The sequence below is a fragment of the Bufo gargarizans genome, chromosome 3, assembly GCF_014858855.1.
Source record: "Bufo gargarizans isolate SCDJY-AF-19 chromosome 3, ASM1485885v1, whole genome shotgun sequence".
In the NCBI taxonomy this organism is placed as follows: Eukaryota; Metazoa; Chordata; class Amphibia; order Anura; family Bufonidae; genus Bufo; species Bufo gargarizans.
In genome coordinates, this window is record NC_058082.1 from 281383732 (window position 1) to 281672089 (window position 288358).

At 43.0% G+C, this 288358-nt stretch overlaps 2 protein-coding genes across 3 annotated transcripts; one reads left to right on the plus strand and one right to left on the minus strand.

Moving 5' to 3' along the window:
- The first annotated feature begins 5297 nt into the window (after positions 1 to 5297).
- Positions 5298 to 39428, plus strand: SYAP1 (synapse associated protein 1). Its single transcript, XM_044286026.1, has 9 exons — positions 5298 to 5645; positions 12015 to 12133; positions 13434 to 13500; positions 15358 to 15431; positions 17121 to 17260; positions 27573 to 27718; positions 29779 to 29837; positions 32560 to 32704; positions 37373 to 39428. Exons 1-9 carry the CDS (start codon positions 5447 to 5449, stop codon positions 37498 to 37500), a joined length of 1077 nt encoding a protein of 358 aa, XP_044141961.1. The 5' UTR covers positions 5298 to 5446; the 3' UTR covers positions 37501 to 39428.
- Positions 39429 to 46001: 6573 nt separating this feature from the next.
- On the minus strand, positions 46002 to 219179 carry LOC122931939 (ras GTPase-activating protein 4-like). 2 transcript variants are annotated; one of them, XM_044286030.1, is made up of 21 exons: positions 218990 to 219177; positions 177244 to 177300; positions 173954 to 174067; positions 164070 to 164131; positions 140904 to 141033; positions 128541 to 128622; positions 127150 to 127281; positions 112806 to 112897; positions 104014 to 104131; positions 99789 to 99942; positions 96907 to 96971; positions 95089 to 95201; positions 80668 to 80860; positions 79669 to 79806; positions 71269 to 71413; positions 68026 to 68195; positions 66149 to 66286; positions 61259 to 61394; positions 59569 to 59689; positions 48129 to 48187; positions 46002 to 47126 (listed from the first exon to the last, which is right to left on the minus strand). In XM_044286030.1, exons 1-21 carry the CDS (start codon positions 219052 to 219054, stop codon positions 46996 to 46998), a joined length of 2415 nt encoding a protein of 804 aa, XP_044141965.1. In that variant the 5' UTR covers positions 219055 to 219177; the 3' UTR covers positions 46002 to 46995. The 2 variants fall into 2 exon arrangements, with proteins under 2 accessions (XP_044141965.1, XP_044141966.1); XM_044286031.1 differs by lacking the exon at positions 59569 to 59689 and having other exon boundaries at positions 46990 to 47126; positions 218990 to 219179.
- Between the last annotated feature and the right edge of the window lie 69179 nt (positions 219180 to 288358).

Sequence of the window (288358 nt, forward strand, 5' to 3'; positions counted from 1 at the left end):
CTCACCCTGAGGCTAATCCCGCCTGCCCTCACTAGCCAGTAACAATAGCCCCCCAAAAGTGTCAGTAACCACAGCCCTCCCCCTAAAGGGTTAATCTCCTGCAGCACAAAGGGGCCCTCTTACCACATGTTGCTTTCATTTATACACTGAGCAGATGGCAGATCTCCCTTCCCTGGTCTGCGCTGCACCAACTCTGCATCCTCCAGCTCTGCTGAGTGAGGGAGCGTCTGCCAAGCGCAGGGACAGGGAGAAGTGCACACAGCCCAGGCACTGTTATCAGCTGCTGGGGAGGACCTGGCTTTAATCATTTACTTACAGTCCCTGGCTGTCAGTAATCTGACCTTGCACGCTGCGCGCTTCTGCGTCCTCTGTCCGTCAACAGATAGACGGACCCTGCCTAGCAACCTTATTTTAAGCAGAGGTAAAAGTAGGCAGTACAGGGAACAAAACTGTGGAATTAAGGGGTAATTGAATACACAGTGAAAAGTTGAAATAGGGCCACCAAGGAGATATTAATCACCACAATCCAATACTCCCAAAAATATATAAAAATACGACAGTTCTACTTTAAGTACATGAGCATGCTGGCAAAAGGGGTTATCCCATGTGTAATGTAAAAAATGGAAATCGGACATCGTATATTACATAGCAGTCTCTTTCTAACAAACTGAGAACCATCGCTGAACCCCACGTGGATTTAGAGAGATCTCCATTTATTTCTACAACTAGTTCTGCTAGATTTTAATTAAAGCTGGCAGCTCAGGGGGGCATGCCCTTTCTGACACAGCAGGTAGAAGTTAGTTGGAACCAAGCATGTACGTCAACCTCAGTCACCTGGACAGAGAATTTGTAAAAAGGGGCAAAGAGCAGGTGCCGCTATACAGATTGATTTCAGTGAATGTTTAATTACATGCAATTACAAAAGTGTTCAGATCCAAGTGCTGGTTTGAAAAAATGTAAAAAAAATAATTTTGTGGGACAACACCCTTGAAGGTTGCAGAAACCTTTAAAACTACTACACAATTTATGGTAACTAAGCCTGATACCCCATACCCAGTGGTGTAACTAGAAATGATGGTGTCATTTGCTGCGGGGCCCAATCACTCCTGCAGCTAGTCAGACCAGGCCAGATCATCCGCTCAGTCTTTTTCCTGTGTATCCTGTATGCCATGTCATTGTATAGTACTGCGAGCGCCGCTGCCTTCTCAAACAGCTGATTGGTGGGGGTCCAGGTTATCAGACCCCAACCGATTAGATACTGATAACCTGTCTAAGGTACGGGTATCACAGCCAGGGAGAAGGTGAGCTTTTTTTTTCCCTCCCTGGCTGTGACATTCTCCTGTCATAGTGCAGTGTGGTAAATACACTCCACACTGAACACAGATGGGAAGGGAAAAGGTATTAGGCCTGGAACCTAGGGAAAGGGACATGGTCACAGCTAGTGAGAGTCCCTACGCTGAGCCCTGACTGCTATCAGTATGAACAGACCTTGATGGTAGGAATGTTCATACGCAGGAACCTAAGCCCAATCTCACCCTAACAGGGCCCTGCAGATAGTGTCAGGACACGGATGGCCTATTCCTTCCCAGACAAAGGAATCGGAGACTCCCTCAGGCCCAATATCAGGAGGTAGGGGAAAACAATAAAGAAGATGCACTTAACTTCCAGAAGTATGCGGATGAGCAGGAACTCGAAGAGAACCAACACCAGGACTTCCACAAACAAGGAGCTATCAACTGTAAGGCATGATGGGTGAGGCAAGACTAAATAGAGGAGAAGGAAGCTTAAGCTACATCTGAGACAAGAGGTGTGGTCATCCCCAGCATTAACACAGGTGAAACCATAGAGACTGTCAATCACGTGCAGCCAGTCTTCTCGATCTTCTAGTCCCTGTCACAGGCGGGACTGTGACATCTCCCCAGTGAGTGGCCAGCTCACAGCCAGGGAGAAGGAGACGCTCCTTGAGAAACACGGCCGTCCCTTTCTCACTGTACCAATGGTATGGACCTACATATAGGGTGGAAAAACAGGACGGGGGGAACGAAGCCGCACATAGAAAAAAGTAAGTGACATCACATGTCATCAGTATACTGATAGCGGGCAAATATAGCGCCCACTCGCAACAGCTGCAAATTACCGCAACCGCCAATAATACTGATCGTGGTAATTAAAGCCTTTAGATGCCGTGATCAAGTCAGATCACGGCATCTAAAGTGTCACAAACCCGGAAGCTCGCACTTCTGGGCTTGTTAAGCCTCATGCACACATCCGTGGAACACGGACCATGAGATGCCGGCCTGGATTCCTGCTGAGTGCAGGAGCGCACGGCGTCATTGGTTGCTATGACGCTGTGCGCTTCATGTTGCTGCTGCTGAAGGGGCTGAGGGCATTTATGCTGCAATTTTATTGTTACTTCTAACTACATTGTATGCCATAATTAATGGTGGCATTAGAAAGTACAACTTGTTCTGCAAAAAAAATATTAGCCCTCATACAGCTATATGAATGGAAATATAAAAAAGTTATGGATCAAGGAAGATAGGGAAGAAAAATGAAAAAACCTCTGGTATCCTAAGGGTTAAATAGATAATCTATAGTCGGAAAATGTAAAAAAAATAAAAAAAAAACTGATTAGATCAGCTCACCAATCCAGACAACTATAGGGTGCGATGCATGATACAACAGGGCTGGCTCCCAGAAACAAATGCGTCCAAATAGAAAAGGTTAAAGGGGTTCTCCGGGAATAAAGAAAATGAAAATACTTAAATATTACTTTATTATAAATATATTCTGAATTACCTTTCATTAGTTATAATTAGGGATGAACCAATCGACTTCAGATGAAACATCCAAAGCCATTCGCATAAAACATCGTTCTAAAACTGTACGGAGCAGGAGTTATTGCTCCTAGTATTAGAATGTATTGGCTCTGATGAGCTGAAGTTATTGCTTGGCGAAGTCTAGAGAGACTTTGCGCAATAACTTCATAAATTAATTTGTACTGTAAAAAAACATTTCCCGAACTCTGGTTCGGTTCCAAGGTACCGCTATGTACATTATCCCTGTCCTGTGACATCACTGTGTACATTATACCTGTACTGTGACATCATTGTGTGTAGTATCCCTGTACTGTGACATCACTGTGTACATTATACCTGTACTGTGACATCACTGTGTACATTATACCTGTACTGTGACATCATTATGTGTAGTATTCCTGCACTGTGACATCACTGTGTACATTATACCTGTACTGTGACATCATTATGTGTAGTATCCCTGTCCTGTGACATCACTGTGTACATTATACCTGTACTGTGACATCATTGTGTGTAGTATCCCTGTACTGTGACATCACTGTGTACATTATACCTGTACTGTGACATCATTGTGTGTAGTATCCCTGTCCTGTGACATCACTGTGTACATTATACCTGTACTGTGACATCATTGTGTGTAGTATCCCTGTCCTGTGACATCACTGTGTACATTATACCTGTACTGTGACATCATTGTGTGTAGTATCCCTGTACTGTGACATCATTGTGTGTAGTATCCCTGTACTGTGACATGACTGTGCACATTATACCTGTCCTGTGACATCACTGTGTACATTATACCTGTACTGTGACATCATTATGTGTAGTATCCCTGCACTGTGTACATTATACCTGTACTGTGACATCATTGTGTGTAGTATCCCTGTACTGTGACATCATTATGTGTAGTATCCCTGTACTGTGACATGACTGTGCACATTATACCTGTCCTGTGACATCACTGTGTACATTATACCTGTACTGTGACATCATTATGTGTAGTATCCCTGCACTGTGACATCACTGTGTACATTATACCTGTACTGTGACATCATTATGTGTAGTATTCGTGCACTGTGACAGCATTGTGTGTAGTATCCCTGTAATGTGACATCACTATGTGTAGTATTCCTGCACTGTGACATCACTGTGTACATTATACCTGTACTGTGACATCACTGTGTACATTATACCTGTACTGTGACATCACTGTGTACATTATACCTGTACTGTGACATCGTTATGTGTAGTATCCCTGCACTGTGACATCATTATGTGTAGTATTCCTGTACTGTGACATTACTGTGTACATTATACCTGTACTGTGACATTACTGTGTACATTATACCTGTACTGTGACATCATTATGTGTAGTATCCCTGCACTGTGACATCATTATGTGTAGTATTCCTGTACTGTGACATTACTGTGTACATTATACCTGTACTGTGACATTACTGTGTACATTATACCTGTACTGTGACATCATTATGTGTAGTATCCCTGCACTTTCACTTTATTGTGTACCTTAGCTCTGTCGATTTGTTAGGCTAATCATGTGTTTCTGAAACATATTATCGAAAGTACTCATGGTGGAAACGAGCCCTATTCCAAGTTTTGCTATGGGGCCCCCTGCTGTGGCATGTCCAACTCTCAACTGTCTTTGCCTCCTGAGGATGGTAAAGCAGAGAGCTGTCAGGTCCCTGCTCCACTATTACCCCAATCTGGTAACTTCATTGCTCCTGCAGGGCTGAAAAGGGCCCCATGCACACGAGTCGGATGTGGACTCATTCACTTCAGTGGGGCCGCAAAAGATAGAGACAACACACTGTGTGCCGTCCGCGTCTGTATGTTCGTTCTGCGTCCCCACAAAAAAAACAGAACATATCCTATACTTGTCCGTTTTTCGGTGAAGGATAGGACTGTTCTACAGACGGCGGGATGTTCTTTTCTGCAAAATGTGGAAAGCACATGGCTGGTATCCGTGTTTTACGTATCTGCCGTGGGCATGAGCGCTAAGAGGGATTCAGGGCAAAGGAATGATGATCATTAAAGAGGCAGAGATACTATGTGGGGGCACTAAGGGGACATTGGGTGTGGCTTAGTGTCAAAAAAACTTGCTGGGGCGTGCCCTGCCTAGTAAGAGGAAAGGTTAATTGCATTATTAATAACAGAGTGAATGTGACCATAGCCCAGAAAGAGAATAAAACATACAAAGTTATCATTGTTTGCCTTCACATTTGTATGTGTGAAAGCCATTTTTCCAGTTATAGCCGCCTCCTGCCACCCATCAATGTCAAATCTCTCCATTACAAGTCAGACTTTTGCGCAAGCGCAGAACACAGCGCTGTAGGGCATCGCGCATGCGACTGCAGGAGGGCGGTGTGGGGGCGTGGTTAGGCATGAAGTCTAATCATTGGATGGACAGAGCTGGTCCGTGGGACGGCTGGGACAATGTCACGTGAGTGCAGCAACTGTCGCCATTGGTGGGACCCGCTGTTGGTGACGTAGACGGTAGAAACGAGGAAGTTTTGACGGTCTAAACGGAAAAACAACAACAACAACGTCGCCGTCGGTAACTGCCTAGTGTCAGCGCCGGAGGGACGTCACCGGACTCCGAGGGCAGCATGTTTCGTAGTCTGGGCACATGGCTGGGCTTGGACCCCGAGTCAGACTCACAGTCTCCGGGGGAGAAGAGTCAGCAGACACCGAGCACAGAGGAAGAGGGATCCGCAGCTACCGAGCAGGGGGAGCGCGAAGAACCTGGCGAGACGTCACCTGAGGAGACGGATGATGTGCTGCTCAGACAGGCCAAGGGCTTAGGCAGTGAGTGCACACCGTGCGGTATCTGACGCGTTCACACACAGGTTATAGCTATACAGTCTGACATCCAGTGTACCATCCATCAACCAGCAGTGATGCCCTCTGGTTGGATCTCAGCAGATCAGCGCCATGTGGGGGAAGCAGGTCATCTCCATATATGTATTGGTGTGAGGGATGGACCTCCAGGACCCTGCCAGTCCACAGAGGCAGGGTCTTCTCCACCCGACCACTGTGCAGTCATATAATCAGGAGCTCCTAGATTAGTGGCGGTCCAGGTCATCAATATCTGGTCGGTGGGGGTCCAGGTCATCAATATCTGATCGGTGGGGTCCAGGTCATCAATATCTGGTTGGTGGGGGTCCAGGTCATCAATATCTGGTTGGTGGGGGTCCAGGTCATCAATATCTGGTCGGTGGGGGTCCAGGTCATCAATATCTGGTCGGTGGGGGTCCAGGTCATCAATATCTGGTCGGTGGGGGTCCAGGTCATCAATATCTGGTCGGTGAGGGTCTGACTCCTTGAACCCCACCAGTCATCAGATGAAGAGACTGAGGTGTTCATGCGAGCACTGCGTCTTCTATATTGTTGGGGCTCGTTCACACGAACGTTTTTTGCATTCCGTATACGGAACTGTTTATTTCAATGGTTCTGCAAAAAAACTGAATGTCCTCCATATGCATTCCATTTCCGTTCAAAGATAGAACATGTCTTATTATTGCCCGTAAATCACATTCTGTGGCTCCATTCAACTCAATGGGTCCGCAAAAAAAAAAAAAAACAGCACATATGGAATGTCTTCCGCATCCATTCCGTTTTTGCGGAACCATCTATTGAAAATTTCATGCCCAGCCCAATTTTTTCTATGTTATTACTGTATATGCCATACTGAAAAACGGAATCAAACCGTAAACACTACTGAAACAAAAAACGGATCCGTTAAAAACTGCCTGCAAAATACTGAAAAAGCCATACAGTCGTGTGAAGAAGCCCTTGGAATGAAAACACCCCCTTTGTTAGCCTGTAGGGATAAAAACGGTCAATACCTGCGTTCTGTTACACAGCATAAACAGTAACAAAAACGGCAACTTTGTAAAATCCCCACCTGCGGAATTTGTTGTAGAAAGTAGGGTTGTTGCGGGTATCGAAATTTCGATACCCAATCGATACTTTTGTCCAGGTATTGATACGATACCGGGATTTCCATTTTTTTTCTATACTGGCCTTCTGCGCAGTCTAGTATCTCTGAACTTGAGTGCGCTGCTGTAGGCGCGCTCATGTTCCCTAAGCAGCACAGGGGAGAAGAAAGCAGTCTCTCCCTCCCCCTGTGCCGCTGCCACCAATGGGGAGAGAGGGGCGGAGGAGGGGCGGGCGCACTGCGCCACCAATTATAGCACTTTTCCTACACAGAGCAGCGCGGAGATGTCCTAGCACTCACCATTATTTCCGTTCGCCCGCCGTGTCCCATTACGGTCTCCTCTCCTGTTCCATATGCTAATTACTATCGGAGCAATGGGGAGGAGACATCAGCTTTTCTAGTGGGTGTTCCTTCTCCCTGCGCTGCGATTGGACAGCGCTACAGCCATGGAGAAGGAACGCCCACTAGAGAAGCTGATGTCTCCTCCCCATTGCGCCAATAGTAATTAGCATATGGAACAGGAGAGGAGACCGTAATGGGGCACGGCGGGTGAACGGAGCGGCGCCCAGGAATAATGGTGAGTGCAGGGACATCCATTGGCTCCACTCTATGTAGCCTAATACTTGAAGACTACTTTATGGGTCTAGACTTTAAAACATAATACAGGAGGCGGGTGCTGGCAGTAGAATCGCATTGCCGGCACCCTGCCCCTGACAGGGAGCTGCGATCAGCGGCAGTTAACCCCTCAGGTGCGGCACCTGAGGGGTTAACTGCCGCTGATCTGCCAGTACCCGCCTACTGTATTAAGGGGTAATTATCATTGGTGGCGCAGTGCGTGCCCTCAACCCCCCACCCAGTATTAATCATTTGTGGCAGTGGCCACAGGGTCCCCCCCCCCCCACAAATCATTGGTGGCAGTGGGCAGTGTGCCCCCCCTCCCCAGTATTGATCATTGGTGGCAGGGGCCCCCTTCCCCCCCACATCATTGGTGGCAGCAGCAGTTTCGATCGGAGTCCCAGCAGTGTAATGCTTGGGGCTCCGATCGGTTACCATGGCAGCCAGGACGCTACTGAAGTCCTGGCTGCCATGGTATGTCAGTGAGCAGCATTATACTCACGTGCGCCGTGGCCGCCGGGTGCTCCTTATTCTGTCTGTGCGGCACATTGCTAATGCTTATAGCATTAGCAATGCGCCGCACAGACCTATGAGAATAAGGAGCGCCCGGCCGCCACGGAACACGTGAGTATAATGCTGCTCACTGACATACCATGGCAGCCAGGACTTCAGTAGCGTCTTGGCTGCCATGGTAACCGATCGGAGCGCCAGCATTACACTGCTGGGACTCTGATCGGAACTGCCGCTCCGTGGTCATATTGCAGTCCGGCGATATGCGCAAAATCCATATCGTGGCACAAATTTATATCGCATATCGCCTATACCGCCCAGCCCTAGTATGAATCACCCCCTTTCCCAATTTCACATATAAAATGTATAAACAATAAATAAACATATTACATATCGCCACGTCAGAAAAGTCCAAACTCTTAAAATATTTAAAAAATCGATGCAGTGAACGCCGAAACAGAAAAAATAAATAAAAACTGCGCGATTCGCCATTTTTTAAAATGCGAAATGCACGTGGCTTTTTTGGTTTATTTTTTCGCATTGTATCGAGTATCGCAATACTTTTTTTTTATGGTATCGAAACCGAATAAAAAATTTGATATCGCAGCAACTCTAGTAGAAAGTTCTGCCACTTGTGGGGGCACCCTAACACTGTATGTCGGTTGCATGGTGCAGTGTAATTAGTGTGCCTCAATTACCAGTGTTGAGCTGGCACAGGCTCTTTAAGGTTACAGCCACATGGCATGTGTACGCTGCAGCAGATTTCCATGTGTTTCACAGGCGCAGCAATGTGGATGTCAGGCCATAAAGGTCTATGGTAGCCAAAGTTTTTTTCTGTACAGTGGTATTGCCTTTTTTTCTGTCACACTTTGACATTTATCATTAAAGGGGTTGAAGCTTCTTGGCGGCAGACTGCAGTTAGACTGATAAAATCATTTAAAAAATGAAGCTGTCCTTCCCGAGCCACCTTTAATCCCAGCGCTGCCCTGTGTCCTCAGAGCCAGGCTGCAGTGGTGATATCCTGTATATCCCTGCTGTGGGGCATTACATACCCCCCTCCAGTCCTCACTCTGTATACATTACATACCCCCCTCCAGTCCTCACTCTGTATACATTACATACCCTCCTCCAGTCCTCACTCTGTATACATTATATACCCTCCCTTCAGTCCTCACTCTGTATACATGATATACCCCCCTCCAGTCCTCACTCTGTATACATTACATACCCCCCTCCAGTCCTCACTCTGTATACATTACATACCCTCCTCCAGTCCTCACTCTGTATACATTATATACCCTCCCTTCAGTCCTCACTCTGTATACATTATATACCCCCCTCCAGTCCTCACTCTGTATACATTACATACCCCCCTCCAGTCCTCACTCTGTATACATTACATACCCTCCTCCAGTCCTCACTCTGTATACATTACATACCCTCCCTTCAGTCCTCACTCTGTATACATTATATACCCTCCCTTCAGTCCTCACTCTGTATACATGATATACCCTCCCTTCAGTCCTCACTCTGTATACATGATATACCCTCCCTTCAGTCCTCACTCTGTATACATGATATACCCTCCCTTCAGTCCTCACTCTGTATACATGATATACCCTCCCTTCAGTTCTCACTCTGTATACATGATATACCCTCCCTTCAGTCCTCACTCTGTATACATGATATACCCTCCCTTCAGTCCTCACTCTGTATACATGATATACCCTCCCTTCAGTCCTCACTCTGTATACATGATATACCCTCCCTTCAGTCCTCACTCTGTATACATGATATACCCTCCCTTCAGTCCTCACTCTGTATACATGATATACCCTCCCTTCAGTCCTCACTCTGTATACATGATATACCCTCCCTTCAGTCCTCACTCTGTATACATGATATACCCTCCCTTCAGTCCTCACTCTGTATACATGATATACCCTCCCTTCAGTCCTCACTCTGTATACATGATATACCCTCCCTTCAGTCCTCACTCTGTATACATGATATACCCTCCCTTCAGTCCTCACTCTGTATACATGATATACCCTCCCTTCAGTCCTCACTCTGTATACATGATATACCCTCCCTTCAGTCCTCACTCTGTATACATGATATACCCTCCCTTCAGTCCTCACTCTGTATACATGATATACCCTCCCTTCAGTCCTCACTCTGTATACATGATATACCCTCCCTTCAGTCCTCACTCTGTATACATGATATACCCTCCCTTCAGTCCTCACTCTGTATACATGATATACCCTCCCTTCAGTCCTCACTCTGTATACATGATATACCCTCCCTTCAGTCCTCACTCTGTATACATGATATACCCTCCCTTCAGTCCTCACTCTGTATACATGATATACCCTCCCTTCAGTCCTCACTCTGTATACATGATATACCCTCCCTTCAGTCCTCACTCTGTATACATGATATACCCTCCCTTCAGTCCTCACTCTGTATACATGATATACCCTCCCTTCAGTCCTCACTCTGTATACATGATATACCCTCCCTTCAGTCCTCACTCTGTATACATGATATACCCTCCCTTCAGTCCTCACTCTGTATACATGATATACCCTCCCTTCAGTCCTCACTCTGTATACATGATATACCCTCCCTTCAGTCCTCACTCTGTATACATGATATACCCTCCCTTCAGTCCTCACTCTGTATACATGATATACCCTCCCTTCAGTCCTCACTCTGTATACATGATATACCCTCCCTTCAGTCCTCACTCTGTATACATGATATACCCTCCCTTCAGTCCTCACTCTGTATACATGATATACCCTCCCTTCAGTCCTCACTCTGTATACATTATATACCCTCCCTTCAGTCCTCTCTCTGTATACATTACATACCCCTCCCCTCCAGTCCTCACTCTGTATACATTACATACCCCCCTCCAGTCCTCCCTCTAAGTACAGTAGATATACTGATGCCCTGGTCGGCAGCCATGTGAAGTCCTGGATTGAACCATCTTGCTCAGGGTACTGCAGTATGCTGTCTGTACCCCTCGGCCCTTACATCCGCTCTATCTACTGACCAAACTGTAGCCCCCCTCCTCCCCCAAGTGGCCGTTACATCGGGAACTCTGCTACATCCAGTGCCAGCTCTCATTGTGATCTGGAGCGCTGTTTCAGCACAGGCTGCTCTCTGCAGCCCGCGCCTGGATAATAGCGCAGGCGGCTGGGACTGCACAGGATGTGTTGATTCGGCGCTCCAGGTGAGAAAATCTATGTCACGATATTTAATAAAACGGACATTGTCTGGCTGCAAGAAGCAAATTAATAGAATTCATTTGATTAATCACGTGACCCTACTCTGCAGCCAACCACTTACTGCAGCGTTGTATGGCATCAGATCTTTAGGGCCAGTGATAGGCTGCAGCGGTATATAGGACGTCACTGCTGCAGCCAACACAATTCATCATGGCTGCATCCCAGAGAAGAGGACAGATCACTGGTGCTGGATCAGACGGAGCTTGGGAAGGTGATTTTAAGTTTTATTTTTATTATTTTTATTATTATCACCCTCTCAAACAACTACTTTAATAACAAAGTAGTAATTGTCACTTCCTGTAAAAAAGCGATTTCCTCCACATTCTGGAGAGAAGTGATCGCAAATGCCATCACTCGTCCCCGTACAAACTCGTTTGCCAGCAGCAGAGGCTGTTTACCCAGCACAATCTGCTGCCGGAAAACAAGGATTTAGGTGCCCACACAGACACTTCAATTACCCGACGAATGAGTGCTGTTAATCGACACCACCTTTACACCACACGATAATCGCTAACCTGCGTTCCTATGGACACTCATTAGCGATTATCTGGCAGATTCTTGGCATATGTAAAGGGCCCTATACAAAATCTCGCGGTCTGTTTGCCCTGTGCCTGTGTTTGAAGAGGTTTACAGCAGTGATAACAGTCGGACCATCTGTCATGTATTTTCCATGAATGCAGAAAAAAATAATAATCTGATAAATGTCGTGTCCACAGTTGCATCACAGAAGGAACAGATGAGCACCTCCCAATCCAGAAATGTCCACCCTGCAGGTTTCTCCTGTGTATGTAAATAATTTTTCTTTTGTCCCAGATTATCTCTTTAACATGGCTTCAGTCGCAACGAAAAAGATCTCCGAATCGGTTACTGAAACTGCTCACACCATCAAGAAGTCTGTTGAAGATGGAAAAATTGATGGCATCATTGACAAGGTTTGATGGGTATAATTTCTGGCATGTTTGAAGAGCACCTGTCACCACCCAACAAAGGGTGAAGCCCCATATGACCTTTTCCTCTGGTTCTTTTCCCCAGGAGTTGTCACATTCCTGAACTATTACCGCTGTTATTTTTAGTGCCCAGTATGCAAATTGGGTGATTGGTATGCTGAAAGGTGAATAAATTGACAACGGGGCGGTCCTAGCTGCTGATTGTTAACTTTCTGTGCTTTAACACTGTCCAATGAGAGAGAACAGTGTCGGATCCCTCTAAATCTCTGATCTCGCATGATCTTGCCCTTCTCTCTATAGACAGCAGTTCTTTGATCTTCGGCATTTCCTCTACTCATTGGGGGAGATTAATCAATCTGGTGTAAAGTAGAACTGGCTTAGTTGCCCATAGCAACCAATCAGATTCCACCTTTCATTTTTCACTGCTCCTTTGGAAAATGAAAGGTGGAATCTAATTGGTTGCTATGGGCAACTAAGCCAGTTCTACTTTACACCAGTTTGGTAAATCTCCCCCATTGTGTTTCTCCTGTTACTATAATGTCTCCTGCTGCTGGTCACTTGTGATGAGAAGAGAGCAAGATCACATGGTATCATGAAGATGTTGCAGGATCTTGCTATTAAGCTGCTCTAAACCTGTCTTTTCTCACTGTATAGTGTCAGAGCAGGGAAAGTTCCCACCCAGCTAACTGCAGGCTCCTGGAGCCACAATTCTGCCCCATCTATTAGGATGCCAGTAGTCTGTGGAGAAGACAGGGACAGTAAAAAACAGTCCCTGCTGTCACTGAGGGCCGTGTCTTGCAGTGTCAACCACCCAGATGCTTAAAATCTATAGGCGGTTGGTGAATAAACTTGCTTAAAAGGTTCTACTTCAGTGTTGTGGCCCATTCATTCACATGGTGAGTCTTACTGCAGGATTTTGGCGCCGAAATACCTCCCGAAAACCCACCTGTCGGCCACGTCCTTTCTGCCCCCATGCATCTCACTGGGAGGCAGCATCGAGGATAGTGGTGCCATTACAAAGTACAACTTGTCCCCCCCCCCGTCCCCCCCCCCCAAAAAAAAACAAAAAAAAAAACAAGCCCTCATATGGCTGTGTGAACGGTAAAATTAAAAAGTTATGGCACCCGGAAGGCAGGGAGTAAAAAAACGAGAGTACAAAAATGGAAAATGGCTCAGTCCTTAAGGGGTTAATTATCTGAAAATCTGCAGCTGACTGTAAAAGCTGTTACTTTGCTCAAACCCCCTTCAGAAAACAGCTGATTGGAATTTATGACTCTATTAACAGACCATCATCGGTGACTTCCAGAAAGAACAGGAAAAGTTTGTACAGGAGAAGACAAATAAAAAGACAGGTATGTTGTGTTACCGTGTACCCGTCCATGGCGCACGCCAGCTTTTATGTGGCAGATCTCCATGCCTTGCCTTGTACTGAATGGCACATTGCCACGTCCATCCTGTTCTCCCTGTCTGATTCTGTTTGTGGATCCTGTTTAGACACGGTACTATTTTACTGTTTGCATGATTTTTATGTTCCCCTTTTGGTGGACCTACCAAGGGCTCTGTGCCAGGCGCAGCCTTTTGTGCTGTGGCATTAGAAGAATTTTGATATCTCTGACTTTTAGTGTAACCAGACTGTCAATTACTTTGTAATTCCTCTTGCGCCGTTCTATGGAAACGGTAGGTGTAAAGAGCACACCAAACGCTTCAAATAACTTCTTTATTAACTTCTACTTTTCTTCATATATAACACTGCCGTCTCTGCAGCAGATAGTCCATGTACAAAACACGTGTTGTACAGATATCACAAAATAGCATTATGCCGTTAGCAGTAACTATTGGCAGATGGGTTGAGTATGATCTGGTATGGTTGTATGCAGTTTGGATTGCAAAATGTTTGTATGGTATTTGTAGTAGTTCACAGTTTGCAACTGTAGCTTGCAATTGAATTTGTATTGTTGCAATTGGTGGAACTGTAAGTAAACACATATATATATCTAGTACAGTATACAGTTCTAAACACAATATGAACATTATATAACTTGTTTTAAAGGGAACCTGTCACTGAGATGGGTCCTTTTAATACTGCTTTTAGAGAAATCTTTTTTATTTTATTTTTATTCTGGGTGAATTGTACAAAAAATTTAAAATAGGTCAATTCAAATTGTAGTTCTTTATTCTTTACATTTAAAAAATGACCCTAAAACAAGGTAATACAATTGGTTTTGCTTTGGTTGTTTGGATACTTCATTTGTATATTCCCAGGGAACAGGGAAACTATGGTGATAGAATTTTATTTTTTAAGAGATGGAAAATAAGAGGAAAAAAAAATGGACCCCAAAATCAGATCAGCGCCCCCCCCCCATGTTAATCAGACCTCAGATCACACACCCCAAAGTTAATCAGAGCTAAGATCAAGTCCCCATTGCTCATCAGATCGGACACGCTCTTCCTGCTTACGATCACTACGTCCTGACTCTGTACGCAGTCAGGACACAGCAGAGTGCGGCGATGGCAGAAGACCAGGGAGCGGTGAGTAAACCCAGCACCAGGAGCGCTATATTCACTGCACCCCGGTTCTACTGTGTACCAATGAGCGCTTCTATAATGGAAACACTCCCTAATATTCGCCCCATAAGAAGCACTGTCATTTCCAACCCCACTTATTTGGGGGGGCGGTGGGAGTGTGTCCTGTAAAGCAAAACATATGGTAACTTATTTTCACATCATGTCCCCCAAGAGATCATAAAAGGTCTCTTTCGGAGACATTCAGTCACAAGGTCTGTTAAAGCTCAACAGCTATGCCCCACTGAGGGGGGGGGGGGGCACACACCCAGAAATCATGTGATCGCTAGGTCCATTTTAGGCATTGCTGCTACATCTGTTCAATACACATTGAGCGCTCTGTAGATGTGTTCAGCCCTTTCTCCTGTTATACATGTGGAGATGTTTGGTAGGAGATGATACATAGAGTTCTATAGAAGTAGCTTTGTGCTACTTGTGGTTATGTGTGTAATTGTAAGTATTCCTTTAGAACTGCTGCACAACTTCTTTATTACTGGTCTTTTGGTTTAACATCTACACACAGCGTCAGACTTTTTAATGTGGAGGATGTTTTTGTCCTTGAATACATCTGGTGAGGCTGGTTCTTCAGGACTTCTGAATTGGTGGCACCTCCACCATGACTCCTTTTGTTTTGTTCTTTATAATAGAAGCTGCCGTTCCGCCTTGGGTTGGCTACAGTGAGGAAGAAACAATTCAACAGCAGATCCTGGCCTTGTCAGCAGTAAGAATTGTCTTTTATTTTTAAATACAATTTTTTTCTTCAGTAAATTTTTATTTTCTAATATATTTTAAGGTTACATTACTTTTAATTGTCTTTTAACTGTGGAGCTTCTCTCTTCTCACAGATTATACATACAAAGATAGGCTCTGTGCACACTCGATCTGAGCCCGATAATTGATGTATATGCCCACCAGAGCTTCCTTATGCTTAGGGCTTTCTCAAACAGAGGCAGAAAGTGCATCCTTTTGTTTTCCATTGGGCTTTTTGACCACGTATGCAAACCTAGTCTGGTGCACTTTCCTGTACAGAGGGCCATCGAAAAGAAAATAGTCTACTATGCAGTAAAATATCTATACATGATGATCTCTTAAAAAAAAAAAAAAAGCTAGAACCAGCTGTATACCTCATAGAGGTCTCCCCATTCTTTGCTCAAATTGCTCTGCTAGATTTATTTCAGACTGGCAGCTCAGGGAGCATGTCCTTTCTGCTGCAGCTCTCTCCCTATCACAACTCAGGAGAAGTGACTTTTCTCCTGCGCTCTCCCTGTAAATGTCACAGCTTCTTACAGTAGATCCTGCTGGTGACAGTTAAAATCTAGAACTGAGCATACGTGTCCAGCTCAGCGATGTTACTGAGGTGGACAGAGAAATAAGAAAGCAAACAAACAGCAGGTGGCACTATAAAGATACATTTTATTAACCCTTTCATGACCAGGCCTGAATGTCCAGGCAATTCTTCGTGATTTTGCACGTGGTGGTTTAGTGACCCTAACCTTTTTTTTTGTTTGACTACCAAAATTAATTTTTTAAATGTTTTTTTTACTTGAAACTTATGACACTTTTTATTAGCATGTTGTATTTATTTTATTTTTGTAATAGAGATTTTTCTTTTTTTTAGGTTTAATGTGGGAAAACCGCTAATTCTTATTAAAAAGATTTTTTTTTAATTATAGCTTTTTATTTCTTGAATATTAAAACTGACACAAAAGTTAATTATTGCAATCGGTTCCCTATTTTGTGAAGATCGTTTTGATATATAACACCCGGCGGTCGCGTGATCAATAGAGGAAGCGGCTTGGCCGATTCCTGCTCTCCCCCCTGCGCTCGTGCAGTTCTCTGTTGCCGGCACTGGAGAAGGCAAGAGCGGTATTAAACCACTCCTGTCCTCTCCTCAGGGTCCCTGCTTTATTCCCAGAGCTGATCAGTGCTGGGATTAAAGGGCTGCCAGACCATTTATATACGTGCTATCTGTACGGTGCAGATAGGACGTATATAGTCAGTGGGCAGTCGGAAATGGGTTAAATAACTCGGTGGCTATACTCATTTTTTAATTGCATGCAATTATAAAAGCATTCCGATACAGGCTGGTTTGAAAAAATGTTGAATATTTTTCATGAGATAAACCCTCAATTTTTTTTTAATTACCTAAATATATACGGTACTTACAGCGATCCATACATTGACTGGACAGTTCTGTTAGATATTATGTCTTTCTAGAGAGTTCCAGTTTGGAAACTTTTATATGCTTCAGTTCATACCTGTCCAATATTTTATCCTGCTAATTTAATAGAATCAATTTCTTTCCATGTGAGTAAGTTCTCCAGTCTGGTATGGTGAGGACTTTCTATGGGTGTGATTTATGTTCTGCAGTATTTGTATTATTACTGTGTGTTTTTACTTCATTTTCAAGGACAGAAGAAACTTCCTTAGAGACCCTCCTGCCGGTGTCCATTTTAATTTTGACTTTGAGCAGATGTACCCTGTTGCCCTTGTGATGCTTCAGGAAGACGAACTGCTGAATCGTATGAGATTTGATCTGGTTCCAAAACTGTGAGTGCTCTGGTGTGCGTAGTGTGTATGGAGACGTATTCACTCATAATTATCTGCATTAACAAAGTAACATAATCTTGGACTGCTGACAGCCATATTTCGAAATATTAGTTTTGTCAAGTTTTTCTGGGTTGATGTGAATGGACCAGACTGCTTGGCTGGATATTATTATATCCATTTCTGCTCTGGATAGGTTTCAGCCTCTGGATGCAAATAAGAATGTTTTAATCTACGGAATTAAAGCAGAGATTGGTAAAATGTTAAGGGACTGGGACACAGAGAGGCAAATTGGCTAAGACTGGTGTATTAAGGCACACGAAAATGTCTGTTAAAAATGGACACACTATTAGTTTGTCATGGCCATTTTTTTTTTTACCATTTGTACGTCTATTTTCTGGCCATCTGTCTGTTTTTAATGGCCGTTTTGCATCAGTTTTTCATGGCTGTTAAAAATGGCCATGAATTTTATTGGCTTTTTATTTATTTATTTTCTAATAAAGATCCCAATCCATGCAGTGCCCTCAGTACACCTGACGCCCCCCATAATTTCCACCTTTTTTAAATAATTTCCCCCATAGTGGCCTCAGCAGTAATAATGTTTTCCATAGTGACCCTCGGCAATAGTAATCTTCCCCATGGTGGCCCATATTATCCCCCATAGTGGCCTCTGTATTAATAATGTCCCCTATAGTGGCCCCCAGTGGTAATGTTTCGTATTTTTATTTTTTGCATTCTCACCTCATTCCCTTGGGCACGCAGAGGCAGTTGGTCCTCTTTAGATTTGAAAAGGAGGGATAACTATTTAATTGGTGGACCACTGACCACTGGGATCCCCCACCAATCCCAAAAATGGTGGTCCCTTTTCTCCATCCTAATGGTGCGGTATGGAACTAACCCGAGTATAGCGCTTGGATATATCTTGCAGTTCTGTAGAGAATGAATGGAGTGGACGTACACATGCTCGACCTGCTTTATTCAGATGGGGTATAGAGCCGCTGTGGATTGTCCCAGAAATCGGACCCCGAGATGGTTATCCACTGTCCTATTGATAGCAGATAACTTTTAAAAATGGCACAACTTGTCAGAGATTATTAAAGGGTCTCTGTCAGCTACTTTACACATATTGAACAGTCCTCATTGCACTGTGTGTGATATAAACAGTTCACATATCGTACATTTTTGTTTTGTTTATGCTAATGAGCTTGCAAGTGCCCAGGAGTATTTTCAATTTCTGTCAGTGCCCATTCCCTCCTGAACTAGTCGCTGTTAGCTACTCACCGTCTTGTTATAAGGCAGATTATTGTGTCCTCCTTACATCACTGTCTCACCTCCCTATAATCCCACGCTTGTGCTCGGGCCCAGGCATGCGCAATACATTACCCACTGCCGACATCTACATCAGCACCAGTAAACGCTGCATTCATAGTCCATTCATTGATGCAGCTGTCCACAGTGTGTAAGGTACTGTACATGCCTGGACCTGTCGGTGATGTGTGTAGGTGTGGAAACAGACGATTTAAAGGGCCTCCTCCCCCTTACCTATTCAGTCGTTGTTTCCTGTCCTCGGGATATGCGTGGAGGCCTCTCCTGGAGTGCCGGGAAAACTCTTGCTATGTCGCCCAGCCTTGCCTCCTTCTTGGGGGTCCTACCCCACGTTAATGTGGGAGGGCTGGAGCAGGGAACGGGTCCCCTGGGGACGCATGGTCTCCCTTTCCCGTTCCTGGGAGTAAGCCCTGCTTGCAGGCTTCCCCGGGCGCGTGCGGCAGTTCTCTGAGCAGGAACTATCGCGGGATCCGGCACGTGACGTCATCAGGCGAGATTCTCCTTGGGCAAGAGAATCTTGCGGGTGGGCGGAGCTTCTGGCGGCGCAGCGTTCAAATTCCAATGGAGGAATCAACAGACGCCCTCCTCGCTCTGCGCTGACAGCATGCTGGCCCCGGGAGACATGGACACCGCCAAAAAGCCTGTGGATCCCTCTGCCTCAGCCCTCAGGCCAGTAAGCCGCCTCCCAGAGGAGAGATATGGTTGCTACCTGCATCTTTTTTTCTTCTTATGGTCTCTGCTCACAGGGTGCTTGTAATGTTTCTTATCCACCACCGGTGATGGGTCTTGGCCTCCTTAAAGGTTTTTAGCTGGACCTATTAAGTGCAATCCCCCTTTTTGATTCTTTAGGCCAGAGAGACCTCTATCCCAAAACCGACTGGTGGAGACCTAACGCGCAAGAAAATTGTCATATGCAGAAAAACCCTCTCCTCTAAGTCTAAAAAAACACTGCGATCCATGATAAAAGAGGAAGTTAGTGCTGCCGTGGACTCAAGAATGGCTCTATCTCCAAGGCCATCTACCTCGCAAAGATCCCTGGCCTCAGATACGGCTTTTGACTTAGACGAAGGGGAACTGTTCTCCGAATCTAACTCCTCCTCCTCCTCCTCCTCCTCCTCTGATAAAGATGTTGATGGCTCAGGGAAACCTCTGTTTCCGCCAGAGGAGACGGATGGGCTCTTAAAGACTATTAGAGAAACTATGAATATTGAGGAGGTGAAGGAGCCACATTCTATACAGGATCAAATCTTCCAGGAGTTAGGAAAAAGAAAGAAGAGAACCTTTCCCATTCACAACAATATTAAAGCGCTTATTTCAAGAGAATGGAAGGATCCTGAGAAAAGATCAGCCATCACCAACTCCTTTAAACGTAAATACCCCTTCTCAGAGTCCGACTCAGGCTTATGGGATAAAACTCCTAAAGTGGATGCGCCGGTGACCCGAATCTCAAAGAGAACCTCTCTGCCCTTTGAGGATACCGGTCTCCTTAGGGACCCCATGGATAAAAAGTGTGAAAGCCTGTTCAAAAAATCGTGGGAAACGAACACGGCAATGTTATGGCCTGGTATAGCATCTACATGCACAGCAAGAACGCTTTCAGTTTGGCTAAACCAACTGGAAGACCATCTGGCAGCAGGTATGCCGCGAGAAGAAATCCTTGCTTCCTTGCCAACTCTGAAGAAAGCGTCCAATTTCCCGGCTGATGCCTCGGCGGACCTGGTCAGACTCTTCGCCAGATCGGCCGCACTGTCTAATGCCAACATGACGGCAATCTGGCTCCGAACATGGTCAGGAGATGTGAGCTCAAAAAAACGTTTATGTTGTATCCCATGTGAAGGTGACAGATTATTTGGCTCCACCCTTGACGACATCTTGTATAAGGCTGCGGATAAGAAAAAGGGTTTTCCAATGGAAAATCGCTACTTTTATCACAGGCGTTCCTTTCAAAATCAAAAAAGATCCAAAATGAACCCTAAGAAGAAGGAAGGGTCAAAGAGATGGCAGCCCTCTAAAGGGTAGAGGATTTCTTTTTAACCCCGAGAACTCCTCAAGTTTAAAGCAATGACGCCAGATGCCAAGTGGGGGGCAGACTAAGGCATTTCGCTTCCATCTAGGAAGATTTAGGAGCCTCTCTGTGGGTGGTAGACACCTTTTAAAACAATGCCTGAGGTTGGAGTTTCGTTCCTTTCCTCCAGACCGCTTCTTGGTCAACAAGAAGCTGCCTCAGAAAGAAAAACAGGCCTGTCTGTTATCTATTATTATCACGTTCCAATTTCCATCAACCATCAAAGGTTCCTCAGAATTGCTGTCTTCCTAAAAAATCTGCTTTTTCATTTCCAGTTTGCAGCCCTCCCATTCGGGCTCTCTTCAGCCCCAAGGGTATTCTCCAAAATAATAGCAGAAGTCACCAAGACCCTCCACCTAAGAGGGATTCAGATCGTACCATATCTCGATGATTTCCTGTTAGCTTCACCATCTGTGGAAGTCCTCCAGTCCCACCTGGCAGAAGTCCAGAAGTGTTTCACCACACAAGAACTCTACAGGCGTTCCTTCTATCTTCCTGGCACGGCACAGCTTCTGCCCTGGAAAAACAGGTGATCATTCCAAGGTCAGTAAAAAAAATCCTTAATGTGGTGGAGAATTCGGAAGCACCTTCAGACAGGGGTTTTCTGGCGGCAAGGGGAACAGATGATTGTGACTACGGATCCCCCCAGTACTGGCTGGGGGGGTCATTCAGACGGAAAAGTGGTCCAAGGCATCCGGGGAACAGATATGGAGCATGCCTCCTCCAATCTAAAAGAACTCTCGGCCATTTACAACGTTGTTGTCTCCCTTCACACTCCCTCATCGCCAAAAAGTATAAAAGTATTTTCGGACAAACGGGGGGGGGGGAGGGGACGACCAGGAGTCGCTCCCTATCGGCAGTAGCAGTAGCCACAAAGATCTTCTGCTGGGCAGAGAAAAACCTTACATCACTAACAGCTATACATGTCAGAGGGGAGGACAATACGTTGGCCGACTTCCTCAGTCGCCAAACCTTAAGAGAAGGGGAATGGTCCCTGAATCCTCATGTATTTAGTCAATTATGCCTCAGGTGGGGGACTCCGGAATTAGACCTGTTTGCCACAAGGGTCAACAAAACGGACCAGACCATTTTGCTCCCTCTCCAAGGGGGATCAACCACTGTGGGTAGATGTTCTGTCCTGGCCGTGGCCCAGATGTCTTCTTTATGCCTCCCCCCCCCCCCCCCCCTTCCTTTCAGTTTGATCCCCAAAGCTCTGATGAAGGTGGAGGAGGGGGCCAAGGTAATTTTCATAATTCCCTACTGGCCAAGAAGGTCATGGTTCCCCCTACTGCTCAGACTTTCCCCAGGAACCTTTTGGACTCTACCATTGACGCCGGATCTCCTACACCAGGGGCCAGTGCGTCATCAGAGTGTCAATCAACTAAGCCTGACGGTCTGGAGACTGAACGCTGGGCCCTAAAAAAAAAAAAAGGTCTCTCAGATGCGGCGATTACCACTCTCCTGCTCAGTCAGAAGCCCATTATGTCGAAGATCTACCTGAGGACCTGGAATGCCTTTCTGTCCTTCTCAGGTAACATAATTTTCCCGGGGATTCCTCAAATTTAGCAGTTTCTTCAGGAAGGACTTGATAAAGGCCTTAGACCGGCAACTCTCAAGGTACAGGTTTCGGCCTTAAGTGCATTCTTGGACATTAAATTGTCAGAATCCCCATTAGTCAAGCGCTTTCTGAAAGGTGCTATGAAAAATGTCTACATATCTAGTCCTACTGTTGCACCCTGGGACCTCCACCTAGTTTTTTCGGTTTTGATGTATCCTCCATTTGAACCAATTGACGAAATCCCTCTGAAACTACTCAGGCTCAATACAGTGTTTCTTACTGCAATAACAACCGCTAGAAGAATCAGGGAAATTCAGGCCTTTTCCTGCACATCTCCATATTTAGTCATTCTGGACAATCGTATAATCCTGAGACACTGTCCAGCCTTCCTCCCCTAGGTTGTTTCTAGATTCCAGCCTTGCTGCCTTCCTTCTGCCCTTCACCATCCTCTGAGAAGGAGGAAAGGTATCATAACTTGGATGTGAGGAGAAGCGTACTTTGCTACCTCAACAACACTACCGTACATCCTTCAGACATTCTGACCAGTTGTTCCTCCAGTTCCAAGGCCCCAACAAAGGTCGTGCGGCCAGTAAGCCAACTATAGCAAGATGGATAAAAAGCATGATCCGATCTGCCTATTTACAGCAGGATCTTCAACCTCTCGAGGGTATTAGGGCTCATTACACCAGAGCAGTATCTCCTCATGGGCTGAAGCCGCATCGATCTTGTTGGATCAGATTTGTAGGGTGGCCACATATGACTTTCTTTAACCATTACAGATTAAACGTTTATAGAAACCAGGACTTGTCCTTTGGTCACAGAGTACTTTCAGCTGCAGTCCCTCCCTAGGCATATTTACTCTGTCAATCCTCCTGTGAGTGCCGTTGTGGAGGCGCCAGGGAAAAGAGATAATTACTCTTACCGGTAATTGGTTTTTCCAATAGCCTCCACAACGGCACTGGGATTTCTCACCCTGTTATATTTCCCTTTTGTTGTTTGCTATAATGATGTAATTATCTTTTGTTGTTAATACATATTCTTTCTTGCATCATTTCCGTGTCCTCTCTTATTGACTGAATAGGTAAGCGGGAGGAGGCCCTTTAAATCTTCCGCTTCTATGTTGTTTCCTGTCCTGGGGGCAGGGACATCCCCTCCTGTAAGTGCCGTTGTTAGGCTATTGGAAAAAACAATTACTGGTAAGAGTACATATCTCTTTTTATGAACATCAGATCCACACAAGGGAAACAAAGGTACGATTTGTGAACTGTTTATATCACCTACAGTGCAATGAGAGCAGATTAATATGCGCAAAATAGCTGACAGACTCCCTTTAAAAATCTTATGCTGATGTTGTATCTGCCACTTTCTCCAGTGATCTTCTCTGCAGCGCTGTTCCAGTCCTTCTGCAGCTGCCTGTTTTCAAACTGCAGTGTAGACGTGCTGGAATATGGCAAATGGCTCTGCAGCCAGGTGCTGTGCTCCACATTAGACCGGTGTTAGAACAGCATTGGAGGGGGGGGGGGGTGTTTACATTCATTTTTATTGATTGGAGCGCTTTATGAATTTTAACCCCTTAAGGACACATGACGTATCGGTACGGCATGTTTCCCGAGTCCTTAAGGACACATGACGTACCGGTACGTCATGTGTTGTTCCGATCACTGCCGTGCGGCCGGCTGTGATCGGAACAAGGTGCCTGCTCAAATCATTGAGCAGGCACCTCGGCTAAATGCGCGGGGGGGTCCCGTGACCCCCCCATGTCCGCGATCGCAACAAACCGCAGGTCAATTCAGACCTGCGGTTTGTTGCGCTTTCTGCAGTTTCTGATCGCTGCGGTCCCTGACTGCGGCGATCAGAAACTTTAGTGTGGCGAAAATATATATTTATCACCCCCCCCTGCACCTCTGAATGATTTTAGCCCGGTGGGAGGTGCAGGGGGGGTGTTGGGGGCGGTGCGGGAGGCGGGCGGTGCGGCAGGCGGGATCGCGATCCCCCGCCCGCCTCCTATTGTGTAATCGTTGGTGTACAGTGGGTATACCAGGGTGCCAGCACATTGCTGGCACCCTGGTATAAACGGCTGACATCGGTGATGCGATGTCAGCCGTTTAACCCTTTCCATACAGCGGTCCGTACGGACCGCTGTATGGAAAAAGTTAACAGTAAGAGGGAGCTCCCTCCCTCTCCGATCGGGGGGCTGCAGTGCATTTGCAGCCCCCCGATGGAGAGGGAGAGAGCCCCCAGACAGCCCCCCAGAGCCCCGTCCTTACCCTTCCCCGTCTGCGCAGTTCTGACCATAACTGAGCAGACGGGGAAGGTTCCCATGGCAACAGGACGCCTGCTCAGGCGTCCTGCTGTCCATGGTGCTGAACAGATCTGTGCTGAAAGCATAGATCTGTTCAGTGTAAGTAAAATACAGTACAGAGCCCTATATAGAGTACAGTACTGTATTATACAGACATCAGACCCACGGGATCTTCAAGAACCAAGTGGGTCTGGGTCAAAAAAAAAGTGAAAAAAAGGTAAAAATCAAAAAACACATTTATCACTGATTAAAAATTAAAAAAATAAAATTCCCTACACATGTTTGGTATCGCCGCGTCCGTAACGACCTGATCTATAAAACGGTCATGTTACTTTACCCGAACGGTGAACGCCATAAAAATAAAAAATAAAAAACTATGATGAAATTGAAATTTTGTCCACCTTACTTCCCAAAAAATGGTAATAAAAGTGATCAAAAAAGTCGCATGTACGCCAAAATTGTAACAATCAAACCGTCATCTCATCCCGAAAAAAATGAGACCCTACTTAAGATAATCGCCCAAAAACTGAAAAAACTATGGCTCTTAGACTATGGAAACACTAAAACATCATTTTTTTTGTTTCAAAAATGAAATCATTGTGTAAAACTTACATAAATAAAAAAAAAGTATACATATTAGGTATCGCCGCGTCCGTATCGACCGGCTCTATAAAAATATCACATGACCTAACCCCTCAGGTGACCACCGTAAAAAAATAAAAATAAAAACGGTGTAAAAAAAGCCATTTTTTGTCATCTTACGTCACAAAAAGTGTAATAGCAAGCGATCAAAAAGTCATATGCACCCCAAAATAGTGCCAATCAAACCGTCATCTCATCCCGCAAAAAATGAGACCCTACTTAAGATAATCACCCAAAAACTGAAAAAACAATGGCTCTTAGACTATGGAGACACTAAAACATTTTTTTTGTTTTAAAAATGAAATCATTGTGTAAAACGTACATAAATAAAAAAAATTGTATACATATTAGGTATCGCCGCGTCCGTGACAACCTGCTCTATAAAATTACCACATGATCTAACCTGTCAGATGAATGTTGTAAATAAAAAAAATAAAAAACGCTGCCAAAAAAGCTATTTCTTGTTACCTTGCCGCACAAAAAGTGTAATATAGAGCAACCAAAAATCATATGTACCCTAAACTAGTACCAACAAAACTGCCACCCTATCCCGTAGTTTCTAAAATGGGGTCACTTTTTTGGAGTTTCTACTCTAGGGGTGCATCAGGGGGGCTTCAAATGGGACATGGTGTAAAAAAAAACAGTCCAGCAAAACCTGCCTTCCAAAAACCGTATGGCATTCCTTTCCTTCTGCGCCCTGCCGTGTGCCCGTACAGCGGTTTACGACCACATATGGGGTGTTTCTGTAAACTACAGAATCAGGGCCATAAATAATGAGTTTTGTTTGGCTGTTAACCCTTGCTTTGTAACTGGAAAAAAAAAATTTAAATGGAAAATCTGCCAAAAAAGTGAAATTTTTAAATTGTATCTCTATATTCCATTAAATCTTGTGCAACACCTAAAGGGTTAACAAAGTTTGTAAAAATCCGTTTTGAATACCTTGAGGGGTGTAGTTTCTTAGATGGGGTCACTTTTATGGAGTTTATAATCTGGGGGTGCATCAGGGGGCTTCAAATGGGACTTGGTGTCAAAAAACCGGTCCATAAAAATCAGCCTTCCAAAAAACAAACGGCGCACCTTTCCCTCTACGCCCCGCTGTGTGGCCGTACAGTAGTTTACGGCCACATATGGGGTGTTTCTGTAAACAGCAGAGTCAGGGCAATAAAGATACAGTCTTGTTTGGCTGTTAACCCTTGCTTTGTTAGTGGAAAAAATGGGTTAAAATGGAAAATTAGGCAAAAAAATGAAATTCTCAAATTTCATCGCCATTTGCCAATAACTCTTGTGCAACACCTAAAGGGTTAACGATGTATGTAAAATCAGTTTTGAATACCTTGAGGGGTGTAGTTTCTTAGATGGGGTCACTTTTAGGGAGTTTCTCCTCTAGGGGTGCATCAGGGGGCTTCAAATGGGACATGGTGTAAATAAACCAGTCCATAAAAATCAGCCTTCCAAAAACCAAACGGCGCTCCTTTCACTCTACACCCCGCTGTGTGGCCGTACAGTAGTTTACGGCCACATATTGGGTGTTTCTGTAAACGGCAGAGTCAGGGCAATAAAGATACCGTCTTGTTTGGCTGTTAACCCTTGCTTTGTTAGTGGAAAAAATGGGTTAAAATGAAAAATTAGACAAAAAAATAAAATTCTCAAATTTCCTCCCCATTTGCCAATAACTCTTGTGCAACACCTAAAGGGTTAACAACGTATTCAAAATCAGTTTTGAATACCTTGAGGGGTGTAGTTTCTTAGATGGGGTCATTTTTGGGTGGTTTCTATTATGTAAGCCTCGCAAAGTGACTTGAGACCTGAACTGGTCCCTAAAAATTGAGTTTTTGTAAATTTCTGAAAAATTTCAAGATTTGCTTCTAAACTTCTAAGCCTTATAACATCCCCAAAAAATAAAATATCATTCCCAAAATAATTCAAACATGAAGTAGACATATGGGGAATGTAAAGTCATCCAAATTTTTGGGGGTATTACTATGTATTACAGAAGTAGAGAAACTGGAACTTTGAAATTTGCAAATTTTTCCAAATTTTTGTTAAATTTGATATTTTTTGGTGCAAAAAATATAATTTTTTTGACTTCATTTTACCAGTGTCATGAAGTACAATATGTGACGAAAAAACAATCTCAGAATGGCCTGTATAAGTAAAAGCGTTTTAAAGTTATCAGCACTTAAAGTGACACTGGTCAGATTTGCAAAAAATGGCCTGGTCCTTAAGGTGAAATAGGGCTGTGTCCTTAAGGGGTTAAATAAACCCTTGAAAAAAAAAACGCATTAACAAAACCACTTCACGACAATGTAAACACGTACCAATGTGTGTGATAAGGGTCTCCTAGTTTTTGCCTTATTCCTAATGCTGGGATATTTTTCTTTTTTTGAGCACATATGAATGTTTTTGCTTGTTTCCTTTTTAGTGTAAAAGAAGAGGTATTTTGGAGGAATTATTTCTATCGGGTGTCTCTGATAAAGCAGTCTGCACAGCTGACTGCACTGGCTGCCCAGCAGGCTACTGGAAAGTCTGATAAGACAAACGGCAAGCAAAGTGATGCTGACTTAGAAGGTAATGAAAATATTCTCTTCTGGGACATGAATAATAAAGAAAAATGTATATGATTCCATGAGAGTTGGCAACACTACTAGATTTTGGTTTCTTGACTGTTGAAGAGTGTCAAGCTCAGCTGGTTGTTAGCATAGTTAATACGGAGGAGCAGCTTACCAGTCAGTGTTACAGTTTATGGTCAAGTGGTTGTTAGGCTACTTTCACACTAGCGTTCGGGCGGATCCGTTCTGAACGGATCCGCTCATAATAATGCAGACGGAGGCTCCGTTCAGAACGGATCCGTCTGCATTATTTTTAGCATATAACAGCTAAGTGTGAAAATAGCCTCGTACGGATCCGTCCAGACTTTCAATGTAAAGTCAATGGGGGACGGATCCGCTTGAAGATTGAGCCACATTGTGGCATCTTCAAACGGATCCGTCCCCATTGACTTACATTGTAAGTCTGGACGGATCCGCACGGATCCGCACGCCTCCGCACGGCCAGGCGGACACCCGAACGCTGCAAGCAGCGTTCAGCTGTCCGCCTGTCCGTGCGGAGGCGAGCGGAGCGGAGGCTGAACGCCGCCAGACTGATGCAGTCTGAGCGGATCCGCTCCATTCAGACTGCATCAGGGCTGGACGGCTGCGTTCGGGTCCGCTCGTGAGCTCCTTCAAACGGAGCTCACGAGCGGACCAGCGAACGCTAGTGTGAAAGGAGCCTTAAAGGGGTTCTGTACCTTTTTCCTGCGTGTTCACGCTACAGTAGTATTATATCATGAAACTAGGGCATTTAAGTAGAACCTCATCTCCAAATAATTTATTGAAACAAAAGCCAACAACAGTGGTGGGTATACCACCACTAATACAGCATAGATGCTCCAAGACGATGACGCCTGTGCCTGGTGGTGTGGTCAGGGACCCTTGCAGGTTGTACGGCACACAGACCAAGCTGATTGTAAATGGTTTTGAATGGTCTGATGTCACACTTGGGCGCCCCTCACCTTCCTTAAATGTGCCTGGAGTTGTGTGGCATTTATCATCTGGTTTCGAAGGGCATTGTTCACAATGAAGCTTTCATCAGTGTGGGATTTGGACAAAGAAGGTATACTTCTATGCCTTTCTGTGACTTTTCCAGTGTCTCTGTATCTCTGTTGCAACCTGCTGATGACACTTTGTGACACTCTAAGCTCAGTGGCCACTTCTGTCTGAGAACATCCTGCTTAAAGCCTTGCAATGGTGAGGTACTGCTGATGAATTGTTAGGCGTCATCTTGGTCTCATTATGTCAATATGTGAACAGCATGATGAGGAGGACTGTTTTTAAGTATAAATTCTAATTGAACCAGGGAATTTATTGGGTGATCATGGATCAAACACCTGTTGTGAATTTTGCAGTTAAGCTCCTTGTTAGAAAACAAGTTGTGCAAAAAGTACTGAAACACTGAACAGTCGGATATGTGCAATCAAAAGTTTAGAGACGGTCACATTAAGTTCACCTGTAAAGGTTAGAGTGCACTTTAGGTTCATCCTGAAATTTCACCCACAAGCCAAATATCCCTTACTTTTTGTGAGTAGTATATATGTGTACTTTTTTAAGTTACGTGAAAAACTATTGAATATAAACTGCATAAAGGACCCAATAAAGAGCCAACAGAATATCTACTACAATTAGCTCAAAGTTTTGAAAAGTTGTTCAGCTTTGTGGAGATTTCATGTTGTTCAGGAGTTCTCTGTTAAATGATCACCTACTTGTACTCGCTGTACTTTCTGCTAGCGGAATTACTTATAAGTCAGAGTTTATAGACTGAGCAAACATCTAAGTGATGTGAGTGGTTTAAAGGGGTTTGCTAGGAATACTGATTTTAAGAAATCAAGCCAGGGACTGGAACATGGACAAGGCAGAGGACCACAGTGGCAGAGAGCGTGCAAGTATGAATCTTCTGTTTACAGAGACAGGCTGTAGGTATTCATTATTCCCAGAGAACCCCTTTAAGGTGTTCAGAGCGGCTTATGGCTGAGGTATGTCACTAGACATCACACATGGGTTTCTAATGACTTTTCTGTCTTCAAACTGTTCTAGAAACTGTAAGACCAAAGACTCCACCAGTAGCTATCAAGTCTCCACATAAAACTCAGGAGGTAATGATCACCCTTTTTTCACTGATGTAATTTGTTTGCTGCATGGTATCTTCCATTGTATGTAGTGTTGTATATTGTAACAGTAGAGTGGTATCTTATCATGCTCAGCCCTTTCTTTTAGTCCTTCTCTCCAAAACATCCCAAAAAATGTCAGGTTCACATCATGTTCTTAGCACAGTGATGGCAAACCTTTTAGAGACCGAGTGCCCAAACTGCACCCCAAAACCCACATATTTATCACAAAGTGCCAACATGGGAATTTCCCCTGAATACTACAGTCCAGTATAGTATATCTTCCATGTACTTTTCGCTATAAAAGCCTGTTTACACTCAGTGCGCTGCCTGTGGTGTTCATAGTACGCCTGCGCTGATGAATGGCAGGAAAAGTCTAAGGCCTCCTGCACATGACTGTAGGTGTTCCGTTGCCATATTGAGGACCGCATTTGCGGATCCGCAATACATGGGCACCGCTCCACGTGCATTCCGCATCACGGATGCGGACGCTTTCACTTTAATGGGTCCGCCAAATCCGGAGATGCGGAATGGTGCGGAACGGAAGCACAGAACGGAACCCTACGGAGAGGTTCCATGGGGTTTCATCCCGTACTTCCGTTCCGAAAAAAGATAGAACATGTCCTATCTTTTTGCAGATCGTGGACCCATTAAAGTGAATGGGTCCGTGATCCACTGCGGCTGCCCCATGGTCAGTGTTCTTGCATTGCGGCCCGCAGCACGGCCACGGGGTTCGTGTGCAGGAGGCCTAAGGCATATTGGTACACCATAGACTTTTCCAGGGTGCAAGTGCCCACAGAGAGGGCTCTGAGTGCCGCCTCTGGCACCCGTGCCATAGGTTCGCCATCACTGTCTTAGCAGATCCATTTAACATGTGCCAACAGAAGGGCTTCTCCTGCTCTAACATTATGCCTGCAGATTACAATGCATTTTCATAGTTACAGGTGCCCTTTAAACATATCTGCTAAGCGGATGACCCAAAACATGAACCAAGCCAAAGCTGTCCTTGGCCATAGGGTCGTGAAGAAGCTAAGTGAGGGGCATAGAAGGATACATGGTATAGCGCAGCTTAGGTGATTTAATATGTTTGCCTAGGACTTTATGAACCACAATATTTCAGAGATTAAAAAGCAGTGTGGAGGGGGTAATTTAATTGTGAGTGATATAGGTTTTGTAATCATTATTAGCTTACTCGAACGGTCTTAATCTTTATTGAAATCAGTTGAATGATCTGAAACATTTAAATGTGACAAATTATCAAAAATATAAGAAAGAGGGTGGGGGGCCAATATTTTTTCACAGCACTGTATATGGAATATACACACCTGTATGGTTCTGCATACCACAGTTGGCTTCAGAATACACTGTGAATGTGTATAGTTTGTTCATTTGTGGATAAATGATGACATGCCAAATGTATCTTGAGATCTTCAGTATGGGGGTCATTTCAGACACCAGTCTTAACCCCTTGTGCTGGCGGTGGATCCGTCAAACTTATGTAGAGGCGCCGGCCTCTACATAACTTCGGCACATCCACCGCCGGTCTAAATGTAAGGCTACTTTCACACTAGCGTTTTTCTTGTGGATCCGTCATGGATCTGCAAAGACTCTTCTGTTACCATAATACAACTGCATGCATCCGTCATGAACGGATCTGGTTGTATTATGTCTTTTATAGCTATGACAGATCCGTCTTGAACACAATTGAAAGTCAATGGAGGACGGATCCGTTTTCTATTGTGCCAGAGAAAACGGATCCGTTTGGCTCCGCTTCGTCAGGCGGACAGCAAAACGTGGTGTCCGCCTCCAGAGCGGAATGGTGACTGAACGGAGGCAAACTGATGGATTCTGAGCGGATCCTTTTACATTCAGAATGCATTAGGGCAAAACTGATCAATTTTGGACCGCTTCTGAGAGCCCTGAACGAATCTCACAAACGGAAAGCCAAAACGCCAGTGTGAAAGTAGCCTAAGCCAGCTTCCTTGATGGCCTAAATTTAGACCATATTCTTTGCCTAAACCAGGCGTACAAAATGATGGAGGGGTGTTCACCAGGGAGGAGTCTGCCCTGTTTCACCCTGGGCGTTCCTTCTGTCCAATTGCAGCGCAGAGCTTAGTCTGGGAGTTTTTTTTTTCTCCTTGGCTGTGAGCTCTGCGCTGCGTAGCAATAACCATGCAGCGCGGAAGGAGGTAACGGGGCCACAGTGGGCGAACAGAGCGGCGCCCAAGAATAGTAAGTGCAGTGAGATCCCTGGGGGCCGCTCTCCATGTCCAGATAAGGTCGTCTTTAAGGATGGTCTCTAAATTATGAGTAACATGTGCCATAAATGTCACATACTGTGACTGGCACTATCACTAAAAGGGTGTTTCCAAAGTGTGGCTGAGGGCTCTCAGAGACCATTTTAGTGATTGGTGGGGATCATAGCAGTTGTGCAAACACTGATTATGCACGCAGCAGTTTTCTTCTGGCCGAGTCTCCACTGGTTCCCATTATAGTGAATGGGGCCGGTCGGAGCCTTACAAACCTCCAACAGTTCTGGAGTGCGCATTGATCCGGGAGGAAACAGCCTGCCGGGTCTCTGCTAGTGTGCAACAGGACGAAATTTTTATTTTATTTATTTCCTTCTTTGTTTACATATCCTATGGGTAGGCTATAAATGTGCATGGTGGGAAATTCCTGTTGAATATAATGTAATGTCATTAACACGCAGGAAGAAGAGGAGATTTCTACCAGTCCTGAAGTTTCAGAATTTGTAAGTGAAGCTTTTGACTCTTGTAACATAAATCAGGAAGACCTGAGAAAAGAAATGGAACAATTTGTTCTGGACAAAAAAGATGAACTCGACACTGCAGAAGGTAAACCAATTAGTATTCTTATAAGAAACATGGCTTATATAGGGTTTGCAATACATGTTGGAGGTTTTCCAGGATTTAGATAATGCTGGCCTATCCTTAGGATACTCATCAATATCAGACTGCGGAAATGCAGTCAATCATCTGGAGCCAGAAACTATACAGTGGATGGAAGGCTTTCGTCAACGTTGTGGTTTTGGGTGTGCTGCAGTTCGGCTCCTTTCATTTGAATGGGAGCTGAGCTGCAGTACCCCAGCATGGTCACTGCTCAGTAGACAATACTTCTGGTTCTGTCCACTGTATAGTTTGATCGATAGGGTTTCCTGTTGTTGGACCCTCGCTGATCTGATATTGAAGACCTATCCTGAGAATAGACCATCATTTTCAAAGTATCCTTTTATTGATTAAAAAAAATCTCTTTTAAAGGGGTTGTTCGACTTATTTCAAAAGCTGGGCAAAGCCCCTAAATTTGTTAAAATAATGAAAAAATTGTATACTCACTACCTAATCCCACACATCTTCCAGCACCCCCACTACTGCCGCAATCAATAGACAACTGGTTGTAAAGTTTTCGATTAATTAAGCATACAGTGACAGTTTCATGGTGTCTTGCTGCATTGTGCCACAAAAAAAATTTATATGCTGGTAGTGACTAGCTAGCTATTCACGGATTGATTGGTTTCTCAGTGTGTCTAGAAATTAAAAGGTCACTAACTGTTCACCAGTGACCGCAAGAAACTTTGTAATATGCCTTATCAGTGAGAAATGTCTAGTTCTCATATTAATAGCGGTTTACCTCTATCCCCACCCCCCATGCTAATTTCTTTTCACTTTGAAAAATATTTTAAACCCATCCAGGACTGATCAGCCCCACAGAAGGATCATTTTACACTTGTCAATTTAAGTCTGTGGAAAGGGGAGTGAGCAGGAGCTGAGTGAGACACACAGACAAACTGCACAACTGAATAGGAACTTTATTCACAACCATATAGTTTAGTACTTCTCTGTAATGTCCACTATTATCCTGGGGCTGCTTCTGAGTGAGTAAGAGAAAGTTAGGTGGCAGATTCTCCTCTATTTTCTGTGTGCAGTGGATGGCAGCTAGTGTACACACACATGATATCTGTGAGGACAGCAAACTGGACATTCAGCATGCACTGGGGAAATCTGCTAAAAAAAAGCCAGATACAAGTTGTATAGTAGTGTTATTCCTCATGTACACATACTGTACTATTGATGTAATGCGAAGTTTGTTGAAAGGTTAGGTATCCTTTAAGACAGTAAACCAAGTCTATCTGCTGGTGAGTTCCATTTGCAGTGCACATGGTCTCACCTTTGTTAATTGGATACTCCAATAAATGATTTTAAGACTTGTATGTAGATACCTAGTCCACTATGTACACTCAGTACTCTTTGTAGCTTTTTACGCTTTCTCATACAAGGGGTTTCCAAGCCAGATATCCCCCAGTATAAACTCGCAATACCCTAGTGGGTTATATTGACAGAGGTTCTCTGAAAGCCTGCACATCTGAACAGTTAGAGGTATTCTGTTTATATAAAGTTATATCTATTAGGTCGATTGGTATCCTACTGCTGGGACCCTCACCGATCATGAGAGCGGGAGCCCGGTACCCTTTGGAGCCCCTAAAATGAAAAAAGCGGTCAGACATGGCTTTCTCTGGAACTCTCATAGAAATTAATGGAGTGGCCGCGCGCATGCCCAGCTGGCCGCTCCATTTATTTTTGGGGAGCTTTAGGGCATAATGGGCCTCAGTTCTCATGATCAGTGGCAGTCCCAGTGATAGATAGGACCCCCACCAATCCATATTTATCACCTATCCTGTGGATAAGGGTTTCCTTTATATAACCGAAGTACCCTTTTAAGACTCTCCTTGCATGTAATGCAGGTGGACCCGCCTTTCTGTGTAGAACTTATGAGTGGTGTTTTGCTGAACAGCTTGATTATCCACTCTATGTGCAGTGGAAAGAATTCTCTGTATCTGTAGGCCTATCTGGCTCTTGTTTAGGTCATTGTCTCCAGCGTGGAGATGATCTTCTAGAGCAGTGTTTCCCAACCAGTGTGCCTCCAGCTGTTGCAAAACTACAACTCCCAGCATGCCTGGACAGCCTTTGGCTATGCGGGCATGCTGGGAGTTGTAGTTTTGCAACAGCTGGAGGCACACTGGTTGGGAAATGCTGTTCTAGAGGACTATGTGAATTTTTTACATTTTAATGATCATGGAAATTTTTCAAGGATCCGTTTTTTTGCAGACAGAAATTCAGTTATAGCTATGTTCATAAGGCCTTAACCAAGTATCAAAGACAATTTGCTCCCAGTTAAAGCCATGTACAGTTTTTCAATATTTGTATAGCAGGTAATAATCTTTTTGTGAGCTTACATTTAAAGGGGTTCTCCGGGGAAGATAAAAATTAAAATACTGAAAAAACATGTTATTATAAATAGACTCTTAAAGGGCTTCTGTCAGCCCACTAAACCCTTTTTTTTTTTTTTTCCGTTAATATTAATCCCTACACTGCAAGCTCCCTGTACATATGCTAAATATTAATTTTCGTTCAGTAGATATTGTTAAAAATCTAGTTTTATAATATGTAAATTACCTTGCTACCAGCAAGTAGGGCGGCTACTTGCTGGTAGCAGCCGCATCCTCCTCTCATCATGACGCCCCCTCCGCCATTTGATTGACAGGGCCAGGGAACGGGTTCGTTCTCTGCTGGCCCTGTTCTAATTCAAAATATCGCGCCTGCGCCGTACCTTTCTTTAATCGGTGCAGGCGCACTGAGAGGTGGCCTCTCTCCCGGCCGCTCCATCCTCAATGCGCCTGCGCCGGGTGTGGATGTGACGTCATCGGCGCAGGCGCACTGAGAGGCGGCCGCTCTGTCGGCCGCTTCATCCTCAATGCGCCTGCGCCGATGACGTAACATCTACACCAGGCGCATTGAGGATGGAGCGGCCGGGAGAGAGGCCGCCTCTCAGTGCGCCTGCACCGATTAAAGAAAGGTACGGCGCAGGCGCGATATTTTGAATTCGAACAGGGCCAGCAGAGAACGAACCCGTTCCCTGGCCCTGTCAATCAAATGGCGGAGGGGGCGTCATGATGAGAGGAGGATGCGGCTGCTACCAGCAAGTAGCCGCCCTACTTGCTGGTAGCAAGGTAATTTACATATTATAAAACTTGATTTTTAACAATATCTACTGAACGAAAATGAATATTTAGCATATGTACAGGGAGCTTGCAGTGTAGGGATTAATATTAATGAAAAAAAAAAAAAGGGTTTAGTGGGCTGACAGAAGCCCTTTAAATGCCTTTAATTATTTATAATGGCTTGTTTAGTCTAGGGGACAATCGGTGGAGGAGATAAAATGGCGGCTCTTGGATTTATGATCATAAGATCTGTCCTTCTCGTGACACTGCAGTGCGGCCGGTGTGAGAAAGCAGAGCACAGAGCCCTTTTTAAAGTCTCAGCTGTGGGAAGCTGTATATTATGTGCAGATGACAGCGGAGTTGACTTCTCCGCTGTGTCCCTGTGCTTCAGAAAAGTGTTTGCCTCATCCTGTACTGGCAGGCTAAAGGGTAGGAATGAGGACTAAACGCGCTGCTGTGGGGGAGGAGCGTCATTAGAAAACGCCTCAGCCTACCAGTATGGGATGAGGTAAACTCCTTTCTGAATCACAGGGACACAGCGGAGGAGCTGTCATCTGCACATAATATACAGCTTCCCACAAGCAGACTTTACATAGGGCTCTGTGCTCTGCTTTCTCACACCAGCCGTCCTGCAGTGTCACGAGAAGGACGGATTTTATGATCATAAATCCAAGAGCCGCCATTTTATCTCCTTCACTGATTGTCCCCGAGACTTAAGCCATTATAAATAATTAAAGGAATTTAAGAGTTTATTTATAATAATATGTTTTTTCAGTATTTTCATTTTTATATGATTATCTTTCCCAGAGAACCCCTTTTAAAGGGGTTGTGCAGGGGGGTTTATATTGGTGACCTATCCCCAAGATAGGTCATCAATATCAGATTGGCCCCCCTCAGATCAGCTGTCTGAAGAGGAGGCGCCGCTCATATGAGTGCTGCTTTCTCTTCAAGTTCATACTGTATGTCGTCTTGCTTGCGACAGCGACGCAATGTAACTTCCGCTGCAAGTGAAATGACACGTAGTGTGGGGCAATTTTGAAGAGGAAGCAGCACTGGCACCAGTGCTGCCTCCTCTTTGAACATCGGGTGTACTGGGAGGCAGACCCCTGCACAACCCCCAAGTTAAGTCACAGAAAAGGCCTTATTGACACCTCTGTGTTTTCTGTCTGAAAATACTGTCCGCTTTTCATCTATGACAATATTCTGTGTGTCCTCTGTGTGACAATATATGTTAATAATACCTAAGCGTATATTCAAATGTTAGCAGACATATATACTGTAAAATTGCAGCATTTTTAACAGCTTTTTTTTTTTGCGGTAACAAGTTATTGTGTACTGTTTAGTGTTTTTGTTGGGTTCGTGGATTTTTTTTTTCTTCAAGGCACTCGTGTGTTTTCTGTTCAGTGTTTTTATGGCTTTTTATTTTATTTTAATGAGAAATCAAAAACAATTAATAAACTCTGTGTGAAGTAGGCCCTAAAGTGATTTCTGTGCTTTTTTCCTTCAGAGGAATCAGAAGACTGGATAAAGGAATTGCAGCAAGTGGTTCAGGAATATGAAGTAGTCTCTAGCACAGATAAAATGAAGGATGAGAACTGGGACAAGGAGATTGAGGAACTTCTCCAAGACAATTAACTGTTTCTTTTCTCTGTGGTTTCCTGGAAAGCTACTTTGCTGAAATATAACATTAGCCATTCCTGCATAATGCAAACTACTCCTGACTCTGTGAAATGATGTTTGGGATTTTTGTGGGGTTTCTGTGATACACTCTGAGGATTGCAGTTGAACTTTTCAATATGCCAGCTGGAAAAGTAATGCAATTCACATGGACCTATGGGAAATCTCTTCCGTTATGACCTTTTCTGATATGGTTTTATTATCTAAAACTATTTTATAAGTGATCCTTTAATGACTTGAGCAATGATTTTAACTTGGGGCATACCGGTTTTCAATTTACAGATATTTTTTTTTTAAACTAAAATTTAGTTCACTTTAAATAAAGGTTAGCCCTGAAATCTATACCGTGTTTACCGCTTTATAAGATAGCAGTGTGTCTTATAAAGCGAAACTAGTGAGCAGGAGGTGTGGAGAGCGGTCAGTGTACTAATCGCTCCCTGGTATTCCTTCAGGCGCTGCACTAGCCTTACTGTGTACAGGGTTAGGACACACGCACACTATGGCCTAATGTTGTATGCAGCCTTGAATGCAGGATAGACCGCCGGATCTGCATAGTGGCGGCGGAGCAGGAGAGGTAAGTTAATTATTTATTTTTTTATCTCTGATGTGGATCTGATCTGAGGAAAAAATTTTTCTTTTTATTTTCTAAAACCTTTCAATAATTCTCTGATGCCAAATAATAGGTTATATGTACTTTGGCCATATTGGCAATTACAGCAGACACTTCAGAAAGGACTACTGGTGTGTATCCCTATCTGACACCAGCCCTTGACTACTAATAACTTATGAAGATGTGGATTTTTGGCCAGTCGTAGCCTGAACATATTTGAGCTGGTGCTTGCCAAAGAGTGCTAGGGAAAATTATTAATTTGGAAGTTTGATAAAAAAATTATTCATGTTAGATTTTCTGTTTTACTTAAATTTAGTTCTCATTGACCCCATCTTGCTATTGATGCCTTTATAGCATAACACAAAGAGAATGTGTCATCAGAAAAACTACCCATTCTTCAAATTTAACTTTTTATGTGAAACATTATTATTTTTATTTTTTTTCCAGGTCAATATCTAGACCAAAAAATAATAAAACCTTGCAGTTTTTGTGCTGGCCTCTAAGCCTAATAATATGCAGATGCTTCCTCTTCTTTAGAGACGACGATTTCAGCAGTCTTCTCATCACAGGCAGGATTACAATGAAAGATAACACCTCTGTATAGATAACACAGGATCCACCACTTACAATAGGTGTTGTCTACTCCTCCCTCCCTGCACAATGACAGGACATGCCTCTAAAACCCTACCATGGAAGTCAATGAGAACACTGAACATTGTTGTATCTGTGGACCTGTTGCTGCTGTCAAAAATATTTCTAAATTCTCTTAATATCTCAAACAAGAAAGGCTGCCTCTATAATATTGCATAGAAAATAGAGTAAAAATAAATCTATAATCAAATAAAAACAGATTTCACAATCTGCTGTTAATTGGCAGAGAAAAAATTGTGACACGTTTCCAGGTTTAGAAAAGAGGATCTACTCTGTCCTCCAGAAATAGTGCTCCATCCGACCATGAGCAGATTTTGCAATTCATCTTCATTCGCTGGAGTTTGAATGGGCTGCAATACCAGACACACCTCATGGACATATCTGTTGCTGGAGAGAAGAAGATCCCCTTATAATTTTAGATGTTATAGTTTCATGTTTCTGCAAAATGTTATTTATCCATCCTTGAATTGATGTAATAGGAATTGGTGCCTTGCACCAGTAGCACCATGCTAATATTTGTATTCTGTATATAACTTTATTTTATTGACCAGTTCCTCTTGAAACTGACTAAATCGTAGATTGTATAATGAACTTAATGGTTATTAAAAACAACCAACACATTTAATGCAATGCCAAATGTTTTGTAGGTGCTTCCTCTAATATTCACCACCCATTAATTAGGAAATGTCTGTGTCTTATTAGTGCTGTGCTATTATACTTGACTGAATAGGCAAGTAGTCTGCAAGGACAGCTGCTAGGTCTGTTTTAGTTTCAAGAGAACCTGTTACCACGAAATGCAGTGTAATTTGCAGGCAGCACGATATAGAGCAGGAGGATCTGAGCAGATTGATATATAGTTTTATGTCAAAAGATTCAGTAACACTTGTAAGTTATACATATATATCTCTGCTCTTGCGGAACTTGAATCAGTCACCACGATTGTGGACTATTATCTGCAGTAATGTATCAGTAGTACTGCAGATAAGGAGTCTAGATTGCTATTTATTTTCCTACTTCCAGCACTCAAAGCTGCACGGAAATACACAGTGCAGACTCCTGTGCTGTGCTAATATAATGGAGAGGACTCTTGCACATGCACTGCAGTCCTGATAATTTATTTCAGGACAGGTTGGGGAGGGGGGGGGGGAGTAGGAAAAAAAAAATTTGATCTGGACTCCTTATCTACAGTCCTACTTATGTATTACTGCAGATTATAATCCAATAGACTAGTGACAGATTCACTTTAAGACCATCCTCGTACACAGTGACTGACAACTGTGTATACACACACACAGAGAATGCTATTAGTCACTGATACCACCTCCCCCATGTACGACTATTGGTTACTGACAGCTATCTATGTATACAAACTTACGCAGAGAATGCTATCAATCAATCACTGATAACACTTCCCCATGTACAAATATCAGTGACTGACAGCTATCTATGTATTCACACTTACACATAGAATGTTATCAATCAATCACTGATAACACCTATCCTGTGTACAACTCAGTGACTGACAGCAATCTATGTATACACACTTACACAGATAATACTATCAATCATTGATAACATCTCCCATGTGTACTACTATCAGTGACTGACAGTATCTATGTATACACACTGAAGCCTCATTCACACGTCAGTGATTTTAAGCCAAAATCAGGTTCTGTGTCTACAGCCGCACCTGGTTTTGGCTCACAATCACTGATGAAAATCACAGATCAAAACACTAATGTGTGAATAAGGTTTTACATAGACAAAGCTATCAATCGCTGATAAGAACCCCCACTCTGCTATTTTCGGCACTCCTATAGAAATAAATGGAGGGCGCTGTAAAAGTACTGACTGCCATCACAGCAGTGACAAACCTCATAAATCAGTGGGTTTGCAGGTGATAGGTTAGGTAGGTAGTGCTATTTTGGCACAAATTGGTGTATCCTTAACCACGCCCCTTTCTGGGTCAGCTGTGTCCCTTTTTTGAGTGCAGTGGGAAAAACTGTCTAAGGGTTCATGCACACGAACATGTGCCGGCCGTGCCCACATTGCGGCCCGTAATATACAGGCACTGGCCGTGTGCGCACCGTATCACAGATGCAGACCGAATTACTTGATAGAATCCGGAAGATATGGTGTACTTTAGTGGCATTTCAGTCTGTGCCTCCAGAACATGCTCTATTTTTTTTTGCGGTGCTGATGGATTGCGGACCTGTCCAAGTTGAATGGGTCTGCATCTGTCAGCACAGACCACATGGATGGTCCCCCGGCGAAAGGCCGCCGGACTAAAAATACTGCATGTCCGACTTTTCAGTCCGGCAGCCTCTCACCGTGAACTGATCTGTCCTGCCGCTAGTGTGAAAGTACCCTAAGCCAGAATTCTGGTGAATTTGCTGTACTGAATCTGTCCCACTCACATTCGCTTATGTTGAAATGTCACACAACGCGTTCCTCTTCTAGTACTGGCCTGCTGACGGCTTTTTAGTGTAGAAAATGTCACATGTGCGTTTATAAATGTTGTGCATGACCCATCCCAAAACTGACATATGAATGAATATGAAGAACATATGCAAAACCCCAGATGCTATACAAATAAGTGCCCTCATCATCTTTAACCCCATATACAGGTCCTTCTAAAAAAATTAGCATATTGTGATAAAGTTCATTATTTTCTGTAATGTACTGATAAACATTAAACTTTCATATATTTTAGATTCATTACACACCAACTGAAGTATTTCAAGCCTTTTATTGTTTTAATATTGATGATTTTGGCATACAGCTCATGAAAACCCCAAATTCCTATCTAAAAAAATTAGCATATCATGAAAAGGTTCTCTAAACGAGCTATTAACCTAATCATCTGAATCAACTAATTAACTCTAAACACCTGCAAAAGATTCCTGAGGCTTTTAAAAACTCCCAGCCTGGTTCAGTACTCAAAACCGCAATCATGGGTAAGACTGCCGACCTGACTGCTGTCCAGAAGGCCATCATTGACACCCTCAAGCAAGAGGGTAAGACACAGAAAGAAATTTCTGAAGGAATAGGCTGTTCCCAGAGTGCTGTATCAAGGCACCTCAGTGGGAAGGAAAAAGTGTGGCAGAAAACGCTGCACAACGAGAAGAGGTGACCGGACCCTGAGGAAGATTGTGGAGAAGGACCGATTGAGTCTGGAGTAGAAACATCCAGAGCCGGCGTGTGCAGGAAATGGGCTACAGGTGCCGCATTCCCCAGGTCAAACCACTTTTGAACCAGAAACAGTGGCAGAAGCGCCTGACCTGGGCTACAGAGAAGCAGCACTGGACTGTTGCTCAGTGGTCCAAAGTACTTTTTTCGAATGAAAGCAAATTTTGCATGTCATTCGGAAATCAAGGTGCCAGAGTCTGGAGGAAGACTGGGGAGAGGGAAATGCCAAAATGCCTGAAGTCCAGTGTCAAGTACCCACAGTCAGTGATGGTCTGGGGTGCCATGTCAGCTGCTGGTGTTGGTCCACTGTGTTTTATCAAGGGCAGGGTCAATGCAGCTAGCTATCAGGAGATTTTGGAGCACTTCATGCTTCCATCTGCTGAAAAGCTTTATGGAGATGAAGATTTCATTTTTCAGCACGACCTGGCACCTGCTCACAGTGCCAAAACCACTGGTAAATGGTTTACTGACCATGGTATTACTGTGCTCAATTGGCCTGCCAACTCTCCTGACCTGAACCCCATAGAGAATCTGTGGGATATTGGGAAGAGAAAGTTGAGAGACGCAAGACCCAACACTCTGGATGAGCTTAAGGCCGCTATCGAAGCATCCTGGGCCTCCATAACACCTCAGCAGTGCCACAGGCTGATTGCCTCCATGCCACGCCGCATTGAAGCAGTCATTTCTGCAAAAGGATCCCCGACCAAGTATTGAGTGCATAACTGAACATAATTATTTGAAGGTTGAGTTTTTTTGTATTAAAAACACTTTTCTTTTATTGGTCGGATGAAATATGCTAATTTTTTGAGATAGGAAATTTGGGTTTTCATGAGCTGTATGACAAAATCATCAATATTAAAACAATAAAAGGCTTGAACTACTTCAGTTGGTGTGTAATGAAACTAAAATATATGAAAGTCTAATGTTTATCAGTACATTACAGAAAATAATGAACTTTATCACAATATGCTAATTTTTTGACAAGGACCTGTATACAGAAATAAATTGTTTTTGAGGGATGCACCTTTGTGCAACTTGCTTCCTAAACAATCCGTACAGACCACAAACCTGTATCTTAATGTTCCTCCCTTCACATTACCTCCATGTAAGACAGCTGCATGGTTTTGGAGGATTTGGAGCTGCCAAATATATTTTTTGCAGATAAGGTCATTGTTGTGAGCAAGAGAGATGCTGAGTGGTGCCAACCAAGATTATACATTTATATACCTTCAGGTCCACATTCCCACCAGATCTGTTCTTTAACCCTTCTGTTTTTGTGTTTTAGTTCCTTTACTCCCTGCGCACAGCATTATCATGATTGATAATGCTGTGTGCCTCTGCCTGACCTTTCTGTAACGGAATCATACTGACAGCTTTTCCTAAGTCCAGAACGCAGGATCCCTATCTCACACGGAGCGTGATTCCCTAAAGGGACACGCTCGTGTGAAAGTGCCAGTAGATCGCTTGTCCCATAGACTGCAATGAATTACTGCCTGTGCAATATTCAATATATCCCATTTTGCACTGTTGGGAGTTTAGTGCAGGTTCAGTGTGTTAGAATGGAGGAGGCTGAGTGATGTGTCTGGTCACCTGACCCTCCATCAGCAGCCATCTTATGGACAGCACAGAAGCTTTTCCCAACAAGGGCACATGGCTTATGAAATCTACCAAACGGCACATAATAATAACAAAAAGCCATATTATTAAGTACCGTAGTAATTTTACATACACATTGATATTTGTATTACTTTGGGCTCATTCAGATGATCGTATGTGTTTTGCGGTCCACAAATTGCGGATCCCAGCCATGTGTGTTCTGCATTTTGGGAAATGCCCACGGCCAGCCCTATGATAGAGATGCCTATTCTTGTCTGCACTTGCGGACAAGAATAATAGATGCTCTATTTTTTTTGCGGGGCCGTGGAACAGAAATATGGATGCAGCCCCGTTGTAAATGAATGATGAAACACATAAATACGGTCATGTGAATGAGCCCTAAAGCTTATAAAACAGCATACAATATTGGTTGGGTTAAAATGTTAGTGCCATATGCCATAAACTGTTTTGTCCTTCTCCCTTATGTCCGTGCCTGATTAAGAATCCTATAGCTATAAAAAGCCAATGAAAATGTAGCTCAGTCACTTTTTCCCTAATGAAGAAGACTGGGTGCATGTCTGAGAAACTACCTTATATAAGGGGTCATCTAGGATAAAAACATGGCTGCTTGCTTCCCAGAACTAATCTGTGTGGTATGAGCCCCATTCACTTTGATGGAGCTGTTCCACCAGATGCAGGTTTGGCATGGTCAGCAGCTTGTATTTCTAATCCTAGACAAGAGCACGATACAAGATATGAAATACGGACAAGTTCATTACACACGTCCACCTGTCGGCTCACCAAGTACACTGCACAATCGACAATGGTTTTCTTTTGCTGAGCCAATGGAGCTCAGATCTGCACAATTTTATTTATACAGATAATTAGGAAAAAAAGGTTAGTGCCATGTGATATTAGTTTTGTGTTAAAAAGGACAAAATACTATAGTAATGATACCTTTTATTGTCGAACCAGAAAAATGATATTTGCAACTTTCAAGCTATTAGAGGCCCTCAGAGAAAAGCACATTTAAAAGATGTAACAAATACATTTGTACAAGGGGTGATACATGTGACAGACCCCATTTTCTGCGCTCTTGCAGAGATCCAGCGTTGCCCCATCGAAGTGAAATGCTAGTAGCACATAATAGATATTTTGTGTCTACCCATATAACCTGCATTACAACATGGTCCTTTCTGAACAGCACATGATGTGGATTACACAAGGTTTTCTGAGTGGATTTTCAGGTGGAAAAACGCGGTGATGCAGTAACAGGAAAGTGTATGAGATTAGACAAATCTCATGCACATTTAGCTTTTTTCTGTGCGGATACTAATTTGCCATGCGGATTTAGAAATCCTCAGCGTTTCAACTGTGCGGATTTCTATGCAATGGGTGAGATCAGGGCAAAACTGCAACAAAATCTGCAAATAACATAATAATTTCTGTTGGTGTCAACCTGCACCTGTGTGCTGGTAGCCTAATGAGGGACATTTGAGGTTGTCACCTGAGGTGTAATTTGAAGTTTGTGGGCATTGATGCTACAGCCCCATTCACACGACTGTATTTTTGGTCCGCCTCTGATCCGCATTTTTTGCAGATTGGATGTGGATCCATTCATTTAGATGGGGCAGCATTGCGTGCTGTCCGCATCCATATGTCCTTTCTGCAGTCCAGCAAAAAAGATGTTTTGTGGACAAGAATAGACATTGGTACAATGGGTCCACAAAAAAATGGATGCAACACGGATGTCACATGGACGTCATACTTATTTTTTTCTGACCACAAAATACACCCTAAATTCTGTAAAAGGGCCCCAAACCTACTATGTGATGTTTATAATACTGGTGTCTTCTTTTTTCGCAAAGGATTCATTCAATCCCCCTCAGGCACCAGATTGTAGATGTGACTGCAAGCCCTACACTGCCTGATGTTCGAGCAGTGCGCCGATGGATGACACGTCCATCTGCGCTCGTTTGCATTGGCCTGATTTTACAAGCTGATGCAAACTAAAAGTGGGAAGAAAGATTGCTAGTGCAGTAGTTCTCATTTTCTTCTGCAGCACATCCCTGATTACACAGAGAGATGTGCTGCGATAATTGGGCATCTTTTATCCTGATGAAAGATGCCCATCAGTTGACAAACGAGCGTTTGCTCATTCATTGGCTACTCAATCAATATGAGGCGATTATTGGGAATGAGTACTCCTACGAATGCCTGTTCTCAATTACTGGGTCAAAAAACGTGTGGTTTAAGAGGGCCTCTTACTCTAAGGGCTCATGCACACAAACGTATTTTCTTTCCTCTTCTGTTCAATTTTTCACTTCAATGGGTCCGCAAAAACAATGGAAGTTACTCCGTGTGCATTCAGTTTCCGCATTTCCATTCCGCAAAAAATTGTCTGCAAATCATGGTCCGAGGCCCCATTAAAGTCAATGGGTCCGCAAAAAATACGCAACGCACCGGAACACATCCATATGTCATCTGTATTTTGTGGATCCATACTGTAGAAATGCTATGCCCAGCCCATATTGCTCATTAATAAGTTACTGCTTCCGTTTGCAATCCACAAAAAACGTATTGCATACGGAAACCATACTGATATGTTGTGTGGAATAACGGAACAGGACTTAAGTCTGAGAAAAAAAAACCTCAGATACGGAACAACGGATCCGTGAAAAACGGACCGCAAAACAATAACTGTTGTCTGCATGAGCCCTAATGCTGCTACTGGTGATCACCTTAAAAATCCCACATCTGTTTGTCTACAATGAGATGAAAAGAAGGTTTTTGAATTGTTTGTGTAAAATACTGACCTTTACACGAGGAAAAATGCTCTTTAATAAGTATTCATACCTATATCTCTATCACCAGCATCACTAAGCCTGATATGACCTTCCCACTCGATGTACTGATCCAATGTTTCTTGTCTACAATCTCCCCTACCGATTGTACATTTCTTCATTGTGTATTTTTAACATAACCATTTATGGCAAGATTTTAGGGGGCAGGTTTTTTTCCCCTAAAGCTTCTGTACAACTATCTAAAAATCAACAGAAAAACACAAAAGACAAACTATATCTGTTGTCAGTTTTAATAAAAAATAAAATAGTAATAGTGTTATATACAGCTTGCTATTATTGTGTGCGTGATATGTAAAAGCCTGCCTGGTTGTCCCAGCTGTGAAAGATTATACACTGGTGCAGAATAGATTAAAAACCTAGAAAAATGGCCAGGCAGGATATAGTTCCATTGTACTTGGTGTTCTCAGCTTTATAAATTACGACAAGCTGGACTAACTGCGTTAATGGTATTTTTGGCTAAATGTTACATGACTTGAATGTTGAATTTGTAGCATTATAGGTACATTCAGTTTTATAATTACAACCTTACAATATTTACAGGGGTTATACTTCCAGCAGGTACTTTTTTTCCTGATCAGCAAAATTTGGCGAATCAGCCAGGAAAGAATCATGAGCAACTTCGAGGTCTTTGAGAATCTGGAAAAGCTGTGTAGTACTGTCCTTTCTTGCAGGATCTAAAAAGAAAAATATATTTTTATTACTGCAATGAATTACATGGCGGAGGTTTGGTAATCCAGTACTGGCCAAAAACAGTGCCCAGTGCAGGTTACTAGGATATCACCAGATATGTCCTGGGGTGGGAAAACCTAGGAAGCTGCTGTTTTCTGCAAGGTCTACTCTAGTCATCTGTACAACAGAAGGGCCAGCAGTGGACCTCAAGTTCAGGGCCTGAAGGCAGAGAAGACCATTTAAAGCAACTCAGTCATGTGTTTGATAAAACTATATTTGAGGGCAGCATAGGATGGAGGGGAGATACTCAGATAATGGATAACTAATTGATTCAGTATGAATTTTCATGCAAGATGCTGAATAAATGCTACCAGGACTCATGGAGAAAGCCAGCCTGCCTGACAGCTCTACATGTATACAATCCCATACAGAGCTGTCATTTGGTGTGTGGGATGCATGTGTTTGAGCCCTGGCAACAGTTAAAATGGTTATCGCATAAAGGGCATCACCTATCCACATAGGTACCATAGAAGTGAATAGAGTGGTGGACTTACATGTGCACTACCACTCCATTCACAGAAGGTACCCAGGGACCCTCCGTTCTCAGGATTACTAGGAGTTATATTGGCTGGACCCCCAGAAATCTGATATTTATCACCTAATCTATGGATTGGTAAGAACACCTTTAAAATAAAAAATACTGAATCAAATCGAAAACAAAATTTCCGTGATCTTCTACTCTATCATATGCTGCCCTCAGACCAGGGACTATAAGGACCTGCCAGGTCTTCTTTAAAAATACTTTCTGTTCTATCTTTAGAGCAAACATTTGTGGTCTGATGTTTCCCTACTAAACTGTTGATGGACAGGACAATGCTCTGCCATTTCAAACAGTTTCACACCTTGATAGTCCTGGTCCTATTTTTGCCATGTTACCATAGGTGAATTCCGTTAATACCTGTGCATTTCCACAGGTAGACTGCAATAAAAGCACAGTGAAAACATACCTGCGGATAAGTCAGATTTGCTGCTTTTATCGTGTTTTGTTAGTTCCAAGTACTTTTCCCTGCAGATAAAAATAATATTTTACTGTTATGCACACTACTGGGTAGATAGGGCTCAGTTCACATTACCGTTTTTCTCTTTGGGTTCGGTTTCTGTTGCTTTTGACAGCAAAGAAAGCACAGTCTTCTTGGAGCTAGGATTTAGTCTGCCATCTCCCCATCATGATAATGGCTCAAACAAGCGCAAAGGGGCCCTCCTCCACTCCATGCCTCACCATTTGGCACCCTCTGTGTGACTCACGTGGCACAATGAGGTCTCTGAACCCCCTGTACCATTCTACAGGAGTCTGGCAACAAGAAGCCAGGCCTGACCTGCATTGCAAGAAGGGGCTGTAGAATGTTATTTACCGTGACGGTCAGTGACAGCAGCATAAGGCGGGGCAGTGTGTGGCACAACTGTCAGGTGCACTGCCTGCAGAAATATTTTCTGGGGCACTATATCTGGTAGAAATGTTTTCAGGCACACTGAATGTGGCAAAAAGATGTTCAGGGGATCTAATTCTAGCAGAAATATTTTCAGCGGGTACTATACCTCACTATATCTGGCAGAAAATCACAGAGCCAGGTCATAACTCACAACATAAAGGAGTGGTTTTAAATACATGGGGCCAGATTTATCATTAGCTCAAGTCAAAATAATGGAGTGAAAAAGTAGAACATTTTTGTGCAATCGCTAAAACTGCGCAAAAATTTGCAACTTTTATTGGCTCTGCGCTAAGCTCGCCAGTTTTCTGAAAGTGGGCGTGTTTTTTTTAATGTAAATGAATCTCTAGACAGATTTACTATTGTGACAATTTAAAAAGTCGCAAAAATTGCGCAATTTAACTCCAGTGAGGACCATGCTTATCTTATGCGACTTTTTAATAGAACATGCGACTTTTTCATAAAGACGTGCGACTTTTGTAAAGCCGCTTAGTGAAGGATAAACTGCTACTGTCAAACCACATTTATCACAGTATTAAAGGACCATTAATAAATCTGACTTAGCCAAAAGTGACTTTGGACATATGAAAAGTGGAGCAAGATGTAAGTGTAATGATAAATCTGGCCTATGGACTCCAGTAAAGATGCATGCAGTGCCACGAGAGTAACTGAGGCAACTTCCTTCTATGTGGACTATGTTATTTGTATTGGCGGTATATCTATTTGGAGGAGAGACTTGGTGGATTAAATGTATTAATCCTACAGTCATGAGAAAAGCCAAGCACATCCTCTTTGAATTCTATTTTATGTATCCAGACATAACAAAAATAAAACACCTGCTCTTTAGGTCTTAAAATTCAGTAAATACAACCTCAGATGAAGCACAACACAACAGAGTCCACTGTGTCATTACTTATTCTAAAAAAATGAAGCCAAAATGGAAAAGCCACGTCCATCAGTCTCTTCCATCATTCTGGAGGAATTTTGGCCCACTCTTTTTGTGAAAAAAAAAAATCTTAATTTTATTGAGGTTTGTGGGCATTTGTTTATGCACAGCTCTCTTAAAGGGGTTTTCCATGCTCCCGATATTGATGACCTATTCTCAGGTCTAACACCACGTTCCTCCACCGATCAGCTGTTCTCTGCAGTCTGCCATGCTGAAACTAGCATTTTGAATGGAATAGGAAGTACACCTCCGTTCAAAGTGTAGTGGTCATGTTGGGTTACTGCAGCTCATCTTCCACAGAAGTGAAAGGTAGCTAAGTTACAGCAACCTGCCATGGCCACTACACTTTGAACGGAGCTGTACTTCTTATTCCATTTCCATTGCTAGTTTCAGTGCCAGCGGCTGCAGGTAACAGCTAATCAGTGGTGGAGCAGGGTTTTGAACCCTCACCAATTGGATATTAATGACTTAACCTGCAGAAACAGTCGAGCTAAACTTGATGGTTAACGTATTAAGTAAAGAATGGCTAGAAAAAGTGAACTAAATTTTCAATGGCTTTTGTCATAAGATAACCAAGATAACGCAATGCCATGTGTTATCAGAGTCAATTTTAGCTCGGCTACTGTCACAGTGGGGAGTGGGGAAAACCCCCCACTGTACGATGACTGGGGGATAATGAAAGCATCTAGGCCTGAACACAAGGATTTTCAGTTGCACTATATCTGGCAGAAGATCACAGAGCAGTGGCGTTGCTAGGGCTGGTGTCACCCGGTGCGGTAGAAAATGGTGTCACCACCCCGAAACAATAATTTTTTAGCCATATATGGGGGCTATGGTGGTGCTACTGCCATAGGTGGCATCCGTTAGCTCAGCAGACTCCCCCTAGCAGTCAGAGCCTGGTCTCGGGAGGGGCACTTCCAGATTATTTTCTGTCCGCCGTCACAAAACAATGGTGCTTATAGAACAGACTACACAGTGTAGCGGTATACTGTATATTGTGTGGCCCAGTGTAGGCTATATGTGTATAACAAACATATTTCATATGAAAACTTACAATTACTCTCAGACGCCACTTTGGCCGGGGGCTCGGCGGAGCTGATGTGTTTTATCCTAATGAAAAGGATTTCATAATAAGGATTTGGAGAAAGGGCAGGGGGATAGCAGAGCAGGGAGAGGCTGTGCTGCTACTAGGGGGTCATACCATGGGGGAGTAATAAAGCCCACCATAATCCCCCCCCCTCCCCCAGTAGAAATAATTCTCCTTTTAATGTGACAATGCACAAAATACCCCCTTGTAATGCCCCCAGTTGAGCTAATATCCCCATAGTGCCTCCATAATGTCCCAGTATAAAATACCCCTATATAGTGCCCCCAGTAAATTCCTCCATAGTGCTCCTCTCCCCCCTTCCTGCTAGTGCCCCCCATAATGTACCAGTATAAAATGCCCCATATATAGTGCCCCAGTAGATGCCCTCAGTGTCTGGCCTCTGATAGGCTGCCGGCCTAGTGTCCCCCATAATGCCCCCCAATAATGTGCCAGTAAGTGTCCCCATAGATGCCCCTCCATCATGTGCCAGTATCAAGTGCCTCTCTCCCCCCCATGTCCCAGTATCATAGTGCCATCCCCCCAATGTGCCAGTATCAAGTGCCTCTCTCCTTCCCACCCCCATGTGCCATTATCATAATGCCAACCCCCCCCATGTGCCAGTATCAAGTGCCTCTCTCTTCCCCCCATGTCCCAGTATCATAGTGCCATCCCCCCCAATGTGCCAGTATCAAGTGTCTCTCTCCTTCCCACCCCCATGTGCCAGTATCATAGTGCCAAACCCCCCATGTGCCAGTATCAAGTGCCTCTCTCCTTCCCCCCCATGTGCCAGTATCATAGTGCCAACCCCCCCATGTGATAGTATCAGGTGCCAACCCCCCTCCCCCCATGTGCCAGTATCAAGTGCCTCTTTCCTTCCCACCCCCATGTGCCAGTATCAAGTGCCTCTCTCCTTCCCACCCCCATGTGCCAGTAACATAGTTCCAAACCCTTATTTGTGCCAGTATAAAGTGCCTCTCTCCTTTCCCCCATGTGCCAGTATCATAGTGCCAACTCCCCTCCCCATGTGCCAGTATCAGGTGCCTCTCTCCTTCCCCCCATGTGCCAGTATCATAGTGCCAACCCCCCTCCCCCCATGTCCCAATATCAGGTGCCAACCCCCCTCCCCCATGTGCCAGTATCAAGTGCCATCCCCCCAATGTGCCAGTATCAAGTGCCTCTCTCCTTCCCACCCCCATGTGCCAGTATCATAGTGCCAAACCCCCCCATGTGCCAGTATCAAGTGCCTCTCTCCTTCCCACCCCCATGTGCCAGTATCATAGTGCCTCTCTCCTTCCCACCCCCATGTGCCAGTATCATAGCGCCAAACCCCCCCATGTGCCAGTATCAAGTGCCAACCCCCCCACATGCCAGTATCAAGTGCCTCCCCCCCCATGTCCCAGTATCATAGTAACATCTCCCCCCCCAAAAAAGCGCCAATTTGAATAGCCTCTCCCCCCATGTGCCAGTATCAAGTGCCTCTCTCCCCCCCCGATGTCCCAGTATCATAGTACCATCTCCCCCCCCAAAAAAAGTGCCAGTATCAAGTGCCTCTCTCCTTCCCACCCCCATGTGCCATTATCATAATGCCAACCCCCCCCATGTGCCAGTATCAAGTGCCTCTCTCTTCCCCCCATGTCCCAGTATCATAGTGCCATCCCCCCCAATGTGCCAGTATCAAGTGTCTCTCTCCTTCCCACCCCCATGTGCCAGTATCATAGTGCCAAACCCCCCATGTGCCAGTATCAAGTGCCTCTCTCCTTCCCCCCCATGTGCCAGTATCATAGTGCCAACCCCCCCATGTGATAGTATCAGGTGCCAACCCCCCTCCCCCATGTGCCAGTATCAAGTGCCTCTTTCCTTCCCACCCCCATGTGCCAGTATCAAGTGCCTCTCTCCTTCCCACCCCCATGTGCCAGTAACATAGTTCCAAACCCTTATTTGTGCCAGTATAAAGTGCCTCTCTCCTTTCCCCCATGTGCCAGTATCATAGTGCCAACCCCCCTCCCCATGTGCCAGTATCAGGTGCCTCTCTCCTTCCCCCCATGTGCCAGTATCATAGTGCCAACCCCCCTCCCCCCCATGTCCCAATATCAGGTGCCAACCCCCCTCCCCCATGTGCCAGTATCAAGTGCCATCCCCCCAATGTGCCAGTATCAAGTGCCTCTCTCCTTCCCACCCCCATGTGCCAGTATCATAGTGCCAAACCCCCCCATGTGCCAGTATCAAGTGCCTCTCTCCTTCCCACCCCCATGTGCCAGTATCATAGTGCCTCTCTCCTTCCCACCCCCATGTGCCAGTATCATAGCGCCAAACCCCCCCATGTGCCAGTATCAAGTGCCAACCCCCCCACATGCCAGTATCAAGTGCCTCCCCCCCCCCCATGTCCCAGTATCATAGTAACATCTCCCCCCCCAAAAAGCGCCAATTTTAATAGCCTCTCCCCCCATGTGCCAGTATCAAGTGCCTCTCTCCCCCCCCGATGTCCCAGTATCATAGTACCATCTCCCCCCCCCCAAAAAAAGTGCCAGTATCAAGTGCCTCTCTCCTTCCCACCATGTGCCAGTATCATAGTGCCAACCCCACCCCCCCATGTGCCAGTATCAGTGCCAACCCCCCATGTGCCAGTGTCAGGTGTCAACCCCCCAATGTGCCAGTATCAAGTGCCTCTCTCCTTCCCACCCCCATGTGCCAGTATCATAGTGCCAAACCCCCCATGTGCCAGTATCAAGTGCCTCTCTCCTTCCCACCCCCATGTGCCAGTATCATAGTGCCAACCCCCCCATGTGCCAATATCAAGTGCCTCTCTCCTTCCCACCCCCATGTGCCAGTATCATAGTGCCAAACCCCCCCATGTGCCAGTATCAAGTGCCTCTCTCCTTCCCATCCCATGTGCCAGTATCATAGTGCCAACCCCCCATGTGCCAGTATCAAGTGCCTCTCTCCTTCCCCCCCATGTGCCAGTATCATAGTGCCAACCCCCCTCCCCATGTGCCAGTATCAGGTGCCTCTCTCTTTCCCCCCATGTGCCAGTATTATAGTGCCAACCCCCCATGTGCCAGTATCAGGTGCCAACCCCCCTCCCCATGTGCCAGTATCAGGTGCCAACCCCCCTCCCCATGTGCCAGTATCATAGTGCCTCTCTCCTTCCCACCCCCATGTGCCAGTATCATAGTGCCAAACCCCCTATGTGCCAGTATCAAGTGCCTCTCTCCTTCCCACCCCCATGTGCCAGTATCATAGTTCCAACCCCCCCATGTGCCAGTATCAAGTGCCTCTCTCCTTAGTCCTTCCCACCCCCATGTGCCAGTATCATAGTTCCAAACCCCTCCCATGTGCCAGTATCAAGTGCCTCTCTCCTTTCCCCCATGTGCCAGTATCATAGTGCCAACCCCCCTCCCCATGTGCCAGTATCAGGTGCCTCTCTCCTTCCCCCCATGTGCCAGTATCATAGTGCCAACCCCCCCCCCCCCATGTGCCACTATCAGGTGCCTCTCTCCTTCCCCCCCATGTGCCAGTATCATAGTGCCAACCCCCCTCCACATGTGCCAATATCAGGTGCCAACCCCCCTCCCCCCATGTGCCAGTATCAAGTGCCATCCCCCCAATGTGCCAGTATCAAGTGCCTTTCTCCTTCCCACCCCCACGTGCCAGTATCAAGTGACATCTCCCCCCCCCCCTCCATGTCAGCGATGCGATGCAGCCTCTTCCTGTGTCCAGCCCTGTATGTCCATATATGGAGCCAGTGCTTGTGTATTCTAATTTAGCCTGTATTTTAGAAAAATTTCTGCTGGGATTCGAACCCACGACCTTCTATATCAGAGGCAAATCACCTAATCACACGGCCATAAGAGCTGCATTGCCACTGACTGAAAAAAATATGAGACTTCTACTGTTATAGCTGGCTAAGTGTACATCTATACACAAGACAGCTGCCCCAGCACACTCAGCTCTGCTATATCTCTATATATCTATCTACTGTATAGCAATACTTAGAGATATATAGATGTAGCAGAGCTGGGTGTGCTGGGGCAGCTGTCATATATAGAGATATAGTAGAGCTGAGTGTGCTGGTGCAGCTGTCATGTGTATTAGATGTAGCAGACCTTGGTGTGCTGGGGCAGCTGTCATGTGTATTAGATGTAGCAGACCTGGGTGTGCTGGGGCAGCTGTCATATATAGAGATATAGCAGAGCTGAGTGTGCTGGGGCAGCTGTCATGTGTATTAGATGTAGCAGACCTGGGTGTGCTGGGGCAGCTATTATCTATAGAGATATAGCAGAGCTGAGTGTGCTGGGGCAGCTGTCATGTGTATTAGATGTAGTAGAGCTGAGTGTGCTGGGGCAGCTGTCATATAGATATATAGCAGTGCTGGGTGTGGTGTAAACAAATTCAGGGGGCACAACGTGTAGTAGAATTATATTACACAGCCACAGTGTGCTGTAATTATATTCAGACGGCACAACGTGTAGACATTTATCAAGACTACCAGCGTGAGATGCGCCTAATTTTTTAAGAGGCAGATGCCGCTTAACAAATCAGCCACATCTCTGTGGTGTAGACTTCAGCTATAACTTCTGCCACTTTCTGGCAAAAGTTATAATAAATCAGATGGGCCTGTGACGTCTCGCCCCCTCCTGCTAAGCTTCACCCCTTTCTCTTGCGACTTCTTAAAAGTGACGAGAAGCCTAAAAAGTCACCAATTACTAGTGTCTTCCATAATGTGTGACTTTTTTATGCCACAATAGTGGCGTAAGGAGCTTAGTAAATGTTCCCCAATGACTGCAAGGTGCCCAGGTCCTGTGACTGCAAAACAAACTCAAATCATCACCCCTCCACCACCGTGCTTGACAAATGTGACAATGGGAAATATGGTCACTGTAATCTTCATTTTGGTTTTGTCTGTCCAAAGGATATTGTTTGAGTCTTTTTCTAATTGTTCTGTCATGAACATTTAACTTACTTACTGAGGGCAATTTGTTTGAGCACTGCACAGTCTGACCTTGGGGTGTGTTTGCTGGGATGTCCACTCCTGAGAAGAGCATCAACTGCCTTGAAATTTTTCCACTTGTCAATAATCTTTCTAATTCCAGACATCCCCACCTTACTATCAAGAATCCCACAATGTCTATCTTCTATATCTTCCTTCTTCGCCTCTCGCTTTCTAAAACTTAACATGGATAAGACAGAATTCATAATCTTTCCCCCATCTTGTTCAAACCCCCCAACAGACCTATCGATCACGATCAATGGCTGCACACTCTCCCTGGTCAACCAAGTCTGCTGCCTTGGAGTGACCTTGGATTCTGCCCTCTCCTTCCGACCGCACATCCAAGCCCTTTCCACCACCTGCTGCCGTCATGCCCTCATCATCTCCCGCCTGGACTACTGCAACATTCTCCTCTGTGGCCTTCCATCTAGCACTCTCGCACACCTCCAATCTATCCTCAACTCTGCTGCCCGACTAATCCACCTCTCACCCTATTACTCTCCCCTCTGCCAATCCCTTCACTGGCTCCCCATTGCCCAGCGAATTCACTTCAAAGTACTAACAAATACATACAAGGCCGTCCATAACCTGTCCTCTGCCTACATCTCTGAGCTACTTTCCCGATACATCCCCACACGCACTCTCCGATCCTAACAAGACCTCCTTCTCTCCTCCCCTCTTATCGCCTCTTCCAACAATCGACTCCAAGATTTCTCCCGTGCATCCCCCATACTCTGGAACTCGCGACCCCAACATATCAGACTCTTACCTACAGTGGAGTCCTTCAAAAGAAACCTGAAAACCCACCTCTTCAGACTAGCCTACAACCAGTAGAATTATATTACACAGCCACAGTGTGCTGTAATTATATTCAGGGGGCACAACGTGTAGTAGAATTATATTACACAACCACAGCGTGCTGTAATTATATTCAGGGGGCACAACGTGTAGTAGAATTATATTACACAACCACAGCGTGCTGTAATTATATTCAGGGGGCACAACGTGTAGTAGAATTATATTACACAGCCACCGTGTGCTATAATTATATTCAGGGGGCACAACGTGTAGTAGAATTATATTACACAGCCACAGTGTGCTGTAATTATATTCAGGGGGCACAACGTGTAGTAGCATTATATTACACAGCCACAGCGTGCTGTAATTATATTCAGGGGGCACAACGTGTAGTAGAATTGTATTACACAGCCACAGTGTGCTGTAATTATATTCAGCGGGCACAACGTGTAGTAGAATTATATTACACAGCCACAGCGTGCTGTAATTATATTCAGGGGGCACAACGTGTAGTAGAATTATATTACACAGCCACAGTGTGGTGTAATTATATTCAGACGGCACAACGTGTAGTAGAATTATATTACACAGCCACAGCGTGGTGTAATTATATTCAGAGGGCACAACGTGTAGTAGAATTATATTACACAGCCACGGTGTGCTGTAATTAAATTCAGGGGGCACAACGTGTAGTAGAATTATATTACACAGCCATAGTGTGCTGTAATTAAATTCAGGGGGCACAACGTGTAGTAGAATTATATTACACAGCCACAGCGTGCTGTAATTATATTCAGGGGACACAACGTGTAGTAGAATTATATTACACAGCCACAGTGTGCTGTAATTATATTCAGGGGGCACAACGTGTAGTAGCATTATATTACACAGCCACGGTGTGCTGTAATTATATTCAGAGGGCACAACGTGTAGTAGCATTATATTACACAGCCACAGTGTGGTGTAATTATATTCAGGGGGCACAACGTGTAGTAGCATTATATTACACAGCCACGGTGTGCTGTAATTATATTCAGAGGGCACAACGTGTAGTAGCATTATATTACACAGCCACAGTGTGCTGTAATTATATTCAGGGGGCACAACGTGTAGTAGAATTATATTACACAGCCACAGTGTGGTGTAATTATATTCAGACGGCACAACGTGTAGTAGAATTATATTACACAGCCACGGTGTGCTGTAATTAAATTCAGGGGGCACAACGTGTAGTAGAATTATATTACACAGCCATAGTGTGCTGTAATTAAATTCAGGGGGCACAACGTGTAGTAGAATTATATTACACAGCCACAGCGTGCTGTAATTATATTCAGGGGACACAACGTGTAGTAGAATTATATTACACAGCCACAGTGTGCTGTAATTATATTCAGGGGGCACAACGTGTAGTAGCATTATATTACACAGCCACGGTGTGCTGTTATTATATTCAGAGGGCACAACGTGTAGTAGCATTATATTACACAGCCACAGTGTGGTGTAATTATATTCAGGGGGCACAACGTGTAGTAGCATTATATTACACAGCCACGGTGTGCTGTAATTATATTCAGAGGGCACAACGTGTAGTAGCATTATATTACACAGCCACAGTGTGCTGTAATTATATTCAGGGGGCACAACGTGTAGTAGAATTATATTACACAGCCACAGTGTGGTGTAATTATATTCAGACGGCACAACGTGTAGTAGAATTATATTACACAGCCACAGCGTGGTGTAATTATATTCAGGGGGCACAACGTGTAGTAGCATTATATTACACAGCCACGGTGTGCTGTAATTATATTCAGAGGGCACAACGTGTAGTAGCATTATATTACACAGCCACAGTGTGCTGTAATTATATTCAGACGGCACAACGTGTAGTAGAATTATATTACACAGCCACAGTGTGGTGTAATTATATTCAGACGGCACAACGTGTAGTAGAATTATATTACACAGCCACAGTGTGCTGTAATTATATTCAGACGGCACAACGTGTAGTAGAATTATATTACACAGCCACAGTGTGGTGTAATTATATTCAGACGGCACAACGTGTAGTAGAATTATATTACACAGCCACGGTGTGCTGTAATTAAATTCAGGGGGCACAACGTGTAGTAGAATTATATTACACAGCCACAGTGTGCTGTAATTATATTCAGAGGGCACAACGTGTAGTAGCATTATATTACATAGCCACAGTGTGCTGTAATTATATTCAGGGGGCACAACGTGTAGTAGCATTATATTACACAGCCACGGTGTGCTGTTATTATATTCAGAGGGCACAACGTGTAGTAGCATTATATTACACAGCCATAGTGTGCTGTAATTATATTCAGGGGGCACAACGTGTAGTAGCATTATATTACACAGCCACGGTGTGCTGTTATTATATTCAGGGGACGCAGTTTGCAGCACTGTGAGCAGTTTGTGTTAGCGTAGCAGTGGAGATGTGTTGCAAAAGTGAGGAGCTAAAGACATCTGGGCAGCAAACTCTAGAGAGTTGGATCATGTCCCAGAGAAGTTGCCCTGATGATCTGGGCTGGATGGAAAAGAAAAGAGAAGATGACCTCAATCTGAGAAGACATCACCAGTGGTCACTGAATCTAAATGTTTTTTCTGATCAGTAGTGGATTTAATATTTTTATTAATTTAGATTCCATATTACTTTGAAATATTGTAATTTCTTTAAACTAGACATAGGCACTAATCCACATCGTGCTACACCAATACACACAACATGCCTCCTTATGTCAGTGGGACGTATCATTAATTGTTGGGATCTGTTTAAAAGAACTTAATTCATAGTGGTCATGGCTGCTTTACAAATGAAGGTTAGGACACTAATGTGGACAGAGCTCTACCCTTTTTTTCCAAATACAGTATATGACTCAATTAATTGTTCATGATGTCGTTTGCAGTCATTAGTTGGTTGCATTTTAGAATTTAAAAAATGATGATGTTTTATTTTTGCATCCAGCAGTCTGTGAATGTTAACATAGATTTATAATGCTATCAGATAAAAGTGCAGTCAAAAGACAGATGTGGAGACAGCCTTACTGTCTTCACGAGAGCAGACTGAAGTTGGAAATGTTGTATAGCCATGATGTACTAATCAATGTACCTCATTAACTCTCTTACTCCAATCAAGTGTCTGAAAATGAGCTGTGCCTCAAGGTCTGGATTCAAGAGATCATTCCATTCCTGTAATGTGACTTCATGTCGAGTTTTGTCACAACCAGCAACTGAAAGTAAAGCAAAGAACTTACTTGTGCATCTGGTCCAGTCTCTAACTTTTAAAGGGGTTGTACTGGATTTTTAAATCATGGCTACTTTCTTCCAAAAAAAGCACCACACTGGTCCATGGGTTGTGTATGGTATTGCAGCTCAGGTCTACCAATGAATGGGTTTGTTCTGTGACATCACACCCCTTACAAACCGTGGACAGGTGTGGCACCAAAAAGTAGCCATACTTGTGTAATTCTGCACAAAACCTTTAGGGCTGTTTCACACGAGCGGATGCCGTGTGCGTGACATCTGCTCCATGAATGAAAGCCAAGACCCGATGCAGACTGCAGAGGCACGGAGCAGTAACATGACTGATAATGCTCCGTGCCTCTCTGTGACCTCTTTACTACGAAATCACAGTGACAACTTTATCTCACTGTGATTTCGTAGTAAAGAGATCACAGAGAGGCACAGAGCATTATCAGTCATGTTAATGCTCCGTGCTTCTGAAGTCTGCATCGGGTCTTGGCTGTCATTCACGCAGCGGATGTCACGCACGGCATCCGCTCGTGTGAAACAGCCCTTATAGTGGTAATCGCATCATAGACATTAGAAACAAATCCATGAATCCAAAAATGTCTGAGGTTCTTAACTCTGAGATTTCTAGAAGAAGAGGTTCTCACTCCTGTCCCATCCAGGACAGCACTAAATGAATAGGTGTCTTTCTACACTCATTTCTATGGAAGTTATAGAAACAGCCAAGTAAGCGTGGTACCCCAGTTCTGGCGAAAGGTGCACGTCCCAGCGTTGAAAACTGCACCGATGAGATGTTTAGTCAAATTCTGTGGATATGCCATAATGTCTATGATGGGGATACCCCTTCAAAGTTCTGCTGAACAAAAAGGCAGTTAAGCATGCCAGTATTTTACATATAGCATTATTAATTAACCTTATTAACCCCTTATAAACCTCATTTTAATTACAGGTAATTTACATTTACTAACAACTCTGATGACAGCAGTTTTTATGCATGAACATTCAATCAGCACCAATATACCGTATGTTATATGTTTTCTTGCATTTACATCAGACGATTATCAATGTGATCTGTAAGGAACAAGGCCATTGTAACATCAGTTGCTCAGTATAAACACCTAAAGTGAGTAAATGGTAAGCTGTTGTGTCAAACCTGATGCACAGAAAAAGCTACCAATTGTAACCTATCAGGACCCTGCTATTAATTTCAAAAGGGCCGCAAATTAATGAGAGGTTGCCATGAACAACTACTCCACTCTCCCATTGTATCAGTTCTTATTGCATTTCCCTAATGTGTTTAGCTTGGTGAGGGGTAACAGGACAGATGGCAGCTCCACTGACCCAAACTCACTGCACCATAAATCAATATGATGAACTAAGTTTGGGACGGAGGAGTCGCTATCGGTCCAGGAGATGCAGCTGACACACAGGCCGTGTTTCCTGGACTGCGCACAGTCATGTGCATGTGACCTTTGGGAAAAGGAATACTGACTGCTTTGTTTAAAAATAAAAAAAGTTTTTTCTTTAGGAAAAAAAGCAGGATGTAATACCTGCTTTGTCCTTCTGGTGGCAGCAACTCCACTTCTCTCCTTTGTAGACACCAGGATGGTAGGAACCAAGCATATTGCTGTTGTTGACACAGACCTTCCGCAATGCCGAGAGCCACTGATTTAGTTCATTAACACACTAAATAAAAACCGGAGGAATAAAGGAAGAGGTCTGTGAACTGGTAATTTCAGAATAATGAAAACGTCTTCACAGCGTATGGGAAATTGGGAAGAGCCTAGAAGAGGCCTCTTACAGACTTTTATCACCCTAAGTTGGCTGTGAAGAATGCTATTTCATTTCACTTCATTCCACTTCGGCCTCATGCACACGGCCGTTGTTTTGGTCCACATCTGAGCCACCGTTTTGGCGGCTTGGATGCAGACCCATTCACTTCAATGGGGCCGCAAAAGATGCAGCCAGCACTCCGTGTGCTGTCCGCATCCATTGCTCCGCTAAAAAAATATAACATGTCCTATTCCTGTAGGCACTTTGCGGACAAGAATAGGCATTTATATTAAAGACTGTCCGTGCCGTTCCGCAAATTGCGGAACGCGCATGGACGCCATCCGTGTTTTGCGGATCCGCGATTTGCGGACCGCAAAACACACCACAGTTGTGTACAAGAGGCCTTATACATATTTTCAGTTGTGGTTTTGTTTCCTTTAGTGCTTGAGGTAAGTTAGATAAACCAACTACCTACCTTGTCTATGGAAGCAGATAACACTTAGGCCTCTTGCACTTGAATGGAGTCCGTGATCCGTCTGTTCCGCAAAAAGATAGAACAAGTTCTATTTTTTTGCGCAACGGAAGCACGGAAAGGAACCCCACGGAAGCACTCTGGTTTTGCGGACCCATTCAAGTAAATGGGTCTGCATTCATGATGCGGAATGCACAAGGCCGGTGCCCCGTGTATTGCGGACCCACCGTATGCGGGCCGCAATATGGCCACAGGAGCACTACGGTCGTGTGAAAGAGGTTTTAGCCCATAATGCAATCACAATTAGTGTTCTCACACACATGAATTTTGCAATAGTATTTTTCCATGACAGAAAAGCTGCCAGATAAAACACATGCGTTTTTCTAGGAAACCTGCATTTTTTTATGTCTTTTTTTTTTGTGGCTTTTTTTCTAAATGACTTTTTGTTTCTGCCATTTTTTCCCTATAGTGAAAACACCTGGAAAAAAAAAACGGCAAAGCTCCAACATGCTGTATATTTAAGCATTTAAATGAACAAAAACATCAGTAGAAAACTGCTTGCGTATCCTGCGATTAATATTCCCATAGCCCTTCAGCTAACATCTGGATCTAATGTTTTTACTGCATAAAATGCACCAAAAAAATGCTGGTGCAAAAAAAGTCACTAAAACCGCAAAAATACAGAAAACTCCAGCAAAAACCTATCTGTCAAAGCACAATAGGTTCAACTTTCACAGTGTGCATCAGCCACACTCATCCTAGTAGGTTCTATGATCTATATCTCCTCCAGTCATGTCACATCTTGATCCCCTGGTTTATGGCAATGAGTAAGAGTCACTATGCTCCAATCACATGTCCCCATCACCACGGTGATGGACCATGTGATTGGAGCATGTGATCTGACGTCACCACAGGTCCTTTAGCCGGTAGTTCATCATTAAAGAAGTAAAGAAGAGATCGGGAACTACGCGATCAAGAGGAGAAGGTGAGTTAATTTTTAAAAAAATTTTAACCCTCAATTGATCACCTACTAAGCATTCTGTATTCAGAATGCTATTATTTTACCTTATAACCATGTTACAAGGGAAAATAATAACATCTACACAATACCTAACTCAAACCTGAACTTCTGTGAAGAAGTTCAGGTCTGGGTACCACAGTCGGTTTTTTATCACGCGCGTGCAAAACACATTGCACCCGCGCGATAAAAACTGAACATCGGAATGCAATCGCAGTCAAAACTGACTGCAATTGCGTGCCTTATCGTGCGGGTTTTACGCAATACACCGGGACGCATCCGGACCTAATCCGGACACGCCCGTGTGAACCCAGCCTAAGGACCTTGTTTTATTAGGGGTCTATTACTGTCAGAGCTTGGGCCCACCAGAGGATCTCTTGGTACTCTGGTGGGCAAGTCCAACCCTGTATGGCTGCAGTCCCAAAGTCGCTAGCCCATTATCCTGAAGACTCTGGTATATGGTGATATACGTTGGGGAAGAGGGGGCACTATTAATGACTGTTTTATTTGTAATGCCAAGCAATAAGGCTTTGTAAAACGCAAACTGTGTCTGAGTGGTGCAGGTTGTGGCGGTTGTGGCAGTTCCGTTGCCGGATTGCGGACCGCATATGCGGATCCGCAATAAACAGATTCTGTTCCGTGTGCATTCCGCATCATGAATGCGGACCCATTCACTTGAATGGGTCCGCAAATCCGGAGATGCAAAACGGAAGCACAGAACGGAAACCCACGGAAGCACTATGGGGTTCTGTTCCGTACTTCCGTTCCGCACAAAGATAGAACATATCCTATCTTTTTGCGGAACGGAGGGATGCAGACCCATTCAAGTTGAATGGGTCTGGATCCGTCCCGGAGGCCTCATGAACGTTCTCCGTGTTTTGCTGACCGCAAATTGTGGCCCCAATGCACAGAACGGAACCCATACGTTTGAAGTGAACAAGCCCTTAGGCCTCTTTCACACGAGCGTGTCCAGATAAGGTCCGGATGTGTTGCGGCAAACCCGCACGAGTAGGTACCCAATTGCAGTCAGTTTTGACGGCAATTGTGTTCCGTTGTTCAGTTTTTATGGCGCGGGTGCAATGCGTTTTGCAAACGCGTGATAAAAATCTGACTGTGGTACCCAGACCCCAACTTCTTCACAGAAGTTCAGGTTTGGGTTCAAGGTTGTGTAGATTGTATTATTTTCCCTTATAACATGGTTATAAGTAAAATAGGGCTGGAGGGGTTAAAAAAAAATAATAATAATAATTTAACTTACCTTAATCCACTTGTTTGCGCAGCCGGCATCTCTTCTGTCTTCATCTGTGAGGAATAGGACCTTTGATGATGTCACTGCGTTCATCGCATGGTCCATCACATGATCCATCACCATGGTGATAGATCATGTGATGGACAATGTGATGAGCATAGTGACGTCATCAAAGGTCCTATTCCTCACATGATGGATCATGTGATGAGCATAGTGACGTCATCAAAAGTCCTATTCCGCACATAATGGATCATGTGATGAACGCAGTGACGTCATCAAAGGTCCTATTCCTCACAGATAAAGACAGAAGAGATGCGAACAAGTGGATTAAGGTGAGTTCAAATATTTTTTATTTTTTTTAAACCCCTCCAGCCCTATTTTACTAAGCATTCTTAAGGGAATAAGGGAAAATAATAATGATTGGGTCCCCATCCCGATCGTCTCCTAGCAACCGTGCGTGAAAATCGCATCGCATGGGGCCTGCGTTGCGTGAAAAACGCACAAAATAGAGCTTGCTGCGATTTTTACGCAACGCACAAGTGATGCGTGAAAATCACCGCTTATGTGCACAGCCCCATAGAAATGAATGGATCCGGATTCAGTGCGGAAATCTCGCCCGTGTGAAAGGGGCCTTAAGGTACTGATTCTGTATATATCCTGCTAAATTAAAACTTGGTTTTTCATGTCATCAAGCTTCTTATATTTGTCACAAGTCATAATAAAAGCTAAGAAGCTTGATGAGATGGGTGCAGCCTTAACACGCTGCAGATTTTGTTGCCTGAATGAGACTTGCAGAAATCCATGTGCTTGCTGCCCCATTCAAATGAATAGAACGGCAGCATGTGAAGGCACACTTAGTGGTTAGTGTGAGGTGGCAATAGGGCTTGGGGGAGCCAGAGTGTGTGTGCAGCAGCCCCTGTCCTCCTGTGTGACAGGAGGCTGCTTCACAGTAGTTCCTATGGAGACCCTGCCTATGGCAGGGCTCCGTAGGAACATAGGCGGTCATTTATTGAAAACATTTAATAAAAAGTGATAAATAAAATCATAAACACCCCAAAATGGTATCAATGAAAACGGATCGCCATGCAAAAAATTAGCCCTCACACAGCTTTGTACACATAGAAATAAAAAGTTATGGGGGTAAGAATATGGTGATGAAAAGAAAAAAAAATAGTTTTTTTTCAGTATTAAGGCTACATGCACACGAACGTTAGGGCTCGGTGCCCGTTCTGTGGACCGCAAATTGCAGTCCGCAATGCATGGGCACAGACCGTGGGGCAGCCGCATGCCGATCGCTGACCCATTCCGACGGCATGCGCTACTTTTTTCCTGTGCGGAGGCACGGCCAGAAACACCACGGAAGCACTCCTTAGTGCTTCCGTGGGGTTCCGATCCGCGCCTCCGTTTCGCATCTCCGTGATTGCGGACCCATTCAAGTGAATGGGTCTGCGATCTGTGATGCGGAATGCACACGGCCAGTGTCCGTGTATTGTGGACCGGCTGTATGCGGGCCGCAATACGGCCACGGGGGGCACACGGTCGTGCATGTAACAGAAGAAAAACTATACATGTGGGGTATCGTTGTTATCGTACTGACCCAGAGAATGAAAGTAGGAAACACTGTAAAAACAAAACCCATAAAACTGTGGTGGAATTGTGTTTTTCTAATAATTCCACCCCATTTGGAATTTGTTTTCCTGTTTTCCACTACTTTGTATGCAACCATAAATGGTGCCATTAGAAAGTACAACTTGTCCCGCAAAATACAAGCCCTTATACGGCTATGAGAAAAAGTAAAATATAAAAGTTATGGCTTTGGAAAAGCTGGGAGTAAAAATAAAAATAAAAAAGGGAAAATTTCCTGGTCATAGTGGAGAGGAAGATTTACATTTGCCATTATATTCTTCCGTATTGTTAATGATCAGTACCTTACACTGCAAATATAATGCCTCCAGGCCGCCATTTTCATCCGTGTAAATTATCTGCATTACATTTGAGTTTCCAAAGCTTTTTTCTTCTACCTTCTCCAGGGCTCGGATTCTTGATAGGGGTATAAATGAACTTTTCTGCAGCAAGATAAATAACCAAATAACATGAATTAAGCACTGCATAACTGCACTAAACCTCTCCTCTATGATCACTAAAGGACTTGTAGAGATGTCACAGCTGTGAAAGCTCGCTGCTGCTATGTCTATGGCAAGCAGGAAAAGAGACAGGCGACGGCATGCTCGCATGGTGCGTGCCTTATTTTCATACAGCTGATCGGCTGATCTGATCTGATATTGGTGACCTATCCTGAGGATAGGTCATCAATATTAAAAGCCTGGAAAACCCCTATTAGGACAAACTGACATCTGCTATGGACACCACTCTTTGAGTTGGTTCTTCATCATACAGTTTTACATGGACAACCATTCATTTAATTCATTTTTATTTGTAGAGACCTCTGCAGAGCAAACAAGTAACCTACAGCTCCTTTTTTTGGCAAGAGTTTCAGGAGTTTGACCTACAGTGATCTACTATGTGGCTTTTATATGAAAAGGGTTATCTGCAATGGGACAACCTCATTAAAAGACTTGCTAGATGGGACAACAATATGTAAATCTGGAATTTGTGTCCAAATAAATATTAAAGGGGTTCTGTCATCTGATACATTGCAATAAAATCGCCGAACCTGAGAAGTGTGTTTGACAATTCCCATCTTCCAAGGTGCTTGCATTCTTAAAGAATCATTGTGCTTTCAAACTATTTCATTTAATAGAAAATGGCTTAACAAATTTCTAAACTTCATTTAAAAAAAGGCCTGCATCTACTTGGAAAAAGTTGTAAAGCCACTAGGGGTCTCACTTCCACCTAAGTTGCAGTCCACTGCCTGATCCGTCCCTGGTAACAAAGACTCAGAAAATGGCTGAGAGGAAGAGGTGTGTCAGAGCTTGCTGAGACACGATAAAACAACTGCTTCTATAAAGCTTCCTAACATCACAGGAGCCTCCTGCCTTTCTGTAGGTGTGATTTATCCCTCATTATCTGTTCTGTGAGTTCTGGAGCTGAAAATAAACATAGTGGGAAGTAAGGTAATATACATCACACCAGTACACTCCTGACAGACTTCCAGAGAAGGGAGACGCCCACTGCTCCTGAGAGAACTGCATCTAGCTGGGCAGCTGAAACAGGGAATAATGTGGCTGAAAGAGACATAAGGGAGGTCCAAACATAACTGTTCCTTTACATTTTTGATTGTGCAAAGGACAGCCATTTTGCAAACTTTTTGAAAACTCAGGTACGTTTTAAGAAATTGATGTTTTACAATATGCAAATGAGCCCATAGGAGCAATGTGGGTGGTGGTTGTTACATCTCGTTGTTCCCAGAGGCTCCACTCACTGCCCTTCATGCTTGTACCATCCCTGTATAGCATGTACACTATACAAGATCCCGCAAGACTTTAGGACTAGGTGTGAGTACATCTTCCCTGCCTGGCCTTGTCAGTCAATGGTGGGAGCACAGCATGAAGGGCAGTTAGAGAAGCCTCTAAAACATTAATTTTCTCAAGAATGCAGGCAGCTAGCAGGATGGGACCAAAACGATGATGTTCAACTGTCAAGCGCACATCTCAGGTGAGATGGTTTTATTGCAACTTATCTGATGACAGAAGCCCTTTAACAGGTAGGGTTAATATGCCATTAGGTTTATTTGCACAGATCCTGTATACTTGGCATTTTGATTCCATACTTGATGAGACAGAAAACTGAACCATAAGGTTGAGCATTAGGAAAAAAAACATTTGTTTACCAAAAATGTTCTAACCTTAGAAAATTGAGTCTTTGCAAAACTTAGTGCATCAGCAGTTAATGAGAGGAAGAGCTTTTTGAAAGACGATGTCAGCAGGTATCCTTTACATTTAGTTTTGTAGACCATTAGCTGACCTTCTTTGACTGTTAGACTCTGAAGGTTTAGTGACTTTTGTAGATCCAGCTCTAAAATAGAAACAATGTGAGGTCACATATGATACTGTACTGTGCTTTAATCTAGTATTTGATGTTATTAGTTTTCTTTCATTACACAGTTGATATAATTATCTCTGTACCTTATTTTACAACGTTCATATAGAAAAAAAATTGGGGGGATAATGCATGTATTTACTTCCCTTCAACAAACCCTAAATTACAGTCTGAATTACAGTCTACAGCTCTATTCACGATTCTGTTGACTTCTCAGCTGACGCAAGAATTTCTGTCTGGCTGCATTTCTATATACAGCAGGGGGAATTTATCATTCACTCTGTGCCACTTTTCTGCCGTAAAAAAGTCACAAATACTGTGATTGCGACTGACTAAATGCCACTGCAACAGAATTTTGTTGAAAGTGGCGTTTCTATACTGCCCTTGCTACTTTCCAAAAAGGTGGCGTAGTGAGGGTGGGGAGAGGGCATGACCAACGGGCTCAGCACAATTATCTTCATTTACGCCAGCTTTCTCCAAGCTACCGTAGATTTCAGTTTAGACGTATGGACTGCCAGCAGATGCGTCTACTTTATGACAAGGCCCGTGCCCTGTCCTAAATTAGGCCTATCCACTCGCAGTGCAGGGGATATCATAAAACTGCATTAAACACTAGTCTATAATAATTTCACCCCAGTGTGTTGTAGTTATTTGTATTTTGTTCATGAGATACAGAGCCTTGAAAAAGTATTCTTACCCCTTGAATTTTTTCACGTTATACCCCCAAACTTAAATTAATTTTTTGGGACTTTAGGAGATAGACCAACACAAAGTAGCAAGTGTGCTCGAAGTAAAAAAAAAATGATACATTGTTTTCACATTTTTTTTTATAAATATAAATCTGGAAAGTGTGGCGTGCATTTGTATTTAGCCCCCCCCCCCCCCCAACCCTAACCCCAAGTCAATTCTTTGCAGGACCACCTTTTGCTTTTGCTGCAATTACAGATGCAAGTCTTTTGGTGTATGTCTCTACTAGCTTTGCATATCTAGAGGATGACATTTCTGCTCATTCTATTTTGCAAAATAGCTCAAGCTCAAGCTCAGTCAGATTGGATGTAGAGTGTCTGTAAAAAGCAATTTTTAAGTCTTGCCACAGATTCTCGGTTGGATTTAAGTCTGAATTTTGACTGGGCTATGAATATGCTTTGATCTAAACCATTCCATTGTAACTCTGTATGTTTAGGGTCGTTGTCCTGCTGGAAGGTTAACCTCTGAATCAGCCTAAAGTCTTTTGTAGCCTCTACCAGGATTACTCTGATTTAGCTCCATCTATCTTCCCATCAACTCTGACCAGCTTCCCTGTCCCTGCTGAAAAAAAGCATCCCCACAACCTGATGCTGCCACCACCATGTTTCACAGCGGGTATGGGGTGTTCAGGGTCATGTGCAGCGTTAGTTTTTCGCCACACATAGGGTTTTGCATTTAGGCCAAAAAGTTTGGTCTCATCTGACCAGAATATCTTCTTTCACATGTTTGCTGTGTCCTGTACATGGCTTATGGCTAACTGCAAACTAAACTTATTATGGCTTGCTTTCAAAAATGGCTTTCTTCCATAAAGGCCAGATTTGTGGAGTACACGACTAATAGTTGTTCTGTGGACAGATTCTTCCACCTGAGCTGTGAATCTCTGCAGCTCCTCCCGGGTGACCATGGGCCTCTTGGCTGCTTCTCTAATTAGTGCTTTCCTTGTCTGGGCTGTCAGTTTTGGTGGACGGACATGTCTTGGTAGGTTTGCAGTTGTGCCATACTCCTTCTATTTTCTGGGGATGGATTGAACATTGCTCTGTGAGATGTTCCAAGCTTGGGATATGTTTTTTATAACCTAACTCTGCATTACACTTCTCCACAACTTTATCTCTGACCTGTCTGGTGTCTTCCTTGGTTTTCATGGTTTGATCACTAATGTTCTCTAACCTCTGAGGCCTTCACAGAACAGCTGTAGTCATACTTAGATTACATTACACACAGATAGACTCTATTTACTAATTAGGTAACTTATGAAAGCAATTGGTCACACTGGATTTTATTTAGGGATATTAGAGTACAGGGGGCTGAATACAAATGCACTCCACACTTTTCAGCTTTTTATTTATTAAAATTTTTGAATACAGTGTAACATTTTCTTTTCACTTCACACATACTTGCTACTTTTTGTTGACCTATTACATAAAATCCCAATAAAATGCATTTAAGTTTATGGATAAAGTGTGAAAAAATTTGGAAAAGTTTCAAGGCACTGTAAACTGTTAAGGATGGGTCTGTGTCCAATGTCAACCAGAGGAAATGGAGATATAATACTATATAATCAGGCTGCAACTCAGCCAGTACCCCCTCAAAGTTATTTACCTCAGCCAGTTATGTTATATACTGATGAATGACATATATCCTATTATGCACTAATGAGGGACAACAACCCTGATATGTGCTTATGTGCATGCCACAGAGGCTCACAACAGCAGATACATTGCCATGCTTTCCTCATATTTCACTGTCTGGGTAATCAGATGGACTGAAGAAGGTTTGCTGACCAAAAACGTCTGATTTCTCACTTAAAGATGAGAAACCAATAAAAACTTATTGAACCTGAGTTTGGAGCGTGCGGAAGCTTCATTTATTAATCTGCATGCCGGCTGTGTTTGAAAGCATCCATTTAAAGTTTATTATATGCAGATCAATTCTGTATTATAAACCAAGGATCCAACAATGAGATTCATCATATTTATGAGGATCTTTTTTACTTAATTGTCAATGCAATACAAAATCAATTTCCTATTATTGGCTATTTTTATGATGAAGGCCATATATAGGGTATAAGGTAGAGCCCTGTTGGCTGTTGCTTGTGTGGCTTTGGGGCTGTAGATTCAATCCTAGTTAAAGCATTAGGTACTGTATTAGTCATCATCTTAGTCGGAAAAAGTGAACAAGTAGTGATTTTCAGAGTGACAACCCAGCACTGATGATGAAATCACACTCTCAGATCATGTCTGGAATGGCTGTGTACAAATGGGATTCAATCAGTAGCAAACCAATGTCAGGTTTCCCTTGTTACCTTCTTTCTCCTCAATGTCAATGAGTTTGATGATAAATTCCTTCAGCTGAGAAACTCCTTGTTGGATGGTTGGCTGCAGTGGAGCCATCCAGGACTCCTTGGCTCTGCTTGCTGGAGCATCCATATTACCAACATTCTGCACAGCCTGTAATAAAAATATCATATTATTACAAAGAACTTTACACATTACATAAGACCAATAAAAACAGCCTCTATGTAAGTTGTGGAAACCTTATAAAATGGACACATGTAAATAGCACTGTGCCTCATATTTTCTATAATGTTATAACAGGAGTGGATAACCATGCTAGCACATGCTAATCTTTTGTTCTCAACCCTGCAGTTTGCATCTGTGGTAAGCTTTCAGCTTAGGTCTTCATTTTAATCACACTTACCGTATATTGTCTAATACATTTTGAATTGAAGTGTACCTGTCATTAAGATGACTTTTTTCAGAATAAGCAAGCCACTGTGTGTACATGAACAATAACACAATTTCTGTCAATTCTGCATTACCAGTTCCACCCTTCAGGCTCATTACCTAAATCTACTTTGTGCCTCCACTCATCTAAAAATTTGATGGAGATTAGCTGCAATGATGTTTCCCATACACATCACACACAGTAAATAGGCGATCCTGCTCCCCCATTTCTATGCAGTACTCCCTTTAGAAGCAGTATGGAGTATGTTGGCTACTCAGTAATATATCTGTGAATCCAGCACTGGGGTGAGATAGAAAATGTATTAGAGACAGCAGCATCTGTGTGTGTTGAGCCTTTCCTTTCCTCTTTTGCAGTTGCTATTACTCCTCGTACCACTTTCGTCTACAGACATCTATGCAATCTGACCTCTCAGTCGAGCTGAAAATCAGCCTTATATCTCCCTCAAGACCAATGTTAGCAGTGAATTGATTGCAAATGAGTGGTTCAAGAGGCACAAGGGAAGAGAAAACATGGCTGATAAGTGAGAAAGAGGCATTTTTCTCCAATAAGGCTACTTTCACGCTGCCGTTTTGGTTTCCGTTTGTGAGATCTGTTCAGGGCTCTCACAAGTGGTCCAAAACGGATCAGTTTTGCCCTAATGCATTCTGAATGGAAAATGATCCGCTCAGAATGCATCAGTTTGGCTCCTTTCCGTCTCAATTCCACTTTGGTGTCCGTCTGATGAAACTGAGCCAAGCGGATCCGTCCTGACACACAATGTAAGTCAATGGGGACGGAGCCATTTTCACTGACACAATATGGCACAATAGAAAACGGATCCGCCCTCCATTGACTTTCATAATACATGACGGATCTGCACCAAACGGAAGTGTGAAAGTAGCCTAAGATATATTACAAAATGTCTTATCTTCACTGATTTATGCAAAGTTTGTTGAAATGATAGTGACTCTTAGGCAGCATTCACTTATGTGCTGTGAACTCCAGTGGTCTGTTCCAGTGGAGGAACAGACTGCCGGAGTTCACTGTATCCTGTACAGTCGGATACCACTATGCATCGCTGGATCCCCATTCACTATAATGGCATCTAGTGCGACCTGCCTGGTTTACAGCATATATGCTGGCTTTTGGCAGGACAAAAAAAATGCTGTATAGTATTTTTTTGTCCAGCTGAAAGATGGCATATATGCTGGATACAATGAGCAGATCAGAGTGCCAGAGTTCACAATGCTGATGTGAACCTGGCCTTTAAGGGGTTATCCAACTTCTATAATGTCCCCCCAAATGTCCGGGCCCCTCATACTGCTCATACTGACCGCACTTTCCAGCACCCGCATCGCTTCTGATGCTGGCATGGCCACCGCTGCATCTCCCCGTTGCGCAGATCAAAAGATCCGACGAGCCTCCCTAGCATCAAGGGCGACGCAAGGGAAGCTTGTTTTGATCTGCATGACGGGGATATTAAGCTTCAGCCGCACCACCATCAGAAGTGACGCGGGTGCCAGGAAGCAGGGTAAGTATGACCAGTATGAGGAGCCCAGGCAATTTGGGGGGCATTATAGGGGTTGGATAACACTCCCACAAAAAATGTTATTCTTTGGACGGTCCTGTTAGAAAGGTGCATGATTATGTAGCGGATGTCATTTTCTCACTAGTGACTGTATTTGTGAATTATAACCTCCCTTCTGATTCTCAGCTGTGTCTTGTGACCAACTCTCTGATCTCCAACTGACACAGGACAGGAAGTCAGTTAATTCTCTATTCATTCCTATGAGACTGACATTGTGTTTCTCCCATAGGAATACATATAGAAATTGGCTTCCTGACCACACATAAGATGATCTGTTATTTGGAAAGTCTGTGCTGGTCACATGATACAACTGAGGATCAGAAGAGAGCGAAGAACTCACAAAGAAAATGGTAAGATTCCCTTCTGTAACAGCAGCTGCTGTATGCCGCTGTTCCCCTGCTTATCGTCACGGTTCCGGGCGCCGTGCTCAGCAGTGACCTGTGGTTGGTGCTTCCCATTTCACCGCTTCGGTCCTGGGCTCAGTTTCTATAGGTGGTATTGCTTTTGAGGATTCCGCTCCACAGCTTCCACTAAGCCCTAGACACAGCATGAGGTCGGCTGGTTTTGTGTTACACTGTTCTAAGGGCGGAGCGCAATACTCTCTGGGATGTGTGGGTTAGGTCAGGTGATCTCGCTGACCAACCCTGGCTCTCCTGCAGGTATTTAAGTGGCTCAGCCCTCTTCCCAGATGCCTTAGTGTCAAGGTCCTTGAGTTGTTGGTTGGTTGTTGTTGTTCTCCAGATTTATACTTCGTTCCTGGACTCTGTTTATCGTCTGATCCCTGCCTGCTTGCTTTGCCTCTCCTGTTGCCAACCCAGTTTGCCTGATCTGTACTTGTGCCGCCTGCCCTAACCTTTTGCCTGTCTGACTACACCTCTGCCTCATCCTTCGGTACTGTACTATTGCTCCTAGTAACGACCCCGCCTGCCTGACTATGCGTGTACTTCTGGAACCTACCCAGGTATCTCCTGGTCTGCCTGGAACAGGTGCCACTGACTCGAGGATTGCTCTGGAGTATCCCCTGACAACGGCTCAAGTCTATCCTCACCATCTGAGGCTATAGTCAAAACCATGTAGTTGCTTAAACACGTCCCTCCAGAGTATAGCCAGTCAGTTCATACCCGCTGGTCCGTGACAGTACACTGAGGCCATGGGCCCCGCTGGTCACTCCAAGCCTGTCATTCAGGAATTATTTCTTGAAGTGAGGCGCCAGAGCGAACGTCAGGATGTCATGATGCACTTCATGCAAAATGTTGCTGCTCGTCTGGATGCCATCTCTTTTCCAGCTGCTGCAGGGTTGCCAGTCGTTGATACTCCTCCAGTTCCCACACCAGTGAATCCAGATTTGCCTGCCGCCGGTGTGCAGCTGCCATCACGCTATGGCGGAGATCCAAAGACCTGTCATGGATTCCTGAACCAGTGCCTGATCTACTTTAAGTTGCATGGGCAGAAGTTTCCTACTGAGCGGTCCAAGGTTGCCTTCATTGTGTCCATGCTGTCTGATGAGGCACGTGCGTGGGCAAATCCTATTTGGGAACATGGAGGTCCAGAGACCACTTATCTGCAGTCTTTCCTGGCTACTTTCCGGCTGGTCTTTGAAGAGCCCGGTCACACGTCCTCCTCTGCATCAACTTTGCTGCGTCTTCGACAGGATTCCTTGTCTGTAGGTCAGTACGTCATCCAGTTTCGTACCCTGGCTGCCAAACTTGCACGGAACAATGAGGCTACTCTGAATGACCTCATCACCTTTGCCACAAGGATAGATATGCGTTTCAAGGAAAGTTCTAAGGAGGTCGCATGCACCAGAAGGCCACCTCTTTTGGCTCTATTGTTCCATAGGCTAGTCCTTCCTAAAGAGCCCATGCAAATAGAGTGCCTTAGCTTGTCTGAGCAGAAACATTTACGCAGCAAAGCAGAGAACCTGTGTCTGTATTGTGGAGGCAAGGCCCACTTTGTGCGTAATTGTCCCCTGAAGCCGGGAAATGCCAATGTCAAGGATCTGTTGGAGAGGTGGTCCTAGACAAAGAGAAGTCCTCTCCGAAACTTTCTGTTCTGGTTACTTTCTCGCACAAGGGAGTCACGCTGTCTGTGCCTGCATTCCTGGACTCTGGGTCGGCCGGTAATTTCATTCAAAAAGCTTTGGTCCATCAGTTCCAGCTTCCTACCATCTGTTTTGAAAGGCCTCTGTCAGTGGCCTCCGTTAATGGACTGTCACTCCCTGAACGAGTGACCTCCGTGATGATTTCCTTCTACGTGCTGCCAGCGTCCGTGAATCCGGTTATCCTCGGTCTTTCCTGGCTGTGTCAGCACTCTACAGTTTTGGACTGGAACTCCTGTCTGATTCTACGCTGGGGATCATCCTGTTATTCCACCTGTCTATCATAGGTCTGACCTGCTTCCTTGCATACTGTTCCAGTAGACCTGCCTGGACTCCCGCAGCAGTACGCCAGTTTTGCAAATGTTTTCAGCAAGAAAGAGGCGAAGACCCTGCCTCCTCATCGTCCGTATTATTGTGCGATCGACCTGCCTGGTGCCACTCCTCCTCATGGTCGAGTCCACCCCTTCTCACTTCCTGAGACCCAAGCGATGTCTGAGTACATTAATGAAATTCTCGAGAGGGGGTTTATCTGGAAATCTACCTCACCAGCTGGTGCCGGGTTCTTCTTTGTGCAAAAAAGAGATGGATCCATTGTATTGACTATCGTTGACTATCGTGGTCTGAATAAGGCCACAATCGAGAACCGATACCATCTAACGCTAATCTCGAAACTCTTCGACAGGATTCGGGGAGCTAAGGTCTTTACTAAATTTAACCTATGCAGCGCATATAATCTTATCCGCATTCAAAAGTGCGATGAGTGGAAGACTGCTTTAACACTCGTGATGGACACTACGAGTATTTCGTCATGCCCTTTCGGTCTGTGCAATGCTCCCGTGGTATTCCAGGAGTTGGTGAACGACATCTTCCGGGATCTTCTTTATGTCTGCTTAATATTGTATCTGGACTATATATTGATCTATTCCCCGGATTTAACCACTCACCGGAAGCATGAACGTTTAGTATTACAGTGGTTGAGAGAAAATCGTCTTTACGCCAAACTCGAGAAATGCTTTTTCAAAAAATCTACTGTACCGCATCTCGGATGCTGTGTTACAGATGGATCCTGAAAAGTTGAAGGTAGTAATGGACTGGCCCCACCCACAGGGTCTTCGGGCTATACAGCGCTTCCTGGGATTCGCTAATTTCTATCGGCAATTCATCTCGAATTTTTCATCCCTTACATCTTCGATCTTCTCTCTACTAGGAAAGGGGTTAATGCCAAGGACTGGACTCCTGAGAAAGAGTCCGCCTTCATCTAATTAAAGAAGTCCTCAGCCTCCGCACAGGTTCTGCATCACCCTGATGTCTCCCGCCAGTGAACGCCTCCTCCTTAGGAGCCGGTGCTGTTCTTCTACAGAAAGGTTCCATGGGCAAGATGTTTACCTGTGGGTTCTCCTCTAAACTCTTCTCACCGGCTGAGATTAATTACTGTATAGGATCCATAAAACTGATTTGGGTGTTCGTGGACCGCTTCTCCAAGATGGCGCACTTCGTTCCTTTGACTTAATTGCTCTCGGCTGCGGAACTTGCTAAACTGTTTTTAAAACATATATTCTGTCTACATGGTTTACCGGGGCATATTGTTTCTGATCGCGGAGTCCAGTTTACCTCCAAGCTCTGGAAAGCTCTTTGCAGACTGCTAGAAGTTGACCTGGATTTATCCTCCGGTTATCATCCCCAAACCAACGGGCAAGTGGAACGGGTCAATCAGATATTGGAGAATTACCTTCGGCATTTTGTTTCAGCTCAACTCGACAACTGGGTAAAATTGTTACCTTGGGTAGAGTTCTCCTACAATAACCATACCAGTGAGTCTACGGGGTCATCTTCTTTCTTTGTCATTTTTGGACAGCATCCTCGTACCCCTCTCCCTGTTCCTATATCTTCTGGGGAACCAGCGGCGGATTTCTCTTTTAGGGATTTTTTGAAGATCTGGCTGAGTACCAAAATTTGCATCGATAAAGCAGTGACCCGCATGAAGACGAATGCGGACAGGAAAAGAAGAAGACTGCCTCAGTTCTCTCCGGGAGATAAGGTCCCAGGCGCCATGCTCTTCAGTGTGCGGTGGCCAGTTTTCACAGTTACCGCTGCAGTCTGGGACACTCTGCTTGTGTGAGTGATGTTGCTTCTGAGGATTCCGCTCCACAGCTTCCATTCAGCCCTGGACATAGCATAAGTTCGGCTGGTTTCATGTGTCACTGCTATAAGGGCGGTACGCATCACTCCCTGGGCTGGGTTGGGTCAGGTAACCTCGTTAACCAACCAACGCTCTCCAACACATACTTAAGGGGCTCAGCCCTTCTCCCAGATGCCCGAGTGTCAAGGTCCTAGTCTGTTGCTAAAGAGCTTCATTACCACTTGTATTCCTGACCTATACTTCGTCCCTGAACTCCGCTTATCATCTGATCCTTGCCTGCTTGCTTTGTCTCTCCCGTTGCCGATCCAGATTGCCTGACCTGTACCTGTGCCGCCTGCCCTGACTTTCTGCCTGTCTGACTACGCCTCTGCCTCATACTTTAGTTCCCGCTTTGTTGCTCCTGGTAACTACCCTGCCTGTCTACCACGCCTGTACTGCTGGTACCTATCTTAGGTATCTTCTGGTCCGCCTGGACCAGCTGCTACTGACTCTGGGACTGCTCTGGAGTGGCACCTAGCAACTACCCTAACGGCATAAGTCTATCCTCACTATCAGAGGCTCTAGCCAAGACCAGGTAGTTGCTTAGTCACGTTCCTCCAGGGCACAGTCAGTCAGTAGCACAGTGGGTTCACATCCACTGATCCGTGACAGTTCCTAGTTTCAAGTTTGCCCCTAGGACCCTTCGTAGTTGTGAAGAAGTGACTTATAAGTTACGGCTACCTCTCTCTCTTAGTGTCCCCGATGACTTCCATGTATCCTTGCTCAAACCGTTAGTCCTTAACCGCTTCTCTACAGCTCCGTCTACGGTGACTCCGGTGTCTGAAGACTCGGAAGAGACATTAGAGGTCATGGACATTTGACTTCAGGAGACGTGGTAATAAAAACTACTACCTGGTGGATTGGAAGGTCTTTGGTCCGGAAGAGAGGTCTTGGGAGCCGGAGGAGAATATTCATGCTCCGGACCTGATAAAAAGGTTCCTGTCCCATCGTGGACTCAAGAAAAGGGGGCGTAAGGGGGGAGGCTACTGTAACAGTGGCTGCTGTATGCCGCTGTTCCCCCGCTTATCACCGCGATTCCGGGCGCTACGTTCAGCGGTGACCTGTGTTTGGTGCTTCCCATTTCACCGCCGCAGAACTGGGCTCAGTTTCTGTAGGTGGTATTGCTTTTGAGGATTCCGCTCCACAGCTCCACTCAGCCCTGGACACAGCATGAGGTCGGCTGGTTTTGTGTTACACTGCTCTAAGGGCGGAGCGCATTACTCTCTGGGCTGTGTGGGTTAGGTCAGGTGATCTCGCTGACCAACCCTGGCTCTCCTGCAGGTATTTAAGTGGCTCAGTCCTCTTCCCAGATGCCTCAGTGTCAAGGTCCTTGAGTTGTTGATTCCTGATACTCTCGTGTGCTCCAGATTTATACTTAATTCCTGGACTCTGTTTATTGTCTGATCCCTGCCTACTTGCCTTGTCTCTCCTGTTGCCGACCCAGATTGCCTGACCTGTACCTGTGCCGCCTGCCCTAACCTTTTGTCTGTCTGACTACGCCTCTGCCTCATCCTTCGGTACTGTACTATTTTTCCTAGTAACGACCCCGCCTGCCTGACTATGCGTGTACTTCTGGAACCTACCCAGGTATCTCCTGGTCTGCCTGGACCAGGTGCCACTGACTCGGGGATTGCTCTGGAGTATCCCCTGACAACGGCTCAAGTCTATCCTCACCATCTGAGGCTCTAGTGAAAACCAGGTAGTTGCTTAGACACGCCCCTTCAGAGTATAGACAATCAGTGGCACAGTGGGTCCACACCCGCTGGTTCATGACACCTTAACTACATCATGCACCTTTCTAACAGGTCAGAGAATAAATTGTGTTGGAATGCTTCAATAAAGATTTATAAAAGTAATTAGTACAAAACAGAAAGAAAAAGGATTACATACAGTATATACATGGGAAAAATGTTATACGTTCATGGTGATGGGGCAATGTTAAATATTTTGCCCTAGGACCTAACACAGTGTTGGTTTGGCCTTAGTAAAGTAATCAAGCTTTAAAAGAGGACAGAATTTCAGGTGGCAAAGCAATTGAAAGCTGGAATCTGTGTCCGAAATTTCCATTTTTTTTCTTTGCCAACTACAAATACTGTATATATATCGTAGTCACCTTAGCTAAGAGAAGTAGTGTCCGGCTTGTGCGAGCATCAGCATGCTTTTCTCTTAGATGGAAGAGTTTAGGTGACATTATTGCGGGGGAGAAAAACCGAAGACACAAAAAACTTGTCACTGCAATGAACTTCACATTCTGCAAAAAATAAAAACACACAGAAAAAGTTGAGGTTAGTAACATTATTACTGAATTATACAAATTATTGGAAAATGTTAAATTTTGTAATGCGCATCAAGGAAATGGCCACAACACACCCGGTCATAACAGCTAATAGGATGATCAATGTCTCTGCATTCAAATTACTGCTCCAGTATATACACAACTGACTAATTGGAGGACATTTATCAATGCTTTTACGCCACAGCTGTGGCGTAAAAAAGTCGCACATTATGGCACACAGGATCTGTGAACCATAATTTGCAACTTTCTTAGCTTCTCGACACTTTCCTTAAGTGCCGGAAAAGGGCGTGGTTTAGTGGAAGGGTGTGGCTTCGCGCCGATGCCGCATTTACTATAACTTTGCCTGTAGCTCAGTGGTAGGCAACCTCCGGCACTCCAGGTGTTGTGAAACTACAACTCCCAGCATGCACACTTGCTCTGCTCTTCTCATAACTCCCATAGAAATGAATGGAGCATGCTGGGAATTGTAGTTTGACAACAGCTGGAGTGCCGAAGGTTGCTGACCCCTGCTGTAGCTGATGTAGACTTCAGTTTCTGGCGCACAGCAGGGCAGAGATGCTTCTGCCTCTTAACAAATCAGGCGCATCTCACGCCAGCGGAGGGATCCACCAGTCTTGATATATCTCCCCCATTATGTTATTTAATTTTACATTTTTATTGCATAAATAAATAGCTGTATAAATAAAAGCACTCACTTTTTTCTACTAATAACAAGCAAAGTCATAGCTCTATACATAATAAGCTATTAAAGGTACAATGTCTTAGAGAGCAGACGGCCCTACAATACAGCAGATAACTGATGCATTTTAAACAAACCATGTGTTTATTTTCTGGAAACCGTTCTTCTACCCTCTTGTACAGTTGCCGGAAAGTGGCTCGTATAGTTACAGGACAGATCTTCACTGACTTGGCTATTGCTATTAGGAGTTCAGTAAGGTAAGACTGGAGATGCTGAGCACTCTGAAGTATTAATTCACTCTCTGTCTGGATCCGATGTAAACCTGAGCACCTGAAAGAGCAATTTACAATGTGGTTGGTTACAGATTTATAGTAAGTAAACTGGTAAATTAAATTCCCATTACAATAATATAGATGGATGTTTCTCATTTGGCTGATAACAGAAGTCCTGCTGGCCATTGACTTATAGGCCAGCCACCTACACGTTGCACGAGATAGTACGTTTTCTCCCTTCTGGAAGGGTTATTATCCATATTACAAGAATACAACCATGTGATTATATAACACATTTCCTACACAACTGCCACGATAAGCAAGTTCAGCACAAGAACTGTTTCACCATTAAATTTAAGCTTAAAGAGGACCTTTCACTAGAATAAAAAATCTAAACTAACTATACAGACATGGAGAGCGGCGCCCAGGGATCTCCCTGCACTTACTGTTATACCTGGGCGCCGCTCCGTTCTCCCGGTATAGCCTCCGGTATCTTCATATGTTCGGCTCCACCCAGGGGAACCTGCCGGCGTCTCATTCTCCCATGCTGTAAAAAAAAGCCTCTCAGGCTATGAGCTGAGTGCTGCGATTGGCCAGCGATACAGCATGGGAGAATGAGACTCTGGCAGGTTCCACTGGGTGGAGCCTAACTATGAAGATACCGGAGGCTATACCGGGAGAATGGAGCGGCGCCCAGGTATAACAGTAAGTGCAGGGGGATCCCTGGGCGCCGCTCTCCATGTCTGTATAGTTAGTTTAGATTTTTTATTCTAGTGAAAGGTCCTAAAGGGAACCTGTCATCAACTTTATGCTGACCTCACTGAGGGCAGTATAAAGTAGTGACAGAAATGCTGATTTCAGCGGTGTGTCACTCATGAGCTAAAAGTAAGTGGTTGCCGAGAACCAGCATCATAATCATTGCAGCACAGGCCTTGAAAAGAGTCAAATCTACCTAAGAAGAGTCCTGGTTATTCACAATCTCCTGCTCTCTCACCCATCTGCTGATGACTGGCAGTTCTCTCCTAGAGAGAAAGGGAGAAAACTAGGTAGAAGCCTGTCAGTCATCAGCAGGTGGGCAGGAGAGCAGGACTTCATGAATAACCAGGACTCTTCTCAGGTGGCCGGGACTCTTTTCCAGGCCCAGTCTGCAATGATTGTGATGTTGGTTCTCGGTAACCACTTACTTTTAACTTTGAAATGACAGACCCCTGAAATCAAGTCACCTATCTGTACTTTATGCTGCCATTAGTATGGGCTGCATAAAGTTGATGACAGGTTCCCTTTAAGGCCCCTTTCACATGAGCGAGTTTTCCGCGTGAGTGCGATGTGTGACGTGAATGCATAGCACCCGCACTGAGTCCTGAACCATTCATTTCAAAGGGTCTGTGTACATGAGCGTTTTTTTCACGCATCAGTTCTGCGTTGATTGAAAAACGCAGCATGTTCTATATTCTGCGTTTTTTTACACAGCCCTGGCCCCATAGAAGTGAATGGGGCTTCAGTGAAAAACGCATTTCATCCGCAAGCAAGTGATTTTTCATAGATTTTTGCTAGGAAATGTGGTTTGTAAACCTTCAGTATTTTATCACACGCGTGAAAAACGCATCAAAACGCATTGCACCCATGCAGAAAAAACTGAACGCAATCGCAAACAAAACTTACTGAACTTGCTTGCAAAATGGTGCGAGTTTCACTGAACGCAGTCCGGAGCCAATCTGTCACGTGTGAAAGAGGCCTAAAGGAGTTGTCCCATTAACCCCTTAAGGACTCAGCCCTATTTCACCTTAACCACTACAGGACCACCGCACGCAGGATTGCATCCTGGCGGCGGCCCTTTTATTCCTCCTGGACGCGCCGGGTCGTCCTCTCGCGAGACGCGAGGTTTCCTGTGAACGCGCGCACACAGGCGCGCGTGTTCACAGGATCGGCAGGTAAACGAGCGGATCTACAGCCTGCCAGATGCGATTTTTTTTAACCCCTAAAAGGTATATTAGACACTGTTTTGATAACAGCGTCAAATATACCTGCTACCTGGTCCTCTGGTGGTCCCTTTTGCTTGGATCGACCACCAGAGGACACAGGCAGCTCTGTAAAGTAGCACCAAACACCGCTACACTACCCCCCCGTCACTTATTAACCCCTGATCACCCCATATAGACTTCCTGATCACTCCCCTCACAGGCTCGTCACCGGCATCGCGCTGCCTTCCATGCCATCAGATCCCCCTGCCGGCAGGATGGGGACCCGATGGCACCGCAGGTAAAGCCACAAACCGCAGGTCTGAATTGACCTGCGGTTTGCGGCGATCGCTGACACGGGGGGGGGGGGGGGGAAGAAACATGCCATACCCGTACGTCATAAGTCCTATTGTATATTTTTCAAACCAGCATATGGATCTGAATACTTTTGTAACTGCATGTAATTAAACATTTAGTATAGCCGCTGAGAAATTAAAAAATTATATCTGTATAGCACCATCTGCTGTTTGTTTATTTCCTTATTTCTCTGTCCAACTCAGGCTACTTTCACATTTGCGTTTAGGGCTCCGCTTGCGAGTTCCGTTTGAAGGCTCTCACAAGCGGCCCTGAACGCATCCGTCCAGCCCTAATGCATTCTGAGTGGATGCGGATCCACTCAGAATGCATCAGTCTGGCAGCGTTTGGCCTCCGCTCCGCTCAGCAGGCGGACACTTGAACGCTGCTTGCAGCGTTCGGGTGTCCGCCTGGCCGTGCGGAGCCAAACGGATCCGTCCAGACTTACAATGTAAGTCAATGGGGACGGATCCGTTTGAAGTTGACACAATATGGCTCAATTTCAAACGGATCCGTCCCCCATTGACTTTCAATGTAAAGTCTGGACAGATCCGTCTGACTAACTTTCACACTTAGAATTTTTCTGAAATATGATGCAGACGGATCCGTTCTGAACGGATCCCATCGTCTGCATTATAGGAGCGGATCTGTCTGTGCAGACACCAGACGGATCCGCTCCGAACACAAGTGTGAAAGTAGCCTCACTGAGGTGGTTGCACATGCTCAGTTCCATCCTTCAACTGCCACCAATCCTATCTGTTACAGTTACAGGGAGAGAGCTGCAGCAGAAAAGACTTAACCACTGAGCTGCAGCAGAAAGGCCACGTCCACTGAGCTGCCAGCTTAAAATAAATCAAACAGAACAATTGGATGAATGGGGAGAGCACTGGATCCATGTGAAGTACAGGGCTAGCTTTGTTAGAAAGAATTGCCATGTACTATATGATATCTGATTTTCAGTTTTTACATTAATTATGGGATAACCCCTTTGAGTTCATCATGAACAAAGTCAGCTTGAGTAGTGCAAACTGTCAAGCACCCCAGCACTGCACACACTGGACAGTCAGAGAGGAACACTGGTGGCACACTGGTTATGGCCACACGTGGTGTATAGACAGCAGATATTACACAGCAGAACTTGTGTGGAAAGTTCACAGCATTTACAGTAGCAGCTAAATAAATGAGATTTTAACAAATTCAAATATTGTAAAAAAAAATCAGTAAAGTCCACACATAACTTGACCTTTGGAGTAGATTTTAAATCACCAGTATGTCAATTTACGTTGCGGGTTTCTACTGTGGATTTCACCCTTGGAAACGCAGAGGATTACATCTACAACAAAGCCGCAGCATTTCCACAATTCATTCTAGTACATATTTTGCTGTGGATTTTCAGTACACATTTTCTGTTGCTTAAAATCTGTAGCAGACCCACCATATGCCATGTTTTGTAAGCATATCCACATGTTTGAATATTTTAAAAAGTATATATTAGCACTAAAATCATCTGAATGTAGAGGTTTTAAGATTCAAAATAGGCGCAAATAATAAAAGTACAAGTTGAGGTTTAATATGCAGTTAGGAACCAGTTTTCATAGCAGCAAGGTAAGTTAATAGAATCTATTTCCCATGTCAAAAAGAGGGAGATGAGGAGCAAAGATGGACTTGAATCAAAACTAGGGAATGTTCCTCCAAAACAGGGAGACTTAGGCCTCTTTCACAGAGGCGAGTTTTCCGCATAGGTGCAATGCTTGAGGTGAACGCGTTGCACCTGCACTGAATCCGGACCCATTCATTTTCTATGGTGCTGTGCACGAGTGGTAATTTTCACGCATTACTTGTGCGTTGCGTGAAAATCCCAGCATGCTCTATATTGTGCGTTTTTCACGCAACGCAGGCCCCATAGAAGTGAATTGGGCTGCGTGAAAATCGCAAGCATCCACAAACAAGTGCGGATGCGGTGCGATTTTCACGCATGGTTGCTAGGTGACGATCGGGATGGGGACCCGATCATTATTATTTTCCCTTATAACATGGTTATAAGGTAAAATAGTAGCATTCTTAATACAGAATGCTTAGTAAAATAGGGATGGAGGGGTCCATCACATGGTCCATCACTATGGTGATGGACCATGTGATGAGCGCAGTGACGTCACCAAAGGTCCTTTTCCTCCCAGGTCATCAAAGAAGACAGAAGAGAAGCTGGGCTGCGCGAACAAGTGGATGAGGTGAGTTTAATTATTATTATTTTTTTAACCCCTCCATCCCTAATTTACTTAGCTTCTGTATTAAGAATGCTATTATTTTCCATGTTATAAGGGAAAATAATAAAATCTACACAACACCTAACCCAAACCCGAACTTCTGTGAAGAAGTCCGGGTTCGGGTACCAAACATGCTTATTTTTCTCACGCGCGTGCAAAACGCATTAAAACGCTTTGCACTCGAGCAGAAAAATTCGCATTTTCCCGTGACGCACCCGCATCCTATCCAGCCCACACATGCAACGTAAAAGAGGCCTCAGGAGATATGCCGCTGACCCATGACTTTTACTTCACCAACAGGGCAGTCTGATGAACTGATCTGAGAAGATGAATGTCAAGAAAAACCTTCCAGGCTGAATGAGCAGTACCAAGTATGGAAGAAGATGTTTTTCATTATATGGGCTGGGTCCCTGAGTTCCATCGAAGGGAATTTGCTATGCTATACCACATTTGGTGTTTCTGCCACGGAAAATCCATTTCATTCATCTGGATGTTGTTGCTTTTGTGTCAAGCACGTGAATTTCTAAAAGCCCCATTTGGATAAATTGGACAGTCACAGAAATTTCTTCCGCAAACCTGCCTGAAAGTGCCAGAAAATCCGGAGAAGAGTGGCTATAGACCCTAGCAGGGAAATGTCCCAGTGGGGAGATGCCCACAGGGCTGCCTTAGCCCTCCTAATGGCCACAAGCTGGGTACATAGTGCTCTGATGCTCTGAGCATTAATTAATGCAGGAGCATCAAGTACTTATGCACCTATTTAACGGCTGGGGAGGCCCTTCTTAATTCAGGCCACTTTAAGTTCACAGTCCGTTCCTGCAGACAACTCAGAAATACGATGGATGTGGGCACTTCCTATTATAATATATATGGCCTGCAACATTTCACTGCACAATGGAGAGATAGAATAGTGCAGAGGAGAAGAATGGCCTCTGTGATATAAGGAGTAGGAGGGGTCCTGATTAAAAGTCTGTGTGGCCCTGAGTGGCACGTGATTCTCTCAACCCCATGATGAGTGGTGTATGTATGCATAAGTAGCGCTGCAGCAGAAGCAAAGCACATTCCACTGCCAGGAGTGCACCAAAGATGGAGCCACAGACAATGCCCAGAAGTACAGGCACCAGACCAGGGTTGAGGTGAGGTCCCTGACTAGAATGAGTAGCGGCAGTCATTGTGGGGACAGTTACTAGGAGACAGCCACAACTGACGGAGCAAGTTGGCCCAAAGTGGAGTCTGCCAGAGCATGGATGGGACCATCTATATGTGAGAGACTGTAACTGCTATGCATTTGTACTTCTTTCTGGAGAAAAATTAAAGCTTGAAAACTGAATATGCCTCTGCCTATCTTTACTCTACGTGCATCAAAACAATCTGAATTCCCTGATCATTACAGTAAAACAGTATACAATGACATTCTACAGACCTGAATGTTTCAACTATGGAGTAAAGTTCCCCTTACACCTCCAATAGCTGTTAAGAAAAAGCGAATTTGGACAACAGCTGTCTTTTCTGACCCCTCTATACATCTACATGCTTGGCTCGACCAATCGTGTACAGCATGTGTTTTTAATGGGGTGAGAAAGGTGGGTTAGGTTGACAATAGTGCAATGTGTCTAGTCATGGCACATCACTAGCATATGCCATCCAACTTCTGGCACCACTGCCAATCCTGAGGATGAAGGTCTGCAGCAATAATTTAGCAATGCTTCCCCTCACAGCCATTGGTCTTTGCAGGGAACTGCAGACATCAGTCCCTCTCTAGTCATATTTTCTGTAGAATGATTTGACTGGTTGGCACAGAACCTTGTTCGGAAACTCACTGAACCACAAACCAGCTGTGCCACCCAACTAATGCTTTTGAAGTCATATTTCAAACTACATAGGAAGACCTTTCCAAGGGATCAAGGGGGTAATTCTGCAGTTTTGGTACATGTACAATTTTAATATTTTTTGAACCAAATGTGTTGGTTGGCTTATCATACTGATATTAGAGTTTTTTACTTGTAATGAGGGCTATTAATAAGTGTTAATTAGAAGAAGCAGATACATTTTCTCCATAATTCTTAATCACAAGATACGTGCAACCTAGGAGCAGAACTTACAGTTGTTTAATTATGCCCTTTTTTAATTATGCCCTTTTTTAATTATGCCCTTTTTCTAATTATGATCTTTTACAGGGAAGCTGAAGTAAATAAAACACTGTCAAAGAAAATTAATACATTTCCCAATTTAATGATGTTTCAGCAACCAAACAGTTTACATGAAGTCATCTACAGGTTAAGGATGGGAAAGCTATCAGTACATGGGCTGTACTTAGTAATTTACTGGCAGCATCCATAAGCTTTTGTTGTTAGTCCAAGACTTTCAAGAAATATACTTCCGTTTCTCTTGAATAATTCATGTCTTTCAGTCACAGGAAGGTCAAACATGGAAACTCTCGGTCATTAGGTGATTGTTAAGGTTTACAGTGAACTTTATTCAACAAGACGCCTGAAACCAGAATTGTATTTACTATTAATAGTAACAAAAAAGTGCCCAACAAAGGCAGCAGATACATGATAAAAGGTTGAACAAATGACCAAATATATTCTCAAGTAGTATCTCATTCTTCACCTATATATTGAAGGTATGGATTGCCCAAAATGCAACCCAAGCAGATGCGAGGGTGTACACAGATACCATATGGCATTACAGGAAAATTCAGTATGCCCCCTACTGAGATAGCTCTCGTTTTATTAAAAGAGAATAAGACAAGTATGGCATACACATGACATTACGGTGACCCACGCAGGTGCCAAATGGAAGAGCAGATATAGTACATATAGAACGCAAGAATGACCTGCAGCTGGGATCACATATGAGAGATTTACATGACAGTGACTCAAATGACACACGCTGAAACAATACAGACATGATGCATACACAAAAGGCTAGTTAGTAGAGGGTACAACTTAACCCACTGGTGAGTATCCCGTAAGGTAAATGAACCTAAGGGCCATCAGCTGTCGAGTACAGACGCGGAGTATGCAGGATAAGTGGGGACGCACACCAATCACCCCATACTTTGTCAAATTTTTGTGGACATCCCCTATGCTTGTATACAATGTTCTCCATGGAGACCGCGTCATTCACAAGCGAGAGCCATTGTCCCTTTGAGGGGGGGGAATCTCCCATCCATCGCAGGGCAATCGCCTTCCTAGCTCGGAATAAGGTTTCCTCCTGGAAAATTCTGTGGTAATGGGACCACGACTCCTCATCCACTATACCCAAGATACATATTTTGGCAAGTAACTGCAGTGCCGTAGGGACCATGTTAGTGAGAACCTCCAACACCTCAGCCCAGTACTGGCGTATGATTGGGCAATCCCAAACCATATGCCAGAAGTTAGCACCCTCTGCACCGCACCTATGACACCTGGAGTGATCAATCCTACCCATCTTTTGAAGTCTAGTGGGAGTGAGATAGCTGCAATGCAGAATAATGAGCTGAATCATTTTGTTGTTAATAGAGGGGGACACTCTGCTTGGGGCTATTAGCGCCTCCTCCCACTCATCAAAAGATAAAGAGGGTATGAGCGACTTCCACCTATCCTCGACAGCCAACGGTGTCACCAGCATACGACAGTCAAGCAAATGTGTGTATAAGGCTGAGATTATCCCTCAAGGGCCCTGAGATTCCAAAACCCCAATGATGGGGTACTTAGATATGTGCCTAATCCCACCCTGAAACTGGGCCTGCAGCACATGTCGCAACTGTAAGAACCTGTAGAAGAGGGTACGCGGCACCAGGAATCTCTCCTGAATCTGCAAGAATGAGACCAACTGCCCTTCCTCGTACAGATCCCCCAATACTAGAACCCCGTACCTCCTCCACTCAGACGCCCCCTCTAACCGCAACAGAGGGAACATACAGTTATCCCATATGGGGACCTCACTGGGTAGATCCTTGTAAGCATTCAGCTTAGACGCCTGCCATATCTGATGGGCTAGCTTGTGGATTGGGAGTGTGCCCTTTTGTAAGTGACAGGGACCCTCTAGGACAGGCCACAACGTAGACACATTAGGTCGTGAAGCCTCGGTGGCCCAGTACCTCAAAAATCTCAGCTGGCTTGCTATAAAGTACAGGAAAAAGTCAGGGAGGGCAGCACCCCCCTGCAGCTTTGACCTCTGTAGAACCAAGAGTGAAATCTTTCTTCTGGATTTGCCCCCAGACAAAGGCTGTAATCAGAGCGTGGATTCGCTTGAAGAAGCCTCGAGGAATAGGGGTACAAGCGTGGGACAACAGGTACAACCCTTTGGGCAGCAGCACCATTTTCACCAAATTCAATCTCCCCATAACTGACAACGGGAGGGACTCCCATGTTCTCACTTTATCTTGGAACATAGATTCCAGGGGTTCAATATTCAAAGTATAAGAGAGCTGTGGTACCTTGGTAATAATTACCCCTAGATACTTGAATCTATCAACTACAAGCAGATTGTGGTGACACTCCGGCCAGTCGTGTTCCCATAGGGGCATAATGGCAGACTTGCCCCAATTTATGTGTAACCCAGAGTATTGCCCAAAGGACTCTATGATTGCAATCGCTCTCAGAAGAGACACCTCCGGATCAGACATAAACAGGATCAAGTCGTCCGCATACAATCCTATCCTATCCTCCCACCGACACCCCAGTATAGACTGAATCCTGCCTAAGTATAATGGCCAAGTGTTCTATCGCTATTGCGAACAACAGGGGCGAAAGCGGGCAGCCTTGCCTGGTGCCCCTTAGCAGGGAAAGTCTGTCAGAGTATGAACCATTTAGCTGAATACATGCAGAGGGATTACGGTAAAGAATGCCAATCCACTTAATAAAATTGGGACCAAAGCCAAAGCTCCTCAGTACAGCCGTCAAGAAGGGCCACTCTAGAGAGTCGAAAACTTTAGCCGTGTCTAGGGAAGCTAATGCCCATCTTGCTTTCCCAGCAACTCCCACCTGCGCAATCACTTGCACTCTTCTGATGTTATCTGAGGTGGATCTTCCAGGCATAAAGCCTGACTGGTCAGAATGGATCACAGACGTGATCACCTTGTTCAATCTGTTGGCTAAAATCCTAGTCAGAATTTTATAGTCCAAATTCAAAAGAGAAATTGGACGATAACATCCACAGTCCAATGGATCCTTGCCGGGTTTCAAAATCACAACAATGGAGGCGTCGTACATCGAGTTCGGCAAGGATCCGCAGGAGTGCGCCGCTTTATATAGCTTTAACAGTTGCGGGCCCAAACTCTCCCCATACTTAGAGTACACCTCCACCGGAATGCCATCCGGACCAGGAGCCTTCCCTGACGGTAAATCCTTAATGGCTCTCTCCACCTCCTCCAAGGTGATATCCTCCTCCATAATACCCCTGTCCAAGTCATTCAGCCTAGGATGGGAAACTTCGCTAAGGTATGATTCAAGCTCTTGCCCAGAGTAACTAGCCGCCGACCTGTATAGACCCGCATAAAAGGTGTGAAAGCATTTCAATATATCCTGCACCGTCTCCACTATGCGTCCATCAGTCTCCCGTAAGCAAAGTACCGGTGGAGCCATAGTGTTGGAGCGAGCTATATGCGCAAGCAACTTTCCTGTCTGATTGCCTGTTTCAAACGCCTGCTGCCTAAGGAAAAAAAGTTTCCACTTACTCTTTTCATCCAGGTACTGCCTGCCCCTAAACAGCCACTCCACCCTGCGCTCCTCAGTGGGAGACTCAATAAACTCCCTCTCAGCCTCCCTGCATCTGGCATGCAAGTCATCCTCCCTACGCCGCGCATCCCTCTTTACATACGATATGGAGGACTTAAGACACCCCCTGAGGTACGCCTTCACTGTCTCCCACAACAACAAGGGATCAGTAGAATCATCCTGGACTCCAAAAAACATGTTCAGCTGATCTGGAATTCTGTAATTTAAACCAAACAGGGTGAGCCAGAAGGGGTGTACACGCATCTTGCCACCCGTGCAGACAGTGTCAGAGATCTCCAGCTCTGCCATCACCGGGGCATGATCAGAGGGCCCCTGTGGTCCATAGCAAATGTCCACTAGATCAATGTACACTATGGGGTTTCCGAATAAATAGTCTATCCTAGACAGGGCTCCTCTGGAGGGAGTGAAACAGGAATATTCCCTTGTACGTGGGTTCCTAGCTCTCCACATGTCTATCCATCCCATTTCTTGAGAGATCCTTGCAAGGATCGTGTTTTCCCCACCTAGCCCTCCCCTGTCGGACCTACAGCTAAATCTGTCCAGATCCTCGCGCACCACTTGATTGAAATCCCCCATACACAAGAAGCCCGCCTGCAGCAGGGAGAGAGACGCTGGAGGCGAGTTATATAGATTAACAATCACATATGAAACACAATCAATATGAGCAAATATGAAAATATACTGTCCCCTTGGGTCAACCACTGAATGATGAACCTCACACCTGGGGGATCTATGAAACAAAAGGGCCACACCCCTGGAGTGAGAGCTACCGTAAGCGCTAAATAAATGCTGGGCCCATGGTTTTTTAAGCCTATTACCCGTTTCTGGGGTGAGATGGGTTTCCTGAAGACCCAGTATATGTGGGTTAAAGGATCTAATCTGGGAAAACACTGCAATCCTCTTTTTAGGGTCTCCCAAACCTCTCACGTTCCATGACATCACTCTCAAGGGGGCCATGGTGACACCAGAATTGGATCAAAGACATATATCCCCTCACTTAAAACGTGCGCCAGTGTTGTACACATCAGAACCAACTGAGACAACTGTTCCCCAGCTAACATCATGAAGGCATTTGGCCATACTTGAAATGTGTAAACTTGATCATACAGTAACACAACATATAACAATAACATAAGCGACCTGAGTGTGTCAGGTACAGAACCAACTAACTTAGTGGTCCATAACTCAGGTACCTGCATGGTGTAGGTAGATGTTGTTACCACACAGGTAGTGCCCCTTCCCTCATTCCCGCCAGAGCAATAAAACTGCCATCCTTAACACAAGATGGTGGGACAAGCTAATATAACGTCCACAAATTTACTCGGAGATGTCCCTGAGAAAGAAGCGTACACTCCTAAGAGGCCATTAAACTGAAGTGGCCATCGTGAAACATGACCAAGACACGCTATCTCATGTAGTAAAGTCCGGGAGTCCCAGAGCAAGTCCCATCCATAACAGACATGAGGGAATAAGTAATACTTGCTGTGCATAAACGGTAAGTAGATCAGCGCTGTGGAGGACGCGCAGACCTCCTTGAGGCCCAGTCCTCAGCCTCCCTGGGGTCGCCGAAGAAAATGGTTTTGTCGCCGTCTATGACTCTGAGGCAAGCCGGATAGGCCATAGAGTACTGCAGATTCAGCTCCCTTAGACGGCGTTTAACCACCATGAACGTGGCCCTCTTCTTCTGGAGATAAGCAGAGAAATCCGGGAAAAGGGAGACTCTTGCATTTTCATGCCTGATATCCTACTTGCTTCTAGCCTGGCTGAGAATAAGGTTGCGATCTCTCCAAGTCAAAAGGCGCGCTAGGAGTGCTCTTGGGGGAGCCCTGGGTGGAGGGTGTCTGGCTGGAACACGATGGGCTCTCTCCACCGCATACGCAGGGCTGAAGGGGGCGCCTCAGGGAACAGCGCCTTGAACCAGGTCTCCAAGAACGCAGCCGGATCTCTGCCTTCAGCTTTCTCAGGTAGGCCCAAGATCCTCACATTATTGCGACGCGATCTATTTTCCAGATCATCGCATTTCTGTTGCCATTGACCCACTGACCTCTCCAAGTCTTGCACTCGCCCCTCCAGTGGTCTGGTCTGATCTTCCAGGGCAGACACCCGGTCCTCAGTGGATTTGACCCGATCCTGCAATTGCTGCATGTCATGGCGGAGTAGGCTGACATCCACTCTCCCCTCCTCCAGCTTCACGGTGAGCGAGGACTGGCATGATAATATCGCCATTAGCAGTTGATCATAGGCAGCCTTGAGAGTAAATTCAGGCTCGGCGTGGTCTTCAGCTTCTGCCTGCTGAGCGGCCTGCCCGCGGGTGACTGCCGCGCGTTGGAGTTGTGGTCGCGGCGCCATTTTGGGCCTCAGATCTTGCAAACTCTTTCAGTCTCTCAGCGGCTGTCTGTGCTTTGTTTGGCCCCATTATCGGTGTGCGGGGTCTCCTCCTGCGTCTACACACCGTCCACTCTGTGCCTGGAGTCGGCAGTTTGTCAGGATGACTCAGGATTGTAGAGGGTAAGCGGAGCTGCTCTCAAACGCGTGCTCTCATGCCGGCAGTTGGCCACGCCCCTAGAATTTATTTTATATATATAACAAAGATGTAATCTACCTCACCCACTTTACCCTACTTTTAAGCCTGAAATAATCAAACAGGTACTTTATAAATATGGTGTTCATTCTGAAAAGTGGCATAAATACATTGGTGGTCATTTATTACATGTTATACACCATTTTTTGTGGCATATTTAGGTTGCAGATTCTGTTACAAAGGTGTTTTGCTACAAAATCTGTGACTTTACCCCGCTCACACCCCTTTTGCGAAGTGGCAGAAAAAGGTGGTGTGGCGTGGGTGAAGGCAGGCCAGCCAACCTGTCTCATTCATAATTTTCCACATCAGTTTATGGTGTGGAAAATGGCCTTAAACTACTCCACCAAGGGAGCTAGCGTAGATTAAAGCATGTCACACAGCTGGCGGCAGCGAGCGCCAAAGTTATCTAGAGCCCTGCGTCTTTACATGACTTAGGCGCATCCACCGGCAGTGCACAGGGATTAAGACTGGCACATCACTCGTCAGTCCTAATAAGTGCCCTCCATTGTCTTCTCCATACTGTTCTAAGTCTCATGCGTCCCTTCAGAAAACGTATTCTAAAATTGGCTGCCGGTGGCCACCACTAGGGGTAGCTCAGTGCATAGAAGTTTATTTATTGAACTCAATAGAAGCTAGAAAATCTCTGCACTCAGATGCAGTAAAATGCTGTAGATCAATGCTGGATAGCGATAGAAGGAATTCAGCCTGAATGGTGAGTATGCTGCTAGTCTTGTGGTTAGAAAATGACTCGAGAACAATTTCCCATTTATGGTCTTGGGCCGAATACAATAAGTGAATTTATCTAGGCGCAGACTGACATACTAATATATGGGCACTGCTGTAATTAGCTTTTTGGGATGTTAAATCAGTGCTGTTGCATAAGGAGTCCTTAACTACTTTGGCTTACAGATGCATGGCTGAAACAAAACACTGGGTTTCCTATGTAGATACAGATGTAGCAGAGCTAAAATCTGTAATGTTTTCTTTTGTGCACCATTATAACTGTATGTGATAATACAGTAGGGTTGTCTGCTTTCTATTATATCTCTATGTCCTTAGAGATCATTGATGCAGTAGTAATGTTTTGGGCATAATTTACCGTACCTATACAGTGTGTAACCAAGTAACTTCTAATTAGTTACATAGGCACTAGGGGGAGATTTATTATCATTGCTCTGCCTTTACATTTTATCTATGTTTCCCTGTATATCCCATAACACTGTTGTCAGGTAAAAGGGCAACACAATTCATTAATGACTGTCCACCCAAAAAGTATCATGCTGACTTTCACCGACCAAAGATAATTCAGTGCATTCTGAAACTTTCATCTTGGGCACCAACTAAGCTTGTCCCACCCCTGTTTTTCTGTAATGTAAAAAAATACTTTCCCTAGAAACGCTTACCCTGCTTCTTTTATCTCCACTTTACTGGGGTCAAGTTCAATATATTTTTTCTCTTCAAAGATACGATTTATTGTTGGGCCAACAACACTGTGCAGGTACTGTGTTCCTGCCACCTATTGAATAAAGGAAATCTCTAATTAACAAAGAATTATTTACATTTTTATGGTAAATGCTGGTCAATGGTAAATGCTGGTCATAAATGTACAGTAACAGACTAGAAATCTTTATGAGCAACAATGCATAGAAATCAAAGGACAAATAAATGAGCAGCTTGCATGTAGACAAAGAAAGAGAAAAGACAGGAGGCAGCGCCTCATGTGCGTTGCTGCTTGGTGTGAGATAATAGTAAGTCATCGGTTGCGCTTACCATTTTTAGTTGTGAGAAGTCACAACTGCTTTTCTTAACTTTGCTGGTATTTCCCCGTCCAGCATACGGGATGCTTGCGCTGCTGTCGAGGTTCCTGCCCGTAACACCAGAGCAGTCCTCGGGATGAGAAGAATCATAGGAAAGCAGAAAAAAATCAGAACCTCTATGTCGGCGCTGTCACAGGAACGTGATACCAGGTCGGTATAGATGATCAATATTTATTTTAATAATACAGGTCTATGCGTTTCAAGGGCAGAACGCCCCCTTTGTCAGGACATTAATACTGGCCTGACGAAGGGGGCGTTCTGCCCTTGAAACACGTAGACCTGTATTAATAAAATAAATATTGCTCATCTATACCGACCTGGTATCACGTTCCTTCGACAGCGCCGACATAGAGGTTCTGATCTTCTTCTGCTTTCCTACGATGTAAACAAAGAAAGCCTCCATATCTAAGCAGCAGGTTTTCCTGAGTTCTTGAGGAATGAATTTTAACAGAAGTTATTTCGTTATAAACCACTTTAACCCATTTTCAACATCCATTGTTTGTGTACGGTGGTTGTTGGGTCTTTAAACGTTTCACACACCAGATGCTGTGGTCAATTACAATTATGTCCACAGCTTCCAAACATTTAGCAGGAGCGGGATGCTCCCAAGGACCAAATGCCCCCCTCATGACAAGATTGTGGCAGCCTCTGTTGCTATGGCAGTAAATATTAAGCCACAGTAAGGCAGGGCTTAATAAGAACATAGCAATTTTACCACATCTATCCTATCAGGTGAACACCGTAAAAAAAAAAAAAAAAAAACGATTGAAGAACAGCTTTTTTGTCACCTTGCCTCCAAAAAAAAACATAATATCAAGTGATTATGTACCCCAAAATGGTAACGATAAAAATGACAGTCTGTCCTGAAAAAGGCAGAAAAATTAAAATTTTATGGATGTTAATATATGGTGATACCAAATACAACAGATTTTTTATAAAACGTTATTTTATTATGCAAAAGTAGTAAAACATGAAAAAAGCTATATAAATTAGAAATGGAGTTCATGACGAGGCAGCTGAAGTACAGAGAGGATGGACGGAACAGACTGTGGTAATGTAGCAGACAGCATACAAGTGCTGCTGCTCATTAGCCTCACCCTCCTCTCTGTACTTCATGTCTCCTCATGAACTCCATTCCTACAGAGACTCAGCTGATGATTATATTAAACTATATTCAGGATCATAATCCCTGACAAGCAGAGCAGAGAGGAGGATGAGGCAGCTCTTTACCTCAGTGTTGTGAAGTAACTTGTCCTGCTGTGTGATTAGGACAGGTTGTGTGTGTACTAATAGGACGGCGTAATTTTATTTTATTAATTTCCAGAGAACCCCTTTAAATTTTGAGTCATCAACTGCTGACAAACACATCACAAAATAAACATTTAAGAGCTATAAATTGCTTACCTTAAGAAATGATTCCATTGACTTAGAAGCCAAAGAGTTGCTTCTGAACAATGTGTTTGGTTCATCTGTGGAAATTGTTAAAAAAAAGGAAATCTTGTCATGAGAGATAGCAGAACACATATAGCTATACGCTCAAAAACTTTACTAATCTTTTATGTACTCTGCAGAACTGCAAATGTAAAGTTGTTAAGTTAGGCTACTTTCATATTAGCGTTTTTTGCTGATCTGTCATGGATCTGCAAAAACGCTTCTGTTACAATAACACAACCGCATGCATCCGTCATGAACGGATCCGGTTGTATTATGTCTTCTATAGCCATGATGATCCGTCTTAGACACCACTGAAAGTCAATGGGGGACGGATCCGTTTTCTATTGTGTCAGAGAAAACAGATCTGTCCTGGCACACAATGTAAGTTAATGTGGACGGATCCGTTTTCTCTGACACAATAGAAAACGGATTAGTTTTCTTACTCCGCACCACATCGCGGACAGAAAAAAACTGCAGGCAGCGTTATGGTGTCCGCCTCCAGATCGGAGGCAAACTGATGCATTCTGAGCGGATCCTTTTCCATTCAGAATGCATTAGGGCAAAACTGATCCGTTTTGGACCACTTGTGAGAGCCCTAGACGGATCTCACAAACAGAAAGCCAAAACGCCAGTGTGAAAGCAGCCTTAACTACCGGTATGTTCCGTTATAAGGCAAAATTCCCACAGAAAGCCAATTAAAAAAATATAAGCTGCTCCATTTAAAGAAACAAATGTTTCATTTACTAAGTAATGATAGCTGTCATGAAACAAGCTATATTTGTGTAGAAATGTACTATGGAAAACATATACATTAAAAAGTTAGGTAACTTGTCAATACTGTATGTATAATTTCTCACAATTCTGCAGGCTTCAGAGCTGGGATCTTGCAACAGTCTGTGGTGGGTCGACATGTGTACTGCTTTGGTGATCTGCATTTTACAACCTTTACAACATGCAATGTAAAGCAAAATGTACCGTGCCACTGAATCACACTGTTTGGAAGGTGTTTTACAGGCTTGACTCTATCCGCTTCTATTTTTATTTTATTTGTGGAGGAATCTTTTAATAAAATGAAGCCCCCTTTCACCAACTTCTGTGTTGGAAAATATTGTGCTTAGTCTGAACACTGTGCCTCTCAATATTCTTTTTACTTTACATTCATACACCCATGAAGCTCTTAGGCTACTTTCACACTAGTGTTTCTATTTTCCGGTATTGAGATCTGTCATAGGGTCTCAATACCGGAAAAAATGCAGTTTTGTCCCCATTCATTGTCAATGGGGACAAAACGTAACTGAACAGAATGGAATGCTTCAAAATGTATTCCGTTCCGTTCTCATACCGGAGAGCAAACTGACGGATCCGTTTTCTCTGACACAATCTGACACAATAGAAAACAGATCCGTCCTCCACTGACTTTCAATGGAGTTCATGACGGATCCGTCTTGGATTTGTTAAAGATAATACAACCGGATTCGTTCATAACGGATGCAGATGGTTGTATTATCAGTAACGGAAGCGTTTTTGCTGAACCCTGCCGGATCCAGCAAAAACACTAGTGTGAAAGTAGCCTCAATCATGTAATTAAATAATAATACAAAAAAATATAAAACTGGCTGCAGGCAACCACGACTTGCGTGCCCTAAGTGCAGAGAAATATATACAGAATTAAAGGATTGTTCCCATCTGGGACACTGGAGTCATATCACTAGGATATGCCTCCAATGTCTGATAGGTGCGGGTCCCGCCTCCCACAACGTGACGAAAAGCATACCGCGCATGGGCGAATGCCGTCCATTCATTTCTATGGGAGTGCAGAAAATAGGTGCGGTGTGCTCGGCTATTTTCAGAAGTCCCATTGAAATTAATTGGAAGATCACAGTGCAATTGCAATGACCGTTCCATTCACTTCTATTGGGGGAGGGATGCCCTCCAGCACTTTGCGGGATCCTTTCTAAGTATAAGTGGGAATCCCACCTATAAGACATTGGGGAATATGCCCCAAATATCCCAGATGGGAATACCCCTTTAATTTAACTTAAAAGGGTTGTTTCACCTGAAACATTGAGAGACTTGGCTATTTTCAGAAGTCCCACAGAAATGAATGGAGAGTGCGCCACGCAATTGCAGCTGCCACTCCATTCACTTCTATGGAACTGCGAGAAATAGCTGAGCCAGCTATCTTCAGCCCTCCCACAGAAATGAAAAGAGGGCAGCTGCGCATGCGCTCTCGTTCTCTTTGGTAGCTTTGTTCTAGAGATAGGTACGGGTCACACATCCTAGTGATATGCCACCAATTGGAAGAATCTTTTTTTGCCCTGCTGGTGGCTGCAGGTAATTACAGTGTATATATATATGTCAGGAAACAAAAGAAGTTTAGCGCTGGGCTCCCCCTTCCCCATGGGCTACACAGCAGTGCCATGGTCTGCTTCCATGTTAAGCATGCCCCTGCCTATCAATTTGCCCCTATTACTTCATAGTTTGGGATTATAAACAGGTACTGACTTCAGTGCAAGTCTGTGGAGGGAAGTTCTTTAGACTGGTGTTTTATACAATGGTCTAAATCTCCGCCCTACTTGCAGCACGACTCTTACGACTCTTGATAATTGTTGGACATCGCAGGCAGTCCGTTTGCTAGGACTGAAATCTACACCTCATCTACTTCTTTAAAGTAGCGGGCATGGTTTAAAACCACCAAAAAGTTACACATTTTTCCCATGTGGGGCTTGTTCCAAATTTGTGACTTTTTGCTGCTAAAAACATGCAAGCTTCCCTAATTCTCCAAAGGAAGTTTGTAAAGCAGGTAAATGTGTAATATGCAAAAGTGCACCAATAAAATAAATTCCACTTACTTGTTTTATCAAGTTCTAGTCTGAAGAGCAAATCCAAGAATTCCTTTGCTAGCCCTTGTCCCAAAAAGATTTTTACAAGGTTGGCAGCCACCTCCTGTCTACACTCAGCCGATGTAGTCTCATCGATTAAAGTTATTAAATGTCCACTTTTTTCCTATTTAGAATATATGTCTTTTAAAGATCTGGGTAAATCACAGCATGCAGTGAACAATTATATTCAGCAGAACAATACCATGAATACTTAGCAGTTCCAACTGCAGATTGAGAACTGAATTCATATTCAGGACAGTTATTTCATGTTTATGGCTTTAGCTACAGGAGTATCCTGATAAAAACTGCAAATACTTTTTCCTGCAAACCATTACTGTTTATAATTGTGTCAATAGGCTGCAGTTCACTGGCACACTACACATTTTGCAGGTCTACATAGCAAATACTTGAAGGTTATTAGGCTACTTTCACACTAGCGCTTGATCGGATCCGTTCTGAACGGATCCGATCATATTAATGCAGACGGAGGCTCCGTTCAGTACGGATCCGTCTGCATTAATAACTTAGAAAAATTTCTAAGTGCGAAAGTAGCCTGAGCGGATCCGTTCAGACTTTCAATGTAAAGTCAATGGGGGACGGATCCGCTTGAAGATTGAGCCATATGGTGTCATCTTCAAGCGGATCCGTTCCCATTGACTTACATTGTAAGTCTGGACGGATCCGCACGCCTCCGCACGGCCAGGCGGACAGCTGAACGCTGCAAGCAGCGTTCAGGTGTCCGCCTGGCCGTGCGGAGGCGAGCGGAGCGGAGGCTGAACGCCGCCAGACTGATGCAGTCTGAGCGGATCCGCATCCATTCAGACTGCATCAGGGCTGGACGGAAGCGTTCTGCTCCGCTCGTGAGCATCTTCAAACGGAGCTCACGAGCGGACAGCAGAACGCTCGTGTGAAAGTAGCCTTATTCTTATCAAAATAAAACACCTTTTATAGCATTAGGCCTCCTGCACACGACCTTGTGTGCATCCGTGGCCGTTGTGCCGTTTTTTTCGCGGACCCATTGACTTTTAATGGGTCCGTGGAAAAATCTGAAAATGCACCATTTTGCAGCCGCATCCGTGATCCGTGTATCCTGTCCGTCAAAAAAATATGACCTGTCCTATTTTTTTGACGGACAACGGTTCACGGATCCATTCAAGTCAATGGGTCCGTGAAAAAACACGGATGCACACAAGATTTGCATCCGTGTCCGTGATCCGTGGCCGTAGGTTACTTTCATACAGACGGATCCGAAGATCCGTCTGCATAAAAGCTTTTTCAGAGCTGAGTTTTCACTTCGTGAAAACTCAGATCCGACAGTATATTCTAACACAGAGGCGTTCCCATAGTGATGGGGACGCTTCTAGTTAGAATATACTACGAACTGTGTACATGACTGCCCCCTACTGCCTGGCAGCACCCGATCTCTTACAGGGGGCTGTGATCCGTACAATTAATCCCTCAGGTGCCGCACACTGTGCCACTAATGATAATACAATAGAGGGAGGGAGGGGGGCCGGGGGGGGGGGGGGCGCACACTGGCCACCAATTATATTCAAACTGGGGAGGTAGGGGGGTCTGCCCCCTGCTGCCTGGCAGCCCCTGATCTCTTACAGGGGGCTATGATACGCACAATTAACCCCTTCAGGTGCAGCACCTGAAGGGTTAATTGTGCGTATCATAGCCCCCTGTAAGAGATCGGGTGCTGCCAGGCAGCAGGGGGCAGTCATGTACACAGTTTGTAGTATATTCTAACTAGAAGCGTCCCCATCACCATGGGAACGCCTCTGTGTTAGAATATACTGTCGGATATGAGTTTTCACGATGTAACTCAAATCCAATGGTATATTCTAACATAGAGGCGTTCCCATGGTGATGGGGACGCTTCAAGTTAAAATATACCATCGGATTGGAGAAAACTCCAATCCGATGGTATAAAAGGGACTCCTGACTTTACATTGAAAGTCAATGGGGACGGATCCGTTTGCAATTGCACCATATTGTGTCAACGTAAAACGGATCCGTCCCCATTGACTTGCATTGTAATTCAGGACGGATCCGTTTGGCTCCGCACGGCCATGTCCGTTGATCCTCCAAAAATCAAGGAAGACCCACGGACGAAAAAACGGTCACGGATCACGGACCAACGGAACCCCGTTTTGAGGACCGTGAAAAAATACTGTTGTGTGCATGAGACCTTATAGTGATGCCCTGCATCTGTATTTGCATCTTGAAGCAATGGCAGGTACAGGTACAGCCTGAAAATCAGTGGTAATTGCATGCAAGCACTGCAGCTCGGCCATACATGTAAGGTCTCATGCACACGACCGTTGTTTGGGTCCGCATCCGAGCTGCGGTTTTGGCGGCTCGGATGCGGACCCATTCACATCAATGGGGCCGCAAAAGATGCGGACAGCACTCCGTGTGCTGTCCGCATCTGTGGCTCCTTTCCACGGCCCCGCTAAAAAAATAGAACATGTCCTATTCTTGTCCGCGCTTTGCGGACAAGAATAGACATTTATATTGCCGGCGCCCTTTCCGATCCGTAAATTGCGGAAGGAAACACGGGCGGCTTCCGTTTTTCCGGATCTGCGGTTTTCGGACAGCAAAAAACAGCACGGCCGTGTGCATGAGGCCTAATAGTGCCATCAAATAAAGTTAGGAAATTGCTATTAATTCAGACCCTCAATTTATTATGTATAACAGCTCTAAATTGGTTCTTTATGGGCAATTAGTCTTATAACTGACAGTCCAGTCTACTGTACCTATGAATATTGTTTACCTGATAGCCCCATATGCCAAGATGTGACTTTAGGCTACATGCACACGACCATATGTATTTTGCGGTCCACAAAAAATAAGGATGATGTCTGTGTGACATCCGTGTTGCATCCATTTTTTTTGCAGATCCATTGTAACAATGCCTATCCCTTTCCGTTAAACGGACAAGAATGGGACATGCTCTATATCAGGGGTGCACAACCTGCGGCCCTTGACACCATTCTGTGCGGCCCCCAACCATCTGGTAACAGACATGTATGCCTATGTCTTGTGGCTGCTCACATGCATTTTTCATGTATTTCTCCTATTAGATGGGAGTCCTAGAAGTGTAACTAGACATTAATGGTATATAATGTGTGTTCAATATGCCATAAGTACAATATTTCAGTTGTTAATACACCTTTAAATTTTAATTGCGGCCCTCGTCATTGGTTCAGTCTGGCAATGTGGCCCCCAACCAGGAAACGTTGTGCACCCCTGCTCTATATTTTTTGAAGGACTATGGAACGGACATGCGGATGCAAGGACAGCACATGGTGCGCAGTGGCACAAAAAGTAACATATAAGATATAAAGACAAAATTTTTTTTTTTTTTTAAAAGCCACCACTAGCCCACCCTGCAGCTTCTTGGCTGTGCCTCGACCACCGTAAACTATGTATCCCTTATATCAAAATGCTAGCAAGAAAATATGTTTGTTGCACTTTTTGCTACAAAAAATGCAAAAAAATTGAAAAGCAAACTATTTTGCAGGGTATAAAAAAATATATGATAAAAAAATAAAAATAATTTATGTAACTTGGAAGTATATCGCCAAAAAATGGACTAAAAACTATTTAACTAACCAAACTGAGGGTGCATGCACACCACCATTTCGCTTTCCGTTCTTCTGATCCGTCATAAGGAGAGAGAGAGAGAGAGAGAGAGAGAGAGAGAAAAAAAAAAAAAAAGATCCTGTTGCATCAGTTGTCATCCTTTTGACCCAAACAACTGCATGGAGTACTTTTGTTTGCAGACGGATCTCAGACGGAAATGGATGACAACTGATGCAACAGGATCAATTTTTTTGTTTTTTTTCTCTCTCTCTCTTCTTCTGACGGATCAGAAGAACAGAAAGCTAAACGTTGATGTGAATGCACCCTAAATGTAAAAAAACTGACATGCACATCCCCTATTACTAACCAAGCGTAACTGTCTAATGTATCCCAAGGTTAGATTGGACATTCCTTGTCAACTATTTTTTCACACTTATCTCAAACACAATTACACTAAAATCAGAGTTTTTTAACTTAGTATATTTAAGACACTCATAAACCAGAATCTGTTTCACACTGTATTCAGATATCCTATGACAACAGGAAACTTTGCAGAAACATAATACTAAAACCTCATACAGCATTGTTCTCTCTATTGCATTACCTTATGAGATGCTTTAACCTCCTGACACAGCAACTGCACCAGAGGCTTGTAGTAATCTGAAGGTAAAACAGTCTCATCACGGAGACGCACTTGCAGCTGCAGAGAACCAAGGTTTCCCCTAAACAGAAGGGACATCGCTGTTAGAGAAGATTGTATTTGAATATAATGTATGATAATCTATTTATCTACCGTATCTATCTATCTATCGACCTGTTGGTGTGCCACATGCAAAGATCCTTCACTTAAACTCTATAAATCTATATATCTATAACAAGATGGCAAGATGCTCTTTGTATAGAGTCATCACATATGTGAACAGGGCTGGATTAAAAAGCATCTGTCAGCAGGGTCAACCCCCTGGACTTTGCTGATTACTACAATACTTTATTTATTCTTTTAATTTGCAATGCTCTTGAGAACAATCTGTTTCTTGTAATATGCATTTTGGACTCCTGGAGCACCATGGGACTGGTTCAAGCCCTCGAAGCACCAATTCAGCAACACCATGCTGTTGAAGACATTCCCACTTGATTGACAGGGCCAGACATCTCACCTGGCTGTGCCAATTTCACACCTGTGCTGTTGGTCCATGTATTGGCACAAATGCAGAGGATCTGCTGCTGCTTCCTAAGCAGTGTTGATACTTACTGCACTTGTGCCAATACTCAGATCATCAGCACAGGCACTAGATTGAGGGCCAGGCCTACCTGTGGTAGTCCCTAATCGCTGGGGCCCACACTGTGGACACCACTATGCTTTATTACAGCCATATCTAGGAGAGGGGAGCACAGTGGAAGTTATGGAACCACCTTTTCTCAGCAGGATAGGGTACCACAATGCCACCAGGAAGGGTTTTATATACATATTAGCAGCAGTGGTAAATAATGTGCCTATATTTCTGCATTTATTAATAGACCACCACATCATTATATTTTTTTTACTTTACTGAATTGTTCAGAGGAACATGATTTGGATTGAGTGCAGGGAATTTCTCTCAAGGGCTTTTCTTTGCTCTCATACAGGGAGTGCAGAATTATTAGGCAAGTTGTATTTTTGAGGATTAATTTTATTATTGAACAACAACCATGTTCTCAATGAACCCAAAAAACTCATTAATATCAAAGCTGAATATTTTTGGAAGTAGTTTTTAGTTTGTTTTTAATTTTAGCTATTTTAGGGGGATATCTGTGTGTGCAGGTGACTATTACTGTGCATAATTATTAGGCAACTTAACAAAAAACAAATATATACCCATTTCAATTATTTATTTTTACCAGTGAAACCAATATAACATCTCAACATTCACAAATATACATTTCTGACATTCAAAAACAAAACAAAAACAAATCAGTGACCAATATAGCCACCTTTCTTTGCAAGGACACTCAAAAGCCTGCCATCCATGGATTCTGTCAGTGTTTTGATCTGTTCACCATCAACATTGCGTGCAGCAGCAACCACAGCCTCCCAGACACTGTTCAGAGAGGTGTACTGTTTTCCCATCTCACATTTGATGATGGACCACAGGTTCTCAATGGGGTTCAGATCAGGTGAACAAGGAGGCCATGTCATTAGATTTTCTTCTTTTATACCCTTTCTTGCCAGCCACGCTGTGGAGTACTTGGACGCGTGTGATGGAGCATTGTCCTGCATGAAAATCATGTTTTTCTTGAAGGATTCAGACTTCTTCCTGTACAACTGCTTGGAGAAGGTGTCTTCCAGAAACTGGCAGTAGGACTGGGAGTTGAGCTTGACTCCATCCTCAACCCGAAAAGGCCCCACAAGCTCATCTTTGATGATACCAGCCCAAACCAGTACTCCACCTCCACCTTGCTGGCGTCTGAGTCGGACTGGAGCTCTCTGCCCTTTACCAATCCAGCCACGGGCCCATCCATCTGGCCCATCAAGACTCACTCTCATTTCATCAGTCCATAAAACCTTAGAAAAATCAGTCTTGAGATATTTCTTGGCCCAGTCTTGACGTTTCAGCTTGTGTGTCTTGTTCAGTAGTGGTCGTCTTTCAGCCTTTCTTACCTTGGCCATGTCTCTGAGTATTGCACACCTTGTGCTTTTGGGCACTCCAGTGATGTTGCAGTTCTGAAATATGGCCAAACTGGTGGCAAGTGGCATCTTGGCAGCTGCACGCTTGACTTTTCTCAGTTCATGGGCAGTTATTTTGCACCTTGGTTTTTCCACACGCTTCTTGCGACCCTGTTGACTATTTTGAATGAAACGCTTGATTGTTCGATGATCACGCTTCAGAAGCTTTGCAATTTTAAGAGTGCTGCATCCCTCTGCAAGATATCTCACTATTTTTGACTTTTCTGAGCCTGTCAAGTCCTTCTTTTGACCCATTTTGCCAAAGGAAAGGAAGTTGCCTAATAATTATGCACACCTGATATAGGGTGTTGATGTCATTAGACCACACCCCTTCTCATTACAGAGATGCACATCACCTAATATGCTTAATTGGTAGTAGGCTTTCGAGCCTATACAGCTTGGAGTAAGACAACATGCATAAAGAGGATGATGTGGTCAAAATACTCATTTGCCTAATAATTCTGCACTCCCTGTATAGGATTCTATATTCTGTAAGAATGAGAAAAACCCTCTTTTGTAATAGTGACTTATTTTTTGGAAGGTGCAAACTGTGATATGTTAAAAATGTATTGTAGTTTTATTAGTATAATTTCTTAGGTTATTGTCAGTAATGATTTGGGTGTGAGTGAATATAGTAAATATCCAAACAGTAAAACAGTTTGTAACCTGTTTCTTTAAAACATTGAAAAGTCCGTAAGCAGTCTTACCCTGCAAAACTGCTGACAGCACTACATAGCAGACCCGGAAGGCTGTTTAAACACACCATGTATATGGTGTGATTTTAGTTTGCTGCTACAGCAGGTGCCCTATGGGCAGCCCCTAATGCTGAAGTACCCATGGGCTCTTTGTAGTAAGCGGTCCACAACCCTCCTCTGCTCTTGAATGATAGCTTTAGCACCCATCCAGGAGTCTGCTATTCAACAGGGTTGTGGAGTGCTTACTGCAAAGAGCCGAGGGTTGTTCAGTGCTAGGGACAGCCTGAGGGCACTTGCTATAGTGCCAGACTAAAAACTTAGCTTTCTCAGCAATGAGGCTACTAAAACAATAAGCAAGGTTTAAACGCAGGTTTAATCAGCTTTCCAGGTCTCCTATAGTTTTGGAGGGTCAATACTGCTGACAGGCTCTCTGTAAAGGGTTTGTCTGGAACGGGAGAAAAGGGTTAATTATTTTAAGAACATGAATTAGACAAATTTTCTCTTGCACTCTCCACATCAATTCATTAACTCGTTTTAGGTAATTTAGTGTATGTTATGGTTAAAATGCTAAAGAATTGAGATAATTGGAAACGCGTTCTCATCATAAATTGTGCGAAGGATAGACAGACTCTGGTTGGCAAACAAAATATTATTATTTTTTTAGATCTGTATTCCTTTAATGTGCCTCATTATACAGATATTCAGAAATTCTGTACCGTTAGCATTGACATGTTTTAGTAATTTTTTTTGTTTTCTGTGATATTAAAGAACTCTCTTTTTTCCCCTAATGTAGATATCCCCATAGATTCTAATGTGCAAACAGGTTGTCCCTTTGGACAAAATACGTGACGATCTCACAGCCTTGACTGAATTGATAAAAAAAGTCATAGCTGACAATGGTAAGAGAACTTTATACAAAGAATACATATATTGTGTAGTGTATATATACAGTACAGACCAAAAGTTTGGACACACCTTCTCATTCAAAGAATTTTCTTTATTTTCATGACTATGAAAATTGTAGATTCACACTGAAAGCATCACAACTATGAATTAACACATGTGGAATGATATACTTATCAAAAAAGTATGAGACAACTAAAAAGATGTCATATTCTAGGTTCTTCAAAGTAGCCACCTTTTGCTTTGATTACTGCTTTGCACACTCTTGGCATTCTCTTGACAAGCTTCAAGAGGTAGTCACCTGAAATGGTCTTCCAACAGTCTTGAAGGAGTTCCCATAGATGCTTAGCACTTGTTGGCCCTTTTGCCTTCACTCTGCGGTCTAGCTCACCCCAAACCATCTCGATTGGGTTCAGGTCCGGTGACTGTAGAGGCCAGGTCATCTGGCGCAGCACCCAATCACTCTCCTTCATGGTCAAATAGCCCTTACACAGCCTGGAGGTGTGTTTGGGGTCATTGTCCTGTTGAAAAATAAATAATGGTCCAACTAAACGCAAACCGGAATGGAATAGCATGCCGCTGCAAGATGCTGTGGTAGCCATGCTGGTATGCCTTCAGTTTTGAATAAATCCCCAACAGTGTCACCAGCAAAGCACCCCCACACCATCACACCTCCTCCTCCATGCTTCACGGTGGGAACCAGGCATTTAGAGTCCACCTTTTCTGCGTCGCACAAAGGCACGGTGGTTGGAACCAAAGATCTCAAATTTAGACTCATCAGACCAAAGCACAGATTTCCACTGGTCTAATGTCCATTCCTTGTGTTCTTTAGCCTAAACAAGTCTCTTATGCTTGTTGCCTGTTCTTAGCAGTGGTTTCCTAGCAGATATTCTACCATGAAGGCCTGATTCACACAGTCTCCTCCTAACAGTTGTTCTAGAGATGTGTCTGCTGCTAGAACTCTGTGTGGCATTGACCTGGTCTCTAATCTGAGCTGCTGTTAACCTGCGATTTCTGAGGCTGGTGACTCAGATGAACTTATCCTCCGCAGCAGAGGTGACGCTTGGTCTTCCTTTCCTGGGGCGGTCTGCATGTGAGCCAGTTTCTTTGTAGCGCTTAACAGTTTTTGTGACTGCACTTGGGGACACTTTCAAAGTTTTCCCAATTTTTCGGACTGACTGACCTTCATTTCTTAAAGTAATGATGGCCACTCGTTTTTCTTTACTTAGCTGCTTTTTTCTTGCCATAATACAAATTCTAACAGTCTATTCAGTAGGACTATCAGCTGTGTATCCACCTGACTTCTCCACAACGCAACTGATGGTCCCAACCCCATTTATAAGGCAAGAAATCCCACTTATTAAACCTGACAGGGCACACCTGTGAAGTGAAAACCACTTCAGGTGACTACCTCTTAAAGCTCATCAAGAGAATGCCAAGAGTATGCAAAGCAGTAATCAAAGAAAAAGGTGGCTACTTTGAAGAACCTAGAATATGACATATTTTCAGTTGTTTCACACTTTTTTGTTATGTATATAATTCCACATGTGTTAATTCATAGTTTTGATGCCTTCAGTGTAAATCTACAATTTTCATAGTCATGAAAATAAAGAAAACTCTTTGAATGAGTCCAAACTTTTGGTCTGTACTGTACTGTACTGACGCCTCACTCCAATTAGCTATTGGAGATGTTATTAGTCTAGGGGTTCACATACTTTTTCCACCTGCACTGTGAATGTTTACATGGTGTGTTCAATAAAAACATGGTAACATTTAATTATTTGTGTGTTATTACTTTAAGCAGACTGTGATAGTCAGGTCACATTTTATGACCAATTTGTGCAAAAATCCATATCATTCCAAAGGGTTCACATACTTTTTCTTACAATTGTGTGTATATATATATATATATATATATATATATATATATTGCATTTTTTACTTTTTGAGTGGAAACTCTCTTTTTCGGTTCATTAACTGTATGTTTGCTGTAAGGCCTCTTTTACACATCTGTGTTAGTGGTGATATCTGCAACAAGACAGTTAGTATGTCTGTGAAGGATCCGTGTGAGCTTTTTATTGCCCTCCATGTGTCATCTGTATTCCATGTGCACTGCTATGCTGAAAAAAGGGATTTACAGCGCATTTACTGCCAATGGAACCAATGACAAAACAAAGATGCCATCTGTGTTCTGTCCGTGGTATTCATGGACCCAAAAACTTCATTGGGCGTGTTTGGTCTGCATCCCGGACTTGCATGTCTCGGTCAGTGGAAAAACAAGGATGTGTTAATAAACTCATTAAAGGGAACCTGTCACTATGAAAACACAATGTTAGCTACAAGCAGCATATTATAGAGCAGGAGCTGAGCAGATTAATATATCGTTTTATGGGAAAAGATTCAGTATAACTTGTATTTTATATAGTTATATAAATTCTCCCTCATTCTGGGCTTTAATGTCAAGAAGGCGGTCCTATCAGTGATTGACAGCTTTCTCTGTACACAAAGTCATAGAGGGGAGGCTGTCAGTCACTGATAGGACCGCCTGCTTGACTTCACAGCCCAGAATGGGTAGGACTATTACATTTTTTATAGAATCTTTTCCAGCTCAGCTCCTCCTGCTCTATAACATTCTGACTGCAGCTCAGACATCATGTTCGACGTGACAGGTTCCCTTTAAAATTAATGGACATGTGTATTGTCCATGGAGAACACAAGCAGCACACATCATTGATTTACCGACATGTGAATGAGGTCTTAGAATGTATTTAGATAGCCTATAAAGGGTACTTTTCTGATCCTAGCAATAGCTAAAACACTAACAGCTAAGCTATAGTTTCTCCAATCTGCCATTGGCAGGACCACGTTATTTTTTGAATGCTACTCCATTAATGCTTAGTGAGTTATTTTAGGTGCCAGTTACAAAGATGATGCAAAATAGGAGCGCAGCTGGAGAGTTTTCCTGACCTACAGAAACTGCAAAAAGATCTCCCATAGCCTGGAATGTCACAGACCATCATACCATAATCACTTCAACTAAAAGTCAAAATGTCTCATACTCAGGGGATTAACACATCTTAAGGACCAATTTACTCTACTGGATTCCACATTGCTTTGTTTTAAAGTACAGCATACTTACTTATCACAGGTTGAACATTTCAGAGACCTTTCTATTCCTTTTAAATACCTTTTTGTTAGAAAGTAGATGAATGTGCTATAAAAAGAACTTAATGTAAAGATTTTGAATGCTTCCTGAACTGTTTAAGTGGTACTTAAGGTTTTCTAAAGGTCTGACATTTTCTTGGCTGAACTTTCCAAAGACTATGTGACTCATTAAACAGTTTCACGTATATACAGACGTGGACAAAATTGTTGGTACCCTTTGGTCAATGAAAGAAAAAGTCACAATGGTCACAGAAATAACTTTAATCTGACAAAAGTAATAATAAATTAAAATTCTATAAATGTTAACCAATGAAAGTCAGACATTGTTTTTCAACCATGCTTCAACAGAATTATGTAAAAAAATAAACTCATGAAACAGGCATGGACAAAAATGATGGTACCCCTAGAAAACACAGAACATAATGTAACCAAAGGGACATGTTAATTCAAGGTGTGTCCACTAATTAGCATCACAGGTGTCTACAACCTTGTAATCAGCCATTGGGCCTATATATATGGCTCCAGGTAATCACTGTGTTGTTTGGTGATATGGTGTGTACCACACTCGACATGGACCAGAGGAAGCAAAGGAAAGAGCTGTCTCAAGAGATCAGAAAGAAAATTATAGACAAGCATGTTAAAGGTAAAGGCTATAAGACCATCTCCAAGCAACTAGATGTTCCTGTGAGTACAGTTGCACATATTATTCATAAGTTTAAGATCCATGGGACTGTAGCCAACCTCCCTGGACGTGGCCGCAGGAGGAAAATTGATGACAAATCTAAGAGACGGATAATCCGAATGGTAACAAAAGAGCCTAGAAAGACTTCTAAAGAGATTCAAGGTGAACTTCATGCTCAAGGAACATCAGTGTCAGATCGCACCATCCGTCGTTGTTTGAGCCAAAGTGGACTACATGGGAGACGACCAAGGAGGACACCATTGTTGAAAACGAATCATAAAAAAGCAAGACTGGAATATGCCAAACTACATGTTGACAAGCCACAAAGCTTCTGGGAGAATGTCCTGTGGACAGATGAGACAAAAATCGAAGTTTTTGCCAAGGCACATCAGCTGTATGTTCACAGACGAAAAAATGAAGCATATCAAGAAAAGAACACTGTCCCTACTGTGAAACATGGAGGAGGCTCTGTTATGTTCTGGGGCTGCTTTGCTGCGTCTGGCACAGGGTGTCTTGAATCTGTGCAGGGTACAATGAAATCTCAAGACTATCAAGGAATTCTAGAGAGAAATGTACTAGCCAGTGTCAGAAAGCTTGGTCTCAGTCGCAGGTCATGGGTCTTGCAACAGGACAATGACCCAAAACACACCGCTAAAAACACCCAAGAATGGCTAAGAGGAAAAAATTGGACTATTCTAAAGTGGCCTTCTATGAGCCCTGACCTCAATCCTATTGAGCATCTTTGGAAGGAGCTGAAACATGCAGTCTGGAAAAGGCACCCTTCAAACCGGACACAACTGGAGCAGTTTGCTCATGAGGAGTGGGCCAAAATACCTGCTGAGAGGTGCAGATGTCTCATTGACAGTTACAGGAAGCGTTTGATTGCAGTGATTGCCTCAAAAGGTTGCGCAACAAAATATTAAGTTAGGGGTACCATCATTTTTGTCCATGCCTGTTTCATGAGTTTATTTTTTTACATAATTCTGTTGAAGCATGGTTGAAAAACAATGTCTGACTTTCATTGGTTAACATTTATAGAATTTTAATTTATTATTACTTTTGTCAGATTAAAGTTATTTCTGTGACCATTGTGACTTTTTCTTTCATTGACCAAAGGGTACCAACAATTTTGTCCACGTCTGTATTTATAACCCAGGGTAGGGTGAACAACATGGTCTACCTAAAAGAAAAAATACAAACGCATATTGAAAGTCCGACTAAAAGTAATAATAATATTAACAACTTACTCGTCCACGCTAGCTTTGGACTTTCCCGGACTCAGTCTGAACCATCCTTCTTCCTGTAAATCCTGCTGAAGTCCATTTAAGTTGATCATTACCTTAAAATGACAATTTATTTCTTGTGTTTACCAGAGAGAATTATAATGGTGATAGTTTTCAAAAATAATAATCATAGTGAAAAATTTCTATACACATTATCTGCACATTATTAAAGGGAGTCTTTCACCAAATGTAACCATTATAGACCACTTAGATCAGGTTCTCCATTACTTTCCCCAGATTACTATGTTACCTTTCATATTGCAGTCCATCGCCGATTTGCTCCAAAAAACACTTTTATACCATATGGTAATTAGGTTCTGAAGGTGCCCAGGGGCGGCGTTCATGCGGCCGGTGTCCAGGCCCCTCGGCGCTTTGCTTACCAAACTCCTCCTCTTTCATCCCTCTGGCCCGCCCTTGTTTAATCTGATTACCTCCTCCTCTCTGTCTGAAATCCCGTGTCCTCGCCGCTCCACACATTCCCGGCGCGTGCGCACTGCATTGCCCATTATGGGCAGAGGAACGGGGACTTTCAATGGGCATGCGCCAGCCTGCGCAACCCGATCCAGCTGGCAGATGCACAGGATTTCAGACAGAGAGGAGGAGGTAATCAGATTAAACAAGGGCGGGCCAGAGGGGTGAAAGAGGAGGGGTTTGGTAAGCAAAGCGCAGAGGGGCCTGAGCACCTGGCCGCATGAACGCCGCCCCTGGGCACCTTCAGAACCTAATTACCATATGGTATAAAACTGTTTTTTGGAGCAAATCGGCGATGGACTGCAATATGAAAGGTACCATAGTAATCTGGGGAAAGTAATGGAGAACCTGATCTTAGTGGTCTGTAATGGTCATATTTGGTGAAAGACTCCCTTTAAAGGGATTATGTAATTTTTATCTTCATACTCACTGACATTATGATACTGTGCTCCCACAAACCAGCAAAATGCATTGACTGGACTCCCCTACTCACACAAAGGGGAGCACCAAGGAATTTTGTCTAGGGGGGGTCCAAAATGAAATAAAGTGTTGTGTGGCACACATAGCGTGCCGCACAAATTTTTTAAGCCTGGCCATTTTTCTAAGGCCATTCTATAAATAAAATTGTAGCCCTGCCCATTGTTATAAGCCCCTCCGACATATAATAGGCCACTCCCAACAAACATTGTACAGCTGAAATTATATTGTTAAGGATGAAGATAAGAGTCTCACCCTCATCCTACATAGACGCACTGTACTCAATACTCAGGGCCCCAACATAAAGCTCCTGTACTCACACTGCCCCCCACGTAGCTCTGCGGCAGGAGTTGTTGCAATTTCACTTCCTCCCTCCTAGTCCTGAATGCACCAAAAGAGGAGAGGAGGAGGAGTTGCACGATATTGAAGATGTGTAGCTCTGGGTGGAGGCTCGGCTTTACACATCATACAGAGAGGGGAGGGCCTGTCCTGCCTGCTTTACATTATACAATAAACAACAGCAGGCAACAGCCAGGAAGCTCCTCCGCTCTCCTTCCTCCCCGAATCCTGCTTGAGGCCTGTGGTTCCCCCCACCATCCGCCACCCGCCTGTGGCCTGCTGCCCCCCTTGGCTGTCCTCACCCAGCTCTGAATCCTCCTTCTGCAAATGGCAACTGCGCCCAGTAAATAGTATTCCAGACACTAATAGTATAAACTTAATGTCCCCAAAAAGAATTGTGCTAATCTGATACTGTGCTCCCCAAAAACTCCCCAACAAAGTAACAGTGCTCCCCAAAATCCCACCAATAGAAATAATTCTCTGCCAGAGCTCACTTAGTAGTAAAAATTCCCCCATAGTGCCCATACTAATAATCATGTTCCCCATAGCCCCCGGTAGTAGTAAAGCTCATCATAATGCCCCCTAGTAGTAATAATTCTCCTTATAATATGACAGTACAAGTACCACCACTTAGTGCCCACAGTTGAGCCAATGTCCCCATAATGTATGCCAGTATAAAATACTATTATATAGTGCCCCAGTAAATGCCCCCATAGTGCTCCTCTCCCCCCTTCCCCATAGTGCCCCCATAATGTACCAGTATAAAATACCCCATCTTAGTGCCCCCAGAACATGCCTCCATGGTGCTCCTCTCCCACTTCCCCATAGTGACCCCCATAATATGCCAGTAAAAATGCCCCTTCTTAGTGCCCCCAGCAGATGCCCCTACAGTGCCCCTCTCCCCCATAATGTGCCAGTTAAAAATGCCCCTTCTTAGTGCCAGCAGATGCCCCCATAGTACTCCTCTCCCCCATAGTGCCCCCCATAATGTGCTAATAAAAAATGCCCCTATAGTGCCACCAGATGCCCCACAGTGCTGCTCTCCCCCTATAGTGCCTCCCACGTGCCAGTGGAAAATGCCCCCTTAGTGCCAGATGCCATAGTGCCCCCTATAATGTGCCAGTAAAAAAAATGCCCCTTTAGAGCCACCAGATGCCCTCATAGTGCTCCACTGCCCCATAGTGCCCCCAAATAATGCCCCTATAGTGCCACCAGATGACCCATAGTGCCACTCTCCCCTATAGTGCCTCCCATAATGTGCCTGTAAAAAATGCCCCCTTAGTGCCACCAGATGCCATAGTGCTCCCCATAATATGCCAATAAAAAAGGCTCCTTTAGAGTCCCCAGATACCCCATAATGCTCCACTCCCCCATAGTGCCCCCAAATAATGCCCCTATAGTGCCACCCCAAATGGGGCAGTAAGAAACACCCCCAGATGCCCCCATAGTGCCCCCCAAAATGGGACAGAAATAAATGCCCCCATAGTGCCCCTCCCCCCCCAAAAAAATACAAAAATAAATGGGCCAGTGAGAAATGTCCTAGTGTCACCAGGTGCCATCTATTAAAAAAACAAAACCCTAATACTTAGCTTCGTGAGTCTGGCAGCGATGCAGGCCTCTTCCAGCCTGTGTCCCCCGCTGTGTGCTGCCCGGCTCAGGTGGTGCGATGATTATGTCTTCATCCCGCCGTCTGAGCCGGCATCTGATAGGCTGCAGGCACTAGTGCCTTCAGCCTATCAGAAGAATGGGGAAGGGAGACAGCGATACAGATAAATATGGAGATGAACGCTTCCACAATGGAAGTGCTCATCTCATCTCCTTCAGACCCGTTGGCGCCCCTGCTTACACATATAATGGAGAGGACTTTTCTCAATTCATTTTACTGCTGGTTTGTGGGAGCACAGCATCAGAATGCAAGTGAGAATGAAGATAAAAATTACATAACCAGATTTGGTGTCACCTACACTATACAACGCTTACTCTAGTTTGGGGGTATTTTGTAGCTGACGGGTACCCTTTAATATTATCTACACAGTGTTGAGCTGTGGGGTCAGGAAGGATTTGACTGTCAGGTGATGTTAACTCAATTGGTGATGTAAGTATCTTCATTCTGGATTTAGTCAGGACTCTAGATGAAGTGCGGATGTAATTAGTAATTTTCGGCACCACAGCTGTATCAGACCCCACTGATCTGATATTAATGACCTATCCTGAAGTTAGGTCATCAATATCTTAACCTGGAGTGTGAGAAATGATAAACCTGATGGAGATGTGGTTACAAAATAAACACCCCAAATATGTGAAACTTTATGTCTATATAGTTGCATACATCTGCCATTGACTCATGTCGTAAAAAAAAAAATAATTAATGGCAGGATCATTTATGTAGAAAAGTATAATTAACTATGCTTTTCACAAGAAAAGGTATAGCGATGAATGGTAAATGATATGGTCAAAGTAAACTATTTTGGCATCTACAGTTTTTGGCTAATGGGAATAATGGTGTATAAGTCAAGGCCTAAATATGTAAAACCTGTTCTTACACTGCAAGGTATAAACTGGGTCTAAATGGGCACTAAAGCACTCAAAAATATTTTCTAACCTTAAAGAAAACATGGAAAAGGTTACAAAAATGGGTACCAATAATATATCATTAAATCTAAAATACAGTAAAAAAGGAAATGTTAAAGTTGGTCAAAACGAAAAGTGAAATTGAATGGAGATAGTCCCTAAATTTTAGGGGCTATGTGTGATTTTGTGAGATTCTCAAATCATATTTCTTATGCATTCATAAAAAATTGAATGAATTGAAACAGAAAAGTAAAAAAATCTAAATAAAACATGTTAGGTATCAGATCCTGAGATGAACAAATTGATTCTGAACAAATAGGATTTGTTACATATTTCGCAAAAGTTCTGCTGCCAAACGAATCCAGAGTTTTTGTGATTCGCTTTAGATGAATCGTGTAAAATGGCACCCGTGCCATTTTACTGTGAAAATTGGCAGAAAAATGAAAGGGAGGATGAAGATGGAGGACCACATGACCATGGCAGGAGGAGGCTCGCCCGTATTAGCACAGAGGCTGACAGCCTGTGAGACAATGAAGGGCAGGACTTTAGAAGGTCCTTCAGCCTCTGGGCTGGAGAGATGCCATTTTCAGTGGAGCTTGCAATTTGAGAGCATGTGTCTTGCTTGTGTCTGCCAAAAAGCAATTAGAGACACAATCCAGTAAATTTAGTAGATTTAATCAATATGTAGAAAAGTCAGGGATTTATCAGGTAAAGCGTAGGGAGGGAGGGGCTGGAGTTCTGTTTCATACTGTTTTCATATGAAAAGTGTGCATTGCAAATTCTGCACTCAACAAAATCCTGCAACAATCTAATTTACTCTGGTAAATGAACAGCCAGCCCCAAGCTCAAGTTTCTACAATTCATAAGTGTTTTCAAAGCTTATTACCAGCAACATCAGAACCAGCATCACAGCATACATTTTACTGCAACCACATTGTATTGCAGAAAGATACAGTGCCGTAGTGAACGTGTTTTACTGTAACAACTGCATTAATATAGCAGTTTCATTTCATGTATTGTATTGCTTCAATATACATTACTGTATTGTGTCAAAATACAGTGCAGTTTTCTCATAACACAAATTCAGATTTTAAACCAGTCATGCTCCACAGATTACCTTGAATCGGCTTTGCTGTTCTATACTGTAATCCGTCCAGTAGTTTTGCTGAAAAACGACTTTTATAATTATGATAATTAATCCTGAATGTTCCACTTTGTGTGCCCAGTAACGCCCCCCTGCAGTGCCCAAAATGCCTTCCTCCTGAATCCCTAACCGCCCACAGCGTCTCATCCCTCTCCTCCCCTCCCTGACGGCCGAGCAAAGTCTCGCGCAGACGCAGTACCCAGTGCGATTTGCTGGAGACTGAGGGAAGAGCGAGCATCGGACGTCACTGGGCTCGGCGGATTCAGGAGGAAGGCGTTTTGGGCACTGCAGGGGGGCGTTACTGGGCACACAAAGTGGAACATAACGCCCCTCTGGGCACCTTCAGGATTAATTAGCATAATTATAAAAGTCATTTTTCAGCAAAACTACTGGACGGATTACAGTATAGAACAGCAAAGCCGATTCAAGGTAATCTGTGGAGCATGACTGGTTTAAAATCTGAATTTGTGTTATGAGAGGTGACAGAATCCCTTTAATTTGATGTATTGTATTACGATTGTAAATTTTCAATACCAGCAATATGAGGGGTTCATCTTAAAAGGGTTTTAGCCCAACAGATATACAGTTTTCAAACCAGCACCTGCATCTGAATACTTTTGTAATTACATGTCATTAAAATTTTTGCATAGCCACTGAGTTATTCAATAAAATGTATCTGTATAGTATCGCCTACAGTTTTTTTCTTATTTCTTTGTCCTGCTCACTGAGATGGCCGCACATGCTCAGTTTCATCCTTCAACTGCCTACTGAGCTGTGATGGGGAGAGCATGGACACGCCTCCTGAGCTGTGATAGGGAGAGCATGGACACGCCCCCTTAGCTGTGACAGGGAGAGCATGGACACACCCCCTTAGCTGCAGGCAGAAAAGACACTCCCCTTGAGCTTTCAGTTTGATATAAATCTAGCAGAGCAATGAATGGGGAGATCTATGCTGGTTCTGGCTTTGTTAGAAAGAGGTTGCCATGCACTATATGATGTCTGATTTTCATTTTTTACATTAGTCATGGGATAACCCCATTAAGATAATGTATTTTAAATTGCATCACCATACTTGACATTTCCAATAATTGAAACTGGGTATCCTTTCTGACATCCATTAATGTAAAATACAAAGACAAACCAGGAACAATAGTTGGAAGTCAGCCTGCTGGATAGCTAAAACAAAAATAGGATAAGTGGATAGGATAAATTATTTTATTTTATTTTTCTGCCCAGGATGGCTTTAGGGATTAGGTTGGGCGGTTAATTTAGGTGTATTGTTTGTATGACTTCCTCTTTTTTTCACTGTATTTTTTTTAATTTAATAAAGATTAAAAAAAAAAAATATCACCAGTGTGAAGTGTGTTTGTAGAAGGGGAGAGACATTTAATTTGGCTAATTTACAGAAAAAAAAACTACATTTTGGTAACCTTATTTAATAATCTGTGTACCAAACCTGTTTTTTATTTTATTTATATGCCTCATAATGAAAGTGGAAGAGTGGAAAACAAAAGACCCTTGCCTCATCATCCAAGAGTCAGAATGTGGGTGGCTGTAGTAGTGCAAACAGCATTAGCAGCACCAGCCGCCCACCCATAGTAGTAGTAGCAGCAGGCCACAATTCTCCCTCGCTTCTGACGGGTGCCACATTAGTACTGAGGACAAAGAGGATGACATTGTGGATTGGATGGCTCACTCTTCGGACTCATGCACATGACCGTTGTTGTTTTGCGGTCTGTTTTTCAAGGATCCGTTGTTCCGTATCAGAGTTTATTTTTTTCTCTGATTTAAGTCCTATACCGTTCTGTTATTCCACAAAACATATCCATATGGTTTCTGTATGCGATCCGTTTTTTGCGGATCGGAAACAGTAACTTATTAATCACCAAACACATGAGCAATATGGCCTGGGCATAGCATTTCTACAGTATGGATCCGAAAAATATGGATGAAATACGGATGACATACGGATGTGTTCTGTATTTTGGGGCCTTGGACGGTGATTTGCGGACAATAATAGGACATGCACAACTTTTTTGCAGAACAGTAATACAGAAATACAGAAACGGAATGCACACATAGTACCTTCCGTTGTTTTTGTTGACCCATTGAAGTGAATGGTTCCGCACACGGTCCGCAAAAAAATGGAACAGAAACGGAAAGAAAATACGTTCATGTACATGAGCCCTTCCTCTCAGTCACAGCTGGATGATGTTGATGTCAACTCTGAGACTGACACTGTGCCTTAGAGCCAGGGGTCACAGCATTATTCCTGCTTCTCCTCCTTGCAGCACCAGAGAAGCCTTTCACTTGCATCTTCTGTGACTTCACTGTCCTCTCCTAGTGGGATCCCATCTTTCTTTTTGAGAAGAGGCAACACAACCCTATGTAGTATGGAATATAATCAAGATAGTCTTTATGTTGATAACATGTGAAACGCATCTGCCTCAATATTTGGACTGCCATTAAGAGAAGGTTCATGCGGTGGCAGGGAACCCCATGCGGTAGTGGTCATAGTGGTACTTGTAGCCACGGTGATGGCAGTAGTAGCAACGGTGGCAAATACAGAGAAGGGAATCGGGAGAGGGGCAAGGACCCCACAATGACATATCACAGTCAGAAAAGTGGTGGGGAGGATGAGGACTATGATGATGATGACTGTGTCTTGGACTTGACCTAGGACCCGGATCAGGGTGCTGAGGAGGAGGTGATATCGGAGGAGGTATGTGGTGCATTTGGCAACAATAAAGAGCAGAGGCAATGAACAGCCAAAACCTCCAAAAAGACTGGCAGGGCTGGATCTGCTTCTACTGTGGACACCCCAGGAACTGGTGATACCACTGATATGTATGGTGGCATTACAAAACCACTGCCATGTGCAAGAGGCAGGATTAAGGATAAAAATAAGCTGTGGTCTTTCAAACACAAACATAGATACCATGGCTCTATTGCAGCATATGAGGAGGCATCACCGGATCCTGTGGGGAAAATAGCACTGGCCAGCCATTCTGAATTGGAACAAGTCTGTCCTCCTTCTCCTGGTCTTCCTTGTGGCAGGCAGGCCACATCTCCAAACAGTACAGTGTCCCTATTATCATCAGCTGCTTCTTCTCCTGCTCAGACTGCTCCTCCTCCTTGTCATCTGCTCCATTGTGAAACATCCATAATGTAGTGTGTGGCCACGGCAAAGCTATTTGCGATCAGCAATCAACTTGTGAGCAAGCTGAATTCCCACCTGGCCAAGTTGCTGGAGGTGCAGTTGCTGCTGTTACTCGGACCAGAATTGCGAACGCATTCATTTCTATGTGGCCGCACTTCCGGGTCTGCATTTCCATTCCCCCAAAAAATAGAACATGTCCTATTCTTGTCCGCAATTGTGGACAAGAATAGGCATATTCTATTAGTGCCGGCGATGTGCGGTCAGCAAAATGTGGAACGCACATTGCCGGTGTCCGTGTTTTGCGGATCCACGGACACGAAACATGTTACGGACGTGTGAATTAGGCCTCTTTCACACTACCGTATGGCTATTTCAGTGTTTTGCGGTTCGTTTTTCACGGATCCGTTGTTTTGTTTTTTTGTTTCCGTTGTTCAGTTTTTTGTTTCCGTTGTTCCGTTTTTTGTTTCCGTTTCGGTTAGATGGTTCAGCAAAAAAAGGAACGGATACGGAAGACATACGGATGCATTTCCGGATGCATTCTGTTTTTTTGCGGACCCATTGACTTTAATGGAGCCACGGAACGTGATTTGCGGCCACATATAGGACATGTTCTATATTTGCACGGAACATAGATACGGAAACACGGAAACGGAATGCATACGGAGTACATTCCATTTTTTTCAGACCCATTGAAATGAATGGTTCCGTATACGGACCGTATACGTAACGCAAAAAACGGCCCGCAAAACGGGGAAAAAAAAACGCTAGTGTGAAAGAGGCCTTAGTTGTGGTAACTGTGGTGCAGTTCTGTGACTTCACCAAAATTAAATTCAGCAGGCATTGTTAGCTCTGTTCAGCTATATATAAAACTAGTCTTGTCACTATGTAAATCTGGTGCAGTTCTGTGCCTTCACAAAAATGTAATTCTATATGCCATCAGCTGGACTTTTTGCCTGATGTCCGTAAAAATCGTCTCATCATCATGGAAATGTGGCGCAGTTTAATGTTTTCAACAAAATGTAATTGTTCTCTATGGCATCAGCTGTACTTTTTGCCTGGTGTCCATAAAAATTCTGTCTTTATTATGGAAATGTGGCTTAGCTCTGTTCCTTCACCAAAATGTAATTCTGTTGTATATTTGTACTTCTAGCCAGCTGTCAATTTGGTTTTCAAAAAAAGTGTTTAAAATTGTCTTTTTTTCTAAATGACTAAATGATTCCATGGGGTCAGCACATACATGACCCCATGGAATCCTGGGAAGGAAGATTGGAACAGTGGCCAAAGTTGTCTTAGTTTGCTCTCACTGTACTGTCTTGTCCAGCCTCCACTGTCATCTCAGAAAGGGTTTTCAGTGTGGCAGGTGGCATTGTCACACCCAAACGGAAAAAGTTGTCCTCCGCAAGTGCACAACATATAATTTTTGTCAAAATAAATAAGGTATGGATCTTTGAGGATTCTCATACACCTCCGACTGAGGCCAGTGAATAGCTCTGTCATTGCTGACGGTGTCTATTTATTGGCCCCATCATGCCACTGTAGCTGTCTGCCTGCCTACCATTAAGTTCTGTACAAAATGACTGCTGCCGCCGCCACTACAGCTGCTACTCCCCCTACTGCCACTACCATTACCCCTACCCAGCCACCACTACTACTAACCTAACACAGAAGTGCACAAATCTACTGCCTTGCCTGTTCCATGCTGTGAGGCTACAGATGCAGCTACTATTGCTGTTACATACCACTATTACCCCTAGATGCCTTAGACCCTACCTTACCATTCCTACATCCACACTGTACTGCAGCTGTTCCGAAAAATAAGGGAGAATTTTTCAAGGATTGTTTGTAACAAGCCACTGTTTCTTCTGACAATTAAGGCTACTTTCACACTCGAGTTTTGTGCGGATACGTCTTGTATCTGCACAGACAGATCCGCACCAATAATGTAAATGCTTGCATCCGTTAATAACGGATCCGTTTGCATTATTCATTCAAAAAAAGTCTAAGTCAAAACAGACCCATCTTGACTTACATTAAAAGTCAATGGGGGATGGATCCGTTTTCAATTGCACCATATTGTGTCAGTGAAAAAACAGATCCGTCCCCATTGACTTACATTGAAAGTCTAGACGGATCCTTTAGGCTCCGCATAGTCAGACTGTCACAAAAACGCTGCAAGCTGCGTTTTAGTAACCGTCTAAAAAACGCAACGAAGGCCTAACGCAGCCAAAGTGATGCATTTTGAACGGATCCTTATCCATTCAGAATGCACTGGAGCTTAACTGATCCGTTTTGGGCTGCTTGTGATAGCCCTGAAACGGATCTCACAAGCGGACCCAGAAATAGCCTAACACTTGTGTAGCCTAACACTTGTGTGTGTATAAATACAGGTAGGCATCTGCCCCATTAAGGTATAATTATTGCATGCTTGTTCAGAAAAAGCCACTGTTTCTTCTGACAGTAACATTTGTGTGCATGACCCTGTTAAGGCATAACTTTTGAACACTTGGTTCCAACAAGATATTGTGTGTGTTTAAACCCCATCTGCCCCCAATAACGGAATATTTTTGGAACTTTTCAAATATTAAAAAGCATAGTATATGCGACAGCACAATGTGTTTTTAAACATTTTGTTTGTTAACACTGTCAAGTATACGTTTAGCCATAGCTACATATGTCAGTGTTACTCTGACATTATTTGCTATTGCTATCATTGCTCTAAACAGTTTAAAAGAGAGAAAAAATCTGAGTCCTAGGAAACTTCAGAGTTTCGTATACCAATTTTTAGGCCGCTTTTGAATCACGTAGAATTGACTCGGACCCTAATTGAATTTTTTGAAAGATTCGACTAATCGGACACAAAACAAGTTTCAAGAAATTTCAAGAATATTGCTCATCTCAAATAAAATATAAATTCAGAACGATTCACCATGCTACCCACGGCTTAGTATTATAAAATCTGCTGGTACAATGGTTTTATTCAGTAACAGACAAAAACATACAAAGACTAGGGGAAAAGAAATAGCAATATTACTGGATAGACACATGTCTAAAAATAGCATCTCATTTTCTCTAGCTAGCACAGCAATATGAAGCAACTAACCCCCTGCCGGTAATGCACAAAAGCAGTCCCACTGCATTGTAAAATTCACCGGCTGAGAAATCACTTTCCATTTTCTAATCATTTTTAATTTCTCTTGGTGCGCCATACTGAACTCATTTCTGTTCTACAGGAACAAAACATTGTTAAACAGCCAATTATTTCTCGTGCTTCCCCAACTATAGCTTTAGTGTTTCTGGAACAAAGGTGATTTAATGAATTCTGATTAACGATTGTGATTCTATCTTTAGCCTCTGGGTTACTAACACACACACACCTTTCATTTCTGATAAGGATGTCGGAAAAATAGATTGTATAGCTTTATCATACAAGGATGCCATTTGCCACCTTTCTAATGTCAACATCATCCAGGTACACTTGTCTAGAAATAAAACCAGGGCATTGTGCATTTACATCTGATTTCCAAATGCAGTCTCAGATTTTCAGTTCTTACGATAAGCATCCACATGAAAACTTTCAATTTTGGTTGTACCATTTATATGTTTTCACCTAGTTATACAGTCTTAACACTTTGTAATAAAGACAGACACTACAATCTTCCAAAATATTTATACTGTTAAACCTCCTCTTTATTAACCCATAGAGGACCCACACCGTACATGCCCCCTAAAATAGTACCAATCAAACCGTCATCTCATCCTGAAAAATATAAGCCACTACATAAGACAGTCGCGTCCATAACAACCTGCTCTATACAAATAGCACATGATTTAACCTGTCAGATGTACACTGTAAAAGACAAAAAATTAAAACGGTGCCAAAACAGCTATTTTGTATTACTTTGCCTCACAAAAAGTGTAATATAGAGCAACCAAAAATCATATGTACTCTAAAATAGTACCAACAAAACTGACACCTTATCCTGTATTTTACAAAATAGGGTCACTTTTTGGAGTTTCTACTCTAGGGGGGCTTCAGGGGATCTTCAAATGTGACAAGGCAACTTAAAATTATCCCAGTAAAATCTGCCCTCCATAAAAACATCCTTTTGTTCAGTGCCCTTCCGTGTACCCTTACAGCGGTTTACGACGATATGTGGGGTGTTTCTTTAAACTACAGAATCGTGGTAATAAATATTAATTTTTGTTTGGCTGTTAACCCTTGGTTTGTTACCGGAAAAAAATTGATTAAAATGTAAAATCTGCCAAAAAGGTGAAATTCTGATATTTCATCTATATTTTCCTTTAATTCTTGTGGAACACCTAAAGGGTTAACAAAGTTTGTAAAATCAGTTTTGAATACCTTGAGGGGTGTAGTTTCTAAACTGGGGCCATTTATGTGTGGTTTCTATTAAAAAATAAAGGAAAATATTGACTGAAATTTACCACTATCATGAAGTACAATGTGTCATGAGAAAACAAACTCAGAATGGCTTGGATAAGTAAAAGCGTTCCAAAGTTATTACCACATAAAGTTATATTATGCAAAAACTGCCTGGTCCTTAAAGGGGTTCTGTAGTTTGTTTTAGATCATCAGCATCTGATCGGTGGGGGTCCGACACTAGCAGTAGCGCCGCGGCTTTCTCACTGTTCACCGCAGACCCAGTAATGTCACGACTAGTATTAGCTGGCCTATGCGCGGCTAAGCGCTGTTCGCTTGAATGGAGCTTAGCCGCGCCCAGGCCATTGATACTAGTCGTGACGTCACTGCGCCTACGGTAAATAGTGAGAAGGCCGCGGCGCTCTTGTAGCGCTGCTGCCTTCTCAAACAGCTGATCGGCGGGGGTCCCGGGTGTGGGACCCCTGCTGATCAGATGCTGATGATCTATCCAGAGAATAGATCATCAGTTTAAACAAACTGCAGAACCCCTTTAAGGTGAAATATGGCAGGATCCTAAAAGGGTTAAGTGTTAATTGTACAAAAATAAAACAAATGATAAAATAAATAGGTAAAAGAAGCTTGTCATCTTGTTTTGGCCATTTTGAAAAATCATATGCATAATATGTATAGTCTCAGGTGGGTCTTGGGTGGCTATGGATACAGTTTATGCTTGGGTGATGTGTGTGTGTATTTTTACTTATTTTTTAATATGTTAATGTCCATGAAGGTGTTCATGTCCATGAAGGGGTCATGAAAGACTTTTGAGACATTCACACAGTTTTTTTCATTATGATGTAGTTTTTCCCCTGTAACTGGGGCATCCATATTAACCTCAGTTTCAGGAGAAAACAGCCTACACTGGTAACACGGAGTCCCCTATTGCCTATTGTACCTGAAGAAGGGGTTAAACCCCGAAACGCGTTGTACCACTTGCTTAATTAAATAATTAACCCTTATCACTCCAACTCTTGGGTGGTTTTTGCGCCGTGGGATACCTTTTCTTTTACCTGTACACTGGTAACACTACACACTGGCAGAGCTAAATTGATCTGGTTCTGTTAAGACTCAACAGTTCTGCAATGCTAAAATAAATGATCCCTGGGGGCCACTGCCTTTGTTCATGTTGCAGCTTTAATTGAGTGCTGTGCCTAGTGGAAACATTGTGTCCAGTGTGGCATTCAATTTTCTTCTGCTAGATGAAAAGCTTTAAAGTCCAGGACTACGTGCTTAACAATTATGGACCATAAAAGACAATGGGAGAATGTTTAATAAATATTGGCACACTGAACGGTGCAGCAGTCTCTCCACCACCACCACCACCACCACCACCACCAGATGTGTCAGCTCAACAAGAAGCATGTGTTTACCCAAGTATACCAACCTGACGGAGCCAAAAGGACACTCTCTTCTCCGCCATCAGGTGAATAGGGGCTTATACATAACTTTGGCATATGCAGCAGGAGTTTTCCCAGTGCACACAGCAAATAGCTGCTACGGTGTGAAAGCAATGCTCAATAACTACAAATAAATCCCAAAGCTCTACAAATAACTCTCCAGAATGGTTGACAATGGTTGTAGCTTCCCATGCTCGGTTACCATAGGTAAGGCAGCTAGGGAACATAAAGTACTGCTCTAACAAATGAAATGTGGTGTAGGGACAAGCAGAAAGATTTATTATTTAGTCCACAGTGCATTTTATCTGTCTTACCTTTCCAAGAAAATCATTCTTACTGACAAGGTCCCAGTCCCAAACCTCTATCATTAACTTTTCATTGAAAGAGTCATCCAAATCAAACTCAAACACTTCGTTCCATCGGGGATAGCACGACTTCTTCACAACCTATGAAAAAAAGATTTCATGAATTTCAAGGAATTCATGTGTTGGAATAACAAAAAGGAATAATAATGCAATAATTATTCCTGGTGAATCAGGTCTAAAGACATGTGATGCATTTCTTCTATGGACTTCTTAATGATTCACTATTACGACAAATACTCTTTAGGGAGTTTATCGGTATTTAGCTTCATCTTGAATCAATATCATATTATGCTCCAATAAAAATAATTACATGGAGCATACCGGTGATTAAATCCTGTGGATCAATAACTGTTTCCTATTTTTATCTTCTCTTTAGCCACTAAACATTAATCCTTCATTTACAAGAACATTTGCAACATTACTTATATAAATAACGTAGGAGTAAATATAAAATAAATTCTTTTTTTTTTTTATTACATTTATATGATGGACACAGATGTCCTCACAAACAGTCACTGTGTAACCATGCTTAGATTTTATTGCTCTTATTCCAAAGAGACACAAACGTATGCATAGAGATTTATGTAAACGGCCTAAGAAGAAACCAAAAAAATCAATAACCTTGATCCAATCATTGTACAGTTTTGCACTTGGGTTCCTCTTAAGGCCTATCCTTTTTTATTACATTTAGCACCTTTTTGTTACTATTGTACACCCAGGAGATATTATCAATGTGGATCAATCCATGAGAAATGAGCCTAGTGACTGGCTCTAAAGTCAGCTTCAAATAGGGTTGCCTTCTGCTGGATGCCTGCAACCAATTATAGTGTCAAAGTCTGGTCCTCTGGATAATATGGTATTTGAAATCATATTATTGCACACTGGATGTATGAGTTGTTGCTTACATATAGCAGCAGGTCTGCATGGGAGAGGAACAGACGGAATGGTAGGTCAGTTTCAGGCTACTTCAAAGCAGGATATATTATACCCACCTTTCCTTAGGAAGCTATTCCCATCTGGACATTTATGGCATATCCACAGGATATAAGTTGAGCCGCGCTGAATGAAAAGGTGGTTGTGCTCTCTCCATTCTCTTCTATGGGAGTTTTGTACATATCCAAGTGCCCTTAATCTCATCATTTTTTATCTCTCATTATAAGTGAATAGAGAGTGCATGTTTGGCTACCTCCACATTCAATAGAATATGTCATGGAGGATATGTTATAAATGTCCAGATGGGAATAAGCATTCAATTTTCCAAATTTCTGTGATGTTATGTGGGTTAGTAGCCTGGCCAAAAGAGCAGATACAAACACAACAAATAAGCGTGTACTATGTACCATGCTGTCTTGTACTTTGCCGTTGTACTGCACTCTGACAAAGGGGTCTGAAGCTCCATTGCGATCTTTTCTTGCTAAATCTCTGCAAGGCAAATAAAAAAATGAGTGTTTATTAACAATATGCACATTGCCATTTTAGAATTATTTTGATAAAGCTATTGAGAATACTGTTTGCCTAAATTATGGTTTTCGGAAATACATAGCATCAGTAAATTCCTATGCAGTGATAAAACATGAACACTGCCTTTTATGTATGAATAGTATGGAGGCTGCTCTTACGGATGGTACAAGAAGATGGAGGTTAGGTTGTAAAAAACAAAGTAATAATACTGGATATAACTATGCAAAAGTTGGCAGAACAGTCACACAAATACATTTTATTAGTACAAGAGTAATGTCTCCTCTGCCCCATTCAAAATGATCAAAACCTTTTTGTATTTTCCTGAGAGCATAAGCTGCAGTTTACAGTCCTTTTTACTTTCCTATAAGGCCTCATGCACATGGCCGTTGTTTTGGTCCGCATGCGAGTCGCCAAAACTGCGGACAGCACTCCGTTGCTCCGTTCCGTACCCCCGGAAAAAAAAAAAAAAAAAAACTTTCCTATTCTTGTTTGCGCTTTAAGGACAAGAATAGGCAGTTATATTAAAGACTGTCCGTGCCGTTCCGCAAACTGTGGAACGCACACGGACGGTATTTGTGTTTTGCGGATCAGCAGTTTGCGGAGCGCAAAACACACAACAGTCGTGTGCATGAGGCCTGCACCTTTTCAAGGATTAAGCTTAGGGTAAATTCACATGTGACAGATCTGTTGCAGAAATGTTGGTGTCTGTTCCATTTATCTGAATGCAGAGGCTGGGAAACAACCTGATTCACATGTCAGGAACAGACTTTCATTCTGTGTAATCTTCTGCTCCACCATTATAACTCGTGCCAATTTATGCAGTCATAATTACACAGAATATGAGAGGGTTTAAGGTAAAATGACATGCATCTATCCTTCTCAGCTATTATCCTGCAATGCTGACACAAGGTCCATGAGAATAACCACAAGGTCCCCCATGAGGAAATAACCAATTTTCCTAAACCTTGAGAAAATCCTTCCTGATTTCAATCTGGTAATAACAATAATTCCCCAGATCAACAATCCATTTCCAGAATTGTAGTAAACTATAGCCTGTAATATTATTACACTCCAGAAATACATCCGGGCCCCTCTTGAACTCTTTTAGTGAACTCACCATCACCACCTCCTCAGGCAGAGAGTTCCATAGTATCACTCCTCTTACCGTAAAGAATCCTCTTCTATCTTTCCTCTAGACGCAGAGGATGTCCCCTTGTTGTTGACACAGTCCTGGGTATAACCAGATAATGTGAGAGATCTCTGTATGAACCTATGGCCTTACATGCTATATGAGTATTATCCCTGATCCACACTCTCATATAAAGTTACTATGTTGGCAAATAGTCCTCAAAGAGAATAGGTGGACATTGGCTAGAGTGAGTGCTTCAGTGCACGAACCACGTACAGGTTTACAGCTGGAGAACGATGTTCTGAATTTCACCTATAAAGCTGTTATGTTAGTTTTGGGGTGGTTAACAGATCCCCTTTACATAAAAGGGGTTTTCCGGAAGTACAATATTGATGACCTAGCCTCATCTGACTCCTGGCACCCGAGCAGATCAGATGTTTGAAGAGGCCTCCTCACACCATGGCAGGCATAGTGCCATGCATTGTATAGCCAATTGGATAGGCGTGAAATTCACTGCATACACAGAAAACAAAAAAACACAGGGCGCACCATATGGTGAAAACGTTTGGAAAATGAAAATTAACTCCAATATCGGAGGCTCACTTTGAACGGTTGTGCAAATGTAGGCACAACACTAATGTAGACGTGTCGGGGATATAACCAATCCCCAATAGGTAGGAAGGTATGCAGCCACAGATGCAGATGTCCTCAGATGAGCATGCCTGGGCCCACACGGAGGATTAATGTGAAATGAAAAGAAAGAACATCCCTCGGCACAAGGAACCAACCAGGTGCATATGTCGTATCTTCGGAAATATTTATTGCAAACTCACTACGCGTTTCGGGGACAAATTCCCCTTCATCAGGTGAACAATGTTGCCCATAAATATTGCCCAATGTTGCCCATGAGTTTGCAATAAATATTTCCGAAGATACGACATACGCACCTGGTTGGTTCCTTGTGCAGAGGGATGTTCTTTCTTTTCATTATGCATTCTATAGTAGCTATCCTCAGCATTGCAGCACAAGCCCATTCACTTGAATGGGAAAGAGATGCATATGGCCCATGTGGCCAATGAATGTGATGTCACCGGCCTAGAAAGAGACCACAGTGGCCGCTTCAAACAGCTGATTTCCAGGGGTGCTGGGTGTCAGACTCCAACAAACAGATATTGATAACATATCCTTAGGATAGGTCATCAAGACCTTTAATATTTTAGGTGCTAGTTAAAATTGTTAAAATAAAAACTAAAATACAGTATGGGGCCAAGCAGCAATCTGTAATACCGTATATGTCTTACACGTAATGAGTTTTAATGAGATGGAGTTTGCAACTAAATATAATTAATTCATGTAAAATACTATTTTACCTCTAGATTCAGGACATGGAGTCCAAGCAAGCCAATTAGGCTTTAAGTAATGTTCTGCAGATGTATGTAATCATTTATCAAACTGGTGTAAAGTAGAGCTGGCTTAGTTGCCCATAGCAACCAATCACATTCCACCTTTCATTTTCCAAAGGAGTTGTCAAAAATGAAAGGTGGAATCTGGTTGCTATGGGCAACTAAGCCAGTTCTACTTTCCACCAGTTTGATAAATGACCCCATTAGTTTATCAGAGAGGCCTGGCATGTACCAGCCATAAGGAAAATCATTCTACACATCAGTATGCAACTAAATAGTTACAACATAATGGAAATTGTGTAACAGTAACATCTGATAGCTTTTAGGAAGATAAACGTTGATGTAATTCACTGGGGTATTAAATGGTATTAAAGGTCTGCTCTGACTTGTCTTCATTGTGTTCCCTGACATTTCGTCTAAGGTGACCTCCGTGCAATGATGGCCTGATTAATTAAATGCTCCCTTGGGAGTGCTTCGCAAAATGATATAATCTTATTTTCTAGGTCACAAAGGAAACAACACATCCACTGTTCCCAATGTCACAGAAAGATCCCATACAAGCGTCATAGATTGCAAGTGGGTATAGGGTCCACACATGTGGCACGATATATTTTATATACAGCATGGCTCCCAGCCCTTTATGGATGCAAGAAGAGCTCTGCCTAAACATCACAATTTGCTGGTTGTTACATGACTCACTCCTTTAAGTGCTACTTACTGAATTTGATGTAGTAGGGCGAAAATGTTAGCATGAAATTATCTTATAGCAAATCATTTTTTTCCTCTTTGGCTGATAATTACGTATTGAGATAATAAACTATGTATGCTTCCTGCTTGGTAGAGCAGCCAGCGGCTGTAATAACTTGCCTCATGCTAATAAATTCCCCCTCAGAAGTATTATACCATCTTGCTTGAGCCACATGTATTTTCTAAATTATTTAATGTATATTTCAGTTTGGAGTAGCATTTTTTGTTCTATTGCAAACCCACTCAATGATCAAGAAAATGAATGTATTTAATGAACAACTTGCAAAACAGATATTTCACTTCAAAATGGCCAATCCTGCAAAACCCTATCTGCCAAACCTAGTAATCCATCTGCCTAGACCTACGGCCACTTAGGCTGTGTGTCTGCAATACTTTTGGTTTATAGCAAATATAATATTGAGGAGAGAAGATAAATCAGCACAACGCAACTGATTTACATTAAAGGGGATGCACATTATGCCCTAATGACCAGGCCTGAAAAGGCCTTAAAGGGGTTGTCCCACAAAAAAAAATTCTACAGTTTTTAAACCAGCACTTGTATCTGAATACTTTTGTAATTTCATGTAATTAAAAATGTATTATAGTTACTGAGTTATTCAATAAAATATATCAGTATAGCGCCACCTGCTGTTTTTTTTTCCATTATTTCTTTGTCCGGCTCACTGAGAAGGCCGCACATGCTCAGTTTCATCCTTCAACTGCCTCCTGAGCTGTGATAGGAAGAGCATGGACACGCCCCTTAAATGCATAAAAAAGACACTCCCCTTGAGCTGTCAGCTTGATATAAATCTAGCAGCGCAATGAATGGGCGGATGTCTGGATCCATGTGAGGTACAGGGTTGGTTCTAGATTTGTTAGAAAGAGATTGTCATGTACTATATGATGTCTGATTTTCATTTTTTACATTAATCATGGGATAACCCCTTTAACCCCTTAGGACCCATAAAGTACATGTACGTCATCTCTGGCCGTGACTTAAGGACCAGAGAAGTACATGTACGTCATGGTGATCGGGCAGGTGCAGGAGCTGCGCCCGCCCGATCAGCGGCAGGGGTCCGGTAGTCACTGATAGCCGGACTCCTGCCGCATGCGCCATCATCGATGAAATCACTGATGCCGGCGCATTAACCCCTGCACAGCCACGGTCAGCACTGACCGCGGCACGTGCGATGTCTATGCAGGAAGAAAGCAGCCATCAGGTCCCCACGGTCTTCCGCTGTTTTGGCGAGCGGCCAGAAATGATAGAGGAGGAACAGCGGAGGAAGCGCATGTGGGTGCATCCTATTGTTTCGCAGAGGGCCAGCAAAGGGCAATTTGTTGGTTTGTACTCTGACCTCCGTGCGCACCCTGTGAAGTTCTTTAATTATTGCCACGTCGGGGGCTACCTTCGATCGGCTGTTGGGAGAGTTATGGCCTGCCTTGACTTTCCAGGACACCAACATGCAGCGGAGTGTGTCACCTGAAGAACGTCTCATTATTACTTTAACCCCTTAACGACCTGCGCCATACATGTACGGCACACTGATCGGTCAGGTGCAGGAGCTGCGCCCGTCCGCTCCGCGGCAAGGGTCTGGCAGTCACTGATAGCCGGACCTCTGCTGTATGCGCCGGCATTGGTGAAATCACCGATGCCGCGCAGTAACCCCTGCACGGCTGCGGTCAGCGCGGACCACGGCACGTGCAGGCTTCAGAAGTGTGTAGGGTGTCCATCGGGTCCCTGTGCTGCTGTGACAGGGACCCGATGGTATGTAAGACAGCACGATGCCTTCCTTAGGCATCGCCGTTGCCTTCCGGGAGAGCCTGTGAGATCCAGCTCCCTGGATCTCACAGGCAAGCAGGCTGTAAGTGTATTACAGTGTAATACACTAACAGCCAAAACATAAGTATTGTCATGCATTGTAAAGGGGATCAGACCCCCAAAAGTTGAAGTCCCAGAGTGGGACAAAAAATAAAGCAAAGAAAAATAAAAAGTAAAAAATAAATAAAATTGACCTAACACCTCAGGTGAACACCGTCAAATAAATAAAATAAAAACTGTGCTAAATAAACAATTTTTGTGTCACCTTACATCACTAAAAGTGCAACACCAAGCGATCAAAAAGGAGTATACCCCCAAAAATAGTAATAAAATAACCACCGTAAAAAATTTAAACAGTGTCAAAAAAGCTATTTTTTGTCACTTTAAATCACAAAAAGTGTAATAGCAAGTGATCAAAAAGTCATATGCACCCTATAATAGTACCAATCAAACCGTCATCTCATCCCCCAAAAAATTATCTTCAAAATGAATGTTCTTCCGCGTCTGTTATACCTCTTTCGGACTCTCCCCATTCACGTCCCAGCTAGTTTCTTTGATACTGTACATCGTAACCTTTTCAAATTCATTTGGGCTGGGAGGAACCCGAGACTGACCAGATCCTTGCTCCATGTTACAAGGGACAAGGTAGGATTAGGAATACCTGATCTATGGAAATATTACGTTGCTTCTATGCTCCAACGGGTGGTAGACTAATGCCGACATGCTCCATTTAAAGGGATTGTCCGGGTTCAGAGCTGAACCCGGACATCCCTCCATTTTCACCCCAGCAGTCTCCCTGAAATAAGCATCGGAGCAGTTCATGCTCCGATGCTCTCCTTTGCCCTGCGCTAAATTGCGCAGGGCAAAGGCATTTTTAGGAGTTCCGGTGACATACCGGGGCTCTCCATGGGGCTGACAGGAACCCCGGTGACGTCACCGGCACTGATGGGCGGGATTTAGCTCTGCCCTAGCCAGTAAAACGGCTAGGGCAGAGCTAAAGCCTGCTCATCAGAGCCGGAGACATCACCGAACACACTGGCAGTGTGTTATTGAAAACAAAAAAGCCCATGCCCTTTGCGATTTAGCGCAGGGCACGGGAGTGCATCGGAGCAGGAGATGCTCCGATGCTATCCTCAGGGGGGCTGTCTGGGTGAAAAAAAGGGTATGTCCGGGTTCAGCTCTGAACCCGGACAACCACTTTAAACAATGGGTCTCCACTGAACAACTCTTCCCAGACCCCTCTGGCTCTCCTGCCGTGGACTGGGAGAAAAACCCCTACTACACTTTCCACTCACCCTATCATTGGGCCAACCTTACTTCAATTCCACAAATATCAACACGTCCCCATGATCTCCCCAACAACTTCCCCAATGTTTCCTATCCTGGGACACCCAGACTTCCCAGCAGGTTGTTCTGGGGGCCCCTTCATACAGTGGCGATTGAGTTGTAGGTGTTGAGTACCTTTCTTTAGAACCTCCGGACTGTGGTTCACATATGCTGAACTGTTGGGGTTTTCTGACCCCTGTGCCCTCGGGCCATGGAGATCCAGGCAACTACATAATTTCCTTTCCTCTATCCCCTCCTCCCCGGGCCTTCATAGGTCCCTTACGCCATTTGAAAAAGCGTTTATCGGCTTTTTATTATTTCTTTTGGACTTAGGGTACTTTCACACTAAAGGCAGGACGGATCCGACAGGCTGTTCACCCTGTCGGATCCGTCCTGCCGCTATTTCGCCATGCTGCCAGACTGCCGCTCCGTCCCCATTGACTATAATAGGGACGGGGGGCGGAGCTCCGGCGCATCATGGCAGTGTGCAGTGAGAGGCCGCCGGACTAAAAAGTTGGACATGCAGTACTTTTAGTCCAGAGGCCTCTCGCTGTGCACTGCCGTACTGCGCTGGAGCTCCGTCCCCTGTGCCCATTATAGTCAATGGGGACGGAACGGCAGTCCGGAGGCACAATGAAATAGTGGCAGGACGGATCAGACAGGGAGAACAGCCTGTCAGATCCATCCTGCCGCTAGTGTGAAAGTAGCCTTACCTTTGAGTTTGCTTCACCGGTCCTGCTTGCGCCACTTGGTTATTGCAGCCAGGTCCTGCATCCCAGCTAAATGGAAATTGCCCGTTACACCATCCACTGAGCTTTGGGTTCAGAAAGTGGAAGAGATCCAGAGAATGGAGGAACTAACGATATTTATGAAGAATAACCATAAGGCTTTTGTTACTGCCTGGACTTCTTGGTTTACCTTCCAGGACTCCTCGGAATACCAATCCTTATTGACCTGAAGAGGTTGTCTCTACTCCTGTTACTTGCTCCATCCTATTGCTGTCTTCCCCTACCTTATGTGACCTACCTTTCCTTTTGTGTGTTAGTCTTGTTATTCCCCTCGGTTTGTTTAGTCTATACTGTGATTCCCCCCCTTCCCCTTTACTTCCTTTTATTTGAGTTGGATTAAGTTCTAATGTATCGTGCCGCTCAGAGTGGCTTCACTTCTTTCTCATATAAGTCCTTTAGTCAGATGGTTGTCATACCTTGAATACATTTAGACTTTGATCACAGGATGTAAATGCTTTGTTTATGACTTACCGTTGGCCAGCGCCAACACATCTATCCTGTTACCTGAAGATTAACATGTTGTAACCTTTAATTGTATCTGTAAATACACTTAAATAAAGAATAAAAAAATAAAATAATAATAAGTACTATTAGGGCATTTAGGATACTTTACCAAAAAGTTAATAAAAAGTTTAGTTACTCTAATATTTTTGGGAAGTGCAATAAAAAAAAATTAATAAATACATACAGTACAGACCAAAAGTTTGGACACACCTTCTCATTCAAAGAGTTTTCTTTATTTTCATGACTATGAAAATTGTAGATTCACACTGAAGGCATCAAAACTATGAATTAACACATGTGGAATTATATACATAACAAAAAAGTGTGAAACAACTGAAAATATGTCATATTCTAGGTTCTTCAAAGTAGCCACCTTTTGCTTTGATTACTGCTTTGCACACTCTTGGCATTCTCTTGATGAGCTTCAAGAGGTAGGTACCTGAAATGGTCTTCCAACAGTCTTGAAGGAGTTCCCAGAGATGCTTAGCACTTGTTGGCCCTTTTGCCTTCACTCTGCGGTCCAGCTCACCCCAAACCATCTCGATTGGGTTCAGGTCCGGTGACTGTGGAGGCCAGGTCATGCTGGTTCATGCTGGTTCAGTATGCCTTCAATTTTGAATAAATCCCCAACAGTGTCACCAGCAAAGCACCCCCACACCATCACACCTCCTCCATGCTTCATGGTGGGAACCAGGCATGTAGAGTCCATCCGCTCACCTTTTCTGCGTCACACAAAGACACAGTGGTTGGAACCAAAGATCTCAAATTTGGACTCATCAGACAAAAGCACAGATTTCCACTGGTCTAATGTCCATTCCTTGTGTTCTTTATCCCAAACAAGTCTCTTCTGCTTGTTGCCTGTCCTTAGCAGTGGTTTCCTAGCAGATATTCTACCATGAAGGCCTGATTCACGCAGTCTCCTCTTAGCAGTTGTTCTAGAGATGTGTCTGCTGCTAGAACTCTGTGTGGCATTGACCTGGTCTCTAATCTGAGCTGCTGTTAACCTGCGATTTCTGAGGCTGGTGACTCAGATGAACTTATCCTCCGCAGCAGAGGTGACTCTTGGTCTTCCTTTCCTGGGGCGGTCCGCATGTGAGCCAGTTTCTTTGTAGTGCTTGATGGTTTTTGTGACTGCACTTGGGGACACTTTCAAAGTTTTCCCAATTTTTCGGACTGACTGACCTTAATTTCTTAAAGTAATGATGGCCCCTCGTTTTTCTTTACTTAGCTGCTTTTTTTCTTGCCATAATACAAATTCTAAACAGTCTATTCAGTAGGACTATCAGCTGTGTATCCACCTGACTTCTCCACAATGCAACTGATGGTCCCAACCCCATTTATAAGGCAAGAAATCCCACTTATTAAACCTGACAGGGCACACCTGTGAAGTGAAAACCATTTCATGTGACTACCTCTTGAAGCTCAACAAGAGAATGCCAAGAGTGTGCAAAGCAGTCAATCAAAGCAAAAGGTGGCTATTTTGAAGAACCTAGAATATGACATATTTTCAGTTGTTTCACACTTTTTTGTTATGTATATAATTCCACATGTGTTAATTCATAGTTTTGATGCCTTCAGTGTGAATCTACAATTTTCATAGTCATGAAAATAAAGAAAACTCTTTGAATGAGAAGGTGTGTCCAAACTTTTGGTCTGTGCTGTATATATATATATATATACACACACACACACACACACACATATACATATTACATTTACAACAAGTTTTCAATCCCTTTATGGGATTATTATTTTACAACTTTATATTACACTAATAATGTATTAGCATATTTCTATATGCTAATACATAATGCTCTGCATCAGTATTACACAGGCTTCTGTTAGGGCAACAGTGGAGAGAACATGGAGTGAACAGTCCTGGGGTCCTTCATAGGTCCTCACGGCAGATTGCTCCCCTAGTTTCCGATCAAGTCACTGGGGGACCAGTTACCTGATCCAGGGGGGAGTCACCTTTGATAATGTCACAGCATGGACCATCGATGATCAAATAATTAATAGCTGGGATCGTCACTTCCTCAGACCCCGATTGTGAAATGGCTGTTACTAACAGCAGGTTCTTAGCGCTGGAGCCCAGTGGGTGGTTGTTAGGCCCCATTCACACAGCCATATTTTTGGTCCACATCCAATCCACATTTTTTGCAGATTAGATGCAGACCCATTCATTTCAATGGGTACGCAGAAAATGCGGACAGCACTACGTATGTCCGTTCCGAAGTTCCACAAAAATGATAGAACGTTTCCTATTCTTGTCCATTTTGCATAAAGGAATAGGCATTGTTATAATGGATTCGCAAAAAAAAACCGGATGAAACACGGATGTCATCCATATTTTTTGTGGATCCGCATTTGCAAACCGCAAAATACATATACGGTTATGTGAATGCACCCTTAAGCAGTTGATGAGGTTGTGCTCGACTGCTTCTCCGTTCTGTTCTCCTGATTGTTGCAGGTCCCAGAGTTCAGATACTTATCCCTATCCTATGGGTGGGGGATAAGTTTAAAAGTTAGCACAAACCCTGTAATAATAATCAAGTATACGCCTATAGCTTTCCGAAAGAAAAAACTTAATTTTATATAATTAAAAATCTTGGACAAGCCCAGCAATAGCTTAAAATAAAAATCATCTATTTACTCCTTTCTCCAATACCGTTCTATGCGGCGCTGGTCTGGTCCACCTGTTGCTGCCTGTATACAGCAGTCACCTACCGGCTATGGTGCCCGCTGAACCCCTGAGTGGGCGACATCTTTGAGGACTTGACATCTAATGTACACATACTCCAGATGTGGGGAAGGGGCCAAAACTGCTCCCTTGTGCCTCTTTTAATTGTTGCGCACTCTCCATTGAAACCCGAGCAGAGTGACTTGTGTGAGACACACTGCTCACCTGCACCAAAATTCCTGGTAGCCGGGGCAAAGAAAGGAATATGAATATCATCACAATCTCAATCTTAACCAAGTGCTGAGGGTGGGCGTCGCTATGCCATCATTGTTGATTGGCTGGGAACCTAACAGGAGTAAGAGCTTCCCTGTCCCTGAAGCATAGCTGCTGCTACAGGAATGTTATTTTCATTTTTAAGGGGTACTAAGAGGCACTAAGAAGGCATTTTATCGCACGGGGAGTAGGCTTGAGCGAATCGTTCATAATGGGCATGGCAGTTTTTTTAATAATGGTGGCGCTGTTAAAATGGGATGTCTGTGTAAGGGTGGTGATGCGTGGTCATGGAAGTCTGGGCTTGATGGAGAAGAAAAGAAAACGTCAATAACTCCAATCAGAAGAGAGTCACAGGATTTGCATCAGGTCTGCATAGCGCCTGTGTAGAAATGGTTTGCTAGTAATTAGTCTTTGTTTACTGTTTATCCAGGAACAGTGTGGTGGTAAAATTAAGTCACTTTGTGGTGACAATGTGTGGCCATACTTTGGAGGTACTGTTTGTCTGCTGCACGGTGGTATTTAATTGTAATTATATAATTTAGAGGCTGTACTATGCACTGTGACTCTACTGATCAGCGCCTTTCTCACAGAAAACTGACAGCCACATGCTCTACTTACATACAGTATTGCTCTGCCTATTTTTGCACTAAGAGAAAACACTTGCTGACTACTACTACTGTTGGCACATGTTCTCTCCCTGCACATTGGCACTATGCAGGCAGGGCAGGTTGTACAGTACACCAGACTTTGCTGAGCAAGGATGAGCATGCTGGTCTTTGGGGAGAAAGGAAGAGGAGGCTAGAAAACCCTTCTCCCTGATCACCAGCAGGCACATCTTCTGCCTGCTGTAGTAGGAGCTAAGAGAATGGGGAAGTACATACAGTTTGCATCTGGTCAAAGCTATTCTTTAACATACCCTCCCTTGAGAAAATCCTGCGTATGCCTCTGACCCACAAGATAAAATATATTTTTTTTTTATACACAGTTTATAAAGGGTATATTTAATATGGAAAATGTTGACCATGCTCTAAATTGTTCTTAAAGGGACTCTGAGATTATAAAAATATTTTTTTAACCCCTGCCACACCCCTCACCCCACCATAAAACAGCACCACTGCAGTTCATCTCAATTCAAGTGAATGCAAACCAGACACAGCCAAAGGATGACAGTTGAGACTACTTTCACTGATATTGAGATCCGCATTTTTAAGTGCGTCCTGGGATGCAGAGCAAGACGGATCCGTCATGACTCACAATGTAAGTCAATGGAGATGAATCCTTTTTCTCTGATACAAAAAAAAAAAAACCGTCCCCCATTGACCTACAATTGCTTTAAAAACATATCCGTCATGGCTATTTTAGAGATAATACAACCGGATCCGTTCATAATGGATGCAGACACATGTATTATCATGACGGAAGTGTTTTTGCTCATCCATGATGGATCCAGCAAAAACGCAGATGTGAAAGTAGCACATAAGATAATATACACTTAAGTTTTCAATGTAGATGATTTTTAGTCATATAAAATAATAAAACATTACAAATATCTCCATCTATCCCCCTACCTTACCTTGCCTCAAACACTGTACATCGCAGTTTTCTTGATACGTCACTGCCAAATATTTCAATCTTGAGATGGATTTCCCCTTGAACTTCTTCATCAGGATCAATTTCTGTTAGATTCAGCCAGCCGTTAAATCCTGAGGAAAATGTTATAGCCTTTATATAATATTTATATGAGTTGTAATGATTTTTTTTTAATAATGAGATTTACAAAAGGTGGTTGACTATTAAACAGCATACAATTGATAAAAACAAAGATCTAGTTTTCCTAGAAAGCACCAACAAATATGTAAACCATGCACCATGGAGCAAATTCTCTCAATGGCGAGAGGTCCATATTTATGTCATATTACATGAATTTGCTTATTGAATAGCGGGAATTTTCATGACCATGGAGAGAACATTACTGACAAAAATATGTATGCCACCAGGTACTAGAATTAGAAATTAGACATTAGAAACGTGGCACAGTTTTCTTGATAATTTTGAAGCCAACATACAGAAACAAATGAAAGCAACCTCCATCAGTCCTGTTTTGAGCATGTTGGTTCTGCTTGATTTTTGGTTATCTCTGGGGTCAGTTAAACATTTGGAAACATATCAAAATTCTTATTCCAGATACTACTTGGGACTTGTTATTCTTTCTCGGTGGATTTCTTATTTACAAGTAGAGCATTACATGCATGATGTTTTTGAAAAATGGAGGTGGAGTGAGTACGCTAGATGGAAAATGGTGCAGAAGTGCTTTGCCTGCAGTCTGTATGAATTTTGTCACCAAAACTAATGCCTAAAGCACGGAAAAACTAGCTGTATTTTGAGAAAATTGTGTACTCCACTCCTACATCTGTATACCGTTCTAAAATAAAATGCAATGTTTTTGGACCTGAAGTATTTTTTTTTAATTGCAAAGTATTAATTATAGGACTATCCTTTTTTTTAATACTATAACATTTCAAAGCCATTAAACATGCCAATGTTGCCCTATAACAATTCTAAAGATGGGAACAGTTTTGTAGCACCCAGAAACCCCTAACTGGTAGCAGAAGCGGCCACACATCTGTTATTTCAGTGAATTCTCTCTGCCTGCAACTACCACTACCTAGAGCTTCTTATGCACAGATTTACAGATCTACCTGTAGTACTGAATGCAACAAGAGCTGTATAAATCCAAATGCAGGGAGGTCCTCCTAGTGGCTGCAGGTAGCCAGAATTTTATCATGTATCTGTATGAAGAGAGAAGCTATAGCTATAATGTAATAATTTTTAAAGGAGGAGGGTGGGTGAGGTTGGCAACCTTCCCCTCTGGGGAAGACCTGCAAAGACAAGTATACCTACCTGGTTCCCAACGCTAGCTCCCAGTTCTTTCTTTCTTCAGTCTTGGCTGCTCCCCTGCACGCCCAGCATTTAAATTTCTGTTGTGACGCTGGTGCAGCCAATCGCTATCTGCAGTGGTGACCATTTGACACGACGAAGGGGACTACGTCACCATTGCGGCCAGAGGTTTGCTGCATCTGCATTAAAATGGCTAAATGTATGTAAGGGGTCAGTTCTTAAAAGGAATGTGTGAGCTCCGAAACACCCGCCAAAGTTGAGAAAGTGATAAATAGTGTAAGCCTGTTTAAGGATAAAATTGCATAACTGGACTTGGCGTCACTTACACTATACACCACTTACTGTAGATTAGGGGATGTTTTGGAGATAACAGACTCCCTCTAAAGGATCTTTTTGGCGCTGACTGGCTCCCTTCTCTATGATTATGGAAGGATTCAGGTGTACACAATTGCAACCTTAAATAAGGCATTTTTACACCAGTCACTTCTGAGGCAACTAGCATATAGTTCCAACAGTCTCTCAATGACGGCATTGACGTAAAGCTGTTGATAAATTCCACCCAGATTCTTGCAAACAATGGTTATGACTACTTGCTTCAACACAAGCCAGTCTGTGAGGCCTAATCCATTACTGGTGAGGTGTAGTTGCTACTAGATATTTCCAGAGTAACAGAACTTCCAGTTGGCGAAAGTTGCTTTTGCCAACATATACAGCGAGGAACAGAAGTATTTAAACACCCTGCGATTTTGTAAGTTCTCCCACATAGAAATCATGGAGGGGTCTGAAATTCACATTGTAGGTGAATTCCCACTCTGAGAGACAGAATGAAAAAATAAATAAATCAGGAAATCACATTGCATGATTTTTAAAGCATTTATTTGTCTTGCACTGCTAAACATAAGTATTTGAAAACCTGAGAAACAGCAAGAATTCTGGCTCTCAAAGACCTGTTACTGTGCCTTTAAAAAGTCCACTTCTACTCCACTCATTAATATAACTTAGTAGCATCTGTCTGAGCTCTTTGAAGACACCTGTCCACCCCACAGTCAGTCAGACACCAATTACTACCATGGGCAAGACCAAAGAGCAGTCAAAAGACAACAGAGAAAAAATTGTGGACTTCCACAAGGCTGGAAAGGGCTACGGGGCAATTGCCAAGCAGCTTGGTGAAAATCGATCAACTGTTGGAGCAATTGTTAGAAAATGGAAGAGACTAAAGACGACTGTCAGTCTCCCTCGGACTGGGGCTCCATGCAAAATCTCACATCGTGGGATATCACTGATAATAAGAAAGGTGAGGAATCAGACCAGAACTACAAGGGGGGAGCTGATCAATGACATGAAGAGAGCTGGGACCACAGTTTCAAAGGTCACTGTCAGTAGAACATTGCGCCGCCATGGTTTCAAATCATGCATTACACAGAAGGTTCCCCTGCTCAAATCATCACATGTCCAGGCCCGTCTGAAGTTTGCCAATGACTATCTGGATGATCCAGAGGAGGCATGGGAGAAAGTCATGTGGTCAGATGAGACCAAAGTAGAACTTTTTGGTCTAAACTTCACCCGTCGTGTTTGGCGGAAAAAGAAGGATGAGTTGCACCCCAAGAACACCATCCCTACTGTGAAGCATGAGGGTGGTAACATCATGCTTTGGGGGTGCTTTTCTGCGAAGGGGACAGGACGACTGCACTGTATTAAGGAGAGGATAATTGGGGCCATTTATTGTGAGATTTTGAGGAACAACCTCCTTCCCTCAGTCAGAGCATTGAAGATGAATCGTGGCTGGGTCTTCCAACATGACAACGACCCAAAGCACACAGCCAGGATAACCAAGGAGTGGCTCCGTAAGAAGCATATAAAGGTTCTGGAGTGGCCTAGCCAGTCTCCAGACCTAAATTCAATAGAACATCTTTGGAGGGAGCTGAAAATCTGTGTTGCTCATTAATGGCCCAGAAACCTGACAGATCTAGAGATCTGTGTAGAGGAGTGGGCCAAAATCCTTGTTGCAGTGTGTGCAAACCTGATCAAGAACTACAGGAAACGTTAGACCTCTGTAATTGAAAACAAAGGCTTTTGTACCAAATATTAACACAGATTTTTTCAGGTGTTCAAATACTTATGTTCAGCAATGCAAGACAAATAAAGTCTTCAAAAATCATACAATGTGATTTCCTGATTTTTGATTTTTTTATTCTCTCAGAGTGGGAATGCACCTACAATGTGAATTTCAGACCCCTCCATGATTTCTAAGTGGGAGAACTTGCAAAATCGCAGTGTGTTTAAATACTTCTGTTCCTCACTGCAAATATATCGACTTGTTTTCTTGAAGAGTTGTATTCCAATGTTCTTTAGGCCGAATGCACACGGCCGTTGTTCACGGCCATGAGCGGTCCGTGGAACCGCGGCCTGGATTCCTGCTGAGTGCAGGAGCGCACGGCGTCATTGGCTGCTATGACGCCGTGCGCTCCCTGCTGCCGCCGCAATACAGTAATACACTGGTATAGATCATACCAGTGTATTACTGTACTGTGGCGGCAGCAGGGAGCGCACGGCGTCATAGCAACCAATGACGCCGTGCGCTCCTGCACTCAGCAGGAATCCAGACCGCGGTTCCACAGACCGCTCACGGCCGTGAACAACGGCCGTGTGCATTCGGCCTTAGTATGATGCATTCTACTGGTAATGATAGTCTATGAAAATGGCTTTAAAGGATTTATTTTCTCTCTATTTTCTTTGGATACAGTTTCCACCCAAAATATACTTGTAGGCCAATTGACTAAAGATTGCTGTAGTAGGTGAAATATGATTGTGGACCCCATGATGTAACAGATGTGGATGATAACAAATAGCTGTAGCGCAGCCTCTGATAAGAATATCTACTCATTAGAAGTAGTGCCCACATATTACTGACCAAGTAGTAGGGGTGGGCGATATGGCCTGAAATCTATATTGCAATATAATTTTAAGCACGTGCGATATATAGCGCAATATATTCTATATTTCGGGGGGGGGGGGGGGGAGGGGGTTACTTATTTTTTAACTTTTTGTTTAATAACTATTAGCCTCCTTAGGGGCTAGAACCTGGGATCTTTTCATCCCTTGTCCTATTCACACTACTAGAGCTCTATTAGGGTGAATAGGACTTCACACTCTCTCTGCTGAGCAGCAGGGAGCCGACTATGGCAGCCAGGGTATCCTGGCTGCCATGGTAACCGATCAGATCCCCGTGATTACACTGCTGGGGCTCCGATCAGAAGCTGCCACCCTGGGGCCACTGCCACCAATGATTTAATCGTGTGGAGGGGGGGGGGGGGCGTAATTAATATAATACTTTGAAGAGGGGGAGTAGAAGGGAGGGACTGTGGCCACTGCGCCACCAATAAATATAGTTAATTTGCCCGAATACAAACGTAGCCTGCATATGCCGGCCATATCTCATACCTGGCCTCTATTACTGCGCGCCATGATCCTCCGCAATTAACCCCTCAGGACCTGAGGGATTAATTGCGGCAGATCACGGTGCACAGTAATAGAGGCCAGGTATGGGATATGGCCAGCATATGCATGCTACGTTTGTATTCAGTCTCTCCCCTCCTCCTCCTCTCTGTTCTCATCGGTGGCGGAGTGGCCACAGTCCCTCCCCTCCTCCTCCTCCTCTCTGTTCTCATTGGTAGTGCAGTGGCCACAGTCCCTCCCCTCCTCCTCCTTGCCTGTTCTCATTGGTGGTCAGCGGCAGCCGCACACAGTGGGGAGGGAGGGACTCCCTCCTTCTCCACTGTGCCGGCTCAGGAGAACATGGTGATTGCCGAGAGCGGCGCATGTCATGTTCTACTGTGATCTGCGATATGGCGATATAAACAAAATCTCTATCGTTGGCCAGATTTATATTGTTTATATCGCATATCATCTATATCACCCACCCCTACCAAGTAGTATATGAAAACTCCTATAGACACTTATAAAATCTCTTGTTTCTTTTTCATGCATTATAGACATACAGACGTGGACAAAATTGTTGGTACCCTTTGGTCAATGAAAGAAAAAGTCACAATGGTCACAGAAATAACTTTAATCTGACAAAAGTAATAATAAATTAAAATTCTATAAATGTTAACCAATGAAAGTCAGACATTGTTTTTCAACCATGCTTCAACAGAATTATGTAAAAAAATAAACTCATGAAACAGGCATGGACAAAAATGATGGTACCCCTAACTTAATATTTTGTTGCGCAACCTTTTGAGGCAATCACTGCAATCAAACGCTTCCTGTAACTGTCAATGAGACATCTGCACCTCTCAGCAGGTATTTTGGCCCACTCCTCATGAGCAAACTGCTCCAGTTGTGTCCGGTTTGAAGGGTGCCTTTTCCAGACTGCATGTTTCAGCTCCTTCCAAAGATGCTCAATAGGATTGAGGTCAGGGCTCATAGAAGGCCACTTTAGAATAGTCCAATTTTTTCCTCTTAGCCATTCTTGGGTGTTTTTAGCGGTGTGTTTTGGGTCATTGTCCTGTTGCAAGACCCATGACCTGCGACTGAGACCAAGCTTTCTGACACTGGCTAGTACATTTCTCTCTAGAATTCCTTGATAGTCTTGAGATTTCATTGTACCCTGCACAGATTCAAGACACCCTGTGCCAGACGCAGCAAAGCAGCCCCAGAACATAACAGAGCCTCCTCCATGTTTCACAGTAGGGACAGTGTTCTTTTCTTGATATGCTTCATTTTTTCGTCTGTGAACATACAGCTGATGTGCCTTGGCAAAAACTTCGATTTTTGTCTCATCTGTCCACAGGACATTCTCCCAGAAGCTTTGTGGCTTGTCAACATGTAGTTTGGCATATTCCAGTCTTGCTTTTTTATGATTCGTTTTCAACAATGGTGTCCTCCTTGGTCGTCTCCCATGTAGTCCACTTTGGCTCAAACAACGACGGATGGTGCGATCTGACACTGATGTTCCTTGAGCATGAAGTTCACCTTGAATCTCTTTAGAAGTCTTTCTAGGCTCTTTTGTTACCATTCGGATTATCCGTCTCTTAGATTTGTCATCAATTTTCCTCCTGCGGCCACGTCCAGGGAGGTTGGCTACAGTCCCATGGATCTTAAACTTATGAATAATATGTGCAACTGTACTCACAGGAACATCTAGTTGCTTGGAGATGGTCTTATAGCCTTTACCTTTAACATGCTTGTCTATAATTTTCTTTCTGATCTCTTGAGACAGCTCTTTCCTTTGCTTCCTCTGGTCCATGTCGAGTGTGGTACACACCATATCACCAAACAACACAGTGATTACCTGGAGCCATATATATAGGCCCAATGGCTGATTACAAGGTTGTAGACACCTGTGATGCTAATTAGTGGACACACCTTGAATTAACATGTCCCTTTGGTCACATTATGTTCTGTGTTTTCTAGGGGTACCATCATTTTTGTCCATGCCTGTTTCATGAGTTTATTTTTTTACATAATTCTGTTGAAGCATGGTTGAAAAACAATGTCTGACTTTCATTGGTTAACATTTATAGAATTTTAATTTATTATTACTTTTGTCAGATTAAAGTTATTTCTGTGACCATTGTGACTTTTTCTTTCATTGACCAAAGGGTACCAACAATTTTGTCCACGTCTGTAACTCTAACAGAGCGGACTGGCAAATTGATCCATTATGCACCAGCAGTGCCACAGGTCTCCTCTGCATCCACACTCATTAAATATCAACCTTGACTAGTATAGACTCATACCGATTTCTATCTGCCAAGAATTTTAAGCATGTTAGTAGTCCAGTGCCAGGGATTAATTTATAGTTTGGATCATTGCCAGGAATCCTTGTAAATTTGTTGTATGTTTGCATGGCATAACAAATACATTTATAACTAGGGTAACATCTTGTAATCTAGGTAGATTTTTATGATACCAGTGTAAAATTCAATAATATTTGCTATGTCAAATGTTAACAAAATAAACCAAATAGGCATTTCTTTGCTTCTATGATTTCAAAGAGCACTTATTTCTAGGACATTTGGATTTGACAGACTAACCTTTACAGGTTACCACTGAATACACAGTGTGCTGGTCTTAATAACACTGAAGGCTGTGTAAGAAGACAGGTCATAGAAATGTGTAACATTCTGAGAAGACAGTCTGTTCTTTGTTCAGACAGTGATTCTCTTTAGTTTGGCTTTATGACTGAAGCTTATGTTAGATGATATATGACAAAAACTTTCCATAAGTCTAAGATCCTGTACACACCACTAGGATTTGTCATCTGGTTTCTGTTGACAATAGATGGCAAAAATAGCTGCGTCATTTTTTCAGTAAAAAAAAAAAAAACTTTTATGGAATTCTGTTCAATTCATTCTAATTTCAAGTGTACGTAAACATTTATATAATGAATTAAAATGGGGACTCACATCTCTGATGTGAGATACACTCTTTCCCTTTTTTCTGATCACTTTTGTAAACCTACACTTCTAGTACCCACTTCAGTTGTGACTTGGCATTCCTACCACTCATTGTTTCCCCAATAAGTCACATCTACATATTCCTTCCCTTGTGCTTCTAGCTCTATTCTCATCCTATTCCTTTCCCTTTTTTCCTTCAACTAATCACTTAAACACCCTTTTCCTTTTTCTCCCTTATACCCCCGCTTTTCCCTCCCTTTTTTTCTTCTTCTTCCTCCCTCTCTCTTTCCTCCCCTCCTCTTATCTTGTCCCACTCACTTAACACCAGTCAGAGATGAACACTTTGAAAATTGGATCCCTAAACGTCCGGGGATTAAGCACACCCCAAAAGAGATGACAGATCCTCTACCACATGCATAAGCAGAAAGTTAAAATACTGCTTTTGCAAGAGACACATTTCAGGGCGGGACACGTGCCGGCCCTCCGTGCAAGTGGTACCATAATCCGAGCCCTGATTCACGATCTAGAGGTGTCTCAATAGCACTACACCACTCCCTTAAGGGAGTGGTGGTGGACGTCAGAATGGACGGAGAGGGGCTCTACATTTTCCTTAAACTAAAGATCAAGTCAACCCTATTCATAGTAGTAAACTGGTATCTGCCTAACAAAATGCAGCTCTATACCTGCAGATCATACTTAAACCAAGTGGCCGACTTCATAAAGGGACAGGTGATAATCGGTGGAGACTACAACTTTACACTTAATCCACTCCTGGATTCCACTACAAGTCGGAACACTGCCCCCACTGGCAATTAAGATCTCTACTCTCTCATATCCACTCTCTTCAGCTAATAGATGTCTGGCGGATCCTTAATCCACAAGGTAAAGACTATAAATTTTTCTCCACACCTCATCAGTCATATAGTCGTATAGACCTCTTCCTCGTCAGCCATCACACTCTAGCTTGGAATCCACAGGCCTCTATTGGGGACATCTTGTTTTCCGACCACGCACGGATATATTTTGCAGTAGAGCTCCCTGATGCGACATTTAAACCATGGAATTGGAGATTAAATGATGATCTTCTTAAAGACGTGGTATGCACGGCAGACATCCAAAACAAAGTTAGTGAATTCCTACAGATACATGCTACCGACAACACTCCCCTCCCAATACAATAGGAGACACTGAAGTGAGTTCTTAGGGAAATCTTTATAAAACATGGCACTAAATTGAAAAAAGAAAAAGCACTTAAACTCTCTAACCTCCTAGCACAAGCACATGACCTAGAAACACAGCATAAACAAACACTTTCCACCACTACCCACGTAGAATTGCTCAAAGTCAGAGACTCTACCAAAACCCTGATAGATCAGCAATACAGGAAATTTTGCGACCAAGGAAAACTTTTCTTTTATGAATTTTCCAATAAATGCAGTAGGCCACTAGCCCATTTATTACACCCTAGAGCGTCCCGAACTTTTTATCTCCCACTTAAAAAAAAAGCAATGGTAAGGATACACACAATCCTACAGAGATATTAGAGGTGTTCCGAGAATACTACTCGAAATTATACAATCTCAAATGCCAGTTCGCAGATATGTCACCTGCCTCCTTAGTAGGCGGGTTTCAGAAGCAGATAGAGAAAGGTTGGACTTCGACATTGCTGAAGGGGACGTTAAGGCTATCATTAAGAACTCAGCGTCTGGGAGGTTCCCGGGACCAGACGGTTTTACTACAGCCTTCTACAAACAATTTAGTGACCTCTTTTCTCCCTTCCTTTCAAAAGTCTTCAATAGCATTGGCCCAGAATCTCCATTCCCTAAGCAATCACTTGAGGCCCACATTAGTGCATTACCTAAATCTGGGAAAGATCACTTCTTGTCGTCCAATTTCAAACCAATCTCTTTGATCAATATTGAAGTCAAATTATACTCCAAGATCCTTGCAGATACTGTATATTAGCACCTATAATTCCAGATATAATACATACGGACCAAGTTGGCTTTGTACGCAGAAGGGAGGCACGAGATAATACGATTAAAACCCTGATACTCACCAACATAGCGAGAGACAATTCATCCCCCTATGCCTATTATCAGTTGATGCCGAAAAGGCATTTAATAGGGTGCATTGGACTTTCCTAGACTCTACTCTGAAACAAATCGGGCTAGGGCCTAGGTTTTTAAACAGCATCCGTGCTTTATACTCAAATCCCACAGTGAAAGTGAGAGTTAACGGGCTACTGTCTTCGCCCATACCGATTCAGCCCACTGTCTCCACTGTTATATGTTCTAGTGATGGAACATTTAGCCAACGCACTTCGTAATAATCCATCAATACATGGTCTCATGATTAAAAACACACAATACAAAACAGCATTATATGCAGATGATCTCCTGCTATATGTCACTTAACCTCACATATCCCTCCCCTCGATACTAAGCGAATTTGAACGGTTTGGCCATTTAAGTAATTCCAAAGTTAAATGCACAAAATCCGAAATGCCTAACATAAGTTTGCCAAACTCCTTAGCTCATTTCAGTTTAGACATCAGCCCTCCGCTCTTAAATATTTAGGAATATTTATTCCAGCTGACAGAAATCAATTATTTAACCTAAATTATCTGCCCCTATTAGACAAGACGTTGAAAGAACTTGCGGCCTTCAACAAAAAGGAATTGTCATGGTTTGGGCGAATAAATGCCCTAAAAATGGACATTCTGCCCAAGTACCTTTATCTCTTCCAGACCTCAAACTATATCACACAGCGGCGTCCATTACCAGAATACTAGATTGGCAACATAATGTAACTACGAAGCAATGGATGGGACTAGAGCAAAATCTTTGTTCTCTCCTACTTAAACACATTCCATGGATTGCACCTGAGGTCCGTCCACAAATAAGCGGACAGAACACTCTGTTGCGACAAACACTCAAACTATGGAATTCCTTGACTCATAGGGGTATTTGCGTTAGAAGACTGAGTCCACTCACCCCAATTTTCCACAACCCTGCCTTCGCTGCTTGCATGAACGGGGATTTTTTTCTCGGTTTGAGAACTATAGTAGACCCCCGTTTCCACCATCTCCTGTCGGGAAATCCTTTCCCTCCACTTTCCACGATATCTGCAAAATTCCCTAATACACGGATATCCTGGCTAGAATATGAACAATTAAAATCATTTGTTTTATCCAGGGGGGAGCAGTGCTCTTTCGGAGCTACTTTAAATGAGACTGAAAAGCTGTTTACCATGTCTTCTCCACGGACTCACCTAATCTCTCAGCTGTACCAGAATTTGCTGACAGACTTACACAAAGATACCCTTAGCTTTATTGCTGGTTGGGAACAGGAATTAGGAACTAACATAGAACGCTCTGATCAACATAAAGCATTTTTATTTTCACACAAGCTTTTTATGGAATGTTCTGCTCAGGAAAAAAACTACAAGATTTTGTCACGTTGGTACAGATACCCAGTTAGACTACATAGAATATTTCCTACTGTCCTGGATTCCTGATGGCGATGCAACAAAGAAAAAGGCACAATGCTACATATTTGGTGGGGTTGTGAACTAATCAAGCCTTTCTGGGACAAGATTTTTGGAATCTTCCGTGCGATCACACAGAAGGTAGTTGATAATTCTCCTCAAATAGCGCTCCTCTCCGTTCTTCCAGGCTCCATTCAATCCCAAAAAAAGAGCTTGCTGAGATTTTGTATCACAGCGGCTAGATCAGTAATACCTAGACTGGTGTTGGACAGATGTCACAAGTCACTGCAGACAGCCTCTATAGAAAAAGTATTGAAAATTATGGAAAAAATATTGCAATTTTCACTTATATTTCTCCACTCTCTGGCCCTGACACACAGAAGGTATTGGACACATGTCACAAGTCACTACAGACACCCTCTATATAAAAAGTATTAAAAATGATGGAAAAAATATAGTAATTTTCACTTATATTTTTCCTATCTCTGGCCCTGAGTACCGCCATGTGCCGAGCATAGCGATGCTCGAGCTGAACAGCATATCGGCAAAGCATGCTCGCTCAACACTACTACTGTATTTATTTACTTACTTTATGATAGACCTTTGTGCCAGTATTCTGGTGCAATTTTTGCTAAAAATTGTAAATCTTAGGCCATGTCCCAGTACTGGCGCTCGGCGCATGTACCTACCATGAGAGAGTGGTTTCAGGAAATGCAGCATATTGCCAGAATGGAGGAGATCTTCTCGGAAGCAACAGATCAGTCTTCAAAATACCTAAAAACTTGGGCGAGTTGGATAGACTCTCAGGATTCCCCTGATTTTCCTTCTTTACTAGCTGCTTAACTTACTAATGTTCAATGATTAAACATCTCCCTCCTGTTAAGGAGGTGGGACTTACTCTTCCTTCCGTCTCATTTCCCCCCTCTTTTTTTTTTCCTTTCTCCTTCTTCTCTCTCTTTTTCTCTTTTCATCTCTATATCTTCACCCTTTATATCTCTTCCCCCCTCTTTCTTCTGCTACAATTAAATGTAAATATGATATATGCATTCAGTTACTTACATGTGAGATATTGTATAATCACAAGGTACAATTAAGTGTGTCTACAACCCACACTGGTATGTAAGTTCTGTGAATACATACTTGAAGCTTGCTTTATTGTACCTTTCTGACTTCCTGAAAAATGATTTAAAAAAAACTGTTTAAACACAATGAATTAAAATGTAGAACGATTAGCGGATCACCAGGGATCGAAACTACGTGGGTGCTCTGGCTGGAGGCTGGCTATCCCTCACTACAGCAAAAAAAGATGAGAGTGAAATATAAACTATAAAGCTGGCACTCCCACTATCTGACAATAGAATGTAATATTGTGATGAGGTTGTATAGCAGGTAGATTGTGAGGATCATGTGTAACAAGTTGATTTCATGTGGTCTTGATATCCTTAGATTGTTAGCCCCATTTGGGACAGAGTGATGCTAATTTCGGCAAAGCGCAGCGAAATATGTCAGCGCTATATAAGTCAGTATAATAAATATATAAACATACATATCCCCCTGCTATATAGAGGAGGAATTTGATACAATCACTTATTTAGTTAAAAGGATTATCCAATTAGTTAAAAGGATTATCCAATATCATAAAATGCCCCCCCACCCTTGAAATTCCAGCTATGCTTTCCAATGTTGCCATGCAAAATCCATAAATTTTTGCGATGTATGTGGCGCATGGATTCCAGCCTCTTAAGATTGCACTATTAGACATCACGATTTGCAGGCCAATTATCGGGAACGAGCGTTCATCAGAGTGCTCGTTCCTGACAACTGGCCTGTATAACTGAGCAGTCGATCAGCTGATGATCAAGCAAACGTTTGTTTGTGGGCTGAGAAATGAAAGATGCTTAATTATCGCCAGCACATCTCCCTGTAGTCAGATAGTCAACAGACATGAATGAGGAAGGAACAACTGTGGTAGACATTGTTCTTCCCATGTTCAGGGTGATATCAGCGCTGACCAAACATCAGGCAATGTAGTAAAGTATGTGGGGGAAGCATCTGCTATGTGCATATGTTCTAGAGAAACAGATGCCACAGTCAACTCTTAACTATGCCATGTTGGGCTTTTAGTGGAGTGTAGCGGGCACAGGCAGGAGCAGAGCAGAATGCTTGTGCCCGTACTAATTTGTTTGCGCCAATATGTTATGCCAGACTTTTAGTGAAATATATGGGGGCACAGGCAGGAGCAGCGCAGTTAGCTCGAGCCAGTACTGAGATGACTGTGCCACCTACCGATATTTCTCTAGAATGTATGCACATACTGCAAGACGATAGACTGGTTGGAATTTTGGAGGTCTATTTTCAGGTAAAACCAGTGAATGAAATACATTACCAAAATGATTTTAGGGCATTTGAAATAGTTCTAAAGCAAGTTATATGAGTGTACTTTAAGGGTACCCATAGGGATACATTACACAGCTGGACCATCATAGTCAGTTATGGCTCCATTAGTAGCAGAATCCTTTTGAACAGACCCTAACATGTGAAGTATACTCTGAACTGGTGCTTGGAAATAAAAGAGATTCTGCACCCAACTGTTAAGAACCCTTTACACCGGCCGAACATTGAGCAGATTATCGCCCACAAGCATTCATATGAACATTTGTTAGCAATAATCTGCCAGTGTAAAGGTGCTGCCGATTACCTGATGAACAAGCGAAACCCTCTCAGGTAACAAGATTGTTCATGTGGACAGCTAAATCATTGTTTGCCGGCAGAAGATCGTGTGGTCTAAACAGCACTCTGCTGCCAACAAATAATGATTCTGTATAGGGAGGAGCGATGGCATTAGAGATTACTGCTCCCCATACTGTGTAGGAGATCGCTGCATGTAAATGTCTTGAGCAGGCGATTGCCTGGAAGGAACGATTCCTTCCTGACAATCATCTGCTCAATTGAGCACTGCAAAGGGGCCTTTACATTGGCCATATGCTAATAAATTAGACTTTAGAAGATCAAGAGAATTTTGAAATTAGAATGATATTGGTATTTTTTAGGCTATTTTCACACTGGCGTTTTGGCTTTCCGTTGGTGAGATCCGTTCAGGGCTCTCACAAGCGGTCCAAAACGGATCAGTTTTGCCCTTAATGCATTCTGAATGGATAAGGATCCGCTCAGAATGCCTCCGTTCCGTCTCCATTCCGCTTTGGAGGCGGACACTAAAAACGCTGCTGGCAGCGTTTTGGTGTCTGTCTGACGAAACTGAGCCAAACGTTTTCACTGACACAATCTGGCACAATAGAAAACTGATCTGTCCTCCATTGACTTTCAATGGTGTTCAAGGTGGATCCGTCTTGGCTATGTTAAAGATAATACAAACTGATTCGTTCTGAACGGATCCGCACTAAACGCGAGTGTGAAAGTAGCCTAATTCATTTATTATATAGGTTTTTGCAACAGGAAATGTAACCATATTGACTGAACAATTTGAGTAAGCTTCTCACGAACCAATGTTAAAACTCCCATTGTATCAGTATATTCTATTACTTGAAGAAACTTTGTATTGAAACCCACTGACATATTCATTCTATATCCCTCCCTGCCTTTCTTAAGCTTCCTACACAACTACATTGTTTGTTTCTCTTTGATGTGTTTCCTGTGAAATTGCAATACAGTAAAAATACTTTACAGACATTACCTTTAATTATACTGTTCAATTGAGCTTGTAAAAAGAACCAGATTGAAACAAAATATCCTGCTATATGGTCATAAAGTAATTACCCAAAGCAAAACACACAGGAAACCTTATTACCTTCATTTACTTACATACGCCCCCACCTCATTAACCTTTTATTCTTTCTTGCCAGTCTACCACTTTACGCCTCCATCGGATTTGTACTATCCCCAGCAACTGACTGCTTCTGTCTGAGCCATCTCTTGCTAATAGTAGAAATCATACAAATGTCATGTGGAGATCCAGTTGTCACTTCCTATCTGAAATAACAAGTTCTCTGCTTCTTCTGATGAAAACAGAAGTACGAACAATACTTGAAGTGATATGAAAAATGAAGCCTGTGAGAGTAATAAATAACTCTATCTGATGACTCACAGCCTCCACACAAGAAACCAAAAGGGACAGTTTTTTCCCCCACATTCAGTTATTCATTAACTATATGGGTTTCCGTTAATTTGTTATTATAAAAAACAAATAAAAAAAAGATTCTTTAATGTATTGTATGTTAATAATTAGTGAACTATTGGAAGTTGGAAACAAGCAGTTTAAAGCTGGCCATACCTATGTTTGCTGCCGATTTCAGACAATCATTTAATGTTAGGGGATGTTGGGGAGAGAAGGGGCATGTTGGGTTCTGTTACCCTTGGGGACATAAGATGCTCATTAAAGGTAGGTAGGTCTTCTGCCCTCTTCCACTTAGAATCTGAGAATGCATGTGCACTTGGGAGACTAGAAGAGATAGCTGTCAGCCAGAAAAGCATGTGGACAGTTATATAATGTGAATATAGTATTATATTGTACTTATATTGTACCAATATAAAAAGAAAGGACTGTAACCCTTAAAGGGGTTGTCTCATCTCATAAAATGATACTTATGTTGTTTCATACCCATAATCAAGTAACTTACCAATATAGTCTATGTTACCATCTAAACCGCTCGTCTCTATGGGATTCGGCCACTACTGCAATCCTTTAGTGGTGGTCGCGCTTGCGCTCTGGAAGTAAGGCGGCCTTTCTGGTGGCCGGGATTGTGGGAGCGAGCATGCATAGTCTCTTGTGCATGCGCATTAGCTCCTGTCCCTAGCCACCTTGTATTGTCCCTATCTGAAGCTCAACTCGTCGGCCACACAGTATGCACTATGGATTTTTGTACAGAAAGAGCTCTAGGGCATGTGCCTTGAAGCTGCTTGATACAGATATGAACATGATTTGGAATGATACACATTAAAACAAGATAGTTCCCAATACACCTACTGGGAATACGCACACTGCACAGCACTATGAGCAGGTAACAGCGGGAAATAAACCAATAAATAATAAAAAATTCTCAATAGACTTCCCAATGAGATATGAATTTGAAGTATACACTTGGTCTGTCTATGAACTAGAGCATATTCCCCCATAGACTCATATTATAAACATCACTGCGTATTGTGGACATCATTTACTATACCCCTATATGAATTAGACATCCTGCTATAAGCTAACGACTATATATTTTTATAAGACATTTGGGATTAATATTTAATGAATGTATGACAAACATAACGTCTTCATAATTCAATGTCTATGTACCTTAACACCCACACCATTATCTCCATTGCAAATATTTATTTAGGATTTTGCAATAAGAAACACAGCTCTGATCCTATAAGAAAACCACATAGAAACACATTCCCTTTTTGAGACATCCTCTATACCAGTTTTTATATATTTTTTTCAACGTTTACTCATTTTGAATAATAATTCAATGAGTTTGGTCTAAAATAACTTATAGAAGATTCTCTATAGAGGCCAGAAATAACCATAAGAAATAGGCCAGAAACGCACACAAAACGCAATAAAACCGCAACTCAATGAGAATCCCATTTTACACCATAAAATCCATCCCAGATTTACTACAGAGCTTTCCAAGAAGACATCTATATAGGAGCCGGTTTGCCAGACAGATCAAATATAACCACTGAGGAAGAAGACAGCAGAGTCTTCGAAACGTGTCTGGCGTATAGGATATATTCGATCTGATGTCATCATAACCGGCAATTCGATATTCAGTATCGCTCTAGCTGATATCAAGGAAAGCACTTTCAAGCAAAAGGTCCAGTAATAACGGCAGTGATCGGCACGCTACAGGAAGTAGCAGGAAGCCAGCCTAGCTCCATTACCTGTGCAGGCATCCCCGGAGACACGAGGAACGCCAAAGATACAGAGGGGGCCGCACCACAAGCCGATTCTGGGATCGCTAAAGAAGAGCAATGAAAAAAGTGCCCCGACCACCGGTCACAACGGACTGCATCTGCTACACATACAATTCATTCATGCTAAGCGAGGTACCATCGAAGCCTTCTATCTGATATCATTAAAGATAAAAGTCAGAGGTAAGCTTACCCCATATTTACTTCACGTGGGACGCCACGAACAGGACATTCTCCGCGCATATGTGAGTACCAAAGTAATCTTCTGTAACTGCATTTTTGCTATTGAACTTTGCGACTATACTTTGAATTCAGATTTCAGATTGCAGCAATATATGAATATCAGCCAATAGGAAATACCAAGTTGATAATGTGGCAATCAGCAACTATAAGCTACACTCTCTAGAGAGACTCTTAATGAAAGTGTATCATCATCGTGGATACAATTCTTACAATTGATAGCACTTACACATCGCTACTCTGATCACCTCTCCTGACCTACTCATATATTAGTATGCTTCAACTATTCTCGCACTCTAGAGATAATATATATCCCTGGGTTTTTTATATTCTTTTTCACACTTTTTAAAAAATATATTTTACATTTTTGGCATTTTCACCTTTTTTTTCTTCATTTGCACTCGTTTTGAATACATCAATCACTGTTTCAGGTCATAATCTGAGCTGTGTATCAATCTATTCATGCATCATTCATATGAAGAAATCTGTTCACGATACCACATCTATTATCCAGAAGGATCTCTCTGCATAATACCTGGGACAATATACAATACTTGAACAAACTTTGCCTTTATCTTGGGATTTTTTTTTCAGGCTCTTTTACAGCTTACCAGCTGACATCCTTATACTATTTCTCTATCCTTGGAATATTTTATTGAATAATCATAGTGCTGCTATCATTTCGCTATATATATTTTTTGAACATTCATATATATGTTATACTACGTTTTATATATATATATATATATATATATATATACTGTGTATATATATATATATATATATATATATATATTAATCACCTTTTTATTTTACTCTACATTTTTATCTTAGCATCATATTCTACCCATATATTAATACATTTTATTGACCTACTGCATATTAAGTCTATGTGATTCCATCTATAAGAGTGCCATTCACTTTTCCTCATTGACAGCAGAGAATACATTTTTACAGGTTCAGCGCTTGCAATAATAACCCAGGACCTGTAATACATATCACTACTGAGCTGTCATCTTTGTACCTGGCAGAGAGATCGCAATATTATTATAGTATACATGTTGTATATACAGACAGCAGGTATATACTCTGTCACTTGATAGATACTGTATATACTCTGTAGTACATGATGACGTATAAACCTGCAGCCAGCATATACAACATATATACTGTACTGTAGAGTATATGCCGTATCTATTTATGACAGAGTATATACTTGCAGTTTGTATATACCAAATATACACTGTGATGCTGCGTATATTTGTATATATTTAGCATGACACACATAGTGAATTTGGCACAGACCTGCAGTCTATGTATAAATGAGGCTAGACAACATACCACTATATCAGTGATGGCGAACCTTTTACAGACAGAGTGCCCAAACTGCAACATAAACCCACTTATTTATCACAAAGTGCCAACACAGCAATTTACCTTGAATACTACAGTCCAGTATAGTATATCTTCCATGTACTTTATCATTTATCTACAATAGCCTGCCTACATTCCATGTGCTGCCTGTGCTGTTCATAGTGCACCCTGCACCGATGACTGACAGGAGAAGTCTAAGGCATATTGGTACACCATAGACTTTTTCCAGGGTGCGGGTGCCCACAGAGAGGGCTCTGAGTGCCACCTCTGGCACCCGTGCCATAGGTTCGCCATCACTGCACTATATCATTGGTTTATATGTCAAAATCTTGCTGCGCCAAAGCTGCTAATGATCAGATACTTGCAGCTCAGGAGCGCTCACACAGAGGCAAGGGGTAGGATTACATTATTCCAGCGCCACTTGCCTATGCCATCAATCAAAGAAAGAGGACCCCCCAAATAGGCGCCTTTAGACTGGAAGGGGAAGGATGAAAGCCACAGGTGAGACAACATTATCTTATACCAAAGACCCCAAATAACAGACCAACATCTATGTATATACCCACAGTTACTATATAATAAAAACTTACATAAATACAAATTCAACACACAAAAAATGATAAAAATATAGGACAAGACATAAGATTAAGCAGAAAAAGCTATGAGTTTATTTACAATCTTCAAAAAGGACAATCCAGTGCCCTGACTGTGCCCCAGCACCATCTGAATGGCAGCAATGAGGGATTAGTGGAGGTATGGCTTATTTTATGTTTTAAAGGGGTTCTCAGGGCTCTCCTATATTGATGACCTATCCAACACCTGGCATCCCCGCCGATCAACTGTATGAGGAGACGGCGCGCGGAGTGTTACATGTTGTCTCGCTTCTCTCTTCTTGCTCACCACTGCTGTCTATGGCATCAACATTGGAAAGCCCAGATAACCCCATTTAAAGCCGCTCTGACTCCACTGCCAACTATTTACTTGGAAAATCCCTCTAAAAGAGAATCTGTCACCACAAAATGCAGTGCAATCTGCAGGCAGCATGTTATAGAGCAGGAGGACCTGAATAGATTGTTATATATTTGTAAAAATTCTAAAAAACTTAAAAGCAATTTATACATTTAAATCTCTGCTTTTTCTTACTTCAGTTGTACACAGGCATGGGTTATTGTTGATAGAATTTTCTGTTAAATGTATACATCCATAGCTGTCAGTCACTGATAGTTGTACACAGGGAGGTGTTATCAATGACTGATAGCACTCTTTGTGTAAGTGTGTATACATAGGTAGCTGTCAGTCACTGATAGATGTACACATCGGAGGTGTTATCAGCAATTGAGAGTCTCTGTGTAAGTGTGTATATATAGATGACTGTCAGTGACTGATAGCTGTACACATGGGAGGTGTTATCAGTGATGGATAGCATTCTCTGTGTAAGTGTGTATACATAGATAGCTGTCAGTCACTGATAGATGTACACATCGAAGGTGTTATCAGCAATTGAGAGTCTCTGTGTTAGTGTGTATATATAGATGACTGTCAGTCACTGAAAGCTGTACAATTGGGAGGTATTATCAGTGATTGATGGCATTCTCTGTAAGTGAGTATACAGAGATAGCGGTCAGTCATTGATAGCTGTACACGGGGAGGTGTTATCAATGATTGATAGCATTCTCTGCGCAAGTGTGTACACATAGTGTGATACAGTGAGACGTTTGGTCTGGGAAAACAGGTATTTTCCTCCCAGCATGTGCTGCTGGGCTGATTTACAGCCAGGTGAGGTCAAATACTAGACCAGATTTCAAATGCCAGTCCGGGTTTTGGCAGCACCTGACTGTCCTTAAATAGGCAGCTGAGCTCAGAAGCGATGTCTCTGTGTTGGGATCTGGGAGCCTCGTGTATGGTGAGGCAGAATTGTCGCATAGCGTGAGTTACCAGCAACACCGCAAGGTGACTTTTTGTTTGAATATGACTGCTTGTTTTGTCACTTGCCTAAAGTGTGAATAAAACACTGAACCGTTTGATCCAAAGAACTTGTTGTTGCCTCCATACTGCGTCTGCTAATCCTGTCTATCAGAGCAAGTCGTCCACAATAGATAGCTATCAGTCACTGATAGTTGAACACAGGGGAGGTGTTATCAGTGATTGATAGTACTCTTGTATAAGTATGTATACATAGATAGTTGTCAGTCACCGCATTTACACGCACAAACGGGCCACAGATTTTCTGGAAATCGATCCTTCCCGTCAGTCGGCTGCTCGCTCAAAGGAGGTGAAGTCTCCACTGTCGGGAATGAGCTTTAACAGAAACGTTCGATCCTGATAATCTGCCCGATGATTGCACTGTGTAAATCATTTAGGGCTGTTTCACACGAGCGGTTGCCGTGCATGACATCAACTGCGTGAATGAGAGCCAAGACCCACTGCGGACAGAAGAAGCACTGAGCAATAACATGATTGATAATGCTCCGTGCCTCTCTGTGACCCTTTTACTACAAAATCACAATGAGATAAAGTTGTCATTGTGATTTTGTAGTAAAAAGATAACAGAGAGGCACGGAGCATTATCAATCATGTTAAAGGGGTTGTCAGAGTTATTTTTTTGTTCTTTCTATGTTCCTAACTAGGCAAATGTAACAGCTTTCCAATTAACTTACTTTATCTCCAGTGGCTGGTTTCTCAGATTTCACTGAGGGTCACATGACCTGTGATGTCAGCTTCTCTCCCTGCTCTGATGAAGGTCGTTTACAAGCCTGTAAACCAGACTTCACTGTGCTGGCCACGACCCCCCCCCCCCCTTCCCCCTTCACTGCCCTCTACTCTCTGCTAGGATTCTTAACCCCTTCAGCTGCACACACTGGCTAGCTCTGCAGGCAGGGAGGAAACAATGCTGAGCACTGGAGCTGACAGACTAGAGAGAGCATTGCACAAGAAGGTAGGGAGAAGATCCTGTGTGTATTAGCAGTGTCATTATACAAGTGGAACTTGTAGTTCTATACTTACAAGTTGCTGTTGATTCTCCCAGCACTCAGGGCAGCTCTTGTATCCACTCCCTTAGCAGTGTCATTATACAGCTGGGACTTGTAGTCCTACACATACACCATGCTGCAGAGTCTCCCAGCAGGCAGACATGTCACTCAGGGCAGCACTTGTATTTACTCCCTTAGCAGTGTCATTATACAGCTGGGACTTGTAGTCTTAGACATACAACATGCAGCATAGTCTCCCAGCACTCAGGGCAGCTCTTGTATCCACTCCCTTAGCAGTGTCATTATACAGCTGGGACTTGTAGTCCTACACATACAACATGCTGCAGAGTCTCCCAGCAGGCAGACATGTCACTCAGGGCAGCTCTTGTATCCACTCCCTTAGCAGTGTCATTATACAGCTGGGACTTGTAGTCCTACACATACAACATGCTGCAGAATCTCCCAGCAGGCAGACATGTCACTCAGGGCTGCTTTTGTATCCAATCCCTTAGCAGTGTCATTATACAGCTGGGACTTGCAGTCCTACACATACAACATGCTGCAGAGTCTCCCAGCAGGCAGACATGTCACTCAGGGCAGCTCTTGTATCCACTCCCTTAGCAGTGTCATTATACAGCTGGGACTTGTAATCCTACACATACAACATGCTGCTGATTCTCCCAGCAGGCAGACATGTCACTCAGGGCAGTTCTAGTATTTACTCCCTTAGCAGAGCAGGGGCAGAGATTGTTTTTATTTCATGTAAACAAAGGGCCAGAAAGAACCAGGGAAATTAGGAAATATATATTTTTTTTTTGCATAAAACTTGCTTAGCTCAGTTATATATCAGATTTTCAGTGCTATATTTTTTTTTTCATAACTCGGACAACCCCTTTAATGCTCTGTGCTTCTGCTGTCCGCAGCGGGTCTTGGCTCTCATTCATGCAGCTCTCATTCATGCCCTTACTGAGAGGCAATGGTAATTTCCACAATTATTAGAACACTTCACCTTGATTAACTTAGTTAAGTAAAGATTCCGGTGCTTATTGTAACTTCTATAAAAAAAAAAAGGGTTCTGATCAAACACATAATGATACTTATAATACAAAATTATATAAATGAAATGGTCCCACAATTGATGTTTTTCTTTTTATTATACATCATTTTCTGGTACGGGTCACATTTTGAAATAACTCGTAACCACTTCTGCACTTACCATTTGTTTTTGTACAGTGTATGATGTATTCCCTTGCAGCATTTTTGTTCACACTCATGATTTCTAATTTCCAATATCTATTGCATATTCTGGAAAATATATGGATGTATTCTCTTTTGAACGCCATCGTTCTCTCACACTGGCATGGTAATTTTAGAATAGAAATAGTGCAATAAAACAATAATTCAAAAATGGTCTTATAGAAGCATAGAATGTATAACACATACCTTTGGGATATTCAGCCAGAACATTACGGGTTAAACAGACCTTCCCAATGACGTCATCACGGCTTCAAGGAAAGAGAAAAAAGTAATTTGTTTGAGGCTGAACTACAGTATACTCCTCTCTGTTATCAGCAGGCTGCTCTATTTTCATTCAGGAAGTGAACGCTAAATCTCTAGGCCTCTTCCATGTAACAAAGGGCATTATAACTTATCTGTTGAGCTATTTCATTCCATCATCTACTTATGTTGACTTTTCTTGGAGAAAAGAATAATAAAAAAAGATTTAATAGTTATTAAAGGGGTTTTCCCATGAATAGTTTTCAAACCAGCACCTGGATCTGAATACTTTGGTAATTGCATGTAAAAAAAAATGTATTATAGCTACTGAGTTATTCAATGACATCTATCTGTATAGCGCAACTTAATTTCTTATTTCTTTGTCCTGCTCACTGAGAAGGCCGCACATGCTCAGTTTCATCTTTCAACTGCCTCCTGAGCTGTGATAGGGAGAGAATGGACACGCCCCCTTAGAAGCGTCAGAAAAGGCACTCCCCTCGAGCGCCCCCTTAGAAGCGTCAGAAAAGGCACTCCCCTCGAGCTTTCAGCTTATTATCAATCTAGCAGAGCTATGGATGTGGAGATCTCTGGGTCTATGTGAGGTACAGGGCTGGTTCTAGCTTTGTTAGAAAGAGACTGTCATGTACTATAGTCTGGTTCTCATTTTTTACCTATTCATGGGATAACCCCTTTGATATATACAGATGTTAGACTGAAAAAAATCTCTATTGGGAAGTCCAGAACAAGACAATAACCTAACAAAATGTTTCCTAAATTCCTCCATGAACCCATCCTCTTAAAGGGGTTTTCCTCTTAGATACTGATGACGTGTCATTAGGATATGTCATCAATATCAGATCAATGGTGGAACAACACCCTCATAGATCAATAGTATTCAGCAGCTGCCTGCACATGATACTATACAGTGGATGGAGCAGAAAGTGTCTATTGTGTTGTGACGCTGAAGCTGAGCTGCAGTACACTGGTGCTGGAAATTACAAAACGAATGGAGCCTTCTGCTTCTGGTTCCATCCACTGTATAGTTTCTGGTGCTGTTGGCTGCCTGAAACAGCTAACTGGTGGGGGTGACGGGTGTTCAACCCTTACTAGTTTGATTTTGATGACCTATCCTGGAGATAGGCCATCAATATCTAAATCCTGGAAAATCTATTTGAAGCAATGGTAGAGGATTAAGAAAACATTGCTTTTTCCTTCCTCCCTAGGTGCTGATCTGTATCTAGAAGAAAGCAGACATGTTTTTCTAAGGGTACTTTCACACTTGCGTTGCTGGATTCCGGCAGGCAGTTTGTTCGCCGGAACTGCCTGCCGGATCCGGCAATCTGTATGCAAACGGATACCATTTGTAGACGGATACAGATGCGGATCCGTCTCACAAATGCATTGCAATACAGAATCCGTCTCTCCAGTTGTCATCCAGAAAAACGGATCCGTTTTTCCGGAACACTTGGGGCAGGATCTAGCATTAATGCAATTCAATGGAAAATAATGCCAGATCTGGCATTCTGGCAAGTGTACTGGAATTTTGGACGGAGAAAATAGTGCAGCATGCGCTGTATTTTCTCAGTCCAAAAACCGTACAGTGAGTACAGACATGATGTCTTCAGTACAGTCACTGTACGGATTTTGGACGGATGCATACTGAACGGATTGCTCTCCATTCAGAATGCATTAGGATAAAACTGATCATTTTTTTCCCGGTATTGAGCCCCTAGGACGAAACTACCAGAAAAGTTTAACGCAAATGTAAAAGTATCCTAATCTTGTATGACCAATCTACTCTAACCACATTCCTAAATTTGAAGAAGAACAAAAGTAGTCTTCAGGGTAAGTATAAATGTCTTTTTCTTTTTTTTCAGTTAACGAGTTTCAAGGGCTAAGCACCGCCTTCATCAGGACTATTACAAGTTAAGGAATACATTACACAATATGCAATTTAAAACCAACTTTTGGCGCACTGGGCGGGGGAGAGAGAGAGAAGGAGGACCGGGGGGCAAGGATCTCGGCATGTTTAGCATGATTGACTTCAGTGTTTTATTTTGGTCAAAGTGCAATGTTTCTCATATGCACATACAACCATACCGGGCTGTCAACTGCCAGTTGTTCAGCGCTGACAAGCTTATATTGTAAGATGTTTCCCGCTAATGGCTTTATGCCATGCAGGCTATTCTAGCATTCTAGTGTAGCACTGTGGTGCTCTTGTTCTACCTTAGCTACAAAAACTCAATATACATATGTGTAACAGTGTATCTTGTTTATTTGAGTCATTTAAAGATGATAGATAATTACGGGGGGGGGGGGGGGGGGCACATTTCCTAAGCCTAATATGCCATGCTTTTAACCCTTCAGTGCTGACTGAGATTTATATGCCGCACTGTCAGCTATTGAAGGCCGGCTTTCTACATGTGCTCCCTGACTTCACATATCGGGCTGTCAGCTATCAGTTGTACAGCGCTGACCCGCTTGTGTGTTTAGGGAAGACATCAAGAGGATTCACGTGGATGATACTGGTGAGAGCATAATATAGTGAGATGTGAATGTAAGGCCTCATGCACACGGCCGTGACGCTTTTTTTCGCCCGTGTTGCCTTCCGAAATTTGCGGAACGGAACGGGCGCCGGCAATGTAAATGCCTATTCTTGTCTGCAAAGTGCGGACAAGAATAGGACATGTTATATTTTTTTAATGGGGCCGCGGAACGGAGCCACGGATGTGGACAGCACACGGAGTGCTGTCCGCATCTTTTGCAGCCCCATTGAAGTGAATGGATGCGGCGGCTTGGATGCGGACCCAAACAATCTAAATAATTCTACAATCACGTCTGCTTCATTTGGTTTAAAGATGTATATTTACCACAGTATATAGTGGGAGCTAAAAAAAACAACAGAGATAACTAGGGATACGAATTATAGGAAAAATATACACATAGATATAGATAGGTATATGTTAGCGTACTTGTATATTATGTGTTTATACATACATTTATATATATATATATATATATATATACAGTCCTGAAAAGTCATATTTTACATTGCTGGATCTCAAGTTGCAAGTAGAGCTTCAACATGCAACAAGAAGAAATGGGAGTGAGACAAAACATTTTTTGAGCATTCAATTTAACGAAAACAACGATTAAACTGAAACAGGCTCTTTTTCAGCTGATCAAAAGTTTAGGACCACACGCCTTTAAAAGGCCAAATCTGTGCAAAGATGTGGATTCATTGTCATTTTCTGTCAGGTAGTCACACGTTGTGATGGCAAAGGCAAAAAAAACTCTCCCTTTTTGAACGTGGTCGAGTTGTTGAACTGCAACAATGCGCTATCGCTGCTGAGGTGGGACGCAGTAAGACAGTCATTTGGAATTTCTTAAATGATCCTGAGGGTTATGGAACAAAAAAGTCAATTGGAATACCCCAAAAAAAATCATCAGCACTGAGCTGGAGGATCCAATTGGCTGTCCGTCAAGACACTGGACGATCCTCGACCCAAATTAAGGCCCTTACTGGTGCTGACTACAGCCCCATAACCATCAGACGGCATCTGAGACTGAAGGGCTTCAAAAACAAAAAACGTCTTCAAAGATCTCGTCTCCTTAAATGCCACAGAACTGCTCGTTTGGACTTTGTAACAGAGCACCAAACATTGGACATTCAAAGGTGGAAGAAAGTTCCATTCTCTGATGAGAAAAAATTGATGATCCTGATGGTTTCCAACGTTACTGGCACGACAAGCAGATCCCACCTGAGATGTTTTCTACATGTTACAGTGGTGGGTGTACCATAATGGTCTGGGGTGCTTTTTCCTTCAGTGGAACAATGGAGCTTCAGGAAGTGCAGGGGCGTCAAACGGCCGCTGGCTATGTCCAGATGTTGCAGTGAGCATTCCTCATTACTGAGGGCCCTCGTCTGTGTGGTAACGACTGGGTTTTTCAACAGGACAACGCTACAGTACACAATGCCCGCAGGACAAGGGACTTCTTCCAGGAGAATAACATCACTCTTTTGGCCCATCCTGCGTGTTCCCCTGATCTAAATCCAATTGAGAACCTTTGGGTATGGATGGCAAGGGAAGTTTACAAAAATGGACAACAGTTCCAGACAATAGATGGCCTTTGTGCGGCCTTCTTCACCACTTTGAGAAATTTTCCCACTCACCTCATGGAAAAACTTGCATCAAGCATGCCGAAACGAATTTTTGAAGTGACAAACAATAACGGCGGAGCTACTCATTACTGAGTTCATGTTTGGAAGTTGGATTTCTGTTTTGGGGGGGTTTAGTTTTTTTTGTGGTCCTAAACTTTTGATTAGCTGAAAAACAGCCTGTTTCAGTTTATTCGTTGTTTTTATTAAATTGAATGTTAAAAAAATGTTTTGTCTCACGCTCATTTCTTCTTGTTGCATGTTGAAGCTCTACTTGGAACCTTGTTAAGATCCAGCCATGCTAAATATGATTTTTTGCCATTTTTCAAGTGGTCTTAAACTTTTGATCAGGACTGTATATTAATTTAAAATAAGTGGAGTGTAACAGGGTTTGACTAAAAATATATAACGGAAAAACATATATATCCATGAAAAATACACACATGCACATATATACATATATACACATACACACATATATGCATGTACACACACACATAAATATATATACATATATACATACATACATACCATCCACATTAGGATCTCTATACATATGGATAAAAATGAAGATCAAGCAACAGTTTTTGTTTTTGTTGTTATTAGACATCTGTTGCAGTTGGTATTTGTGCTTTTGTTATAGTTATTACCGCATTTGTTGCCCTATAAGACACATTTTTTTACCCCAAAAGTGCTGGGAAATTGTCCCTGCATCTTATGAGGTGAATACTAATGAGCGCTTCCATTATGGAAGCACTCATTAGTACCAGAGAACCAGGAAGGTGGTGAAGGCTCTGCACTCACCGCTTTCTGGTCCTCTGCAGTCGTCTGTGCGTGCCAGTTCACAGCACAGCCGGAGGAAGGATGAAGACAGAGTGCAGGCGGTGAGGAGCGTCATCGTCCGGGAGAAGGAGAGGTAAGTGGTTTATTTATTTTATCTGGCATGAGGTGGGGGGGGGGGGCTGATCTGAGGCAATGGGGGTGATGAGGGGCATAAGGGATGATAATGGGGCTGATAAGAGGCATAATGACACATTATGTGGGCTGATGAGATGCATAAGGGCTCAGGAGAGGCCTAAGGGCTGATAATGGGGGCTGATGAGAGGCATGGGGCTCTTATCTGAGGTCTGATTGGGGGTCATTTAAATTGGGCTCTGAGCTGAGGTCTGATTGGGGGTCTGATCTGAGGTCTTATTAGGGTCTTATTAACATTGGGGGTCTGATTTGGGCTGTCAGCTGAGGTCTGATTAACATTGGGAGTCTGATTGGTGGTCTGACCTGAGGTGTAATAAAAAAAATAATAATATTATTGTCCTCCTCTAAAACCTAGGTGCATCTTTTGGGCCAGTCCGTCTTATAGGGTGAAAAATACGGTATTTATTCTCAAAGAATAGTTTAATTGATTTTGTTAGGTCCACGTGGACTAAGGGTATCTAGTTGGCATATCCAATATACCTCTCTTTTCTGTATGTTCTCGAATCGGTTAAAGGGATTCTCAGGTATAAAATCAATGGGAGTAATTCTAAGTGGGTGTTTTTCTTTTTCGGATGTGGATGCACAGTGTCTGGAAACAATTGGTTTCAGGTATTGCCTCTGAATATTATACCTATGTAGGTTGACACGGCAATGAAGAGCTTGTGTGGTACGTCCCACATATTGTAGGCCACATTCACATTCGATTAGATATATAACATAAGTAGAGTGGCATGTTAGGTGGTATTTTATTGGGAATGTCATAACATTATAGTGTTATACATTATTAGATGTGAATGATGCTTGATTATGTGTGATAACTTTGCAACACAACAGCGGTTTGAGCCACATTTATAACTCCCTATTTTAGGGGGGTACTTCGATATATGTTTCTCTTTTCATGTTGTTTAGGTTTGCTGGGGGCTGTTCTTGATTGTAGGGGCACGTCTAAACGTGATCTTTGGGACGCAAGAGAGATATTTAGCTAGATAAGGGTCCTGTAGTAGAATACACCAATGCTTCTCCAAGCTTTTTGTATATACCTATTAGAGTTGGATGTATTATATTGGGTAATCAAAAACACATCATTTATTGTATGATTTGGTTTCACTGTGGTTGCTAAACATTCTTCCTGTGAAAATGAACTGCTCTTTTTTTATGACTTTTTTTTATACATTTTATTGGGTAGCCTTTATCCTTGAATCTTTTTTCTAAGATCCTTGTTTGTAGTTTAAAGTCTTCATTGTTGGTACAGTTTCGTCTAATTCTTTTACATTGACTATAGGGTATATTTTGCAATCATTTTTTATGATGAAAGCTCGAATAATGGATATAACTGTCAGTATCTACAGTGTTGAAGTAAGTTCTCATGGTTATCTGGTTATTTAGATTGGTGATGACAATATGCAAAAATGATATTTCTAGTTTGTTGTAGTTCGGACTAAATGAAATACCCCAATCAGTATTGTTCAATAGTTTGCAAAAGGTTTGGGCTGTGACTTCATCCCCATCCCAAAAAATAAATATATCATCAATATATCTTTTATAATATTTGATCTGTTTTCTAAAGATGGGGTCGTTAAGAATATATTTTTCTTCAAATTCTCCCATAAATAGGTTTGCAAAGGCCGGTGCTACTTGTGTCCCCATGGCACTCCCTTTACATTGATGGTAGACTGTATTGTTATATATGAAATAATTTTTCTTGAGGATAAACCGTAGACTCTCGAGAATGAATTTTATTTAGGGGAGTTTTAATGTGGTGTCATTTTCTAGGACTGTTTTTACACACTCTATTCCAAGATCGTGTTGTATATTGGATAAGAGGGATGTAAGGTCCATTGTTCGTAAGGCATAGGTGTCCTTCCAATTGATTGTTTTTAGCTGATTTGAGTTATGGAGGTAGCTAGGGAGGCTTTTCACATAAGGTTGTAAATAAAGATCTATATTGTGACAAATTACTAGTAGAACATTTTGTGTTAGATACAATGGGTCTACCTGGAGGATTTTTCATATCCTTATGGATTTTAGGTAGGTGGTAGAAGTACGGGGTATATGGGGACTTTAGGAGTAGGAAATGTCATCCTTTCTTATTAATGTATTGTTTTTCATAGGAATTTTTTAAAAGATCGTCTATTTTTTTTAGTTACTTGTGGGAATGGATCATGTGTGATTTGTTCGTAATATGTTTTATCATTAGAATGTTTTGGGCCTCCCTTTCATAATCCATATAGTTTTGAATGACCACACCCCTTCCCTTATCTGCTGGGCGGATAATTAGTTCCTTGTTATTTTTGAGGGTATTGGATAATAGATCGAAGAATGTTGGTATACAGTGTACCTGACTCTGTATGGGAAAAAAATTGATTTGGGACAGACATCTATGTGTTTAAAAAGGTGTCACTATTTCTCCTTTCTGTTTCTCCATTGTTTTCAATGGTATTTTCTCCTTTCCCATTAGTTGTTTTGTGTTGGTCTATCCTTTTTTCCCCCAATGTCGAAATGTCTTTTTATTGTAAGATTGCGTCTGAATTTCTGGATGTCTATGAATAGTTCCAGAGAGTTGACCCTATTATAGAGACAAAAGGATAGACCTTTTTGTAATAAACTTGTTTCATGGGTTGACAACATATGAGTGGAGTGATTGAAGATTTCTACTGTGGATATTGTGTTGTTTGGAGTGGATTCATTTATTTTTCCTTTTATATAATCCTTCCTATTTTGGTGCTGTTCCCCCTCCTTCCTCATGTTCTAATTTTCTCTTTTGTTGTTGGGAAATATTGGGTGATCTATGCAGTGGGTTGGGGGGGGGGGGGGTTGCATTTTGTGACCCCTAAAAAAGGGGGAACAATAGGTGTTTCAAAGAGTGAAGCTTGGTTCAGGAATGGTACAAGGGCATCTGTACCTGACTCAGTATTGTCGATGATTATAATAATATGATCAAATGTCATGGTGTTGTGTTGCAAAGTTACTCAGCTCAGCACTACAAGTAGTAATAGTAATAATTATGTATGAATTTATGGCATCAAAAGGACTGTATTATCCTATATTATCTTTAACAAAGAACAAAAAAGGGTTTGTTCACAAGCCAAGGTGGCTTTCTTTATTATAGCCATGATGGATCCATTGTGCAACAGATATTAGTGGATTCTGATGGATCTTTTTAACTTAGAATGGGCCCATCATGGTTCTATTTTATCATTTGGGACTGTACTAATATTGTATCATTTCAGTAAAAAAATAGAACCATGATGGGCCCATTCTAAGTTAAAAAGATCCATCAGAATCCACTAATATCTGTTGCACAATGGATCCATCATGGCTATAATAAAGAAAGCCACCTTGGCTTGTGAACAAACCCTTTTTTGTTTTTTGTTAAAGATAATATAGGATAATACAGTCCTTTTGATGCCATAAATTCATACATAATTATTACTATTACTACTTGTAGTGCTGAGCTGAGTAACAGTGGTTCAATGCACGAATGCATCAAGCTACTTCATTATCTACACATCTGCAGCTTGTAATACCCATTTTGCAGCTTTGATTTTTGTTGTACAAATGTCATTTAATCTGTCACTGTATATAAGTAGAGGGATGTGTCTTTTCTATGTTTAGCAGCTGTGTAAGGGGTTGCACAAACTGAACCAGGAATCCAGCAACTGTCCGCTTTAAAATAAAAAATCTTATCTTTAAAGAACATGTAAAAAAATATCCCAGGGAGCAGTTGTGCGTTTCAAACCTCTAGTCTAGGTTCTAGATTTCTGGAACTCTGGTTTAATTCTTGCAAGCATTAGTGACCAAGGTCAAGAAGGTGTCTCTCCTTGAACTGAGAGAACCTGTGGGTCAGGACTGTATGGACAGCCAGTGGTCTGAAATTCTCCCTTCTCTTTTATCTGGATTCCTGTAAAGGTTTACATTCATTTACAGAAAAGTGTGTGCATTCTTTGCCTAGAATAAAGCGAGATCCTCTGAGAAAACACTGCACTGGCAGTTTTCATCCTTGCTGCAAGGATAATGAACCTCATTACATGCTCTAAGATTCTGATTGCCAATCGAGGAATATCTCCCATTGGAATTAGATGTGTAATACTCTCTAATGTATTGCATGGTAACAATGCATTGTTCCCTTTGCTTCCAAACAAACATTTTTCCCAATGACCGTTTACTGTCGTGGTTAATATCTGTTATTTGAAATTTGTGATTACAACCATGAAGTTTCTAATTTTTTCCTATATTATGTACATTACATTTACAACTCCAAATATACAAAAGTTGGATTCACATACCATGCTTACTCCATCATTTCCACTTGTTTAGTACATATTACTAATGGGAGTTTAAGAAAACGCATAAAACTTAGATATAAAAAAAAATTGACGCAATACTTGAGGCATCCATATTTGCAGAGCTATCACGTTCTGTGTTTTTAAAATGTGTGTGCTTCTTTTTTATATGTCCCTGTGAATAGCCCCACTGATTGAACGTTGATCAAAATCAGACCGGTGGGCATCCAACTCCTGGCACTCCTACTGATCAGCTGTTAGAAGGGGCTGCAGAACTCAGGAGAGTGCTTAAGCATCTTCCTTCACATCACGTCCATCACCCTTTTCCCATTCAATTGAACGGGACTGAGCTGCAATGCCAAGCACAGCCATTATTTAATGTAAAGAGGCTCCAGCTATTGTACACAAGTTACCTGAGTGCATCTTCATCCATAACATAGAATGATACTGAATGGAAATTAGGTGGCAGGTGGACCTTGTACTCTTCTCCCCAAAATGGCGATAGGGTTTTCCAAACAGTTGCTGTCCTAATAAAAAAAAATATATAATATTTTTTAAAAAATTTAGGATAATCCACAATTGTAAGTCACTTGTGCTTTAAAAATAAGAGGAATATATGTGAACTCATTAAAAGTACTTTTTCATTTGTGGAATTTTGGTTACAAAATCGCATATCAGCAAAACAATAATACTAACATATTCCAGCTAAAAAAAAAACACATCTGGGTTGCAGTCATGTAAGCTGTTGTGACATCACAAGTGGGTTTCCGTCAGTTAAGCTGCTGTGACATCACAAGTGGGTTTCCATCAGGTAAGCTGCTGTGACATCACAAGTGGGTTTCCATCAGGTAAGCTGCTGTGACATCACAAGTGGGTTTCCATCAGGTAAGCTGCTGTGACATCACAAGTGGGTTTCCATCAGGTAACTGCTGTGACATCACAAGTGGGTTTCCATCAGGTAAGCTGCTGTGACATCACAAGTGGGTTTCCATCAGGTAAGCTGCTGTGACATCACAAGTGGGTTTCCATCAGGTAAGCTGCTGTGACATCACAAGTGGGTTTTCATCAGGTAAGCTGCTGTGACATCACAAGTGGGTTTTAATCAGGTAAGCTGCTGTGACATCACAAGTGAGTTTCCATCAGGTAAGCTGCTGTGATATCACAAGTGAGTTTCCATCAGGTAAGCTGCTGTGACATCACAAGTGGGTTTTAATCAGGTAAGCTGCTGTGACATCACAAGTGGGTTTTAATCAGGTAAGCTGCTGTGACATCACAAGTGTTTTAATCAGGTAAGCTGCTGTGACATCACAAGTGAGTTTCCATCAGGTAAGCTGCTGTGACATCACAAGTGAGTTTCCATCAGGTAAGCTGCTGTGACATCACAAGTGAGTTTCCATCAGGTAAGCTGCTGTGACATCACAAGTGGGTTTTAATCAGGTAAGCTGCTTTGACATCACAAGTGGGTTTCCGTAAGGTAAGTTGATGTGACATCACAAGTGGGTCTAAGTCATATGATCTGCTGTGATATCACAAATGCAATTCAGTCAGGTAAGCTGCTGTGACATCACAAGTGGGTTTCAGTCAGGTAAGTTGGTGTAAAATCACCAGTGTGTTTTAGTCAGCTGAACTGCTATAACAACACAAGAGGCTGGGGTCGTAAGTGATTTGCACCTTTCAGAGAAGTCAAGAGGAACCTGAGAAACGTTAAAATTAGGCTACTTTCACACTAGCGTTTTTTGCGGATCCGTCATGGATCTGCAAAAACGCTTCTGTTACCATAATACAACCGCATGCATCCGTCATGAACGGATCCGGTTGTATTATGTCTTCTATAGCTATGACGGATACGTCTTGAACACCATTGAAAGTCAATGGGGGACTGATCCGTTTTCTATTCTGCCAGATTGTTTCAGAGAAAACGGATCCGTCCCTATTGACTTACATTGTGTGCCAGGACAGATCCGTTTGGCTCTGTTTCGTCAGACGGACAGCAGAACGCTACAAGCAGAGGCAAACTGAACGGAGGCAAACTGATGCATTCTGAGCGGATCTTTTTCCATTCAGAATGCATTAGAATGCAAACTGATCAGTTTTGGACCGCTTGTGAGAGCCCTGATCGGATCTTACAAACGGAAAGCCAAAACGCTAGAGTGAAAGTAGCCTTAGGGTAGCGGGGGAATCGGTACTGCATTACTTCTATTATTATTATAAAGTATAATTAAAGAAGCACTCTGGGAATGTTTTCTGTGCCTATATAATGCAGTATAGGCAATTATTAAAGTAGGCCCTTGTGTATGCCTTGTGCATACCTGCTTTATTTGATGTGCCATGGATAGTCAGCTATCTTGATTCCATCATCCTCTCAGATATGGTTTACCTAATGAATCCTACATTTCTCATCATGCCTGGCTTTGCAGAGACAAAGGAGTCTCACCACACTGCACTGCACTGAGGGCAGCCATGATAGATCAGTGACACAGAACTTCTGTCCCCTCACACTGCAGGGTCTCCATGTTTTCCTATGTGATGCAGCTTGAGCCTGTCTCTCTTCTCTTACTAGCCATCTCTCTCTCCCCTGTCAACTCTTACATGCAGGAGGCAGGAATCCCAGGGAGACATCTCATAGAACTACACTGGAGAGTCGACACACACAGATTGTACAAGCAGTCAGTCAGGAGGTTTACATAACTACAGCTAATCACTGTATACACTCACCTACTATATCTGCACTCCTGGTCCTTTAGATCGGGGAGAATATCTTCAACAGTATACAGTGATATACAGAGGAACATGGAGGGTAGGGAGGGGGAGGCCTGAGATGAATAGTGATGTAGTTCACAGGAAGTCAGCCACACAGGAGAGGCTGACTTCCTGTATACACATTACAGCAAGCTCCGGGCTGCTGCTCAGACTTCATATCACATGACCAAATTCCCATAATGAAATGGTTCAAAATGTATGGATGCAACTAAGTTAGGGTGGAATAAATTACACTGCTAGCATACTGGCATTGAGTTATATGAAAACATTAAAAACAACCCAATTGGTCGAATAGTTTTCTATCAACAAGCAACATGTTCACTATGAAATGTACATTTATCTAAAAAAATATACAAAACTGTCGGACACATCGATGAGCTGATCAGGATATCATGTATGACAAGCTCCGGGTTTTAAATGTTACGCTAAGGCTACAGTGAACCTTTTTATAGCACTGAGGATTTTTAACTATTAACGGCTACAGGCCACAAGACTGCATACAACTCAACGTATTTCTTTAGACTACAGTAGTAGCTGGATAGTTAAAAATCGGTAGCCCTATAAAACGGTCTCAGGATAGCCTTCGCCTTAACAGGCAAGCACAATAAAGAGCAAGATGAAATTTTTAGGTCTATTTTCTGGGGGATTATAAGAACTATATATAACTTTCTTGTCATGTTCCTAATGGCACTCATATACAAACGGTTCCTGTTTTATTAATCCCAAATGGATACAAGCGGGGGAGTTTAAAGCACTTGTTATACTATGAACAATATATTTTTATAGCAAAAGCCAAATGTTAGGATTGGACGGCAGCCATTAACTATGTCTGGGGCATTTGGCAAATGTCAAATATGAAGTCTCATTCAATACATTTCTAAATACAAAAAAAAAAAAAAAAGCCAGAAGTAAAACTGGAAAAGGAGAAAACAAAGTGTTTTACCTGATAATGGTCTCATCATCAATCTTCACAATGCAGTATGGATCACTGCTGCCTGTTCTAAAAACATAAAGTAACAAAAAGTCATAAACTGGACCAGACAATATATGACAATACACAGACCCGCTGCTCTGTATAGCTGTCATCAATGATTCCATGTTATTATTCTGTATGTTCACAACTGGTAATTGTCTTTTTTATTTATTAGCCTTAGGACTAATTCACAGAAAGAGGCAAGGGAGAAAAGCGGTGATTATGGCACCTTTTGTGAGTTTAGCATATATAGGCCCGTATCACATATCCGAGATGGCATCCATGACAAGATGGTCAGTGCTTCATCCATGAAGATGTCCATGAAAGATGTGTGTTTGGTTTGTGTTTCCATTTTTTGCCTTCAATTGGTCACCCATATTCCACAGACACTAAGCTGAAAATTAATTTCTAGAGCATATTCTAGTAACGATCTGTGAAAATCGTCCTGGGATGCGGAGCAAAACCGGACCGTCATGACCCCAAATGCAAGTCAATGGGGACGGAACAGTTTTCTTTGTCACAATATGACACAATAGAAACCGCATCCGTCCCCCATTGACTTTCAATGGAGTTAATGATGAATCCGTCTTGGCAATGTAAAAGAAATCTTAAAGATAATACAACCGGATCCATTCATAACTGATGCAGATGGTTGTATTATCAGTAACGGAAACGTTTTTTACAGAACCCTGCCGGATCCAGCAAAAACGTTAGTGTAAAAGTAGCCTTATCAGTTTCTGAACGGGGACCCTTTAAGAGCTTTTACAAAAGCAATAACCCATTTGATTCAGCTATCCTCGCTACAGTGATCACTTCAGCTTTACGTTGTGGAAACATTCCTCAGAATACACTGGAAAAGCTCAGATGAGACTGAAGCACGCCGTAAAATGCAAAAAGCACCATTATTTAGGTGTCACTGATTTTAAATACAAACATTTTGGAAGCCCAAATTAGTCAGTAAATGACAGGGACATGTATTAAACAGAAGTATCACTATTCATCTTAGCAGTATATAAAGGGCAGTGGGCACACATCACGTAAATGAACTATAGATATAACATGCTTATATCTATTGCTACAGTCACTTGTAATACATGACTATGTAGTGTACAACCTTCTGTCTGGAGCAGGGAAGGTAGAGGCCGGCATGTGACCTATGTTATGGCAGACCTATAAGGAAACCAGGACACTATGGACATAAACGATAGATTGATGGGGGTTATGCTTAGTTAGCTGTTTCTAGGGCTCTCACATTCTATAACCGAGCGTGTCCACACAGTAATGGTCAATTCTCCAGTTCTCATTTCACCTGACGAAAACACACGGATACCATTCCTGGGAATAGTGGGGATCCCAGTAGTCAGACCCTTCAATCAAACCCATGGCATATCCTATTAAAGGGAACCGGTCAGCATGAAAATGCAGTGTAATCTTCAGCAAGCATGTTATAGAAGAGGATTGGTATATAGTCTTTTGGGAAAAGATTTAGTATAAGTCCCCAAGTACATGACCATATTTTGTCACATCCACGTTTTTCTTTCAGACCATATGCGGACCAATGAGGTTGCAAAAGATGTGGACAGCACACCTGTATATCCTTAACAAAAAAAATAGAAGATGTCCTATTCTTGTCTATTTTATAGACAAGGATAGGAATTCGTAACATAGTGCGGAACCTGCAGAAGGGGAAAATGTGCGGGAATACGGCTGTTATCTGTGTTTTGCAAACCACAAAATGGATACAATCATGTGCATGTGGCTTCACTTTTATTTCAGTCACTCAAATTCCCGCTCATTCTGGGTTTGGAAATCAAGCAGGCGGTCCTATCAGTGACTGACAGCCTTCTCCCTTTCACTGTGTACACAGATAGCTGTCAGTCACTGACTGAAGTCCAGGAGACGGTCCTATCAGTGACTGACAGCCTTCTCCCTTTCACTGTGTACACAGATAGCTGTCAGTCACTGACTGAGGTCCAGGAGACGGTCCTATCAGTGACTGACAGCCTCCCCTCTATGACTGTGTACACAGATAGCTGTCAGTCACTGACTGAAGTCCAGGAGACGGTCCTATCAGTGACTGACAGCCTTCCCTCTATGACTGTGTACACAGATAGCTGTCAGTCACTGACTGAAGTCTAGGAGACGGTCCTATCAGTGACTGACAGCCTTCTCCCTTTCACTGTGTACACAGATAGCTGTCAGTCACTGACTGAAGTCCAGGAGACGGTCCTATCAGTGACTGACAGCCTCCCCTATATGACTGTGTACACAGATAGCTGTCAGTCACTGACTGAAGTCCAGGAGACGGTCCTATCAGTGACCGACAGCCTTCCCTCTATGACTGTGTACACAGATAGCTGTCAGTCACTGACTGAAGTCCAGGAGACGTCCTATCAGTGACTGACAGCCTTCCCTCTATGACTGTGTACACAGATAGCTGTCAGTCACTGACTGAAGTCCAGGAGACGTCCTATCAGTGACTCACAGCCTTCCCTCTATGACTGTGTACACAGATAGTAGTCAGTCACTGACTGAGGTCCAGGAGACGGTCCTATCAGTGACTGACAGCCTCCCCTCTATGACTGTGTACACAGATAGCTGTCAGTCACTGACTGAGGTCCAGGAGACGGTCCTATCAGTGACTGACAGCCTCCCCTATATGACTGTGTACACAGATAGCTGTCAGTCACTGACTGAAGTCCAGGAGATGGTCCTATCAGTGACTGTGACTGTCACCCTCCCCTCTATGACTGTGTACACAGATAGCTGTCAGTCACTGACTGAAGTCCAGGAGACGGTCCTATCAGTGACTGACAGCCTTCTCCCTTTCACTGTGTATACAGATAGCTGTCAGTCACTGACTGAAGTCCAGGAGACGGTCCTATCAGTGACTGACAGCCTTCTCCCTTTCACTGTGTACACAGATAGCTGTCAGTCACTGACTGAAGTCCAGGAGACAGTCCTATCAGTGACTGACAGCCTTCTCCCTTTCACTGTGTATACAGATAGCTGTCAGTCACTGACTGAAGTCCAGGAGACGGTCCTATCAGTGACTGACAGCCTTCTCCCTTTCACTGTGTACACAGATAGCTGTCAGTCACTGACTGAAGTCCAGGAGACAGTCCTATCAGTGACTGACAGCCTTCCCTCTATGACTGTGTACACAGATAGCTGTCAGTCACTGACTGAAGTCCAGGAGGCGGTCCTATCAGTGACTGACAGCCTTCCCTCTATGACTGTGTACACAGATAGCTGTCAGTCACTGACTGAGGTCCAGGAGACGGTCCTATCAGTGACTGACAGCCTTCCCTCTATGACTGTGTACACAGATAGCTGTCAGTCACTGACTGAAGTCCAGGAGATGGTCCTATCAGTGACTGACAGCCTTCCCTCTATGACTGTGTACACAGATAGCTGTCAGTCACTGACTGAAGACAAGGAGACGGTCCTATCAGTGACTGACAGCCTTTCCTCTATGACTGTGTACACAGATAGCTGTCAGTCACTGACTGAAGACAAGGAGACGGTCCTATCAGTGACTGACAGCCTTCCCTCTATGACTGTGTACACAGATAGCTGTCAGTCACTGATAGGACGCCTCCTTGCATTTAAAGCCCAGGATGAGCAGGAATTTAAATTAATGAAAAACTATATATGAATCTGCTCAGCTCCTCCTGCTCTATAACATGCTGTATGCAGCTCAGACACCATGTTCGGCATGACAGGTTATTTTTAAGATGCAATAACTATTCATGGGAAAACTCTTTGGGAGTCATTTACTATTACCCTGTGCTTGTTTTCTGATGTAGAAAAGTCACAAATTTTGTTGCAAGTGCTGGTCTGCAATAAACTTAGCTTTTTTAGCTTTTCCCAACACTCTTGTCACTTTTCCAAAAAGTGGGCTGGGTGTGTGCAGGAAGAGATGTGACTCACTTAACAAAAGTTGTGCCATTAGGCTAGGGCAGTGATAGGCAAACTGCGGCTCTCCAGCTGTTGCAAAACTACAACTCCCACCATGCCCTGCTGTAGGCAGTCTTTGCATGCTGGGAGTTAGAGTTCTGCAACAGCTGGAGAGCCGCAGTTTGCTTATCACTGGGCTAGGGCAACACGATGGCATGTGTCGTGCGATAATAAGCTGCGCAGCACATAGGGCACAACTACACTGCAACAAGTGTTAATCCATGGTGTCGCACTGCAACATGCGATGCGACAGTCGCAGAAAAAATCTACTTGAATGGATTTTTTGCTACTGTCGTGTCGAAGTCACAGCATGTCGCATGTTGCAGTGCGACACCATAGACCAGTGATAGGCAAACTGCGGCTCTCCAGCTGTTGCAGAACTACAACTCCCAGCATGCAAAGACTGCCTACAGCTTTCAGCCTACAGCAGGGCATGGTGGGAGTTGTAGTTTTGCAACAGCTGGAGAGCCGCAGTTTGCCTATCACTGCCATAGACTATCATTATAAAAATTGTTGCGCAACATTGGTGCGAGTTCATCGTGTAGCCCTAAACTGGGACACCTCAAACAGCTCCTGAAGTTAGATCAGATTAAGGCTCCATTCACACATCCGCAATTCCGTTCCGCATTTTGCGGAACGGAATTTCGGACCAATTCATTTCTATGATTCCCCCATACATATTCAGTTTGAATGAGTGTGTATGTGTTTTTAATGGAAGAGATGACAAAGCCACTGTAAGACACCCCGGGCAGCTTATGTAACTGGAGAACAAAAATATTGGACATTCAAATTCAAGGTGCCTGACCCTTTTCTCCTACAATATCATCTGTTCTCCATACACATTGTCTAACGGTCCTGCCGATAACGGTGGGTTAGATCAACCTAGTCTAAAGCAGAGATGTCCAACCTGTGGCCCTCTATGTTTTGCAAAACGACATGTTCCATCTATCGGGGCATGCTGGGACTTGTGATTTTACATGTCTATGGGGGCTTTACGTACTCAAAAAATGTGTTCACATTAGATCACCAGTATGCCTGTCACTACACTATGACATGTTCCTTTTAAATGGAAATTGTCATATATTTAAATGTTCACAGTCTTCACATTAGGCTCACAAAACAGAAAAAATAAGAACTAAAGCTGAATGCACACACGTAAAATGTTGCTCAGCTTTGGACCACTTTTTAATGGTATCTTCCTGATCCAGGTCATAAAGATTTAAATGCCTTCATCACACGTGTAATGACCCCACATAGGAAGTAAACAGGCCTGTCAATGTTTAGTCAGAGGACATCCGCTCTTCCAGCATGAGCATCATTAAAAATATACAGCTTTGGATTGTAAGTGTAGTCAATGAAAAGTGTTAACCTAATCCACTTTAACAATGCGTACTTATCTGCACGAACTAACATTCAGGCTGTCACCCAAAAAATGTGTTTACATGAGTTAAGAAAACTGCAAAATGCCGGTTTGGCTCCATTTGTCTTATTTGCAATTTCCCAGCGAGCAATCTCCGTTAAGTTCATTTCCACTCATTAATTTCCTCTGATGCAGAAATGGATGCATCTGTTTCCTGGTTGTGTAGGATTCTGAAAAACACTTATGTTTCATAATGACCACTTCTATTTCAGCATATAATATGGAATGATTCAAAAAAATAACTATAAAAAGAAATGTCGGATGGCTGCAAAACTTAGTGTGCAGATATGTAAATCATTACAGATGTGGTCTTATTAGACAATGGGTCTTGCCTATAAAAAGGCTCCCAGAGGCAACTTTTGGGTAGCGTACTCTTGGTGAGAGATCGGTGACTGCTAGACATGCCTCTACAATGCGCTCTACAAAACCTCTCATTGAACTGAGGGAACCAGGATGGTTGTTTCGACGATCTGCCTGCTATGGCTCTCACTCTCCTGTATGTCTGTCCACTTTATTTACATAGCAGGATGCATAGGATGTGGAAGTATGGCCATGGCTGTGGTGTGCACTTCTCACCGTTTCTGGCCCTAGCAATCAACATAACTGCCCTTTATATCACACACTTTAATTACATACAAACATCAGAATTTAAAATACCTAAGAAACTAAATGAAGACAGAAAAGTGTTCCTGTGTTGGGTACTCAATCCAAAACATATATTATAATAAATATGCGCTGAAATCATTTGTATCATTAAGGCCAGATGGCCATAAAGCCTGTTTTCAAAATCAGCTTGGCTACCCTTTGCAGGGCTGTTTATGTCTGTCACCCCTTACAACCAATACTGTGCTTTTAGAAGGTCTAATAACAACCATCGTGAAACGTCCGCATATGATCTATAAATCTAGGTGACCCAACCCCCGTATGCAGTGACTGCACGTGTAACTTAAATCTCACTCACATTAAGCAACATTTTTCTTCCTATACAGATGAGGCCACATTTGCATACTATTGCATATATTAATATGGATTTAGACAGTCCCTTCCTGATAATTGCCTGCTTGTGAAGAGCTGCATTGACATGCATCAATTATCTCCACTGTATGAAGGCGAGCAATGGCTACTGCCATAGTTCTTCCTCATACACAGTTGAAACCAGAAGTTTACATACACTATATAAAAAGACACATATGCTGTTTTTCTCAATATCTGACATGAAATCAGAATAAACCTTTCCTGTTTTTGGTCAATTAGGATTACCATAATTATTATTATTTGCCAAATGCCAGAGTAATGAGAGAGAGAGAGAGAGAATGTTTTAAGGCATTTTTATTACTTTCTGCAAAGTCAAAAGTTTACATACATTTCATTAATATTTGGTACCATTGTCCTTAAACTTGGACTGGAAAGGCCAATGTTCTCTCAGTTCCTATGCGTTTCAAACGTCCCTGCTTACTTCATCAGGGAGATCTCACGCATCATAATAAATAGAAGGACAGCACCAGGGAATTATGGGACAACAGTGTGCAATGCACAGCCTGCCCACAGATTCAATAAAAGGAAGCAAAGGGATTCCATGGGGACTCCAAAACACTGAGAATGGGTCATTTTCAATATAAAATGTCCATTTATACTGAAATCAATTATACTGTGTATGTGTACATATTTTCAGATTAGTGGGAAAAGCCTTTTAAAAAATTTTGGGGTACACGTCCCTCTTTGTTGACTTGCATATACCGGTAATTTGCTCTGTAATTTCATACTGAATTCCCGCCACAATGCACTGTCTGATTTTCCAGACCAGTGGCTGTTTCTAATAAAAAAAAGTTTGAGCACAAAAACAACGTTTGTACTGCACGTATGTACGAGACACGGAGGTAGTGGAAAGAACCAGTTCAGAACCTGCATACATTTGGAAGGTCCAAGTCTAAAAGTAAACAGGGAAAACAATCACTAAAAAGTATATTGCATGGGGATTAGTCTTACTGGAAATATCACTGGTTTTAAATGTCATGACTTGATGTGTTGGTTTTAGATATCACTATTGTAATGAGATAATACTGGCATGGGGTGAAGTTCCACTTCGTACACCTACTAAAACGACTCAATGGTCCTATTGTGATATTGTGGAAATGAAGAGCTGTGGATTTTCACAGCTTAAGCCAAATTTCATTCTGATTTCGGTTTCGAGCCAATGTTATCAGCAAAAACAGATGGCTATGTGGATAATCACATTCTAAATTATTCTCCATGAAGCATATGTTGAACAATTGCAGTTAGTATGGGAAATAACTCTGGCATCTGAACGGTAGTAATTGTTATGCTAAAGGGAAGAAACAGATAAAAATAACAGCTCGCAAAATAGCAAAATAAATTGCATAAATATATTTAGATGATGAACACATCAGATATTCATAAGTGCCTGTTAACACTAGAATGGAAAATCTGGTGCTTCACAGCAAAGCATACAGTACGTCTATTCATATCATGCAATGTACGAACAAAGGGCCGCATAAATATTTAAGTGACCCCGAGGTCTTTGAAAATGTGCAAGAAACTGCATTTTGAACTTCAATGGCTCCATTTCGTATTTTATCTCTGCTCAATAATGTATATTTAAAGGGGTTGTGTCAGCAAAGAACATTTATTACAGTATGTAGAGAAAGTCCATAAAAGGCACTTACTAATGTATTGTGATTGTCCATATTGCTTCCTTTGCTTGCTAGATTCATTTTTCCATCACATTATACACAGCTCGTTTCCATGGTTATGACCATCCTGCAATCCATCAGTGGTGGTCATGGACACTATAGGAAAAAGCACCAGCTGCCACAGTCCTGGCCACCATAGAGGCTGGTGCTTCTTTCTATAGTGTGCAACCACGGCCACCACTGATGGGTTGCAAGGTGGTTGTAACCATGGAAACGAGAAGTGTATGATGTGATGGAGAAATGAGTCAAGCCAGAAAAGGAAGCAATATGGACAATCACAATACATTATTAAGTGTCTTGTATTAACTTTCTCTACATGATAAATGCCACTTGCTGAAGTGAGACAACCCCTTTAATGTTGTGCTTACATCACGTATGTAAGCATTAACAGATATACACGTGTATACTGTAATGGGAACCTGTGTACTGTATTATGGGAAAAAGGACTTTTGACATACACTTGACAGACACATGTATAGCAGGGATGAGTGAATCGATTTCCGATGAAACATCCGAAGTCGATTCGCATAAAACTTTGTTTGAATACTGTACGGAGCGAGCGCTCCATACAGTATCAGAATGTATTGGCACAGATGAGCTGAAGTTATTACTTTGTGAAGTCTCGCGAGACTTCAGGTGATAACTTCAAAAATGTATTTCTACTGTTAAAAAACTTTTACCGAACTCGGGTTCGGTTCCAAGTGGTACCTTGGAACCGAACCCGAGTTCGTGAAAGGGTTTTTAACACGTATCCACAAACAGGAGATAACTATGTGATATGTGGAGGTCCTACAGCTGGGACCCTCACTAATCACGATAACAGAGGCCCCAGTAGAGTGGCAGGTCGAGTGTGAGCACTGATGCTCTACTCCTCTCTATTGGACTGCCAGAGATAACCAAGTACACCCCATGCGATAAATGGAGTGGCAATGTGCATGCTTGACCAAAGGCTCTGTTCACTTTGGGGGCCCTGTGGAGTATAGAGCCCCCATTCACTGGATCATTCTATGGGTCCCAGCAGTAGGACCCAAAAAACTAGTTATCCACTATCCTATGAATAGGGAATAACTTGAAGTTACTGGACTATCCCTTTAAGAACAGCACAGCTTCCTACATTACCTGGTGTGGCAAAAAGCATTCTGTACCTTCTATTTGTTTGTACTATAGAAGTTATTGGGAAGATTGCTCAAACTATACAGTACACATATGCATGGTTACAAATGCAGTAACTATGTGCTGCAGTAACAAGGAACAGGCAGGGCACCTTGTGGGCACTGCCCGTTGAGGACAGGTCATCAATATCAGATCAGCAGGGGTCCGACACCCAGCATCTCCATGATCAGCTGTATGAAGGGAAGGCGTGCTGTCTCCCTTCTCTCTTCCTGCTGGCCATAGACATAGCAGCGGCAAGCAGGAAGAGAAGGGAAACGTCACATGTGCACTGCGCGCTCCTTCCCTTCATGAGGCTGGTCATCAGTATAGGTCACCAATATCAAATCAGCGGGAGTCCGACACCTGGCACCCCCATCGATCTGATATTGATGACCTATCCTGAGGGTCTAATAGACTGAGTGATCATCATTTAAATTTTCTAAATGTATAACTATTTGAACTGGAGCAATTATTGTCACATGCAATAGAGTGCACTGATCAAACGATGAGCAATAAATCCTTTGTTTTCTGTGGATCGGACAAATCTACCCGACCAAAAGATTATCGTTAAATTATTTAATTGTCTAATCAGAAATCTGACAGTCATTAGCAGTAATAATGATCTAGGGGCAAACCAGCAACAATCGTAATAACGAGCAAACAGTGAAAAATAATTAGCGATTATTGTTTTGTGTAATTGAATGAGTTGCTAAACAAATATCTGCCTGTCTAATAGGAGCTTTACTCTAAGTACCCCAGCCCTTGTTGTGTACCAGGCACAGCTCCATACTTTTAGCAGTGGCTGTGCCTGGCATTATCTTTTAGTTCCATTGAATTGAATGTATGAAGCCGAAGTAAATTGTAATGTGAGGTACACCCTGTGGAGGATCAGTGCAGGTTTGAATATGTTAAAAGGGTTTTCCAGGATTTTTATACTTTGATAGGTCATCAATATCTGATCAGTGGGGGTCTGAGAAGGCATTGGTGCTCCTGTGAGTGCCACTGCCTTCTCTTAGCTCACCAAGCACAGCGCCGTACACACTAAAGTGGTTGTGCTTGATATTACACTCAGCCCCATTCACTTGAATGGGGCTGAGCTGCTCCTAGGCCTCGTGACCGATGAACGTGACATCACTGGCCTAGGAAAAGCAGAGAGAAGGCCACGAGCACTGCTGCCTTCTTAAACAGCTGATCGGCTTGGGTACCAGGTGTCGGACCCCCACCAATCAGATATTGATGACCTATCCTAAGTAAAGGTCGTCGGTATGGTATGAAAAAATCTAGGAAAACCCTTTAAACATGAGATGATTTCTAGTTAAAGGCATTCTAAATGCTGATCTGGCTACTGTGAACATCAAAATGTACATATAAAACATAGAAGCTGATGGTGTTCTTGGCCCCATAGACTGGCCCAGAGCCTGTTAGAGGTGTTTTCTAGGATTTTGATATTGATGGCTAATCCTTAGGTTAGGTCCTCGATATCTGATCGGTGAGGATCCAACTCCTGGCAAACCCACCAATAGGCTGTTTAAGCGGAGCACCAGGGTCTCTTTCTAGTCTAGTGGCGTCACGTTCATTGGTCATATGGCCGAGGCACAGCTCAATGCTGTTCAAGTTTGTTAGCCTCGGCTGTAATACCAGGCAGAGCTGCTATAAAATGTACGGCGCTGTGCTTGGTAAGCTGTGAAGAGGCCTCAGCATTCGTCAGAGCGCCGCAGTCACTACAAACTGCTGACTGGCTAGGTGGCCAGGAGTCGGACCCCTGCTGATCAAATATTGATGTCCTGTCCTGTCCGCTTACATGAGGGGACGAGCTGCGATGCTTTTTATTGACTAGTCATGTGCAGCCACCTCAGCCCCAGTAATGGGAGAACTGTGGGGATTCCAGTGGCCAAACTCCCACTAATAAGATATTTAAGACAGATCGGTAGGAAGGTACAGTATATATGCATAAGCTGTGACATCATTTAGACACCCACTGATAACAGAACTACATGCTATACATAACTGTCATAGGAAAACCCCCTCCTGTGAGTAAGAGCCGAATAATGAGTACATTATTCACCCAGATGATGTGTTGTGTGTGTAACATTTCAGATTGCCTGGACTAAACCAGTATTACACATACAGAAAACTACTGACATTTATAGCTGACTGCTTTGTCGCTCTGCTGCAGGAAGACTGTACTAATGAACACCCAAGACTGCAACTTCTTGGACCCCTAATATATTACTTATACGCATGAGAGACTGGGGCAGATTTCAGCCAACCTGATCTTTTGGGTGAATTAGGCTTTAATCAATAAATTTTTCATTACTGTCCTGAGAAACCACAAAGGGCGTATCTCCCAGTGATTGTGAGAATGTGATAAGGAGGTCAGGCATCGCAACATACTTTTCCTGGTTGCGAGAAGTTCATGGTACTTACACCTGAACAATGGCATGGGCACTAAGTAAATTCAGCGTTTGGCAAGGCTGTAAGATTCACATTGTTTGCCTCTAAAAAACACTGCATCGATTTCATGAGATTGCTTGGGAAAGGCCAGCAACTTAGCAGACAGTCCAAGCTACAAGAGGACATAGTTTTAAATTAGAGGGGCAAAGGTTTAAAAGTAATATCAGGAAGTATTACTTTACTGAGAGAGTAGTGGATGCATGGAATAGCCTTCCTGCAGAAGTGGTAGCTGCAAATGTAGTGGAGTTTAAGCATGCATGGGATAGGCAGAAGGCCATCCTTCATATAAGATAGGGCCAGGGGCTATCCATAGTATTCAGTATATTGGGCAGACTAGATGGGCCAAATGGTTCTTATCTGCCGACACATTCTATGTTTCTATGTCTTAAGCTCAGGATCTGAGCAACTGTGTGAATCTTCACTACCAGCCACTTCTGGTATCTGCCTGGTCAAACACTAAACTTAAAGGGGTTGTGTCACAAAGTAAATTCTACAATTTCCAAACCAGCACCTGGATCTGAATACTTTTGTAATTACATGTAAGTAAAAATTTTGTATAGCCACTGAGGTATTCAATAAAATGTATCTGTATAGCGCCACCTGCTGTTTGTTCTCACTAAGACAGTCCAACGTGCTCAGTTTAAATCTTCTGCCACCAACCATAGGTTCTGCTAAAAGCCGTGACAGTTACAGGGAGAGAACTGCAGCAGAAGCATTTACAGGGAGAGAACTGCAGCAAAAGCAGTTACAGGGAGAGAACTGCAGCAGAAGCAGGTACAGGGAGAGAACTGCAGCAGAAGCATTTACAGGGAGAGAACTGCAGCAGAAGCAGTTACAGGGAGAGAACTGCAACAGAAGCAGTTACAGGGAGAGAACTGCAGCAGAAGCAGTTACAGGGAGAGAACTGCAGCAGAAGCATTTACAGGGAGAGAACTGCAGCAGAAGCAGTTACAGGGAGAGAACTGCAGCAGAAGCAGTTACAGGGAGAGAACTGCAGCAGAAGCAGTTACAGGGAGAGAACTGCAGCAGAAGCAGTTACAGGGAGAGAACTGCAGCAGAAGCATTTACAGGGAGAGAACTGCAGCAGAAGCAGTTACAGGGAGAGAACTGCAACAGAAGCAGTTACAGGGAGAGAACTGCAGCAGAAGCAGTTACAGGGAGAGAACTGCAGCAGAAGCATTTACAGGGAGAGAACTGCAGCAGAAGCAGTTACAGGGAGAGAACTGCAGCAGAAGCAGTTACAGGGAGAGAACTGCAGCAGAAGCAGTTACAGGGAGAGAACTGCAGCAAAAGCAGGTACAGGGAGAGAACTGCTGCAGAAGCATTTACAGGGAGAGAACTGCAGCAGAAGCAGTTACAGGGAGAGAACTCCAGCAGAAGCAGTTACAGGGAGAGAACTGCAGCAGAAGCAGTTACAGGGAGAGAACTGCAGCAGAAGGAGTTACAGGGAGAGAACTGCAGCAGAAGCAGTTACAGGGAGAGAACTGCAGCAGAAGCAGTTACAGGGAGAGAACTGCAGCAGAAGCAGTTACAGGGAGAGAACTGCAGCAGAAGCAGTTACAGGGAGAGAACTGCAGCAGAAGCAGTTACAGGGAGAGAACTGCAGCAAAAGCAGTTACAGGGAGAGAACTGCAGCAGAAGCAGTTACAGGGAGAGAACTGCAGCAGAAAGGACACACCCCCTGAGCTGACAGGCTGAAGATAACCTAGAAGAGCAAATGGAGCAATCAATGGGCAGATCTCTGGACTGATCGGCGGTACAGGGATGGTTCTAGCTTTGTTAGAAAGGTATTGATATGTGCTTTCATTTTCTCCATTAGTCAAGGCATAACCCCTTCAAAGGGGAATTCTCATCACAAAGATGGTTTTTAAACCTGTTCCTGGTGAAAAATTAAGTATATTTGGAAATATCTTTAAATGTAGCATTACGCTGCTTTTTGAAGTTATTATGGCCAAGTCCCTTTCTTATAGTGTTCATTTATACTAGTTATGGCCATCACAGCAGCCATACAGCAGTAGCAGCCCTTGTGCAGATGTGGCAGAGAGTAACAGTAGCTGCTAGTACTACATACACAACAATGGTGTACAGTATACAGCCTCTGGTTTACAACTAATGCAGGACAGCAATGTGAGAGTGTAAAGGAGACATGAATTGTACAGTATAGGCACTGTGGCCGCAGAGGTACTGTGATGGTCACTATTATGCGGCCATAGTAGTATCTGCTAATCTGTGGCTTTATAAGGGCATCTCAATATACCCAGTGCTGTTTGGATCACCTTTTCATTAATTTTTGTTCCCCTCCAGTATAAGTAAACTTTGTATATGGTAATTGGCATATATTAAAATTCACTGCAGTTCTTTGTGCAACTTGACCCACCAGATCACTTTTGAGTATAAAGATAATGGCTTTATGAATGCTGTAAGTCTCGCTTTTTTTTTTTTTTGGGAAGTCAGCACCGGACACATCACATTATAGAAAAGAAAAGCTTGTATCCATGCGAATATAAACACACTCTTTCCAAAGAACAGTGTTTTGAGGTACTGGTCATTAAGAAAACTGCAGACACTACAAACCACTTGAAGTATGTATCAAGTCCAAGGGAAATTACAATTCCTCCAAGATTAGTGCTCCTGCTTCCACATGACAGCTTGTGCCAGATCTCACCCGAATATCGCTGGAGTTATAAAGGAGCGAAACATTCCAGTGTACTTGTGTCACAAACTTACCTGTCTGTGTTCCAGCGGTAAGATCTCCAGCTCCAGTGCAACAGCATCCTTAGCAACAGGATGCAATGCTCTACAGCAGGCATGTAATGGAGGAGACTAGCAGTTGGCTGATTGCTCAGCTGCTTTATTCCTGTGTGCTAGTGTTCTGACTAATGGCCTATCAGGTTCTGATCCTGGGACTCAGTGCTCTATAAACACCTTCCTGGCCATATAACAGTGCCAGTGATAGTCTTGTTTGCTCTCACTAGCTATGGTTCCTGGTTCTTGGATCCCTTTGTACTCATGATCTCGGCTTGTCTTTTGACTACTCTGTCTACCGTTTTTGTCCACATACTACGTTGTCCGTCTGGTTCTGATCCATTCAAGTATGACTATTCCTTTATGGGGTTTTTTCAGTTGGTGTTTGCCTGTCACTGCTCCCATTTTTCATCAGCTGAACTCAAAGATCTGAAACATTTTCTTCATACACAAAAGACCCATTACTCTCAAATACTGTTCACAAATCTGTCTACATCTGTGTTAGTGAGCACTTCTCCTTTGCCGAGATAATCCATTCCACCTCACAGGTGTGGCATATCAACGTGCTGATTAGACAGCATGAATATTGCACAGGTGTGCCTTAGACTGCCCACAATAAAGGACCACTCTGAAATGTGCAGTTTAATCACACAGCACAATGCCACAGATGTCAGAACATTTGAGGGAGCGTGAAATTGGTATACTGACTGCAGGAATGTCTACCAGAGCTGTTGCCCGTGCAATGAATGTTCATTTCTCCACCATAAGCCATCTCCAAAGGTGTTTCAGAAAATTTTGCAGTACATCCAATGGGCCTCACAACCGCAGGCCATGTGTAACCACACCAGCCCAGGACCTCCACATCCAGCATGTTCACCTCCATGATTGTCTGAGATCAGCCACCCGAACAGCTGCAGCAACAATCGGTTTGCATAACCAAAGAATTTCTGCACAAACTGTCAGAAACCCTCTTAGGGAAGCTCATCTGCATGCTCGTCCTCCTCGTTGGGGTCTGGACCTGACTGCAGTTTGTCGTCGTAACCGACTTGAGTGGGCAAATGCTCACATTTAATGGCGTCTGGCATGTTGGAGAGGCATTCTGTTCACGGATGAGTCCCGTTTTTCACTGTTGGCAGACGGCGTGTGTGGCGTCCTGGGGTGAGCGGTTTGCTGGATCGAGTGGCCCATAGTGGCGGTGGGGTTATGATATGGATCTGTACACAATTCCTGGAAGCTGAAAACATCCCAGTTCTTGCATGGCCAGCATACTCACCGGACATGTCACCTATTGAGCATATTTGGGATGCTCTGGATCGGCGTATACGACAGCGTGTTCCAGTTCCTGCCAATATTCCTCAACTTCGTATAGCTATTAAAGAGGAGTGGAACAACATTCCACAGGCCACAATCAGCAACCCTATGCAACGGAAATGTGGTGCACTGGGTGAGGCAAATGGTGGCCACACCAGATACTGACTGGTTTTCAGAGTGTCCTTTTACTGTGGGCAGTCTAAGGCACACCTGTGCAATATTCATGCTGTCTAATCAGCACGTTGATATGCCACACCTGTGAGGTGGAATGGATTATCTCGGCAAAGGAGAAGTGCTCACTAACACAGATGTAGACAGATTTGTGAACAGTATTTGAGAGTAATGGGTCTTTTGTGTATGTAGAAAATGTTTCAGATCTTTGAGTTCAGCTCATGCAAAATGGGAGCAAAACTTAAAGTGTTGCATTTATATTGTTGGTCAGTGTATGAACAAGCCTGGCTGCACTGCAGAGTGATAGGTCACAGGCTGACTGTTCAGTCTGCAGTAACCACACTTACTAAGCAAGCACATAAAAATACAGTTGTATCTTATCATTTACAATACAGTCTGTACTGTAACATAGCCTGTTGCGGCAAGTGTTCAGGATCTTTGGCCGGAGAAAAAAAACCTTCTGGTCCTGAACTGAAGACATCCTGATGCATCCTGAACGGATTTCTCTCCATTCAGAATGCATTGGGATAATCCTGATCAGGATTTTTCCGGCGTAGAGCCCCAACGACGGAACTCTATGCTGGAAAAGAAATACGCAAGTGTGAAAGAGCCTTAAGATCACATTAGTGATCAAACAGCACGATGAAAACCAAGGAACACACCAGGCAGGTCAGGGATAAAGTTGAGGAGAAGTATAAAACAGGGTTAGATTATAAAAAAAATATCCCAAGCTCTGAACATCTCACGAAGCACTGTTCAATCCATCATCTGAAAACTGAAGTAGTGTGGCAAAACTGCAAACCTACCAACACATGGCCGTACACCTAAACTGACAGCCCAGGCAAGGAAAGAAGTAATTATAGAAGCAGCCAAGAGGCCCGTGGTCACTCTGGAGAAGCTGCAGGGATCCACAGCTCAGGTGGGAGAATCTGTCCACAAGATAACTATTAGTTGTATACTCCACAAATCTGGCGGTCATGGAGGAGTGGTTAGAAGAAAGTAATTTTGGAAAGCAAGCCATAAGATAAGAAGTCCCGTTTGCAGTTCGACGCATGCCAAACATGTGGACAAAGATGCTGAGGCCAGATGAGACTAAAATTTAACTTTTTGACCTATGGTGGTGGCGGCATCATGCTGTGGAGATGCTTTTCTTCAGCAAGGACAGGGAAGCTGCTCAGAGTTGATGGGAAGATGCTTGGAGCTAAATACAGGGCAATCCTGGAGGAAAACCTAGTAGAGACTGCTAAAGACTTGAGACTGGGGCGGAGGTTCCCCTTCTGGAAGCACAACGACCCTAAACATACAGCCAGAGCTACAATGGAATGGTTTCGATTAGGAACGTCCAACCTGCGGCCCTCCCGCTGTTACAAAACTACAATTCCCAGCATGCCTGGACAGCCTAGAGGTATTTGGGGATGCTGGGAGTTATAGTTTTGCAACCGCTGGAGGGCCATAGGTTGGGCATCCCTGGTTTAGATCTATGCATATTCATGTGTTAGAATGGCCCAAAGTCCAGACCTAAATCCCATTGTGAATCTGTGGCAAGACTTGTAAATTGCTGTTCACAGATGCTCTCCATCCAATCTGACTACGCTTGGGCTATTTTGCAAAGAAGAATGGGTAAAATTTCAGCCTCTAGATGTGTAAAGCTGGTAGAAACACACCCCAAAAGATCTGCAGCTGTATTTGGAGAAAAAGGTGGTCCTACAAAGTACAGATTTGTATTTATAAAACTTTTTGAAAACCAGGTATAATTTTCTTTTTACTTCACACATACTTGCTACTTTGTGTTTGCATCACATAAAATCCCAATAAAATACATTTAGGTTTGTGGGTGTAAAGTGAAAAAATGTCGAAAAGTTCAAGGGGTATGAATTAGAGCTCTGTATACCTGGTTCAATAGGATTTATCATGCTGACAGAGGCTCTTCAATTTTCTTGTATCTGCAGTGTCCGTTTACTATATGTACTGTGACTCATAAAATCTGCCATCTGTCACCCATGGGTGCTTATGTTTGAAAAAAAATAAGCCAGATTTGACATCTGTGCTTTTCCATGCGGTAAAAATGCTTTATTGGCCTCAGTAGGTATAATGGAAGCCTATGGGTCACATTTATGGTTACTGTTTTTTTTCAGTTGTTTTCAGTGCACTTAGGTAAAATGAGCAATGAAGTCACGTCAGTGGTAAGTGACAAAATAATTACTACTGTATGTCGCTTGGCCCTTATGTGTCGATTGCTATAAATAGATAATATTATACTGTAGAAATCATGTACAGCTGCACATTGCAGTTGCCAATATATGCTTAAAGGGGTTCTGCAGTTTTTAAAATTATGATCTATCCTCTGGATAGATCATCAGCATCTAATTGGCGGGGGTCCGACTCCTGGGACCCCCGCCGATCAGCTGTTTGAGAAGGCAGCAGTGCTGGCAGTAGTGCCACGGCCTTCTCGCTGTTTACCGCAGGCCCAGTGACATCATGACTAGTATTACTGGCTTGCTTGGGAGCGGTTAAGCTCCATTCAAGTGAACAGAACTTAGCCCCACCCAGGCCAGTAATACTAGTGGTGACGTCACTGGGCCTGAGGGAAACCGAGGTAAGGCCGCGGCGCTCCTGGAGCGCTGCTGCCTTCTCAAACAGATAATTGGTGGGAGTCCCGGAAACCGCCACCTCTCGGGAACCGTCAGTTTTGGTAACTACTTGCATTCCCCCCATGTAATACCAATATTGGAGCATCTGTTCTTCTGTTTGTATGTTGTGCCATTCCTTTATTATTTCTACTAGAAGTTAGGAATGAATTGCCAGCAGCTTGCATTAAAGGTACAGAAGGGTGCAATGATCACCATGATGTAATAGTACGTCAAAATGTGGCAAGTCACTTGCCGCCATGACGAACTATTACGTCATATGTTGGGAAGGGGTTAAAAACATACAGATGATTTGTGCTAAAGACAGAGGGAGTGAAAAGGACATTCTTCTTCTTCTTCAATTTGTAACAGATACTTTCATCTGTATCTATCTAACCTAGGCATCGCCAGCCCACAGAATAAACCCTCTGAGAAGCAGTGTATTTCTGAGCCTGTGGGACTGTGAATTTGTTCACACGTCAGTGTTTGGTCAGTGATTCCATCAGTGATTTTCATCCAAAACCAGGTGCAGCTCTAAACACAGAACAGGTGCAGATCTTTCCCTTCTACCTCATCTCTGTGGAGGCTCTAATCCTGGTTTTGGCTCACAATCACTGATGGAAATAACTGACCAAAACACTGACGTGTGAAGAAGGCATAAGGCACAGCGATGTTAACCCGTTCACAACTAGCGCTGTACATGTACGGTGCTGGAGCGATGTGTTGTCATATCAAACAGCAGAGACCTGCGGCTAATTACCGTGACTGGCAATAATCCCGATCGCAGTAATTAAAGATACCGTGAGATCAAGTGAGATCACGGCATCTAAATGCCTCTTTTCGTGTAATTAAAAAATAAATACCTAAATAACAATAAATATAAACATCATGGGTATCATCGCGACCGAAAAACGTCCATTAAAATATTTAAAACAAATTGACAATACGGCGAATGGTGTAATGGAAAAAAGGGTCAAAATGGCCGATTTGTCATTTTTTCATTGCTTCTCTTACCCAAAACCAAAAAAATGTAATCAAAAATTTACGCACACTCCAAAATGGTATCAATAAAAACTACAGATCGTCCTGCAAAAAATGAGCCCCTAAACAGCTCAGTAGACATAAGTAAAAAAAAGCTATGGGGGTCAGAATATGGTGATTTAAAAAATATATATTTTATCAAAGTTGAAATTTATTTTTACACTATTTAGACATAAAAAACCTATACATATTGGGTATTGTTGTAATCGAACTGACCCAGAGAATGAAGGGCATGGGTCAGTTTTGCCGCAAACGCTGTGGGGAAAAAAACCATAAAACGGTGGAGGAATTGTGTTTTTTTTCCAATTCCACCCCATTTGGAATTTTTTTACTGCTTCCCACTACATTTTATGCCATATATAATGGTGGCATTAGATTTTATGCCATAATTAATGGTGGCATTAGAAAGTACAACTTGTCCCGCAAAAAATATACCCTCATATAGCTATGTGACCGGAAATATAAAAAAGTTATGGCTCAAGGAAAATAGGGAAGAAAAATGAAAAAACCTCCGGTATCCTAAGGGTTAACTCTCCCATCTATGTTTACACTAAAAAGGTACCAAGTCCTATGTAACTTGCAATGGCGTAACTACAAATTCCTGGGCCCACAGCAAATCTTTGAATGGGCTCCCCCACAAGCAACTTTTTTGCAATCCCCTTCTCCTGTGCAACCTCCACTCCTGTGGCTAGTAAAAACTTCTAAGGCCCCTTTCACACGAGCGAGTATTCCGCGCGGGTGCGATGCGTGAGTTGAACGCATTGCACCCGCACTGAATCCTGACCCATTCATTTCTATGGGGCTGTTCACATGAGCGGTGATTTTCACGCATCACTTATGCGTTGCGTGAAAAATCGCAGCATGCTCCTCTTTGTGCGTTGCGGTGCGATAATCCACTCAACGCAGGCCCCATAGAAGTGAATGGGGTTGCGTGAAAATCGCAAGCATCCGCAAGCAAGTGCGGATGCGGTGCGATTTTCACGTATGGGTTCTAGGTGACAGTCTATTCACTGTATTATTTTCCCTTATAACATGGTTATAAGGGAAAATAATAGCATTCTGACTACAGAATACATAGTATAATAGTGCTGGAAGGGTTAAAAAAATAAAAAAGTTAACTCACCTTATCCTCTTGTTCGCGTAGTTCGTTCCCGGTCTGTTCTTTGCTAGCTGTGGGCTAAAGGACCTTTGATAACGTCAGATCACATGCTCCATCACCATGGTGATGGAGCATGTGATTGGAGCATGTGATCTGACGTCACCACAGGTCATTCAGCCAAAGCCCACAGCTAGCAAAGAACAGACCGGGAACGAACTACGCGAACAAGAGATAAGGTGAGTTAACTTTTTTATTTTTTTAACCCTTCCAGCACTATTATACTATGTATTCTGTAGTCAGATTGCTATTATTTTCCCTTATAACCATGTTATAAGGGAAAATAATACAATCTTCAGAACATTTGGGTACCAAACATGCGCGATTTTTCTCACGCGAGTGCAAAACGCATGACAATGTTTTGCACTCGCGCGGGAAAATTGCGCATTTTCCCGCAACGCACCCGTCTCTTATCCGGGCAAAAAAACATGACGCCCGTGTGAAAGAGGCCTAAGCCTTCTAACTTCCCCAAAAAATAAAATAGCATTCACAAAATGATCCAAACATGAAGTAGACATATGGGGAATGTAAAGTAATAACTATTTTTGGAGTTATTACTATCTATTATAAAATTAGAGAAATTGAAATTTGCAACTTTTTCCAATTTTTTTTGTAAATTCTGTATTTTTTTATAAATAAAAAGGATTTTTTTTAACTCAATTTTTCCACTGTCATGAAGTACAATATGTGATGAGAAAACAATCTCAGAATGGCCTGGATAAGTAAAAGCGTTTTAAAGTTATTACCACATAAAGCGACACATGTCAGATTTGCTAAAAATGCCCTTGTCCTTAAAGGATAACTTGTATATATTTTTTGGGAGTATTGGATTGTGGTGATTAATATCACCTTGGTGGCCCTATTTCAACTTTTCACTGTGTATTCAATTACCCCTTAATTCCACATTTTTGTTCCCTTTACTGCCTATTTTTACCTGTGCTTAAAATAGGGTTGCTAGGCATGGTCCGTCTCACATTACTGACAGCCAGGGACTGTAGGCTCACATTACTGACAGCCAGGGACTGTAAGTAAATGATTAAAGCCAGGTCCTCCCCAGCAGCTGATAACAGTGCCTGGGCTGTGTGCACTTCTCCCTGTCCCTGCTCTTGGCAGACGCTCCCTCACTCAGCAGACTGGGACAATGCAGAGTGGAAGCAGCGCAGAGCAGGGAAGGGAGATCTGCCATCTGCTCAGTGAAAGCAACATGTGGTAAGAGGACCCCTTTGTGCTGCAGGAGATTAACCCTTTAGGGGGAGGGCTCTGGTTACTGACACTTTTGGGGGGCTATTGTTACTGGCTAGTGAGGGCAGGCGGGATTAGCCTCAGGGAGAGGGCAGTGGCGGTCATCTTAACTGAATAGTGAAATTGCAGTTTTATGCACACTGGTTGCTAAGGGCTGAATCTTATTAAATATGGGGTAAGTCAGTCGAATAGTAACTGATTCTGGAATATCATGTTATTAGTAACTATATATATGAAAATTGAAATTAGGGTCTAAATGTGACAGTTATCCTTTAAGGTGAAAAATGGCTTGGTCCTGAAAGGGTTAAGGTAAGACTATATTATCAGACTCATACATGTATGACCCACTGTTTTCCAATACATAGCAGTTTTGTCTATGGCCTGTGTATTCAGAACTTTACCTGTTCTATGTAAAAGTACCTAATAATAGTACACATTAGGGCTGCACGATATATCAAAAAAATAATCGAATCGCGATAATCGGCAAATGCGATATGGCGATTTGGCCAATCTGAAAATGCAGCGATTATATATGAAGGGGCCCCGCGCACATAACTGGCTTTGTGTGTAAAGTATTTTTACTACTGTGTGAAACGAGCTCTCTCCTATTGATAAAATGGCCAGCCTCTGTACTCACTTTCACGATAAATGCACTGCAGCGAGCAGCAGCGAGCTGGCCGGCCGGCACGCGACTGACGTCACTTAGTCACACTCCTGCTTCCTGAAGTGGGAGGAGCGTTACTAAGTGACGTCAGTCAGGCGCCGGCCGGCCAGCTCACTGCAGTGCATTCATAGTGACAGTGAGTACAGAGGACACATGAGGGGACACATAGGGCCATGAGGGGGACCAGCATAAGATGCTATATGTGTGTCTTATGCTGGCCCATAACAGCGTCCTCCACAGATCCCCCATAACAGCGTCCTCCACAGATCCCCCACATAACAGCGTCCTCCACAGATCCCCCATAACAGCGTCCTCCACAGATCACCCACATGACAGCGTCCTCCACAGATCACCCACATAACAGCGTCCTCCACAGATCCCCCACATAACAGCGTCCTCCACAGATCCCCCACATAACAGCGTCCTCCACAGATCCCCCACATAACAACGTCCTCCACAGATCCCCCACATAACAGCGTCTTCCACAGATCCCCCACATAACAGCGTCCTCCACAGATCCCCCACATAACAGCGTCCTCCACAGATCCCCCACATAACAGCGTCCTCCACAGATCCCCCACATAACAGCGTCATCCACAGATCCCCCACATAACAGCGTCATCCACAGATCCCCCACATAACAGCGTCATCCACAGATCCCCCACATAACAGCGTCCTCCACAGATTCCCCATAACTATGTCATACCCAGCCGCGTCAGCGGCTGATATGGGAAAATCCAAGCAAATAGACCTCTAGCACAATTCCCTTAGAATATCGCATCGCATATCGTTATCGCAATTTTTAGGGCCCTAATTGCATCGCACAAAATTCCCATATCAGGCAGCCCTAGTACACATGTATTGTATATTGTACATTTTGAGTAAGAAAGTGTGTGTGCTTTTGGGCCGGCCACTTTGTATAAAGTCACTTTGTGTACTACCAAGTCATTTATTAGTCACACCAGATTCAAGTTCCGCGGGGGTTAATTTTTCTAATCCTGGCTGTAATAAGGATACAGTATGTCACCTGTGTGTATATGGTAATGGTCTGGAAGTTGATGTAGCTAAACGGGTTTCCTTACTTTAAAGTATATATCAATATCAAGTATTCAGTCCCAATCTTGGAGTACAGCCTAATGTCAACTTGCCAGACACATTGCCATGAAATAATGTAAAGTAATATATTAGATTAAAAAACTTGTGATATACTGTATTGTGTATTAATGAATTTTTTTTTTATTTTTTTTTTCATTTCAGATATCTGACGACTAGCAATTCTTTTTCGTCTTTACATTTTGCGTTTATAATGGGGACCTCCACAATTCCTAGCGTGGTACGGGCTACATGTGCCACTATTTGGTTGAGACTGAAAGCTTCGGTGCTGTCACATCCAACCAGGCAGCAGTGGCTTGATATAGCCCAGGGCTTCCTGGAGAAGGCTTAATTGTCAAATTGTATTGGTGTCATTGACGGGAAGCACATACGGGTTAAAAAGCCATTAAACTCAGGGTCCTGATTCTATAATTATAAACAGTTTTTTCTCTGTAGTTTTGTTGGCCTTGGCTGACACAAACTACAGATTTATAATTGTAGATATTGGGTCCTATGGAAGTACTGCAGATGCTTGCATCTTCAGGGCTTCCAGAATGGGTCGGTGGCTTCAGTCCAAACAACTGGACGTACCACAGTCAGCAAACCTTCCTGGCTCCTCTGGCCCACCAGCTCCTTATGTGGTTGTAGGGGGATGAGGGTTCTGCCCTTTCTACCCACCTCATGCGTCCTTTTCCTAGGCGAGGTTTGGATGCAAAGAGGCGCACTTTTAATTATCGGTTAAGTAGGGCCAGAAGGTTTTTGGAGTGTGCCTTTTGGATTTTTTCTAGTAAATGGAGGTTTTTTCTTTCGGCCATATAGCTGGCCCCCGAAAATGTCAATGTGGTCATCAAAGCGTTTGTAGTGCTGCTACAACTACATATGTATCTATTAGTCAACACCTGATAAAGACGCCAAAGTCTATAGTCCGCCATCAGGAAGAGACACTTTCCAACTTCGAAGATCTGGATCTGCTGGACTGGAGAGTGAGGGACTTAAGAGGGACTTATTTTCTGACTATTTTATGTCCCCTATCGGTTCACTCCCTTTCCAGCAGCAGTACTCGACTCATGGACCTTTGTGTTTGCCACTTTTTAGTTTTTTACCTGGATGGTTATTTTTTTTGTTAGTTTTTGTATTTTTTAGTTAGGGGCTCGCAAGATAATGAGGACCCTTGACGTGGGTTGTGAGCTTACATATTTTGCTTACATATATTGTTTCAGAGTATGTGAAATATGTACTAATACCTCATTCATAGAAAGTTTAAAAATGTTGCAAAAAATGTATGCATGTTTTCTCATCATCATTAATAAAGTTGTAGTTGCCCTCATTCTGATGTAATAAAAACTATCATTACATGTGTCATGGCACTTAACTTCATCTGTATTGTGTGTACTATCGTGTGCTTAAAGGACATTATATTTTGGATAACATGTTATGTATATATGTATAATTAATAAAAATATGTTGAATAAAGTTTCTAAATTTGTAGATATTGGTTAAAACCACATTAATATTAGTGTGTGTAAGCGATAGAGAAAACAAGTTTATATAGTTGTGTATTTGGGTGATATTAATGTATAGTAAATTATTAGTACAATTATTAATGTGGTGTATGTGTTGGTGCTAGATAAATATCATTATGCATTGTATATAATAAAGAGAAGTGACAATAAAAATCAGGAAAATAAAACCCTGTTTATTTTAACAGACAAAATAGTCAACTCGACTTTTTTTTTTTAAATGTTCTGAAAATAACATAAATAAAGCATAAAATAAAAAAGTCACAAATTAAACGCCCAGGTGGCGAGGGGAGGCCCTGAAACTGCGGGCCATGGTAGGCTGGTTGGGAAGGTGGCCCGAGTACTGCGATGGGCCAGCTTGTGAGGAGGTGGGGACAGGCTGCCCATATGAGGATTCCCCCTGATACTGTGACCCATATGGCCGAATAGGTGGCCCATAATGATCCCTTGGAGGAGGGAACTGTGGTGGAGGTTGTGAACCCTGGTAAATTGGCATTGCCCGGGGGCCAAACATGTGCCCATGGAGGTGCCAATTTTCCAGGGCCACAAACATCTCCGTAGGGTCGTTGGGGGGAGTGGCTGCATCCAGAACGATTCAGAGAGCCAATTTGGTTCTCAGTAATCGTTCTGGAGGCAGACGGCGCAAATAATGGGCCAGACTCTAGGCAACTAGGTCTAAATGATCTTTCTGCCAGAGATTCAGCAGGTGGCATGGCCCGTCTTCTGCCCCGGGTGGGTAGAGCCAAAGGGGGGGGGGGGAAATCGCCTCCGGAAGCAGCTGGAGGCCTGGATGCTGCTGTGCTGGCTCCTGGGGCACTCACGGTCGGAGCTGGCCCAGAGAGGGTGTCCTTCTTGCAGGCACTTGACTGCTGCGGAGCAGACTCATCCCCTTCCATCTCTAGGTTGTCCTCCGTTCTTAAAAAAAAAAAACTACATTACTGTATTAAGACTATTTTGCATCATAAATATTCTCGTCACATATTACTATCATCAGCAAAATACATTTAGCACATAGTACTACATGAACTAACCAACCTATTACATATGGGGTCATTTAGCAACATTGGGGAAATTAGAAGTGTCATAGCTGCCCATAGCAACAAATCCTAATCCACTTGTAATGTTGTTCACCTATTTTTGCTAATGAAAGGAGGAATCGGAATGGTTGCTATCGGCAACTATGACATTACTCTTTTACCAATTTTTACTAATCACATTACCTACATAATCTACATAGAGTGTGTATGGATAAACATGTAGTGGTCAGTGTTTATAATTAACTTATGGACGCAGCTCCATGTCTTCACGCAGGAACATAAGTTGTTCCTTGAACGTATACGGACTTTTCTTTGGGGGCCCGGAACCACTACACCCCTGGTGCTGCATCTCTTTGTGGAACTGGTCACTGCAGCTCCGCCAACGATTCTTGACCTCATGGACTTGTAATAAAAAGACAAGAAAGGAAAATGTAGCCAAATATACAATCCTGCAGAGGATAACGTATCACATGTGCTATGCTAGGGAGGATAATGTATCACATATGCTATGCTAGGGAGGATAACGTATCATATGTGCAATAATAGGGAGGATAACTTATCACATGTGCTATACTAGGGAGGATAAAGTATCACATGTGCTATACTAGGGAGAATAACCTATGACGTGCTGTACTAGGGAGGATAACCTATAACATGGCCTATGCTAGGGAGGACAGCAAGGATCACACATGTATACATTGGCTACTTACCCAAATTCTGGCGACTTTGCCGTTTGGTTTTCTACCAGATGGTGGAAAAAAGCTCCTGGCTTATCTCCAGCCAGGCCACATCTTTTTTATACCGGTCGTGGTAGTCCCCCGATCGCATATTCTAAATGCAGGGCCTCTCCTGGACGAGGACAATGAGCCTCTCCACAATCATTGCCCGTGGTGTCTTTGGCATGCTGGAAAAAGGTCCACAAGGGCTGGAAACTCCTGCCTCATGTGCTGCCTGGAGCCAGACGCTGAGAAACTCAACTTCCTGTCTAAAATACCTTCACAGTTGCTAAGTTACTTGCGTAAAAAACGCAACGCAACGCATTTGGATGCGATTTTCATGCAGCCCCATTCACCTCTATGGGGCCAGTGTTGGGTGAAAATATAGAATATAGAGCATGCTGCGATTTTCACGCAACACACAAGTGATGTGTGAAAAACAACGCTCATGTACATAGCCCCATTGAAATGAATGGGTCCGGATTCAGCGCGGGCACAATGCATTCACGTCACGCATTGGACCCGCACGGAAAACTCGCTCGTGTGAAAGGGGCTTATAGGAAAATGTGCCAGCCTCTCAGCTGGCCCAGGACTGCGCATAGGCACGCATGCTCCCATCCCTCCCACATGGTATCTGCGCTGCAGTGGTGGCCATAACCACTGGAAATGAGCTATATATAATTTGATGGAAAAAATTAATCCAGCCAGCAAAGGGAGCAATATGGACTATCACAATACATTAGTAAATGGCTTGTATTAACCCCCCCCCCCCCTTTTAACAGTCACATTAAAATTGGAAAAACTCTCCCAAAAATTTAACTTTTTTATTGTAGATTGTTAATGTGTGTCTGAAGTAAATCTTGCTGGTGCACAACTCAGGGGACACAATTGCATTTTTAACCCATTTGTGACATAATTAATTTTAGCCTTAAGGACCAGTAACATTTTTCCCCTTTGAGTTCCAACAGTCACAACTTTTTAATTTTTTTCTCCTAATTTTTTTAGGAACCATTTGGGGTATACATAGTGTATTAAATAACTTTTAGTATTTTATTTTTAGGGGGAAAGATTAAAAAAAAAGGAGCAATTATAACATTATTTTGTGGAAATTATTTATGGCATTTACTGTGTGGTATAAATAACATAACTTTATTATGTGGGTCAGTACAATTATGATAATGTCAAATTTATATATATATTTTTTTCCCTTCTGCTGCCATCAGCTCCCCAACTGCCCCCCCCCCCCCCCCCCCTCAGACTGAAGGGGAAGGGGCGGCTGGTTCACATGCTCATATCTCTGGATAGGTAGCAGCTAGAGATATGGGCTTTGTATTGTTTGAAAGCTTTCAAACAATTCCAGAATGACAGCATTACCTTCAGTACATGGTAAGAAATCGGGATGCAGTGAATGAAGCTGAAAGTGAAAGTAAAAGCAGTTTTTACTGAATTTATTCTCGACTTGATTTCTAACAGCGATATCTACTGCTGATGTTGTGCTAGTGCTGTCATTGTATGAAAGCTGTTCTGGGCTCAGGCAGAACAGTTAAGTGCTTTTCTCAAAACCTGAGCTGAGCTCTGGCAAAACTGTTAGGTGGTTCATCCAAAAATAGCCTATCACTGGCTAAAATGGAAATTTGGGTTAGTACTTTATTTTAAGTCTAACTAGTTTTTGAACCTTTAATACCTTTCACTTAGGGATCTGTTGCTTCATTCTGGAGAAAAATCCCTTTTAATCTATACACAAATTAGTTAGTTAAGTGCACTGAGGGCAGCCCCAAGCCATTCTGTGAACCCTTGCTCCTCCAGCTTCCTCTGCCAAGTCCTTCCTTTTCTTCTGATTGACAGGGCCAGATGAGATAACTATGCAGGAGCATGGCCCTGTCAATCAAAAAAGAAGGAGGGGCTCACAAAGGAAAGCAGAGAAGCCAGAATTTCTTGAGCCTGCCCTTGTGCACTTTACTGCTCATTTGTAAATAAATTAGGGCTTATTCACACAACTGAACGCACCCTAATCCGTCACGCTCATGTGAAAGAGGCTTAATGGTGTCTGATGGATCTCCATTGACTATAATGGTTTCAATCCGATGTCTGTCATTTTTAGCAGAAAAAAACCCCAGCACAGCATAAGAAACTTCTATGCAGATCTGAACCTGGCCTACTTTATGGCCAACACATATGTTTGCAGTCCTCTCCAGCGCCAATCCATAATACAGCTATACTCATGCATACATTTTTATCTTTATGACTACTTACCTTATCAGTATGTTCAGTCACAGCACACCAGCTGTAAAGTAGAACTTCTTATTTACAGCAAACAAAGTCCATCCAGTGCAGAACTGACGCTTACAGTCATTGCCATTCATGTCACTTAACCGCACATTCAATTATTCCAGTTCACAGATAACCTGAATCTCTTGGTGCAGAAAATCAGTAAATTGCAAGCACGGGATGTGCAAACTGGGAAAAAGCTGAGTGCATGCTGAATGCATCTGTAGGTGCCATGTCCATGGTTTATGTGTACACAGACAAACAGGCAAATATTTAACAGAACATATATATAGGTACATGCACCTGGGGACTGTAGAATGGTGGCTGAAAGATTACTACAGAATGTATACCAAGTTTGGGCAATATATGAGCTTTACATACAATGCATTCGGAAAGTCTTCAGACCCTTTCACGTTTTTAAATTTTATGTTGTGACCTTGTGCTTAAACAAAAAAAAACGTGTTTTCCCACATCAGTCTGACTCAATACCCCTTAGGGTGCATTCACATGACCACACAGTGTTTTGCAGTTCGCAAATTGCGCATCCGCAAAACATGGATACCGCCTGTGTGCGTTCCACAGAGCAGAACGATCGGCCCATTAAAGAAATGTCTATTCTTGTCCACGGATTGCGGACAAGAATATGACCTGCTCTATAATTTTGAAATGAATGGGTCCGCACCCATTCTGCAAAAGATCAGTGGGGGTCCTACTGCTGGGATCCCCACGGAATGGGGGCCCCCTACCCCATGGATCCCCCGTAACTGGACGGAGTGGCTGGACAAAAAAGCGTGCTGACGCTCCATTTATTTCTCTGGGAGCACTGCAGACAGTGATTGGACATTATGATTGGAGTTCACCTGTGGTAAAATTCTGCTGCACTAAGAGTTCCCAAGAGCACAGTGGTCTCCATAATTCTTAAATGGAAGTAGCTTATAACAACCAACTCTTCCTAGAGCTGGCCGCCGCACCAAACTAAGTAATCGGGGGAGAAGTGCCCTGGTAAGTGAGGTGACCAAGAACCCAATGGTCACTCTGGATGAGCTCCAAAGATCCAATGGGGAGATGGGAGAAACTTCAGGAAGGTTAACCATCACTGCAGCACTCCACCAATTTGGGCTTTATGGCAGAGAGGCCAGAAAGACGCCTCTCCTCAATAAAAGACACATGATGGACTCTCAGACTGTGAGAAACAAGATTCTCTGGTCTGATGAAACCAAGATTGGACTTTTTTTGCCTCAATTCTAAGCATCATGTCTGGAGGAAACCAGGCACTGCTCATCACCTGTCCAATACCATCACTACAGTGAAGCATGGTGGCAGCATCATGATGTGGGGGTGTTTTTCAGCAGTTGGGGCAGGGAGACTGGTCAGGGTAGAGGGAAACCTAAATGGAGCAAGAGATATTCTTAATGAAAACCTGACCCAGAGTACTATGTACCTCAGACTGGGCTGAACATTCACCTTTCAACAAGACAATAACCCTAAGTACACAGCCAAGATAACAAGAAGTGACATAGGGACAACTAAGGGAATATCCTTGAGTGGCCCAGCCAGCCAGAGTCATGACGTGAACCCAATCAAACATCTCTGGAGAGACAGCTGTCCACAGACGGTTCCCATCCAACCTAATAAAGCTTGAGAGGATCTGCAGAGAAGGACGGCACAAAATTCTGGTGTAAATTAACACAATAAGTGGTATAAAATTAGACTAGACAGTCTAAATGTGTCACATTTATCATCCAGCATCAGCCATTGTAATAAAGCTGGCGCATTTTTAGACTGTTTTATCTGGTGTAAGTAAACACTCTCTAAAAATTAGCAAAACCGCCCCAGTGTGTCTAAAGCTGCAGTCCTCGAAATGGGCTGGCGCTGTGTAGTCCTCCATATGCCAGATCCCCTGCCCCCTACCACTGATTAAAAGCCTGCACTGAAAGAAAGCTGCCAATCAGTGGCGGAAGCTCAGGAGGAGCCCGCCACTCATGAATATTAAGGTCTCATAGCCTTGGCTCACTCTGTAGAAGTGAAACAGGGGTTTGATGAAAGGTACAGTCACACTGTACTGAAATCAGTTTGCTATACTTTGTACCCCTACCAGTATGTGTGAATGCAATGTCAGGAATCCTTCCATCACCCCACGGGATCAGTAGTTCAAATGTGAAAATAAACAGTTCTTGATAATTTCCTAGGACTGCTGTATGCAGTCACAAATAAAAATGTAGTGTTAACATCTATTCCTGTTTTAGAACACTGCCCATATGTTTCCTGTGGTATAAATACTCTGAGTGGACAGCTATATACCGTACTTTGTCTGTACTTTATGCATAATTTCCAGGCTTCCACAATTTTTTTATAAAGAAGTTAAACGGCTTCCTCTTTCCCATGCCAAAAAAGGAGGAGATCTCTTGTCAGAGGACCTTTACCGTAACTGTGTACATAGAGGATTACCCTGCTTGTCACAGTATTATGTATTCCTGGTTGTGAACCTACATTTTGAGACTCTCACTTCAATTATCCAGCAACTGCACTTCTATATTAATAGTGAAGATTCATTCCTGCAAGGTTTCTTCTTTACTGGCTTTATTATGCAAAGGGTAATAAATGTAAAAAAAAACCTGTAGGGTAAAATAAACACAACCCCTAATATAGCAACCATGAGGCCCGCAATGCCATTCTGTGTGGCCCCCAGTCATCTGGACACAAACCGTCTGGGTCTGGTGGCTGATGTTGAAAGGAGTAGCATACAAACTTGGGAACAGGGATGTGCAAGTACTAATGGCGCACTGCGTAGCCATATCAGAACTGGGATTTCTTGATTGTGCTCCTCTGCCCACAATCAATTGCTGTTATGGAGCTTCCTACAGTGGGGGTGTATGGGCAGCTTGTTGGCTCAGTGGTTAGCACTGGTGCCTTGCAGTGCTGGGGTCCTAGGTTCAAATCTAACCAGGGACAACATCTGAATGGTGTTTGTATGTTCTCCCCATGTTTGTGTGGGTTTCCTCTGTGTACTCTGGTTTCCTCCCACACTCCAAAGACATTCTGATAGGGACCTTAGATTGTGAGCTCCATGGGGGACAGCATGCTGCTAATGTCTGTAAAGCGCTGTAGAATTTGTCAGTGCTATATAAGTGCATAAAATAAATAAAATTATCTGTGACTACTAGGGGCCAGGTGAGCTTTGAAGAGTTATGTGACTGCCTGGACAGTAAATAAAAAACATTTTAGTATCTGGTTTTAACCCCTTTGCGTGAAACAACATACAGTTACATCGTCCGCATGCATGGGAGGGTACGGAGCAGGCTCACAAGCTGACCCAGCTCCATACATGGCAGGTTGTATACGGCATAAGAGACTGAATGAGATTAAAACAAAAGTTGAAAAAAAAAAAATGCACAAAAAAATATATATAAAAAACCCAGAGTTTCAAAGTATTAAAAATGAAGTTCACCTCTTTTCATAATTTTCAGAAAAAATAAACATAATTGGTATGGCCACATCCAAATAAAATATAAAAGTATTTATTGTACATGGTAAATGTTGTAACGAAAAAAAAAAAAGAAATGGCTGAATTCACAATTTTTTATTCACCAGAATAAAAAGCCCTAACATAGCTCTGTAGATAAAAATATAAAAAAGTTAGGGGTTTAAAAAAAATGACTAAAAATATACGATTAATATGTCATCGTTATAGTCATACTGTCATTTTCCACGCACAGGTGAACTCCATAGAAACAAAACCTGAGAAACAATGATGGAATTGAGCAGTTTTTTGTTTTGTTTAATTTCACTCGACAAAGATATCAATACAAGATATGATAAATAAAATAGTGCCATAACAAAAAAAAGACCCACAAAAAAACTTGGCCTCACATGGTTAGTTATGTCAACAGAAACGTAGCATAGTTATGGCTCTTGGAAGTCGGGGAGGCAAAAATGAAAGTCAGAAAAACTAAAATATAGGTGATACATTTTCTTTGTTCCTAAGTCTCAACATTTCATAAAATCTCCGAGATGATAATGCTTCAGGTCATTTTTCATACAATTTGTAGACATGAACTGCACGAACACAATAACACACAAACTAACCAGTGATGTAAAAACTCTGGCCTGTTATGGTCCACAATCTAGGAGTAATGACTCCTGCAGGCTATAAAAGGGTGTGAAATGATAGACATAAAAGAGAAGTGCAGAGCGGGCAATAACAAAGGAGAACGATCTGTCAGTGTCACCCGCCTCTTCTGAATGTTCAGAACCACAAAGGTCTCTGCTTTGGTACCACCACCCAGCAGAGATAAATGCACTCTGCAATACATAGCAAATGCCTGAGAGCCACTCAAATGTGAAATGAGAAAAGTGTTATCTTGGAAATGTAGAACTGACAGCCTATGACTTGTGCAGGCTGTATAGAATATACTGAGGACGTCTCCTGAAGGTGAGTGTGCAGAGAGAACAGGGGGACTGCAAAAGGCTTTGTTGTCGTGTTAATTGGTTTGATGTAATGTTTAAATGTACACTGCCCATCCCAAAAAAAAGTCGCCACCCCCCAAAAAAAAAAGGTCACACACTATAATATTTAGTTGGACCGCCTTTAGCTTTGATTACGGCACGCATTCGCTGTGGCATTGTTTCGATAAACTTCTGCAATGTCACAAGATTTATTTCCATCCAGTGTTGCATTATTTTTTCACCAAGATCTTGCATTGATGGTGGTAGAGTCTGACTGCTGTGCAAAGCCTTCTCCAGCACATCCCAAAGATTCTCAATGGGGTAAAGGTCTGGACTCTGTGGTGGCCAATCTATGTGTGAAAATGATGCCTCATGCTCCCTGAACCACTCTTTCACAATTTGAGCCCGATGAATCCTGGCATTGTCATCTTGGAATATGCCCGTGCCATCATGGAAGAAAAAACCCATTGATGGAATAACCTGGTCATTCAGTATGTTCGGGTAGTCAGCTGACCTCATTCTTGGAGCACATACTGTTGCTGAACCTAGACCTGACCAACTGCAGCGACCCCAGATCATAGCACTGCCCCCACAGGCTTGTACAGTAGGCACTAGGCATGATGGGTGCATCACTTCATCTGCCTCTCTTCTTACCCTGATGCGCCCATCACTCTTGAGGTCTGCCAGGTTAGCAGCTCGTGTGTAGCCTTTTGTTTTTGTTTTGGAGTTGAGCTGTATCCGCCTCCCTTCAGGTGCACTGGGTGGGGTTGTTTGTATGAGTTTAAATTACACCCATTCCCAGTGTCCTGTGCGGGTTATAGCTTCTGTCTTGCTCAGAGGAAGGAAGGATTTGCTGTTCCTGCTCAGTAACCATATACGTTGGTTTTGTTTTTCTTGTGGTTTTCTATCTAGGCTGTTAGAGAGATGCCTGCCCTCGCCAGGTCCTGAGGAAGCAGGCTGTCTCTTTCCCCCTTTTACCATCTTAGGGATTTTAGGGAATCTTCAGCCTAGGCACGGGGACACGTTTATTCCCACCTTTAGGGTCTGAACGTGGGGACAGAAGTCTAGAGAGAGCTGGTAGGGATTTGTCAGGAGGTATCCCCAGCTTCTTGCCTAGACACTTGTTTGATGGTCTTCTGTGTATCTTGTATTCTGTCCAGCGTGACACGATCATGATCATTCAGGATTTTTTTCCCGCCATATTTCTTCCTTGAATACGATGAGTCCCCACTATCCTTCCAGTTTTTAATAATGCGTTGGACAGTTCTTAACCCAATTTTAGTAGTTTCTGCAATCTCATTAGATGTTTTCTCTGCTTGATGCATGCCAATGATTTGACCCTTCTCAAAGAAACTAACATTTTTTCCACGACCACAAGATGTGTCTTTTGACATGGTTGTTTAAGAGAAGCAACTCATTGCACCAGTTGGGGTTAAATAACTTATTGCCACCTGAAAGATAATCGCCCATGCAGTAATTATCCAATAGGAGGCTCATAACTATTTGCTTAGTTAAATCCAGGTGGCGACTTTTTTTTTTTAGACAGGCAGTGTATGTATTGCACAATAGTTCTGCATGGTCAGGGTTAACTATACTGATTCATCCCCTTTTATGATGCTAGGAGATACACTTAGGTATGACCCTAGTTCAGTGTGTGAGTGTTGTGTGCTAGCTGAGGAAGAGAGAGGAGCTACATATGTTCACAACTCAGAAAACTAGGCCTCACTCCCAGGGAACCATCATCTCTGAGACATTTACAGCAAGAAAGCCATTGCTATTTTAAAGTACCCCTGAGAGAGAGAGAAGAAAGAAGAACTAGGTATTGTGCTCGTTTAGGGATGATCAAGACTTTACTGCTGTTAGGGTCCATTCACACGTCCGTTTTTTCTTTCCTGATCTGTTCCGTTTTTTCAGGAACAGATCAGGACCAGATCTGGACCCATTCATTTTCAATGGGTCCTGGAAAAAAATCGGACAGCACAATGTGTGCTGTCCGTTTCCGTTGTTCCGTTCCGCATGTCCGTTTAAATATAAAACATGTCCTATTCTTGTCCTGAAAAATCGGATCCTGGTACAATACAAAGTCAATGGATCCGCAAAAAACGGATGACATTCGGATGTCATTCCGTATGTCATCCGTTTTTTGCGGATTCCATTCCTGGAAACACATAACAATTTTTATTTTATTTTTTTTATATTTTTTTTTTATTTTTTTTTCAAAGAAATCTAAACAACTTTATTTGATTATTGAAATGTATACATGTTCCCGTTTTTTGCGGATCCGCAAAAAACGGATGACATACGGATGACATACGGAAACATTTTCAGGAACAACGGATCCGCAAAAAACGGACCGTTTTTCAGGATGAAAAAAAACAGGACGTGTGAATGGACCCTTAGAAGGACATTCACAATATACCCTTCCATATTTTGACACAATCCTGGCCAATTATATCTTATTCCTGTACCCCTCAGCCTGGGAATTACAGACAAGTTTGCAAGAGCCTCATTGCCAACCTTAGATTCTGCAGAGAGAGAGAGAGAGAGAGGCTTAGGAAAGACAGAGTAAAGGAGTACCACAACCACCAGCATTGCTGCTATCCAGACATTGCTATTGGGGAAGAATTGCACTGTGATTTGTTTGGAACTGTGCTTTAATACCAGTGGATGCATTACAACTCCCATTGGTGAGATCCGTTCAGGGCTATCACAAGCGGTCCAAAATAGATCAGTTTTGCCCTAATGCATTCTGAAAAGGATCTGCTCAGAATGCCTCAGTTTGCCTCCATTCCGCTCTGAAGGCGGACACCAAAACACTGCTTGCAGCGTTTTGGTGTCCGCCCGACGATACAGAGGCAAACTGATCCGTCCTGACACACAATGTAAGTCAATGGGGATGGATCCGTTTTCACTGACACAATCTGGCACAATAGAAAACGGATCCGTCCTCCATTGACTTTCAATGGTGTTCAAGACGTCATGGCTATGTTAAAGATAATACAAACGGATCCGTTCTGAACGGATGCATGCGGTTGTATTATCTGAACGGATCCGTCTGTGCAGATCCATGACGGATCCGCACCAAACGTGAGTGCGAAAGTAGCCTTAGATACCCTGTGCTGGCGGTGGATCGCCAAATTTATGTAGTGGCGGATCCACCGACAATTCTAAATGTAAGGCAACTTCCTTCCTGTCTTATATTTAGACCTTTTTTTATGCCTAAACCAGGCGTAGAAAATGATGAATGATCCCCTTCCCCGCCCATGCCACACCCACTTTTTTTAGACCTGGCATGAGCGGAGAACAAGTCGCAGATTCTGCCGCAACATGGTGTGCGACAGAATCTGCACCAGATATTCGCCACATATATCTGTTCATAAATGGCCCCTAATGTTTGTTAAATTTAAAAGCTTCTCCACTTTTCCGATGACAAACACCCCCCTAGTAGAATCATTTTGGAACATTTTTAAAGAGTCACAAAGATAAATCTGCCATGAAACTAATTAACATAACAAACCATGCCCACGTTTACACTCTTTAAAAGTGGCACATGTGGCAAAAAAGTAGCAAATGTTGCCACAAGACCAAAATGTGTGACTTTTATCCGTAAAGACTTCAAATATTTCCCCTTTTTGTGCCAAAATGCAACTAAATTTTAGACAAGATGGAGAGTCAATAGTGAATCTGGGAATGTAGAAAAATCCTGGGTTTTAGCACAAAAACAAGCCCCAAGCCGTGTGGCCCCAGGATGGGGCATAATGGTATGGCCCATAAGGCACTGCTAGTAAACAATACATTTGTGATTATCTGCTTGCTAGGCTTATTTGGTCTGCAGCTATTTCTCGGAACATTCTGTGCCAAGATAACAGGCAATTACAGGTAATGGCCTTATACTCCAAATCATATCTTTCTCTGCGATAGCACTCCCAGTACCTTTTCCAGCAGCTGAAAGCTACACAACCTCATCCTGTATTCTAGGTGATTACAATTTTTCCTTTCACAATAATTTCCTTTTCTAAAAGAATCACAGAATGGTATATTAGGTGACAGCCGCCCTGCTATATGAAAAAAGATGTTTGGTCCAGAAATGGGCACGCGTGGATGCTCTGTGATGACCGTGGTAACCTGCCCTGCTGCCCGCACGTGTCCTCAGTCATTGACTCTGCAGAGAGCTTCCATTAGCTTAATGATTTATAATTTAGCCCAATCACAACAGGCATCCTGTAATAAACCATGCAATATTAATAACACCTCTTTATTGTATCACCGAGCAGATACTGACCCTAAATACATATCTGCTGCACCGGTCCTGGGACTGAATCTACCTATACATCATAGTGTGGTCCAATCCTACGACCTGATCTAGTGTGCCATCACATATATGGATGCTAGGTCACATGGGATTAGAGCAGATTCTTATGTAGGATCTAATCTGTACCGGCCCATCATATATAGATTGTGCAATGCCATTTGATAGATCTGTAGAGTACAATTACACATGCTGTATATAGCGTCTAAATGAAAGTCTGGTTCAATCCCAAGACATACTGTATTTTTCGCTCCATAAGACACACAAAAGTGGAGAAAATGGCAGTGAATACAAATGAGCGCTTCCATAATGGAAGCGCTCATTAGTGCACAGTAGGACCACTGCTACCTGGTCTTCTGCCGGGCGCCATGCTGTGTCCTGACAGCGTAGTGCACTATGACCTGGCACTGTGCAACGTCAGGTCACAGTGCAATGCGGTGCCAGCAGAAGACCAGGGAGTGAAGGAACAGCAAGCTGGATCTCATAGATGGTGATGCTGCCCAAAGCAGGAGAGGTAAGTTAATTTATTTATTTTATGTCTGATCTGAGGTCTGATGAGGAATGGGGTCTGATTCGGGGGTCTGATGAGGATTTGAGTTCTCATTTGGGGGTTTGACCTGAGTTCTGATTAAGATTGTGGTCTGATTAGGGGTTCTGATCTAAGGTCTAATGAGGATTGGGGGTCTGCTCTGAAGTCTGCTGAAGATTGGAGGTCTGCTGAAGATTGGGGGTCTGATCTAAGGTCTGATGAGGATTGGGGGTCTGATCTGTAGTCTGCTGAAGATTGGAGGTCTGCTGAAGATTGGGGGTCTGATCTAAGGTCTGATGAGGATTGGGGGTCTGACCTGAAGTCTGCTGAAGATTGGAGGTCTGCTGAAGATTGGGGGTCTGATCTAAGGTCTGATGAGGATTGGGGGTCTGATCTGAAGTCTGCTGAAGATTGGAGGTCTGCTGAAGATTGGGGGTCTGATCTAAGGTCTGATGAGGATTGGGGGTCTGATCTGAAGTCTGCTGAAGATTGGAGGTCTGCTGAAGATTGGTGGTCTGATATAAGGTCTGATGAGGATTGGGGATCTGATCTGAAGTCTGCTGAAGATTGGAGGTCTGCTGAAGATTGGGGGTCTGATCTAAGGTCTGATGAGGATTGGGGGTCTGATCTGAAGTCTGCTGAAGATTGGAGGTCTGCTGAAGATTGGGGGTCTGATCTAAGGTCTGATGAGGATTGGGGGTCTGATCTGAAGTCTGCTGAAGATTGGGGGTCTGATCTAAGGTCTGATAAGGATTGGGGGTCTGATATATACAAATGTCTTTACTGTATCTCCATATATATACTTCACCTTCTCCAGTCCCCAGTGACCTGACCTGTCATCTTTCCATAATCTAAGGACTCAAGTACATGGCCGTAGTTTCGGTCCGTGCACATGAGCCCTAAAATAATACAAATCTAGAGGGCAAATAAAAATCGCATCCCATGTGACATGATTACTCCGTATGTCTGTGGTGTATCATCATGCGTGATCTATGAACTGGCAGACTACAGTGAGGGAGATACAATCTCTGTGCATATACATATCGGGCAACAAATACATGCAAACACAATATCTTGTGATCTGAACCAGCAATACGTCTGGAATATAAAACATATATGAGACCTCAATGGAATTCTGATCTAGTCACATAATCCGAACCAGTAAATTATCTGGAGATTACCATAATATACAAAGGGAGCCCAAGGCCACGTTCACACGGTCAGTATTTTATACCAAAACCAGAAGTATGTCCATAAGACGGAAGAGGCACAAATCTTTCCATTAGGCCCCATGCACATGACCGTATCTATTTTGCGTCTGGCGTCATAGTGCAGAAAGAATAAAGCACATGACCGCCGCCATTTTGCATACAATGGACTGCTATGTGCGGCTTTCTTCTTCAGAGCTGGGGTACAGTACACAAATTGGTAATGATTGCATGTATAAAACATTGCCGTTATGTTTTTTTTTTTACAATTTTAGCCCTCATGCACGTGACCGTATCTATCTAGAAGTCTGAAAATTGCGGATCAACAAAACACGGATACTGGACGTGTGCATCCTGCATTTTCCCATTCCATACGTTCCGCCACATGTTAAAAATGCCTATTCTTGTCCGCAAAATAGACAAGAGTACGACATGTTCTATCTTTTTTGCAGGGTGGCGGAACGGACATACAGATGCGGACAACACGTGGTGCACTGTCTGGATTGAAATGAATGGGTCTCCATCCAATCCACAAACAATGTAGATCGGATTTGGACCATCCCAGCCTTCCCGTCATTGTTTTCCTGCTCGCCATGGACAGTGGATCGCCGAGCAGTGTAACTACAAGCCGCCCCATTGACTTCTATGCTCTGTAGTATTCACTTGAATAGGAACGAGCCATCCTATAGAAGTAAATGGGGCGGCTTGTAGTTACTCGACAGCGAGCAGGTAAACAATGACGGGAAAGGCAGCGCTGGCATGGCGTGCGGCCTTCTCTTCAACCAGCTGATCGGGGGTTGTCAGATCCCCGCATATCTGATATTGATGACCTATTCTGAGGATAGGTCATTAATAGTAAAATCCCAGAAAACCCCTTTAAGTATACATTGACACTCCCCTTTAAAGGGAACCTGTCACCATGACACTCACTAGGCGTAATAATGTAATGTAACCCTTCACTCATTCTGGAGTAAAAGTACTTTTGATCCATATGCATAGGAGCAGGTAAGTGCACCAAAGGCAGGCTCAAGCCACTCTATTCACCCTCCTGCTTCCTGTGCCTGGAAGGTGCAATGGTACATACAGTGCCTGGGGCCCGCCCACGGTGCACTTAGCGGCTCATTTGCCTATATTGAATAGTACATTTCTCAGCAACGGATGGCTGAGTGATCACATCACTACATTCAGCTGAGCTGGTCCTACAAGACGTTGTGCCTGGTGACAGCCTCCCTTTAACAGTCCCTTTATGACCATTTAGTAAATTGCTGGGAGGTATTGATTGTCAGGTGCACTAATGACACACGCTGTGAGGAATCACATGTCAATGGCCCACGTCAGAGCTATACCAACAGTGATAGTCCCCAACCCCAAGGACAGGGACCGTGTACAGCGCTGCAGAATATGCTGCCGATATATATAAACCCTGCTGTCATGGCCCGTCCTGCATCATCACCTGGGGCAAGGATTCTGTTTGTCGCCAATGTAAAGGTATACAGTGGGATATGTCGCCAATACGTTCCCAATGTGGGAAAAAACGTATACTGCGCAGTACTGTATACCATTATATGGACCAGTGTACTCATGGAGGTGAGGAGGACACCGTATGGATAGTTTTGGTACATACACGGTGTATACGTGTGCCACACATACAGCTATAGAGCCTAAATGCTATAGCCCCCTAGCAGCCAGGACATTTGCCCCCCAAGCACTGCCCAGTACGGTTCCATCCAGAATACCAGGCATACATTCATTCTATAGCACTGACATATTCCACAGCGCAGTACACAGGTGTATTATATGATTAGCTCCGTGCCAGTCCCATTCCTCACCTCACAAAATATTTTTCTGAACTTTCCACAGTGCCACCCATCCCCGCTGCCATAATGCCACCCAGGTGACAGCTGCTCCCAGCCTCTGTGGGCACCGCGGCTACTCACATGTCCTTGGCTGGTAAGTTCTTGCCCTCCACTACCCGAATGAACAGGGAGCTCCGTCTGGCCATGGCTGGGAGAGCAGAGGGTCCTCGGCTCCCTCCACATCAGTCCTCACGGCTCCGTATAGCAGGTGCTTGCGGCTGCAAAGAAATATCAATCAGATGGCAGCCAGTGGCTGAGGAGACCTCGGGGGGCGGGGCTAAGAAGTGCACATCAGCAGGACCTGCTCCCTCCCGCTCTCAGTGGAGCCGCTGGAGTTCCCGGTGTGTGACGTCACGGTGTCGTGACGTGCTGTCAGCCCGCAGAGAGTATGGAGGGCAGTGCTGGGCGAGGGGCCTGGTGCAGTAGGAGCCAATGTATAGATTTTCCTCAATGGAAACGGACGGTATTAAAAATAATTCTTTAAAATGTGGGCTAACTATTCACCGTAGTAGACGTTATCACAGCTGCTTACGTCACACTCAAGATGCTATTTTGTTTTCCACATCTGTCCATTTCCATTAGGACACTTACATGAATGTGGCTGTACAATAAAAACGCCAGAATTAAGCGCTGGCATTCCTTATTTTTTCCTGTGTTTTTTTTTTTTCTGGCATTTTAGGCGGTTTCCTAATAGCATTTTTCCTCTATAGAAAAGATGTGAAACGCCTGAAAAAGCACCAAAAGTTCCAGAATTCTGTCAAATTTCGGCATTCTGTTCCAACATAAGAACAGAATGCCTGAATTATTGGTGCTGGACACGACTGGCGCCCGACAGATCCCATTCACTCTAATAGGATTCGTTGGATTTCCGGAAATACATACCAGCTTTCTGCTGGACCACTGCATAAGGCCTCATGCACACGACTGTGCCGTTTTTTGTGGTCCGCAAACCGCAGATCCGCAAAAAAATGGAAGCCATCCGTGTGCCTTCCGCAATTTGCGGAATGGAACGGGTAGCCCATTGTAGAAATGCCTATTCTTGTCTGCAAAGCTGACGGGGCCTCGGAAAGGAGCAACGGATGCGGACAGCACACGGAGTGCTGTCCGCATCTTTTGCGGCCCCATTGAAGTGAATGGGTCCGCACCCGAGCCGCAAAAAATACGGCTCCGATGTGGACCACAAAAACGGTCGTGTGCATGAGGCCTAAAGCGGTGTTTCATCCTTTTTCTGGAATCTGATACTGAACCTTCTCTCAGAACCTCTATCATAGGACCTACATTGTAAGTCTGGACGGATCCGCACGCCTCCGCACGGCCAGGGGGACACCCGAACGCTGCAAGCAGCGTTCAAGTGTCCGCCTGCTGAGCGGAACGGAGGCTGAACGCTGCCAGACTGATGCATTCTGAGCAGATCCGCGTCCACTCAGAATGCATTAGGGCAGTACGGATGCGTTCGGGGCCGCTTGTGAGAGCCTTCAAACGGAGCTCACAAGCGGACAGCCGAACGCTAGTGTGAAAGTAGCCTAAGTCGTATTAAAGAGGACCTTTCATCAGTTATGGCATTACCTTGTAGGGCGGCCCCCATTGATGCCATGGGTGTCAGCGGTCGGCTCTGATTGGATCGCGCTCACAGCCAGGGAGAAGACTGCGTCTCCGCCCCATTGCGAAGTTACACCTCATTACAATACAGCGCGCCAAAATAACGGGGGCATCAGTGGGGGCCGCCCTACAAGGTAACACCATAATCAGCCTATGTTAAAACTGATGAAAAGTCCTCTTTAAAGGCGGCAATTCTAGCCATTCTGAAGCAGAAAGGAAAGTATCTCCGTAGTAGAGCTGTTGTTTAAAGCAACATCTGTAACTGGACCCACTACCTAGCCTAGATTTCATATCAGATATTCTCTCTCTCTTATGTAGGTAGCCCAGAGTATGGCGATCTTTATCGCTATGTCACTAACTGACCCGAAGGGGGACAAACTGCAGGAGTAACAGCAGAATACGGGGAACTATTATCTGTATCTATCTATTTATCTATTATCTGTATCTATCTATCTATCTATCTACCTATCTATCTATCGCATATTCATCTGTCTATCTAATTTCTATCTATCTATCTGTCTATCTAATTTCTATCTATCTATCTATCTCTATCTAATATCTATCTATCTATCTATCTATCTATCTATCTATCTATCGCATATTCACCTGTCTATCTAATTTCTATCTATCTATCTGTCTATCTAATTTCTATCTATCTATCTATCTATCTATCTCTATCTAATATCTATCTATCCTATATCTATCTATCTATCTATCTATCTATTATCTGTATCTATCTATCTATTATCTGTATCTATCTATTTATCTATTATCTGTATCTATCTATCTATCTATCTATCGCATATTCATCTGTCTATCTAATTTCTATCTATCTATCTGTCTATCTAATTTCTATCTATCTATCTCTATCTAATATCTATCTATCCTATATCTATCTATCTATCTATCTATCTCATATCTATCTATTTATCACATATTCATCTGTCTATCTATCTATCTGTCTATCTAATTTCTATCTATCTATCTATCTATCTCTATCTAATATCTATCTATCTGTCTATCTATCTATCTATCTATCTATCTATCTATTTCATATATATCTTCTATCTTTAAATACATAAAGGGAATCAACTCGGTAAAGGAGGAGAGCATATTTAAAAGAAGAAAAACTACCACAAGAGGACACAGTTTTAAATTAGAAGGGCAAAGGTTTAAAAGTAATATCAGGAAGTATTACTTTACTGAGAGAGTAGTGGATGCATGGAAGAGCCTTCCTGCAGAAGTGGTAGCTGCAAATACAGTGGAGTTTAAGCATGCATGGGATAGGCATAAGGCCATCCTTCATATAAGATAGGGCCAGGGGCTGTCCATAGGATTCAGTATATTGGGCAGACTAGATGGGCCAAATGGTTCTTATCTGCCGACACATTCTAGGTTTCTATGTATCTATCTATCTATCTTCTACAGTATCTATCACATATTTATCTATCTATCTCTATCTAATATCTATCTATCTATGTTCAACCATGTCTTTTTGCTTATTTCCCCCATGACAGACTTTTAAGGTCAAACATAAATATGAATATATTTTATATTGGTTAAGAATATTATGTTTCATACCAGATCTTCAAAATGCTAGAAAGATGTTTTCCATTTTCATTTCTATTTCCCGAAGCAGGCAGAAGAGGGGACAAAGCACACTTCAGCTCAGAAATGTGATGTGTCATGTTGAATGCAGCTTAATAAAAATGTACTGCAACAAGTCTCTGGGTTACGGTAACAGTAAAATACCTTTGTGTTCAAAAAAGCAAATCTAAAGACAATGAAACTTGTCGGTGCTTTATTAAGACTTAATGTTGCATGCAGGGTGGAAGCAGAGCTTACTAAATGCCTGGCATAGAATGAGTTGTATGTCTATATGGTCTTCAGATTGTATACTTACAGAATAATCTCTCCTCCTGCACAGGCTGCTCAGCGAGAGCTATTTTCAATGTATGTAACTTAGGAAGTGCTGCGTGGAGGGACTGATGGTTTACTCTACCACTGCATTCCTGGAACTTTTCTACATCCTAGAACAGCTCACTTTTTCCTTACACGTACTGTATGCTTGTTTCTTCTTTCTAAAGCAAAATTTCCCCGCTGAGGAAATAGATTCATTGTGCGATCATAATGGCGTTCAAGACGCTTCTTTTTATGGTCCATAGTTTGCTTCGTAAAAATAAAAGATACCGTATTTTCCTATATTTAAATCTATTGATAAGGCATATCATGGAAAGTACTGTTTCTGTAAGGGCATGGCCACTTGGTCAGGTTTCCTGATTCAGTTTTGGGAAGCCAAAGTCAGGAGTGGATCATAAAAGAGAAGAAGTCATATCCGGCTGTTATACTTTTTCTCCTTTATGATTTACTCCTGATTTGACTTCCTAAACTGCAAGCGGAAACCTGACTGCCTGGTTGTGCCCTTTGATCCATAGATAATAATCTCTTCTGGTTCTCCTCCTGTTTGCATCTAGCTCAGACCCGTCTCTTCTTTTGCAGACCCCACATGGTCATTTCAGGACTTGTGATATCATCTCAGAATTTGATTTTTTTTTTTACAGGATTGGGAAGTGCATGGAAATGGATAAAAAGGTTATACATATTTCTTAAAAGCCACCATATACAGGGTTACACTTAAACTTTTATACTTCTTCTTGAATATTCATTTATACTTCTACACTTATACATTTATACTTCTTCTTGAATATTCATGGTCCAGCATTCTTTATTCTTAGAAGTTGAAGATTTGTCACTGGTTTGTAATGCTAGAAGTAGGGATGAGCAAGTCGGTTCTAATGAATGTCCCCACAAATGAAGAAGCGCCCACATGCCTTTTAATTCACTATGCACCAGACGTGAAGCTCAAATTCAAAGTCTACTGGCACATGCCCAGTCTCTTCTCCAGTAGCAGAAGCAGAGCTTCTCCATGAGATTGTCAAGGTCAGCCAATATTTTCGACCCTATAAATCAAGTGGCAGAGGTGGGGGTTTACTCAGCTTTGAGGACACAATGTCACAGGTCTAGAACTCTGCTTAATGAAACTAATTGTTTCGCTCATCTCCATCTCTTTTGTTAGCTTTTGTAACTGCCAAGCTTTTTATCTACAATATTTTGACATCAAACTCTGTGCCCCCTTCCTTAAAGGGGTTGTCCGGGTTCAGAGCTGTACCCGGACATACCCATAATTTCACCTCGGCAGCCCCCCTGAGGCTAGCATCGGAGCATCTCATGCTCCGATGCGCTCCCTTGCCCTGCGCTAGATCACACAGGGCAAGGGCTCTTTTGTTTACAATCACACACCGGCAGTGTGTTCGGTGACGTCACTGGCTTTTATGGGCGTGCTTTAGAGCTGCCCTAGCCGTTTTATTGGCTAGAGCAGCGCTAGAGCCCGCCCATCAGTGCGGTGACGTCACCGGGCTTCCTGGCAGCCCCATGGAGAGCCTGGTACGTCACTGGATCGCTAAAAAAATGCCTTTGCCCTGCGCAATTTAGCGCAGGGCAAAGGAGAGCATCGGAGCATGAACTGCTCCGATGCTCAAGTCAGGGGGGCTGCCGGGATGAAAATGGAGGTATGTCCGGGTTCAGCTCTAATCCCGGACAACCCCTTTAAGAGTAAAATGTATACAAACTCACTGCCACTTATCTGCCTTGTGCTTCTGTGCCATCCTTAAGTGGGGTCCCATTTTAGGGTCAAGGGCCACTCACAAAACTGACCTTTTAAAAAGCAGCAGGGGGAAGGCATGAGACCCAAAATATGTACATTTATGTCTGTGAAAAGCTGACCATATACTTTAGACAGATAACAGCTGGTACTCCCGAACCACTAATACACATGAACACTCGGCCAAGGGGAGAGGGGAGTAAGCTGCTGCCAGTGATGACTTGAAATCCAACATGCCCAACTCTTCTTTCCTCTGCCATATATTGGCGGGGATGAGTGGTTACACCACCATATACATTAGAGTCCTTCCAAAACGCAAAAGGATCAGCCGACATGTATCTAGTGTGTATGACCGCCTTTTGATTAGTAAACTTTCAGGATTAGGCCTCATGCACACAACTGTATTTTAGATCCGTTAGCACACAGACACTAGACATTTCTATGAAAGCACACGGATGTCGTCTGTGCCTTATCCGCATCCATATGTCCATCCTGGAAATTATAGAACATGTCCTATTCTTGCCCGTTTTGTGAACAAGAATAGGCACTTCTATTATTTGGAAAGTATCCATATTTAGCGAATCTGCGGTTTGCAGGCGTCAGAACGGAAGCAGTCATGTGCATGTGGCCTTACGATTAAGTAATTAAAGAACCCCTATTTATTTTCTTACATTTATTTAAATAATAATATAATTATAATAATAATTAGAAATATGTCAACCAGACTTGGTTTTTGTTGGTTTAATGCTCTGTAACTTTTTTGTTTAATACATGTTGGCATTTAGAAACTATAGCCATGGCAAAAAAGTAGCTGAGAAGAAATTTTTAGCAATGCTTTCTGTGCTTCCATTTAGAAGTTTTATGTGCCTCAGTGACTATTTTTATTGTATTGCCATACGCCTTGCTAGGTACTTCAGAAGTCATTTGCCCAGCATAGTGAGCTCATACAATTTATGGTGCTAAGCAATTACAACCAGCTTATGCTTTCACCAATTAAATTAGAATCAAGATAATTAGAGATCAGCGAATTTCTTAAAAGTTTGATTCGGCTGATTAGCTGAATTTCACGAACAAATTTAATGTAGTGGTTGCAATGACAGGAAGCTGCGATAGTGCCCCCTCCGTCATTGTACCCCTCAGATGCCGCGTTCATACATGATCACAGCATCTGAGTGTAAAATTAACAATAAAAAAATTAATAAATCAAATTTACCGACTCCATTTGCTTGCGACGGTCCCGCCGCCGCAATTCTTGCTTGAAGATCTTGGCCGAAATCCTATGCTGCGCCAGATTACGTCATCACGCAGGTGTGATGACGTAATCTCGCGGCACACGGGATTTCGGCTGAGATCTTCAAGCAAGATTGAGGCTGGCGGCCTGTTGTGAGCAAATGGAGGAGGTAAGTTAGAATTTTTTTTGTTTTTTATACTATTTCAGGTTAAATCGATTCGCTGACACGAAGCACAAGGAAATTCTGCTTCTAGGCGAATCAAATTTATCCTGAAATTCGGATTGAATTCCACTTCGTTGTTATCTTTTTCCCTCTGAATCATTCTTTATAATATTGTTTACTGCCAACCACTTCCTGAATAACAGATTTTCATCCACTTCATGCCAGGAAGATTGTGTCTATATTTCCACGTCATAGATTTTAGAAATCTTTTGTTTTAACGTACATCTATGACTTTTAATAGCACAGTTTGCTTCGAGTTACGATGTTGCTCTTTTAGGAGACTGACGATTGTAAGTTGTTCACTTCCCATTTCGTAGAGGAACAAAACCTGCTATGCTGAGTAATGCAGATCTGTTATGACTCAGTGACAGAGCTGTACCTTTAGGGACAAAAGCAAGATTAGATCTGGAGATACAGGAAAAGTTCTTCCAATGGCTTTTCCCACAATCCCCATATGTTAAATGTATCACACTCACACAGAGCTATAATACCGTACATCCAGGTGAATACAGTATATTATTAGTCTTTGGTACTTAGGTCTTTGTTTTCTGCAGCGAAAAACCGGTCTGGTTCAGGCCATTGTGTAATACTTGAAATACTGGTGTTACTTTTCCCCTTTGAGTGTTTTTGTTGATTTTCTGCAAACCCATTATCTTCAGTAGATTTTTAGAGGATATGTTGACTAATTATGAAAATTCCAGGAAGACCATTGCCAAATCATCAGTGCTTAGTACAGGTAGAAATGCAGCACCACAAACGTATAATTAATATTACAGGCTTAGAACTTATTTTAAGATCAGATTAAACACATATATCTTAGGATTTGAGGAAAACTATAAGTCATTCTTTTATACTTTTCCCCTGTGTAGCCTCCACTTACATTAAAAAAAAACAGGCTTTAATATGCTTTATTTGACCTACTGTACCTCCATACAAGCAACCAGATGAGTGCAAAGTTTGTTCTTTACATGTCTAGGAAACTAGGGTGCAGGAACTTAGGATGGGGCTGGCTATGCATCTGCCTCAGGTTCTTGGTGCCTGATGGGGACTACTGCCTAGATGTATGGGTGGAACAGTGGACATGTCTGTTTTTGAAACTACATGCATTTCCCATATAATAGCAATTCTGGGACATCTATTCATATGACTCTATGTTGTGCCATTCCTTTATTATTTTTGCTAGAAGTTATGAATGAATTGCTAGCAGTTTAAAATGAAGATCCAGCTTGTAGCTGGCCAGCTATGGTGTCCTAGGTTGCTAACACTTCAAGAAATAAAAAAATATGAGTCTCTGTTTGAAATACTTGTTCTCTCTAGCGCTGCAAATCCAAAAGACGATGTGGGAAAAGTCCGCTATGTAGATAAATGTGGAGGAGGATTGCGCTGCAGGAAAAAAATCTTCTTGTAAATATAAGTTCCTTATGGAAATCCTAAACAATTGGGATCACAGACCAACTTTGCAACCTTCACTGGTATGGAAATCTGTGGTATAGAAAACGCACTATGGTGTAGCGAGTTCAGACATCAAACGCACCATGTGAACAGGATATACTCACAAGATTCCAGATGGGTGAGTGCCCGTAGAGATCTAGACGATGTTTCCTATAGGGCTCTGCTAAAGAGAAAACACTATGGTGCAGTAGGAAAGGACACGGTGCACACCTGCAGGACAAATGTACTTACAGAACTTCTCTGGAAAAATGCAAAAGGAATCCTGACAGAGTCTTCACAAGCGGCCGGGCAGATCGAACGGACAGAGGTCCAGAGACGTCAGCATAGGATTTTTCAATCGACCGATTGAATGCTCCCTTGCCTGGATGGTGACGAACCACAGCCTTCAGAACGCTCTCAATGGAGGAATCGCATGTGTAATACACACCAAAGGGTCAGATGAAAAATATTTTAATATACTAGATAAAAACAAAAATTACAGCAAGAACTGCATATAAAATATCTAAAAAGCCTTTTTAGATATTTTATATGCAGTTCTTGCTGTAATTTTTGTTTTTATCTAGTATATTAAAAATATTTTTCATCTGACCCTTTGGTGTGTATTACACATGCGATTCCTCCATTGAGAGCGTTCTGAAGGCTGTGGTTCGTCACCATCCAGGCAAGGGAGCATTCAATCGGTCGATTGAAAAATCCTATGCTGACGTCTCTGGACCTCTGTCCGTTCGATCTGCCCGGCCGCTTGTGAAGACTCTGTCAGGATTCCTTTTGCATTTTTCCAGAGAAGTTCTGTAAGTACATTTGTCCTGCAGGTGTGCACCGTGTCCTTTCCTACTGCACCATAGTGTTTTCTCTTTAGCAGAGCCCTATAGGAAACATCGTCTAGATCTCTACGGGCACTCACCCATCTGGAATCTTGTGAGTATATCCTGTTCACATGGTGCGTTTGATGTCTGAACTCGCTACACCATAGTGCGTTTTCTATACCACAGATTTCCATACCAGTGAAGGTTGCAAAGTTGGTCTGTGATCCCAATTGTTTAGGATTTCCATAAGGAACTTATATTTACAAGAAGATTTTTTTCCTGCAGCGCAATCCTCCTCCACATTTATCTAGGTTGCTAACACGGCTTATATGTTTATACAGCTAGACCTGCCAATAACCTTAATACAGTTCCTATGTTTGTGTGTTAAAGACAAGAGCAGAGTTATTTACAGTGACTTCATGTTTGGATGTCATATAACTGTTATATATATTGTGTTCACAGAAGCAGAAAAAATAATATGCCTTTAAGATTCATTATATAGATGTGAGGTAAGCTCAATGACACAGCTCACGTCTCAATGACACAGCTCACGTCTGAGCGGGTGACGTCACTTGCGGTGACGTCACCCGCTCAGACGTGAGCGCAAGTAAAAGGTAACGGGAGCATATCGCCACCGGCCGGGGCGTTCTCCCAAACTTTTAAAACCACTTAATAGTCTACGCTGGAGCCATCTTCCCTGTGATCTGCTTGTTCCCTGTGTACATCACATATAGCAGAGAAGCAAACTACCGCACGATACATACTACAGCACGGACGCCTATGTCAAGGTAGGACTGAGACATATATAGATAACAGTGCTTACGTGTATATCTGGGTGATAAATAGGAAGGTGGTGATCAGCTGGCTAGTGATATAATACAGAGTAAGCACGCAGTGTCACATTGTTTTATGTTGCAATCAGTTACCTATTGTTCCAGCTTTACCAAAACCATATTTTCCTCTCACTGTCTCGTGCTTCTAATGATTTTCTTGCACTAGTGGGAATTGTCCGGTTAAGCCGGTACATTTTTCATATTTTTTTGCATTAACATAGTAACATAGCATATAAGGCCGAAAAAAGACATTTTTCCATCCAGTTCGGCTTGTTATTCTGCAAGTTGAACCAAAGGAAGATTAAAAAAAACTGTGAGGTAGAAGCCAATTTTAAGGGGAAAAAAATTCCTTCCCGACTCCAATCAGGCAATTAGACTAACTCCCTGGATCAACGACCCCTCTCTAGTAGCTATAGCCTGTAATATTATTACACTCCAGAAATACATCCAGGCCCCTCTTGAACTCTTTTAGTGAACTCACCATCACCACCTCCTCAGGCAGAGAGTTCCATAGTCTCGCTGCTCTTACCGTAAAGAATCCTCTTCTATGTTTGTGTACAAACCTTCTTTCCTCCCGACACAGAGGATGTCCCCTCGTCACAGTCCTGGGGATAAATAGATGATGGGAGAGATCTCTGTACTGACCCCTGATATATTTATACATAGTAATTAGATCTCCCCTCAGACATTTTTTTTCTAAAGTGAATTACCCTAATGCTGATAAGCTTTCAGTGTATTGTAGTCCTCCCATTCCAGTTATTACTTTAGTTGCCCTCCTCTGTACCCTCTCCAGCTCTGCTATGTCTGCCTTGTTTGCAGGAGCCCAGAACTGTACATAGTACTCCATGTGGGGTCTGACTAGCGATTTGTATAGAGGCAGGACTATGTTCTCATCACAGGCATCTATGCCCCTTTTGATGCAACCCATTATTTTATTGACCTTGGCAGCAGCTGCCTCATACTGGTTTTTACAGCTTAGTTTGCTATTCACTAAAATTCCCTGGTCCTTTTCCATGTCAGTGTTACCCAGTGAAATACCATTATGTATGTACGGGTGATTTGCATTATTCCTTCCTATGTGCATAACCTTACATTTGTCAGTGTTAAACCTCATCTGCCACTTATCTGCCCAAGCCTCCAATCTATCCAGATCCCTCTGTAGCAGTATACTGTCCTCTTCAGTGTTAATTACTTTGCACAGTATTGTATCATCTGCAAAACTTGATACTTTACTGTGCAAGCCTTCCACAACATCATTAATATATTGAAGAGAATTATATATATATATATATATATATATATATATATATTACACAGAGTACAGACCAAACGTTTGGACACACCTTCTCATTCAAAGAGTTTTCTTTATTTTCATGAATATGAAAATTGTAGATTCACACTGAAGGCATCGAAACTATGAATTAACACATGTGGAATTATATACATAACAAAAAAGTGTGAAACAACTGAAAATATGTCATATTCTAGGTTCTTCAAAGTAGCCACCTTTTGCTTTGATTACTGCTTTGCACACTCTTGGCATTCTCTTGATGAGCTTCAAGAGGTAGTCACCTGAAATGGTTTTCACTTCACAGTCGTGCCCTGTCAGGTTTAATAAGTGGGATTTCTTGCCTTATGAATGGGGTTGGGACCATCAGTTGCGTTGTGGAGAAGTCAGGTGGATACACAGCTGATAGTCCTACTGAATAGACTGTTAGAATTTGTATTATGGCAAGAAAAAAGCAGCTAAGTAAAGAAAAACGAGTGGCCATGATTACTTTAAGACATGAAGGTCAGTCAGTCCGAAAAATTGGGAAAACTTTGAAAGTGTCCCCAAGTGCAGTCACAAAAACCATCAAGCGTTACAAAGAAACTGTCTCACATGCGGACCGCCCCAGGAAAGGAAGACCAAGAGTCACCTCTGCTGCGGAGGATAAGTTCATCCGAGTCACCAGCCTCAGAAATCGCAGGTTAACAGCAGCTCAGATTAGAGACCAGGTCAATGGCACACAGAGTTCTAGCAGCAGACACATCTCTAGAACAACTGTTAAGAGGCGACTGTGTGAATCAGGCCTTCATGGTAGAATATCTGCTAGGAAATCACTGCTAAGGACAGGCAACAAGCAGAAGAGACTTGTTTGAGCTAAAGAACACAAGGAATGGACATTAGACCAGTGGAAATCTGTGCTTTGGTCTGATGAGTCCAAATTTGAGATCTATGGTTCCAATCACCGTGTCTTTGTGCAACGCAGAAAAGGTGAACGGATGGACTCTACATGCCTGGTTCCCACCGTGAAGCATAGAGGAGGAGGTGTGATGGTGTGGGAATTTATTCAAATTTGAAGGCATACTGAACCAGCATGGCTACCACAGCATCTTGCAGCGGCATGCTATTCCATCCGGTTTGCGTTTAGTTGGACCATCATTTATTTTTCAACAGGACAATGACCCCAAACACACCTCCAGGCTGTGTAAGGGCTATTTGACCATGAAGGAGAGTGATGGGGTGCTCCACAGTCACCGGACCTGAACCCAATCGAGATGGTTTGGGGTGAGCTGGACCGCAGAGTGAAGGCAAAAGGGCCAACAAGTGCTAAGCATCTCTGGGAACTCCTTCAAGACTGTTGGAAGACCATTTCAGGTGACTACCTGAAGCTCATCAAGAGAATGCCAAGAGTGTGCAAAGCAGTAATCAAAGCAAAAGGTGGCTACTTTGAAGAACCTAGAATATGACATATTTTCAGTTGTTTCACACTTTTTTGTTATGTATATAATTCCACATGTGTTAATTCATAGTTTTGATGCCTTCAGTGGGAATCTACAATTTTCATAGTCATGGAAATAAAGAAAACTCTTTGAATAAGAAGGTGTGTCCAAACTTTTGGTCTGTAATGTATATATACATATATATATATATATATAGTCCAGAAAAATGGGCGGCACTCCAAGAAAAAGTACATGTGAACTTTATTCACCCAGGTGGTGCAACGTTTCGGTTCTGCACTAGAACCTTTTTCAAGCAGAATTACAACTCAAATCACAACATTTTATACAGGTGAAACAATTAGCTAGCTGAACATGTGATCACACTCCACCCTGTGGGTGTGTTACAAATCTTGATCATCCAATAAAAAAAGGAGATATATACAACAAAGATAAACACAATACAGATGCAGTGAAGCATATATGTGACAGAATATATAAGTGACATATACATGTTTACACATAGTGTATCAATGACCACAGAATGTATCGATCATTTATAAAATCGATCTGTCCGATCGGTGCACTGTGTTGTGATATATTTTATAAAAAAGAGAGAGTAGCAGAGAGGGGGGAGGGCGATCAAAAAAACACATACCAGAGGGACAAAAGGAGCCTGTCATGCCGTTGCTTAGCGTTGTTTGTTGTTCACTGCGCACCACTCTGAGATGTGCCGGCCGGAGACCTCTGATGTCATCAAGTCGGGCCGCAGCGTCATCTTCCCGAGTCTCACCCCATGCGCATGCTCAGTGGATAGAGACTGCTCCCAGCGCCATCTTGCTTAATGGAAAACAGATCGCTACGCCAATTCACTAAGTGTAATGCATCCAAGCCACTTGTTCAAGGGTAACAGCACATCAGAAAGAGAGGGACAATCTAGAAACCAGAATGTCACCCCTCATACCCACATGAAGCCATGCTGCGGCCACGGAATCCGCGGCCCCTGCAAAGGCGACCCTATGGTTACTGAGTGCCCTCATACCCGGGAGGGATCTCCTCTTCTGGGCATAAGGATGTCACTAAGTGTGGACAGTAGCTGGGTGTCTTGTCGCTCAAGTTTCACATGGTACTTATCAAAAGTAGGCATACGGCACTTCAAAAATTGTAACACAGGTATCAGAAAAACAGTAAGATCAATCATGTGGGGCAAAAACGTCCCACATAACCCTCTGGTATATGGTATGTCATGATCAGCCCAACCGCCTCCGCCAATCTTCCAGTAGTGAAATGTGAATGATCTGTGTAGAAAAAAGAAAAATAAGTTAATAGGGCAAGAAAAATATTAGTTGAGTTAATTAACTCTCTTAGTGTACACATGACGGGCCTAGTTGCACCCAACCTGACACAAGGGGCAAACCACCCTACATCACATCCCCAAAGTTATAATCTACATTTAAGCCTTGAGGCTTCAAACTGCCTAACCTGTGAATCCAGCTAAGCTCTCTATGTCTCAATACCTTAGATCTATCCCCACCTCGCCTAGGTTGGGGAATCTGATCCACTATCCAACATCTCAGGTCGCCTTCCCTGTGCTTGGCTTCCGTGAAATGTTTGGATACCGGTAAGTCCATCCTCTTTTTTCTAATACTCAAACGATGGTTATTGAGGCGAGTCTTAAGCTCTGTGGTCGTCTCCCCTACATACAGTAAATTGCATGGACAAGATAGTACATAGATAACGTAGCTGGAATCACAGGTTAGGTGAAATAAAATTTTGAAAGATTCACCGGTCCCAGGGTGTACAAAATTCTTCCCCTTACGAATGTACTTACAGTTGACGCAGTTGAGGCAGGGATAACATCCCAAACCCAACTGCGCCAACGTGGTCTGTTTCAAGGATCCTTTTGAACCAATATCCGCCTTTACCAACTGATCCTTCAAATTCCTGGACCTACGGTAGGAGAGAAGAGGAGGACGCTGAAATTCAGAGATCTCACTAAAACATGTGCCTAATAGGCCCCAATGTTTTTTCAGGATCTTGTTAACGGAAGGACTATGTTCACCATACACCGAGATGAAAGGAATCCTGGCCATCTTACGGATAGCCTTCCGTGGTGTTAATAGGTCAGCCCTATCCAAATTCTGTACTTTACTGATATGTTCATTTAGCAGCCGTTTGGGATAACCCCTATCCTGAAATTTCAGGGACATCGAGTTCAGGGTCTCCTCTAATTTGGTCTCATTAGACACTATACGCTTGGCTCTGAGAAACTGGGAGAAAGGCAATGACTGTATCATTTTTCTCGGATGGGAACTGTTAAAACAAAGCAGCGTATTCACATCAGTAGGTTTCGTGTACAATTCGGTATATAACACTCCCTCATTAAGCACCACTTTGGTGTCTAAAAACTGGATCTCAGTCATGGAGTGAATAAGTGTAAATTGCAAATCCGGATCGTGGCTATTGAGGAAGCCATGAAAGTCGACCAATTCAGTCTCTGGACCCGTCCATATGAGGAAGATGTCGTCGATGTATCTCCACCACCTCAGCACATGTCTGAAGTGGTGGGACAAGTAGACGACATCCTCCTCATAGCACCTCATAAAAATATTTGCGTAGGTAGGGGCCACGTGAGACCCCATTGCCACACCCCGCTGTTGCAAATAGAATGTATCTCTGAACAATACAATCTTGAGCAAATCCACAATGAACTCACAGGCCTGTGGGGTATATGTGGATGTCCTCAACATTTTTTCAACTGCCTGGATGCCCCTTTCGTGCACTATCGAAGTATATAGTGACGTGACGTCAAACGATGCTAGTAATACTGAGGGTATCTGTGTCAAATCAATATCCTGAATCTTAATGAGAAAATCTGATGTGTCTTGTATGTAGGAAGGCCCACCAGTTGAGAAATCTCGTAGAACTTTGTCTAAAAAAATGGCGATGCCACTGAAAATAGAATCACTCCCCGAGACAATCGGTCGTCCCGGGGGATCGATGAGGGTCTTGTGTATCTTGGGCAGCACATAGATCACCGGTGTGACCGGATGTGCTACCTCAAGATATTCGCAAAGACCCCCATCGATAATGCCTGCAGACATAGCTTCCCTCAGGCATCTGGCTATTCTGTCAGTAATCATAAATTTGGGATCTGAATCAAGAACTCTGTAAACATGTGAATCTCCCAACTGTCGCATGATCTCACCCACATATTTCTCAGTGTCCATCAGTACGATCGCACCCCCCTTGTCGGCGGGCTTCAAGGTAAGGGTGGGATCAGTTCTGAGAGACTTTAGGGCCTCAGCCTCAGCAGTGGTCAGATTGGGATGTCTGAAGTCCACGTCGCCTTGTAAAGAGGACCTGAGTTCAGAGATACCCCGTCTGACCGCAGTAATATAGGCATCCACTGCCGGTTCATTGATGACTGGTACAAAACTGCTCTTATGGAATAGGTTGAGAGACCCCATGGTGAACTCACTCAACCTGGGCCTAACAACCCCATCCTTTTTATGCGACCATACTGCTAATTTAATGCGACGAAAAAAAGAAAATAGATTACATTCCAAATCAAACCAATTGGTGCGCGAACTAGGACAAAATGAAAACCCCTTTGAGAGAACACTCACTTGAATGGGGGTTAATTCTTTAGAAGATAAATTGACTACAGTCATTTCTTCTTTCCTGTGTTCGTCTTGGATGTCATGGGTCGAACCTTGTTGTTCCGTAGTTTGCCTGCACCTCCGGTGTCCACGTCCACCCCTCCTGATGCGTCGCCGTGTTCCTCCGGCACTCGCTGAGTCATGTCTAAAAAAGACTGTTTGTCATTTGAAGGCGCCTGGGTCGTTTTTCTCCATCTCCTTACATCACGCTGCTGTGTGCTGTATTGCCTCTCAGATTGCCAATTGTACACATTGCCTTTCTTATAATCCTCTGTGTCCCTGCACCACTTGGTTCTCTTGCTCTCCTCAGATTCCAGCTGAAATTTCTTCATTAAACTAGATGTATCTTCCATATATTTACTAAAATCTTCAGGTGATAGTAGAGACTGTAAAGTTGCTTCCACATCTCCTACTTCAGAGTGTAGAATTGAAAGTTCATGTTGTAAGTATTCAATGTTAAGTAAAATGAAGTCCAGAGAGTACCGGTTGGATAAGGCTTCAAATTTCTTACAAAACTGGGGATTATTGTAGAAGAGATTGGGTCGGATGCTGGATCGCATCCCTCTGGGAATCTTCTGTGTTTTATGATATTCCCCCAGTGTCGTCATATGCAGACGGAGGGATACCATACGCTTGGAAGTTGCCTCAAACTTACGCTTTAATTCTTTGGTTGAAGGGGTGTTGAGAAAGGTGGCATCTCCGCCAATGTCACGCAGGATGCGTTCAGCATCTTCAGTCGTGTATACACAACCACCGGGTGATGCAGGTTCAAAAACAGACATGATGTAAAAAAATCGGATGTATGGATGGTGCCGTGCTCTGCCAATAGGCCACAATATTCAAAGGAAAAATGGCGGCACTGGTACGCAGTCTAATAGAAATAGGGTGCACGTCTCCAGGGGATTAGGCTTCTTACCCCAATTTTGTAGTCCAGAAAAATGGGCGGCACTCCAAGAAAAAGTACATGTGAACTTTATTCACCCAGGTGGTGCAACGTTTCGGTTCTGCACTAGAACCTTTTTCAAGCAGAATTACAACTCAAATCACAACATTTTATACAGGTGAAACAATTAGCTAGCTGAACATGTGATCACACTCCACCCTGTGGGTGTGTTACAAATCTTGATCATCCAATAAAAAAAGGAGATATATACAACAAAGATAAACACAATACAGATGCAGTGAAGCATATATGTGACAGAATATATAAGTGACATATACATGTTTACACATAGTGTATCAATGACCACAGAATGTATCGATCATTTATAAAAATCGATCTGTCCGATCGGTGCACTGTGTTGTGATATATTTTATAAAAAAGAGAGAGTAGCAGAGAGGGGGGAGGGCGATCAAAAAAACACATACCAGAGGGACAAAAGGAGCCTGTCATGCCGTTGCTTAGCGTTGTTTGTTGTTCACTGCGCACCACTCTGAGATGTGCCGGCCGGAGACCTCTGATGTCATCAAGTCGGGCCGCAGCGTCATCTTCCCGAGTCTCACCCCATGCGCATGCTCAGTGGATAGAGACTGCTCCCAGCGCTACACAGATCATTCACATTTCACTACTGGAAGATTGGCGGAGGCGGTTGGGCTGATCATGACATACCATATACCAGAGGGTTATGTGGGACGTTTTTGCCCCACATGATTGATCTTACTGTTTTTCTGATACCTGTGTTACAATTTTTGAAGTGCCGTATGCCTACTTTTGATAAGTACCATGTGAAACTTGAGCGACAAGACACCCAGCTACTGTCCACACTTTGTGACATCCTTATGCCCAGAAGAGGAGATCCCTCCCGGGTATGAGGGCACTCAGTAACCATAGGGTCGCCTTTGCAGGGGCCGCGGATTCCGTGGCCGCAGCATGGCTTCATGTGGGTATGAGGGGTGACATTCTGGTTTCTAGATTGTCCCTCTCTTTCTGATGTGCTGTTACCCTTGAACAAGTGGCTTGGATGCATTACACTTAGTGAATTGGCGTAGCGATCTGTTTTCCATTAAGCAAGATGGCGCTGGGAGCAGTCTCTATCCACTGAGCATGCGCATGGGGTGAGACTCGGGAAGATGACGCTGCGGCCCGACTTGATGACATCAGAGGTCTCCGGCCGGCACATCTCAGAGTGGTGCGCAGTGAACAACAAACAACGCTAAGCAACGGCATGACAGGCTCCTTTTGTCCCTCTGGTATGTGTTTTTTTGATCGCCCTCCCCCCTCTCTGCTACTCTCTCTTTTTTATAAAATATATCACAACACAGTGCACCGATCGGACAGATCGATTTTATAAATGATCGATACATTCTGTGGTCATTGATACACTATGTGTAAACATGTATATGTCACTTATATATTCTGTCACATATATGCTTCACTGCATCTGTATTGTGTTTATCTTTGTTGTATATATCTCCTTTTTTTATTGGATGATCAAGATTTGTAACACACCCACAGGGTGGAGTGTGATCACATGTTCAGCTAGCTAATTGTTTCACCTGTATAAAATGTTGTGATTTGAGTTGTAATTCTGCTTGAAAAAGGTTCTAGTGCAGAACCGAAACGTTGCACCACCTGGGTGAATAAAGTTCACATGTACTTTTTCTTGGAGTGCCGCCCATTTTTCTGGACTACAAAATTGGGGTAAGAAGCCTAATCCCCTGGAGACGTGCACCCTATTTCTATTAGACTGCGTACCAGTGCCGCCATTTTTCCTTTGAATATTGTGGCCTATTGGCAGAGCACGGCACCATCCATACATCCGATTTTTTTACATCATGTCTGTTTTTGAACCTGCATCACCCGGTGGTTGTGTATACACGACTGAAGATGCTGAACGCATCCTGCGTGACATTGGCGGAGATGCCACCTTTCTCAACACCCCTTCAACCAAAGAATTAAAGCGTAAGTTTGAGGCAACTTCCAAGCGTATGGTATCCCTCCGTCTGCATATGACGACACTGGGGGAATATCATAAAACACAGAAGATTCCCAGAGGGATGCGATCCAGCATCCGACCCAATCTCTTCTACAATAATCCCCAGTTTTGTAAGAAATTTGAAGCCTTATCCAACCGGTACTCTCTGGACTTCATTTTACTTAACATTGAATACTTACAACATGAACTTTCAATTCTACACTCTGAAGTAGGAGATGTGGAAGCAACTTTACAGTCTCTACTATCACCTGAAGATTTTAGTAAATATATGGAAGATACATCTAGTTTAATGAAGAAATTTCAGCTGGAATCTGAGGAGAGCAAGAGAACCAAGTGGTGCAGGGACACAGAGGATTATAAGAAAGGCAATGTGTACAATTGGCAATCTGAGAGGCAATACAGCACACAGCAGCGTGATGTAAGGAGATGGAGAAAAACGACCCAGGCGCCTTCAAATGACAAACAGTCTTTTTTAGACATGACTCAGCGAGTGCCGGAGGAACACGGCGACGCATCAGGAGGGGTGGACGTGGACACCGGAGGTGCAGGCAAACTACGGAACAACAAGGTTCGACCCATGACATCCAAGACGAACACAGGAAAGAAGAAATGACTGTAGTCAATTTATCTTCTAAAGAATTAACCCCCATTCAAGTGAGTGTTCTCTCAAAGGGGTTTTCATTTTGTCCTAGTTCGCGCACCAATTGGTTTGATTTGGAATGTAATCTATTTTCTTTTTTTCGTCGCATTAAATTAGCAGTATGGTCGCATAAAAAGGATGGGGTTGTTAGGCCCAGGTTGAGTGAGTTCACCATGGGGTCTCTCAACCTATTCCATAAGAGCAGTTTTGTACCAGTCATCAATGAACCGGCAGTGGATGCCTATATTACTGCGGTCAGACGGGGTATCTCTGAACTCAGGTCCTCTTTACAAGGCGACGTGGACTTCAGACATCCCAATCTGACCACTGCTGAGGCTGAGGCCCTAAAGTCTCTCAGAACTGATCCCACCCTTACCTTGAAGCCCGCCGACAAGGGGGGTGCGATCGTACTGATGGACACTGAGAAATATGTGGGTGAGATCATGCGACAGTTGGGAGATTCACATGTTTACAGAGTTCTTGATTCAGATCCCAAATTTATGATTACTGACAGAATAGCCAGATGCCTGAGGGAAGCTATGTCTGCAGGCATTATCGATGGGGGTCTTTGCGAATATCTTGAGGTAGCACATCCGGTCACCCCGGTGATCTATGTGCTGCCCAAGATACACAAGACCCTCATCGATCCCCCGGGACGACCGATTGTCTCGGGGAGTGATTCTATTTTCAGTGGCATCGCCATTTTTTTAGACAAAGTTCTACGAGATTTCTCAACTGGTGGGCCTTCCTACATACAAGACACATCAGATTTTCTCATTAAGATTCAGGATATTGATTTGACACAGATACCCTTAGTATTACTAGCATCGTTTGACGTCACGTCACTATATACTTCGATAGTGCACGAAAGGGGCATCCAGGCAGTTGAAAAAATGTTGAGGACATCCACATATACCCCACAGGCCTGTGAGTTCATTGTGGATTTGCTCAAGATTGTATTGTTCAGAGATACATTCTATTTGCAACAGCGGGGTGTGGCAATGGGGTCTCACGTGGCCCCTACCTACGCAAATATTTTTATGAGGTGCTATGAGGAGGATGTCGTCTACTTGTCCCACCACTTCAGACATGTGCTGAGGTGGTGGAGATACATCGACGACATCTTCCTCATATGGACGGGTCCAGAGACTGAATTGGTCGACTTTCATGGCTTCCTCAATAGCCACGATCCGGATTTGCAATTTACACTTATTCACTCCATGACTGAGATCCAGTTTTTAGACACCAAAGTGGTGCTTAATGAGGGAGTGTTATATACCGAATTGTACACGAAACCTACTGATGTGAATACGCTGCTTTGTTTTAACAGTTCCCATCCGAGAAAAATGATACAGTCATTGCCTTTCTCCCAGTTTCTCAGAGCCAAGCGTATAGTGTCTAATGAGACCAAATTAGAGGAGACCCTGAACTCGATGTCCCTGAAATTTCAGGATAGGGGTTATCCCAAATGGCTGCTAAATGAACATATCAGTAAAGTACAGAATTTGGATAGGGCTGACCTATTAACACCACGGAAGGCTATCCGTAAGATGGCCAGGATTCCTTTCATCTCGGTGTATGGTGAACATAGTCCTTCCGTTAACAAGATCCTGAAAAAACATTGGGGCCTATTAGGCACATGTTTTAGTGAGATCTCTGAATTTCAGCGTCCTCCTCTTCTCTCCTACCGTAGGTCCAGGAATTTGAAGGATCAGTTGGTAAAGGCGGATATTGGTTCAAAAGGATCCTTGAAACAGACCACGTTGGCGCAGTTGGGTTTGGGATGTTATCCCTGCCTCAACTGCGTCAACTGTAAGTACATTCGTAAGGGGAAGAATTTTGTACACCCTGGGACCGGTGAATCTTTCAAAATTTTATTTCACCTAACCTGTGATTCCAGCTACGTTATCTATGTACTATCTTGTCCATGCAATTTACTGTATGTAGGGGAGACGACCACAGAGCTTAAGACTCGCCTCAATAACCATCGTTTGAGTATTAGAAAAAAGAGGATGGACTTACCGGTATCCAAACATTTCACGGAAGCCAAGCACAGGGAAGGCGACCTGAGATGTTGGATAGTGGATCAGATTCCCCAACCTAGGCGAGGTGGGGATAGATCTAAGGTATTGAGACATAGAGAGCTTAGCTGGATTCACAGGTTAGGCAGTTTGAAGCCTCAAGGCTTAAATGTAGATTATAACTTTGGGGATGTGATGTAGGGTGGTTTGCCCCTTGTGTCAGGTTGGGTGCAACTAGGCCCGTCATGTGTACACTAAGAGAGTTAATTAACTCAACTAATATTTTTCTTGCCCTATTAACTTATTTTTCTTTTTTCTACACAGATCATTCACATTTCACTACTGGAAGGTTGGCGGAGGCGGTTGGGCTGATCATGACATACCATATACCAGAGGGTTATGTGGGACGTTTTTGCCCCACATGATTGATCTTACTGTTTTTCTGATACCTGTGTTACAATTTTTGAAGTGCCGTATGCCTACTTTTGATAAGTACCATGTGAAACTTGAGCGACAAGACACCCAGCTACTGTCCACACTTTGTGACATCCTTATGCCCAGAAGAGGAGATCCCTCCCGGGTATGAGGGCACTCAGTAACCATAGGGTCGCCTTTGCAGGGGCCGCGGATTCCGTGGCCGCAGCATGGCTTCATGTGGGTATGAGGGGTGACATTCTGGTTTCTAGATTGTCCCTCTCTTTCTGATGTGCTGTTACCCTTGAACAAGTGGCTTGGATGCATTACACTTAGTGAATTGGCGTAGCGATCTGTTTTCCATTAAGCAAGATGGCGCTGGGAGCAGTCTCTATCCACTGAGCATGCGCATGGGGTGAGACTCGGGAAGATGACGCTGCGGCCCGACTTGATGACATCAGAGGTCTCCGGCCGGCACATCTCAGAGTGGTGCGCAGTGAACAACAAACAACGCTAAGCAACGGCATGACAGGCTCCTTTTGTCCCTCTGGTATGTGTTTTTTTGATCGCCCTCCCCCCTCTCTGCTACTCTCTCTTTTTTATAAAATATATCACAACACAGTGCACCGATCGGACAGATCGATTTTATAAATGATCGATACATTCTGTGGTCATTGATACACTATGTGTAAACATGTATATGTCACTTATATATTCTGTCACATATATGCTTCACTGCATCTGTATTGTGTTTATCTTTGTTGTATATATCTCCTTTTTTTATTGGATGATCAAGATTTGTAACACACCCACAGGGTGGAGTGTGATCACATGTTCAGCTAGCTAATTGTTTCACCTGTATAAAATGTTGTGATTTGAGTTGTAATTCTGCTTGAAAAAGGTTCTAGTGCAGAACCGAAACGTTGCACCACCTGGGTGAATAAAGTTCACATGTACTTTTTCTTGGAGTGCCGCCCATTTTTCTGGACTACAAAATTGGGGTAAGAAGCCTAATCCCCTGGAGACGTGCACCCTATTTCTATTAGACTGCGTACCAGTGCCGCCATTTTTCCTTTGTATATATATATATATATATATATATCATTATATATATTGAAGAGAATAGGGCCCAATACTGACCCCTGAGGTACCCCAAAAGTGATAGTTACTCAATCTGAGTGTGTACCATTAATAACCACCCTCTGTTTTCTATCACTGAGCCAGTTACTTATCCACATACAGACATTTTCTCCCAGTCCAAGCATTCTCATTTTATATACTAACCTTTCATGCGGTACAGTGTCAAATACTTTGGAGAAGGCCAGATATACGACATCCATTGAATCGCCGCTGTCAGGTCTAGAACTTACCTCCTCATAGAAACTAATTAAATTAGTTTGACATGACTGATCCCTCATGAAGCAATGCTGATATGGCGTTATTTGCTTATTTTTATTGACGCACTCCAAGAAAGCATCTCTTAGAAAACCTTCAAACAGTTTACCTACGACAGATGTTAAACTTACCGGCCTATAGTTTCTGGGCTATGTTTTTGGACCCTTTTTGAATATTGGCACCACATTTGCTATGCACCAATCCTGTGGAACACTCCCTGTCAGTATAGAGTCATTAAATATCAGAAATAAGGGTCTGGCTATGCCATTACTTAATTCTCTTAGGATACGGGGGTGTATGCCATCTGGTCCTGGCGATTTGTCTATTTTAATTTGACGCTTTAATCTTTAGAGGGCCGACACCTTCAGATTTATACTTTTTACCATTTATATAATTGAAGAACATTTTAGGGTTAGTTTTGCTTTCTTTGCCAATTAATCTCTTGGTCTCTAGTTTGGGTTCTTTTATTTGTTTATTACATATTCTATTTTTTTCCTTATAGTTTTTCAGTGCTTCCTCGCTACCCTTTTATTTTAGTGATTTAAATGCTTTATTTTTCTCTTTCATTGCTTTCTTTACAGTTCTATTTATCCACATTGGTTTCTTCTTGTTCCTTAACCTTTTATTCCCATAAGGTTTGTACCTCTAACAATTAGATTTTAGGATGCTTTTAAAAATATCCCATTTTGTGGCTGTATTCTTTGTCCCAGTTAGTTAGGCCTATGGCATCTCTTAGTTAGCTAAATGTAGCTTTTTTAAAGTTTGGTATTTTTGTTCCTTCCTGAAGAAACACTCATTTGAATGATATTTGGAAGGTTATTACTTTATGTTCACTATTTCCCAGGTGTCCCCCGACCTGCACATCTGTTGTTCTGTCATGTCTATTGGTTAATACTAAGTCCAGTATGGCTGTCCCTCTAGTCGGGTCCTGAACCAGTTGGGAAAGGTAATTGTCTTTGTTTATTGCCAAGAACCTGTTTATTTTATGAGATATACAAGTTTCAATTTCCCAGTCTATATCTGGGTAGTTGAAGTCCCCCATAATAACTACCTCATTATGATTTGCTGCCTCGTCTATCTCGTTTAGTAGTAGATTTTCTGTGGACTGGTATATTTGGTGGTCTATAATAAACTCCTATTAATCATTTATTATTGTTTTTGCCTCCATGTATTTCTACCCACAGTGACTCCACATGTTCATGTCCCTCACTTATATCTTCCAGGAGTGTGGGCTTTAAACATACTTTACATAAAGGCAGACCCCCCCCCTTTTCCGGTAGTAGATAAGAGAAAACCTGTAAATACACTCATTGATAAAAATATAACACCCAGATAGAAATGTTGGTATCCTGCAAAAATGCTGAATGCAGTTATACCTCAGGCAGATATGGAAATGATTACAGGTGAGGTCTGATCAGACACTGGGTCTTGTCACAAGTGAAAGTGCTTCCGCTGCTGTCACAGATGCTACTTTTGGGTAGTGTACCTCTTGGTGAGAGATTGTTGACTGCTAGACATCACTCTACAATGCCCTTTAAGACATTTTGCCCAGTTGCCAGACTTTGAGAGGGGGCTCATCATTGGACTGAGAAAAGCTGGATGGTCATTTCAGCAAATTTCCTGCCATCTATGACATAGCTGTTAGGAGATGTTGGGAGCAGTGGTTACCTGAGGGCACACACACACTGTGAACAGGCTCTGGTCAGTCCATACAGACCACCAGTAGAGATAATTATTGGATCTGCTAGCAGGCACAAGCCGCAATTTCTAGCAGTGTTTTTTGGTGCGTATTAGATGCGGTTACATCCACAACCAAAACTGAAAACATAATTGACATTCTGAGGATTTCTAAATCTACCCAGCAGGTAAATTTCTACATGGAAAACATTTGCAAAGTGTATATGAGATTGGTTTTATGTCATACACTTTTCAGGTACTGTATTTTGCTGATTTTTTTCCGCACAGGAATCCACACAGAAAAAAACATGCGTATGCCACAACGTGCACAGGTACACTATGGTTTCCTTTCTCTGTGTTGTATCGTCACCCACTGTCCCGGTTTTTTCACTGGCGGACGCTTGAACATAGTCTCGTGCATGCTCAGGATCGCATGTGCGAGTGCATGAGCACTGAGTTTTTGAAAACCAGTGGAGTGGAATACAGGGACACAGAACACGTGCAAGACTTAGTTCAGGTGCCCGACAGTGAAGGAATTGGACATCCTATCAATCAAACACTAAGGGGAGGGAAAGGGGCGGGGGCGCTTGACTTTAGGCGAGAAAGCCGCTGCCCCCTTGACTTTAAGACTATCATTTGCATGGTGTGGCCAGTTGTGGCCAGATTTATGGCGCATTGTACAGAAAAGACACAGACAACTTTATAATCATGCTACAGGCTGCAATAAGGTACTGCTGGTGGTTTAATATGCTTTTTATTGGTGACAGGTTCCTTTTAAAAATGCATGAAAATAATGACAAATGTCTGAATAGAAAAAAATAAAAAACAGCCAAAAAAGGAATTCAACCTCCAAAACACATTGTCTAAATAAATAAAACCCTAATTTTGGCACACACAGATATAAGTATGCACTGACTATTCACAAATAAGCGACGCAGCATAGACACCAATCTGAGCAGTGTCTACGCAGCGCTGCTTATCTTCAAATTATCAGGAGCATATTGAAATATAGAGTGACGCTGGAAAAAATCTACAAGGTGGCCTCATGTTCCAGATGGATCCAAATAGGTAGAAGGTGAGGCTAACACAAGTAGGCATGGTCAGCAAAAAGCAACATTGGTGGTAGGTGGGGCCAATGCACAAATACAATTGTAGTTGGAGCCTCTACAGTAGTTGAGACTAGCGCATAAGCAAGTGAGGCACGACACAGGTAGATGGGACCAATTCTGCAGAACAATAGGCACAGGAATTACACAGGTACAGTTGAAACCAGAAGTTTACATACACTATATAAAGAGACACATATGCATGTTTTTCTCAATATCTGACATGAAATCAGAATAAACCTTTACTGTTTTTGGTCAATTAAGATTACTGCAATTATTATAATTTTCCAAATGCCAGAATAATGAGAGAGAGAATGTTTTAAGGCATTTTTATTACTTTCTGCAATGTCAGAAGTTTACATACACTAAGATTGCTATGCCTTTAAACAATTCTGAACTGCCCATATGATGATGTCATGTGTTTGGAAGCTTCTGTTAGGGTTGTTGGCAACATCTGAGTAATTAGAGACACACTTGTGGATGTATTTAAATGCACACCTGAAACACACTGCTTCTCTGTGTAACATCATGGGAAAGTCTAAAGAAATCAGCCAAGATATCAGGAAGAGAATTGTGGACTTGCACAAGTCTGGCTCAACCTTTGGTGCAATTTCAAGATACCTGAAGGTGCCTCGTTCATCTGTACAAACAATTATTCGCAAGTAGAAACAAAATGGGAATGTCCAGCCATCATACTGCTCAGGAACGAGATGGGTTATGTGCCCCAGACCAAACGTAGGAGGGAAAGGGGAGGGGGGAAAAGGCCTGGAAGCTAGAGAAAAGGAGCAGGTCACCTCCTAGATCAAAGTCCGGACTGATTGAAAATATTAACTGACCCCAGAGGTAGGTGAGTTCATACACCGGAACCTAAAGTCCTAATTCACCCTGTAGGAACCTGGTACTAATGTCAGGACAAGAGACAACCTGTTCCTCCAAAAAGTAGGACGAACATGAGTCTCCCTCAGGCCTAAACACAAATGACTGGGAATAGAGCAAAACAAGAAAACCCAAACATCAAACAAAAGGGAAAAAAAGACACTTAGCTTAAAAAAGCAATGGAAGCAAAGGAACTCCGCTGAGATCCAGACACCAGAAATCCAAAACAAGACTGAAGCTATAAACCACACCAGAAGGTGAGAGAAGCCACAACAAATAGGTAAGGGTAAGTGACCATAAGCAACACCTGAGGCAAGGGGTGTGGCCCCACCAGAAACAACATAGAAACAAAATGATCCACAAAGAACCTGTCAGATCACACTACGTGTTGCCAGTCTCACAGATTTCCTGGCACCTGGCACAGGAACGTCCGTGACATGAACGTGCTTTGGTCCGACATATGCATATCAACCCAAGAACAAAAGCAAAAGACCTTGCAAAGATGATGGCAGAAGCTGGTCAGATTGTGTCAATATCCACAGTGAAACAAGTACTATATCAACATGGGCTGAAAGGCCACTCTGCAGCAAGAAGCCATTACTCCACAAGAAACATAAAAAAGCTAGATTAATGTTTGCAAATGCACACAGGAACCTACATTTTTGGAGACATTTCTTGTGGTCTGATGCAGGGGCATTGCTAGGTCAAAACATTCGGGGCCTGGGTCCCCGATGTTTTGTACTAGGCCCCGAATGTACTGCCTTCCTGCTAGATACAACTGTATTGCCATCCTCAGGATGGCAATACAATTGAATCTAATATGCACTGCAGGAGCTGAGGGACCTGTGATGACCTGTGATCAGTTCTAAATGCAGTAGTTGAAAAGGACCTGGGAGAGGACGATTCAGCAGTGAAGAGAAGCCCTGGGAAGAGGCTAAGGTGAGATTTGCTACATGAGGAGAGGATAAGTGAAGATTACTCAGTGTGAGAGGCAGAGCAATGTTGGGAGTTGTAGTTATTTAACTGGGATTGTATGTTAGGGCTGAAGGGAGGGAAGTTATTTACATGGGACAGTGAGGTGGAGTGATGTTAATTACATGGGATTGAAATTTGGAAGTGGCTGGGATAGGGTGATGTTATTTACATGGGACTGTATTTTGAGGGGTAATGTTATTTATATGGGACTGCATGTTGAAGGCAGCTGTGGGAGGGAGTGATATTATTTACATGGGATTGAATGTTAAGTGGTAATGTTGTTTACATGGGACTGCATGTTGAAGGTGGCTGGGGAGGGGGTGATGTTATTTATATGGGACTGTATATTGAAATCGGCTGGGGAGGGGGTGATGTTATTTACATGGGACTGTATATTGGAAGGGCAGAAGAGATGGTGTGATGTTATTTACATGGAACTGTATTTTGGAGGGTGCTGTAGATAGAGGGGAATGTTATTTACATGGGACTGTATATTGGAGGGGGCTGGAGAGATGGTGTGATAGTATTTATATGGGACTCTATGGCGGAGGGAGGGAAATAGTGTTATTTACATGGGACTGTATGGCGGAGGTGCTGAGGACTTATCATTTCTGAGGACACTAAACGGAGGAATATAACTACAGGGGGCATTATAAATGCTGGGGGCACTTCAGGGCGAGCATTATAACAGTAGGGGGCAATATAAAAACTGGGGGCAATGTGGGGGCATTTTCAATCCATTAGGCGTCTTATTACTACTCGGGGCTCTATAGGATGGATCCGCATTATTTCTACTAAGAGCACTATGGGGGTCCGTATTGCTACTGAAGGTCTGTAGAGAGCTTTATTACCACTGGGGGGACAATAGGGGTCCTTATATCTACTAGGGTCTCTGTAAGGGCATTATTAATACTGGAGGGCTCTTCTACTAATAGAGGCACTCTTGTGGAGCATTATCACTGTTGGGTCCAGTAGGGGGCAGTATTACTAATTAAGAGCATTTTAGACTGGAATTACTATTGCTGGGACTATGAGAAGTACTGTTACTCTGGGGAAGATTATCTGTATGGCACTCATTTTTCTTCAGGATAGTATTTGGGGATACAGAAAAGTAAGGAAGCTAGATGTCTGTGTGTCACACTCTGCAGAGAGGAGGCACGGCTGAGAGAAATGTCCGGACCGAATGGAGAAGATGATGACAGAGAAGATCTACATCAAAGGAGACGTCACCTGGGAGGCCTTGGATGTGAGAGGTATGTGTTGCTGTATAGCAAGTACAGCAAAATGTCTTCATTGCTAGTGCTTGCAGGGGGAGGGGGGGAATGCGGTTGTTCAACTTAGAGAATTGGGCCATATGCATTGGTGCTTGGGCCCCGGATCTTTTGAGACCCTAGTAACACCCCTTGTCTGACGAAACTAAAATTGAACTTTTTGGCCATAATGACCATTGTTACATTTGGAGGAAAAAGGGAGAAGTTTGGAAACATTAGAACACCATCCCAACTGTGAAACACGGGGGTGGCAGCATCATATTGTGGGTTTGTTTTGCTGCAGAAGGAACTGGTGCACTTCATAAATTAGATGGCATCATGAGGAAAGAATATTATGTGGAAATACTGAAGCAACATCTCAAGATATCAGCCAGGAAGTTTAAGCTTGGGCGGGAATGAGTCTTCCAAAGGGAAAATGACCCGAAGCATAAAACTGGTTACAAAGTGGCTTAAAGATAAGAAAGTCAATGTTTTGGAGTAGCCATCACAAAGCCCTGATCTCAATCCTATTGAAAATGTATGGACAAATCTGAAAAGCCAGGTGCGAGCAAGGCGACCAACAAACATAGCTCAGTTACACCAGTTTTATCAGAAGGAATGGGCCCAAATTCCGACCAACTATTGTGAGAAGCTTTTGGAAGGATAAACAAAATGTTTGACCCAAGTCAGACAATTTAAGGGCAATGGTATCAATTTTTTTTAAATGTATGTAAACTTTTGACTTTGCAGAAAGTAATAAAAATGTCTTTCTCTCTCTCTCATTAATAATAGCATAGAAAAAGCTTGAGTGGCACTGCGTGCATGTCATAGTAGTGTTATACTGATAGCGTCAAAGATGCAAACCAAAGCATATGTAGTAAATCATCCGGTGGTGCTCTGCATTGACAGGCAATATCTTAAAAAATCCAGTGCACAAGAAAAAGAAAATTGCGGCACTCACCTTAGGATGTAAAAAACTTTTGACGCACATGTAAAAAAACGGCGACGGCTGTTTAGCGGTTGTATGTGCTTCCTCTGGCCTCAGTCTGTATGTGAGTGCAATGCAGATCTTAAAACCACACCTGGCGCAAAAAAAAACTATAATGGGAGGTTACTAACAATAGAGACTGAATTGCACTACATATTCTTACAGACCTGTATCAAAGGACGACGCCAACCTGATATACAAAAAAAAACCATAACGAATAAATCCACAAAAACACTCCCATATCCAACTTTTCATTAAGTCCCAGGGGTCCCATTGCTCCAGAACGGAGTATCCACCTTCCTTCTCTCCCCAGTAGTTCCCTCTTGTGGTAGAGGTGGCACCACCTCCACTCCTGCAAACCTCAGGTCTCTACAATCTCCACCATGGTCCTCGTTCACATGTTGTATAAGGCAAGGAACACCTCTGCCAGTGTTCAAGGTGTTTAAGTGTTCACGAAACCTCTCAAACATGCTGCGGATGGTTTTCCCAATATAAAATCTCTCGCATATACAGGATAATACATACACCACAAACTTAGTTCGACAAGTAATCAATGTGTTCACCCTGTGCCTCAAACCCCCAAAGGACAACACGTCTCACTGAGGGTTAAAGGCACAGAATGAGCAATTTCCACAGCGTCCGTTGCCTTTAGGCTGGAAACTATCTAACCACGTAGTTGCCCTACGTACAGTAAAGCGGCTACGAACTAACCTGTCCTTCAAAGTATGACATTTTCTAAACGCAATTAATGGGCGAATACCCCTTATACTATAAGTAATGGAAGAGTAAAGAAAGTTTTTTACATCCTAAGGTGAATGCCGCAATTTTCTTTTTCTTGTGCACTGCATTCTCTCTCTCATTACTCTGGCATTTAGCAAATAATGATTGTAATCCTAATTGACCAAAAACAGGAAAGGTTTATTCTGATTTCATGCAAGATATTGAGAAAAACATGCATATGTGTCTTTTTCTATAGTGTATGTAAACTTCTGGTTTCAACTGTGGGTGCCAGTTAAACTGATTTAGTTACAGCTGACTCTGGAGGGTAACACTTTAATTCAAATGTCCCAGAATCATTACTGAACGGTCTGGCTTCTAACATCCTTAGCCTTGCCTTGTGTGTACACCGATAGAAAAGGAACCATCCTCTTCCTCATACCGTACGTCTGCAAGCAGTGGGCATAACAGCAGCAGTTGGCAGTACACAGAGCATTACTGGAACCTGTGCTCTGTAGCTTATTTCTGGTGATGGTTAGTGCCCCCTTTGAGAATTTATGTTCCCATACAGGGTTGGCAACTGTCCAGAAAGTCCTGGACAGAACTGTCTGTGATTTTTTTGAGGCTCCTTGTACTTGAGCAGATCATTGTGATTTTAATTGCCATCATTTTCTGCTGCTGCTAATGCATTCATTTTAGTGTATTGCGCTATAGACATATATTACTTATAATCTTTATCGTTCATTGTGATTTTCAAATTTTTCTGTAAAAATTGTTGGCTGTCTGTGATTTTTTGAAACTTTGTCCCGAAAAAAGAACTTTTCAGATTAGCAATTGTAACAAAAGTTGATGCAGATGTGCTTTGTCACTTGAACAGATTTGAATTTTGGCTACTCCTAAGGGCATTATCTAAGTGGCCCCCTGGTCTCCCAACTTTAAACCCTATACAGGGATCTGTTAATTTCCAAAAGTACTGATTCTCCCTGTATGTAATGCTTTCATTTCACTGTGATGCTTTCAGTTTCGTCTGATGATAATAGCCAGTTGCAGACTTGCATAGGGCCGATGCCCTGTGAGCCACCCAAACCCCCAATTACTACTGTAAGTGAGGCACAATTACAGTGTGGGGGCACTATGATTGCATTTTACTGTGTGGGGGCACTAAGGGGGCATTACTAATTTGTGGGGCCACCAAGGGGGAATAACTACAGTGTGGGGACACTAAAGGGGCATACCTACTGTGTGGAAGCAGTAAGGAGGCATAACTATTGCATGAGAGTACTAAGGGGGCTTAACTACTTGTGGCGACACTAAGGGGGCATAACTACTGTGTGGGAGCACTAACGAGGCAAAACTACTGTGTGGGGGGACTAAGGTGGCATCCTACTGTGTGGGTGCACTAACAGTGCATTCCTACTGTGAGGGTCACTAAAGCGGCATAACTGCTGTGAAGGCAGCATAATTATGATGGGGCACTAGGAGCACAACTACTGTGTGGTGACACAAAGAGGGTATTCTACTGTGAACTGTGAAGGAGGTAGTAAGATGGCATAAGTACTGTAAGGGCACTAAACTGACATTCTACCATAAAGGGCACACTAAGAGTACACTCACTATGAGGGGCCCTAAGGGGCATAACTACTGTGAAGTCGGCATAACTACTGTCAAGGGGCAGTAAGAGGGAATAAGTACTGTGTGGGGGCACAAAGAGGACTGGTCGGGATTAGACATATATAGATAAGTATTGGGGGGAATTAAAGGCATGGCTTTGTATAAAAATTTTGCCGCAGTGAACTATGCCCGCTACTGCTATTGTCACTCCTTGGGCTTTTCAAAAGTTTAGATGTATGCAAATTGCACCAAATAATCAAGTTGAGGTCTAATTTACAGGTAGAAACCATATAGACAGTTTAATAAGGAGCAATTTAGAAATTTTATTAATGTACATTTATTTTCCAGGGCAAAAAGAGGAACATTTAAGGAGTGGAGGGGCAGGGAACTTGATCAAAAACAGGGATTGTCCCTCCAGAAGAGCATGTAAGCCTATGCCAGCTGTTGTACAAACAAGAGACCACACACAACTCCTTTAAATTGTTTCATAGTCCCTGAAAACAGTACTTTTGACCACCAGATGCGGAACAGATGCTGACCCATTTTGCGGACGTGTGAATGGACCCTTACCCACATGATAATGCCCTTCACCAGACTCTGCACCATACTTCTCAACTTTTGAAAATTGCAGCGGGACAATGTGTGTGGCGCGCATCAAGGCAGTTTTTTTCATACTAGGCCACGCCTCTAACTCCACCCAAAGCATAATTACTGGAACCCCTGTGGCAATTTCTTTCTTGCGCTTCAATGTCCATATAAATATTAGCACATAAATCATCAGATTATAGATATTTTAAGGCCTAAATTTTACCAAATAATGAAGTTATGGTCCAATATACAGGTAAAAACCATACAGACACTTTAGTAAGCAATTTATTAAATTTATTAATGCACATTTATGTATTAATTCTCAAAAAGAGGGAAATTTAAGGATTAAATAGGGACAGAGGGACTTAAGTCAAAAAGAGAGACTGTCCCTCCAAAAGAGGGACACTTGGGAGGTATGCTGCCCCCTTTCCTGTGCTTGACAAATCTCGTCCATGGGAACCGGTTTCTCTCATGTGGTGCCCTCTAGCACAGACTCTTTAAAGGGGCTTTCCCACCTTAGACATTTATGGCATTTCTCTAGCATATGTCATAACTGTCTGATAGATGGATATCCCACCTCTGGAACACTGTCCTATCTAGTGGCTGTGCATTTGCTCTTTTCTCCATTCATTTTTATTGGAGTTCTAAAAAATAAAAATAAAAATCATTTCTAAGTTCTAAATTTCTAAGTCTAATATACACCTTTCGGGGCAATTTTATTTATGATTGCATTTTACTCATTATTGGGCTAAAAATCATTTTTTCAATTGGTCTTTATTAATAATATTGAGCCATTTTGTCAGAAAGGGTTAACGGTTTTCTAGCTGTGTGAATGGTACTTTCAATTTCCCTTTATGTCCAGTCATCTAATAACCCTTAACTCTAAATTACTAAGAGGCTATAAACACTTTTTTTTTTTAAAGAATTTTTATTGTTATTAGAAAATTCTTTACAGTCTTCAGCAATATTAATTTTACATTATAAAACAGCATAAATACAGTTTACATATTACCCACCCACATTACACCGCTGCCTATTCCACCCCTTCAAGGGGAGGAATAAAAAACAGAAGAAAAGAAACAACAACAAAAATATGACTTCCCCCCCTGCCTCCCACTTCTCTCCATACCCCTCCAACTCCTGTCCCCCCCAATCATCTCCCAAATTCTTAATCATTTCAGCCACTTCTGCCACAATGTAGCAAAAAAAATAATAATAATAGATGCCAAATAGAATTGCTCTCTGACAAGCGAGACTCTGACGAGATTCTCCAATTCCTTAACCGTAGGTGGCACACTACCTCCCCAGTGTACAATGATGTACTTCCTGGCCTGAAATAGAAGTTTTAGCTGCTATTTCTTGATGATTAAAGTTGTCTATCCTGTCCATCAATCCAAAAATGCATATTTCAAACTCTACCGGAATTCTAAACCCATGATGTACCTCTATTCTTTCATTTACCTTCCACCAAAAGTCTTGGATCTTTATACATCTCCAAAGTATATGGACATCATCCACACCTACAGTACAGACCAAAAGTTTGGACACACCTTCTCATTCAAAGAGTTTTCTTTATTTTCATGACTATGAAAATTGTAGATTCACACTAAAGGCATCAAAACTATGAATTAACACATGTGGAATTATTTTTTTTTTATCAATAAATTTTTATTGAAAGGCATATAGTGACTGAGTCATTTTACAAATTATGCATATTCAAACAAAGGAATACATACATACAAAAATAAAAAGAAATAATAATGTAAGGTACCAATTTTGCACGTACAAAAGTATACAATCCAAGTAAATAGCTTGTTTCATAGAGGATACCCCTGTGACTGTTGCATCATACACAGACTATAGTGTAACGAGAAGATACATCGTAAAACACCACTGCACAGTACTCGCATGCCTGGATACTAAAGCAGGTAGTGTTGAAGCGGAACCGCATACTGGCTAGATAGCCAGAGCAGCCATGCGTTGTGTGTTGTTATTCTATGTTTCATAGATGAGGCGAATGTAAACTCACACTGCATATGATAGTTAACCAGATTAACAACTTCTTTGATCGAAAGGGTCTGCAGGTCTTTCCACCGACGAGCGATCACCTTTTTAGCTGCTGAAAGAATATGAGCTATTATATTCCTACTTTCTTTAGGTATGTCCCCTAAGCCAATGCTAAGAATTGCCAGCTCCGGAGTTACTGCCCCCGTAAAACCTGTAACCTCTTTTATTAATTTTAATACTGAAGTCCAGAAGTGGGCTAGGGCAGAGCAGCCCCACCACATATGATATGGTGTGCCAATCTGACCACACCCTCTCCAACACATCGGTGAGTAATCCGGATTAGTATGAGCTATCCTGTCTGGGGTAAGATACCATCTCATTTGAATTTTTCTATTCTGCTCGGCATGGTTGATGCACTTCGATGACTTCATGGACCAGAATAAAGCATCCGTCCATTCCTCCAGCGTGAACTCCTTCTCCATTTCAGCCTCCCACCTGTACATGAAGGGTTTCTTGACATCCCCGCCTGCTAACTGCAGGAAAGAGTACCAGAAAGAGAGACTGGAATGAAGGCGAGTGTCCGCGCTAAGGATCCTGCCCAATGGATCTCACTCATTCACCTTCATATCCAATTTGAGTGATGTGAGGAAATGGCGGATTTGAAGATACTGATAAAACACCGAATTAGGTAAATTAAAGCTGGCATGTAACGACTCAAAGGTACACAAAACAGATTGCTCAAACAGGTTCCCTAAAGTGGCTATCCCACAATTTAGCCAACTAGTAAGTTGGAGCGTGGGGATGTGGTACTCAATGACCGTTATAGGAAACTGCCTCATCTCTATAGAAACGGGAGTTCTGTGTTTACATCCATGGGCCCAGGCAAATATAGCGGCTTGCATTGTGTCTAAAGGCAAGGGGAAAATAAAAGGCTTCATTAAATATGCTGCCAATAGCGACTTCAATGATCTCCTTTTAACATAGACCTCCTCGATCGCCAACCATTTATGTGACGATGACGGAGACCACCATTCCATGGACTGATCCAACAAATTAGCCATATAATAACTAAAGAGGTCAGGCACTCCCAGACCCCCCTTCCTAAGAGCCGGGAACAGTACATTCTTACTGATCCTGGGATGTGAGCCTCCCCATATAAACCCCATCATGTCATCTTGCAATTGTTTAATGTAAGCTCTGGGGAATTTCAACGGGATACATCTGAACATATACAAGATTTTTGGGAGCACCATCATTTTTACTACATTAATTTTTGCTATCCATGAAAGTACCCCTTTATTATATTTGGAGTAGTCCTTCTGTATTTCAGCCCTTAATAATTTATGATTAAGCGATATCATACCTTGCAACGAGCTAGATAACTCTATTCCCAAATATCTTATCGATTCAGATGTCCAGTTGAAAGGATGCTCAACACTGAGAGCCCTGTGCATGCTCTCAGGTATGTTAATGGGTAATACATTAGTTTTACCAACATTCAAGTTATAGTATGAAACAGAGGAGTACTGATCCAGTATCTCTAATGCAGCGGGCAATGAGTTTAATGGGTCAGTAATCGTCAGAATGACATCATCTGCGTACAACCCAATGCAGTGTGAGTGTTTCCCCGCTGTAATCCCCGATACCCGCACACACCCACGTATCTTCTCTGCCATAGGCTCCATCACTAGCGCGAATATCAGGGGTGACAGCAGGCACCCTTGTCTAGTCCCGTTTGTTATTGAGAAAGGTGTAGATAAAAATCCTGAGGCCAAAACGTTCGCACTGGGTGCTGTATAAAGCCCCAAAATAGCTTGTAAGAAATGCCCCTGAAACCCAAACTTCCTAAGAGTTTGGTCCAGGAACCCCCAGTGCACTCTGTCAAACGCTTTTTCAGCGTCTAAAGATACAAAGATCGTGGGGGCCCTGGACCAACCCGCTATTTGGATCAGGTCTATCATTTTCCTTGTACCATCCCTACATTGTCTCCCTGGCACAAAGCCAACCTGGTCCTGGTTAATCAAAGCCGGCAATACAGTGCTGAGGCGGGTGGCAAGTAACTTAGCAAACAGCTTGAGGTCAGCGTTCAATAGGGAGATTGGCCTGAAGTTCTCGGGGACATCAGGAGATTTCCCTGGCTTAGGTAGAGTGACTACAGTGGCTTTAAGCATTTCTGGAGGAATTTTCCCCGATACCAGAAATGAGTTGTATAATTTAGCTAAGTAAGGGATTAATGTTGAGTGAAACGTTTTATAGTACTCCACTGGAAAACCGTCAGGTCCAGGGGCCTTGTTAGATGGAGTGGCATTAATGGTCTTTAAGATCTCTTCTGGAGAGAATGGCCTGTTAAGACTGCTGAGTTCAGCAGCAGATATTCTAGGTAGTGTGAGGGAATCTAGGTATGCAGATATTGACTCCACGGATGGTTGTACTATGTTACCGTCCTCTCGTAAGTTGTATAGGGAGGAGTAATATGACGCGAAAGCGTCCGTTATTTCTTGTGGATGAGTGACTACTTTATTTTTATATTTCAAGCTAGTTATCCTAGCCGCAGCTTTATGACTTTTCAGTCTGCGAGCCAAGAGCGCACCCGCTCTATCTCCAGCTTGATAATAATTAGACTGTAACCGTTTCAACCCTAATTCCTGTCGATAAAGGAGGATAGCCCTCAATGCTGATCTACACTCTTGAAGAGCTGTTAACGTGGTGTTATTATTATACATTTTATGACATTGCTCCGCATTCTGCAAGCGAGTAAGGGCATCCTGTATTGCCTGGTTCCTGTTTCTGTTCACCCTCGCCGCTATTTGCAGCAGGACCCCTCTCATAAATGCCTTATGTGTAAGCCACAAAGTATTAACACTGATATCAGGGAGATCGTTGAATGCCAGAAATTCTTGCATAGTATCAGTGATCTTCCTGACTCTATCCGGACATTTTAATAAGAAGGTGTTCAGTCTCCATTGCGGCCTAGGAAGGGCAGGAACCCCATCTTCTACATCAATACTAACTGGAGCGTGATCTGACCAGGTTGCTCCCCCAATGTCGGACCGTGTCACCCTATGCAGGAGGCCTTTAGAGATTAAAATATAATCGAATGCGAGATTGGGAGAGGCATGCTGTAGAGAGGAACGTATAATCACGTTCATTACTATGCTGGTAACGCCAGATGTCATGAAACGCAGACTCATACAGCGTAGATTGGAGCTCTGCCCTAGTGCGGCCTTGCGCAGATTTAAAATCCATCTTTGCATTCACCGGAATGTTGAAATCTCCTCCCATTATAACTTCCCCTTCCGCCAATTTCTTTACTTTATTGAATAGCCTCCTGCAGAAGGCCACCTGTCCGACATTAGGGGCATACACAGACACCAAAGTGAATGGTTTACTATCCAATGTACACAATAGAATGACATACCTCCCCGCTGAATCAGTTACACATTTCTTTAAGGAGAAAGTGATTGCAGATTTTACCCCAATAAGCACCCCTGCCTTCCTTTTTTTCCTAGTGTGAGAGTGAAATAAAACAGGAAAATTTTTGTGTTTACATCTGAACGCGTCCTTACTCAACAAATGCGTTTCTTGCAGCAATATGACATCACATTTAGCTTTAGAAACTTCTGACCAGAGTTGCGTACGTCTGAATGGAGAGTTCAGACCGCGCACATTGAGGGAAAATACCTTCAGCCCCATGACTCAAGTATAGATTGCCTTTGCATCACACACCTCCTCAAATACTCCCGGGAACCCTCTTGGATCAGTACACCCAGTGCAGTTTCTAGGTAAAATTTCTCTCAGGGCGAGTGTCAAAAAAAACTCCCCCTCCCCTCCCCCCATCAAAACTGCTCAATGAAATCATATCAGAAGAGTACTTGCAACCGTCTCACCATATATTTATTTTTTTAGAGCACACAAGATTTATTTAGAGCAAAAGAAAATCATAAATTACTGCTTAAACTGCTAAAAGTCCTAGGCAGAGTAATAGAGAAGAACTGCAGTATAAAGCAAGGCAATGCCCTTAGAACAGTAGTCATGAAATACAATCATCAATAATGTGCAAAACAATAATGTGCAGAGATACCTTTTTATTCATTTATTTATTTTATTGATACACCATGCTGTACAGTATATACAGGATGTACAGGATTATAATATATGCTGTACAGCATGGTGTATGAACTATGCTGTATATTGGCATGGTGTATGAATTATACTGTATATTGTATGGCATAGTGCAAGGATTACTGTATACTGTACATAAAATGTATGGAGGTTACACCATGCCGAACAATATAACCTCTGTGCCATGCTGTACAATAAACAGTATAACCCCTACACAGTGTAGCGGTATACTGTATATTGTGTGGCACGGTGTATGCTATATGTGTATAACATAAACATACTCCACATGAAAACTTACAGTTACTTGGCTTGGACCTTGGGGATCTCGGACACCACTTCGGCTGGGGGGCAACGTCTAAGAACATGCCGTCCACTGGGCAGTATGTTTTTTTGGTTCTTCCTCTTCAGACTCTGTACATGAGGTAACAAGGGGTAATATAACTAAAGGGACGGGGTATCAGGGATGGGTACATTATTATACAGGGCAGGGTAATATAACTCAGCTCAGGACTAGGCCTATCAGACATTATACAGTAATGACACCCACAGCAGCATTCTAATGTCAATAGTGATCCTACTTTATTAAACTTAATGTCCCCCACAGTGGCCCCCATTTTCAGAAATCAGATATCTCCCACAGTGGCCAGCGCCCCCCATTGTAATTAATGCCCACCCACCCACCCACAGACCACAGACCACAGTGTCCCCATACTGTCCCCATTATAGAATTTGTGTTGTAACCTGACCAATGACATTGAATGCCTCTGGACTGTCACTCCAGTCTCTCACAGCAGTGCTTCTTTTCAGCACTGTTCAGGGCGGTAACATAGGCTGGCAGGCAGGGGCGTAGCTAAAGGCTCATGGGCCCTGGTGCAAGAGTCCAGCTTGGGCCCCCCCCCCCCCCCTTCCCTAAGCGCCGTGTGGCCAGGGGCAGAGAAGCACATAGCCTTTATGCTGCCTGAGGCAAAAGTGGAAGCAGCACCCCCCATGCCAAATTTTCCACCTAACCCCTTCAGAAAGAGGTGTAACAACCAGCACGCACTTTCTATAATACTGGTGTCTTCTTATACGGCATCAGGGTCTTTGGGCCCCCTCAGGCTCCTGGGCCCAGAGCGACTGCTATCTCTGTACTCCCTATTGCTACACCTCTGCCTTTAGCTTTGGCTGTTGGCGCTCACCCTACCTTCGTGATTCCTATGGTGCCCCTGTTTCTAAAATGGAATGGTGAACCGTGATGGATAAGCCTGACTTGGGACTCACTTTCATCAGGAATTGAGCAGGCTAAGGCTACTTTCACACTTGCGGCAGTGTGACCCGGCGGGCAGTTCTGTCGTCGGAACTGCCCGCCGGATCCGCCAATCTGCCGCTGACAAAGCATTTGTGAGACGGATCCGGATGCGGATCAGTCTCACAAATGCATTGCAAGGACGGATCTGTCTCTCCGCTTGTCATGCGGACCGACGGATCCGTCTTGTAAATTTTTTATCATTTTTACCGATCTGCACATGCGCATGCCGGAACAACGGATCCGGCATTCCGGTATTCTGAATGCCAGATCCAGCGCTAATACATTCCTATGGGAAAAAATGCCGGATCCGGCGTTCAGGCAAGTCTTCAGTTTTTTTCGCCGGAGAGAAAACTGTAGCATGCTGCGGTTTTCTCTTTTGCCTGATCAGTCAAAACGACTGAACTGAAGACATCCTGATGCAAACTGAACGGATTACTCTCCACTCAGAATGCATGAGGATATGCCTGATCAGTTATTTTCCGGTACAGAGCCCCTGTGACGGAACTCTATGCCGGAAAAGAAAAACGCGAAAAGTGTGAAAGTACCCTTAGTTTTTATGCTATCCATTTTGCCCTGTACCATGTATATGGCATAAATAATGTTACCATTATTTTAATAGAGGAACTGGTTTTGAAAACCAACAGAAGGTTCTACTTAGACTTTATCATGGCCGCTCATGTAGCCTTCAATGGTGCACATACCGTAAGTGATTTATTTCCAGAACATCCTCAGTAAATCAATACCTGCAGGAAACACATATGTTTGGGGCGGTAATGGAAGGTCATATCATATGCATGAACTTTCAGCTGCTATTAATTGGACAGTGGATTCGGAGGAAATCAATATAAGTAAAGCTGTATGACAAAGGCAAAGATGCCTGTTTGCAAGCTAGACGTGCATGTACTTAGCTAATAATGTTGATGCCATTTCAGTCAGGTCTGATGCGTATTAACGTATGCAGCGTCCTGGAAAACAGGGGCCTCCAACTGTCACCAGTCTCAAACGCACCTCGCCGCCAGCGTCCTCACTGCCGCCTGCGATCTGAGTATCTGATCTGACTGGGAGCCGGAGATGCGCGGAAACCACGCCTCCGGCTCCTCCTCACTCAGTCAGACCTCACTCAATGTTGCGGCCGCCCGCCCCCTCTGACATGCCAGACACGTGAGCCGCCAACAGCCTGCGCTTTGCCGTGCGCACTGCCCCCGGGGCGGGCCCTGGCCTGGATTTTGAATAGGAGGCGTGGGGGGGCCGTGGGCCCCCCTGGCTCAGGGGCCCGGTCGCAATTGCGACCGCTGCGACCCCTGTAGCTACGCCACTGCTGGCAGGCAGTGCGGCGCTCACTCACTTACTGTACGTCACGCGCCTGCGCCGCCTAGTGGGAGGAGCAGGCGCATGATGTCAGATGTGAGCGCCGTCCGCACGAACTGGAGGAGACACTGTAAGAGACTCGGCACTCGGCAGGAGAGATCTCAGAGGGGGGACCAGGGCGCACGAGAGTAAATGTAATAACAGAAGAACGACAACAAGAGGGCGCCCCTGCCGGCGCCCCCCTTCTGACAGCGCCCCGGGCGGTCGCCCGGCCCGCCCGGTCCTAGAAACGGCCCTGAGTACACCCTCCGCTCCATCCACATTTGCAATGGACATTGGTACCAAAAAAAAAGAAAAACAAGACAAATGAAAAATAAAAGAACACATTAACTGAAATGTGGTCGTTGAGGCCTAACTGGCCCGACCCTGTAATTGTAGGTCTAGCGACCTGTAGAACAAGTCCAGCAGGGGCAAAAAGAACTAAATTAGCTCCTTGCTTCGGACTAACATTAAGAAATGAGAACAGTCAATCTTCTACTCCTGTATGAACAGACTCACATATCAGGCAACGTCCCAGACTGATCTCCTTTGCCGTGGAATTACCCTCACACGTGATACCCCACTCGCTGAGACGTTTAACCGCACCTTGCGGTGAATTGAAGACCTGTAGGCTGCCCTCATAGGTGACCAGCAACTTCACTGGGAAACCCCAGCGGTACTTTATCTGATGTTGCCTCAGGACTGATGTTATCGGGGCAAATTCTCTTCTTCTTGCGAGGGTAGCTGCAGAAAGGTCTGCATAAACCGAAATGCCTTTAAAGTCCTCTGTCGGGTTCGCATCTTGTCTCAGGACTCTCAGAAATGCATCCTTAATTGTGTAGAAATGAATCCTGGCAATGGTGTCACGCGGCAAGGATGGATCAAGCCCCTTGGGCTTGGGCACTCTGTGTATACGGTCTACAATCAGATCCCTTTCGGTGGTATCAGGCAATGCGGCTTTAATAAGCTGCTGCAAAAAATGCTCCAACTCGTTCGCCTCCACAGATTCTGGAATACCTCGGATTCTGACGTTATTCCGTCTATTTCTGTCTTCCAGGTCCTGGAGCTTAGCCGTTAGTTTGGCTATGTCTTCCTCCATAGCCTCATGAGCATCTATCAGCGTGTTGTGAGAGGAGGCGAACTCGGCCATCTTGTTCTCCATGTGGGACGTGCGCTCCCCGATTCTTTGAATATCCGACCTGAGATCTTTAAGGAGCCCCAGCATGTCCTCTTTCATAGAGGAACGTAAGCTCTCTAGCATGGAGCGCATGATGTCTGCCGTTAGGCATGTAGGATCGAGGGCTTCTCTCTCCTGTCCACGATCTGCAGCAGAGTAAGATGCAGAAGCCGCTGGTGTTCCCGCTTTAGAGGCCGGCGTGCAGACCGGAGATGGCGCCTCTCTCTGCCCTGAGTCGGCCGGCGTAGCTTTGCCAAAGAATTCAGTTAGTTTGGCCGGGGCAGGTCGCCTCCTAACTTTCCCCATACCTAAAGCAGGTTATCGGGCTGTCGCTTGTCAGGTAAATACCTCAGGAGTATTAGCTGTGAGCCGCTGGAAGAATGTTATGTCCGGAGCGAACGCGCTATGCGACCGGCGCCATTAGCGTGCAGGCCACGCCCCCAACACATGTGGAATTATATACAAAACAAAAAAGTGTGAAACAACTGAAAATATGTCATAGTGTAGGTTCTTCAAAGTAGCCACCTTTTGCTTTGATTACTGCTTTACACACTCTTGGCATTCTCTTGAAGGAGTTCCCAGAGATGCTTAGCACTTGTTAGCCCTTTTGCCTTCACTCTGCGGTCCAGCTCACCCCAAACCATCTTGATTGGGTTCAGGTCCGGTAACTGTGGAGGCCAGGTCATCTGGCGCAGCACCCCATCACTCTCCTTCATGGTCAAATAGCCCTTACGCAGCCTGGAGGTGTGTATGGGGTCATTGTCCTGTTGAAAAATAAATGATGGTCCAACTAAACGCAAACCGGATGGAACAGCATGCCGCTGCAAGATGCTGTGGTAGCCATGCTGGTTCAGTATGCATTCAATTTTGAATAAATCCCCAACAGTGTCACCAGCAAAGCACCCCCACACCATCACACCTCCTCCTCCATGCTTCACGGTGGGAACCAGGCATGTAGAGTCCATCCGTTCACCTTTTCTGCGTCACACAAAGACATGGTGGTTGGAACCAAAGATCTCAAATTTTGACTCATCAGACCAAAGCACAGATTTCCACTGGTCTAATGTCCATTCCTTGTGTTCTTTAGCCCAAACAAGTCTCTTCTGCTTGTTGCCTGTCCTTAGCAGTGGTTTCCTAGCAGATATTCTACCATGAAGGCCTGATTCACACAGTCTCCTCTTAACAGTTGTTCTAGAGATGTGTCTGCTGCTAGAACTCTGTGTGGCATTGACCTGGTCTCTAATCTGAGCTGCTGTTAACCTGCGATTTCTGAGGCTGGTGACTCGGATGAACTTATCCTCCGCAGCAGAGGTGACTCTTGTTCTTCCTTTCCTGGGGCTGTCCGCATGTGAGCCAGTTTCTTTGTAGCGCTTGATGGTTTTTGTGACTGCACTTGGGGACACTTTCAAAGTTTTCCCAATTTTTCGGACTGACTGACCTTCATTTCTTAAAGTAATGATGGCCACTCGTTTTTCTTTACTTAGCTGCTTTTTTCTTGCCATAATACAAATTCTAACAGTCTATTCAGTAGGACTATCAGCTGTGTATCCACCTGACTTCTCCACAAGGCAACTGATGGTCCCAACCCCATTTATAAGGCAAGAAATCCCACTTATTAAACCTGACAGGGAACACCTGTGAAGTGAAAACCATTTCAGGTGACTACCTCTTGAAGCTCAACAAGAGAATGCCAAGAGTGTGCAAAGCAGTAATCAAAGCAAAAGGTGGCTACTTTGAAGAACCTAGAATATGACATATTTTCAGTTGTTTCACACTTTTTTGTTATGTATATAATTCCACATGTGTTAATTCATAGTTTTGATGCCTTCAGTATGAATCTACAATTTTCATAGTCATGAAAATAAAGAAAACTTTTTGAATGAGAAGGTGTGTCCAAACTTTTGATCTGTACTGTATCTGCCCACATTTTTTGCAGCTAAATATTTATAATATTTCATCAAGACTTTAGGGGAATAGTATAGTCGATATAATATATATTGAATTGGGTAACCCTATGGGAGAAATTGTGTGTGACCCAATTTTTTGCCTGTATCGCCCTCTCTCAAAACTCTATCTGTTAATTAAAGACATCCTTCCATTTGTGCATTAGACAATTAACTGCTCTTTTTTCTGTCTTCTGATGTAACAGACATTCATATATCCTAGACACCAGTTTCTTACCCGCTGTTAATTTAGATATGTTAGCTAACGGTTGTGGGAGGGTAGGTATTTGCGTTCCATGTTCTAGCGACGCACGCAAAGCTTGTTTCAATTGTAAATAAAAAAAGCTCAGATCTCTATTTCCAATTCCATACTTATTTTTAAGGTCTAAATATGCAATAATATCTCCCTCCTTCGATACCTGACCTAGTCTGAAAATTAAGTTTTTCCTCCAAACTTCTGGTTCAATTGACTTTAATTATCTAAGTGTTATCCCATAGTAAAGTGTCTGTGTGTATTGTGGTATGGGGCCACATATCTCTTACCTCTTTCCAGATTTTAGCCCACAGTGCAAATAGCAGTATTTTACTAGTTTGCTGTTGTGACAGAGTGTCAGCTTCCACCAATTGGAAAATACTACAGTTGTTCAACTTTTTATTAATCCCTGCTATCATAGTTTTATATATGAGTTACTCCCATTTATCATATTTCTAATATGGCCAGAAAGAAAATAAAGTTCCAAGTCAGGAGCCGATAGTCCGCCCTCTTTCTCTCGGATATACAGTATTTGCGCTCTTATTTGCGTCTTTTTGCCACGCCATATCAAATCCGCCAACAGAGAAGCTATCTTTAAAAAAAAAAATCTTGGGGATTATAGCAGGCGCATTCCACATAATATAATTCAAAGAATGTAAAATACACATTTTCACCAATGAGATGCGACCTGCCATTGATACATATAGGTTTTTTTCCATACATCTACTTTCTTCCTAATTTCCTGTATTTTGGGAAGCACATTTAATTGAAAATAATCCTTAGAGTTAGCGGTGATTTGAATTCCTAGATATTTTACCAGTTCATCCATTCTCTTAATGTCCAATAGGCCCGTTATTAAATTCTTTAGAGGATCAATTGGAATGCAGGCCGATTTAGACCAATTTATATTAAGTCCAGCATATTTACTATCATCAAATATCTGGAAAATCCTAGCAAGTGAACCATGGGAACCCACATACAGCATAATATCATCTGCATATAAAGCATTTTTTTTCTTCATGGGATCCATACCTGAACCTCACAATTTCCCTATCTTGCCTAATCATGTCCACTAAAGGTTCCATAGCTATAGCAAATAGCAGGGGGGAAAGGAGACAACCCTTTCTAACACCCCTGCCAATAGGTATATTATTGGAGTATTCTCCGTTCAGTATCACTCTTGCAGATATTTCAGTGTATAATAATTTAACCCAGGAAACAAATATATCGCCAAATCCCATTTTCTTTAATGTTGCCATTAAGAAAGGCCATTCTATGGTGTCAAAAGATTTTGAGGCATCTATGGTTAAAATCATACGCTCACCACTGTTTGTGGATTCTACTTGGGTATTTGCAAACTATCTTATGATATTTTCAGATGTTGTTTTACCCGACATGAATCTCGACTCATCCTCATGCACGAGCACCGGCATCACCTCCCTGAGCCTAGCCGCCAAAATCCTTGCCAATATCTTATTATCAGTGTTAATCAATGAAATGGGGCGGTATGAATCTGGGAAGACTGGATCTTTCCCGGTTTTTAAAATAAGAGTAATTAAGGCTTCCCTCAAGGAGTCCGGCAATTTCCCTGATTCCCTCGAGGCGGCCCACATTTTAAGCAAACTCGGGGTCAGTATTTCTCTATATTGGGCATAAACTTCAAACTGGATGCCATCTATACCTGGGGTCTTGTTCTTAGTTATCTTTAGTAATGTATTATCCACTTCTACAGGGTCTAAGGGGGTTTCCAAACTATCCCTTTGATCTAGGATTAGCATGGTAATAGTGATTTTTTTCCCCCAGAAATTGTTGTATTTGCAACGTATTCTTCTTTTTTTTGCTGCTATATATATTCTTAAAGTATTCTTTAAGCAGATCTATATTAGTCGTTTGTTCAACAATCTTATGTCCGAGTTTGTCTACTAGACAATGTATATAGTTATTTTTTTGGGTCTGGGCTGCCACCAAAGCGGCTAACTTTTTACCAGGTATATGTGCATAAATATAGTTGTCTCTTATACAGTTTTCTTTTTGTTGTTCCGCCATCAAAAAAAGTTCGTCTTCCATTTTAGTGACTTTATCTATCCATTCTTTATAATTTTGCTCTATAGGATTTCCAACATATTTTTTTTCATACCTTTCCACTTCATGTTCTAATTCTGATATTTTCCCCCTTATACCTTTCTTATATATTATAAGAATAAATTACTGGGCACTCTCCAAATATATGTACCTCACAGTTTATTGAATAATAGAAGCAAACAATTCATAAAACACACATGATCCTAAAATAATTACTAAAAAATAAATAAAAAATATCGATAAAATATAGGTGAGTTATAAAATATATATCAAGAGCCTTGGGTGATGATATATTCCAATCAATAGGGATGAAAATGCTAGATGTAAATGTCCATTCAGCCTTAATGGTTAAAGTCTATGCAGTTATTGCAGGTAAACGAAATCCACAGTAACTTTTTCTCCAAGCAAGAAACGAAAATGCAGCTGGTGAATAACAGTGATTGATTAGTGCGGCGTCCCGCTGTTACTCACTGTTACGTTGCTGTATGGGATTCTGCTGCTATGCCAAAGCCTTTAGGAGTTGTAGTTCGGATCGGTATTTCATTCGATCCTGTCCCCACACTGTCTTTCAAACGCCGCTCTATAGATGTGAGCTCCGGCGCTTGTTACGTTCGTCGGTTCCTTTTTCAGCGCTGGATTTTCAGTTTAGGACGAGCGTCATGCGCCCCTCTGATGACTCTATGTCAAACGCGCCTCGGGTCTCCGGTTTAGACAGGGTTAGCTTGGGGTATATGTAATCCTTTGGCTGGCAAGTTCAATGTCCATAGGGGGGTTCTTTACACCAAACGCGTTTCGGGGTCCTTTGTCACCCCTTCCTCAGTGGTAGTGAGGCCCCCTTCTGACTTTCTTTTTATAGTTGTTGGTGATTGGATTATTGGCATCTACTGTGTGGTTTGGGCTTGCTTTGCAAAACTTGGTGTGGATTTCAGAACGCCCATTTTTCCGTGTTTTCTCTCTTTATTTACCCTGTTGAGCTTTTTTGTGTGTAAAAGGGATCTTATCCATTAGTTTACTACACAGAGATCGTGTTCATTATCGGTTATAATCAAACTATATTTCATTTCAATGTATTTGCTTTGTAACAATTCATTTTAATACATATGTTTGCAGGTATGTCCTTTTTATCATGTTGCATCTGAACTTTAAAACCAACCGCTAGCTCTTTCCTGCGACATTCAAGCGGTTTTATTCTAGTTCACTACTGGTGCAACAGATACATCTCCCCATATATATTAACCCACCCCAGATATTTCGTCAATTTTCTTTCTTTTGTTAAATTACATGCATATGTAGTAAATGAATAATACAAATATAGATACTATAAAAAGGCATATATCATATAAAATAAAATAAAATACCGGTGTACATATCTAAAATCATTCAATAAAATATTATTACCATTCCATTGTAAACATACATAATAAACTTAAGGTATTTATTTCAATAAAAAATATTCATTTCAATAAAAAATATTATATATAATATTTCCCAATTATACAATATTTTCAAAACGTATTGAAGAGGGTGTGGGTCTGCAGATCCTATATGAATTTTACGGGTAAAGGACTGATGGACCGGTGGAAGTCCGCCGCGAAGGACCGGACCCCCCCAGAAATAAGTTCACTGGGAAGGATTCCCTCCCCCGCGGCGGGCCCCCACCCATCTCACAGGAATCCGAAGAGCTCGAACTCTGCATTCAGTCCTCCCGGTACAAGTGTGTTTAATTCATATATTCTCTGCGTCTCCAATCTGGACATCTTGCTGATGTGGTCTCCCCCCCTCCATTCTTTATTTACCTTATCTATTGCGGCGAATTTGAGACCTGATGGATCCTGATTGTGTAGCATCTTAAAATGTTTGGACAATGCATGTGTTTCCAAACCTTTTTTGATGTTAGCTATATGCTCGGAAATGCGCTTTTTTAGAGTTCTCTTCGTCCTTCCTACATACTGTTTCCCACATGGGCATTCTATCACATATATCACGTTTTCGGAACTGCAAGATAGGAATTCTTTTATCACATGTTTGTGTTGATTTACTGATGATATTACTTCTCCTATCTTCCGTGGGAATACAGTGACTTTGCAGTTTCTACATTGCCCGCATCTGTAGAATCCCTCCATGTGTATCTAATTTTGTACAGAAGGTGTGTATTTTTTCTGCCTTTTTATTGTTGGAAACAGTATGTAGGAAGGACGAAGAGAACTCTAAAAAAGCGCATTTCCGAGCATATAGCTAACATCAAAAAAGGTTTGGAAACACATGCATTGTCCAAACATTTTAAGATGCTACACAATCAGGATCCATCAGGTCTCAAATTCGCCGCAATAGATAAGGTAAATAAAGAATGGAGGGGGGGAGACCACATCAGCAAGATGTCCAGATTGGAGACGCAGAGAATATATGAATTAAACACACTTGTACCGGGAGGACTGAATGCAGAGTTCGAGCTCTTCGGATTCCTGTGAGATGGGTGGGGGCCCGCCGCGGGGGAGGGAATCCTTCCCAGTGAACTTATTTCTGGGGGGGTCCGGTCCTTCGCGGCGGACTTCCACCGGTCCATCAGTCCTTTACCCGTAAAATTCATATAGGATCTGCAGACCCACACCCTCTTCAATACGTTTTGAAAATATTGTATAATTGGGAAATATTATATATAATATTTTTTATTGAAATGAATATTTTTTATTGAAATAAATACCTTAAGTTTATTATGTATGTTTACAATGGAATGGTAATAATATTTTATTGAATGATTTTAGATATGTACACCGGTATTTTATTTTATTTTATATGATATATGCCTTTTTATAGTATCTATATTTGTATTATTCATTTACTACATATGCATGTAATTTAACAAAAGAAAGAAAATTGACGAAATATCTGGGGTGGGTTAATATATATGGGGAGATGTATCTGTTGCACCAGTAGTGAACTAGAATAAAACCGCTTGAATGTCGCAGGAAAGAGCTAGCGGTTGGTTTTAAAGTTCAGATGCAACATGATAAAAAGGACATACCTGCAAACATATGTATTAAAATGAATTGTTACAAAGCAAATACATTGAAATGAAATATAGTTTGATTATAACCGATAATGAACACGATCTCTGTGTAGTAAACTAATGGATAAGATCCCTTTTACACACAAAAAAGCTCAACAGGGTAAATAAAGAGAGAAAACATGGAAAAATGGGCGTTCTGAAATCCACACCAAGTTTTGCAAAGCAAGCCCAAACCACACAGTAGATGCCAATAATCCAATCACCAACAACTATAAAAAGAAAGTCAGAAGGGGGCCTCACTACCACTGAGGAAGGGGTGACAAAGGACCCCGAAACGCGTTTGGTGTAAAGAACCCCCCTATGGACATTGAACTTGCCAGCCAAAGGATTACATATACCCCAAGCTAACCCTGTCTAAACCGGAGACCCGAGGCGCGTTTGACATAGAGTCATCAGAGGGGCGCATGACGCTCGTCCTAAACTGAAAATCCAGCGCTGAAAAAGGAACCGACGAACGTAACAAGCGCCGGAGCTCACATCTATAGAGCGGCGTTTGAAAGACAGTGTGGGGACAGGATCGAATGAAATACCGATCCGAACTACAACTCCTAAAGGCTTTGGCATAGCAGCAGAATCCCATACAGCAACGTACCAGTGAGTAACAGCGGGACGCCGCACTAATCAATCACTGTTATTCACCAGCTGCATTTTCGTTTCTTGCTTGGAGAAAAAATTACTGTGGATTTCGTTTACCTGCAATAACTGCATAGACTTTAACCATTAAGGCTGAATGGACATTTACATCTAGCATTTTCATCCCTATTGATTGGAATATATCATCACCCAAGGCTCTTGATATATATTTTATAACTCACCTATATTTTATCGATATTTTTTATTTATTTTTTAGTAATTATTTTAGGATCATGTGTGTTTTATGAATTGTTTGCTTCTATTATTCAATAAACTGTGAGGTACATATATTTGGAGAGTGCCCAGTAATTTATTCTTATACTATTTACTTTTAAAAGGAAGGGTGATTCCTTTTTTACTGAGAGCACCTCCTCCACTGTTTGCACCATTCCTGTGCGTCACTTTCTGCACGCTTTCTTATATATTGCCATGTATTTTATAATAAACTCTGTAATAAAGGCCTTTGCGCTCTCCCAAATCATGTTAATTTCCGTTGAACCCTCATTTATGAAAAAATATTCCCCAATCTCTTTCAAAATTTTATTGTGTACGCCCATTATATTTATCCAGCCTATCTTTATATTCATCCCTCTTGTTTTTTCCCACCCCCCATTTTTATATTTTTTTTATATCCCACGTTGTCTATACCTAATTCGTTTAATATCCAGTGAGCCTTTATTATTAGTGAAAGCTAAATCAATCCGTGATAAACTCTTATACTTTTTAGAAAACATGAGTATTTTCTTAATTTAGTGTGAATTACCCTTCAAATATCAATCCAACCCAATTCTTCTGTGATAATTTTTAATTTGGAACTCGTGCAATTTCCTTGCGTGTTCCCTATTCTACATCTATCTATTTCCCCATCCATTTTTAAAATCCCCTATTATCAAGAGTGATTTATCCCCTGCATTAAGCGTGAAATCGTGGATTTTTAGTAAAATGTCTGTTTTAAAGGGTGGCGGTATATAAACATTTGCTATTATCCATGCTCTTCCTTCTAATATGCAGTCCATAAGGACATAGCAACCTTCTCTATCTGTTTTTACTATTTTGATGTCAATATCACGGTGTATTAATATACTCACCCCCCTCACATAAGATGAAAAAACCGAATGGAAGGAGTGCTGTATCCACGGTCTGGTTATCCCCCCTATTGTCTTGACTGTCAAATGCGTTTTTTGTAAGCAAACTATGGCGGGGAGAGACCTTTGTATTGCATCAAACACGGCAACTCTCTTTACACCCCTACTCAAGCCCCTAATGTTCCATATGATTATTCTCATAAAAACCTATTAGTACCGTCCATCCCTTGCCTATATTTATAAGGGTCCTAAGGAGAGAGGAGAGAGAGGGAGGGGGAGCACGGGAAGAGGAGGCAGTCCCTGAGGAGAAGAAAAACAAAACACAAGCAGCACAACTATTTGCCCAATACCCACCCCAACCTGTCCCACCCTTCCTATGACCCTGGATGGCATCTAGCCCTGGCTCTCTTACTTAGCATTGCTACCTCCCAACCCGGCCCCAGCCCATTTGCACCTCAACTCTTTATCTTTTCTTTAATCCACTCTCTCGCCACCTCTGCAGAATAAAAAAAAAACAAGGTTCTATTCTCCCATTCAATTCGTAATTTAGTTGAAAACATCATTGAATACTTTACAGTATTTAGACGCAGCTTTTTTTTTATGTCAATGAACTGACTTCTCTCCTTTACCGTTTCCCTTGCATAATCAGGGAATAGCATTACTGCTGCACCTGAATACTCCAACCTGCCCCTCCTCCTGGACCTACGCACTATCTCCTCCTTGTCCCTGACTGATAGTAAATTAATCATTATTTGTCTCTGTCTTGTTCCAGGGGGGATGGTTTTGCCTGTACTCTATAAGCCCGTTCAACAAAGTTTTTGTGATCTGAAATATCCTGGCCCAGTTGTTCCATCAGCCTAGTTTGTATAAAACCACAAAGGTCTCGTCCTATAAACACTTATTTAAGCCACATTCTTATCAGTAAGATAATGGTTGAGCTTTGATGAGTGTTTATGAGGTCTGGGAGCAGAGATAAGGAGCTGTTAGCTCCCCACCTGACGGAGCAGAGAGAAAATTAAGATTCTGCTAGTAGAACATCTCAGCTCTGTACAGAGAAAAGGTCTTATTTTTATTTTTTTATAAAGACCAATTGAAAAAATTATTTTTACCTGTAAGGAGCCTTGAAGTGTACCTAAACTTTTTTTTATAAACTTTTTAAAAGCACATTGTATAGTCATAAAGTGAATATTTCTAATAAACCTTATTTTCCTATTGAAATAGGCACCTTAAATTCAGGCGCGTATCACACTTTGCTCACTGTCTATTCATACACCCCTGTGTATGGGAGTACAGATTCCACTGGGGCCATACTAGATGCTGTACAGATAGAAGCATGTATCACTGCTCCTGCCTGTACCAACTCAGGTTGCTAAAAGCTCTGCAACATCCAACGATAGCAAAACAAAGTTCCAACTGTGCAATTCTTTCCAGACAACAATGTATGGCAAAGATGGGAGTTATGGCCATTTTCCCTGTTTAAGTGGGTCAAGATTCTTCCTGCAGAATCTATGGCTGGCGATCTTACTTTTGCAATTGTGTCTGTAATTTGCAACCGAGGTGTACAGGTTATATTAAGATACGACTGGCCAAATTGTGTCCAAGTGTAAAGGATATCTTAACATTCCCCTCACTGCAGTAAAGTCTAAATAGCTTAGGTAGCATGACACCTTACTGACTCCAATATTTAGCCTTGCAGATTTCTGAACCTTCTTGTCTCTTTCTCTCTTTCTTTCTTTCTGTAAATCATCCAGAGATCAGTGAGTCTCCATAGCTCCAGTCCAATCATATTAGGAAATGAGTAGATGGTGCTGCTTTCTCACTCTTCCTCTTCTAGCTGGAACCCTCTAGACACAGGAAGGTGTGAATCCAGGATCCACACCCAAGCTTCCTATAGGGGCTGTCCAGAGTTAACTCTATCACTTCCATCCATAAGCATACTGATCATAAAATGACATGAAATAACAAGACAAGCATAAACAGCAAACAATTTGCAAGTACACCCTTCTCTGGGGTACTGCATAATCATCTATACCTCTGCTGCCTAATGACTCTTGTATTTTCCTCTCCTGACCCTTTACCTCTTAACAGTCTTCTACTCTTTCCATTTTATATATACTGTGTTGTGTGTCAGAGATGTTAGCACAGGAGCAACCGTGGAGATTTCATTCTGAAATGGAATTTTCTCTTTTGTCACTTGGCTAGAATGCCACTGGCATTGATTTATGGAATACACTTGTAATAAATATATTGCTTGAGGCACACTAAAAAAATCATGGACAACTAAGAGTTTTATTGAAGGTAATATCTGAAAAATTAATGATCTTCTACACTGCCAATAGGAAGCAACATTCCACGTTAAGGGAAAAGGGGTGCAATAAACACTTTGGGTAAATCAGGTTCAAAACCACTTCATTGGTCAAAAGATTGCTTAGTTAATACAGTCATGTGAGGCAGAGCCTTTAGCTGATAATTATGTTTTCATGTGGACTCGCTAAGATGGATTCAGTAATCTCCATAAGTGGTCATGAGTACAAAGAATTTAATTTAAAAATGTAAATAAGGGATACAGAAGTATTTTTTGGTTTAAAATGCAAAGTAGTATTGAACTATGAATTTAGAATTTTAAGAATTGATTCTGTAGTATCGGAGTGTTCTTCGGACATATAATTAGAAAATGACTGTCTCTAGTATTAAGCTACAATTACAAATTGTATTTATTTGTATTTCCTTAAAGTACTAATTAGTGTGAGTATTCCACCACACCACTCAACGTATCACATTGTTCTGAAAGACTTTGATGATGGCTGCCAGAAAGATGAAACTAAGGAAGAGTAGAAACTTTTCAATAGGTCGTTTGAATATTTAAATGTATTTGGACTAAGTATAATCTCCCAGTTGGGAGCCATAGGCTAGACTATCTACATTAGATTTACATTGTTGAATTTCCTGTTTTATGGGATATATCCTTTTCATTTGCATTGTTATTGCACTGCATTTGTACTGAATTGTGAAAAGGGTTAATGCACAGCTAGTTCATACTGAAAGACTTTTGGGAATTTCCAGCCTGTGCACTGAGAAGCTATTAATTTTCCACTGCTGTCTAAAAGGACTATGCAGAGTTGAGTTTTGGAGGGAAAAGTCAGACACAGTGAACTTTTGACTGTCTGGTTTAGCTCTGTCAGACTGTTGTTTATGACTGAAAGCTGCCTGGTTATTCCCATTGATTTGTATTGAGGCCCAATACAAATCTATGGCAGCCTTGAACTACAACAATGTTTTTGTTAGGCTGTGCTTCTCTAGGTTCACCCATCCCACTAGAAGGTTCTATAAAAATAGAGCAGTCAGGATCCCTAGTTGTCTGCAGATAGGTATGAATGACCAGGAAAATATGCTGACATGGAGATACTCTACTACAGACCCTGAGTTTCCAGTCCTTTGGCCAGCCAACTGGATGACTGAGCCACAGATCCTGGGCCACCAGCCTTTTGGCCAGGGTACCAGCCTTCTAAGAAAGAGAGGGACAGCTAGCTCAGGCCTTACCTCATAACAGAACCTTCTTCTACCAGAGGGGAGACTGGAGAAGCCAGCTCAGTGCATTGCCTGTATTGTTTTGCACTTGAGTTCCTCCAGTAAAGAAGCACACTGGTTTACTGCAAACCCAGTCTCTCTGGACCTTTTTCTCATTGAGATGCACTAAGACTTACTATCACTTCTGGATAGCAGCCACACATTACACCTCGACGCTGTCTGGGGGACTCAGCATAGCAAACATGTACAGTATATGAAACTATCTACATGATCTATATCAGTATCTACATTACATTACCTACATTATCTACATTTTTAATACAAACATTGCATTATGTACATTATCTACATTTTTAATACAGACTCACAGAGGTCAAATCCTTCCTATAACCTGATATAACTGTTCATCTTAAAGAGATTATCCAGGATTATGGCCATTCTTAATTACCCCATCATATGTGGTACTTAATAAAAGTATCATGCTCACCTGGCCCCTGGTGCTGCCTTCTGGCACCCTGGCTCCATTTGGCGATCCTCCAGTCCCTGTCTTGTTTACTTCCAGCCAGAGTATTGACAGGGACTGGGGTGCCCAGGGCCCACCATACGAATATATTTAAATATTACCTGCTCACACAGCAGCAAGATGCTGCCAGATGGTTGAATATGGGTGTCCCTGCAGCAACTTTGAAAAGGTAGATCCTGGGGAGAAGAGGATACTGGCAGCTTTCCTCTATACCTAGAAGTCATCTCAGCTATGATCGTGTCTATAATAATAAACTGGGGAGTTTCTTTAATAATCTAACATGTTTTTATATGAACATAAGCTGGTTAAGGTGCTGTACATTGAATATATGCATGTAGTACAGAAAGTCTACTGTGTTATGTGCAACTTGTGCTGGAGGTGGGGGACTAGGGGCCCACCTTGCTCAGGAGCCTACCGGGGGATTCACCTGTACCTCTGTGGGCCAGTCCGAGCCTGGTCACATGTCACTGCAACCAATTACTGGCCTCAGGGGTGATGCATCCCCAAGCGGCACATTAAGGCTAGGTCACAAGGCTAGGAGACATTGCTGAGGCCAGTCTGTGCCTTGGCCTGAAATAAACAACCATGGAACTGGAAGATCACCAAATGGAGCAAGAGTGTCGGACTGGTGAGAAACAGCTGAGTATGTTTCTTTCCTTAGGCACCACATGCTAGGGAGCAAAATTAAAAAGTGACCCAATCCTGGAGTACCCCTTAATACTTTAATGCAGAAAAATGTCATGTATTGAGTGATGGTTTCAGGTCCAAGAAGTTATTCAAATGTATTAAACTGGAAGAGGTTACTAGATGTAAATCTTTGGCAATCAATCTACTGTATATAGCTTTAGATGCAAACTCCACTAATATATATACAGTACAGACCAAAGGTTTGGAAACATCTTCTCATTCAAAGAGTTTTCTTTATTTTCATGACTATGAAGCCATCAAATCTATGAATTAACACATGTGGAATTATATACATAACAAACAAGTGTGAAACAACTGAAAATATGTCATATTCTAGGTTCTTCAAAGTAGCCACATTTTGCTTTGATTACTGCTTTGCACACTCTTGGCATTCTCTTGATAAGCTTCAAGAGGTAGTCACCTGAAATAGTCTTCCAACAGTCTTGAAGGAGTTCCCAGAGATGCTTAGCACTTGTTGGCCCTTTTGCCTTCACTCTGCGGTCCAGCTCACCCCAAACCATCTCGATTGGGTTCAGGTCCGGTGACTGTGGAGGCCAGGTCATCTGGCGCAGCACCCTATCACTCTCCTTCATGGTCAAATAGCCCTTACTTTCAAAGTTTTCCCAATTTTTCGGCTGACTGACTGACCTTCATTTCTTAAAGTAATGATGGCCACTCGTTTTTCTTTACTTAGCTGCTTTTTTTCTTGCCATAATGCAAATTCTAACAGTCTATTCAGTAGGACTATCAGCTGTGTATCCACCTGACTTCTCCTCAACGCAACTGATGGTCCCAACCCCATTTATAAGACAAGAAATCCCACTTATTAAACCTGACAGGGCACACCTGTGAAGTGAAAACCATTTCAGGTGACTACCTCTTGAAGCTCATCAAGAGAATGCCAAGAGTGTGCAAAGCAGTAATCAAAGCAAATGGTGGCTACTTTGAAGAACCTAGAATATGACATATTTTCAGTTGTTTCCCACTTTTTTGTTATGTATATAATTCCACATGTGTTAATTCATAGTTTTGATGCCTTCAGTGTGAATCTACAATTTTCATAGTCATGAAAATAAAGAAAACTCTTTGAATGAGAAGGTGTGTCCAAACTTTTGGTCTTTTGGTCTGTACTGTATATATAATTTCATTTTTTTTAAGTGTCATGAAATGTTATTTACCATTTTCAGTATTCATGTCCTGGGGAAGAAAACCTGCCATAATTTTTAGTCAACTTTTGTAAATCTCATGGCAAAAATCCAAAGCAAACTGTGTTCTGTTTACATGTCGTTGGTGTTCTGCAGTGACTGAGATTTTATATTTCTCAGTGAACGTTGTTCAGGTAGACTGGTAAGGCTTCTTTTACAACTCTGTGATGATATCTGTGACAAGATGGTCAGGGGTTCATCCGTGTAGATGTCCGTGAAGAATCCGTGTGTCTATTTTTTGCTTTTCATATGTCATCTATATTCCACAGATACAGCTAGGCTGAAAATTAATTTCCAGAGCATCTCCTACCAGCAATCTGTGAAAATCACTGACAGAACACGTATGTCATCTATAATCAAAGACAAAAATAAGACATGCTTTCTGTTGAAAAGCACTGATTTGTGAATACACACATTAAAGTCAATATGTGAGCAGTCTGTGATGTGTCCAAGAGGCCTTAGTTATACAGTATATGCTATTCCTTGAAGATAAGGGCAGCCACATCCAGCTCTCCAGAAGTTATAAAGCTACAACGCTCAGCATGCACATGCTCAGCTGTTCTAGGAACTCTTAGGCCCCTTGCAGACGAGCGTGTCCGGATGCGTCCCGGGGCATTGCGGCAAACTCGCGCAAGTAGGTACACAACTACAGTCAGTTTTGACTGCGATTGCATTCCGATGTTCAGTTTTTATCGCGCGGGTGCAATGTGTTTTGCACGCGCGTGATAAAAAACCGACTGTGGTACCCAGACCCGAACTTCTTCACAGAAGTTCAGGTTTGGGTTAGTTGTAGTGTAGATTGTATTATTTCCCCTTATAACATGGTTATAAGGGAAAATAATGAACAATAGGGCTGGAGGGGTTAAAAAAATAAATAAATTTAACTCACCTTAATCCACTTGTTCGCGCAGCCGGCATCTCTTCTGTCTTCATCTGTGAGCAATAGGACCTTTGATGACGTCACTGCACTCATCACATGGTCCATCACATGATCCATCACCATGGTGATGGATCATGTGATGAGCGTAGTGACATCATCAAAGGTCATATTGCTCACAGATGAAGACGCCGGCTGAAGAGATGCCGGCTGCGCGAACAAGTGGATTAAGGTGAGTTAAATTATGATTATTTTTTATTTTTTTACCCCTCCAGCCCTATTTTACTATGCATTCTGTATTCAGAATGCTATTATTTTCCCTTTTAACCATGTTATAAGGGAAAAAATTAATGATCGGGTCCCCATCCCGATCGTCACCTAGCAACCGTGCATGAAAATCGCACCGCATCCGCACTTGCTTGCGAATGCTTGCGATTTTCACGCAACCCCATTCATTTCTTACGTGAAAAACGCACAAAGAGGAGCATGCTGCGATTTTCATGCAACGCACAAGTGATGCGTGAAAATCATCGCTCGTGTGCACAGCCCCATAGAAATGAATGGGTCAGGATTCAGTGCGGGTGCAATGCGTTCAACTCACGCATTGCACCCGCGCGGAATACTCGCCCGTGTGAAAGGGGCCTTATAGAAGTGACAGGAGCATGGAGACATGGAAACATTTGGTACACTTTGGAAATAGTGGGCACAAGTTAAGACAGATGATTTAATCCTCTTTATCACTTTATACACTGTGATCAGGGAGTGCTGTTGAAGAAGTTGTGCTGCTGTCTTTATTACAGTAGTTCCGGCAATAACATGATAGTAGACACATTATGGTGGGAATGTATTATCACAGAATTTTCTTTATCAAAATAGCTGGTTTAGTCTTCAGTTAGAAAAAAACTTAAACGGGTTAACTCATGACTACCGTAAAAAATGCAAATCAATAAAATACTTGATAATATACTTTCTAACAAAGCTAGATCCAGCCCTGTACCTGATATGGGTCCAGAGATCTCCACATTCATTGCTCCAATTGCTCTGCTAGATTTATATCAAGCTGACAGCTCAGGGGGCGTGTCCATGCTCTCCCTATCACAGCTCAGGGGGCGTGTCCATGCTCTCCCTATCACAGCTCAGGAGGCAGTTGAAGGATGAAACTGAGCAGGTCGAAGAAATAAGAAAAAGAACAAACAGCAGGTGACGCTATACAGATACATTTTATTGAATACCTTAGTCGCTGTAGTAAATTTTTAATTATCATGTATATTAAAAAGAACACAGTGAAAAACATAAGGAGCATAACATAAGACTAAAATACCCTACTACAGTGGTTCTCAACATTTTTCATGACAAGTACTTCCTGGTGACAAGAAGTTCAAACTGAATACCCTCAAGGAAGTGAACAGTGATAAATATGATATATATTATATATTCCTGTTTTAATGATTACATTTATTTATTTAGACAATAGGATGGCGAACAATTTTCTAATATACTGTACATCTATTTAAAATTTTGCTTGAAGACCTTTATTAGATCTGTGCATTTGCCTCTCCCTAAATAAAAAAAATGGTACAGTCCATTTTAGTCCTGTAAAATGCATCTGTAGGAGAACTAGATAAGACTAAACATGGCGTAGTAGAGTCCACTATAATGCCCCCAGTAGTAATAATGGCCCCATAAGTAATAATGCCTACCTGTAGTGCTCCCAGTAGTACTAAAGCGTTTTGTGCTGATCCGTCATGGACGGATCCGTTCAGATACTGCAACCGTCTGCATCCGTTCAGAACGGATCCGTTTGTATTATCTTTAACATAGCCAAGATGGTTCCGTCTTGAACACCATGTGTGCTGTTCCTCCAGTCTTTTAACTGCTACCACCAAACACAGGTTTTCTTTCGGGGTTGAGTTTCATCGGTGCCATAAACAAGTCCTGTTCATTTTTGTCCTCTTCTTTCTTCTGAGCTTCATTGACTGCCACACATAGGGTCAATTGTGGTTTCAGATTATACAGTGGTGCCCACTGCCCAGTGGGGATCTCATTATTACCCTCCTCTGGGCCACACTAAAGAACACTGGGATGCTGCAGACTCCTGCAGTTTGTTTTGACAGCCTTTGTCTTAACTCTTTTCACTCAGGTCTTTAAGGTGTGGGATATAGATTCAGGTGGATTTCTTCTTTACATAGATGGTTGTTGATGCCCGGCCCCGCAAGATTTAAGTCGTTAGTGCACCTCACCAGGCTTTTTGCTGCACTATGTACTCTCAACCTGGAATGCATTTTCACATTGGTGTATTAGTAGAGTATTCTTATTACTACCATAAACCCTCCACATCTAAGTCCTCTTCTTCAAGTAAGTACCTTGTCTAAAAGAGTGCTTGGACATAGGACACTGCCTTCAGCTCATGAGAAGCACATTACAAAGGCTCGAGCTCAGCCTGCCTGATGATGAAAAAGCTATAGATCTTTTTGATAAGTGCTTGGCTACAAGGTGTTGTTGCCATTTGAGAGGGACTAAACCCTGGTAATTTTTGTATACAGATACAGGTAAACCAGTTGGATCTTACCATCAATTTTTGAAGTCTTTGAGACATACATGAGCACATACATCCTCAATCTAAATGTCATCACACCTGCCTTAGGTGACCAGTTTATCTTCCTTAGGCAGCATTCACACAGTCAGATCTTTCCATTATATGTTATCTCAGTGAATGGAAGAGGAAGCTGTAATTACACCGCACTGCCACTGCAATTTTGAAAATTTTGAGCATGTAGGTAAACAGTGAAGAGGTATTGTACAGGCTCCGTGGTCTCTTCAAACAGCTGATCGGCGGGGGTGCCATGAGTCGGTCCCCCGCCTGTCTGATATTGATGACGAATCCTGAGGAAAGGTCATCAATATGAGAAAACTGGAGAGCCCTTTTAATTAACCTTTATCATAGATTTTTTGTAGCTTACATTATGCAAAGTAATGTATGCAGAGTGACCAGTGTCAGACTGGGGAATTTAGGGCCCATCGGTGAAATTCATTAATAAGTAGGACTATATTTAGAGTTTTTGCTGCCCTAGGCACATTTAGTGCTCACAACCTCATTCATTTTGCTTAAGCTGCCCATAGACCATGTGGTAAAACGTGCTGTTAAAAACGTACTTAGTTTTACAGTGATTGCAGTCAATTTGTGATGTGATTATTGGCCATGCAGTTTATCAATACTTCCCAACAAAGGCAAAAGGAAGGAAGGTTACATCAACTGTTTGTGACCATGTCTAAGGCTACTTTCACACTAGTGGCAGGGGAGTCCGGCAGGCATTTCCGGCAGGTGAACAGCCTGTCAGATCCGTCCTGCTGCTAGTTCATGTGTGCCCCCGGACAATAATGGGGGCGGAGTTCCGGCGGCAGCACAGCAGCGTGCGCCGAGAGGCGGCCGGACTAAAAGTACTGCATGCAGTACTTTTAGTCCGGCTGCCTCTAGCCATGCGCTGCCGTGCTGTCGCCGGAACTGTTCACCCGCCGGAACAGCCTGCCGGACTCCCCTGCTGCTAGTGTGAAACTAGCCTAATATCAACGTGTCATAATTTTACATATATAAATTATCTTATTGTTTGGACAGATTTGTATCCTAAGTAATAGCAAGTACTTTTTAGCTGGACTGAAGTGTATTTATCCCAAGCTTTGCTGAGTGTTCAAGAAGATATAAGGTGGAGTTTTTTTCCAGTGTTTTTATCTTACTTACCTCTTCATATTTTCCTATACTGGGGTTTGCCGACTAAGATATTTAGTTTAAGGAGGTAGCTGACTGGGTGAAATCCTCAGAATCCCTCTGTGTGTGAGTGGGAAATTTCCAACCGCATGCCTTCAAGCATGCAGACATTTGACAATTTAATTTACAGAGGAAATCTCTGCCAAATACATTGCACATAACATTGTAACTAAGAAAGAATCCTGCCTGTGTGCTTAGGGAACCAATTTGTACTTGGCAGTATATCTGGTTCAGCAAGTAGTGTCACCTTGCCATCCAAGCTAACCACAGGTAAGTATGCATCTGTTATGGGAAACTTGGAAGCCATGTTCCCATGTAATACTGCTCATGTTGCCCCCGTCACAACGAGGCAAAAAATTGTAACTTATTTATAAAAATTTGGAGGGTCAATTCATCTACACCCTGCTCGGAGAAGAAAAATATTGACACAGGGGCACTACAAGCCATTGAGCCTTCTCCTCTTAGTTTCTTTGGGGCTTTATTGCTATGGACAGAGTGGCCTGGATGCCCACAATTGTAGCAGTTCTTATCCTTTCCCTTCTATTCTTTATACCCAGACAACTTTTGGGCTTCATATTTGATGCTTTCTGTTAGCCCAAACTCTATTGGCCCTGCTAAAATTATGATGACACCATTATATTGCTCAATTATTTTATCTTCAGTGTCACCTTCTGAGTTTTATGGTGATTTACATGTTCTAATAGTCGCGCAGATTATCAGGAACGAACATTCCTACGAACACTCGTTCCTGACAATCTGTCTGTCTATAGGTGCAGCTGATCACCTGATGAACAAATGAAACGCTCTTTCATTGCGTGAAACTGTCGTTCATGCAGGCACCTAAATTATCATTTCTGGGCAGAAGACTGTGTTGTCTAAAAAAATGCAGCTGTAAGGATGAGTGATTGCAATAGCGACTGCTCGTTCTCATAGTGTGGAAGTGATCTAAATGCAGTGCTAATGTAATGCCCCAAATGGCATTACCACTCCTACTCCCTGACTCTATCTGGGTATGCAATCTCAATATCATTTTATACATTTATTCCAGGTCCCATATTTTGTGCATCTCCTGTTATGCATCTGTTTATGTTCAAATGCAATGTGCCTGTGCCTGGTTCACCAGCGAATATGGCAGAGCAGTAGACAGAATAGAATACGCCTCCCCGTGGAAGAGTGGGTGAGTCGCAGGTCCTGCAGGAAGGGTGGGGACCAGTTAGCTCCAGTTTTTGGTTAGTTAAGTGCTAGCTTACCCCTGCTAAGGGAGCACGTCTGCAGTGTTGACTGTGTTCCTATTTATGTAGCAGAGCCAAATGTGTTTGCCTGCCATTTTCATGCTAAAACTTGCTGGAAACCAAGACCAAGTCTGTAAACCGTTTAAAGAAATGTTTCTGCAAAGTAAAGCTGCAGTTAAATTATATACAAAGTCTGGAATCAATCTCTTTCATCATCCTCACCATCACCTATTCACCATATTTGCTCTGCTTCGTTCGGCAACACCTGGGGTTCCAGGATATCCAGGTAGGAGCACCGTGACAAGTGCAAAGCCGCACCTAAAGGGACACTATAAGCAACTCTTAAACTACTCTGGCATTCCTACTGATGGTTCCACCATCACCTTCTGCATAAGGACACCCTGTCCTTCGTTGCTGAAATGCAACTGGCGTCACGAAAAATTACATTTATCACATACTCAAAAGATCCTAGTCGCATGTGCGGGTGTTGCAAGTAGTGTCACGAACAGGATCGCGTTTGTGCCCCTATACTGCAAGGACTATAGAGGATCTACTTTAGTGCCTGTAAACCCCCTACAAGAGACTTTATTGCATTTACTCACTGTTGGAGAGTGTGAATGTGAATCTGTTGCGATTGCAGCACTGTGGCAAAACAGGGGTCAATCGGCCATCTTAGATTTGGACCTTGTGTGTTGAGAGGAAGACATCCACCCAGCAGAGGGGAGGGAACCAAAGTGGCTGCCTCCACAGAGGAACTATTCTACAGCAAAAGGAACTAGTGCTTAGTACAAGTTCCCCGGATTACAAGGAGGAAGTGAAGCGGCGGCTATTTTGGAAAAGGGAAAATGCAGTTCCTTTTGCCATGGATCCTGAGAAGCAATGTCCAGAGGTCTGAGTGAGTACTGCTGGGGAAAATAACCTTGCTAAATACTGTTTGGGGCTATTATCTGCCCGCCAGAGCCCATATCAACGCGCGCTTAAATTGCAATCTAGCCTACATTGACCCCTCTAGTCTGGTACAGGATAGCAAAAGCCATGTCTGACAGCAAGGATAGCTTCCATTTGGACTGCAGTGATCTCCCAGCTGCAGCTGAAGCCGTCTGCGTTATGCCTCTTACTATGCCATACTACTTTGGAGCACCTTGACTCCCACGTTTTGCAGGAGAACCTCATTCACTCAGGGAATTATGTGATAAAATGTTGGCTACGTTTAAGCTATATCCAGTATCTCTGTATCAGAAAGTGGAAATCTTGATTGGCCAGTTACAGGGAGGTTAAGTCCTGGCCTCGGCCAGAGCGAAAAACAGCTGAGCAGATCCTAGACCGACTCAGTACCACCTTTGAAACTAGGACCGCCTCTGAAGTTAAACTGCACTTCTTTGGGAAACGACAGCAGTCGAAGGAGACTTTAAGAGACTTTGCCCTGTCCCTGCAGAAAGTCCTGCGGGCAGTTATCCACATAGATCCCCATGAGGCTGAGGGACAAGAGCAGACCCTCAGACAGCAGTTTATTGAAGGTGTCCTCGATAAATCCCTCAAACGTCAGCTGAAGATGCTGTTAGCTCAGCACCCAGATACCCCTTTCTTGGATTTTAAGGAGCTTGCTATCAGTAATTCTGAACCTCCTGAAGACAGGAAGGCATGGCCTGTCCTATGACCTACTGCACACAGCCAGATAGCGGAGCGTAGGGCTCAGGGACCTGTCCCAAATGCTGTCGCAGCCCTGACTGCTCAAGTCTCCCTCCTAGCTGAGAATGTGAAAAGGATGAGAAAGCAGCCATAGTGACTGGAACAGCAGCCCAAGGCTGAGAAAGGAACTACTTCACCAAGCGATCGCCCTATACCCGGTCCACGAGAAGATCGATGTCGGACGACTGGTAGTGTGTATGCCGATGTTGTCAGAAGCCTGGACACACTGAAAAGGACTGCTGGCAGTTAAACGGGTATCCCCTGAGGCCAAGGACCGCCCTCAGGAGGAAGAATACTAGGTCTCGAAGATCCGGCTTTCATACCTAGATATGTGGGCACCTGCCCTGTGGTTCAAGTTACCATCAACGGAGTAATGTTTTCTGCTTTGATTGATACGGGATCTCAAGTGACTAGCATCCGTCAATCCGCATTTAAAAGATGCCGGAACGGAGCCCAGCTAACTCAACCCCCGAAATCCTGGCTCTGCGTCATAGCTACCAATGGCCAACCAATGCCTATATTACGCTATTGGGAACCTACCCTACGGATCGAAGATACCAAACTCCTACACCAAGGGGTAGCCATGATTCAGGTTCTGAAAAATGACCATTGCCCTGTGGTCCTGGGGATGAACATACTCGGCAACTGTTACACTGAAGTGCTGGAAGCCTTGAAGAAAAGCTTACTGACCACACCCTGTGTGACTCAACGCGTCATAAACCAGACTATCCAGGTGCTAGCTGCCCAACAAAAATTCTGCAGGGATGCTCAGCCTATTAGACAGAGACCCGACCCTTGTGGAACCCCTGCAGATACAAGATCATATCCTTGTCCTAGTCGCTAGTAGCTTGGTCACGGTGTCACGCAGAAATGTATCCATACGCTTGGTCAATCTAAGTGATGAAGTCGTAGAATAAAAAAAGTACTATCCAGTGGCGAGTCTGTATCATGTCCCTTTGCAATATGTCCCTGATCCCCCTACTGCTGCTGCACAACAATTTCTACAAACAGTGGATGCAGCCAAAAACCTGCCTGAGCAACCCTGGTGGGCCGAACTACATATTAGAGATGCCATCACCTGTGCAGAACAGATCAAAGGTGTGCTGGACTTAGCCAAATAACACCACCAAGTCTTCAGCAAACACCCTCTGGACTATGGTCAAAGAAGTCTAATAAAGCACACTATTCCAACAGGCACTCATCCTCCAATCAAAGAGAGATATAGGCCAGTGTCTCCAGCCCTATACCAGCTGGTGAAGAAGATGGTTCACGATATGAAGACAGCTAATGTTATCCAGGATAGTCACAGCCCCATGGCTGCCCCTCTGGTTCTGGTAAAAAAGAAGGATGGGACCATCCGTTTCTGTGTGAACTACCGCAAGATCAACAACATAACGCATAAGGATGCATACCCCTGCCTCAAATTGAAGAGTCTCTAGCAGCCCAGGGATCTGCTGCTTATTTCTCCACCCTGGATCTAACCAGTGGCCATTGGCGAGTCCCCATGGCACCGGAAGATAAAGAGAAAACAGTTTTCACTACCCCAATGGGTTTGTTCGAGTTCAACTACATGCCATTCGGGCTGTGCAACGCCCCTGGGACATTTCAGAGACTCATGGAGAAATGTATTGGACATAAAAACTTTGAGACCATATTGCTATATTTGGATGATATCTACTCCAAGACCTATGAAGAGAATTTACAGCACTTGGCAGAAGTATTCCAGACTCTGACCCAATATGGATTGAAAGTAAAGCCTCTAAAGTGCCACTTACTGAAGCCCCAAGCGAAATACCTCGGACATGTTGTGAGTGCGGAGGGCATGAAACCAGACCATGATAAGATAGCTGCAGTACAAAGCTAGCCTAAGACAGTTAAAGAAGTCAAGAGCTTTCCTGTATTTGCAAGTTACTACCAGAGTTTTTTCCCACACTTAGCTCAAATTGCAGAGCCTATCCAATAACTTTTGAAGGGCCATCCCAAAGGTGGTCAGAATTCTAAGATACCGGTAGAGTGGAACAAAGAGCAAGAGACTGCTTTCCAACTGTTAAAAGAAAAACTTACAGAGCCACCAGTCCTGAGCTACCCTGACTATAGCCTGCCATTCTGTCTCTATACTGACACAAGTAAGAAAGGTTTAGGAGCCGTACTATCTCAGACACAAGCCGGAATTGAAAGAGTCATCGCCTACACTAGCGGGTCTTTATGAGAACCAGAGCGAAATGACCAAAATTATAGCTCTTTCAAATTGGAATTCCTAGCCTTGGTATGGGCTGTAACTGAGAAGTTTAAGGATTATCTGGCGGCCACACCTTTCACTGTCTACACTGATAATAATCCACTGGCTCACTTGAACACTGCGTGACTGGGAGCTCTAGAGCAACGATGGGCCTCTAGACTGGTGGACTTCAACTTTACCATTAAGTGGTTCAACTTTACCATTAAGTACCAGACTGGAAAAGCTAATGACAATGCTGACGCCTTGTCCAGACTACCTGCTCAGAAGGAACTAATTTCTAAAGATGATCAGTGGGAAGATGTGGAGATACCAATGTTCAACTCCCGATTTGCCCGACAGGAAGCTCTACACACTAAGCATCAGATCTCCAAAGCCACTAGTTCTCCAAATACATGTGGTTCCTCACCTCCAGTTGAGAAAGAGCTTTGGGGAGTGTCCCACCTGTGCTGTGGCCAGAGGAGAAAGACATGATAAGTGAGCTCCCCTTCATCCCATAGTGAGTAGGAGTCCTATAGAAATCGTGGCTATCGACCACGTGAAACTGGAACCCAGCAGATCCGGATACGCTTATGCTATGACAATCATAGACCACTGCACCAAGTTCGTCGTGGCTGTTCCTGTAAAGGACTTAACTGCAAGATGAAAACACTGATTAATATGCTCAAGGCTGTGCCACCTCACAAGAGGGCCGTGTGGCCTTCACTTCTCCCTGAATTAGTGTACCTGTACCGTTTACCTGGGCCGTTTACCTGCAGGCTTGGCCCTTGACATCTCCGTGCCGGACTATGAACCACTCCTTCCCTAATCTGAGTGGGTATAAGAGCTTTAGAAGCGTCTAGAGGATGCCAGAGAAATAGTGATCTCTAAAATAGAGAAGGCCCAGCAAAAACAAAAACAGAACTTTAATCTGCATGCTCATGCAGAGCCCTTACAACCAAAAGACAAGGTCTGGCTCAGGAACAATCACCCAGTAAGTACGCTGAATAGTCGGTGGGATTGCGAGCCATATACTGTAGTGGCTGTTGGAAGTCTACAAGATCAAAAGAGGAGATAAAGGTACTCAGTAAGTACACCAAAACAGGCTAAAAAAATGCCTGCAGGAACCTGTTCAGGAGCAGTCAAGAGAAGTGGATAAGGCACCCGAACTGCCATTGTCTTCAGAAAGTGAGATTCCAACATAATTGCCTTCCATGCTTGCCCTCCTATATCTGTGTTTAGAGGGAGTAATTAACCCTCAAGGGAGTTTTGAGATAAAACTGGTATCTCATCCTCCTAATTGGTACCTTGGACTTAGCCAAGGTTTGTTTATGTCCTAAGGCAGTAATGGGCAAACTGCGGC

Bases quoted from the DNA above. Each gene is read 5' to 3' on its own strand.
- SYAP1 (XM_044286026.1), top strand. From the start codon at position 5,447: ATGTTTCGTAGTCTGGGCACATGGCTGGGCTTGGACCCCGAGTCAGAC. The intron at 12,134-13,433 runs GTTTGATGGGTA...CTCTATTAACAG, and splicing joins TTGATGGCATCATTGACAAG to ACCATCATCGGTGACTTCCA. The intron at 27,719-29,778 runs GTAATGAAAATA...AAACTGTTCTAG, and splicing joins AAGTGATGCTGACTTAGAAG to AAACTGTAAGACCAAAGACT.
- LOC122931939 (XM_044286030.1), bottom strand. From the start codon at position 219,054: ATGGCCAGACGGAGCTCCCTGTTCATTCGGGTAGTGGAGGGCAAGAAC. The intron at 95,202-96,906 runs GTAAGCAATTTA...TTTATTCAATAG, and splicing joins CAATGGAATCATTTCTTAAG to GTGGCAGGAACACAGTACCT. The intron at 68,196-71,268 runs GTAACAAGGGAA...TTTCTATTTTAG, and splicing joins TGACATTGAGGAGAAAGAAG to AGCTGGATCTACAAAAGTCA.